The sequence below is a fragment of the Panthera tigris genome, chromosome E3, assembly GCF_018350195.1.
Source record: "Panthera tigris isolate Pti1 chromosome E3, P.tigris_Pti1_mat1.1, whole genome shotgun sequence".
NCBI lineage: Eukaryota > Metazoa > Chordata > Mammalia > Carnivora > Felidae > Panthera > Panthera tigris.
In genome coordinates, this window is record NC_056675.1 from 23,213,086 (window position 1) to 23,437,972 (window position 224,887).

Below are 224,887 nucleotides of genomic sequence, written 5' to 3' on the forward strand. Positions count from 1 at the left end.
CTTATTTAAATCCTGTCATGTCGCTGGGTTGAATCACCCTCTGAGCTTGACAGAGTTCCTTCATGAAAACATAATCCAGAAGATCTATCAAGGAAGCCTGTCACTGCGGAATAATAGCTGGTCTTTATTTTCTCATATGTGCTTTTCTGAGATTTTCTAATCTATGACATGTAGAAGGTTCCTGTTTGTGCTGAACCAGCATACTTTCTTCCTTCCTGTGAGAGCAGTACCCTAGTGGGCAATCTCTTCTTACCCCACTGTCTTTCAGTGTATTTTGGCAGGAGGGGAAGGAGGCTGCTCCCTCAATGCAGAAACAGCCAAGTGATCCAGGTCTGGCCAGTCACAGTGTTTCATCTGTTTGGCCACAGTGATCAGTTCAAGAAAAGACCGGTGACTCAATTATGTCCAGTGTAAATCCATAAACCCATGGGATAACTTTTTTTTTTTAAATAGTTGTAAGAGATAAACTCTCTTTCTTTTGGGGGTGCTGAGAGATGGGGTACATGCCTGGGGCTTCCAGCATCCATTGTCCCCCTGTAAGGGGGTGTGTCTGAGAATGGAGTTAACATAGTATAGCCCAGGGGAGAGGCAGAAAGTAAGAGTCCTGATCTTATCATTTCAGCCTCTGGATCCAGCCATACCTGAAGATGGAGATGCATTTCTGGTTGTCAGAGCTGAAATTTATTTCTTTTTTCTCAATCCAACTTGAGTTAGGTTTTTGACACTTGCAGACAAGGTTCCTAACATAGTATGTATCACTCTTGTATAAATACAAATGAAAATTTGTAACATAACATTAATAATGTTATGAAACAGAAATAATGTTATGTTAATAACATTAATAATGTTATGAAAAGAGAACAAAAGACAACCACCAGATTCCTGAGTACATGCAGTCAACAAACAGCTGTCAAACAATAGTTTGTCAAACAAACACCCGCAGGTCTGGCTAGAGAGATGAGAACAGCAGCTGGGAAGTTTCCTCCAGAAGTGTTCCTGGAGGAGGGTGAGGGAATATTTGAACAATCAGTTCTGTTTCACCTTCTCCGCCTGATCTTTCCAGTTTCCAACTGGGCACAATGAGACTCCTTCAGTATGTAGCCTGCAATTAAAGCACATGTCTCAGGAATCTTGCCGATCCAGGCCCCTTCTCCACCCTGGGCTGGTCCTGCCTTGGGAGAGAAGAAGCTGAGATGGTTCTGTAGCTGGCTGGGAAGTGGCAGTAGCTGCGTGGGGAGACTGAGCCTGGCAGTGACCTTCCCAGGAGAATCATCCTGAAGGATGCCTGGCCGGCCATCTCCTGGGGCTGCCTCAGTGGAGGAGGGAAGGGACAGAGCCAGGGCGATATTTGACTCTTGAGGGCATTTCCTAGAACAACACCATGTTGCTTTTAGGATGCTGTTAACATCCACATCATACCTATCTTACTACCCACTCATCATTTTCTTCCTTTACCGAGATTTTTTTTTTTCCAGAGAGACACAGCATGACTGGGGGGACAGGGAGAGCAGAGAGAGAGGGAGACAGAGAATCCCAAGTAGGCTGAGCCTGATGCGGGGCTTGAACTCCCAAAACTGCGAGATCGTGACCTGAGACATCTTCTCTGAGATTTTTAAAAATTGAGCAAAATCATGCGTTCTAGAGGAGCACATAAAACACCATGTTTGGTTAAATAAAAAACAAACAGGAAAGCAGCCAGCCATGTGTGCACCACCGTTTAAGATGAGAAATCGATCATTTCCAGCCAGCTCTTTGTCGCCCTGTGTCCCTCTGACCACCTCCACTCCCACCCCGCAGAAGTTTCTGCCATCCGGTGATCATTGCATCTTGCTTTTCTTCATGGTTGCATTTACCATTTTTGTTTCTTTTTTTAATTTTTAAAAATGTTTTTAATGTTTATTTTTGAGACAGAGAAAGAAAGAGAGCACAAGAGGAGGAGGGGCAGAGAGAGAGAGACACACACACAGAATCTGAAGCAAGTTCCAAGCTCCAAGTTGTCAGCACAGAACCTGATGCAGGGCTTAAAACCATGAACCACAAGATCATAACCTGAGCTGAAGTCTGACGCTTAACTGACTGAGCCACCCACTCAGGCACCACAAAGTTTATTTATTTTGAGAAAGAGAGGGAGAGAGAGAGGGAGAGGGAGAGAGAGAGAGAGAGAGAGAGAGAGAGAGAGAGAGAAACTGACTGAGCCACCCAGGTGCCCTGCCATTTTTCTTTAAGTAGATTTATTTTTCGACCCTTTTTTATTGGGTCAAAATTCATATAATGTAAGATTAACCCATTTAAGGTGTACAGTTCAGTGGCATTTGGTGCATTCGCCTCTATCTAGTTCCCAGACATTTTCACTGTCCTGAAAAGAAATGCCGTATCCATTACAGCCACTTCCTATTCTCCCCTTCCCCTAACCCTGGCAAGTGTGAATCTACTTTGTCTCTATACATGTGCTTGTTGGGAGTATTTCATATAAAGGGAATCATATGATATGTGGTCTTTATTTTTTTTTTTCCCGAGAGAGAGAGAAAGAGAGAGAACATGTACAATTGGGGGAGGGACAGAGAGAGAGAGAGAGAGAGAGAGGGAGAGAGAATCCCAAGCAGGTTCCCCACTGACAGTGCAGAACCTGATGTGAGGCTCCAACTCACAAACTTCGAGATCATGACCTGAGCCGAAGTTGGATGCCTAATTGACCGAGCCACCCAGGTGCCCACACAATATGTGGGCTTATGTCCTTGGCTTTCTTCACTTAATGTAATAGTTCTGAGGTTCGTCCATATTGTCTTTGTGTGACAGTACTTCACTCCTTTATAAGGCTGATATTTTACTAATGAAAAATAATGATATTAAATGAGATCATAATTGTAAATAATATAGACACACATATAGAAAAGCTGGAAATATATATTCTATAAATCTAGATAAATAATAGAATAATAATAACTAATAAAATAATTAATTATCTTAAGAGGAAACTCTTTTATTACCCCTTCTCCTCTGCCTGTAACACTCTTCTCCCAAATATATCTGCATGAAGGACTCCCTCAAGCAGCTCAGAGGACGCATTTGCAAGGTCTCCCCTGACTAAATAGCATTATGACTGACGCCTCTGCAAACTCCTAGTCCCCCTTACCCTGCCCCACATTCTCTGTCTCCCATAGCACTTCTTACCTTCTGCCATGCTCTGTCATCGATTTCTTTTATTGCTCATTTTTTTTTTTGTGTGTGTGTGTCTACCTCTCCTCCTAGGAGGGTATAGGTTCCACGAGGGCAGGGGGTTTGTTTGCTTGACTCACAGATGCATCCCCAGCCCTCCACCCAACAGTACTTGCCCACTGATGGACAAAATATCCACATCCTGATCTCTGGAGCCTGTGAAAGTTACCTACTAGGGCACGAATGGAAGCTTTGCAGATGGGGGAGATCATCCCAGGATACCTGGGTGCACCCTAGATGTAATCCCAAGTGTCCTTATAAAAAGGAGATTTGGGTGCCTCCGAAGAAATCAATGTAACAACTGAAGCAAGATACTAGTCTGCTGTCTTTGAAGATGAAGGAGGGGGCCAGGAGCCAAGGAATGTAGTTTTAGAAGCTCACAGAAGGGAAGGAAGACTTCCCTAGAGCATTTTGAGGGGGCACAAGCCTGCTGACACCTTGATCTTTGTCCCATAAGACTCTTCAAAGCTCCGACTTCCGGGAACTGTAAGGGAATAAATTTCTGTGCTTTTTAAGCCACTGACTTTGTGGTAGTTTGCTATCGTATCCACGGGAAACTATTGCAGTGCTCGATAAACAGTCGTTGAATGAATAAACACTTGTTGAGCCAGTGACTGAAGGAGACACCAGTATTGCTTATACTAAGTAGAAGGTAACAGCAAACAAAGGCAGTGTAAACACAACGGAGCCGCTAAAGTCGGGGCTGCAGGCTTTGAGGCAGCTCTCTCTCTGTTAAGCAAGAGAGCTTTGCATGTGCAGGAGAGCGTTAGACACCCATGAGCACCAAACTGGGACTGGATGTCTTCGCACATTGGAACATGGAGTGGTTTTCTTATTCCATTGGCCCATGATACTTTAACACTTCCATTTGGTGGTCAGCGGAGGGCAGTCACGGCCGACTTTACAGAGATGAGGATATCTGTGCTCCGTCTGGGAAGAGGAGTGGAGAAAGGGAGAGGGCAGCACGTGGCATAGCCATTGAATTTGTCTGCTAACCTAAAGTCAGCACCATAGGCTAAGTCCTGTGACTTGGGAAGTGTAGCCAAGGTGCTGGGGAACTGCCGGAGGCTTCTAACCAGGAAGTGCCTTTGTCCAGCCTGCCCTTTGGAGACATCCTCCTGGTTTAGCCTGGAACAGGGGTGGGAGGCAGAAGGTCTGGGAGACAGGGAGATCTGTGAGGGGGAGAGGGCCTCGTGCTCCAGGCTCCTTCTCCTTAATGTTTATTTTTGAGAGAGAGAGAGAGAGAGAGAGACAGATAGCACGAGTGGGGAAGGGCCAGGGAGAGAGGGAGACACAGACTCTACAGCAGGCTCCAGGCTCTGAGCACAGAGCCTGACGCGGGGCTCAAACCCACACACTGTGAGATCATGACCCGAGCCGAAGTCGGATGCTTAACAGACTGAGCCACCTGGGAACCTGTGGTCTGAGCTCCTTTCCATCCTCCAGCTGTTTCCTTCTTTGATGTAATTGCTTGATGAAGACCACAGTGTCTGTGAGGCCCAGGCCTCTCTACTGAGTTTGTGACAGAGGTGGGGTCTTTTTCCACTCTCTCCTTGGGGTGCAGGCTGCTAACTTGAGGTGTCTCTGTCATCAGGGAGATGTTCTGTGGGCTGTGGGACACTTGAGTCTGGAACTCCAGGGGCCCGGAAGGGAGGTCAGAAGAGCAGTGAGGGTGACAGTTTGAGAACAAGGGAAAATTAAGAACAAATATTCCTGTGACCTGCAAATGGAGTCATTTTCCCTTGGAGTCAATAACTCCTGGTCACTGTGGCTGCTCATCAAAGGGGTCTAGGAATGAAGGGGTTCTCCCCTCTCTCCTCCGTCCTGTCATGAGAGGGCCCTTGGGCTGAGCAGGCTGGGCCAGAAGCCAGAGAGGACCGGCGGGGGCTTCCTTGGGGGCAAGGGGACTTGGCCTCTGGCGAAAAGCTTCCATCTGAAAGGCAGTGCACCCAGCGATAAGCACACAAGCTCTGGGGGCAGGCCCGGGCCTCTCAGTCACTAGTGATGGGGCCAGGAGCAGAACTCTGCGCCTCACTTTCCCTATTTGCAAGATTCCGTACTCTGCATATGAAGTGCTTAGCAGAATTCCTGGCAAAGAATAGGTGATATTAGTCATTATTATGATTGTTATTGTTTTTATTGGCTCTGTACACTTTTCCTAAATGCCATCACTGTACTCAGCCCTGTCCCCATCCAGGGACAAAGAGATAAGGCATCCTGCCTTCAGAGGGTGCACTGTTTGTTGAGAGATACAGACAGATCGATTCAAATGATATCAGGGGATGGAAATTCTACACTGGAGGGAGCTCTAACTTCCTGGGGGTGGGGGGACAGGGGAGGGTGTGGGAAGACCTTACATGAGTGGTGACATTTGTACCTTGCCCGGGAGAACGAGCAGAGGAAGAGAGAAGGCAGCCCTTGGCATTGCAGGCACATGAGCCCTGAGGTTGGTCGCCAGGCAGGAAGGAGATGGCTGGAGCCATAGGGTGCGAGCTATGCTCCCGGGGGGTGGGGAGAGGGGAGAATTGGGTGGCTGCTGACTCCACATGGTCTTGTCTTCACCTTTGGCAAAGCCAGCAGCAACTCCAGCCTCACCGGGAGTCTTCTTGCCTGTGACATCATGCTGAGGCTGGTCAATTCTAGGAATCTGAGGACAGGGCCCACACCCCTCCTGCCTTGGAGGAGGAGGAGGAGGAGGAAGAAGCTGTCTCTGGGCAATGCCCGGGCAGCCGTGCACCACAAGGCACCTGTCAGCACTGGCTGCGGCCACCCCAGCCCAGCATGGACAGGAGCCAGGCTTGCACCCTCTGTAACCCGATGCTCGCCTGCAGCCCTGGCTTCTGAGCCCACTCCTCAGGGGAGCTCCAGCCAGCCTGGGGTCACAGTGACCTCCTCCCTGCTGGCTGCCGTGTCTCCTTACAGCACCCCACCCAGAGAGGTTCAGTGGAACCACTGAATGGTGCAGAGAGGGCTGTTGCAGCCACTGACCTGGAGTCAGGTTAGACTGGGAGTCCCTAGGACCCAGGGAGGGGCCCACAGCCCCTGCTCTCTCACCTCCACTAGCAACCATCCTGGTGCTGGGCACAGTCCTGAAATGCAGGCCTCTCTGCACTCATGGATGAAGGACCTCCTTCTGCCCTATAGCCGGATATTGAGCCTTCCCTCTTCCCACCTGAACTGACACGAGCCTCACGTTTAAAAGGCACAGGCTCTGGAGCACCTCGGCAGCTCAGTCGGTTAAATGTCCGACTTCTGCCCAGGTCATGATCTCACAGTTCGTGAGTTTGAGCCCCGTGTCGGGCTCTGTGCTGACAGTTCAGAGCCTGGAGCCTGCTTCGGATTCTGTGTCTCCCTCCCTCTCTGACCCTCCCCTGCTCAAACTCTCTCTCTCAAAAATAAACATTAAAAAAAAAAAAGGCATAGATGCTGATTGGATGCAAAATGATGGAGTGATAAAGTGCACAAGTTCTGGAGTCATACTGCCTAGGTTCAAATCCCTGGCACGATTTGGCAACTTCGTAGCTGTGTCACCTGTGATGAGTAATTTAGCCTTTCTTTGCCTCAGTTTCTTCATCCATACAATGGGATAATAGGACCTCCTTAATTTGCTAATCCAGGGATTGACAGATTTTTCTCTGTGAAGGGCCAGAGGATAAATATTTTACACTTTGTGAACCTAGGGTCTCTATTGCAACGACTCAACTCCGCTAGCTAGCTGCCGGCACAGACAATATGCAAATGCAGGGTGTGGCTGTGTTCCAATAAAACTTTATTTACGGACACAGAAAATGGGATCTTCTATCATTTTCATGAGTCACAAAACAGTCTTCTGATATTTTTAACCACTTAAAAGTGAAATAAAAAAAAACATTCCTAGGTCATGAGCACACACAGGATTTGGCCTGCGGGTTATAGTTGCCCCATCTCTAAGTGCTTAGAACAGCGCCCAGCACACTGTTGCTGAGCTAACATTGAATACCTACTGTGTGCTTAATCCGTGTTAGGTATTACCACGTTGGAAGGTGTGAGCAGTTGTCTGCTGTGGTTGGCTTGCTGGGGAGGAGCAGGCCTTGCGTGGGGGAGGGGGGCCTGTCTGGGAGGGAGAGATGCTGAGGTGAGTTACCAGATGATCCTTTATACCTTGGGCCACCACTGGACAGGGGTGTCCATCCAGCAAGGCCCTTGAACGAGCCTTTCTGTGCTTGGGTAAGGGGCCCAGGGCACTGGCTTGGCTCCCCAGAACATGGCCCACCGCTGCCTCCTGTCACATCCCCAGACCTCCCCACCCCTGTTGCACCCTCCCCACTACACACTCCAAGGACCTTGGGCCAGCCCCCCTGCCTGAGGGCACAGAGAAGACCTTGCCCCAATGTCAACAACTAAGAACAGTTTATTCACAAACAGCACCAGCTCCAGGGCTGGTGCTTCCTCCTGTCTTTGGCACTAGGCAGTGGTTGTCTGGCCTTGATACCTAAGGGCACGTCCTTGGGCCCCAGCCCAGGCTGGGGGAGTGGGTGAAACCCTGGACTTGGGGCTTCGGAGGAGTCTTTCTCTCTCAAGACCTGGTGAAAGTGCTGTCAACCTTCACTTCTGGCTTTCGTCCGGGCGGGCACCATCTCCTCGGCCCTCATCTCTCTCCGTAGCAGATGTGGGAGGGGTTTGGGCTGCCGGATCTTTCTCACCCTGGATGGCTGAGGGTTGCCGGGCAGGGCCCAAGGGGTCTCCTGCACACACCCAGGCCCCATGTTGTTGTTCAAAGCAGATTTTTAGTCAATGTCTCTGAAAAGCCTAGCCAGAGGGGGTGCCAAGGGTCCCCTCCGTGTGCAGGAGACACGGTCTGAGTTCTCAGACCGTGGCTGGGCTCCTAGCTACATCTCTCTTCCCCTCCCCGCCTCAGGACTCCGCCGGCATCTGGGTGTCTGTGAGCTGGTCAGAGAAGGCCCTCTCCAAACGCAGTGTGTTGTATCTGGGAGGCGGTGTGCCGGGCACCTCGGTGCCTGGGGCTGGAGGCAGGCGCAACGCGGAGGTGAACGTGGGCAGATCATCGTCTATATCGAGGCCCAGGTTGTCCCGGCCCTGAGGGCCAGGGGGAGCGTGCCTCCGGGCCCACCATTCCTTAGCTTTATGCCACTGGCGGCGGGCAATGATGGAGAAAGAGTCAATAAAGAAGACCTCAATGATCTCAATGACACAGACGACGGAGCAGCTCATCCACAGGCCCAACTGGCCACCGAAGTTGGACAGAAGCATCTCGATCTGCGAGGGAGGTCAAGCCACACCATTAAGAGGGCCCCTCCACCCAAGTTGGCCTCATGCAGGGACCCCGGTTCCCAAGGGAGCCCCTGGCAAGTCCTGGCCCTGAATGGATTTGGAGGAAGAAGTGGGCAGGCTTCCTGTCCCCTCTTCCTCTGCCTTATCTGATCCAAGTCCTGGCTGGCCTGTGGTGACCCTGCCAGCTCCGGCTGTATCCCTAGCATCTAACTCTGCTCCCTGAGACAAGGCAGATGGGCACATTTGCAGACCCCAGGCAGGTCCCAGAAAGAAGCCACTCACACTGTTGGCAGGGCTCTCCATGATGGATCTCTGGTTCAGGTCTTTGTAGAATATCAAGAGTTTGGCCAAGTCCGTCCTGGAGAAATTCCAACAGGCAGGGCCCAGGTGAGTCAGGTGCCTTTGCATCTACCAGATGGCCAGCCCTTCAGTGTGGCTGTCTCCCTCCTTCCCAGACTCCAGCATGGCCCAGGCTCTGAGCTCCAGAGGAATCTTAGAACCTGGTTCCTGGGGCTCCTTCTGCACCCTAGAGCACATCTCCAGCCTGGGCCTGGTTGCTTAGGCCCTTCATTCACTCAAAAACCATTTCCCAACCAGCCTGAGTCAGTCCACCCAGCTGTATACTCCCATAGCACCCTGTTCTTCATCAAGCCCTGATATTGCGATTGTTTGATTGCAATCTCAAATATATATAGGAGACATGCAAGTAATACAAATGAGCGAGGTAGGCTGGGCATAACGTAATAATGATAACGACCATAATAACAGCCAGCGTTTATTGGACACTTCCTGTGTTGCCAAGCACTGTTCCAAGTGCCTTATATGAATTAACTTGTTGAATGCTCGCGACAACCCTATGTCGTTATGTTTTAATTATCCCCATTTTACAGATGTGGAAACTAAGACACGGATTGGTTAACTAACTTGCCCAAGACCACACCACTCACAAATGGGCAGATCCAGTATTCAGAACTAGAGAAATCCGGCTTCAAAGTTCATGCTGTTAGCTGCTGCACAAAATTGCCTCCTGGTGAGACTATGGCAAGTGTGTCCACGCTTATTCCAAAGGGGCAGCTATGACTCAACTCTTTAGTTCTACACAAGCATGGAGGTTTGCTGTTTCTGGAACTTCTGATCTTTCAAGGAAAGCTGGAAGTAATGGGTTGCTTTCATGGGGCTATATTTGGTCTAGGGGTCACTGGCTTGCAATGCTTGCTTTCAGAGTTTGCAATTACTTGGTCAAAGTCGACCTTTACGACTAGACTGTCAGCACCTTGGGGATGGAGATCATGTCTGCTTGGTCGTCATGATACCCCCAGCACCACATACAGCACCTGGTACCTAGTGGATATGCAATAAATGTTGGAGGCTCAACTAACCTCCACTGTGGAGATGGGAAGGGCCCAGAAAGAGGTGAGGTCACATGATAATTCCCCCATCCTCTCCCACCTTCATCTCCATCCCCTGAGGTCCCTGAACTCTGGCCCAGCTGATTTTTGCTAAAGCTCTCTTGGAAGTGAATGTTGATGTGGAAAATTTAAGCAGGATTTAGAAGCTGCATGGAGTATTTTCAGAGGAGTATTTTTCCAAGCAGGTCAAGATACGTCAGGAAGCCATGAAATAAATTTCCTAGGCCATGACCAAAACCCTTTGACAAAGGGAAACAGAATAGGAAATATCAGATTGCAGCCCCAGAGATGTTCAAAGTCTTTGTCAACTGATATGGGCACTAATCACTGAGAATGGCGTCATGATTGTTGAAATGGATGTACATGGATGTAAACAGTTGGTTTGGCTATACCAGTTTGCACAGTCTGCAAATCAGCCCGAATGCTTTGTACACCAGTAGCAAGGGCTGTTACATGAGACTTTTATCTCATTTATCTATTCAATGGGCCACAATGGAAAACTATTTTCATAATGTGGGTCACAGCCAAAACATTTGAGAGCCCCGGGCCTAGAGTGGGATCTGGCTCCTGACATGAGCTTGATCAATATTTGTTCAATAAAGGAATGAGTGAATGAAAAAGAGAGGGTTTGGCAGTGAGGAAGCAAGTAAGGAGGCTGAGGCCCAGGGCCGGCGCAGGCAGAGGAAACAGGGTGGGGTCTGCTTACTTGTTGAGTTTTTTCTTTATTTGCTGGCCTTGGTCCCAAGTGAGAACGGGCAGCAACCATTTCTGTGATGGAGAAATAAGGAGTGACCTGGGGATGCCTGGAGAGGCCAGGGCCAGCCCGTATGCCTCCCCTCTTGGCCTCAGCCCCCCAACCTGGCCTTCCCTGTGGATCTCTCCTGAGGCCAGAGGACACAGGCAGGACATTGGGCTCCAGGATGAGAACGTGAGGGGAAAGATGGAGAAGATTAACTTACCTCAGAAACCTCGGATGGCCACTGTGCCAGACTGGTGGTCAGTGTCCACTCCTTAAAGCTAAGGGGAGAAGGGTACGGAGTGAGTATGGCTGGCCTGGCCTGGCCCAGCCCCGCGGGCTCCATCCTTCCAGCCCACTCACCTGCAGGCTTCCCGGCATACCGACTGGCAGCCCAGCTCTTCCCGGACAAAGGCCTGGTGCAGCTGGTAGTAGCAATACACTGAGGGACAGAGCAGAGGGCAGTGTGAGCTGTGGGGCCATAGCGCCCTTCCTGGGAGTCACCAGTGGTGCCTCCCTGAGACCCCTTTTCATGATCTCTGCTCCCATTTTCTAAAATTTCTTTTAATGTTTATTTATTTTTGAGAGAGAAAGAGAGATAGAATGTGAGCAGGGGAGGGGCAGAGAGAGAGAGAGACATAGAATCCGAAGCAGGCTCCAGGCTCTGAGCTGTCAGCACAGACCCTGACCTGAGTCTCAAACCTATGAACCTAAGCCGAAGTTGGATGCTTAACCAACAGAGCCACCCAGGTGCCCCTCTGCTCCCATTTTCTACAAACACTGGTTTTCTAGAAACAAATGCTGCTTTGTCATATTGAGAGACAGAATACTGTGGAGGTTAAGGGCATATGTTGGGGGTGTCAGCAGCCCTTGCTTTGAGTCTAGCTCCATTACCCCCTGGCTGTGTGACCTTGGAGAAGTTGCTTAACCATACCGAGCCTCAGTTATCTGTTCTGTGAAAAGGTACCACCAATAGTTCCTGGAGTTGATAGAGGTGGCCAACGTCTTAGCACAGGTTGGGGTGCAGCATTTGGTCCTAACTGGAAAGTCGAATTCAAGCCAGGCTTGGGGACAGGAGTAAAACTTTTGCCTAACGTCTCTCTACCGATGGCTCCTTCCCGCAAAAGGCCAAAGCACAGGCTGGTGCTGGGGCTGGGCTGACTCCACCCCCCGGGGGCGGGTCTCACTTACTCCAGTTGGGGTGCTGCTGGTAGTTGCAGTAGTTGGCTGCTGGAGGTAGCGGCTGGCTATACTGGGCGCACCCACATTTCTCCACCATCTTTGTCTGGAAGCATGAGTGAAGGCAGATCTGAAAAATGAAACCCAGGGATTCTCTTTAATCTCCTTGCACATGGATGCCAGAGAGCTCCCTCCCTAGGCATCCCTCATCCAGAGGGTCAGCTTCCCACAGCCTTGGCAGACGGCATTAATGTGCCCCTCGTGGCACAGCAGACTGGGCCAGGGCTGGCCTGACTCCAAAGGGACCAGGGTAGAGCAGTTATTGAGAATTCAGGTGAACTGAGATGGGGTGAACAGGGTGAGCTGGGGCTGCGGCTGGGGATGGACCCTTTCCAATCGCGTGAGTGGGGGACATTGAAATGGATGCCGAGAAACAGAGAAACACAGTCCCCAACTTTTCTGTTTTCGGGTCCCGTCCTTCCATGTTTGGGAGTCTTTGGGGATCAGAAGCTACCACAATATCCATAAAGTTTATAGCATAAAAGCTCATGGCAAAGGCTCCAAAGGCAGGCTACTCCAGCTCAAATCCCACATTTGCCACGTCCCAGCTGTGTGTATAAGGCATGCTTGCTTGTGTAAGGGAAGTTCCTTAACTTCTCTGATGTTCTGGTTTCCTCACTGTTGAGATAAGTAAAACAATACCTACTTCACGAGGTTGTTGTGAGCAGGAAATGAATGGATGGATATATGTAAAGTGTTTGCACATGGTAGCCTCTCACTAAATATTATCCAGAAGCGTCTTTGCAATGAGCTGAGCTGAACTTAACTTTCCTTTCCTTTCCTTTCCTTTCTTTTCCTTTCCTTTAATTTCTTTCCTTTCCTTTCCTTTCCTTTCCTTTCCTTTCCTTTCCTTTCCTTTAATTTCTTTCCTTTCCTTTCATTTCTTTCCTTTCCTTTCCTTTCCTTTCATTTCTTTCCTTTCCTTTCCTTTTCCTGTCTTACATTCAGTTTGACTGCATTTCTACTATAAGCAGACATTCTCCAACTAATAGTCTCTTTCCACTTAGCGTCACCACCTCTAAGCTCAGGTCTGATGTAAGCTAGAGGACCCGGTGCTCAGGAGCACCTGGCCTTTTTATTCTACTGGATTGATTTTCATGAACTCTGAGCATCCCAGTAGGAGAGGAACTACAGACTTCCAGAATGTAAGAAGGCAGAACAGATGATCGCACTAGAGGGTTGAAAACTCAAATGCTCATGGGAGCTGCTGATACGAGTAATACACTAGAGGCTGGTGGGGACTATGGGGAATGAAAACACATGCCTTCTTTAACGGGGCCACTTCACCCACTGTTTACATTTCGGGAATATGGCCCAAAGTGGCCAGATCTTGTTTTTCAAGAGAAGCTGGAAATCTGGGTTTTCTTATGAAATTCCCTGGCTTCTAAACACCATCCAGGCTGGAAAAATTAGGTGTGCAGCCTGGAAGGGGCCTGGGGGCTGCCATTTAGGAGCCCCTGATCCAATCCAACCTCCCCTTGTGATTGCTGAGGATGGCATCACTTGTCCAAGGGCATCAGCGAGTGAAGGGCATGAGTGGACCCATAGGCTAGGCTCCTGACCCCTCAGCCAGTGCCTCTCCCAGGCTGTTTCACTCCTGCCCCTCACTTGCCAAGACCTATTTAGGAAGCAGGCCTGTCTCATCTGTACATTGTGTTCCAGGCAAACCTCAAGCAATCAATTCAGCTCTGGTTACAGATGGATTGAAGAGGACTAGAACCAGCTGGCATCGTTTGTTCTTGAGATCTTTGGATGAACCCCAGGAATTATCACTACAGTTCCTGGTCTGAGACACACCCGGTTATATATAACTGTCTCCTATGTCCAGGCCACAGCCCGGGGCTGAGTGGCCTCTCCTGCCCGTACCTGGAGGGAGTATGCAGCATTGTAGATATTACTGATCGGCACGTCACTCCCGTCCTCTGTGCACTGGCTGTAGGGTTCACTCAGCTTGAAGGACTCCGTCTGTAATCACAACAGCACACATTCAGCCCTACCCTGCCCCAGGACCCAGACAGGCTGAGCGTGCATGTAGTCATTCATTTAGTAAATATTTATTAAGCACCCACTAGGTGCCTGGTGCTTTTCTAGGCACTGTGGGCTCAACAATGATAAAAGTAGACACACTCCCTGCTCTTATGGAGCTTACTTCCTAGTGGGGTAGATAGATGGTCAAAAGGAATAAATGCATAAGATAACTTTGGATAATTGTGGCTAGTGATCAGTGAAACTGGGAAGGGAGATTGGAGGGCTTGGGGAGGAAGGGTACAGTGTTTCCAGGAGTGATTGGGGAAGATGTCTTTGAGAAAGGGACCTGTTGGCTCAACAAGGAATGGCAAGAAAGAGCTGGATTTGCTACGAAGTAGGAGACGGGGTTAAAGCAGAAGAAGCAGCAAAGGCTGAGGGGGGACAGGGCCAGGGTGGCTGGAATGTAGCACAAGAAAGGTGAAACCAGAGAAAGGCCAAGGCCAAATCATGGCAGCCTCCTATGCCATGCTGGGAAATCTGGATTTGGTTTTCAAAATGGTAGTAAGTCAATGGAGAATCCAGGGAGTGGGCAGGAGGAGCAGGGCAAAAAAAAAAAAAAAAAAAAAAAAAGACAAGCAGTGACCGTGTGCTACATGGGATTCTCCTCCCAGTGAAAGACCCATTTCCTACCCTCTTGTCTTCTGGTCCCAGAAGTTGACTTTAAAAAATTGAGTTTCTTAGAGAGGGCCAAGGAATGCCCAAGAGAGTAGAATGATACCATGGTCCAAGGAGGTAAGAGAATTGTAACTCACAGCTCAAATACCTTATTAAATTATGTTTTCTTGTGGTGTACTAAGTTTGGCTCCAGCTTAATATTTGTCACTGCCAATAAACAATCCAGACAAGCCAATTAAAAAACAAAAAAAGGATAATGTCTCTCCCAAGGGGGAATGATAATTAAATATAAATTGTGACCAGCTTATAGCCAGGTTCCTTGTCTGTCTGTTTGTTTTCTGGGAGTGGGAGAAAAGGGGAAATGGATGGCAGATTTGTGAGAGGGTAAAAGAAATCTTTTTTCTTTTAAGAGTGGCCAGACAGAAAGATAACTGGGGGGGTGGAGGAGGGAAGAATCAAGAAGTTTGACACAGGTAGAAAACACAGACATCACAAGTGGCTGTCATCTCTTTGTTTGTATTGTAATCCATCTGCTTGCTGACCATTACTCTCCCTCAATTAGCTACAGGTACCTCAAGGGCAATTAACAGTACGCATCTTAAAACATTTAAACAACAGAAGCAAAGGGGAAAGTAACAGGCTGGTCTCCTCTCTTCCCTAGGAGAGGAGCAGAGCTAATCTCAGATATACAGACAGGCAGACAGGCAGACATGCACTCACACATTCCCTTTGCCCTGCAATCTCCCCTTCTCACTAACGACAAAGTGTGGGCCTCATTCCGTGTCAGTACAGAATAAACAGACGTACTTCATTCCTCCAAATAGCTGGGTGGCTAACAGATCCAGAGCCTCTAGAACATGCCAGGGCTGGCTGGGCCCTGGGGTACAGAGATGCTGACAGTGGCTTCCCTTGAGGGCAGCTTAACTCCATGCCAACCCCCTGAGCTTCTGGAAGTAGCAGGCTTCCTGGGCAGATGTTTCTTCAAGCCCCTGGGTCATGCTGAGCTGTCCACAGAGCCCAGCGTGGCAGCTATAGGCTCTACCTGCCTGGGGAGTTGGGGGGGTTGAGTACAAGACCCGGGCATCTAGGTGACAGGATGTGTCTACTTGAGTAAGCTATGAGCAGCTGGCAAAAGTGGCTGGGGCTCACATTAAAAAAAAAATTAAAAAAAATAAGTAAAAGGGCACCTGGGTGGCTCAGTTGGTTGAGCATCTGACATGGTATCAGGTCATGATCTCACCACTCCTGAGTTCGAGCCGGGCTCTGTGCTGACAGGTCAGCACGGAGACTGGAGCCTGCTTCAGACTCTGTGTCTCCCTCCCCCCCCCACCACCACTTATGCTCTTTCTCTCTCTCAAAAGTAAATAAACATTAAAAAAATAAAAAAATAATAAAAGTGGATGGGGCTCCTTTTACTTTGAGGACCAGCCCATGGGTCACTTCCAGAAAGCTGATTGAGAGAAATTATCTTTTGAATTTTCATGCTTTTGAGTCCTCAGAGTCCTTGTACTCTGTAATGATGCTTATTGAACTCAGAGCCCCTGGGTTATTTAGATTGCTTCCTAAAGCAACAGGGGGGTGGGGGAGTGGGGAGGTAGGGCAGATGGGGCCAGCACTCCAGTGCTCACTCTTTTGCTCTCTTGCTCTCTTGCTCTCCCTCCCTCTCCCTCCCTCCCTTTCTCTCTCCCCTTCACCATCAGCTTTTCAGAACTGATCTGTCCCTAACCTCTAGAGACACAAAAATGAGAATGGGTAGATATATATGTGAATGCAAGCTTTGTGTATACAAGTGTGAGTAGGCACACATGTCAGTACATACATATATACAGGTTGAGATGTGTATATTGCGTGCATGCATGGGTATATGTAGGCGTGATTAAGTGTATATGAGTATATGTGTGGGCAACAGGGCCCATTTTTATCAAACCAGATCTTATCTGCTTCCTTCATAGAAGCCTGGGGGAGGTGGGCATCTTCAGAGGAGTCCTCAGTTCACCTCTTTAAAGGTATGAACTGTGCCGCAGAATAGCCCAGGCGGCAGTATGATACCCTAGATGGAATTAAGGGTGGTTTAACTTTCTTTTTGCTTTTGTTCTGTTTTTACACTGTAATATATTCTAAAATTTATTTGTGTATGGCAAAGTTTATACTTTTAATCAACTGAGAAAAAATAATTACTCAATATATGAAGTTAGGACTACTGTTATCTCTTTGGAGGAAGCAGTGAATTCTATCTCTACTTTACATCCTGCAGAAAAAACATTCTAGTGGGTTAAAGTATCAAATGAAATAATAAAATAACTAGAAGGTAACTCAGTATTTGATCTCAGGGAGGGAAAATCCTCAATAAACATAATGACTAAAGAAGAAAACAAAGATTTTGAATATCTAAACATTTGATGTGTTTGCACATGAAACAGTAGATAAAGAAAACTAAAAGGCAAGCACAAACCAGGAAAGATATTTCCAACACAAGTGGCAAATAACTACTACTCTTTCTATATAGATGGAAGAGATCAACATCTCATAAAGGAGGAAAGTGTCACTAAAGACAAGAAAAAACTTTCTAACTTCTCTTTTTGCTCCAAACTTATTTTCCCTTCACTTCATATCTCTTTTCTTAAAAAAAAAAAGTACAGTAATAGCTGACATTTTTAGAGCACTTCCTACATATGAAGCACTGTTTCAAGTGTTTCACATGAATCAACTTGCTGAATTCTCACCAGCCTATAAAGTAACAGTATTATTATCATCCCCATTTCACAGATGAGGTAACTCAGACATGGAGATTATGCAACCAAAGTGCAAAGTGGGGGTAGGGGCAGAGAGAGAGGGAGAGATTGAGAATCCCAAACAGCCTCCAAAATGTCAGCCCAGAGTCTGACGCAGGGCTTAAAGTCACAAACCGTGAGATCATGACCTGAGCTGAAATCAAGAGTCAGACGCTTACCTGACTGAGCCACCCAGGCTCCTAGCAAAGCCTGGCACTTAATCCCTGTTACACATATGCTTGTGAAAAGAAGTGTGCATGTGTTTTAAGATAAAAATGCACAGTAGGGTTTGCAATGACAGTGAAGTCTCCCCTCTCTCCAGGACCTGGCTCCACATCACCCGGGTGAGTTGTCTACCCTTGCCCACTTCCTCATCTCCCATTCATGATCCAGCTCATTGTGTTCTGGTTTCTGTTCCACTCCTTCCGCTGAAAACTGCTCTGGCAAAGAATGCCCATGATCTCTTGGTTGCCAAACCCAGAAAGCACCTTTTGCCCTTTATCTTGATTGACCTCTCAACTGTATTTGGTGCTTTGGTTCACACGTTCCTTGAAACTCTCTTCTTTGATTTATCTGACGCCAGTTCTTTCTGGCTTCTGTTCCTCATTCTCTGCCTCTATTTCTCCAGTTTTGTTCTGCTCAGCCCTTAAACATTTACATTTTGTTAGGTCTTGGTGATGGCATTTATTTCCCAGGATGGAATTATGCTAGATGCCCACCCCACCCCTCACCTCAGTTTTTCTCCTGAGCTCCAGGCTCATAGCATCTATGGACATTTTCACCTTGATTTCCCAGAGGCACAGCAACTTGGGTATATCCCAAACCGAAGTGGTCATCTTCCCCACAAGCTTATCCCTCTTGTATTCCCTAATTCTGAGCCTGGCACCTCCAACCACCCCACTGCCTAAGCCAAAACCTAAATATCAACCTAACTTTCCCCTGTCCTTTCCTCACTGACCTTGGTTGTCAAGCCCTGTTGCTTCCATGCTGTAGTATCTCAAATCTATTCACTTATGCTCATCCCCACAGCCATTGCTTCAGCTAAGGTCCTCATCATTTCTTTCTGGAATTATTGTAAATGTGCTGCTTCCGGTATCTTGATTACTTCATCTCGATTACACTTTAGCCAAAGAGACTTCTCAAAAAGTTTCACTACTCAGCTTAAAATCCTTCCTGTGATCCCTTTGCAATTGCTTTGCCTTTTGTTTGGGCTAGCCCTTCCAGAAACTATTTCCCTGACATTTGTCCTTCAAGAATCCATCAGCTAGGAAGCTTTAACTGACAGCTGCTGTCTGGGCTCCCATTCATCTGTACATCCATCCATACATACATCTATCCACCCAACATTTTTTTTTAAATTTTTAAATATTTATTTATTTTTGGGAGAGGGAGAGAGAGAGAGAGTGAGCAGGGGAGGGGCAGACAGAGAGGGAGACACAGAATCCGAAGCAGGCTCCAGGCTCTGAGCTCTCAACATAGAGCCCGATGTGGAGCTTGAACCCATGAACCGTGAGATCACGACCTGAGCCAAAGTCGGACGCTTAACCGCCTGAGCCACACAGGTGCCCCTCTACCCAACATTATTTACTGAGTATCTATGTTCTAAGAACTGGGTCTGGTAACAGGACAGAGAATGTCTCGGTTCCTACGGAGCTGGGAACTGTATTGCAGAGCTGTGTTGTCTTAAAGGTAAGATATTTTGAAGGTAGATACTCTGTTGTATTCACTTCTGAATTTCCAGTGCTTTGGACACACAGCCCTTCAATGAATGGAGGAAAAATTTTTAACCAACTGCCTAACCAACTGACTGAGTCTACCAGCTTAACATGCCTATCCAACAAAATAAACAAACAAATATGAAAGGAAGGAAGTCTAGTTTGTTTGGACTTATTCTTAGTGACCCCCTGCTGACCTCTTAATCCCTAAGATCACTTTTTGTTGTTCCAAATGCTCATAAATCAGCAAGAGAGCTGACTGACCTTGCTCTGTGGCTTTGATTTTATACATCTCAAATTAGGTGTAGCAGAAAACCCACCCATGTCTTTGTTTACCCACCATTGTTAAAGAAAACATTTGTTTAACAAGGTGGTGGGTATTTCTAAGCTCAGAGAAGAAAATCAGAGGGCAGGGGTGCCTGGTGGCTCAGTTGGTTAAGCGTCCAACTCTTGATTTCAGCTCAGGTCATGGTTTATGAGTTCAAGCCCTGTATGGTTTGTGAGTTCAAGCCTCTTATCAGGCTCTGCGCTGACAGTGTGGAGCCCACTTGGGATTCTCTCTCCCTCCCTCTCTCTCTACCCCTCCCCTGCTTGTGCTCTCTTTCTCTCAAAATACATAAATAAACTTAAAAAAGAATATATATATTTTTATATGTTACTATATATGTAAAGAAAATCAGAGGACAGAATTCCTTAGTTCTTGTACTTTTTCAAGCTCTCAATCCTCTCCTCCAAGTCTGCAGACACTGTGAGGGGCAGAAGGGAAGAAGGGGGCAAAAGGATAGTTAATAAACATGTGTTAATGGATAGGATGTACTGCAAATCCCAAGTCCTTATTCAGGATGCAGATAAGCATGGGAAATATTAGATGAAAATGTCGACTATTCTGATTAGGGGGTTTTGCAATCCCAGTAAATAGAGGAATCAATGACCCAGACCCTTAAGGGATACCCTAAAGTGTTTTCAAGCCACAGTGTCATAGATTGTGCTCAAGATTATTTGGGGGGTAGGGGAGAGACAATCAGTATTCACACAGTCTGAGTTGGTACTCAACACTTCTCATGTTGAAACAAACTTCTCACATTGGAACAAAGCCCCTAAACATGGCTCCCGAGAGCACTCAGGTTCCAGGAAACCATCCTGATGGTTTTTTGTTTTTTGTTTTTTTTCCCCCAGGATTGTCCCTTTGATAGGGCACTGAAGCCACAGATTTCATCTGGAATATCACCATGCCAGTTCATAATCTCAGCTGTCTCAGCTTAAATATTGCTTTCTCAAGAAATCACCCCTGGAGCTCCCCATTTCCCTCATTAAAAAAAAGCTTTGGTCAGCCATCTCCCTGATATGTTCTCATGCATCCTGCATTTCTCCTTGTTAGTACTGATGATTACAATTAATCACTTTTCCAATTTTTTGTCTGTTATTGGTCCTCTCTGCTGGACTCTAAGCTCTAACAGGATAGCGACCATGTCTTCCACTCTGACGTGGTCCCTGTGTCCAGCACATAATGGCATGCAGAAAATAGCCTGCTGAATGGACAAGTAATGGATGGATATACAAGCCCCAGTGCTCACTATGTCACTTTATAACCCAGGACAAAGCCATCATTTATGGCTGTGCTAAAGCTTTTGTCATTCTAGCTTCACTCTCGCTTAGGAAGACACACTTCACTTCTCCTCTCATGTTGAACTACTCAACTTTCTAAAGCTGAGGTTCCTGAGTTTGCTGCCTCTTGGAATAATCACTGGAGTTTGGTAAACACACAGATCTTGGGCTCATCTCCCAGAGATTCTGAATCAGTGGATCTGAGTCTGTTGATCAGTCAGGTTTGGAAACCACTGCTCTGGAGGACAGGTTTACTAGGAATGGAGACAAAGGTGCAGAGCTTACTGGCATAACAAGACCCCAGCCCTGCAAACAAGAAAACTGCATAAGTAGTGGAGTGGCTGCAGGCATTGGAACACACTCCTTGCCTTGCCCTTCTGCTCCCATTGGGCATGGTTGACTTGGGCATTGGAGTCTGCAGCCCAGATATGTTTCTGTTGACAGGTATGAATGTTCTGTTGCAGCCAGTGAGGTCAGAGAGTGTCAAAGACTTGAGGAAGAAGGGGGTTCTTGGTAAATAAAGTGAAATTGATGGCTAAATATTGGCTAAATAGAGCTTTGATGGCCCAGTGACTTCCCATTAGTCCTTAAGGAGTGGTTTACATGCCTCATAGACCTTTAAGTGGCCCAGAAAGAAAGGTGTTGATCTGCTCTATTTATATTAGTGACAAACATAGTTAGTGTCTGATGCTTTGCTTCCAACACAGTTCTTATAAACAAATGCTAGTGTCTGTTTTTGCAATAAGGAAGGTTCCTTCAACTCTTTCCGAAAATGGCATCCTGTGTCCTTTTTCATCAATATAGAAGATACAAAGATAGGGGCGCCTGGGTGGCTCAGTCGGTTGGGCAGCCGACTTCGGCTCAGGTCATGATCTCGCGGTCTGTGACCCCGCGTCGGGCTCTGTGCTGACAGCTCAGAGCCTGGAGCCTGTTTCAGATTCTGTGTCTCCCTCTCTCTGACCCTCCCCCGTTCATGCTCTGTCTCTCTCTGTCTCAAAAATAAATAAACGTTAAAAAAAAATTAAAAAAAAAAGAAGATACAAAGATAGCCTATAGTATTAACTACTGGAATGATCTTTGCAGGAACTGTTAGAAAATCAAGACTTTGCTTTCTTTTGAAACCAACATGCTGTTCCACAAGCCGCACCTTATTGGTTTTCTTTGGGGAAAAAAAAGAAGTCTGTTCTCCTCGACTCCCCCATAGAAGTCAGAATGTTCTCTTACCAGATGCATGCCTATGGAGGTGGCCATTGCCGTCTCGATCTCTGTTCCTATGTCCTCAATGAAGGGGTATTCATCCTGCCGATGCACAATCACCTTAGCCCCAGTGGAGGATACCAGGAAGGGATTGTACTCCTCTTCATTGATGTACAAGATCACCTGCAGCCCTGAGAGGAGAAGAGGCTGCTGTGGTCAAAGGCTAGTTCAACATTACCTGGTGGTAGCCTACCTCTCCCGCTGCTTTGGGAGTCTCAAGACCAAAATGCAGGTATTTCCAACAAAGTGAAAGGTGTACAGGGCTAGACTGGAAGCTTCGTGGAGAAGAGAGGTGGGGGTTGTGGTGCCTGACTTGCTCACTGCTGTGTCCCCCAAAAACAGTGTCACTGCCGCAGTTCTGCTGAGCAATAAAGGAACTACTCCTGGGTCCAAAAACATGCATCTCGACATGGTCCTTTGAGATAAGGGGTTTGGCAGGGCACCCAAATGGACATGCAGTGCTGTGGCTGCTTAAGCCCTTAGAGAAAAGCACTAATAGTGTCTGATCCCTGGCCTAACTCCTCTCCATACTTCACCTCCTACCCCGGCAGGTAGTTCTGTACCCAGCAGCCAGAGGGATCTTTTAAAATTGTAAATCCGATCACTCCCTTGCCCGAAACCCTTCAGTGGCATCTCACTGGATACACAGGAAATGCCATAGAATAAAATCTGTAAACTTGACTGTGGCTGTCATGTCTATGATGATGCAGCCCTGCCTGTGTTTCCCTCCTCAGCCCCCTCTCTGCTCTCTCAAGAAGCTCCAAGTAAGAAACAGAAAGCTTCTTTCTGTTTCTAGAGCACATCAAATTCATTTCCTTCGCAGGGTTTTTGTACTTGATAGCGCCCCGAATGCTCTTCTGTGGACCTTAATATGATAAGGATCTTCTCACCCCTAACTAACTCTTCCCATGGATGCCTTTCTGGCCCCTTATTTGAAATAAAACCCCCATCCTGACCCCAGCACCCCCTTACCCTTCACTGCTTTATTTTCCTCATAGTCCTCATTGGGATTTATAAACAGATAATGTCCATGCGCTTGTTCATTCATTTATTGTCTGTCTCTCCCCACTATCATTCAAGCTCCCTGGAAGCAGAGAGGGCATCTGTTCACCCTAGTGTCTCTGACACGTGGAAGAGAACGTGGCATACAGCAGGCACTCAATAAATGTTTGGTGAAAGAGCAAATGAGCTCGTGGCCTGTATGGATTGACGGAAGAAAACTTGGAGAGTTCATTCTGACTTCTTCCATTTGTAAATAAAGGAATGGAAGCCCAGAGCAGGCAAGGATTTGCTTAAGGTCACACAGCACATGCACAGCAGAGCCTGGACTCTGCAGCTCTTTGCTCCCAGGTCCCAGACTACTTCTTTCCACTGAAGTACGTGCCCTGGATTATGATTTCTTGCAGACTTGGTAAGAGTACAGACTACACAGTAGCAAAGGCTGGGAGTCCATATGGGGTTCTCCTGCCTTTCCTTGTGGGAGCATATTTGTATATCAACTCATGTTCAGTTTGCTTAGGACTTTGCCAGGCCCATCTGTTTCCTGCCTTCACTACAAAAGTCACTGTAGTAAGAGCAGTGGTAATAGTACCAGAGGTCATAACAGTTCTATTGGTGGTGGTGGGAGTAGTAATGGTACCAGTAGTAGTAATGATAACACACAACCAGCATTTATTGGGTGTTTCATGTGTGTTAAGGGCTGAATTGTATTCCCCTTCTAATCCGTATGTTGAAATCCTACCCCATAATGTGACAGTAATGGAGACAGGGCCTTTAGAGAGCTAATAAAGGTTAAATGAGGTCATAAGGAGGGCCCCAATCCCATAAGGCTGGTGTCCTTACAAGAGGAGGAGATACCAGACCTCCCTCTCTCTCTCTCCTTTTCTCTCTCTCTGCCACAGAGAAAAGGTCAGGTGAGGACACAGCAGGAAGGCAGCCGTCTGCAAGCCAGGGAGAGAGATCCCACCAGAAACCAAGTTCACAGCATCTTGACCCTGGGTTCCTAGCCTCCAGAAGGGAAACTAAATAAACGTCTGTTATTTAGGCTACTCAGTCCGTGATATTTTGTTAAGCAGCCCGAGCAGACTAATACAGCATGTGCCAGGACTTACTCTAAGCCCTTTACATATATGAAGTCCTCTCAATTACCCCAAAGCAGAGACATTATCATGATTTCCACTGTGTAGATGAAGTGCAATAACTTGGACAGGGTCACACAGTCAGTGGCAGAGCTGTGGGTTTTGGCTGGAGAATGTGTTATCTTAACCAAGATAAAGGTATGTTTGCCTCCCTGATCTCCTGTTTGGCACATCTGGGTTTAAGTCCATCTGAAGTCTGCCTGCCCCACATTACTCATTCCCTAGCTGCAGGCTTGAGCCAGAGTGGTTTGCCAGGAGGAGAAACCCCAGTGACGTCACTGTTGCTCTCTCAAAAGTAAAGAGGAGACATCAAAAAGGAAAACAGACACCAAAAAAAGAAGGAGCCAACATGGATGCTTGATAGAAACAGCACAGCCAAAGGGGAAGTGATGTCCCTGGTTTCTGGCCAGGTGGAGAGATCCCACATTTCTGGAAGGCTCGGGCACTCCAACTGCCCTCCTGCCAGGATGCTCACTGTCGGTGTGGATTTCCTTACCGTATTCACTGCCCCCCATAGAGGTGCTGAGGATAGTCTCATTTTCTCTGTTGTTGAACGTGTAGCAATTCCCATACATTGGATGGTGGAAAAGCGTGAAGTTTCTATAAGGAAGAACACGGGTCAGAAAGAGCTTTGGTGGGAGCTCCCCTCATGCATCTGAGCTAAAGGCTGGATGGGAAGGGCTTACAGGGCCAACTTTCTTTTGTGGACAACAGATAATAGACATGACTTACTTTCTCCACTTTCTGTCTAATAAACCACAAGCAAAGCCCCTCACCCTGGCTGCCACACGTTAATATAGGACTACTCTCTGCTTTGTTCCCCCATCTTAATCCTCCCAGCTCTGTCTCCATCCCAGTGTGACTCTCGTTGTGCCCTATGTCTGCCCCAAATTCCTCTACTCATTAATTTCTCAGCCAAAACTTGACATTTTTCCATTCCAACACCAGGAAATGATCCCAGGAGAAGGAACCACATCACGTGTGTCCTTACACTGACTTTAGAACCTAACGCTTAGGCAGATATGATTCCAATCACTCAGTTTCATAAAGATCAATGTATCTACTAACATATAGAAAGGCTTAGTGTTTAAAAAGGATGAAGTAAGGCTTTCAGATAGGCAGGAACACTCTAGAATGTCCCATCACTGCTCAGTCACCACCAGGGATCTGAGTGTTATCTTAAAGGCAGAAAAGTTTGAGAGCTCACCCATCTATACATAGACCTTTCTTTCTCTTTCTTTCCTACCTCTCTTTCCTTCGTTTCTTCCTCTGTGCTTGATCAGTGGTTCTCAATTGTTGGTGTGCATGATGGTAGCATGCAAGGTTATACATATACCATCAACCCCTCTGTTTTTATGAGTAACTTAATGAGTTCAAAGAGACTTTGACTCTATGCCATCTCTATCTTCCTCAGTGACTCCAGAGCCTAGATCCCATGTAAGCTGTTTTCTAAAGGGCAGGGTCAGCGAGAAGAGCATCTTTCACTCCCAAGCCCCACAGCTGAGCTGCAGGTGCAAGCAAGGGACTCGGAGCTCAGAGCCACCAGTCCTCAGAGCTAAGAGGGCAGCCTCCTCTCCTGACCTGGCATCGCAGGACATGCCATCAAAGAAGCAGGTAACCAGCAGCTCCTCAGCAGAGTAGCTCATGTTGATTTTCTTCTCCAGAGGGACCTGTGCCATGATGTTCATGTAGTGCAGCTTATACCACTCCTGGATGGCATTGACCCCTGAGCTGAAGGTGTAGACGGCACATTTGGACGTGTCATTTGAACACTGTGAATAAGAGGAGACAGTAGGCTGAAGCCACTGGCACTACCACTGGCCTTGGGAAGGACGTTAAGGATGAGGACCTAGGACGCTAGACCGGAACAGGAGGGACACCTGAAGCAAGGATGGGCTTCCTCTTACTTCCAAGGGCTGAGAGAGGATCAGCCTCAGGGACCTGAAGGGTCTGAGAGAAGGACACAGAATCCCACTTGTCATGGCTCCCTGTGACTGCTTACCAGGTGAGAAGAAAAACCGGCTTCTGTAGGGTCTCCAGATATCCAGGCTTTGGTTGATTATTGCTATTGACTTCCTACCCACCTCTAGCCATTTCCTACTGGATCAGCATTCTAGAAATCTGGATCCTCACCCAGACTTCAACATGATATTTCCGCGGGATCTTGGGCAAGGCATGACATCTCCATTATTTCACCTACCAAATGTTAACTAAAATGCCATCCTTAGCTGGGATGACCAGCATTTAAAGTATGTAATAATTAGAGCCTTAGAGGGAGACTGTAGTATGTTCCAGATGTTCTCATCACACTGGGTTTGGAATCTCTCTCAAAAGGACAGGCATTGAAGGATTGATTTTGCTATCAAGGATAGCCGAGAGAGCATCTCGTGAAAAGACCCAGGAAGACTTTGAAAAGTCTTGATGATTAAGGGATAGGGCCATTTCTCCAGGATTTGTAACTGGTGCTCCAAGGTCTCACAACTGGCAAGCCAAGTATAAGGTACAGAAGAGAGGTCTCATCCTAGAGAGATGCCTGGGGCATGGCGAGGTAGCGTAATTGATTGCCTTTGCCCAGGACACTAATGGAATTCGATTTTGGTGACTGGCTGCTTCCTTAGAGCCCCTTAAATGGGACTGAGAAGGAGAGAGGAAAAGTCAGGCCACAGCACCTCACAAAGGCAAGTACTGCAGGGAACATTGGGTGTTTCTGTTGTTTATTACCTATTTTCTTCCTTCTGGTATCTGTACCCTAATTTTGCTTTTGTGGAACGTCTTTCCCCTTGTTGGATACAGTCTGATGAGACTGTCCATCATGACACCTCACCCTCTCTGTTAGGTGACCCGACTCAAACTTGGCCAATCAGATAGTCGCAAGATGGGATCTGAATCCGTCTTTATGGATGGATTAACAAAAAGCCTGAAAATAGTGAAAGCTTATTGAATCCAGCAGCCATACCTGAAATGACCTTTCACCATTTCTTGCCACCTAGATCCCTGGACCTTCCCTAGTTTCTGTCCTTTGACAGGCCTCCATGATCTTCTGATCCCTTTCTAAGACTTTTTTTTTTTTCTGCTTAATATTACCTGAATCAGTTTTAGTTGCTTGCAGAAGTTTCACCCTTAACTGGGTGTATTTCTTTGAGCAGGACCATAGGGACGATGGCAAAGGAGAAACCTTCCTGGACCCACCATCTCTAGCCCATCCCATGGCCCCCAGCTGTGAGGACATGCATCTCACCAGTTGGAATCCCACCACCTCCTTGGACTCGTGGACATGCATGACATCTGATGCCTTGTGAATGATGCTCCCACTGACTTTCCGCTTCCGCCCTGTGAGGAAGTCCCTGGCCTTGCTGGTCTCATCCTGACTGAAAGCCAGCAGTGGGACCAGTTTGAGGAATTTGGGCTGTGTGCCCTCCCAAGCCGAGGTCCAAGACTCTGCCTCTCGGCGTTTTCGAGACTTATTCTCTGGAAAGCCGTACAGGTTCTTCAAGGCCGTTCTAGTCTCCTGTTCCAAGTCGGCTAGAAGGTCCCGCACTGCACTGTACCTGCCAAGGGGGGAAGGAGGAGTCAGGGAGAGGGGAGCTCCACTGACAGAGTGCTGGTACCTCTTCCCAATGTTTCCCATCAGTGTGTATCGGCCTTGGGCCCACTTCTCCCCCACTTCCTTGGCCAAGGAGGCCTTTTATGATTTGCCCCATCCAAAGTGACTCTTGGCTTGAAAAGTGATGACAGGCTCCCGTGTGACCCTTGTGTGACTTCTCATGGCTTCGTTTATGCCACTACCATCTGCTTGCTCTTGGGGTGTGTTGGTAAGTTTGCCCCGACCAGCATTTCTGGAGTGGTGACTGTCAGGTGCCTCCCATAAACCAGCCACGGTGAGGACAATTACAGTGAGGACAGTAACTGCTAACTGGAATTGGGTCCAGGGGACCAGCTCTGTCTCCACCTAGCACACTTGCCCCTGCACACTGACTCTTCTCCAATCAGTCCTGGGACAGAAAAGGTAACGCTGTCACCTCAGTAACCCCCAGGAACAAGAATGATACAGGAATTGACCGCATGAAGCACAGCGCCATCTTCAAATCTCCATAATACCAAGTAGTCCTGGCCTCCCTCCCAACTGCTCCCCTCTCTGCTCTCTCTGCCCCTTGCTCCCTGCATAGACGACACAGCATCATGATTGAGCGTGTAAACTCCAGAGTCAAACTACCTGGGGTCCAGTTCCCCATCCTGGCTCTGGATATGGGACTTGGATAAGTCACCTAGCCTTTTTGTGTCTCAGTTTTCTCATCTGTAAAATGAGATCACTGGAAAGATTCAATGAGTTTATCGTATGTGTGTGTAAACAGTCACTATTAATTTTATTAGCATAATTATATTTGCTAATATTTCACTCCTGCACTACAACTCAACTCCCCTAGGACCGAGACTGTGTTGGGTTGTTCAGTTCTTTGCCCCAGACTCGAGTACAGTGCATGCCAACTTGTAGACACTGAGTAAATGATTATGGTGCAAGTGATAAATGGAAGAAAGGGAGGGAGGGACAAAAAGACTCTGAGGTGGAGAATGAGGCTTAGACCTGATTTTGATTTTGACCAGTTAGTTTCCTTTGACACTCTTCCTCCCTTGCTCCTCCCTTCTCCCCATGCCCACACCTGCTCAGACAAATTCTGCCAGATTCTGACCTGCCTCACAGATCAGTTTTCAATAATCCTGAGCACAGCTCCAGTGACCCATTTAGAACAGGCCCTGTGGCAGACAATAGGGCAGTACCAATGGCTGATCCTGCCCAGAGCCCAGTGATCTCAATTAGTGGGGCTGGATTCACTCAAATGAGGGTTGGGGCAGCTGAGATGCTTCCGGAAGTCACTTGGGTGTCACTTCTGAGTCAGCCTCCAGCTCATGTTTCGGGGACAGTGAGGGTGTGAGTTTAGAGGGCTCAGGGGGAAATGGCTAAGCTAGGCTGTGTGTGTCTATACATACATACCTGTGCGTGTGTGCGTGCGCACGTGCCTGGGGTGGGAGGCTGTGCTAGCACATTCCAGTCCCCACCCCCCAGTGAAACTGACCCTTGCAGACTCCCACTCCTGCACAGCTTGAGCTAGTCCAGCCTCAGAAGCAGCTGATAGATTGACAACTTGGGACAGATTTAGAACCTGGGGGAGGGAGTTTACCAATGTTGGCAGCAAATTCAGATTTCTAAAAAGCCTCCCTGTGGGCTGGCACGTGTCATCTTTGAGTGGGGCTCTGGCCTCCGAGGGGGGCCCGGCCCCCACTCCATATCCTTGCTCCTGCCGCTTACTTGTAAGGGTTGATGTTGCAGATGGTGACGGCAGGAAAATCCAGCTTCTGGAAGTGGACCTTGATGGAGACGGAGACGGTGTAGAAGGAGGAGATGAGGAGGGCACATTGCCAGAAAATAAGGGCCACGGCCGTCAGCGTGAAGAGAACCCAGAGCAGGCGCCGCAGGCGGCCGCGGGACACCACGATGCGGCGGCAGCCGTGGGTGTTGGTGTTGAGGCAGTACCACCGCATCAGCTCTTTTATGGTAGGCGCCTGGGGCCCCGTCACAGGCAGATTCTTCTTGATTTTGGCTTTGATCTTCTCTCCAGGAGCCATGATGAGGATGGGACTTGAGGGCCAGGCAAGCTGGAGGGGCAGAGAAGAAAAGTGGGTGACCTCACACTCCCTAGCCTCCAGGGACAGGGCAGACTCTGGGGAAACACCAGCCCACGCGCCCTCAGAGGCCGTCTTCCTTTTTCCCTCTGTGGGCTGGACAGCCTGCATTCTGGGACCCCGGCCCCCTTTCCAGGATATTTGGGTTTTTGGCCACTGCAGCTGCAACAGGGCTGTTTCCTCCTTGTGCAGCCCCCAGGCCCAGCCGTGTGGGGGCTGGGTGGGGTTTAACCCATGAATTACTGGTTGGAAGGACCTTTCCCCTGGGTGCCTGGAGCAGGAGCCCTCCACACCTCAGCCTCTGCACCTCTCTTATCACGCTCTGCCCTATCTAGAATATGGCCCCCTGCACCTTATCGCTTCCTCCCACCTGGCCCCCTGGAGGGCAGCATTCCTATCTCACCTAACCCTGGTGCCTAGCTCAGTATCTGGCACTGAGCAAGTACCCCACCGACATTTTCTGACAGATGCAATCTGTCAAGAGAATTTCTCGGCAGCCAACTTGGATCCTGTTCGGTCCACTCCTAGCCGTGTTTTCCAGGCTTTTCCCCTCCACTTTCCCTGCAAGTGGGGTTTCTGTTTCGTTTCTGTTTAACTTCTTCTCTTTACAGTCAAGCATTTGGTGTTTCTAGAGAACCTTAGAAACAATAGCCCACAACTATTGGCCACTTAATATTTGCCAGGTACAATGCCCTATTTCCTTGATTCTAAAGTATCACTAATTGGGGGAATACACTGTGACGAGATAACAGCTTTGTTTGGGGGAAAGTGTTGGAAAACAAACTATCACATTCATCAGTGTACATGATGCATTTCACTTACAGAAACTTCACAACATGGAATAACATTCTTTTTAGAAATGAACTAATATATGTGTACTGTGTATTCTATACATTATATACATAACACCTCATGGTTATATAAAGTTTCATCAGTCTCATAAATATATAAAGTCTCTCTATATACATATAATCCACATAGATTTCATTTTGTGTTTCAACAACCACTACTGTTACCTTCATGTTATAGAGGAGGAGAATGAGCCCAGACAGGTGGGGTCATTTGTGCAAGACCACACAGCTACTCAGTGGAAGGACTGGATTAGAACCTTGCAGCCTTCACCACCATGGTATAGGCTTTTGAGGGGCCTGGTATTGTGCTGGGTACTGTCTCCTCCCCAGAGAAGAAGGAAAGAGAAGGGATCCTGTGCTATTTATTTATTTTTATTTTTTAATGTTTATTTATTTTTGAGAGAGAGAGAGAGAGAGAATAAGTGGGGGAGGGGCAGAGAGAGGGAGACACAGAATCCGAAGCAGGCTCCAGGCTCTGAACTGTCCGCACCGAGCCAGCCGCGGGGCTTGAACTAACAAACCACAAGATCTTGACTTGATCTGAAGTCAAATGCTTAGCCGACTGAGCCACCCAGGTGCCCCGGGATCCTGTGCTGTTTAATTTCCAAACTCTAGATAGTCAGTGTCACCACCTCCCAACAGTTGTGAGCATTGGTAAAGGGGGAGGGAAGGTATATGGAAATTCGTCCCTCTTTTTTTTTTTTTTTAAAGTTTATTTACTTATTTTGAGAGACAGAGAGACAGAGTGTGAGAGAAAGCACAAGACAGAGAGAGGGAGAATCACAAGCAGGCTGGGCTGCGCAGTCAGCACAGAGCCCGACTCAGGGCTCAATCCCACAAACCGTGAACATGACCTGAGATGAAATCAAGAGTTGGACTTCTAACCGACTGAGCCACCTACACACCCCAGGAAACTCTATGCCTTCTACACCTGCCGTTGGTGACAGAGGCAGAGTAGGGAATACCTTAATATGGAGTAGGATATGCAAGGTGGTCCCCATGCCCCCAGAGGGCCTGTGTCTGGGCTTTAGTTTGTCCCATCGAGTTCTTCAGGCAGGATTCTGCACTTCAGGAGTTACTTTTTGTCCACCCTGACCCCATGGGATATTGTCCAAAATTGGAAGCTGGGGCAAAGCTGGGAGGCTTTCAAGTTTATGATGCTCGTGGGTTACAGGTTTATGATGTAAAGAAAATAAGAGGGCTGGGGGGGGGGCAAGTGAGATGTACAGAGGCAGGCACCTCCCTCCAACCCCCACCCCGCCACAGACACATATGACCTTACTGGGATGGAGAAAACCTTCTCAACCCTCAAAATTATGCTGTTGGTCTCTTAGCAAGAGGAATGTAATTTATTTTGTTTTGTCATTTAAAGCATTTCCCATCCTCAACTCCTCTCTCACACATTCAAAAGCAAAAAACTTAGCAAGAGTTTGTTTTAAAAATCTGGATCCAGGTTCAATTTCCTGTCAAACAAAATGGCCACGCAGGGAAGGTTTTCTCCTCTGCGAATGTTCAGAATCGCAGATGCTGGATACTCCTATCTCTAATTCTCCTTGTTCTTGCTGAAGACAACCCCTGGGGTCCCTCTGCCCCACCAGCTTCTTCTCCAGGACTGACCTTGACTCCAATGGATCAGCCCCCAATGTCAGTGAAACCACAGGTGAGAGAAGGGAACCCATCTGCTCAACACAAAACAGATAAATGTGCACTGAAACAGTGTTACAACTTCAGAGCAGAGCAAGGTCCGGCAGGTTGATCAAACGCTATGCCTTTGTGGAAGAATCAATGGCTGACACGGAGCACTCACTCTTTGAAGTACTTTACAGGTATTCACTCATTTCATTTCCACAACAAGCTTCTGAGGTAGGCACCTTCATTTCCCCCCATTATGCAAATGAAATGGAGACACCAAGAGGTTAAGTAGTTTGTCCAAGGTCACACGACAAAGTGGCCAAGCTGGGATTTGAACTCAGGAGTCCATGCCTTTAACTACTAGCTGTGCTGCTCCCCAACAGTAATAATAATGAGAACGACAGCAGCAACAGCAATAATCGCAGCTATCATTTATTGATCCCTTAGGACTCCCTGCCATCCTACTCAGCTCTTTTTACATATTACCTTATTTAATGCTCCCTATAATTAGATGAGGTATTAGTACCGTCCCCATTTCACAGAGGGGGAAACTGAGGTGCAGAGTGATTAGGTAACTTGCCCAAGGCCACCCAGATGGCAAGAATTCAAAGGAGTTTTTCAAATTCCAGGGCCGCTCATGATTCTCTACTGCGCCCCACCACCCCGGAGCTTGCCTATCTCCCATACCCCAGGAAGGGACTCCACGCCTCAGGCTCTGGGAGTGGGACTCGAGCTCCCCCCTGGCGTCTCTGCAGCCCCTGCCCACCCCGCACAGAGCGACCGCACGCTGTGCTGTGGCAGAAGTCACGTCTGCTGACGCCGCCGGAGAGAATCCAACCAACCCGATTCAAGTGTTTGCTTCTTTCTGCAACCACGGTCACCCCAGAGAAAACATTCCAGAGAGCAAAAGGAACGATCGCGGTCAAGTCTCGCCAAGGCCTGAACAGGTGCTGGGCGGAGAGACAAGGCGAGGCGCGGCCCGGGACCCCCAGAGCCCCGGACCCTGAATAGCCCAGAAACGCCTGTCACCCCAGCTCTGCGTCCCGGGCGACGGCGTGGGCAGACGCCAGAGAGCTGGCTGGACCCGGATTGGCCTGAGAAGGTGTCCCAGCATCCCAGCCACCGGGAGGCAGCCCCGGGCTGATGCCAGCCAGCTCCGCCACCGACCGCGCGGACGGTGTCCGAGAAGCCATCGGGCCCTGCGGCCGCTCCGGTGCCTGAAACCCCCAAGCTAGTGCGACCCGACCCGGCTCGGCTCACCTCTCTCGGTTCCGAAGAGTCTGGGGCTCGGGTGTGCGCGATCCGTGCGCGCTCTGTTGTGCTGCCGGTAACAGCGCGAGCATCCCGCCGCTGCCGCTGCCTCCGGCTCTTGTGCGCCAGACCTGGGCCCCGCCCCTGGAACCCCGCCCCCTCGGGGCCGCCCCCACCTGCCCAGGTGTATTCCCCAGGTGGCCCAGGATGTGCCGGCCACGACGCCGCAGCGCCCCCTGTCACCCTGAGGCAGCTCTGCGCCCAGGTGCGTCCTGCACGGTGCCTTGCGGTGGCGAGGTACAGTGCCCGCCGCCTCCCGGAGGCCAACCAGCACCCTGCATTCCCCCTGGATCTGTGCGGCACCTTCTACCAGCACCTCACAGCACCTCACAGCGCCTCCTGCCGCCTTGTTACTGCCCGACACCTTCCACTCTGGTCCAGTTGGGCGCCCTTTCGCCCCTGCGCCAGGAGAAATCCCAGGCAGCATTTCGCCCAAGGCTTCCTCCTGACCTGGATCAGGAAGCTGCTTCAGTGCCCACCTGCGTCTGCCTGTGCCCACCTGCCTGAGGCTTTGCAACCAGGCCTCGCATCCTTTGGTCTCTTCACTTGCCTTTTTATAGTGACTCACGCAGAAAACTGTAAGAAATGAGCTTAGAAAAATTGCAACCAGAAGGGATCATAGAGACACCTCGATTACAGCCCCTTAGAGTAGGGAAGAAAGAGGCCCAGAGAAAGAAAGCAGTCTGTTCTGCAGCGGAACTTCTCAGACTTGAAAGTGCATACCATCACTGTGGATCTCTAATTCAGTAGGCGTGGGGTGGGACTTGAGAATCTGCATTTCTAACTTTCCAGGTGATGCCTCTCTTGCTGGTGTAAGAACCACACGTTGAGTACAAGGGCCACTTGCCCAAGTGAGTGGAAATAGGTTCAGTATTTTTAGAGAGCCACTTAAAAAAAAAACCTCTAACCCCCTAAGAAAAACCTCAACTGTTATTCTAACAATACATGCTCATTGTAAAGAATTCACATGTTGAAAAGAAATGGAAGTCTCTCCTTCATCTGTGAGCCCCCCCCCCCGCTAAATAAGCATGGTTATATATGCATAAATATGTTGCAATATATTTAAAATACAAAAATTACATATGCCAAATAATAACTAAACTGGTATATATAATATTACATAATAAGATTATATATGAAATGGGATTATGAAATACACACTGTTCTTTAATTTCTTAACTTTGTTTTATTTTTTATAGACTTTACATTCATTTTTTATGTTTTTATTTTTAAGTACTCTCTGCATCCAACATGGGGCTCAAACTCACAACCCCAAGATCAAGAGTCACATGCTGTACCTACTGAGACAGCCAGGCATCCCTCTTAACTTTGTTTTAATGGCAATATACTATACAGGTATATTCTCATTATAAAATAAAGCCAGTAAAGGGGAATATTTCCTTTTGTAATATATTATGGGTAATTTTCCTTGCCACTGTATACATTTACCTAAGGATGCTATTCACATAACTTACTTAATCAATGTATTGATATATTTTTTTAATTGCCTCTAATTTTTCAGTAGTATAAATTATTCCATAAAATATGTTCATGTACATCTCTGATTATTTCATTGGGACAAATTCTTACTAGTGGGATATTTTTTATGTCAGTGTCATTACCCAGTTTAGTTGGCACAACCAAAAGAACAGTTAAGAGAAAAGAGTAGGCTACAAAACAATGTATAGAATAATAGAAAATATATCAAAATGTTAAAAAAGAGGTTCTCTTTCAGGGTAAATTTACAAGTGATTTTTACTAATCTGTGCTTTATTGTTTCACTCTCCCTCTCTGTATACATAGATAGAGATATTATGGATATATACATTATATATATGTAATCACCTGTGACATAAAAATAAGTTTTTTTTTTTTAATTTTTAAGTTTATTTATTTTGAGAGAGAGAGAGAGACAGCACAAGTGGGTTAGGGGCAGAGAGAGAGGGAGAGAGAATTCAAGTAGGCTCTACACTATCAACACAGAGCCTGATGCAGGGCTAGAACTCATAACTGTGAGACCATGACCTGAGCCGAAATCAAGAGTTGGATGCTTAACCAACTGAGACACCTAGGTGCCTCACAATAATAATGTTTTTCTCTTCATCTTCTGGGATCCCTATGATTCTGATGTTGTTCCTTTTAATGAGTCACTGATTTCTCTAATTCTTAAATTGTGCTCTTTTGCCTCAGTTTCCCCCTTTTTTCTGCTTCATTATTCTCCATAAGTTTGTCCTCTGTATCGCTGATTCACTTCTCTACCTCATCCATCCTTGCCTCTGTGGCATCCATTCGGGATTGCAGCTCAGTTATAGCATTTTCTATTCATCCTGACTAGCTTTTACTTCTTGTATCTCCACAGAAAGGGATTCTAATCTATTTTGATCCCAGCTAGTATTCTTATTGCAATTCTAAATTCTGGTTCAGACATCTTGCTTGTATTTCTATTGGTTAACTTCCTGGCTGTCATTTCTTCCTGCTCTTTCTTTTGGGGTGAATTCCTTCATTTTGTCATTTTGAAAGAAGAAAAGGAATTAATGAGGTAAAAAAATTTTAAATTAAAAAATTAAAAACAACACACACACACACACACACACACACACACACACAGGTCAAATAAATGATGATGCTAGATCCTAGGTGTGTTTTGGTGTGGGTGTTGAAAGGGGCTTAATAGAGAAAAAAAGGGGGAAAAATGGAAAACATTTGAAAATTTGAAAAAATGAATACAATAAAATAGAATAAAATGAAATGATGGAAGTAAAATAGAATTTGAAACATTTACAAAAAAGTAAAAAATATAGTAGAAAAAAATTAAAGAAATATTTTTAATAGAAATTGAAAATAAAAATAAATTTTTCTCTTTCTGTATTCAAGAAAAAGAAAAGAAATGAAAGAGAGAAAAGAAGAAAATTGAATAGATGGACCAGCGAACAGACTGAAATACGATTTAAATTACATCGTTTTCCCCTAGAAGTCAAATTATGAAGCACTTTATAGTCTGTAAACTAAGCAGGCGGAGAGACTCCTGTTCCTGAAGAGCAAGTTTGGCCCAGTTGGGCGGGGCTTAATGTAATGGCTCTGTTCTCCACTAGATGGCACTGCTTAGCTTACTGGGGTGGATTGTTGTGGTGCTTGCGGGTGTGTATGTGCATGCGCGGAAGCGGTGAAAATGGCGTCACCCAGCTGCCCAGTCTCTAGTATCGGAACTCTTCTCCCAGATCAACAATTTCGCACCTGTCTCCAGTTTCTGTCCACTCCACGCTTTTACACTGTCTGTGACCAAGCTGTCAGGTTGCCAGGCAGCACCTACCACCTGAGTTTTATCTCAGATGCAGCTGTGTTTTCTGACCCCTCACTTCTGAAGGACTGCGGCTTTGACCTGTTCTGACCCTCTGTGGGAGGGTCTCACCGAGCAATGGCCAGGTGCCAACCCGCACCTAGGAACGTTCGCAGGACTGTGCTGCTACCGATGCCCAGAGACTGAGGCTGTGTGCCAGCCCGCCCCAGAAAAAGTTCACACGATTGTGTAACAGTAGCATTTCAGGGACTATGGCAAATCACAACATGATCTGGCACCAGGCTTCACCCCCAACGACCTTGTTCCAGCACCAGCAAATGTGGTTGTTCTCCATGGTCCACTGGGGCTTTGCCTGTGGAGGGGGGCCCACACAGCCTCTACCAGATGTCCTCCCAGCAGGGGAACTGCCTCTCCCTGTGTGTCCCGAGAACTTCTTGGACCCCACTCTGCTCCTGAGGATTTGTCCTTCCCACCAGAGCACTGCCAAGTATTGAGCTGCAGAGTTTCAGACTCTGCACTACCCCTGTTTATAGAGTCTTAATGGAATTTAAACCCTCTCCTTTCTCCTTTCTCTCTTTTTAGTTCAGTCCCTGCATCTGTTTCCACTTTCCACTTTCTCTCCAGCTGCTTTTGGGGGGGGTGCTTTTCCCGTACTCTCCCCCCATCTCCATCCTCTCTCCACCAGCTCCCTGCCCTCAGCGGCTTCTCTCTACCCCAGTTCACCTCTCCATGCCGCATACCTGCTGAGTTCTGTGGTTCAGGTTGTGCACATTGTTGTGTAAATCCTCAAATCAGTTTTCTAGGTGTGCAGGATGGTTTAGTGTTGGGCTGGCTGTCCATAATAAGAATGTTTTTAAAAGATGGCAAGCTAGTTGAATTCAGGGATAACACTTGAAATCAGGTCTATGTCACTATAGGGCAGAATAAATTAAGGCTGGATTGGCTTCTTTTTAAAAATCAAGTTAGGGGCACCTGGGTGGCTCAGTTGGTTAAGCATCCAGCTTCGGTTCAGGTCATGATCCCATAGCCTATGAGTTCAAGCCCTGCATTGGACTGTGTGCTGACAGCTCAGAGCTTGGAGCCTGCTTTGGATTCTGTGTCTCCCACTCTCTCTGCTCCTCCCTCACTTGTACTCTGTCTCTCAAAAATAAATAAACATTAAAAAAATAAAAATCAAGTTAAATTTGGGGAGCCTGGGTGGCTCAGTAGGTTGGTTGAGCGCCCAACTTCAGCTCAGGTCATGATCTCACTATTCATGGGTTCAAGCCCCCTGAGGTAAAAAAAAAATTTTTTTTAATTAAAAAATTAAAAACAACAACGACAACACATACACAAATCAAATAAATGATGCTATATCCTATGTGTGTTTTGGTCTGCGTGTTGAAAGGGGCTTGACATATTAGAGTAAAAAAGGGGGGGGAGGAAAACATTTGAAAATTTGAAAAAATGTGCTGACAGCTCAGAGCCTGGAGTCTGCTTAGGATTCTGTGTCTCTTTCTGTGCCTTTCCCCCACTCATTTTCCCTCTCTCTCTCTCTCAAAAATAAATAAACATTATTTTTTTTAAATCAAGTTACATTTATATTTTTCTCTTTCTATATATAGAAAGTTCCAGGGCACCTGGCTGGCTCAGTCGGTAGAGCATGCAGCTCCTGATCTCAGGATCATGAGTTCAAGCCCCACATTGGGCGTGGAGCCTACTTAAAAAAAAAAAAAAAAAAGTTCCCTCAGCCCCTTTTTGTTCAATTCCCACGTAGGCAACTATTGCTCTGATTTATATTACAATAGATTACTTTTCTTGGTTCTTAAACTTTGTATAAATGGTGTCAACAGTATGTACTCTTTTGTATCTGGTTTCTTTCAGGAATTCAAGTCTGAATTCCTGGTAGAACAAAGATTGGCATCCAAGTCTGCTCTTTCACAAAGCCTACACACTTACCCACAAAGCTACACATGAGCGGGAGCAGCCCTCACCTTCCCAGGTCCCACATGAGGGATGACAAAAAGTCTTTGGAGACAGTTCAACATCTGAGATGTTGGGCAGTTCAACATCTGAGATGGTGAGAAAGCCCCACACTTCCTTCTATCAAGATGTTTGTATAAGGTATAGTTGATCCATGTTGTAAAAACTTATCTTGGGTACAAAGTGGTGTTGTCTCTGACCCTCTGTCATGATTAGGCCATATACAACTTCCTTTTTCTCTGGGAGCATCAGCGTCCATATTTATAAAACATACCTACAATCTATTTCTCACTACTGCTGGGGCCATCACTGTGCTCCAGTCTGTCACCATGTCTCATTTGGATCATTGCCATGTTCTCCTAACTAGCCCTTCTACAGTCTTATTGTCAATATACTAGCCAAAGGGATACTATTAAATTAGAGTCGGATCATGTCACTCTGTTTAAACCTGATCAATCCAGAGCAAAAGCCAAAGCCCTATGGTCACCTACAAGGTTCTCCTTGTCTGACCCCTGTTGTCACCCTTTCTCATCTCCTACCACTCTTACTCTGATTCATTCTGCTTCTTTCTCATTGGTCTCTGTGTTGTTCCTTGGATATGATGAGGTCTACCACTATAGGTAGATGGGCATTTCTTAGAGAATGTGGTGAGAGTGAGTGAGAAAGGAAGCTTAAAAGGAACCAACACATCCCTTTGTTGTCAATATTGTCAACATTACCACTTCTAGGCCACTTAGGAAAAATCAATATGACATGAGACTTATACTGTCCCCTAAGTACACAGACTTTTTGCCAAAAACAATGGTGTCGTGGTCACGTTTCCTTTCCTTTTCTTTTTTTAACATTTATTTATTTTTGAGACAGAGAGACAGAGCATGAATGGGGGAGGGTCAGAGAGAAGGACACACAGAATCTGAAACAGGCTCCAGGCTCCGAGCTGTCAGCACAGAGCCTGACGCGGGGCTCGAACTCACGGACCGCGAGATCATGACCTGAGCTGAAGTCAGCCGCTTAACTGACTGAGCCACCCAGGCGCCCCTCCTTTTCTTTTTTTCTACCAACATCAATTCCCTTTTTTTCCGGAGTCTTCCTTGAGTTTTCTTTGGAGAACCATTCATCCCCTTTTCTAGTCCATGTGATTCAAGTTGGGTCGATCCCATTTCTGGCTCTAGGTCTAGCCAATTAGCTTATCCTATCACTCAGGTCTTAGTGTTTGGTTCTGGAGTAGGCATGGGCCACAATTTAACCCGATGTAAGTCATGCCCACCCAGGGTGTTTTCTAGAAGATTGCAGAAAGGAAGATTGCAGGGGTGAGAGGGCTACTAGCAGAAAGGACTGTGTGATCCAAGAGCTGTGGGAGTATCACATGGGGCTTGGGAGTGAAGCTAACACAAAGAAAAACAGAACTGAGAGATGGAAAGGATTCCAGCCTTGATGATAAAATGTCTCTGGACCCAGGACTACTTTAAGCTGGGGGTATATCCCAGACTTGTTAGTTATTTGGACTAATAAATTTGCTATTGTGCTTATAACATTTTGAGTTCAATTTCTTTCACTAGGGACCAGAAGACTCCCAGAAAATATAGGGGATAAAAGTACTATCCTCCCACTTGGATGGAGTGATGCCATTTTTGTGTATTAAAGTGAGTGTATTCCATATCCAGTCCCGGATGAAGAATCTACAAATCTTCTGAGGAACATTTTTCTATCTTTTTAAAAAATTTTTTTAAAATATTGATTATTGAGAGACAGAGAGAGACAGAGCACGAGCAGGGGAAGGACAGAGAGAGAGAGAGACACAGAATCCAAAGCAGGATACAGGCTCTGAGCTGTCAGCACAGAGCCCGATGCGGGGCTCGAACTCACAAACTGTGAGATCATGACCTGAGCTGAAGTCAGACACTTAACCGACGTCAGATGCTTAACCAACTGAGCCACCCAGGTGCCCCGGAACATTTTTCTATCTTGGATGACACCAGTGAGAACCCTGCGCTACTAAAACAAAAAAGGAATTTGAATTCTGGCAAAAAAGTAGACTGTCCCTGATCCCAGACCTCTTTAGCTATCTCAGTAAGGCCCAAAGTTCACTAAATTATCTCTACAGAACCTACAGCATTGATGTGAATCAGGTGTATGGTGAGTGGTACTCAAACTTCCAGGCTCATACATATACCATCTAATAGGATGGTAGGGTTCCAGGATATTATTAGCAAAGTCTTCTATGACCTGCTGGGCTAATGAAGAGTGGTTGCATAATATAAGATTGTTCTTATTTATTAACCAGACCTTAGTTTCCAATGACCAATGTACTATATCTGTGTGTAGTCTTAGCTAGGGCCAATACATCAATTGTTGTAATATTAGACAAATGCAAATTTGTCTACATCTATCTTCTAGGACACTTTCTTTCTCCAAAGAAACTCCAAACTTTCTTCCTGCTTCTGAAAAAGTTAGCATCATTTTCCTAGTGTAAAAAAATATTCTTTCATTAATAAGATTCTTTAAAGATTAAAAGACATACACTGATTACCTGTAATGATGAGGTGGGCTGTTGAAAGCATACAGAAGATGACTATCACAGGGGAGTTCTTGAAGGAATCTGTTTCTCTTGCCTATGTGGAATCCATTTCACTTTCTACTGGCAACAGAGCCTACATTTTCTTTTAGGGAAACATCAATTCCTACCTGAGCCCATGTGATGCCGGTAGGAGCCATAACCTCCACACCAATCATAACATTTCTCTCTCTGGCCACATTTGGTTAGGGGAAGGGGATGATTAACAAGACAGCCAATGAAAACCTTCCCCTGGAGAGAGTTTAGCCAGCATTTTGGCTAACTGAAAAGTCTTGCAAGAAGCTGGCTTTGTATGGTCAGCACCGCGGACAGCAGCAGTTGTGGGTTTTGCCTTTTATGCAGGTCTCTACTGGGAAGTTGCTCTCCCAAATGCCACTTGCAACTTTGAAATAGACACAGTAAGAAAGATGAAACAGTGAAAGTGACCTCCTCCAGCCATGTTATTCAGTTGGTACGGATGAGAGATATCACAGTCAGATTGCCTTTAAAACTAGAAACATACAGTCGATTCTTGATATTTGTCCTTGCAATAGTTATATTCTATAAAGTTGACACAAACATTGAATTAGCAGATACTGAACTATTGTTCCTAAGTGATATATAAAGTTAGGCTCTTGCAAGTTTCTTATCATAACATATTCATCAACCAATCAACAAATAACTTTTTAAAATGTGCATTTCTGTTTAAAGACACCTTATTTAATATATATGAGCAAGTCATTGACATTGAACTCATGGCCAATGACACTATAACTCATGCATAAATGAAACTTACCCAACACATATATTTTCTCTAAAAGGCACATCACAGCTGTTTTGTGCTTATCAATACTGGGCAGAATGTCAACACTATACTCGGGAGCCATTTTAAACAGCAAAATCACCAATAAAAAGTATGAAAATGTGAAAAACATGGCACTAAATAGACTGCAAAAAGAACACTTGTTTATGGCATGGGAGCTCAAACAAGAAGGCAGAGAAGATGATATCCCAGCTCAAGAAGAAGGAGAAAATTTGCCCTTCCTCTGCCTTTTTCTTCTTTTCTGGTTCTCTATATATTGGATGATGCCTGCCCACATTGGTGAGGATGAGCTTTACTCACTTCACCAACTGAAATGCTAATCTCTTCCAGAAACACCTTCACAGAAGTACTCAGAAATAATGTTTTACCAGCTCTGTGGGCATCTTTTACCCCCAGTCAAGTTGACACATAAAATTATTATTCTGGGGCACCTGGGTGGCTCAGTTGGTTGAGAGTCCCACTTTGGCTCAGGTCATGATCTTGCAATTCACAAGTTTGAACCCCACGTCGGGCGTGCTGACAGCTCAGAGCCTGGAGCCTGTTTCAGATTCTGTGTCTCCCTTTCTTTCTGCCCCCTCCCCCGCCATGATCTGTCTGTCTCTCTCTCTCAAAAAAAAAAAACCCATAAAAAATTAACCATCATTCCAAGTCTCAGTAAAAGATACTCAGAGGTTATAGAAGCCAAATCCCATATGGCCCTACCTAATTCAGTTTGCTTTTCCTTCTCTTGCATCTCTGGTTGATGATTAGGTTACTGACGAGACTTTTTCTTTCTTAATATAGACATTTTCAGCTATCAATTTCCATCTAAAAACTGCTTGAGCTACATCCCATAAATTTTGATATGTTGTATCTTCATTTTCACTCATCTCAAAGTATTTTCTTTTCTTTCTTTCTTTTTTTTCCCATCTCAAAGTATTTTCTAATTTCCTTTGGTGTTTCTTCTTTGGCCATCAGTTAATTAGGAGTATCTTATTTAATTTCCACATGTTGGTGAATTTCCCACATTTCTCTCTGTTACTGATTTCTGATTTCACTCAACTATCGCCAGAGAACGTACAATGTATAATTCCAACCTTTTAAACAAACTGGGAGTTGTTTTATGCCCTACCATATGGTCTGTTCTGGAGCCCTACATGATTTAGTACCACTAAACCGGTTACCACTCTAACCCTCATATCCTATATTTGCCCCTCATTTACTTGTCTCATGTTGGCCGTCTTGCTGTTTCTCAAACACACCCAGGTGTGTACATTCCTGTCTCAAGGTCTTTGTGTTGTGATTCCCTCTGCCTATAACACTTCTTCCTCATTTTTGTCTAACTCACTGTTTCACCTCCTTCAGATCTCTGCTCAAAAGTCACCTTCCCAACAAGACTTTGGTGACCACTCTATTTAAATTGCAACCTCCAATGTTCTGTTCCCGTTTCCTGCTTTATTTTTGTCCATAGCTCCAATTTTCATCGGACACACTGTATGTTATTTGTTTGTGTCTGTCTTTCTCCATTAGAATGTAAGCTCCTGAGAGCAGGTTTTATTTACTGCTTTATCTTCAGTGTGCAGAACAGTGCCTGGCATACAATAGAATCTCAATATGTATTTTATGAATAAATGAGTCAATAAAATAATAGAATCAGTTCCAATTTGGGTTATGGTTGGCTTGCCTAGCTCCAGAAGGCTATGCCTGGGGAGAACTGTGTTGTCTCAGGCAGGGGAAATGCCCAGCTAGCTACAGGATGAACGGTTGAATGTGCCAATAAGAGACAGTTAGGTCTGTTTGCATTGACAGAAAAAGAAGAATGGATGTTTAATGTTATTATTCTTTCAGGTTGTTTCTGTTTGAGAAGTTTCATAATAAAATGTTTAGAAAATAAGTAGAGTAGTTAGCAATGTGTTCATTGATCAAATGTGGGCATTTTTTTCATCTGCAATGAAGTTGATGATCTGTTGTTTCATGGTTTGATCAATAGCTTACTCAACAATTGATTGATATTCACAATGTTGTCAAGTACCTCTTAGAAAATAATTAATTTAGATTCTCAAGAGGGCATTTGCTTTTTTTTAAAGTTTATTTATTTTGAGAGAGACAGGGACAGCATGAGCAGGGGAGGGGCAGAGAGTGGGGGGAGAGAATCCCAAGAAGGCTCTGCACTACCAGTGCAGAGCCCAATGTGGGGCTCAAGCTCATGAACCGTGAGATCATGACCTGAGCCAAAACCAAGAGTTCTATGCTTAACCAACTGAGGCCCCCCAGGCCCCCGGGAGTTTGCTTTTTCAATAGCTACTAATGTTTTCTCAGCTATCTCTTTTCTTTAAAAAATTGAAATGTGCGGCTCCTGGGTGTCTCAGTCTGTTGAGCGTCTGACTTTAACTCAGGTCGTGATCTTGCTGAGTTCGAACCTCACATCAGACTCACTGCTATCAGTGCAGAACCCACTTCAGATCCTCTGCCCCCCCCGCCCCTCCCCCACTCATGCTTGCTCTCAAAAACAAAATTAAAATTAAAATTAAAAAAAAAATTTTTTTTTAACGCTTATTTATTTTTGAGACAGAGAGAGACAAAGCATGAGCGGGGGAGGGTCAGAGAGAGGGAGACACAGAATCTGAAACAGGCTCCAGGCTCTGAGCTGTCAGCACAGAGCCCGATGCGGGGCTCGAACTCACGGATCGCGAGATCATGACCTGGGCCGAAGTCGGCCGCTTAACCGACTGAGCCACCCAGGCGCCCCAAAATTAAAATTTTTAATAAAAAATTGAAATGTACTTAAATTTTATTTCATAACATCAATCATTGTAAAAATATTAAGCAATACAGAAAAATGCAAATTGTGCTTAATAACCACTTGTCTCAGAATCCCACTTTATTATTAACTATTTTGTGTATTCTTTCAGACTTAAAAATTATTATATAAATATATAAAGTGATTTGTATAACCTAAGTGAGCTTGTATTTTTCTGTAATCTTCTGTTTTCACTTAACTACAAATTATGGTAATATTTCCATGTAAATACATAAAGGAGTATCTTCTTTTTAATAGCTGCATAGTATTTCGTATACTTCTTGATCTGTAGATATTTTTCCTTATCCCATTTAGCCAGTGAGCTTTCATTAAAATATGATGGAAGTAAGCAAAAATTTAAAAGCATTTTTAAAGTTAAAGTTAAAACATATTTGAAGAGTACCAGGTCTTTTCCAGGTTTGTTCCCCCTAGCTGAATTCAAGATACCCAAATTTTATTTTCCAAAACTCTAGACCATGATGTCAATGGTGCCCCCTGGTGTTGTGTGGGGCACAACTAATTAATATTTCATTCTGCTCTGAGTATTAGAAACCCTGATTAACAGTGGCTCAAACAGCTGAGTCTAGAGGATGCAACTAAAGCAAGGCTCAGGTGGAAATTTATAACTCTAATGCATATACTTAAAAAGAATGTTTTTTGACAAGGATACAAAGAAACTAGATCTCTCATACTTGGCTGGTGGAAATGTAAACTGGTACTCTGGAAAATAGTTTGGCAGCTTCTTATAAAACCACACAAGCATTTACCATAAAGCCCAGCAATCACATCCTTGGGCATTGTTTTCCAGAGGAGTGAAGGTATTTTTCAGACAAATACCTCTTTATAAATGTTTATAATAGCTTTATTAGTAAAAGCCGAAAACTGGGAATAACCCAAAGGTCTTCACTAGGTAAATAAACAAACTGTGATACATGCATACAGTGGAATACCACTCAACAATAAAAAAGAATGAATAGTGATAAATGTAACAACTTGGCTAGATCTCAAGGGCATTGTGCTTAGTGCAAAAAAAGCACATTTCATGTAACATTGCATAACAACTATACTTAAATTTTTTTTTAATTCAAAAAAATCTAATTTCAGAAGGTCACATACTATATGATTCCATCTATTTAACATTCTCAAATTGACAAAGCTGTGTGGGGGGAAATAGAGAACAGATTGATGGTTGCTAAAGGACAGGGTTGGGGGTAGGAGAGGGTGAGTGGGACTACAGAGGGGGCAGCAGGGGGGAGTTCCTTTGTGTATCTTGCGTATCCAATTCTGTATCTTGATTGTGTGCAATTGCACGAATCTATACATGTGACCAAAGTGCGCAGAATGCCCCCCTCTCACACACAAAAGTGTATGTTAAAAGTAGTGAAAACAGGGGCTCCTGGCCGGCTCTGTTGGAAGAGCATGTGACTCTTGATCTCGGGATCATGAGTTTGAGCCCCACGTTGAATGTAGAGATTACTCAAATAAATAAAACAAAAAAAAAGTGATGAAAACGAAATATGGTATGTAGTCTAGTTGCCATGCTATGCTAACGTCAGTTTCCTGGTTTTGATATTGTACTTCAGTTATTTAAGTTGTCCTCAAAGGTAGAAGCTGGGTGAAAGGGTTCAAAGACTCTATGTACTAGTGTTGCAACTCCTTGGGAGCCTTGTGAGTGTAATTATTTCAAAATTAGAAGTTTAAAAAAGTTTTAAAGCATATTTGAAAATCAATGATCTAAGCTTCCACCTCAAGAGGCTAAATGAGAAAAACAAATTAAATCCAAAGCAAGTGGAAGGAGGGGCACCTGGGTGGCTCAGCTGGGTAAGAATTTTGACTCTTGATTTCCACTCAGGTCCTGATCTCATGGTTCATGGGATTGAGCCCTGTGTCAGGTTCTGTGCTGACAGCGTGGAGCCTACTTGGGATTCTCTCACTCCTTCTCTCTGTCCCTCCCCTCGTCGCATGCAGGTGTGTGCTCTCTCTCAAAATAAATAAACATTAAAAAAAAAGAGAAGAAAGTGGAAGGAAACAGATAATAAAGAGATTTCAATAAAATAATAGATATATGTTATTTCTATAAAATTTTGATGCCTGGTAGTGTAAGTTTTCATTCTTCAAGATTGCTGTGGTTATTCTAGGTCTTTTGCATGTCCTTTTAAAAAAGATTTTATTTTTAAGTAATCCCTATACTCAGCATGGGACTTGAACTCACAACCCTGGGTTTAAGAGTCACATGCTCTACTCTAAGTAAAATAAGCCTCCTAAAAAAGAAAAAAAAAGTCACATGCTCCACTGACTAAGCCAGCCAGATGCCCCAGCATGTCCTTATTAAGTTTAGAATTAGCTTGTCAAATTCCACAAAAGGACCTTCCTGTGATTTTGATGGGCAACATGTTGTATCCATAGACCAATTTTACGAGAACTGGCATTACAACATTTTCTCTGTACTATTGAGTGTTCTAACCATGAAGATTTATTAAGATTTCATTTGTTCAAATTTTAAAAATTTCTTTCAGCAGTATTTTGTAGTTTTCAGCATAAAGGTCTTATCTATCTTTGTCAGATTTATTCCCAAGTATTTGATGGGTTTGGTGCCATTAGTTTTGTTTTTTAGTTCCATTTTCTACTTGTGTGTTACTAGTGTCCAGAAGTCAGTGCAACCGCTCAAGGACATCAGTTTCCTGTTTGGCTTCACCATCCTAGCATGTCAGAGTCACACAATGGCTGCTGCCTCCTCAGGTCTGGAATCTACCTTCCTGGGAGGAAGAAGAAGCAAGTGACAAGATGGAAGGGATAGCACCTAGATCAGGAAAGAAAAATATTCCCAGAAATCTCTACAGTCTTCTGTTTCATTTCAGTCATCAGAACTGGGTCTAGTTACTCCTAGATGCCGGGGAGGTGAAGATGGAATTTTTAAGCTGGGTACATTGCTGCTCCAAACAAAATCTGAGTTCTGTTGGTAAATCCTAGAGGAGAATAGTAGGTGGGAAGCTAGCAGTGACAGCCACAGTGTAGAAAAGGATTTAGTACTTTCATAAGACCATGTACTCCTTGAACCCTCTCACTATGGTTTTTCTAAACAGTTTTTATTTAATTTAGTGTTTTATGTTATTTTGGCTATGTAAATATTATTCCACACTGATCTGTGTGGTGTGCTATGATTGAATTTCCTCTCTTGGTCAACTTTTGTGTTTTTCTTGGAGTTATTGTGGTTTCTTGTTTTTGTTTGCTTAGTTTTCTATGTCACTGTCTCTAACTCTTCCTAAACTTTCCAACAGAATTGCAAAACCTCACTAAAAAAAGAATTTTTTTTCATGCAGTCAGACACATGGTTTCCCTTTTTTTCACCCTTAGATACTTCTTTCCTGGAGACTTTTTGTAATCTTACTCAGTCTGAACTAGGATTTTTTTTCTCTAAGCATTCTGAAATTTTTTTTAGTCTCTCCCTGTGTCCCTGTTGTCTCTAGTTCTTATGGTTTAATCCTTCATTTTCGTTGATTATATTTTCCAGTAGCCTCCTGACAAAGCAGCCATAGGAAGTACATTTTTTCAGGCATTGGGTAAAACACCTTTATTCCCTCCTTGCACTTGATTGATACAATTTTTATGGGAAAGAATTCTAGATTGATAATAATGACCCCTCATTAGTGTGAAGGCATCACTTTATCATGTTTAGCTTCTTGTGCTGCTTTTGAAAGTCTAATTAAAGATTCTGATTTCTTTCTTTCTTTCTTTCTTTCTTTCTTTCTTTCTTCCTCTCTCTTGGTGACACTGTAGCCTTTTTCCTCTATGAAAGTTTTTAAGATATTTTTGTTCTTGGCATTCTAAAATTTCCCAATTATATGCCCTGGTAAGGATTTTTTCAAATACATTGTGCTGGGTATTTTTAATCTAGATGCTTATGTTCTTCAGTCCTGGACATTGTCTTCTATTACTTCCTGGTGGAAAGTACTGTCTCTTTCTAGAAGTCCTGCCCAGTTGATTATTGAACTACAGTGAATTATGTCTCTAATTTCATTAGCTTTTTAAAAATTCTACTTTTTAGGAGATTTCTGCAACTTTATCTTCCAACTCTTTTGTTCACTTTTAAATTTCTTCTATTGCAACTTTAATTTCCAAAAGCCATCTGTATTCGTTTTTTTTTAAATAATGTCATTGTTTTATAGATACAATATCTTTTCAAACATGCTAAGTATAATTTTAAATAAATAAATTTTCTTCAGCTCTCTGCTTTGTCTTAAAGTCCTTCAAGTTTCTTCTTCTTCTTTATTTTTTTTTTTTTGCTTGTTTTGCCTGTCTTTCAAAGTTAAGGGGTTTCCTTAAACATCTGATGATTTTGAGCTGACTATTCATCTTTAACAGTGAGGTATTAAAAAATTGTGGATGTGAGGTGTGACTTTTTAACTCAGAAGGCTCCAATGTAAGGTGTTCAGAGGAGTTCAGCCATTTGTGTCAGAATCCAAATGTCACTGTCTTTTATCAAGCCCTGTCTATTTCTCTAGAAAAGAATGCCAATTTCCTGCCGACTGTCATCTGCATCAGTCTGGGACCAAATGACAGACATGGGCTGGGTTGGAGATGGTGCCTTAGTCTTTAGGTGGTAATCTTTTACTTGGTTACCAAGGTTTCAGAAAAGTTCAGGATAGCTGAACAATGCCGGGGTTAGGGGTACCAGACTCCACACAGTTGAAAATCTGCATACAACTTTTGGCTCCCCAAAAATGTAACTATAAATACTCTACTGTTGACTGGAAGTCTTACCAATAATAAAAGCAGTTGATTTACACACATACATATTGTATGTTATATGTATTATATACCATGTTCTTACAATAAAATAAACTAGACAAAAAATATTATTAAGAAAATGATGAGAGGATGGGGCACCTGGGTGGCTCAGTCGGTTAAGCATCCGACTTCAGCTCAAGTCATGATCTCATGGTTCGTGGGTTCGAGCCCCGCATGGGGCTCTGTGCTGACAGCTCGGAGCCTGGAGCCTGCTTAGGATTCTGTGTCTCCCTCTCTCTTTCTCTCTCTCTCTCTCTCTCTTCCTCCCCCACTCAAGCTCTGTTTCTCTCTCTCTTTCAAAAAGTAAATGAACATTAAAAAAATTTTAAAGAAACTCATAAGAGGATGGGGCACCTGTGTGGCTCAGTCGGTTAAGCATCAAACTTCAGCTCAGGTCATGATCTCACGGTTTGTGGGTTTGAGTTCTGCATTGGGCTCTGCGCTGACAACTGGATCCTGCCACGGATTCTGTGTCTCCCCCTCTCTCTGCCCCTCCCTCGCTTGTGCTCTCTCTCTTTGTCTTTCAAAAATAAATAAAAGTTAAAAAAAATAAAAGAAAATCATTAAGAAGAAATACATTTTATAGTACTGCACTGCATTTATGGGAAAAAAATCCACATATAAAGGGACCCAAATAATTCAACTCCATGTTGTTCAAGGTCAACTGTTAGACTTTCAAGTGGGTTCCCTATGTTGAGGCCCATGCCTTACCCCATCTTTTGCTGAAGCTGAAGCCTCTAATTTCTGAGTATATTAGCTTTCTGGAGCTGCCATGACAAACTAACATAGACTTCAGTTTAAACAACAGAAATGTGTTTTCTCATGGTTTTGGAGGCTCAGACTCCAAGATCAAAATGTTGGCAGGATTAGTTTGTTCTGAACCCTCTCTCCTTGAGTGTAAATACTTATCTTTTCTCTGTATCCCCACCTGGTCTCCCTCTTCTTTGTATAAGGACATCAACCTTTTGGATTAGGGCCCACTGTAAATAACTTAATTTGAACTGAATCATGTCTGTAAAGACTACCTCCAAATACAGTCACATTCTGAAGTTCTGAGGGTTAGAACTTTAACATATGAATTCTGTGGGGGAACAGAATCCAGCCCATAACCCTCACATATTCAAGATGCCACTGATTGGTTCTCTTGTTATTTTCTTTCTCTCTGCAAGTATTTGATATTATATTTCTCAGTTCTGTTAATATCTTTACCTGATCCCCAGCTTTTGAAACTTCCTGACATCTCTCTGCTGGATTATCCGTTATTAATTTGACAGCCTTACCTCCCTCTTCTGCATCACAGGGGGGAAGCCTAGAATTACACTTCTAGGAACCTCTTTCTTAGTGTTTGCTAACATGAGGTACTCATAAAGAATTTGGAAGATAAAAGAGACCTTTTTATTTTTTGTTTTCAGTTGTGGGCAGACAGAGGAGCAAACAGTGGGACCTGAAGTTCTCACTAGCTTCCCAGCAAGCTACTAAAGTCACTTCTTTTAGTGCTGTGGGTAGTTGAGAAGACATTGGGTCCTCCCAGAGCTCTCGAGCAGCGCTGGGATTTAGGGTGAGAGGTAAGTAAGGCAGGGTCTTCCAAGGGTAGCATCAGGGTCTGTTTTTATTTAAAATTTTGACCTTTTGTTCATCATGGATTTTTTTCCTTAATTTTGTTTTTTTTCTCTAAATATTGCACTAAAATGTTCTTTATTTGCAGAAGTAAATTGTGATGGTAAATTGTGATGCATCAGCTGGACTGGGATCAGGGATGCCCAGGTAGCTGGTAAAACATTATTTCCGGATGTGTCTGTGAGGGTGTTTCTGGAAGAGATTTGAACCGGTGCACTACCTAAAGAAGATGGCACTCACTAAGGCAGGTGGGCACCATCCAATCCACTGAGGGCCTGAATAGAACAAAAATGCAGAGGAAGGGTAAATTCTATTTTTTTACCTGAGCTGGGACATTCCTCTTCTCCTGGTCCCAGACATTGGCACCTCTGGTTGTTAATGCCATTGGCTTTATGATTCTGAGGGCTTTGGACTCAATTATACCACCAGCTTTCCTGATTCTCTAGCTTGCAGACAGCAGATGGCAGGACTTCTCCGCCTCCATAACCATATGAGCCAATTCCTAGAATAAATCAATAGATAGATAGATAGATAGATAGATATACAGGTATATATGTTGGTCTGTTTCCCTACAGAACCTAATACATAGTGTTTTGGTGCTCTCTTCAAGTTTGTGTCCAAGGCGATTGCCTCTCTCGCCTGACCCTACACCTGGTCTTGCCTTCGGGAATGCACAGAGCTTCTAGGTCAGTCCTGGGATTCACTCACTTTGGTGCTGCAGGCTGAGATTGATGACAGTGGCTTGCTTGCCCTGCATTCCTCAGCTTTCCAATGATGGAGTAAGCCTCAAAATCTCCCTTCCTTCTCAAAATACATAGAGTGGCTTCTGTTCTGATGGAAACTTGATGCATGCAATCTTTCATCAACTGTATTCTCTCTGATCTCTCTTTTGTGGATTTTACTCTCATGTCAGTAATGTTTTGGTAGGGAGCAGAGGAAAATTTATATGTTTAATTTGCACATTTTTCTAGAAATCCATCTATCCTCAAATTCCCAAACTTCTGAATCATGTGAACAATTACTTATCACCCATTGCATCATAGCAAATCATCACTGATAGCACCTTCTCCATTTTTGTGAGAATTTAAATCTACAGAGTTCCTCCTCCTCCTCATGGCCACAAGGTCCTACCTTATCTGACCTCTTGCCCATCCCCTCCAACTCATCTTTGGCCAGTTTCTGCTTTGTTCGATTTGTTGCAGCCACCCTGACCTCCTGCTCTTCCTCAAACACGCCAAACTCATCCTCAGTTCGGAGTTTTTGCATTACCTCCTCCTCCCTCCATCTGGAATGGTCTTCCCTAGATTTTCCATAGCCTCTGTCCCCTTGCTTCATTCAGTTCTCTGTTCAAATGTCCCTCTTGGGAGAGGCCTCCCTTCTTACCCATCTCCTTACTAGGTTTTAGTTTTCCTTCAAAGCAATTGTTGGTAGTTGAAATTATATATTTGTTCATTTGCTTATTTTCCTTCTGGATTGGAAAATACTTTGTATTTTGACTGTTGCATCCCCAGAATCTTGAACAGGTGCCTACCACATAGTGAGCTCTCCAATATTACTTGAGTGTTTACACTGGAATGGATCTCACAATCCTCTGATTTTGGCAAACAAGTTAGAGGTTTTCTTTTTTACCTTTCCAGGGCGTTCTGGTGTCATTCAGGCAGTCTACAGCTACCCCCAAGGTCTCCATTCCACTGTTCCTGACTCCGGTCTGTGATGGTCTTACCGTTTCCCAGGAGGACTTCTGGCATCTGTCCTACGTCACATGAGGGAGGGTCAGACTCCCCCATTCTGACATGTTTGATCTAAGAGACCTGGAAGCCGAGAGCCCCAGTGGGAGCCCTCTGTACCAAACAAGCACATCAGTGGCTGCTCAAGATGTCCAGAGGTAATCTCTCTCACAAAGGGATTCTTATTTCCTCTACCGTTCTCAAGTCTTCCTTACAAAAAATATTGATTATTCAATATTATTTTTTACATCTACCCCCCCTTTTTAACTTAACTGCATTTTAATACACTTTTTTTTACATTGGAATAATTTAACATGTCCAGAGTACAGAGTTCCTATATAAAATTACCCAGTGCCCACCCCCCCAACAAGGTGAACATCTCCATGTAGCCATGATACATTTGTTAAGACTAAGAAGTTAGCATTGGTATAGCTCAAGTCCAGGTTTTATTTGTATTCCATCAGGCTTTCCATGAAAACCCTTTTCATATTGCAGGATCTAATCTGGGTACCTCACTACATTTAGGCATTGTATCTTCTTAAAGTCCTTTGGTCTTTTACAGCCTTTGATTTTACTGATCTTGACATTTTTGAAGAGTACTGGTCAGTGGTTTTGTAGATGTCTCTAAATTTGGGTCTATATGAAGTATTTCCTTATGATTAGACCAGAGTTAGTTTTTGGTGAAGAATACCATAGAGGTGAAGTGCCTTCTTCATCACACTGTACTAGGGTTTGATGTTAAACTTTATGTGTCAAATTGTTAGGGTCATGGGACACGCAAATATTTGGTCAAACAGTATTCTGGGTGTTTTTGGATGAAGGTAACATTTAAATTGTTAGCCTGAGTGAAGCAGATTATTCTTCCTGATTTGGATGGGCCACATTCAATCAGTTGAAGGCCCAAATAAAACACAAAGGTCAACCTTCCCTCAATTAAGGGGAATTCCTCCTGTCTGACTGTATGAGCTGGGATGTTGTTGTTGTTGTTGTTGTTGTTGTTGTTTTTCCCCTGCCTTTGGACTTGAGCAAAAGCATTGGCTTTTCTTGCTGGCCTTTGGTTGGAAGTAGACCATTGGTTCTCTTGGGTTTCTAGCTTGATGACTACAAATCTTGGGACTTGTTAAACCTCCATAATCATGTGAGCCAATTACTTATAATAAATCTCTCCTTCTGTCTTTTGTTTCCCACAGTCTCTGCTCCATCCTGTCTCTTGTTCTCTCTCTATATATATTAATGTATGTATATACACACACATGTCCTATCAGTTATGTTTCTCTGGAGAACCCTGATTACCACAATGGGTTGCTTAATATCAACATGACTTATCCTTGATCAAGGTTAACCTTGGTTAAGGTAGTGGCTGCCAGCTCTCTGCACTCCAAAGTTGCTAATTTTCCCTTTCCACAATTTTTCATTGGAAATGAGTCACTAAGTCGAGCCCACATTCAAGGAACAAATATATTTTTAAATTTCATATCACTGTGGCAAGAAGATAATCAGTGTTGCCATAAATAGAGGGCGAATATAAAAATGAAGAGAGGAAAACAAAACAATCTAATTAAAATCTATCCAGATAGCTTGTCTGGTTACCCAACTATAAGTAACAAATTACCCCACAACCTAATGGGTTAAAACAACACAATAATTTATTTTGTCCATGAGTCTGTAACCTGGGCAGGGCTTGGAAGGGAAGACTTGTCTCTGCTGTACAGGCATCACTGGGTGGATTACCCACTTCCGGGATTGCTCACTTGCACGGCTGGCAGGTTGGTGCTGGTTTTCAGCTGGAGCTCAGCCAGGGCCTGGAGCTCAGGACTTTGGGCTTGGTTCCTCGTGGGCCTCTCAGTGTGGCCTGGGCTTCCTCATGGCATGGGTTCCAACAGTGAATATCCTAAGAAAGAACCAGAGAGACAAAATGTATATTGTGCTTTATGATCTGGCCTCAGAAGTCATATAGTGTCATTGTTGAATTCTGCTAGTCAAGAGAGTCATAAATGCCCACCAAGTTTCCAAAGGGAGCGGGGCATAGATTCTACCTCTCACCGGGGAGTAGCAAGGTTCCCAAAGATCACGTGGGATGTAAACTACAAAGTATTCCAACAGTGTTGCCTACTTAAGGCTCTGGACTAGAGTCCTGTTCCATTGGTGTTTAAAAAGAGACAGGGGTGGGGCGCCTGGGTGGCTCAGTCGGTTAAGTGTCCGACTTCGGCTCAGGTCATGATCTCGCGGTCCGTGAGTTCAAGCCCCGCATCGGGCTCTGTGCTGATAGCTCAGAGCCTGGAGCCTGTTTCGGATTCTGTGTCTCCCTCTCTCTCTGACCCTCCCCTGTTCATGCTCTGACTCTCTCTGTCTCAAAAATAAATAAATGTTAAAAAAAATTTTTTTTAAATGTTTAAAAAAAAAATAAAAAGAGAGAGGGGTGCCTGGGTGGCTCAGTTGATTAAGAGTTTGACTTCAGCTCAGGTCATGATCTCACGGTTCATGGGTTTGAGACTCACTGCATCATTGCACATGTGTTTCTGTCTCCTTGGGGTTCCCTTACTCCCTTCTCTGCCTAGAAAATTCATTTTCACTTCTTTCAAACCCAGCTCATTCTCTGAGGCAAGAATAATAACATCCTCTTTGTTCTAGCCCTTATTTATCCCTTGCATTACAATTTCTCTGAGACTTGTTTGGCTTTCCACGTTCACTCACTATATTTTGAATCCCTAAAGCATAAGAACCACATGTGATTTATAATTATAAATTTTTGTCCATTTTACCTCTTGTTGTAACACCCTACCCCCACTATATTTCCTATCTGGCCAACTCCTATTCATCCTTAAAAACCCAGTCTGGCTAACACTTTCTAAATGAAGTGCTTGTTATCTCCTCCCAACTGAATTACTGATTTCATCTTCTGTAATCTCACAGGATCTCATTTGCATCTCTAGGACAATCAATGTCTGGGTGTTAGAATGCAATTCTTTAGATGGATGCCAATCATTCAGGGCTGGGAATAAGTTAAATCATCCTTGTCCTAGACCAGTTCCCCAGCACCAGACCCTGAGATGAGAATTTGTGTGAAGTGATTTATTCAGGAAGACCTCTTAGAAGAAACTCGTTAAGAGGTGAGGGGAACAGGTCATGGAAAAGGAAGAAGTCAAGGAAGGATGGGATCAGGGGAAAGGTCTCAGGAAGAGTATCTTTAGTCTAATCCTGGAGGGAGTTCTGGAATGTTCCTCCTCATGACTTGTCATGACTGGAGGCAGGGAAGCTAGCTTCCACACTCCCGCACTGTCATTGGCTGAGGGCCATTCCAGAAAACATAAACCCTAGGCACTTCCAGGTTTCTGTGTGAGCAGACAACCCAGTGGCAGTAGCCCAAAAGCAGGTGCCAGAAGACAATCACAGGTGCAGCCATTTGTAGTAAAGTACACAGCTGGGGATGGGCACACAGAAAAGGCAAAAGGATCCCACAGGTTCCAGGTAGGGCACCAGCTACAATCTTGGATCTTAGTGAATGTCCTTGGAGACAAGAAATGGGTAGGGAGCAGGGGAGGCCATCACCACACCAATGATGACAGAGTCACAAATTGAGGAATATATTTAACTTGCCTCCATGGCCCTGAGCTAAAATGAAAATAAAACCATGAGATAATTTTTTGTAAGGTTTTGCTAGTAAACTGGAAAACATGGGTGATTTTCTAAAAGATAAAATGACTGAAATTAATTCAAGAGGAGAAAGAAAATTCAGACAGGCCAATATTCATGGATGAAAATTACAAAATATTTCAAAGAACTGCCTGCTTTACCAGAACTAGAGAGTAAATTAGGTGAATTTTATAGTCCTTTGAAAACACATCCTTTGAAAACAGGTCCAGACCTAAAGAAATAGGGACATTTCACAATTGTGTTTAAAGAGCTGGTAAAACGGAAACCTGACAAGGATACTGAGCACACACACGGCCTTCAGGCTGGCTTTCTTATAAAAATAGATATAAAATTCTGTATGAAATGTTATCAAGCAGACAAAGCAATACACTTGATGTTACCAGTATGGTGCACCACAGGAATAGGTTACAGTGGGCATTTGTCATTTCGGGCTGCCTGGCATTCAGTGGTGCTCCTTTTGGAGGGAATCTCAAGATAGAGGGGAGGCAGGTCAGTCTCCCACGAGGGAAGCTATAGGGCATTATGGTCCTTTCCCTATGTCTCAGCAGCTCATGACCAGAACTAGGATCTAGCCCAATCAGTGGGTGCTTCCACTTTGGGCTTAGGATTTTGAAGCCGTGATAGCAAAAGTTCAAGGACAATCAGATATTATTCAAGATTATTCAGAGTGGCTATGGCAGAACCAAGAGTCCAGAGTGTGGCTGCCACCGTCAAATGGTGGTAACAGTCTTGGTGGCAGTAGCATGTTCAGCATCATCGATGGTGCCATCTTAGGTAGAATTTTCTGGAGCAGGTCTCTGGCTACAACGTACTTTCTTCTTTGGTTTCCCAGTCTGATTCTGAAGCTTTTCTGAGTGTTCTGTGAGTTGCTTTATAGCCACCCTTCCAAGAAACCCTTTTTCTGCTTAAATTAGCTAAAATAGTTTATGTTGTTCGTTACCCAAAACCTATGATGGGTAACCATCAAAACCCTAGAGGAGAAAGCAGGAAAAGACCTCTCTGACCTCAGCCGTAGCAATCTCTTACTTGACACATCCCCAAAGGCAAGGGAATTAAAAGCAAAAATGAACTACTGGGGCCTTATGAAGATAAAAAGCTTCTGCACAGCAAAGGAAACAACCAACAAAACTAAAAGGCAACCAACGGAATGGGAAAAGATATTTGCAAATGACATATCAGACAAAGGGCTAGTATCCAAAATCTATGAAGAGCTCCCCAAACTCCACACCCGAAAAACAAATAACCCAGTGAAGCAATGGGCAGAAAAGATGAATAGACACTTCTCTAAAAGAAGACATCCGGATGGCCAACAGGCACATGAAAAGATGCTCAACGTCGCTCCTCATCAGGGAAATACAAATCAAAACCACACTCAGATATCACCTCACGCCAGTCAGAGTGGCCAAAATGAACAAATCAGGAGACTATAGATGCTGGCGGGGATGTGGAGAAACGGGAACCCTCTTGCACTGTTGGTGGGAATGCAAATCGGTGCAGCCGCTCTGGAAAACAGTGTGGAGGTTCCTCAGAAAATTAAAAATAGACCTACCCTATGACCCAGCAATAGCACTGCTAGGAATTGACCCAAGGGATACAGGAGTACTGATGCATAGGGGCACTTGTACCCCAATGTTTATAGCAGCACTCTCAACAATAGCCAAATTGTGGAAAGAGCCTAAATGTCCATCAACTGATGAATGGATAAAGAAATTGTGGTTTATATACACAATGGAGTACTACATGGCAATGAGAAAGAACGAAATATGGCCCTTTGTAGCAACGTGGATGGAACTGGAGAGTGTGATGCTAAGTGAAATAAGCCATGCAGAGAAAGACAGATACCATATGTTTTCACTCTTATGTGGATCCTGAGAAACTTAACAGAAACCCATGGGGGAAGGGAAGGAAGAAAAAAAAAAAGAGGTTAGAGTGGGAGAGAGCCAAAGCATAAGAGACTCTTAAAAACTGAGAACAAATTGAGGGTTGATGGGGGCTGGGCGAGAGGGGAGGGTGGGTGATGGGTATTGAGGAGGGCACCTTTTGGGATGAGCACTGGGTGTTGTATGGAAACCAATTTGACAATAAACTTCATATATTGAAAAAAATTATAAAAAAAAAAGATTAACTTGTGTTAGGCATCAGTGAAAATTGTGGAACTGGAAAATCTAAATTCCCTCCACAAAACTAACAAAAACTGTCATAGTCAGCTTTGTCACAACTCTGCAGAATACTTGAAAGTTTATAAAATCCAAGCAAACATCTATAAAGAAAAATATGATCAAAAGAAAAAAAAAGCAAAAAAAAAAAAAAAAACCTATGATGGGTATACAGGTCAAAGGTTAAAAAAAAAAACACAGAAACAAAACCAAAACCAAACAAATATATGCTCATCACTGTTGATGCCCAGAGGGCATTTGGTAAAATTCAAGATCCATTTCTGATAATAACACTTTCTGAAGGAGGAAGAAATGGATACCACTTTAATGCAATAAATAATATATATCTCAAACCAAAAGCAAGCATCATGCTTAATGGTAAAACACTGGAAGCCTTGCTGTTAATGTCAGGAACAATGCAGGCTTTCCCACTCTCATTAATATTACTTAACAGAATTCCAGATGGGCAATTAGATGAGAAAAGCATAAAGATAAGGTACAAGTATTATAAAGGAAGAGGCCAAGTTATTATCTCCTGCATTGATATGAATTCCTGAAAAACTCCAGAGCATCAACGGAAAATTCTGAGGAAGAACTAAAGTAAATCAAGGTGGCTTGTTACAAAAATAACTGTCTTGGGGCGCCTGGGTGGCTCAGTCTGTTAAGCTTCCGACCTCTTGATTTCGGCTCAGGTCATGATCTCAGGGTCATGAGACTGAGCCCCACACCAGGCTCCTGCTGAGCATGGAGCTCATTTGAGACCCTCTCTCTTTCTCCCTTTGCCCCTCTCCCTGCTCAGATGTCCTCTCTCTCTCAAAAAACAAAAACAAAAACAAAAAACTTTGTGGGCACCTGGGTGGCTCAGTCAGTTAAGCATCTGACTTTGGCTCAGGTCATGATCTCACGGTTAGTGAGTTCAAGTCCTGCATCAGGCTATCAGTGCAGAGCCTGCTTCGGATCCTCTGTCACCTTCTCTTTCTGCCCCTCCCCTGCTCCTGAGCACGCACCCTTTCCCTCTTTCAAAAATAAACATTAAAAAAAAAAAAAATTAAAACAGGGTGCCTGGGTGGCTCAGTCGGTTAAGCTTCTGACTTCAGCTCAGGTCATGATCTCATGGTTTGTGAGTTTGAGTCCCACACTGGGTTCTGTGCTGACAGCTCAGAACCTGGAGCCTGCTTCAGATTCTGTGTCTCCCTCTTTCTCTCTTTGCCTCTGCATCACTTGTGTTCTCTCTTTCTCAAAAATAAATAAATAAAACTTAAAAAAATTAAAACAAAGAACCAAAAAATTTTGTCCTAGAGACAACAGAAAATATAATATCCCATTCATAATAGCAACAGAGAGGAATAAACTCATTAATATTACACAGACCTATGGAAGGAAACTATACTATTTTGAGAGACATTAAAAGTCCTTGTAAAATTTTTAAAAGACATACTTTATTCTCAGATAAGAAGATAAATATTGTGATGATGTCAACTTTCTTTAAATTAATCTATATAAATTAATTCCCCCAAAGGATTAAATTCATCTGAGAGAAAAAGCAAACAGCCAATAAAATACTGAGAGGTATGATCCTACCAAACATGGCAATATATTCTAAACCCATCTTATAGAGACACATCAATGAACTAGAACAGAATTTTTCAGAACTTAAATGTGTGTGGACTTTAATATGTGATAAAAAGTGACATTATAAAAGAGTGGGGAAAGGTTAGATAATTTTTTATAATGGTGCTGAGACAGCTGCCTAGCCATATAGGGTGGGGAAAAGGCAAGATCCCTACCTCATTTCTCACACAAAAATAAATTTCATACGGAGCCAACATTACAAGTAAAACAAAGGAAAGAAATATAAAGCATAGTAGCACTAAATGAAAACATTCTAAGTATTCTTATGATTTTGGAGTGGGGAAAGGCTGTTTTCTTAATCATGTATTCAAAAAAAAATCAGAAACTTTTATGAAAAAAACTGATCAACCTGACCATATAAAATAACTAAAATTTTCTATTTGATATGAAAACATTATAAATGTGGTAAAAAGTAAATAACCAACTGGTATAGACCAAGGAATAATGTAATTCATCTGCCAGGTGCTTTTATTAGCAGACATTTATAAAAGGAACACATCAAAGAAGAAATGGACACATGATATGGACAGGTAAATCATACCACTAAAAGTACAAATTGCTAAAAAAAAAAAAAAAAAGGGCATTACTTAGTCATTTTCTTGACTGTAAACAACAGAAACTGACACAGGTTAGTTTCAGCAGTAAAGGAATTTATAGGAAGCCTATCAGGCTAGCTCACACAATAAACAGAGCCAGAGAAACAGGCTTGGGCAGAAACCTAGGGAGGCAGACACCAGTAAGAACTTGCCTCTAGAGCAGCCAGTTGGACCCTCACTGCCACCACTGGATCCTCTGCTGAATACAGAGCCACCAGATTCACTAATTTGCTGTATTGTCTCCAACTAACCTTATGTAGATACTTCCAGAGCCAAGGCCCAAGTGGAAGCATCTGATTGCCCTTGCTTTAGGTCACCTGGGCTCTGGCAACCTGCTCCCCAGCTCCTGCCCATTTTTCACAGTGGGAGCCTGCACTGTCCTAATTTGGGATCCTTTCCAAATAGGAAGTCTGTTTATCTAATTTTTTTAATGTTATGTTATTTATTTATTTAGAGAGTGTGTGAGCAGGGGAGGAGGACGAGGTAGAGGAGGAAGAGGAGGAGGAGGAGGAGGAGGAGGAGGAGGAGGAGGAGGAGAGAATCCCAAGCAGGCTCTGCGGTGTGAGCACAGAACCCGATGCAGGGCTCAAACTCACAAACTGGGAGATCAAACCTGAGCCGAAATCAAGAGGTGGATGCTTAACTGACTGAGCCACCCAGGCACCCCAGAAGTCTTTTTAGATGTTAGCTAGCTGAAACAACAGTACGGAATGTTCTACTTCATTTCTACAAATAGGAACACATTAACAGGACATCTTCTGTTCCTCGAATTTGCCAGTATAAAAAAGACAGAAAAACTCAGCGCTGTCTTGGGACCGGAAAATATGTGCTCCCCAATCATTGTTGGCAGGATAAAACCTTTCTGGAGGTCAGCTTGACAATAGGTGTCAACATATGAAATGTGCATACCCTTTGATCCGAGGTATCAGTTTACGGAAATGGTTGCAGGGATGGACTAAGTTTGGATCATGATGAGAGTCACTGCATTGCTCTTTCTAATTTGTGTTTCCCTGGTTCAGCAGGGGTAAGCGGTGGGTACAGAGAGGGACGTGGAAGATTTACTATAGAATGTTGTTACGTTGTTTGGTGTGGGTCTTAAAAGAAAGACCATCTGCATGCTCCAATTAGGAATTATTTTCCAACCGTGTTCTGGCCAAGATAGGTAGGTTGGCTTTGGGGCTTTGTGGGACCAATAAACCTGTAATGGTGGGAGAGGCCAGACTGGGAAGGGGGTCACGTGCCCCACTAAGGAGTTTAGATGTATGGCTTCCAAATACATCTGTATGCTATTACGATGGCTACCTTACTAGATGTCCAATAATGAATAAGATGGCCTCTCCTGGGTGGAAGCCTACACTCCAGGGCAGGTGACAGATTGTAAGCTGACTTCTACTGTGGTAACATTACTGTCATGACTGAGAGGTGCCAAGAGAGCCTGCAGAAGGAACAAAGACAGGTTAGTTAAGCGGAGGCCCAAGGAAAGGTGTTTGGGACAGAGGAAACAGCTTGAGCAAAGGCCTACGTGTCTTCCCACCTGCCTGAGGGTGCTGAAGGAAGACCAAGACATTCCATCCTGCTGGGGACTGGAGGGCAACTCCAGCACGAGAAAATCAGAGAGAACTGTATTTTAGTGGGTTCCAGTGGAAACCAGCTTCAGGTTTGCAGCTGAACTACACTGATTACATTGTGGATTTTGCTACATGCTGGCAGGAAAATGTGTAAGTGGCATCCGGGCTAGGGGAGGAGGTGATGTTCAATGCGGATGAGCCCGAGCTTGCCTCTGTCTGGTGGTGCTAAGCCAAAGAAGTCAGATCTGGTGATGGGCTCAGCCCTAATGTTTTTTAAAGCACACAGTGAGATGGCATTCCACGTGGCTTGCTTGGACTGGAGAGGAAGGCTTAGGCAATGGGGTCATATTCAGGCTAAGGCTCCAGTATAAAGAGAAGCAGTGTGGTCAACTTCCACTGATCTTTGACTTCCAGCTTAGTAAATTTAAAAAAGTAGCGTTTGTTAGCACCTGCTGTCTGCCAGCCATGTGTGACAGTAAAACAAAAGCATGATGACCTGGAAAGCAGTCAGCTGGACAGTCACGTGGACAAGGCCTGTTGGTAGATAAGGTCAAGGATCGTGTACAGCAGCTAGGAGAAAGCTCAGTGTTGACCAATTCCATATCTGTCTTGGGTTTAAATACCTACCCCTGATTAAAGTTGCTCAGTGTCTTAGTTTGGATTGTCCTTAGACCAGAGCCTGAGACAAAGACCTGGGTGCAGGTAGTGTATTTGGGAGGTGATCCTGGAAGCTAGAGTGAGGGAGTAGAGTAGGAAGAGGAAGACAGGGAAAGCGAGAAATCCAAGAAAGGGTGCCTTATTGAAGGTGGGCAACCGGGGCTCCATCCCTTTGGGAACTCTCTGAAGAATTCTGTTCGGTGCACCTTACAGTTGTCTCTCCAAAGGCTGAGATTCCTGGGAGCTTATCCAGTGACTGGTATTTCCCACTGGGTGAAGGTTGTCCCTGTTGGGGGAGGAAGAGTTGTTAATTCAAACTCCCCTCTGGTGAGAGTTCTTTGGCTTTGGAAAAAACCCTCCGGCAGGAAAGCAAAGAAGTAAACAGGAGGCATTTGAAGTGGGGATCATCACAGTGCAATGGTTTACACAGATTGTAGCGGTGGTTGAAATTGGAGATGGGCTCAGGGCATAAAATGTGGGGAGTGAAAAGCTTTTGCTATGCTCAATTTCTTTCTAAAGCAGTTTATTCATTCAACCAAACATTTATTAGAACCATGGTCAATGCTGGGCTCTATGGTCAGCAAAACAGATCTAGCCTCTGCCTTAAGAGCTAATAGTTTTTGGGGATTTTGAGCATGCAAGATGGTGCTATGAACATCTAAGTCCAAAATAAAGCAGTGCTAAAAAAAAAATAAAATTAGAGAAAACTAATTGAGGGCTAACTTCTAAGTCAGTTTGACACTTAAGGAGACCACAGCTCCAAGACCCTTCCCACTGCCTAGAAACAAGCTAGTAAGCAAGCAAACAAACTTATAACACAATGGCTGGGTATTGTGATAACGTGTTGTCCAACTGCTTGAAATTCCACTAAAAGCTATTCCTTCCTTTTGTCCCTCCCTCACCCATGAGTTTCATATTTGAAAAAAACTCAAACATGTCTGCAAAGGCCAAGGGCCATTGCATTCAAACTTCAGTATGAATGATCAGATTGCTTTCTTCCTGGTGCTCAGATGAGCTCAAGGTGTGGTGAAGAATGGATATTTGAGTAGGAGGTGGGAATGTTGGTGATTTGGAGGCTAGTGCAGAGCACCCTGGGGGGTGTCACCATACAGTCCCTGTTTACTTGGTGTGGGTCGCTCTGGCAAAAGCCATTTACTCTGAAATTTGTTGTAAGGTGGATTTTTGTTTTAAAAAGGAGAAGGGTTCGCCCTTCCCTGATTTCTCTCTTATATAGTAAACAGGACTCAGGCCAAAGGTTAGCAAAGAGGAGAATCTATAGAGAGGAGGTCACAAACCAGTTAATTTTGAGATGAAGGCAGCCCAAATATGTACTTAAAAAAAATGTTTATTTTATTTTGAGAGAGGGAGAGAGAGAGAGGCAGGGAGAAAGGGAGAGAGAATCCCAAGCAGGCTCTGTGATGTCCGCACAGAGGCTGATGTAGGGCTCCACCTCCTGAACTAGTGAGATCATAACCTGAGTGGAAATCAAGAGTCTAATGCCTAAATGACTGAGCTACCCAGGAGCCCTAAGACATACTTTTCTCTTTTTTCTGCACTATTTTTTTGGCTGAAACATTTAAAAATAGGATTCCCAATTTCTCTTTAAGAAATTAGATGATCTGAGCCCTCGTTTTCACATGGGAACAACTGGATGGGGTTGAGAGTGGCAGCCACCCCCCTTAGAAAGATGTTGACTTGTAGTTGGTCAGTCCCCACCATTCCTTATATTCTCCCCAACACTGAGAACCAAGTCATTTGAAGTATTAATTGTCAATATGATGACTGAAACACCAAGATTCTTTGATATAACCCATCTTGGTCCCTGTGATTGTATGTGGGTCTGTGACCTTTCGTTTACAGGTCAAGCCTAGAGGCTTTGAAACAAATTTGGGTTTGAAATGGATACATCGTACCAATCTCAAAGGCATTGAGTTGAAAATTAAAGGAAATATTGCATGCTTAGCACAATGCTTGAAACATAGCAGCTATTATCAGCAACCGCGAGTAGAAAGTGCAAGAGGGCAGGCAGGAACTGTGTTAATGTCATACTTTGTCATGTTCCCAGCGCCTACAGTGCCTGGCGTATGTTGAATGAATGAATGAAGGTAGAGCTCAGCGGGGCTTTAAAGGCAGGTCTGCAAAGGAAGGTAATTCTGAGTATACGGTTTCACTGCGACCACAACGTGCCACCTGGAAGACAAGCCTATTGGGGCGTGCCAGACTCGGTGATGGCGTTCGGGTAGGCGCGCAGGCGGTCCGGGTCCCTCGGGAGCCGGGCAGGACTGGCTTGCTCAGAACTGTTCAGGGCCATATCCGTCACTTCTTCCACGGTCTGGTAAGGGGCGGCAACCTGATCTCCGCACTTTCTCAAGGCCTCCGCCATCAGATCAGAGGACCGAGACCCACCCCTGGGGTCCATCCCCGGGCACGAGCCCAGCGCTGTCCACCTTGCTGGGACCGTGCCCACATTAGACATGGCCTCTCTTGGACTTCACAAAGCGGGACCGCCCCGGAGCCGAGAGTCATCTCGTCTGGCTGGAGGGGCATATCCATTCCCACAATAAACATGGCAGCCACAACGGCTTCAGCTCCGGGCGGGCGGCGCCGGGAGGCGGGTCACGTGAGCGGCCCAGCTGGGCGGATCGCGCGCGCGCCCGCCCGCCCCGCCGGCCGCCGCTCGCTCGCTGGCTCGCTCGGCGGCGCTCTGAGGTGTGCGGGGCGTCGAGCCCCCCGGCCCGGTGAGGCGCGGCGCGGCGGGATGCGGCGGCGGCCGTGGCGGGGCCGCGGGCCGGGCGGGCGGACGAGGTGATGAGCGTCGGCGGCCGCCATGTCCAAGGTAACGGCGCCCGGGCCCGGGCCGCCGGCTGCGGCGGGCGGGAAGGAGAAGCGCTCCTTCAGCAAGCGGCTGTTTCGGAGCGGCCGCGCGGGCGGCGGCGGCGGCGCGGGGGGCCCCGCGGGGCCCGGGCCGGCCGCGCCCGCCTCGCCCTCGTCGGCGCGCTCGGTGGGCAGCTTCATGAGCCGCGTCCTTAAGACGCTGTCCACGCTCTCGCACCTTAGCTCCGAGGGCGCCGCCCCGGACCGCGGCGGCCTCCGCAGCTGCTTCCCGCCCGGGCCGGCCGCCGCGCCCACGCCGCCGCCGTGTCCGCCGCCGCCCGCCTCGCCCGCGCCGCCCGCCTGCGCCGCCGAGCCGGTGCCCGGGGTGGCGGGGCTCCGGAACCACGGCAACACGTGCTTCATGAACGCCACGCTGCAGTGTCTCAGCAACACCGAGCTCTTCGCCGAGTATCTGGCGCTCGGCCAGTACCGGGCGGGGCGGCCCGAGCCCTCGCCTGACCCCGAGCAGCCTGTGGGCCGCGGCACGCAGGGCCAGGGCGAGGTCACCGAGCAGCTGGCGCACCTGGTGCGGGCCCTCTGGACCCTGGAGTACACCCCGCAGCACAGCCGCGACTTCAAGGTGAGCCCCGCCGCGTCCCCACCCCCAGGAGGGGGGCCCTGCCCCCTGCGTCCCTGGGGCACCCGGCTCCCCAGGTCTCCCTTCCATTCCTCCTTTCCTGGCGGCGCGGCGGGCCAACCAGCGCACGGGTCTAAAGAGGTGTGGGCCCCGAGTCTAGGACCGATGCCACTGTTTGTAAGGGAGACTCACCCATTCATTCTTCGAGTATTAAGGGCTTACTACGTGCCTGGCCCTGTGACGGGCCCTGGAGGGATATGGCAATGAACATGACTTCCTGCCTTCATTGAACTTACGTTCTTGGGGGTGGGCAAGTTGAGCCTGGGTTCAAATCCTCGTTCCGCCACAATGCTTTACTAGCATTGTGACCTCAGGCAAGTTTCTCATCCTCTCTGTGCCAGCTTCATCATCCGGTACTTACCTCATAGGTGGTTGTGAGCTGCAAACAAGTTGATATGTTGGGTTGAACCCTGTGAGATTACCCGGTTTTGACCGTTTTTGACTTACAGATTGGCACTTCTATTAGGTTCAACCTGGTATGCAAATCGCTTCCATTGTGCATAGTACCATGTATATTTGCTGCGTTTATTCTCTTTATCATTACAGATTTTAGTAAGGTGAGGAGGTAATATCAGATAGTGGTTTGAAGAAATTAAAACTTGGTGATGTGATTGATGTGTTGGCGGGCTACTTTAAATGGGGAGGGGCAGGGTTAGGGTGGCGCTCTTGGAAGAGGCGAGGTTTGAACTGAGACTTGAGTAACCAGGGAGAGCCAGCCTTGAGGAGGTCAGGGGGAATTGCCTCCCAGGTATAAAAGTGTGAAAGCCTGAGAGCTTGGTGCACTCGAGGAACAGTGTAGCTCTGGGATCAGCAAACTCTTTCTGTAAAGGGCCATATAGTAAATGGTCAGGATGCAAAATGGAAGCTCTTATGTAGGTACTAAAAAACAAGAAAAAACAAACTTCCACAAAATGTTCATTGACTAAAATAAAAATATGGTGAGTGAATACTGTATTTTGCAATATAGGTCTACTAATGGGAGGAGTGTTTACCTTAACTGGAGTTCAAAATTAGCGTTCCCTATCTTCAGATTGATTACAAATATTTAGCTCTGCAAACTGCTCTTAGCTCTCTGGCCGTACAGAAACAAGCAGTGGACTAGATATGGCCCTTGGGTCCCCGTTTGCTGTCTGCGGGTGGAGCTGGAGGCGTAGTGAGCTCTGATGAGAGCGGAGTGGTAGCTGTGTAGGGCCATTTAGGCTGCACTAAGGAGATGGGCTCTTATTTTGAGCAAAAAAGAGGGGAAGATGATTTGAGATTGCAGGAGGGATACTTTGAGGTGGGGCATGGGTATGGTATTAAATAGAATGAAATCACACAGTGAGAAAGTTAATTCCTTTTCCATTCTGTCTGTCCTGATTATGCCCAAGAGAAGGTCTCAGCTTGGTGGTAGCCTGACTTTAACACCTCATGCTCACTCCCCCACCTTTTTGTTTTGTTTTGTTTTTTAAACAGAACAAGCTAAGTTTAGAGGCCTTGGCAGGCAGCAGTAGCTAGGATTTAATAAGGGTATGTTTTCATTGTGTTTGTTTTTACATTTGTCTTCTATCTGTGACAAATGGTACTGGTTTTTCATTGGTGCTGTGAAAGTGCCTTTCTAAAATTTATTTAAGTAAAAATAAATGATTTGATTAAAATATAAAATGATCTGAGGATTCAGCACTTGATTGAGGACCTGCTTTGTTGAGGAACAATACTGTCAGAGTGCACCCCTCCCCTTTTAATACATGTTATTTATATTTATTTATGTTCTGTTTTTCTTAAAAAGAAAAAATGACTGCTGTTTGATCTTGGAAATTTCAATGGAAATACTTGACTGGGATAGGGACTGGAAAAAAATGAGATCAGTGTCAGAGATCTCAAAATAAGAAAGTAGGAGAGAATGGCAACCAACCCGCTACTGTAAGTCTTTTTTCTTCTTCTCTTTTTTCCTCTTTGCTTATAGTTGCCTGTCAGTAGCCACAGCAAATTGCAAACTTTTCAAGGTCAGAACCCAGTCTTTTAAGTTTGGTTTTCTACTCTTTCCAAAATATAAAAATCAATTCCTCCAGCATTTTTGTATGTGAACATTTCCATTGCTTTTTAAAAGGTTGTCTTTTTTTTTTTTAATCCATTAAAAAGCTGTGAACAGAAATGGGTCAATAATTCTAGAAATGCGGAGGCTGATTTTTAAGCATGCTTTGGCAAAGTTGAACAGATTCTTAGAGGCCCTATTTTTAAAAAATATAATCTTCTGAACCCTTAGTAGATTTCACGTTGCATTCATTCATTCACTTCCCATTTATTAAGGGTTTACTCAATCAGTTAGGAATGCATTCAGCACAAGAAAGAGGAAGCCCCAATGATGATGCCTTAAGCAATAAAGATGTTGAAATAGCTCACACAGTAAGTCTGGAGGTAGGTGTTCTAATGTACAATGGCTTGAAGAGCTCAACAGGGTCTCAGACTATTTCTGTGTTTCCGCTCTGTTGTCCTTGGCTATTTTGTCCCTTTGGCTTTTTATCCTTAATGTTTGTCAAGGTAGGAAGGCACTGGGAAAGTAAGTTTTTCCAGAAGCGCCCCCTCAGCAGGCTTTTGCTGACATCTCATTGACTTACAGCCATGTCAGTTGGCCACCTCTGGCTGCCATGGAGGCTGGAAGGTGGCTATTTGGGTTTTCTTGGCTTAATAGAGAAGTTGAATAAAGGAGGAGTTTGCCTCAGGGGCAGCCCGCCGAAGTGTGAGGCACTTTTATTTCGGAAACACACCGTACTTGCCTGTGAAGAACTAAGTCCAGTGAGACTTGGTACATTCCCCAAAACATCACTTCTTATACTTTACTGTGCACGTAATCGTGGACGTCTCGTCACAAAGCTGATTTAGATTTGGTGGAGATGGGGTGGGGCCTGAAGTTCTGAGATTTCTATCAAGCTCCCAGGTGATGCTGATGGTCCACGGAACACTCTTGCTCTGGAGAACAAGTCAAGCATCACAGAGAAGTGGTCTGCAGGATGAAGAGAAATTAGCCAGGCAGAGAAGAGGGGGTGGCGTGAAAGGGCATGCGGTTTTGGAGGAACAGACATTTGGTGGCTGGTTACACCATGAAGAGCAGTGGGGGTGCTGAAAGTCTGGGGGAAGTATGTTATGTGGATTGTGAATGGCTTTGTAGGCTATGCTGGTTTGGACACTGTTCTCTGGAAGTTGAGAATCCAGGGCTGATTTTTAAGCAGGAGAGTGGTAGAATCAGACTCTTCCTCCTCCTCCTCCTCCCTCTTCCTCCTCCTCCCCTTCTTCCTTCTCCTCCTCCTCCTCTTTTTGCCCCTGAATTAGGTAAGCCTAGTGACACTGTGGAGGATTACTTTTTCCCCCCAAAATGTTTTATTACAGCCATATTTGATGGGTATTATTTTAAGCATAAAGAAAGTTGAGTTGAACACCAAGAAGGTGAGTGCGAGGTATACGTGTTACCACGGCCCTTTGCCTGTATGTGGCAGACATTGGTGTTCCATGCGGATACTCTTTCCCTGAGCTCACATTCAGCCTCAGAATCCTGCCCAATTCTGGGCTCCAGGCAGTCACTACCAGTTGATTGGAGTTGGCAGAGAAGATGAAACCAATTTGCCATCTTGAGAGTTTGCCTTGAGGTCTCGAAAAGCACTTAGTATGTCTTTGAGTATGCTTTTATCGTCTTAAAACTTCCTTAAGTTACTACTGATTTTCTTTGTAAGTTTTCCAATTAGAGTTCTTTTTGATTCCTAACCACTTTGATTTATTTGAGGTTTAGGAGCTTGCCAGGTAGACAGATTCTTGGTTTTGGATGAGCTACTAGATGGTTGTTAAGGTTGGCCTTTCATTTTCCAAAATGAAATGGATTGACTGGCTCAACCTTGGTATGCTTTAAGAAACTTCTCTGGCTGCCACGTATATCCTTTTCTCCTTTTAAGCAGGTGTTTTTCTCCTCCTCGTAGAGCAGGGTTCTCAACAAGGGCTCTTTTGCCTTCCCAACCCTTCCATTCCTGGGGACATTTGGCCTTGTCTGGAGACATACTTGGTTGATGCAACTGGGGTGGGGGTGCTGCTGGCTCTGCTCCCCTCAGTAAGGGGTTGGTTATCCAGCCCAAAATGCGAGTTAGGCTGAGATTGAAAAACACTCTGTTGGAGGAATGTTTTGTGCCTTCTTAGGGCGTTTTTCTTACTATCCCAGCCTTTAGAATGCTTGCCGTGTTACGTTTTCTCCTCTGTGTGTGTGTGTTTGCAGCAGCACTAGAGTAAAATTTGACTTCACTGGAAGGATCCTTGGACCATTATCTCGGTAAAACAAGGAGAGAAAATAAATCATTCTGAAACCTGAATGCTCAAAATGCTGTTTTAAGAGGAAATGAGCTTATTGTCTAACTAGTAGGATGCTAGTGTCTGTGCTTCCAGTTTCTCCTACGTGCTGATTTCTAGTACTCAGTGCCCTTGCACAGCAAGTAAAGAGATGGGTGGTCATCTTTCAAGTAACAAAGATACGTTTTATAGCAGCAGTTTTCAAATTGTGCTGCCAAAAAACAACTAGAACAGAGTTCTCTACTGATAATAGAACTGTGGGGATTCCTTCTAAATTTGCCGTAAAACAAAAGATAATTGATGAATAGAAATTTCTATTCCATATTTTTTTTCCTTGAACTGCGGTGCCTGGTGGTGCCTATTTATGAGTGAGAGTTCTCAGGTTACAAAGGGAATAAATGTATAAATGAGTAGTAGCAGATAAGCTAGCAATTGGGGTTATACTGGCTCAGTTTCACACCTTACTTTTTCATAGACTCATGTTGGAGGTTCTGATTTTATGCTGCCGACCTATGATCTAAGTTTTCCTGGTTTGTGTGAAAATGTTTAGTATATTGGTATTTCACAGTGGTTCCCAAGGAGTATTCGGATTCGAGGGTGCCCCTTAAATTCATTTAAAAAGTAAGAAAAAAAATTGTGTAGGTCACATTTAGATTTGTGGCCAAGTATAAAGTATGTGTCTTCCTGATCAGTTCCCTTCTCTGTCCAGTGCTGTCACTTTTGTTGTAGCGAAGCTCCACATCTCTGAAGGAGAAGGGAGGTGACCGAATCGTCAAATTTTAGGCTTAGGGGGAGATGTGAATGGCCTCAGCCTTTCTGGATGAAGGGAATGCGGTTCCCCTGCTGGCTAGAGACCGAGAGAACAGAACCAGAGCTGTGCCTTCAGTCTTCATCACCTCTGCGTTGCTGATGCACACACCGAAGCACACCCGTGCTTCTGTTACCTTGTTTTTACAACCACTGAAATACAGTTCTCAACATAAAACATAAAGAGGTAGGGCGGGGTGTGCTGAAATGTATAATGTTCTCCCTCCACTAAGACTCTGGTGCTCAATCTTAGTGAAAATAAGGTAGCTGCAGCTAACGCTGTATACATGCCATTGCTTCTCAGACTTAGGCACTTTGGGAAGTCGGCCTTAAAAATAATCCTTTCAGACCACTTAATTGTGTATATAAACATGTCTACATCTTTTACATTGGTGGGCTCATGCTCCACATATAGTTCTGTAACTTGCTTTCCCCTATTCCCCTACCCATGGGTAGCATGGCTTTCCTTGTTTTTTGTTGATACATCCAAGCCCATCTCATTCTTTTTGGCAGTGGTATAGAAGCCCAATGGTGGGTGTTTAGGTAGTATAAAGTTTTTAATCATTATAGCCAATCCTTCAGTATACACCAAGTCTCATTTTCTAGAGACTGAGTCTTAGAAGTGGCACTGCTTAGTCAAAGGGAATTTAAATGTTGCATTTAAATTGTTGCTGCACATTGCTGGATTGCCCAGCAAAGAGTAGTAGAGGACAAGATTCTCTGACCCATCCATGGTGCATGCTAGGGCCTACCCCCGCTGACATGTGCTTCGTCTTATTAGTGACTGCCCTTGTTTGCCATTTTTTAAAATTATTTTCTTTTACAGGGTCAGTTTTTTTTTGGGGGGGAGGGGGCAGGACTATCCTGGCATTGTAGGATGTTTAGCAGTGTTCCAGTCCCCTACCCCAGGCATGACAATCAAAAATGTCTCCAGACATTGCCAAATGTCCCCTGGGGGGCAAAATTGCCCCAGTTGAGAACCCCTGATTTGGAGAGAAGGGGAAATAAATACAAATGAATGAGATGAGAAGGGCAAATTGTGGGTGGCCTTGAAAGTCTGTCACAACAGTTTAGCCTTGAGGCTGCAATCAGTAGTGTTTCAATATAGGCTTCTTGAGCTGTGCAGACACTAATTTGATGAAAAGGATGCTTTAGAAAAATGGGTCTGATGGTGAGCACAAATGAATCCAATGGAGGAGAAAGTAATTGCAGGAAAAGGACAATCATAAGTATGAACCGAGGAAAGGGTGAATCCAAGGGACATTTTGGAGGACATTATGACATTATTTGGGAGAGTCCAAGGGATGGAGTTGTAAACACCAAGGTTTCAGAACTGAGGTATGGAGAAAATCATGGGAATCATTTGATGGGAATGGAATAGTTGGAAAGGGGAAGTGGTTTGTGGAGCACAAGGGGCAGAAAAGATCATGCATTTAAATTGAACATGGGGTCAGTGATCATGGGATATTTAAGAAAGGGAGTCTTGATAGGAACTGTGGTGCAATTTGGGACCTGGTGTGTAGACTTGGATTCAGCTGCGTATTGTGTGAGCTGTCTCACATAATTGTATTTTTATCACTGGACAAGTTTAAGCAGAGTGTTGGGGGTGGTTTCTGAAGGAGCCACATAGCGCTGTAGTGGATTGGAGTGGATTCAGCTTATTTATTTCCTTTTCCTTGCCTTTTGTTCCTTTCCTCTGACTTTAGAGCATGTGTACAAAATCTATGTTTGAAGCAGAGTTGACAGTGTTTGGCAGCTTTATGGGTGTGTGAAGAGTGAATAAGAAGGAGGAACTGAACATAACTCAGAGGTACTGAAGCAGGGTGTGGTGGGATGGCACTGTTCAAGACCAGAAGCACAGAATGCAGAACAGTTCTGCAGGTGGGCGGGTAAATTCAGTTTTGGACAGGTCATACAGTATATAACATAAGAGTCCTAGGAAGACTTTTTTTTTAGTTAAATTTGTCGAATGTCTGTCATATATCAGGTACTGTGCAAAATGAATCGTTTGAGTTTTTGGTGACCCATGTAGAAAGGAGCTGCTCTTGGAATTATCTCTTTAAGTCAAGATACAGATGTAATAACACAGGTGCTTGTCCTGACTTACAGAGGCTTATTCTGAACTAATTGTTTTATGTCGTCCTTTGTGTGGCCTAAAGTTTTTAGTTTGACTCTGCTTTTGTTTTGTTATTAGAGTGTGGTTTGATGGATTTTTCCTGTCCCCCTCTATACACTTGTCACAATGAGGGGCTACTAAATAGGGCAGTGTTCACTGTTTGTGTAGTTCCCCACAGCTGTTTCCTATAGTAAAGACTCTGGAAAACAATGACCTCATGGTTTCCACAAAAAACCTTTTATATATAATAGTGGAAAAGAAATCATTGAAAGCTGGGTAATTTAAAGTTCTGTCCTCTGTAGCTTTTTCCCTCAAAAATACTCTTGTTTGCTCTGCTAATTAATCCTTCACTGGCTGTTCGTCAAATGACCTTTTATGTTTAACAAACAACATTTTTGCAGTGGAGCACATCGAGATATCTTGTCTTTCATCTGACTGTGATCTTTCTTCATTTAGAAATCATTGTTTTATGCCATGGACTGTGGCAGTTCCTAGAGGAATTGGCCAGTCACTGAACATCTGTTGCTTCTTCCCTCCGGTTGTTGAGCTTGGATGGTAGCAAACAATGTGACCACAAACAAACAGTTCAGGCATTAGAAGATTTCATGGGACTGGTTGGGAAGTGCCTTTGTTGCTTCCACTGCAAGAACTTCTGTAAGTGCATCACCGGCTCAGGAAATTCTTTGACTTGAATTCTTGGTTCTTTCTTTCTTTCTTTCTTTCTTTCTTTCTTTCTTTCTTTCTTTCTTTTTCTTTCTTTCTCTCCTCCTAAGTTTATGTTCATTCATTCATTCATTCATTCATTTATAGTGATCTCTACTCCCAACATGGGGCTTGAACTTGTGACCCTGAGATCAAGAGCCACATGCTCTTCTGACTGAGCCAGTCAGGTGCTCCTTGGTATTCTAATATTTAAAAAAAATTTTTTTAGGGGCGCCTGGGTGGCTCAGTCGGTTAAACGGCCGACTTCGGCTCAGGTCACGATCTCATGGTCCGTGGGTTCGAGCCCCGCGTCAGGCTCTGTGCTGACAGCTCGGAGCCTGGAGCCTGTTTCGGATTCTGTGTCTCCCTCTCTCTGACCCTCCCGTGCTCATGCTCTGTCTCTCTCTGTCTCAAAAATAAATAGATGTTAAAAAAAAAATTTTTTTTTTTAACATTTACTTATTTTTGAGAGACAGAGCATGAGCAGGGGAGGGGCAGAGAGAGAGGGAGACACAGAATCCGAAGCAGGCTCCAGGCTCCGAGCTGTCAGCACAGAGCCTGATGCGGGGCTCAAACTCACAAACTGCGAGTTCATGACCTGAGCTGAAGTCGGACGCTTAACTGACTGAGCCACCCAGGTGCCCCAGATATTCTAATATTTAAAAGCAAGACAGAGTCATCTGATTGATTCGAGAAACAGTAATAATCATAATGAAAATACCATTTATTTGTGTGGGGCCATATCACTTACAAAGCCATTTCTTGAACAATACCAGTTTGAACTGTGCAAGTCCACCTATATATTGAATTAAAAATACACACACACACGTGAAAAAATTTTGGGGATTTGTGGCAATTAAAGTTGCAGATGAACTATGTGGCCTAGAAATATAGGAAAACTTAAGTAGAAGTTAGGTATGTCATGAATGCATAAAATATATGTAGATGCTAGTCTGTGTTATCATTTACTGTCATAAAATATACACAAACCTATTATAAAAAGTTAAAATATATCAAAACTTAAGCACATAGAGTGTACGTGGCACCATTTATAGTCAAATGTAAACAAGTACAGACATGTAGTATTAAATCGTAGCTGTATGGAATTAACTGTAGTACATACTGTACTACCGGTAATATTTTCATGGCCACCTCCTGTTGGCTGTTGCGCTGAGCTCAAGTGTTGCCAGCATCCACTTAAAATGCCAAGTGACGCTAATCATCTCTGTGTGAGCATTTAGTCTATTCAGTAAGTTGTATATCACAATTAAAAGTGATCACTTGGCAGTTGTCACTATTAGTAGTTAAGTTTTGGGGGAGTCCACAGTTATACACAGATTTTTGACTGCATGGAGGGGAGTGCCCACATTGTTCAAGGGTCAACTGTACATTCATATAAATTTTTTCATTAAATCTTCACTACAGACCTGTGAAGAGGCATTGGTATTCCATTTTTGAAATTAGGATACTGGGATTCAGTGCTAGTAAGTAGCAGAGCCTTGCTTGGTTTTTACAAGGATTAAATGAAAAGGTACTAAGAGTTTAGTGTAGAAACTTGCACATAGTAACTATTCAGTAAACGGCAGATGGTGATAATGAAGGTAGTCATTCTAACTCTGGCCTCAAGTACCCTTCCCCATTTCTAAACTCTGTCTCTTCCAATGGCCAGTTTTTATTGCTGCCGGATTAATCTTAAAGTTTATCTGAGATTATATTATTTCTCTTCTCAAAAATTGCTTTTCCTTTTTCTTTTATATACAAAATATGGCATACATTTCTTAGCTTGGCATTTAAGCTTTTCCAGAAAAATGAAATAAAAGGCATACATAAAGCTAGCCCTGTTAAAAAAAAAATGGACTCAATAGACATAAAACTGTTAATTTGCTCTAAGTATTTCTGAATGCCAACTCTCAATTTTTGTACTTATCTTTTGTACTTACCAGTCCATGACTGGTGACAAAAAGTTCACAGACAGGCATCTCTCTGTGGATCACATTTTGAAGAGCGCTGCTATAGAGCTTCTTCCCAAAGTCTGATTTTGCCTGTTGTATTCCGGTAGTTTCAGTTAAAATGTTCTGTTCCCATACTTCCTGTAAAATGGTAGATTTAGAGACTTAATGAGACTCAGGTTTGAGGTTTCTCTCTCTCTCTCTCTCTCTTTTTTTTTTTTTTTTTGGTAGTGTTGTTAACTTCTATCAGGAAGCCTATAATGCTATAATGTCTGGTTGGGTCTCTTACTATGTTAGTAGACATTGATGATTATTCCTTGATCCATTAGTTCATTAAGGGTTGAAAAATGGTGATGTTATAATTTTAACATTCTTATTAGCTAGAACACTTCTGTAGCGACTCCTGCCCTCATCAATTACTTTGTTACCCCAACATAAATTTGGAGAAGAAAGGCAAGATAAATGGTTTAGGTTTTTTTCCCCTTTAATTTTGGTTTTCTTTTTTTTTTTTTAATTTTTTTTTTTTTAACGTTTATTTATTTTTGAGACAGAGAGAGACAGAGCATGAATGGGGGAGGGTCAGAGAGAGAGGGAGACACAGAATCTGAAACAGGCTCCAGGCTCTGAGCCATCAGCACAGAGCCTGACGCGGGGCTCGAACTCACAAACTGCGAGATCATGACCTGAGCCGAAGTCGGACGCTTAACCGACTGAGCCACCCAGGCGCCCCTAATTTTGGTTTTCAAAATAATTTCTTGATTTCCAAATGTGGTTAGTGAGTTTTTTGTTAAAACCATGTGAACTCATGGATTTAACTGTATATCTGATGTACTTCAGTTACAGTTGTTAGCCTAATTGATGCCCAAATTGTGCCATTTGTGTCCAGTAGAAGTGGCTCCTGAATCCTTCTGACATGATATTAGTAGTCTGTGATGTCAAACTAGAATCCAGGGAAGATATTCCGGCTCATCTTAACACATTTCCTGCCCCAGATCTGGGATCAGTCATTTCTTTAAGGATCCCTGGTTGCCTTTTTTGGCAAATGGCAGAGAGCCACAGTCTGGGCCCTAGGAGTGCATGTGGTTTCTTTGTCTTCTAAGTAGAAAGAGCTAAAAAATATGTAACTTCTTTTAAAGACATAAAAAATCATGAATTCTTACTGATAATTCCCTTTAAGGGTTTCAGGGTTTTTCTTTAACTCCTTGATCTTGCATCTGTTTCTCCTTTCTCCCAAGCTGAAAACCCTATTCCCAGCACAGTGTAATTTTTCATTGGCATTATCCTACAGTCCTCATAAGTCTCAGGATAATAATCCCAATACTACCACCAGTAGTATGTGTGCTTGAAAAATATTTAAGATTTATTTTTGGTATTTTTTTGTTTTGTCTGTAGGATATGGTCTACTAGGTCTGTATAATCAAATTATTAATATTTTTAAGTTTATTTATTTTGAGAGAGACAAAGCATTAATGGGGAGGAGCAGAGAGAGAGAAAGGGAGAGAGAATCCCAAGCAGGCTCTGCACTGTCAGCCTGGAGCCTCGAACCCACGAACCATGAGATGGTGACCTGAGCTGAGATCATGACCTGAGGTGAAATCAAGAGTTGGATGCTTAACAGATTGAGCCACCCAGGCGCCCCTCAAATTCCTATATTTTAAGGTCACTTGGAATAGTTCTCAGTGTGGCTTTGTCACCAACTAGGTACTTAAAATCATTTATTTCTTTTTGATTTTGAAGGATTACTTTTGAAAATTTAATTTTGTTGCATAATTATGTAAAAAATAAAATACATGGCCTGAAGTCAAATGTACAACATAAGATCTATTCAGAGAAGTCTGGTTTCTGTCTTTGATCTCTGTACCCTATTCTCTTTCTCCCTAAATTTTATGAATTATTCTTTTATTGTTTTAATATAAGCAAATTAATTTTCTTGCTTTGTGTGTATGTATATGTGTGTGTTGTGTGTATATTCATATTTTCTCTTATTTAGATAAATGGTAGCACATTATATAGCATTTTTTTCCTATAGCCTTTCCTGTAGGTAACATGAGTGCTTACCACATGCCCTGCACAGTTGATTATTTTATTTATTCCTTATAATAGTGTAAAGTAGGTACATAAATTATTATTTCTGTCTTACAGATGAAGAAACAGAGGCATCTCTACAGACTTTTAATTTTGTGGTTCTCTAAATTTCCCATAGTAACCGGTCCTGTCTTTTGTATGCATCTTTATGAGTGAGTGAACGGGCAGGAAATTAACTTCTGTATCTGCTTTACTTTGAGCAATGAGGGAGGAGGCAGGGAAAGGCTTGTGTTTAAACTGTGATAGAGGAGATTCAGCCTTTTCTTTGAGGTCCAGAGCTCTCTATAGCTGGGGAAGAATAACAGAACTGCTACTGACAAGAGGTGCTCCTAGTAATTCTAAAGATACATGAATTTGGAACATTCTTTAATCTTACCCAAAATAAGGGTCCCTTTGTAAGAGTGTAGTGACAACTTGGTAAATCTCCCTCGTTTTAGAGTCTAAAGAGAAGACAAACTCCTTTAAAAGCAGTAGCTCCTGGGAAATACCTACTAGTCAATATCAGGATTTTAATAGTGACAGGAAGGAAAGAAGAGAGTAGTTACGTTTCCCTACAGGCGGGGTGAGAGAAAGGAGCATTGGCATCTTTTTATCATCTATCCAGCGGGAGGAAGGGTTGGTTAGGTTGGAGACCTGTTGATTATTACCCTTTGAGGCTCTGTTGTGATGCCAGGCAGCTGGTTAGGCTGTTGTAACTGCCCGCACCCACTTCCTGGTGATACCCAACTCTGGTTCAGGCTTCAGGCTGTCAGTATCAGAGGATAGTGCCAGGAGGAGGGTGAGGGCAGCTAAGGGGCAGGTCTGCCCCTTCCCTTTTGAAAATCTGAACGAATGAGTTTTGAATACAGTGAGAATCCTGGAGCAACTGAGATCTTGGGCTGGTCACTGAGCCTCAGTTTCCTTACTTAACTTTTCATTGCTGTATGATACCAGCTTCACAGATCAAGGTGTTTGATAGCCATTGGTTCCTTTACACCTGAGTGATGGGAACATTTTAGCAGGAAAAACCAACCAGCTGGCTCACACATTCACTAGCCCAGCCTGTAAGAGCAAGCCTGGGACATAGGCTTTTGGTTGTCATGAATAACGCTGCTGTGAACATTCATGCACAAATTTTTGTGTGGACGTATGTTTTCATTTCTCTTGGGTATATGCCTGGGAGTGGGATTGCTGGGTCATATTATGACTCCACGTTTAACTTTTTGAGCGGTTGTCCAACTATTTTCCACAGTGGCTGCGCCATTTTACATTCATACCAGCAATGCATGAGTATTTCAGTTTCTCCACATCTTTGGCAACACTTGTTACTGTCTGTCTTTTATTAAAGCCATCCTAGGGGCTCCTGGCTGGCTCAGTCAGTAGAACCTCCGACTCTTGATCTCAGGGTTGTAAGTTCAAGCCCCACATTGGGCATAGAGCCTGTTAAAAAAAGCAAAATGAAATAATGCAATCCTAGTGAATGTGAAGTGGTATTTCACTGTGTGGTTTTTTGTTTTTAGTGACATCTTTTTTCTTGTCTTGTCTTGTCTTTTCTTTTCTTTTCTTTTCTTTTCTTTTCTTTTCTTTTCTTTTCTTTTCTTTTCTTTTCTTTTCTTTTCTTTTCTAACTCTACCCCTGACATGGGGCTGAAACTCACAACAACCCTGCACATTAAGAGTCACGTACTCCACCAACTAAGCCAGTCAGGCACCCCTCATTGTGTTTTTGGTTTGCGTTAAATATGTGTCTGGTTTCTTCTGCTTAAGTTCATTATGAGATGAAATCTATTTTGGTAAGAGTGTTACCCAAGTTATTGTAGAAAACTTAGAAAATATGTAAAAGGTTGAAGGTGGAAAATTGAGGGGCACCTAGGTGGCTCAGTTGGTTAAGCATCTGACTCTTAGTCTCTTTCGGTTCAGGTCATGATCTCACAGTTCATGGGTTCGAGACCTGCATTGGACTCTGTGCTAACGGCTTGAAGCCTGCTTGGGATTCTGTCTCCCTCTCTCTCTGCCCCTCCCCTGCTCGCGCTCTCTTTCTCTCTCCCTCTCTCTTTCTCTGTCTCTCAAAAATAATAAATAAATAAACATTAAAAAAAAGAAAATTGAAAATGTATATAAGTTATTTGGTATATTACTCTCTTGCCTTTTTCCCCCTCTGGATGTGTTTTAACATAATTGATATCAAACTGTATATACACTTTTACATCATGTGATTTTCATTTCATATTGTATTATGATTAATTTTGTCACAAAACTCCAGATCATTGTATGAAGGTATATGTTGACCTATTTTTGGATGTTTCTGATTGTTGTGATGAATAATTTTTACATAAATCTTTTACTTTTTTTTTTTACAAGCAGAAAATGGTGATTATTCATAACATATGAATTCTTAGAATCAGTGAGAAAACTACAGTTACTTTTGATTATTTCTTTAGCATATACTCTGTGAAATTCCTGGGTCAATGCTTATTTATTTTGAAGATCCTTAAGTTACATTGTTACCTTATTTTATAAGGTTGTGCCATTAGCAGTGTGTAAGAATGTCTGTTGTACCCCACTGTTGCAAAATAGAAATCTTTAAGTTGATAAATAGAAAATAGCATTTTATTGTTTTAATTTTGATGTCTTCAATTACTAGTGAGGTAGGACAGCTTCATCTGTTCTTTAAAGTGGAAGTGTACCCATATGATAGCAACGTTTTTTATTTTTTTATTTTTTATTTTTTATTATTATTTTTTTTTAACATTTATTTATTTTTGAGACAGAGAGAGAGCATGAACGGGGGAGGGTCAGAGAGAGGGAGACACAGAATCTGAAACAGGCTCCAGGCTCTGAGCTGTCAGCACAGAGCCCGATGTGGAGCTTGAACCCACGGACCGCGAGATCATGACCTGAGCCGAAGTCGGGCGCTTAACCAACTGAGCCACCCAGGAGCCCCTCAACGTTTTGATAACTTAGGGAGTTACCCTGTTTTGATTTCGCAGACTTCCCTTTGTTTTCTGTGTATTCACACGCTCTTCCATTTAGCCTTCCCCTTCTACCGTCAGATGACCAAGGCCTGAACCAACTAGAATTGGTCAGGTCAGACCAGGCTGAGGCTGGGAAGGTTCTAAATTGTACTTTGTTAGGGAAAACCTAGAGGCAGAATGAGTCCCTATGCTGGTTTTTATGCAATCTGATTTTCATGATGAGAGTTGAAAGAACTGGCAGAGGCCAGGATTGATTTGGAGACCATACCTGTCTGCCGCTCAGGAGTCAACCTGGCTTGACTTTCAGGCCTACACAGTGTTGGGTGTGGAGAAGTGACATGGCAGGCCCATGACTTGAAAACATCGTCAGCCAGCTAAGATATAATTGGGTTGATGGCATTCGGGTTTATGGCAATATGAACACATAATTTGTAGTGAAACTTGCTGGATCTGTTTTGAATGATACCTCTTGGTTACTACTAGTTGATGTTTCAGTTATCAAAATGCAGTAACAATAATACTTCAAAACAAGATTATTTGCAGAGTATTTTGGATAACTTTATAAAACTGACTGTTTAGTCAGAAACATTTCAGGGGGCGCCTGGGTGGCACAGTCGGTTAAGGTCCGACTTTTGATTTCGGCTCAGGTCATGATCTCACGGTTCTTGGTTTTGAGCCCCACATTGGGGTCTGCTGGCGGCACGGAGCCTGCTTGGGAGTCTCTCTCTTTCTCCCTCTCTCCGACCCCCGCCCCCACTGTCTCTGTCTCTCTGAAAATAAACTTAAAAAACAAAAATTAAAAACCTGAGATCTGTTTATCACCAGATACTAATATATTCAGAATCAAGAGGATGCATGCTTTGTCTCTTTGTGTATAATTACATACATACATACACACGCAGATTATGTAAGAAATATATGCATGTTTAGCTTCGGCATAATTCAAGGCTTGACCTTATGTGTTCCCTACTTCTTGTCTCTCTCACCCTGTTCCACCTCCAAGGGGGTACAGGGCACTTCACTTCCACCCCAAAGAGCAGTGCCACTCAACCAAGAATTTTGGCCCCTGGGCTGGTGAGCAGTGCCACGTGCTGAGTTTATAAGCCAAGCCTATGTTCCTCCTCTGCTTCTGTCCACTTGATCAGGAAGCTGATCCTGGGCTGTCTTTTTCTCTTCCTAGGGCTAAGCTTTCACCTCCTACCTGGCAAGCCAGGGTGGCTTAAAAGGGCCCTTGGTCGGTGTCTGTAGACGTAAACTCTTTTCCTGTCTCTTTGCGCCAATTTTCTTTGATGCTAGCCGCTGTCACTTTTTTCCTCCAGTGATAAGATCCAAAGATTGGTATGGGTTTGAGTTTAGGATTACGCTAGGCAGAAAACTGCTTTGAGGCTCCTTAGGTCTGTCTATTAGAGAAAAAAGAAATTCTCAGCATAGTACAGTCTGATTCACTGGGATTTGGGGCCAAAGCCGTAACTACAAATAAGGTACATATCTGTGTTTTGCCAGCCCCATCTTCTGTGCAGAAGATTTGGGTTCCCTGGCCAAAATACCGGGGTGTGCTCTTGTAAGATCCCCTTAAGTTCCACCTGGTCGACCTGGTCGTTGTTACCAGCAAAATCATTTTAGAAAACATCAGAAATATGGAAACATATAAGGAAGAAAGGGATATAGATCACCTAAAATTTGCCATTCTGAGGCAATGACTGTTAATGTCTTGGTGTATATTTTGAAGGATAAAAGACAAAAAGGTCTTTAAAAATGTATCTTAAAAGTTTGAAATCATGTTCATATGTATGTAGTTTTGCATCTTCTTTTCACTTAATTGTGTTATATATTTCTCAATGATTTTAAAACTTTATAAAATTCCATTGTAGAAAAAAATAATTTCTTAGGTATTTTTTAAAGTTTTTTTTAACGTTTATTCATTTTTGAGAAACAAAGGGCGTGAGTGGGGGAGGGGCAGAGAGAGAGGGAGACCCAGAATCTGAAGTAGGCTCTGGGCTCTGAGCTGTCAGCACAGAGCCTGATATGGGGCTGGAACCCATGAACCATGAGATCATGACCTGAACTGAAGTCAGACACTCAACCAACTGAGCCATCCAGGCACTCCTGTAGTTTCTTAGATATTTAGATGAATTTTCTAGTTTTTCTGTTTTGGCTTAAAAAAAATTAAGATATAATTAGTTTTATTAAATAATTCATGAATCAAGCAGGATCCCATCTAGCAAGTAGAGGGGGTTCCAAGATATCTGTTTCGACTTTTAACTGTTGAAGATTATTACACTCCCATATGATGATGGCCTTTTGGGTAAATTGGGACTAGATGTATGCTTTTTTTTTTTTTTTTTTACTGTATTGTTAGCCAAAATTTCCCCCTTCCTCTAAAAAACAAAAACAAAAAACCCACAAACTTTTTAAAAGGCTTTATTTTATTGTGGCTGGCAAGAATCTTAGAAATATGTTGGATAATGACAGACCAAAAAGAAGATACTCCTGAGTTACTTAAATTACTTGATTAGAGACATAAACACATTTTGGCGACCTGAGCTGACTTTAACCTTGGAGTTGGCTAGGCTTGGCCACTTGGGGTGTGCTGGAAAGGATGGACTGGATCGGAATTTATCGCCACCAGCAGAACAGCTTGAGCATTTTAAGGTGAAAGCACTCCCCTTTACACTTTTTGATGAGAGACAGATGTAGTTCTCCAGAGCCAGATTGTTGTCTCTCTATTGTTTGCTTTCTCTAGCATCCTGGGACACTCAGGCAGGACATAGTTCTTCACATGCTGCAACTTGATCTTCTGACATAGTCCAAATTCCTCCTTACCCCTCAAATAATAACATTTCAATTAGATAAGCTCCATTTTTATTTCTGGGTCATATTTCAGTCATAGGAAAAATGCAAATTACAACAAAACAAACACCGATTAACAAGGATTTATTTAAAAGCAAATAAACTCCCAGAAGCCTCAGGCTTGGTACAGCTGTAGTTCAGTTTCTAACATATGTTTTATGTCTGCATTGAGAAATGCCATACCGAATGACCAAGCCCTGTATGATCCTGAGTCATATAAGGAAAAAAATCATTTATTGAAGGATTATGGACAAAAATGCCTTAAGGCTGTTTTAATTAGAGGAGGTTGAAGAATGGTGTAACTTTGGACAAGTTATTTCACTTTTTCTGAGCCCAAGTTTTTTTGTTTGTAAATAATGGTAATAATACTTAACAAAATAGGGAATTTTGGGGGATTAATTTTATAAGAAATAACATCTATAAATAGTCTAATGCCTGATACTTTATAGGCACTCAATTATTAACTGCCATTACTCTTACTGTTTGTTTCATGTATTGTATTTGCTAGATATTGGGGAAATAATATTGAATAAGACCTTCTTGATCACTGTCTAGTGGTGGAGGCAGATGGATTATATGTTCTAGTGATACAAATACAGCATAGTGTAATAAGTGATATAATATAGTTATGACAAGAGCCTCCTGTAAATTTTAGTGCCTTTGGAAGTGAAACTTCAAGGCTTTTCCACTGTGACCATGTTCTTTCTGTCTTGGCTTCACATAGAAATAGAATTTTTAAAAAAAAATCACACTTCAAAAAAATTAGCAATGATCAGGTCCCACTGTAGATAATTAAATCAGTATCTCTGGGCTGCTCCCAGTTCGTTGTTTTGTTGTTGTTGTTTTTTTAATTTCCCTTGATGATTCTAATGTGCAGCCAGGGGTCAAGAGCCAGTGCTTTTCTTTCTCTTTGACATTTTCCAGGCTTCTATAGGATAATTCCTTTCTTTTTTCTTGACTTTTGCAGCTTAAATAATAGAAGCTGTGTAGAGTTTAAGAGTTTATAAAATGCTTTTATAAAACTTTTTTATGAAATACTTTTATAGAGTTTGTAAAATAAATCTCATTAAAGCTTCACAGTAATTCTTTTAGAAAAGTATTCTCACCCCCATTTTACAGAAAAGTTAGCTGAGGCTCAGAGAAACCACACATGAAGTAAAAGGTGGTGGAAAGAGGACTTGAACCCAGGTATTCAGAATCTAGTCTTTCTGTTTCTGTTGCATTTCTAGTGGAAACTTCCAGCCACTGTTTATACACTTGGGGGGGCTTCTCTTGCTGCTGTATTTTCTACCTTAGTATAGCGTTAGGATCTGTTGTGACACGTTTGCTCATTGTTCATCTGAATGAACCACTTGGGGTTCCATTTGTTTTTCTCCCTATCATCCCATCTCTAATACTCTTGACCCTACTTCCACCTTACTTGTAATTTTTTGAAATGCAGTAACCATTTCTTAACATTCTTATTATAGCGTTTTTTTTTTTAAAGAGAAGATATATACCCTTTTCTAGTCTCTATTTCAGCAATGAGTCTCTGCCACCAAGTCTTTATGGTACATGTGAGTCTGTTTAATATCCAAATCTAATCTTTTAACAGTGCAGATATCTCTTGCTGTCCAAATCTGTTTAATTCCTGAGTCTGAATCATGAGAACTTGTATACAAGGAACAGCTATACTTAAGTCACCCTTGTTAGGCCCTTCTGTCTGGAACGATGAAGGAGCTCTGTACCCGAAATAACTCCCTTTCCCCTGTGGTCAAACATGGACACACAAACAGGCTGTGTGTGGCATTCTCTACTATTCTCATTGAGTTGTCTTTCCATCTTGGATGGAAGCTCCTTTCCTGTTGTTTCTTTTCTTTTTTGTCTCTGTCCTCTCCCACCCAGCTCCCCGCTCCATCCTACCAAGGAAGGAGAGTAAGGGAATGCATTTGAGGAATGGGAGTGGAGGGCATTCGAGTCATAGGGAAAGTATGTGTGAAAGTCTGGAGGCTTTACAGTCTCTTTCAGGGGTCTGTTGTTGCCACGGCTGGCTAATACTGGCTAATACTGAGGGCCTCTCGGCCTAACTTGGTTACGTGGAAAGACTTCCCCACCAGAGGTGAAGATAAGGAGCAAAGAATGGATTCAGGACACAGGGAACTCTGAGCATGGCTGCATTCTGTACCCTGGTATGGAACTCTGTTGTATGGGCACTCTCTATCACTGTTTTTCATGGGTCATGTCTGGTTTTGCAGTATTCATCCATTTGCACCAATTTCATCCCTTATGTTTTGGTTAATTATTCTTCATCAACTTAGTAGTTGTCCATAAAGTCAGATTCAAAAGATGGAACTTTTCTCAAGACAAGTGTTAGTCTGTTCTTTCCAGCACAGTCCAGAAACCAAATTTCACTTTTAGATGCCATCTCTGAACTCATCTGTTCACATCTCATCTTTCTCTTAACATGTAAGTACTGTTGTCCTCCCAAGTTCTTCTGCTTCTTACCCAGAATCACTGGAAATAAATTCTCCTTTTCTTCTGGCATAGAATCATGGAAGGTGGGTGATAATTTGGTTTGGTGAGTTTTGGCAAGCTACCTTTTCCCCGAAAGGGTAAACCCAGCTCCTGATCAAATCAATACCGCCATGTCCCTTCCCCATGCTTTGTTGTCTTCTTCCTGGGATCAGATAAAGTGTGTCTTGAACCAGTTTCTCTCTTTTCCCTGGAGCCCAGGATTCTGCTGCTTCTGTACTAGGGCTCTACAGAAAGAAAGAAAGAACCTCATGTCTGATTTTACCGTTCCAGGTAGAGAGATTTAATTCTTTTTCTTTCCTGGGCCATGCTTCCAGCTCCTTTTTTTTTTTTTTTTTTCTTTGTAAGGGGAAAAAAAGCTCTCTTAAGGTTTTATTAAAACCTTAAGGTTTTATTTGAAGGGTAAAGAGAAATTTTATGAAACTTGAAAGCTCTACAAATTTGTTTAACCTTTATTGTTTAGCAACTGGAAGTTAAGGATCACCCTAACTGAAAGGAAAATTGGAGTGATGGTCAAATTTATTCATAGTAGGATGTATAGGATTTAAACCAATAGGATAGTTAATGTTTTTCCAAATAAATACCATACCCCCATTCTATAAAGTAGACATAAATATGCAAGGTTGATTTTAAGAAGGCTCATATTTGGGGCACCTGGCTGACTCAGTCCATGGAGCATGCAACTCTTGATTTCAGGAGGCCCACATTGGGTGTAGAGATTACTTAAAAATAAACATTAAAAAAAAAGGCTCATATTTATTTTTCATAGAAGTGACAAATTTAAATTCTCAGATTGTAGCAATGTTCCTATTTATAGATGACCTATTCCAGCGATAATGAACTTTTTTTAAAACTGCAAAAACACAAAAGGATTGATTTTAGGACATAAATAAAAATAAACTAAGGTTTAATTATGCAAAAAATCATAAAAGGCAAACCAAAGCAATGTCAGATGAGACCCAAAGCAAAAATCAAATCGCTTGTTGGGACTCTGGGGGAAGAGCTTAGGTGAAGATTTGGGACACCAGGGGTGTCATCGATGGCCAACTCAGCTGCTTCGCTTTATATATAAATCAGGAATCAGTGGTTCTGTGACAAGCAGTGGTTTGTGGCGGAGCCAGAGATCCAGCCCAGGTTTCTTGATTCCCACTATTTTTCCTTTTTTTAAAAAAAATTTTTTAATGTTTATTTATTTTTGAGAGAGAGACAGAGCACAAGCAGGTGAGGGGCAGAGGGAGAGGGAGACACAGAATCCAAAGCAGGTTCTGGCTCTGATTGTCAGCACAGATCCAGATGCGGGGCTCAAACTCACAAACTTTGAGATTGTGACCTGAGCCAAAGTCGGATGCTTAACCTACTGAGTATAGGATTGCCCCCAGGTGCCCCTCCACTATTTTTCCTTCTTGGCTCCCACTTTTTTTTTTTTTTTTCTGTAACACACACTAAAGGATGGTTATTAGATTATTCTGTTTTGTTTTGTCTTGGTAGGAAGTAAAATAAATAGTCCCTTGGGTCTCTGCAGTGGGAATAAGTCACCATTGTGAAGGAGGCAAAGGGGCAGAAAAAGGATCCTTTGGGTTAGTGTGTGTGTTCAGCGAGGTTCCCTGTAAAACAGTCTGTGATGTAGGGATTTAGGGTGAGGTTGACCCAGAGTAGTTTTTGCCCTAGTTACAGTGGTTGTGGAAGTCCTGTTGCCTGTGGAGTCGTGCCTAACAAAAATCTTGTTGAGCAGCCTCTGTACGGCACCTTATACACCGCGATTGACAGTTAAGCGCCAGATGAGCTGAAGTGATAGCGGCAGGAATCATAAATCAGTCTTAACTGTACATCATCCCTGCTCCGAAATGTGACGGACACTGGGCATGAGGTGTCTGCTGTGACACAAATGAAGAGCCTGATTTCAGTTCATTTGTTTCTTAGGATCATGCATATGCTGAGAAATCCCTCACCCCCACTGGAGGTAAATACGGGAGAGGGTTCCCAGGCCAGACACTTGCTATGCTTCAGGCAGTTTGTGTGCCCAGCAACATGCCATGACATTTGTCATTAACCTTGCCACACCTGAGACTTCCTCTTGGCAGTTGTCCTTTGCTTCTTCCAAAAAGGAACAACACAACAAACAGAAACAAAGGTTCCCTGCTTTGCTGTCTATAACTTCTCAATCCGTAACCATCGTTACCTCCTCCCCTTCTGTGTCTCCCACCTCCTGTTAAAGGCGCTTCTCTACTTCTTTTCTGAATCCCACCTTCGCCTCTCACTGGAGAATCCTCTTTCTGCTGTGTCTCCCTTCTGTTAGCTCCTTCTCTCAGTGCGTTAAGTCCCTCTGCCCTGTAAGCCCCTCAACGGGCAGGGCATCTTTCCTCTTCCCTTTTATAACCGAGCCTCTCGCATATGAAGGGTGGTCTTCTTGCAGTCATTCAGTTTCCTTACCTTTTCTTCCCTCCCACCCTCTCTGGTCAGTATTCTGCATCACTGAAATTGCAGTCAGCCTCTTAACTTGCCCTTCCCAGGGACCATGTCAGTGCCCTGCTTGGCTTGCCTGCGGTAGTTTACATCACTGCCTCCGTCTCTGGTTCTCCTGGCCACTCTTATCTTCCTTGGCTTCTGTATTGTGACTTGTCCCTTCTGTGCTAGCATTCTTCAAGATCCTAGTTGCCTCCTTTTCTGCTTTTTTTCCCTCCATGTTCATACGGAAGGTGAATGCCTCTCCGATTTAACTTGGCAGCTCAGTTCTCTTTCCTGAGCACCAGACTTCACCTCACCGGCGATCATTTAGGTACCTCAGATTCACCATATATGAAGCTCTGCTGTCCCCCATCTCTTCCTCTGTTCCTGATCTCATTGTCTACCTAGACTAGAAACTAAAAACCTTGGTGTTGTCCATCATTTCTTCTTTGTGTCCCTTAATAATAGTATCACCAGTCACTTGTTTCTCTTCCATCCTGAGTTGGCCACACCATCAACAGTGCTGCTGGTGCTAATGTTTTTTGTTTGTTAGCTTGTTTGTTTTTGGCCTATTTTTCTTTACTGTGAAATCCTCTCTTCTATAGCTCACATTCTCCCACTGTGCACACCAATGGCTCCAGCTTTGGTTCTCCTAAATGAGTGCATAAGGCCACAAGCCAGACTATTTCAAGATGAGGTAAGGTGTCAGGTATAAAATGCTATGGGAAGATTGAGGAAGGTGAAGACCAAGAAAGGAAATACTGAATTTGACGATTCAGGTGGCATCTGACCATGGGGGAAGCACTGTAGTATAGTAAAGACTTCCCACACCCATTTCTCCTTTTGTGTACCTTTTTCCGAGGTAGCATTCAAGTGGCATCTTTCTAGTCACTGAAACCTTGTTTATTGTCAGGGTTCTTCCTCTCCTTTGCTGCCTTTGGCCAGTTAGTAAATTTTGCCAATTGACACCTCAGTATTCCCTCTCATTCATGTCCCTTTGATTTTTTCCTCCTTTAGTTTGAATCTTTGTAAATCATCATTTTGTTACCATTCACATCTAATTGATCATCAGGGTGTGATGGTTCTTCCTCATTATCAAGTTGTAAGTCTGTCCCTTGTTTTCTTTTCTTTTTTAAAATAGTTTATTTTTAAGTAATCTCCACACCCAGTGTGGGACTCAAACCCACAACCCCTAGATCAAGGGTTGCACTCTCCACCAACTGAGCCAACCAGGCACCGCCCCCCACCCCGCCCATAATCATCTTAATTGGAAAATGCGGTAGACAGTTTCAGTTCTTTGTCCTACTCTATCACTCTTAACGCTGTTGATCACTCTCTCCTTCATAACCCTTTTCTCTTGACTCTTGTGACTATTCTCCTGATTTTCTTGCCATATCTTTGGTGGCCTTCTCTTGGTCTCCTTTGAGGGCCCCCAAATATAGTGTCCTCTGGATTATTCTGTCTTCTGGCTTGATCTCTCATGACTATGTCTGGGCAGTCTCAGCTGTACTCATGATTTCAACTACCCCCCCCCCCCCCCCCGCCATCTGTTGACTTCCAAATTTTTGTCCTTAGCACACACTCTTCCACCAGGCCCCAGATCTGTAGTTTTCAGTTGTTTACCAGGTACTTCTACTTGGAGGTTCCACAGAACTTTAAATGCAGTCCTCTTCCCCAGACTTCTTTTTTCATTTTATCCTGATGAGGGGTACCATCGGTTACCCATATTCAGAGAAGACACCTTGGTGACTTTAATGCCTCCTTTCTCACTCTCCCCATTCATTAGGTCACAAATCCTATGGAGTCTACTGCCTAAATTCCTAAATCTCTCAAGTCTGCCTTCACATTTCTGTTCTCACTGCCTTAGCTTGGACCCTCATTATTTCTTGCCTCATCAGCTCATTTGTCTTCTAACTGCCCTCCCTTTGTGCGGTTGTGTCCCCTTCTTCCTCCATACTTCCAAATCCCATACTCAGAGCTGAAAGTTGAGTGCTTATTACCTCACACACAAAATATCGTGCATGCATTCTCACTAACCATCACACTAAACCATTATTCTCCCTTTTACTTTGGAAGAGAGTAGATCCAGGCTTCACAAATACAAGTGGTGGGGCAGAAATTTGAACCCAGGTTCTTTGCTCCAGAGCCATGATCTTAATTAACCAGTTCACCGAGAACCTTTCACCAGCCCCCATGCCCCCACCCCCGCTCCTTTCCATATTCTAGTGTTCGGAAGCAAGTCACTACTCAAGGTAGGAGGTTAAGGTCCAACTCCTAGAGGGGGAAGTACTGACATTAATTATTTGGAATTCTATAAAGAAGATTTATCTAGTCCCCTTACTTATTTATTCACTCAGTCATTTATATTTTGTAGATGTGTTTATTTTATCCTTTGGTTTATGATTCAATGCTGTGTTACTTATTTAACCAGTTCTTGTTTTTAAATGTTCAAGTTATTACCATTTTTTTTGCTATTATAAAGCCTGACGAATAAATATTTTCTTAGAAGTCTTGGCATGCTGTTTTCATGGTTTCCTTTAGATCTATTTCTCAAAGTAGGATTGTTGGGTAGGTGCATTTAAGTTTTCTGTACATGTTTCTGGGGGTGGGGTTTTTACATTAAGCATCTGTTTTTATATTGCTGTCTTTCTAGGAAGTACTCTGTAACACCCTTGAGATCTTGCATCCTTCTTTGGGATTATAAATAGTTCATCTTTAAACCCATGAATTCACGACTATTCATGCTGATTTATTTACCTGTGTAGAGTATTGTGTCAAAGAACGCACTGCAATATCGGGGAAATTCCCAGCATGATGCCCAGGAGTTTCTGCTGTGGCTTTTGGACCGAGTTCATGAGGACCTCAATCATGCTGTGAAGCAGAGCGGCCAGCCTCCTCTGAAGGTGAGGGTGCGCACCCTGCTGGGGCAGCCAGGGAGCAGTGAGCAGGGTAACCTCCACTGAGGAGTTGTTGCAGTTTGCATTTAGTTAATGTAGCGAAATAGACTAAGCTCCAGGTGAGTATAAAATTCAGGGATACTTAGAGGATTTTCCCCACGTTTATTGCTGTGCTGGCAGCATAAGATACGAGAGATACCGTCTCTAAGGAACTTAGAGTCTAATGAGAGGGGACATAATTGCATGTATGACTAGCTTTAGACTACAGCCGAGTGATTCCAGTTCACTAAGCTGTTTTTAAAGCAGGAATTTGCTTTCTTTTCCAATGACACACATACCCTTATAGATCACTGAGATGAATACATAGGTGAAAAGGAAATGGGTGGATGTCTTTGCTGTTTCGGTTGGGTTTGGGTATAGAAACTGAACCTCTAGAATAACATTCTTATTAAGACACAGTGATACATTCTCAATTTTTATGATGCAGCCTTAATATGATGGAAAACTGATTTATATACTAGAAATAGTTAAGACCAAAGAGTTGCTTTTCTCTTGCCACCTTTAAAGTTTTTGTTAATTCTGCTCTGTGCCTCAAAATTTCAGTCTATGGTTCTGGTAAGGCGTCAAGATATTCTGATTCAGGGTCCTTCTGTGCCTGCACACTCTGTACTAACATATGACCATGTGCTTGTGGCTGGCTCTCCCACCAGATTGAGACATACTCAAGGTCAGGCACTGTGTCTTATTTATCTTTGTGTCCTAATGGCCTTGCAGGGCTCTCTGCACGTGGCAGCAGGTGTTCGGTGACTCTTTGTCAGGTGGATGGACGTGAAAAGGCTAACTAAGTATATGCAGTAGAGGGACTGGGCACCAAAGTGAGTGGTGCGGTCGGCAGGGGCTGTAGCTTGAGGGCACAGTGGTTGGGGTTATTTCCTGCAAGAGGCTGCAGGGAGACCTTGAGAGTTGGAGATTGAAGCACCCTGCAAAAGGACTGCCCAGCTGCTGGGTGGGGCGGAGAGACCGGCACAGGCACGGTGTGTGGGAGAGCCTGTGGGGAGAGGAGTCCTCGTGACCCCCGTCCTGGCAGCTGCGTTCCAGTGCCTTTAGCACATGCTTTTCACTGGCACCTCTGCACAGCTTGTAAAGGAAGTGAAGGCCATTTGTGACAGTTTCACGTTCACCTTCAATCAAGAGTTGGTACTTCTAATCTGTGAAATTGTACTTTCCCTTTTTTTAGCCACCGTCAGAGACTGATATGATGCCCGAGGGACCATCTTTTCCTGTCTGTAGCACTTTTGTACAAGAACTTTTTCAAGCCCAGTACAGGTATGGGCATATCAAATTGTCTCTTATATGGTCTGCTCAACATAGCTGTAGATGCTCTTACTGTGTGTGTCTTTCATTTTTGTTTTTGAAGATCTTCTTTGACATGTCCTCATTGTCAGAAGCAGAGCAACACTTTTGACCCTTTCCTCTGCATTTCTTTGCCAATTCCTCTACCCCACACAAGGTAAGAAGAACAGATTTAATAAAATTAAGACTGTTCATTCCTGTCCAGCTCCTGTTAGGTGTTCTTACCTATTTAGAAAAAAAATGGGATTAGTGATAAATTGAATACAGGCATTGTTAAAACCCTACAGAAATTTATAAATCTCTGTCTGAGTTTACAGGGTGAACAGGTACATGGGGCCAGCAAGTCGTTTCAGTCCCTGTGGTTGTAGTCTGTTCAGTTGCTCATCCATTGATAGTGTGGGGGAGGAGGAGAGTTGTTGAGTGCCTTCTAGATTTTCTAGAGACTTTCTATTGCACTTTTAATTAGTTGCTTTATTTGAACAGTTTTTCATAATTTCTGGGAATTATGCTGTTGTGAAGAACATACAAAGCACAGGATCAAGTGTTGATATATTTTGTTCAACTGCCTTTTCCAAAGATGTGTTGATTATTGTTTTCTGGTCCTACTGAAGTCCAAATGAGATTTTTCCCTTTCAGTTCTGTGTTTGTTTCTTCATTTTGCTTCTATATTTAAGTTGAAATAAGTGACTAATAAGAAGATCTGGCTTTGATCTGTACAGGCCTCTCTATGTTACCGTAGTGTATCAGGGGAAGTGTTCTCACTGCATGAGGATTGGTGTTGCCGTGCCTCTGTCTGGGACTGTCGCCAGGCTTCGGGAAGCAGTGTCTATGGAAACAAAGATCCCTACTGATCAGGTAATAAGTGTGCTAAGGCCGATTACACATGAGTCATAAAAGTGTTGCTTTCTGTTCTCCTGGAATTTTTTAACAATCCTCTGCCAAGCATGGTTAGAGAGAAATGTAAAACCAGTTGTGTGTGTGTGTGTTGAGGGGAAAAAAAATTAAGACCCAAAGGAGGAAAATGTACATCAAAACTTTTTGTGCTTCATTTAATCGTAATATATTTTTAGAAGGAAAGTTGTGACCTTACACCAGGACCTTCTTTTAGCTTTGTTTATAAAGTATAATTATGCAGTCTCTCTTAAACCATTCTTAGGGAAGCTTATGCAGGCAATAGGAAGAGCATTGCTGTGGTTGTTGAAGGTCAGAGAGGCTTAGAAAACTTGACTGGTGGTTCTTGAAAACCCCTTTCCATTGTGGTGGCAAGAGTGGATATCTTCTTGCTGGTATAGTACATATAGATGTTCAGTATGGTTCACTTTCTGCTTAAAGCTGGGCCAGTGTCTCGTCCTTTGTTTAGATGAGAGAAAGGAACATTGTGCTCCCTCTGCCTTCTTTTTTTGGGTAAATTTTTGATAAGTAGTTATATTGAAATTGACCCCAGATACTTTGGCCTGTTTGTGACTTGACATTTTTGCATACAGTTTTTACTCAGTTCACTATTATGACTTTATTTGGAAAAACATTTTCTATTTTAGATTTACTAAGAAAGATGATTCTGTGGTAGAATAACTTCTCCCTAGATAGCTTCTGGAAGCTGCTGTGTAATCACTTGATTACTAAAGGTATTTTGTACTTTGGCCTCATGTGGCTTCATTTGGGAAGTTACCACAGTAAAACAAATACAACCAGCAGTGGGGCCCTAATGTAGTAAGTATCTCATATTTTCATAGGCCAAGTACTGGCATGTTGATAAAATGTTCATATTCTTCCTTACTGTGAAGTCCTTGTTGATTCTTTTTTTCCCCTTCAGAATGAGGGGAAAGACAGAATGAGGGAGGGAGGCTTAGATGTGTTTCCAGGGTAAATCTGGTTGTATCTGTAAAGCCTCCAGTGGCATCTGGCTCTTTTTGCATGTGGTTTAAATGGGTGATGTAATTACAAGTTTGTTTTTGACCTTAGCTTGCTGGAGAAAGTAAATTATACTTGTATGTTCACCTGCAGAAAAACAATGTGGTCATTAAAATCATTAGAAGAAAAATGTGCCAGGGATATTTTTCTTGGACTGTTTGTGGAATATGCCACCAGCCTGTTTCACCTCACAGACTTGTGGTATGTTTGCATTAGTAGAGGGGGTTTTAGGGGTCCATTTTCCACCCCCTCATTTGAAGGAGGCCCAGAGAAACCATGTGACTTGTTCAAGGTCATAGGGCTGGTTGGTGGCAGGCTGGGACTGGAACCTCTTTAGGCCCCATCCAGTGCTTTTTCGCTAGACGGTGCTACTGAGCGTGTAATGAGCATCTAAATGTTTGCATTGTTTTTTTTCCCCCCCATCTTTTGTTTTTTTGTTTCATTGTGAAATATTCAACCATTTCAGAAGCATAACTTAGAAGTATCTTGTCCTAATAAGTACCTTAGAACTAAGACTTACTAACTTTAATACTGTGTTGTATATCCACTCTTATTTTTTTCTATATATATATTACATTTATTATTTTATAAAAATGGAATTGCTTACACACATTACTCTTTATGTTGTTTCTTATTTACTCAGATCATTCTTTGTAATAGCTTTATAATTACAGTAGGACTATAATACATTTAACTAGTTCCTATTGTTGGACATTTGGGTTGATTTCTTTTTTTTTTTTCTAATACACAATCCATGGTTATATGGCATTTCTTAACTTGAAAAAAGTTAACGAGGTAGGAGAAAGTCTCAGAATCAGATGTGGACTGGGTCTTCGCTGCGAGACTTAATGGTCGGGTACTCTGTCAAGTTTCCCACCTGTCTTCAGTGTCTTCCCCTTGTGAAACAGGAGGATTAGTTTTTATAATTTCCTGGGTTTCTTCACGGAAACTTAGAGGAACTCTGGATTCAGTGCCATAGCGTTCTGAAATCAGAGTATATTGTTTGTTACACATTTACAGAAGATACTGTGCTTCTTAGATTTCCTTACTGAAGGCAGATAGTGTGGGCTCTGTGACATGTCTCAGAGCCCTCTCACATCACCACAAATCCTGACAGGCTGCAGAAGTTCATGGTAGAATTGGGAGATCAATTCGTATTGACTTTCCAGTTGTCCAACTCTTTACATTTTTCCCGTTTTTAGATTGTGTTAACGGAAATGTACTATGATGGGTTCCATCGTTCCTTTTGTGACACAGACGACCTGGAAACAGTCCATGAAAGCGACTGCATTTTTGCCTTTGAGACTCCAGAAATATTTAGGCCTGAAGGAATTCTCAGTCAAAGAGGTAAATGAGCATCTGTTTCCACAGGGGTTTGCAGGTTTCACAACTGTATATACCCTTTTGAGATGTCTATTATGTGATGGCATAATTTTTTTTAACTGTGGTAAAAATACACATAATGCTTGTTTTTAGGATGGCATAAATTTTATGGTAACATGTTTCTCTGGAAGAAGGCAGTTCTCACTATTTCTTATCTAACCTTTCCTCTCCACAATTGGAGGCTCAGAACTGACTAAATCCTCCCTGAAGTGATTCTTAAGTATCTTATGACAGCATTTGGGAAGGTGTATTATGCCATAGCTGCCATCTTTTTTTTTGTTGTTTTTTTGGCATTTTGTTCCCGGCTCTGATGCTTTCTAAATTCTAACTCTTTGCTGTAAAATGTTTTCTTGATACCTTGCTCTTAAGAAATTTGCATCCATAGGCAGCAAGAGAGTACAGCTTTGACAGTGCCTCCTTTTCCTGTGGTTTCGGCTGTGATTTGGAACTCAGCATGTCTCTCTATAGTGCTTCCAGGATTTGGGGGCTGTTTTGAAAGTTGCTAGGCAACTCGAACTTTGTTCCTGGTCTTTTTCATGGTTCTGGAGCTTCTGTCCTTTTTCTCAACTCCAGTGATTATTAAAGCATGAGAGGCACCTGGGAACTGGTGAGAACTATAGATTCCTACACCCCACCCCGGACCTACTGAATGAGCAGCTCTGGGGGTGGGGCCCAGCAAACTTGTTTTTCACAGGCAATTCTGATGGACCCGTCGCTCCATCCAGTCTCATCAGTATCTCTTCTACTGCCATGATTTTTAGAACTGAACCCCCCTGCTCACCCTCTCTTTCCTTCTGGTTCCATTCCCTGACTTCTGCCTGTCCACTGGAATCTCTGCTTAGAAGTCCTGTTGGTGTCTTAACACTCAGCATTTCTTAGACCCGATCCTCCTGCGTTTCTTCTGTGGAATCATGGCGCCACCACTTTCACCCAAGGTGGATCCAAGCACTTCTTCAAATTTTGACCTCTCTCTCAAAATTCACATAGAACTAAGTAAACACTATGCAGTTTTCCTTCTCATTCTCTTGCCACTGATACAGCTCAGACCAGTGTCAACCGGGCTTTTTCTAGTAACTTCTCTAGTAATACCTTTATCCCTAGACTTTCTTCTGTTCAATTATTTCTCCATGGTGCCACCAGACTGATTCCGACTTACATTTCTGATCATGTTACATGCTTTTTATTGATTTGCTAGGATTTCCCCTTTGTCTAAGATTACATCTGAACACCTTGGAAGGATGCCTGGCCCCTCATGATGAGTCCTTGCCTCTCTTTCCAGCCTCTCTACTATATTCTGTCTCCTTCCCCATGTACCCTACCCAGGTCACTCTCTTTCTCAAACATGCCGTGTACTTTTATACTTTCCCACTGTTTGCTCTGTTGAGAATTCATTTCTCCAGCTCCTTTCTCAGCTCCTATTTTGTCTCCCCTACACACACCTCCCTGCAACCTACCCATCCTACCCAGTCCTGAGTGACCACTATTCTACTCTCTGTCTCTGTAGATTTCCCTAGTCTAGACTTTCATGTGAAGAGAATCATAATTTGTGGCCTTTTGTGACTTGTTTCTTTTACTTAGCATGTTTCAAGGTTCATCCATGTTGTAGCATTTATCAGTCCTTCAGTCCATTTCATGGCTAAATATTATATGTATATAAAACATCAAAAAATTTTTTTAATCCATTATATGTATGTAGAACATTAAAAAAAATTTTTTTTATGTTTATCTTTGAGTAAGAGAGACAGCATGAGCAGGGGAGGGGCAGAGAGAGAGAGAGAGACAGAAAGAGAGAGAGAGAGAGACACAGAATCTGAAGCAGGCTCCAGGCTCTAAGCTGTCCGTACAGAGCCTGACGCGGGGCTCGAACTCACAGACCAAGAGATCATGACCTGAGCCGAAGTCAGATGCTCAACTGACTGAGCCACCCAGGTGCCCCCCAACTTTAAAAAAAAAATTTTTTTTGTATATAGAATATTTTGTTTTCCATCTGTTGATGGACATTTGGGTTGTTTCCACATTATGAAATAGTGCTGCTGTGACTGTTCACGTACAAGTATTTGTTTGAATACCTGGTTATAGTTCTTTTGGGGGACACACACACACATACATCCCCCTAAGAGTGGAAACACTGGGTCGTGGTAATTCTATGCTTAACTTTCCGGGGAATTGTTGGACTGTTTTCTGCAACAGCTGAACCAATATATGAGGGTTACAATTTCTCCACATTCTTGGCAACATTTATTATTTTCCATCTTTTTGATTATAGCCATCCTAGTGGGTGTGAAGTGGTGTGTCGTGATACATGAAGTTGATTATCTTTTCATGTGCTTGTTGGCCATTTGTTTATCGTCTTTAGAGAAATGTCTATTCAAGTTCTTGCCCCATTTTTAAATTGTGCTGTTGTTGGTGTTGTTGTTGTATTGTAAGAGATACATGCTAGATTCTAGACCCTTGTCAGATATGTGACTTGCAAATATTTTCTCCCATTCTATAAATTGTCTTTTCACTCTCTTGATAGTGTCTTTTGATGAACAGAAGTTCTTAGTTTTGATGAGATCTAATTTTTTTCTTCTTTTATTGCTTATGCTTTGGGTGTCATCTCTAAGATTTCATCCTTAAATCCAGGACCATGAAGTTTACTCCTGTGTTTACTTCTAGGAGTTTTTATAGTTTTAGCTTTTACATTTAGGTCTTTGCTCCGTTTGAATTAATTTTTGTGTATGGTTTGAGGTGGGAGTCCAGCTGCATTCTTTTGTAGGTAAACAGCACCAACATTTGTTGGAGAGACCATTCTTTTTTTCTTTTTTTAAGTAGGCTCCATGCCCCACGTGGAGCCAAATGTGGGGCTTGAATTCATGTGACCCTGAGATCAAGACCTGAGTTGAGATCAAGTCTCAACTTGATCTCAAGTTGAGATCAAGCTTTGTTCCAGTCAAAGCTTCTGCTAATCTCTGACACCAGCTTAACGGGCTGAGCCACCAGGTGCCTCAAGAGACCATTCTTTCCGCTTTGAATGATCTTGGTGCCATTCTTGAAAGTCCTTATTTTAGTTCTTTTCCTTCACACCTACTTCCACGGGTGCCTCTAGTTTCTGAACCTTTTGGTAATTCTGTATGTTGGGTTGATCAGCTTTCTCCACTGCCAGTTAGGATTCAGTTTTCTCTGGTATACCCACCCATATTTACATTATTAGTTTCTAGGTAGTCTGTTATTCAAGTTTTAATTTTTTTGACCTAGGAGCTTTATTTTCCAGGTGCTTTTTCATGTGTGTGCTTTTGTTCAATTTGTTTTCTACTTTTAATTGCATTACAGTAAAAAAATACTCAGTCATCACCTTTTCCTGAAACCCTTTCCTTACCTCCTCCACATCAGGCTGCTGACTTACTCCTCTTCCTTGTTCCAGTGAAAGCTTCTGCTAATCTCTGACACCAGCATGTTGCGTGGAAATGATCTTTTTTTCTCCTCTGCCTGCACCATGCTGTGAAATTCTCTGCACTTGGGGCTATGCTTTGTTTTATCTTTCTGTACCCAGCAGTTTAGTATAGTTCCTAATGCAGAGCAAGAGCCCAGTTAATGTTCAACTGAAAATTTCCTCAAATCCCCTTTCACACCCCAGTTGTTAATGGTTAATACTAAATTTCGTTTTTAAGTGAATTTGATGAGGTCCAAGGTGATTGTGTTCTAACCAGAGAGTGGCTCTGTTGGAACACTGTACTTTACTAAGTATGTGTTAGCCTTTGCTCTAATCTTTATAAATAAGTTATTTGAGGCCTATGAGGCTACTTGCTGCCTTCCCCGTTTTACAAATGAGGGAAGACTTGGGGAGTTGAATAACTGCCCCAGTCATGCAGCTGGTAGTAACTGGGCCTGCTCTTTGGACACAGAGCTTGATTTCTGTGCAGTTGAGTGGTACCCCCTCATCTCATTAGGGACCCTTATCACTTGAGAACAGGTCTCCCCAGCCTTCTTTCTGCCAAGGAGCTGGGCAGTGAGGCCGTTTATTGTCTCAAATTCAGACTTCTCTTATTTTTATTTTATCATACCAAAGTTTGAAATGGCTATGGAGTGAAACCTGTTTTTCCTCTTGTGATTTCTTTTTGGTATTTAAGGTTAAAAAGTTTTCTTCCCTTTAATAGCTTAATGAAGATTCCATTTTTCCTTATTTCTAGCTTCTGTATACTTTTTTTTTTTTTTTTAACTCTAATTCATCTGGAATTTATTTTGGTATTAACCATATACTTGTTATTTTAAATTGCTGTAATGCTGATGTCCCTTAATAGGTTTGGCAAGTCTTGTATTGCTGGATGTTTAGGTTATTGCCAGAATTCTGCTATGAATTCTTTTTTATAAGCCACTTTTTATTCTCCTTTTGCTGTTGTTCTCATTTATGCGTGTGGTGGTGGTGGTGAAGGGCTTTCTTCTATTTGCAAGTTGGGGTATAATTTCCTTAGGCTATACTTCCAAAAGATTAAAGAAGTGAACAATTATTTTAATTTAATTTTATTATTATTTTTGTTGAGGTGTAGTTGACATATAACATGTTAGTTTCAGGGGTACAGCATAATGATTCGGTGTTTGTATATACTGCAAAATGATCATCACAGGAAATCTAGTTAACATCCATCACCATAGAGTTACAAAAATTTTTTTATTATGATGAGGGCTTTTAAGGTCTACTCTCAGCAACTTTGAAATATACAATACAGTATTATTAACTATACTCCCCATAATGTACATTACATCCCATTACTTATTTATTTTATAACTTGAGGTTTGTACCTTTTGACCCTTTTCACCGATTTTGCCTGACCACTCCCACTCTCCTCTACGACCACCAGTCTCTTCTGTGTATCTCTGCCTTCGTTTTGTTGTTGTTGTCTTAAATTCCACATATAAGTGAGATCATGCAGTATTTGTCTTTCTCTGACTTCTTTCACTTAGCATAATGCCTTCAAGGTCCATCCATGTTGCTGCAAATGGCAAGATGTCCTTCTTTTTTTTTTTTCTTGTTTATTTATTTTGAGAGAGAGTGTACGTGCACGAGCTGGGGAAGGGGACAGAGAGGGAGGGACAGAGAATCCCAGGCAGGCTCTGTGCTATCAGTACAGAGCCCAACATGGGGCTTGATGCCACAAACTGTGAGATCATGACCTGAGCTAAAAAGAGTTGGAACCTTGACTGACTGAGCTACCCCAAGGTTTTATTCTTTTTAATGGTTGAGTAGTATTCCATTGAAATGAATGGTTATTTGATCAAGCACTTTCAAATTTCTACTAAGTGCAGGGCGTTGTACTAGGTACTGAATTGCTGAGTAGCTAAGATTGACAGATAGCGCTGCTTTTAGGCATTTCTAAAGACCTGATTCCTAGCAACCTGTATTATGCCTATCGATCATATATTTTTGTTCACTTAAATGTAGGTCCATCCAGGGTGGTTGATTGCATTAAAGTTGACATGTCCTATAATGGCTGTGAGTCTAGTTAAGTGCGGTTTATACTTTGTTTTTTATAAGTCTGTCTTGTTAATCAGGGAGAAGAAACTGCTATTAAAATATTGAAGATCATTCCACGTTTACTAGTCTTAATTTTTTATTTTTTAAACATTTATTTGGTTCCTGGTTGCATGCTCTCCCCTTAAATTTGCCCTGGTGGATCATCTCTGCAAACTTGCTCTCAAAATCTCATGATTGTGAGATTGAGTCCCTCCCATATCAGGCTCTATGATGACAGTGCGGAGCCTGCTTGGGATTCTGTCTCTGCCTGTTTCCTGTGCTTGTGCGCATGCATGCACGCTCTCCCTCAAAATAAATAAATAATAAAAAATACAACTGTATCCAGTATTCACTGAAGTGAAGAATTTTAAATTTCACTTTTTAAGATATATAAAGCTAGTTTAAAGGAAATGATAGATGCTTAAGAAATTATTTTAATGGCTGGTTATCTCATAATCATTTGTTCTTTTTTCGTTTGTAGTTTAAATTACATAATGACAGCTTCTTAATTTCTCTGCTGGGTAAATTTCTTTGTAATGAACGAATGAAAGAATTTTGAAAAGATAGAATAAGTTGTTTTTAATTTTTTTTCCAGGAATCCACTTAAACAACAATCTAAACCACTTGAAATTTGGCTTGGATCATCATCGACTGTCTTCTTGTACACAGGCAGCAGCAAAGCAAGGGAAAACAGACTTGCCCCCGACAAGACCAGGAGGCGACAAGATTGTTCTTTTAGTGTGTAACCGAGCTTGCACTGGGCAGCAAGGGAAAAGGTAAAAACTGACCTACCAGTAAGTGCTGAAACTTTAAAAGTCTAATGTTTTCAAACAATTAAAAATGCTTTAAAAAGTAGGGATGACAGGCACCAAGGTAGCTCAGTTGGTCAAGCATCCCAGTCTTGATTTCAGCTCAGGTCCTGATCTCACGGTTCCTGGGTTTGAGCCCCACATCAAACCCTGCACTGATAGCACAGAGCCTACTTGGGATTCTCTTCCTCCGTCCCTCTCTCTGCCCCTCCCCCACTCACACTTGCTGTCTCTCACAATAAACAATTTAAAAAAAACCAAACAAAACAAAACTATGAGGGGCACCTGGGTGGCTCAGTTGGTTAAGCATACAACTTTGGCTCAGGTCATGATCTCACAGTTTGTGAGCCCTGCATCAGGCTCTGCACGACAGCATGAAGCTTACTTGGGATTCCCTCTCTCTGCCCCTCTCCTGCTTGCACACGCTCGCTCTCTCTCTCTCTGTCTCTGTCTCTCTCTCTCTCTCTCTCTCTCTGTCTCTCTCAAAAATAAACATTTAAAAACTTTTAAAAAATAAAAAATCTTTAATTTTTGAATCTGATTTTTATAAAGAATGTAAGTTGACCTGATTTGAGGGTTTGGGGAGGGGGGGAGAATCATAAAATAAGGATGGTAGAGTCTGAATTGGAAAGGCTCTTCGAGCTCATCTAATTGTTAATGTCTCATTTCATGTGTTTATTTTCGGCCCAGGCGCCTCGTGGATCCTATAGACCTATATCCAGCTACTTTCTTAACAGCTTTTTTTTTTTTAATTCTTTAATTCTTAGCATATCAACTTGGACGGTACATGTACCTCAGCGTTAGGTTCCAAACTGTACGGATTCTCTTACCCTGTAAATCTGGTCCTCCAGCATTTCCTGTCTCAGCGAATGGCACCACTATTCATTCAGCTGCTTAAGTCAGAAATTTGGGAGTCACAAATCTCTCTCAAATCTGTTCCTGCTAAGAATTTATGGGAGGTTTAGACTATCTTTTTTTTTTTTTTTATTTTACTTTACTTATTTTTACTTTATTTTTTATTTTTTTAAATTTACATCCAAATTAGTATATAGTGAAGCGTTGATTTCAGTAGATTCCTTAATGCCCCTTACCCATTTAGCCCATGCCCCCTCCCACAATCCCTCCAGCAACCCTCAGTTTGTTCTCCATATTTATGAGTCTCTTTTGTCCCCCTCCCTATTTTTATATTACTTTTGTTTCCCTCCCCTTATGTTTATCTGTTTTGTCTCTTAAAGTCCTTATATGACTATCTTTTAAAGCAGCTTTGTCACAGTAGTAATGTAACCTGAGTAACAACAAGATATGGATAAGTTTCAGGGACAAAGGACTTTGTTTCTGCTGTTTGTCAGGGTAGCATTGCATTAGCCTTTTAAAATGTTGCTTTGCAGTAATTTCCTTATTTAATGATGGTTCAATAACATAAGTGTGAAATATGTTGATTTGTATATATATGATATTGGTTGACAAATGCTGTGGTGTTTACAGTGTGTCGGGCACTGTTCCGACCCTGGGGATAGAGCAGTGAACGAGATAGACTGTGTTCTTGTGGAGCTTCTGTCCCAGTGAGGACAGACCGACTGCGAACAAGTAAACACACTTAACTTCAGACAGTCATCAGCACCTCGAAGATATGAAAGCAGGCTGGAGTGAGAGAGTGTGCCGGTGGGGAGGTGGCAAGACTCGCTGGAGAGGGGGACAGGGAGGTCCACCCCGGGATGCAGCACGGAGCGGAGTCCTCCGAGTGAGGAGACAGTGTGAGCCTCCGGGGAGAAGGATCCGTGATGAGGGAACATGAGTATAAAGACCCTGAGACCGAGAGGAGCGTGGCATGTTTACGGGGCAGAAAGAAAGGCAGCTCAGCCTGTTGATATAAAATAAAGAACTTGTGGAGTCCCTTGCGTAATACTATCCCCTTACAAGTGAGGACATGATCATGTGAAAACCAGGAGTGGCTGATTTACATGTGCTTGTAATTTATCTCCCATCATGGTGCTGGTTGTGGAGTACTGCTGTGTGTAGGCTGAGGTCATAGGAACAGCTTTCCTTTTTTGTTTGTTTATTTATTTTGAGAGAGACAGGGGAGGGGAGAAGAGAGAGAAGGGGAGAGAGGAGAGAGGAGAGAGGAGAGAGGAGAGAGGAGAGAGAGAGAGAGAGAGAGAGAGAGAGAGAGAGAGAATTCCAAGCAGGCTCTGCACAGTGAGCCCTGAGCCCAGTGTGAGGCTCAAACCCATGAACAGTGAGATCATGACCTGAGCTGAAATCAAGAGTCAGACACTCAACCGGCTGAGCCATCCAGGTGCTCCAGGAGCAGCTTTCTTGATGTGAGTGCCTCGGCTTCAGCCTGAGTCAAGGTTTATCTCTTTGTTCATTTGTTCATTAAACACTTATGGATTCTTAGGGGTTGGCTGTTTGGGTGACTATGATAAATAAATCACAGTTCCTGCCTTGGTTTACTGGTGGGAGTTAGGGAGACAGACCTTATCTTTCGCACGGTGTAGTGAGTGCAGTGGCCCAGATAGCACAGGGAGCCGATCAACAGGGTGCTTCCTGGGGAAGAATCCCTCCCCTGGGTCTTGATGTGGGGGACTAGGGAGTGGCTTAGGGAAGAGGTGGGAGGGTTGTTCAAGCTGAAGGAGCTGGCTGCACAGAGACCTGGCTGGGTGAGTAGCATACATGTAGGGCACAATGAGTAGGTATGAGTGGCCAGGTGTGAGTGAGAGTGAGGCTGGGCCAGTGGTCCTGCCCTGGCTGCGTGTTAGAACCATCTGGGGCTTCCTCAGCAAAGCTCAGTGCTTGAGCTACATACCAGAGTGATTACAGTGCAGTCTCAGGGGACTGCTGGGCATCATTGTTGTTTCCAAGCTCCCTTGGTGATCTGAGTACCGCCAGAGCCTTACATGGTACATGTACATGGTACTGTCTCTGATCCTCTGACTCCTGAGAGCCCAGCATGGGCAGGGGCTACCTGGCTTCGCCCCTAGGCTGGGAGCTGACTTTCAGTGTCACTTGCTTGTCAGACTACCAGGGTACAGCCACCTGCCCGCTAGACCTTCCAGCCATCTATTCCTCCAGCACCTGACCCCTTTTTGTGGACCCATGCCGTTTGTCGGAGCGTGTCCACTCCCGCTCTCTTTCCTTACCATATTCGTTGATCCTGGCCTCTTGTGACCTAATATCCCTTAGAAGCCATTTTGGCACATGAGGTATTAAATTTCATTTAGAAATCTAAGCTTCTTTTCGGACTTTTTCATCCACTTCTGGGAGTAACTGTTGCATTTCCTGTTTGTTTTATTTTGAGAACCGTCCTAAACCCAATTAGATAGTTGTTCCATTTTAAGAGATCATGAATAAAGAATTACAGTATTAAAAGAATTGCCATACTTTTAAGGCGATTGCAATATTTATGTGTGTTAGATTTGGACTGCCTTTTGTGCTGCACTTGGAGAAGACAATAGCATGGGACCTTCTGCAGAAGGAAATCTTGGAGAAGATGAAGTATTTCCTGAGGCCCACGGTTTGCATTCAGGTGGGTCGGCATCTGGATGCTCCAGCACAGCATGCGTGTGTACCCAACGATGAAACAGTCCCTGCAGAGAAGTTTGAGTTTTGGACCTCTGCACTTAGGGAAGACCAGACATGGCGCTGGGATGCCAAGGAGCTGTGTGCAAAGCTGTTTAGTAAAATCAGCTATGTTCAGATTTTCAAGACTAAGGACTTAGCCCCTCATTTTCTGGCCACTGCAAGAATGTCCTTGAACTGCTGGGTATTTCTTTATAATATATATTTATCTAATAAAGATTAGCACACGATCAGCTTGGAGACATTTTGTAGAACAGCTATCTGTGTACTTTCAAAATTACGACTACTGTATTAAGGTATCCATGGGAGACTTACATGAAGTTAACGTTCAGCCTAAAGCAGCGTGTTACTTGTCCTGCATTAACATATTTGATATGTAAACTGCATTTAGGTAAATCATATTTAAAGTGTGTAAGAGTGGCTCAACAACCTAAAGAATATCAGAGAGAAGCATTTTGCCAAACCATTTGCTGTCTCTCTAATCTGTTTTGGAAATGCTACTGTGACGCACATGCCTTTGAAGAGAAATTCAGTCAAATCCTCCTTTACTGTTTGATGCAGGTGTGTCCATTCAGTTTGCGTGTCGTCAGTGTTGTGGGGATAACATACTTGCTGCCCCAGGAGGAGAAACCCCTGTGCCACCCAACGGTAGAAAGGTAAAAATAAGTCAATAAATCGTCTTCTACAATTTTATTTATGCTCATGTATAATTTCTAGTGACGGCTGGTACAGTTTCCACCTATGTATGTAGGCTCTTCAGGCTCGTTTAGAAATTAAGTATACTTTTTACTTTTCATTCATATTTGAGTATGATATGTTTTATGATCTTTTTCGAAATCAGAAAAACCTGGAGTCCTCCTGTCAGGAAAGCAAATTAATGTATGTCCCAGGACTACAGATATAATTACACTTTCATACTCAGCCGAGATGGAAGTTTTCCAAAGTAGAATTCTCATCATGCCGCTTTCCTCCTGGAAATTTTTTTTCTTAATGTTTATTTATTTTGAGAAAGAGAGAGAGAGACAGAGACAGAGCACGAGTGGGGTAGGGGCAGAGAGAGAGGGAGACACAGAATCTGAAGCAGGCTCAAGGCTCTGAGCTGTCAGCACAGAGCCCCCGATGTGGGGCTCGAACCCCTGAACCGTGAGATCATGACCTGAGCTGAAGTTGGATGCTTAACCAACTGCGCCACCCGGGTGCCCCTCCTCCTGGAAATCTTAAATGGCAACCTGTGACCTAAAAGATGAAGCCCATCTTCCACAGTGTATGAAGCTCTACAGTTTGAACCCTGCTCACACCCCGTTTGTCAGGCTCTTCCCCTCATCTTAAATCTTCAGCAGTATCCCAGCATGAGGATTGTTGGAACACGTGGCATGACTCGTGTGTGCCTTTGCATGTGTGGTGTCCTCTGTGGATCATTCCATTCCCTTGAACCTTCACACTGTTCCTCCTCTCCCTCAGTAGACCTAGTCGCTTCCCTCTGCTACCTCCCTGCTCTTCTATATGCTTCCAACACCCTACTGCATTAATAAAAGAATACACATATGTGTGTGTATATATATATATATATATATATATGTATACATATATATACACACACATATATATATGCAATATATATAGTTGCATAAATACAAAAACTCACATTATCTTTATTATGATTTTTCAGCAAATATTGTGGTGTTTGCACTTTAAGATTCCAAAAAAAGTATACAACGTAGTTGTGTTTGAAAGCAGTTTATGTTTGGTTTTAGAGACAAGAGTTAAGAGATTAGATACTGATCCAGAATACTGCAAAGCGTAACAAATATTAGATGGGTAATTAATATTGACTATTATTGCTGAAAGAGTTTCTCAGGAGATGGTGACAAGAAAGGCCACCTGAGGGGAGTGCTTTATAAAAGACAGGGATGGAACTTGAGGGGTACCTTGCAGGAAGGGCACAGTTTGGACTGGCATGGGGCACAGTCCAAGGGCCCAGGCATGGGTTATGGGGGAGAAGAGATGTAGGAGCAAGACTTTGTTCCCAGAGGGACTACTATCTGGTCTCTATTTGGGTTGGTGAGAAATGAGACAAAAAGTTGGAAAGGTCATGAAGAACATCTGAGAGTGATTGTAGACAGCCTACATAATGTGAGACTAATTTCTTCTAGTCTCCTTCTGTACTGGACATTTTAATTTAAGGATTTTTCAGTCCAGTTGTAACCTAGTTATTCTAAATATGAAGTCATAATTGTCTTGCTAGAAACTCTGATGAGGAACAGTGTTGAACATTTTCAGCAATCACATCATGATATCAAATTTCAGATAGGATATAATCATAAGTAAAATAATTTATTAAGAGCATAATATGTGACTTCCTTCTCCATCCTCTAGGGCATTAAAATCTTGTGGACCAGGTGGCACTGCTCATGTGAAGTTAGTGGTAGAATGGGACAAGGAAACAAAAGATTTGTGAGTATTGTTTTATTTAGTGTTTATAGAATCATCGTTTTAATTACCATTTTTAATAGCATCCCTTTGATCCCTCAGATTAGCTGAGACAAATCTCTCTTTTTAGCTAAGTATCCAAGTGGCTTGCTAAGCCTTTAATCAGTTATTTCTTTCCTATACATTTTGTTGTCTGGATCTCAAAAACCTCAGAACATTTGCTGCTGATGAGACTGAGCTGTTTATTCATTACTGTTCAGGGCCAATGATTTTGATTTTTATTATAAGCCCATTAACTCTAGTAAATTATGCCAAATGCATGCCTGTAGATACAAAGGACAAGAATATATATTAATGGTTCATGACCAATCCCATGAAAACCAACTCCCAAGTTATTTTCAAGAAATAACTTTATAGATACAGAGCTTTTCAAGACTATTTTGGAACATAGAAAAGTTGGATGACCAATTGATAACCTGTTTGCTTTTGTTACACATTGGTTCTTTCTGGTTATGAATTTATAGTCACATTGTGAAGCTGCAATTTGGGGGTCAGTTTTGCAAGACATTCTCTGATAAATGCTTCCCTCCCCCCCCCCAATTGCAGCTTGTTTGTAAATACTGAAGATGAGTATATTCCTGATGCAGAAAGTGTCCGTCTGCAGAGGGAGCGTCATCATCAGCCCCAGACTTGCACTTTATCCCAGTGTTTCCAGCTCTACACCAAAGAGGAGCGGGTAAGAGCCTGGCAGCACTTCTGGGGTGGTGAGGGTGCTAGGGAGGGCGGTATGGCAGGATGACACCGGAGAGCAAAGTATGCCCCAGAAAAGTCCCCAGGCGTTTTTCACTCACATAATGGGTGTCTTAGTGCTATTCCTTTTAGGACTTTAACAAAAGTAGTTTAGATTACTAGAAAACCTTGATTGATTGAAATGCTCTAGAAGTGAACCTTTGTAGTTAATTTTTTTTCTTTTTTAACAGTAATATATGTATTATTTTTTTGTTTTGATTTAGAGATTTTAAACCTTGTTTTTAAATGTTTGTTTAATTTTGAGAGAGAGAGAGAGAGCGTGCACGTGCACATGTGCGCAAATGGGGGAGGAGCAGAGAGAGAGGGAGACACAGAATCTGAAGCAAGCCCCAGGCTCTGAGCTGTCAGCACAGAGCCTGATGTGGGGCTGGAACTCGTGAACTGCGAGATCATGACCTAAGCTGAAGTCTGACACTTAACTGACTGAGCCACCCAGGCACCCCTTGATTTATGGATTTTAAGTCATTTCCCCTAGTAACAAAAATAGTTATTCTTAACTTTTTGGCACCAAAAACATATGTGCCAGGACCTACTTAAATTCAAACTTAAATTAATTAAAATGAAACAAAATTAAAAATTCTGTTCCTTAGCTACATTAGCCACACTTTGGAGTGCTCAGTGCAGATGTAGATTGAAAGTTTGGGGGGCTCCTGGGTGGCTTAGTCGGTTAAGCGCCCGACTTTGGCTCAGGTCATGATCTCACAGTTTGTGAGTTTGAGCCCCACGTAGGGCTCTGTACTGACAGCTCAGAGCCTGGGGCCTGCTTCGGATTCTGTGCTTCCTTCTCTCTCTGCCCCTCCCCCATTCTCTCTCTCTATCTGTCTCAAAAATAAACTGAAAAAAAAAAAAAAAAAAAAAAAGAAAGATCAGAAGGCATGTTTTAGACCACAGTACAGTGCTTTGCAGATTGTAGGGACTCAGTAAATATTTGAATAGAAGAGTGGGATACATGAATAAGTCTCTGTGGATGGGGCCAACGCCTGTGTGGTTTTTAAAACTCTCTAGGGCATTGCACCTTAAGCAGCCTTGACTAGAGCACTTGGTGTTCAGCTAATCTTGAGCTGATGTTTAGTATCATACTTCTGACTGCTAATTGTTACTGTTCACTCTTATATTTAGTGAATCCTGCGATTTCAGGGTTGGAGGGGACTTTAAAACTCCTTTTTTCTTTTCCTTTTTTTTTTTTTTTTTGAGAGAGAGACCATGAGCAGGGGAGAGGGCAGAGGGAGAGAGAGAATCTTAAGCAGACTACAGGCTCAGCATGGGGCTTGATCCCACGACCCTGGGATCATGACCTGAGCCAAAATCAAGAGCCAGACACTCAACCGATTGAGCCAGTCAGGCACCCCAAAACTCCTATTTTCTAATGGTTGAGTTCTTCTGCCTAATTTCAAATAGGTGATTATCCAGCTGCTATTTGAATACCTTAGTTACAAGGCATTTCTGTACTCAGGAGACACGCCATTTCCTCCCTGGATATCTCTGGTGGTCCCCGAGGCTTCTCTGAAATATGCCCCAGGTTACTGCAACCAACACATTCATTAAGGATATGTGATGACAAGTCCTGATTTTCTTCCACTTGTCTATCCTTTAAATATTTGAAAATACTTTTAATATTCTCACAGTCTTTTTTCCCCCAAGCTATTCATAGCTAGGTCCTTTAATAATAGTTTTTCTTTTTTTTTTTAAGTTTATTTTTGAGAGAGAGAGAGAGAGGGAGAGAGAACCAGTGGGGGAGGGCCAGAGAGAGAGAGGGGGACAGAGGATCTGAATCGGGCTCTGTGCTGACAGCAGAGAGCCCACTGTGGAGCTTGAACTCAGGAACCTTGAGATGATGACCTGAACTGAAGTCAGGCACTTAACCGACTGAGCCACCCAGACATCCCTAATAATAGTTTTTCATAAGACCTATTTTTTTTTTTCTTCCGAGTTTGGAGCCTAATTATACAATAGGCAGTTGGCTTTAAAAACAGGTTGATGGCAGACTCTGTGTAGTACCTCGTCCTATTTGGGCTTTTTTTTTTTTTTTTTTTTTTTTTTTAATTTGGGAGATGTTTGAGAATGGCCCAAAGCTTAAAACTGAGTGGATCTACTAGATGACAACATTGGTATTCCACAGAACATCTCATTGACCTAGAAGGTTAAGTTCAAGCTAGCAAGATACATTTTAGTAGGGATTCATTCATTCAGTAAATGTTTATTGAGTACACACTGTGCACTAGGTGGTATGCTTAGTACTGGGGATATAACAGGGACTAAGCCAGGCAGTGTTTCTGACCTCAGTCTGTTTGGTGGGGATAAATAAGTAAATAAAGCAAGCAACTTGGCATGGTTGAAAAACAGGAATGAGGCCAGTGTGGCTGGGACACAGCAGGTAAGGGAGAGAGTTGAGAGAGTCTGCTCTGGTCATAAAATAATCCCAATATCTATAAGCCACGCCTGGCACATAGACAGGGATTCAGTAAGTCCACACTAGAATGAATGCATAAATGAATGTTACTTGGGAAGTTCAGTCATCGGGTCCAGAAATATGACAGGGACACAGAAGAGGAGACCGTGAGATTCAGCAGCAGGCTGTGAGATGCTAACTTGGGGATTTAGATGTCTGCAAGCTCAGTATTGATCAGCAGTGTCACGTGCCAGCCACTGTCAGCTGCCTTAAGGATGCTTTAAAACAGTGCCCAGAATTCAGATGGTGATAGCACCGTTCTTTTCATTACCTTAAATGCTCACTCTTTAATAAGAGACTGACAAACCAGGGCACCAGAGAGAGTGGATAGGGGCTGGTGCATCTGGAAACCGCGACATGCTGAATTTGACAGAGGAGGCCTTGAGTGGGGATCTAATAGTCATTTTTAGGCACTTCAAGGACCGGCTTGTGGATAAGGGATTGGACTTAATTTTATCTGAAAAGCAGAACCTAAAGATTGGAAATGACAGGGAGAGTGAATTTGTCTTAATATGAGGAAGAACTTTGTGACACACGGTCTGAAGATGGAAGAGCTGCCTACTGAGATAGCTGCCCTTCATCTGCTGGTCAGAGTCAGCGAGACCAGCGGTGCTCAGTGTGGTCGGCAGGGCCAGGAGCTCTTTGTAGCAGTTTACGATGAGATAAGTACAGAAATCAGAGACCTTTTCGAGGCTGTCATAGCTCTTAGACATTGTCAGGTTGTTCTTATTGTATCTTATAAAAGTATCTGTATTGGAAATTGACAAAACAGACTACAGCCTGCTCCTTTACCACACACGCTGGGCTGGATGGCCACATACATAGACTATTAATAGGTCACACAGAGATGCAGACTGACCAGATGACAGTTGTGGGTCTCTGCCAGTGTTAAGTGTCTGAGTCACTTCCATCCACCCAAACTTCTGTTTTTCCCCATGTTTCCTACGAATGTGATTCGGTCTTCCTGCCACGGGGGAAAAAAAACAACAACCCAGTCTGCTTCCTTTTCCTGTTACCATGCCTGGCTTTCTCCTCTTCTTTTCTGCCTTATTCCCTATTATTGGTTTCAGCTCTTTCCCTCTCTCCATCCCACTTGCACTTCTGACACTGCCCTCTGAAACTCTCGGTGGCCCCTGGTTTGCTCAGTTCTGTGGCCTTTGCTCCATCACCATCTGACCTCTCCATGGGATCTTGCCATTCTCTCTCCTTGGTACACATCAGAGGGAATGCTTCTGACTTGCCTATTTTTCTGACTATGCATCCTCAGGCTCTGGTGGTTCACTTAAAAAAAGAGGCATTCCCCAAGATTCTGTTCTGTGCTTCTATCTGTTCCATCTCAGTAGGCATGGTCATTCCTTACCTCATCATGTTGATAGTCCCTGATCTGGTGCATCTTCTGAACTCCAGAGGAGACTTAAATCTCTCATCAGACATGCCTCATGGGCATACCTCTAACTGAATAAATCCCCTTCCTGAAACCCTCACCTGCAGAGATGACATATGTGGACTTGAGGCCTCAGATTGACGTTCAGAAAGACCTTGTTGGTAGCAGGATGGGGGAGGATTGTTTGGAGTGGGTTAGTGCTTGGGAGAGAGAGATCGGATAGGAGACTCCAGAAGCCCAGATGAGAGCGAGGGTAAGGACTCTGAGTTAAGACCATGTTAGTGGGAATGGAGTGCAGGAGACAGGTGTGAGAGGTGGCAGGCAATTACTTTGGGTAGATGTGGAACGAGAGGAAGAGGGAAGGGTTTGAGGGTTTGGGATACCCGTCCGCCCTGCCGGTTCTGCTTTTGGTGGGTGGCAGTAGTGTTTGTTGAGGTATGACATGGAGGAGGAGGGGGAGGAAGGGGGAGGGAGGGAAGGAGGATGGGACAGGTGGAGGAGGAGGAGGACAGTATATTGATGGAAGCGCAACAGGTTGAGTTTGAGAATCTGTGGAATGTGAGGTTCTTCTGTGATGTGGAACATCCTCTGTGTAATATTTACCTGTTCAGTCATGCATTTTTGAGAGATGATTTATTCAGCAAACCTTTGGGTGCCAGCTCTGGCCAGGTGCCGCTTTTGATGGTGTTTGCCATTGACTCTGCATCCTATGTATGTGGTTTCCCGAGAGACCCGAGTTGTACCGTGCCCTCACCAAGAAGCGGGGGCCGCGGCCTCCTATAAAAGCCTCGCCTGAGGTGGTGCGTAATGGAAGTCGTGTCATGCTCCTTGTTTTCAGCTTGCCCCGGATGACGCCTGGCGGTGCCCGCACTGTAAGCAGCTGCAGCAGGGGAGCATCACGTTAAGCCTCTGGACTCTGCCCGATGTGCTTATTATCCATCTGAAGAGATTTCGACAGGTAAGGATGTCCTCTGTCACAGTGAGAAAAGCTGTGACCAAGTTCCTCATGCCCCTGCTGTGGTCTGCTTGGGGGTCCTTCGGTGTCCCTGTTGGACCCAGCATCCCTGTGCGTGTTGTTACAGGTGCCTCTGCCCCAGTGTCTGGGGTCACGTTTGTTCTTACCCAAAGCAAAATTGGAGCATCCTGGGGCCTTTTCAATTCAAAACATTTTAGTTCATACTGCAGATGTTTTACTTTGTTCTCGAGGATTTGCTTTAGATTTGAAAATGTTGTGCTTTAAATTTTGGTAAGTGTACTTTAGGATTTAAAAAAACCACAGAGCTCCTTTCTGGGGCAGGTAGAATTCTCTTTGTACCTAAAGTAATAGCAGGTGTTACCCTGCTCCCAGAAGCGGTCACATAGTTGGGAAGATGACTCATAAATATATGCAGAGAAAATCTGATGTGAGTTGTATTGCTCCGAGTCAGTTTTTCCCAAAAGGCTGTGTGTTCCCTGAGGTTAGGGTTGTCCTGGGCAGGCCCCACTGTAAGAGAGGGAAATGAGAGGGAAATGTTCAAGGAGTCTCTCAGGCCTGGCTTTAAGGTGTGTATCTGAAAGATTCGGAGTAGGCCTCTCCCAAGTGAGGTGGGGGCCGTGCTGCACACACACGGTGGCGGAGGGAGCCACGTGTGCAGAGCCCTGAGCGGGGCAGCACGTGCAAGAGACTGACAGCACACCGGTTTGGCTGGAGCTCCAGAGTGTGGGGGAAGGGCAGGGGCTGGTTGTTCCTGGTGGGCAGAGTGGGATTCTGAGAAAGGGTTTTAAGCAGAGAAGCAACATGGCCAGATCTGTGTTTTGAAGAGACTATTCTGGCTGCTGTGTGGAGGATGGGAGGCCACGTGAATGAAGCTAGGGAGATCTGAAGGGAGCCGATGGCAACCATGCAGGGGCGGGATGCTGGTGGCTTGTCCGGAGCAGTGGCTGTGGAGAAAAGACTGGAATAGATCAACAGATGTTTAGGATTTGCTGATGAAGTGGGAGTGTCTGGGGTGACGGGCACAGGATCCCTAGGTTTTTAATCATAGTAAAGAGTGTCCCGACTGTATGCAGATAGCTGCTGTATGCAGATAGCCGAGGTTCAGAGCCCGGCCTTCTTCCACACACAAGCTGACCGATTTCCTTTGCCTTCTGTTTCTTTAGAAGAAATGTCCTCACCCTTCCAGCACCCAGATTCAAAACTGCAGTGTTGTTTTTGACTTCTTTCTTATATCCCTCCCGTGTAACCAGTCATCTCTTCAGCTTGGTTGTGCCTCTGCATTGCCTCCTGTGTGTGTCCCCTTGTCCCCATTCTTGCTGTCAGCCTGCCCGTTCAGACTTGTGATGCTTTCTAGCTGGTTGCAGTCACGTTGTCTTCTACTTGATTTCTTCACTTAAGCTGCTCCTCCCTTTTTGTCCCGTGCTGTGCACTGCTTACACAGCTTTGATGACGTTCCCTCCTCCCTCAAAGCCTCAGTGCTTGACTGCACGGCAAGGTCCAAATTCTCGGGTCTGACTTTCCTGACCATCCGGGGCTCATCCTCCCTTTCTCTTATGAACGTTTTCCTTCTCTTAATAGATCCATGGCTCCTTGGGGTGGGTGTTATCCATGCCCAATTAATTTCTTAGAGCTCCCACAGACACAAGAAACATTCAGAAAATAGCTAGTGAGCGGACAGTTGGATTTCAGAGGATTTCCCCGTGGCTAATGGAAGATACAGATTACCCGAGATTATCAACTAAATGAATTATTCTCAACTAAATGAATATATTAAGTCAATGTTAACTGTTACTGTGCTTGTTGGAGGAGGTGGGGAGGAAAAGGGTATACTACTTATCTGGTGGCTATTCTGTGCCAGCACTAACTTTGTCTTTCATGTACAGTTTTACTCCATTACTTTTCATGCCTCTTTGGCAGAGGTATCATGATGAACTGCCCAATACTGTCAGTTTGTAAGTTAAAAACCTAAACTCATCTATCAGATAAGGAAATGGAGACTCCGAGAGGCTCATCACCCCTTATATGTACGTCATTGCTTGTTCTGGTTTGAGTAGTATTAAAATTTGTTCCTCCAGATAGTTAAAACTGTTAGTGTGTTTCCTTATTTTGTACGTATCTTTGGAAACCATCAGATCGGTAACTCAAACCACTTGAGCTGTTAGGGTCCACATTTCACGCAGAATTGATCTACCATCTACTTGCATGAAAATATCATCAGAACTTGTTTTTCTTCTTGTAACAGGAAGGAGACAGGCGTATGAAACTTCAGAACATGGTCAAGTTCCCCTTGACTGGCCTGGACATGACACCTCATGTGGTTAAGAGAAGTCAGAGCAGCTGGAGTTTGCCATCCCATTGGTCTCCATGGAGACGGCCCTATGGACTCGGGAGGGACCCTGAGGACTACGTCTATGACCTGTATGCTGTGTGCAATCATCATGGCACCATGCAAGGGGGGCACTACACAGGTCTGCAGTGCGAGAGGCCGGGTGTCTGTGCTGACCGTTCCTTCAGACATGTTTTGCTTGTGACAGGGCTACTTTTGCTTTAGAACCTCACTTTCTCTTCTAGTACGCAGTCTGCCATCTTTGAGGGCAGTTTTCATCTGCTGGATCTCTGTCCAAGAGCAAATAAATGCAAATTCTTCCTTCTCTTCCTGAGTCGGACCATCCAGTAGCTGTGTGACCTGACTGGGGAGTGGTGTGTGCAGGTAGATCATGTTGTCTGGGTCACCAGGGGCTCACTTTGGTTACGTCACCCCCACCGCCATTTAGGGTTTCACTCCACTCCTTGACGTTGTCGCTTCTCCCTTATTTGGAGTGATTAGATGAACCGGTTTTATAGTGTCTTTAAGGTGATTTGGAAGAATTTTTTCTTTTTGTTTTAAAGCTAAATTTATCTTTTTCATTTTTAAAAGGGACTGTTCGTTATATGAAATTTATACACAAGAGAGAACAGTACCATCATCCATGGGCTCATCACTCAAAAATAACCATTGGTAACATTTTCAAAAAATGTGATCAATATACATATCAAAATTTACCATTTTCACGTGTATGGTTCAGTGGCATTAAGTGCATTTATGTTGTAGTGCTGCCCTCAACACCATCCATCTCTAGAACGTTTTTCTTCTTCCCAAATTGAAACTCTGTTAAACAGCAAGTCCCTGTTGCCTTCCCCCCCCCCCCCCCCCCCCCCCCCCACTCCTGGCCACTACTGTTCTGTCTCTATGAATCTGATTCTCTTGGAAGCTTCTATAAGTGGAACCTTGCAAGTATTTGTCCTTTTGTGTCTGGCTTACTTCACGTAGCGTAATGTCTTTAAGATTCACCCATGTTACAGCACGTGTCAGAGTTTCCTTCATTTTTAAAGCTGAATAATACTATCCCATTGTATGTAGGTAACATTTCTTCCAGTGTTTTTCTGGACGTTTTGGCCATTATTTTACACTCTTGTGGTTGTACTGGTATGTTCTGTTTAGGTGAACATTCATGGGGCACCTCCCGTGTAACTTGCACTGGGTTCACATCAGAGATGAATAGGCCTCAAACTGTGTCTCCTAAGAGTGTAATCGAGCAGGGACATATAGGACCACATGATATGTCAGATCAGTAATGTGTAATAGGTTGTGTGGTGCACAGAAGTGTACACAGCGGGAAGAGCAGGGGGCCAGTGGAGAGGGTGGTTAGAGCAAACTGGAGGCACAGGAGAAGCTGATGGGATAGTGGCCTGCACTTCAGGACTGTACCTGCTGACAGGAAGACAATAAAAAAGTTCCAGAATCCGAAGTGTGGTGAGATGCGAGGGGTGTGTGTATGTCCCTGCATCCCAGTCTTCACACTTACCTGTTGTAACAGGAGTATTCAGTTGTCGATGCTTAATTTGTATACACACTACTTTTTAGGACCGCAGGATATTCTGTTGGTGGAACTCTAATTTTATGTAGCCATTTCCTGTTGTTGAACATATCTACTGTTCCTGCTTTCTAACTTTGACCATAACACTGATGAACATCTTTTAGTTTACATTCTAGTTTTGTATTTCCTTGAGATGGAGTCTCAGAATTGGAATTATCCGTGATGAACACTGGGGAGGCACGCAGGCGTGGGGGCTCTTCCTTGGACATTCGTGTGTGTGGGGAGTCCATGGAGGGCACTGCTGTTAGTCTGGCCATCTGTGGGGGTGGGCGGCCAGGACTCGGAGTTTTACTTCCCTCACACTCAACACATTTGACATGTATACTTGCAGGCACTTCCTTTCTTCATGAACTCAGTGCTTCATGCTACAAGATTCTAGGGTGCCAGTGCTTCATAAAGGTCGGGGGTGGGGGTAGAGGAAGTCTGGCCCTACCAGCTGGTTTTTCAACTGTGTGGAGTTCCCTAGCAGTCAACCCTGAGACCTCCCTGTTGGGCTCCCGAACCCCTTTGCTGGCACATTCTCTCAACCTGCTTTCCCCATGGGATGCAGGAGACAGGGAAGGTGACTGGATACAGCTTGGAGCATGTCTCATAGTGGAACAGTTTGCTTTGCCTCTGCTTGCTCTAGAAGCACGCTCAAGGAGAAGAACGAATGAGATTGAGAAGTATAAGTCCCCAGAAGACAGAGTTAATATTAATTAAACGTTTAGATATATTTTACCTAGTATTTTGGCTTAAACCAAATTTAAAATCTGGTGAGACTATATTTTGGTCTTGCGTATTTTGTATTTATATTTGATGGGACCCATTTGTATAATAAATGTCGTGTGTCTAATTGGATGTTTGCCTTTGGGGTGTTACCAGTCATATCTATGTTCTTTGATACTGAGTCATAGAATTACACGCCCAGGGACTCTTCAGATGGAAAGGGACTTAGAAATGGTTTAATTTCACTGGTTAGCTGGTGTGGTAACACCTTTGCCAGCATCCCTGGTTGGTGTTCGTCCAGCTTCAGCTTTGGTAAAGAATGTGTCTTCCATTTATAATATTGTTTCTCAGGAAAGTAATGCAGTTTCTAGCAAGAAATTGTTGAGAAAAATGGGACAGTGCTGGATTTTAACCTATCATGTTACTCTTTAAAAAAAAAAAAAGTGAGGCATGAGCTGGGGCAGAGGGAGAGAGAATTGTAAGCAGGCTCTGCACTCCATGCAGAACCCAAGGCAGGGCTTGATCCTACGACCCTGGGATCATGACCTGAGCTGAAATCAAGAGTCGGACACTCAACCAACAACACCCCTCATGTTAATCTTTATATAGAGAAGACTTTGGAAAATGCCTGAAAACTCACAGGTACTTTGGAGGCAGCATAGTTTAGTGAAAGGAACGTGGGCTAGAGGCTAGACACCTCTTCGGAGCTCTGTGACCTACAGCAGGTAATCTTACTGGAACTTGGTGACCACGCCCGTGCACTGGAACTGCTCATGCCTGCCTCTCAGGGCCTGTGTTACCTAGGAAAAGCTTAGGCTCTTTCTGCATTATTTCCCCTTTGTGATGCTTAGGCCATACCACTGCTTTTCCAGTATATAACATGTTTAGGGTTTTAGTTTAGAGAACATTTTAAATACCCTAGTGTTGTTGAATTTGAGATACCTTGTTTTTAAGTCCTTGTTTGGATTTTTTTTTTAAGTTTATTTATTTTGAGAGAGAGAGAGGGCTTGAGCAGGGGAGGGGCAGAGAGAGAGAGAGAGAGAGAGAGAATCCCAAACAGGTTCCATACTGTCCATACAGAGCCTGATGTGGGGCTCGATCCCATGAAGCATGAGATTGTGACCTGAACCGAAATCAAGAGTTGGACACTTAACTGCCTGAGCCACCCAGGCGCCCCTATTTGGGGTTTTATTTTGTACTAGTTCTAGATACAATCAACTGGTACGTGTATAGCTAACTTGTGTATGGATTCTAGATCAAACTTCTATGAGGCAGAACCTGCCTGTTCTTTTTTAAAATTTACAATTTTTCACGACTCAATACTTATGTAAAAATACAGTAAAAATATCCTGGCAGTGTCCAGTTGCTATGAAAGTTTTTAAATGCTTATCTCAGTTTGAGTGCTTAGCTTGTTGTGGACTGGGACCAGTCTGCAAACCACAGTTTGAATAATACTTGTCTAGAAAACATTTGAGAAGCTAGTTCCAGGAAGAAAAGTGAGTTATCTAGTAAATACATTGTTAAACCATTAATGTGTTCCTGGGCTGCCTTAGTTGCCGTGCTGTGACTGGGAACAGACTGTCCTGGAGAGAAGCCTACTGATGCTAGTGCAGGGCTGCTCTGTTACCTTGTCCCGGGGGCATGTCCCACTCCAGAACAGCCGCCATCTCCCCAGCTGGGTCATTTATACGTTAGGCCTGACCTGCCCACTGACAAGTTGCTGTTTTACCAGCCCCGTGCTGCTTCTGTCTCTATTTCTCTCCCCTTTCTGGTCCCAGGAGTCCATGGCTGTACATGGCTTCCTTCCCCATGATCACAGATTCTTATTCTGCTCTTTTTTGGGACCTGTCTGGTTGTAACCCATCCTCGCCTGTATCCCCTTTCTCTCTTAAGGCTCCATACTTTACAAATGTCATTGTGGCCTGTCGAGGGAGTCACTCCTGGTGCCTCATGGGACCCTGTGTGCCCTGCCCCTCAGGCATTCAGCTAAATATTCTAGCCCTCATTTATTATTACCCCAATAAGTGGGTATTTTTAGGAAGTGTGATAAGGTACTCCTCTGAATCAATTTTATCACACCCTTTGATATATGTTTACAAGATCACGTGGCTTCACAAACACTAAGTTCTTGTCTTTTGCTGGTACTTGAATGTTCTTAATTTCTATTTCAGGGTTAGAATTTGAACTGGAGAAAAACACACATGCATTCCTGAGCTCAAGTGTTCTTAGTTTGCCAGGGCGCTTCCACTGGGCATTACGTTGTTCATACTACCCCTGAGGGAAGCAGGGTGGGATAGGGTTTAAGTGCAAACTCAGGGACTAGATACACCTGAAATGAGCTGGGCCCTGTCCTTCACCAGCTGCTTGACCTTTGGGCAAGCTGGTTAATCTTTTTGAACCTCTGTAAAATGAGAATAACAGAATAAATCTCATGGGATTAATTGAGGTATTTCGCACATAATAAGCACTAAACAAATACTAGCTGCTGCTATTATTAGTATCATTATTTCTAGTCCTATTTTCTATCTCTAATAAACACTGAAATGTGACAACATACTTAAATCAGGGTTTTCCAGCTTCAGCACTCTTGATAGTTTGGCGGGATAATTCTTGCTGTGTGGACTGTCCTGTGCATTGTGGAATGTTTTGCAGCATCCTTGGTCTCCACTCACTCAGTGCCAGTACTACCCTGTCCCCTAGTTGTGACAGTCAAGAATGTCTCCATTTGTTGCCGGATGTCCCTAGCGGTGCAAAATCGTCTCAGGTTGAGACCCACTGCCTCAAGTAAATAAGTACGTTGGGCTTTCTAAGATTAAGTAGAATTTTGTACATTTGGAATAGTTTGGAATGTCTTGAAACATTTTGCCTGAGCTCACAACCCAATTTGGATTTTTTACCACTTTGTGTGTAACTACGTGCGACCTTAAAAAGCTCTTGAATGCATTAGATGAGCCAAAGAGCTGGTGTCTGTGGGCAGAGTGGAGCGGCCGGTGCCCCCTCCCCTGGTACTGATGGCGGGCTCTTTTTGGCAGCCTACTGTAAGAACTCTGTGGACGGCCTCTGGTACTGCTTCGATGACAGTGACGTGCAGCAGCTGTCAGAAGATGAGGTCTGCACACAGACAGCGTACATCCTTTTCTACCAGAGGCGGACAGCTATTCCATCATGGTCAGCCAACAGCTCAGTGGCAGGTAAGGCCAGCCATTCTTCAGCAGCTTCTTCCTAGAGCAGAAGATTGTAATGGTCCAGAGAACTTCTCCACAAGGTCTCATGAGTCTGTTGTGTTGATCAGATAAATTCTCACATTTGAGTTTAACCTGGAAACCAAAATGACTGCAGTCAAGGAAATGGGGGTGGAATGTGCGAACCAGCAGAGTTCCCACGGAAGTGGGTAGCGCCAGTCTCAGAGTGAGCTTGCCATGTTTGCTTGTGGAACGAATGAATGAAAAAGCGGTATGGCTGCCACACTAGAAGCAAGAGGGAATGAGACCTGGCGCTGCCATGTTTCAGTCGCATCATCTGGAAGCACATCACATCCAAGCCACATATTTAAGCATCTGTAATGTGGGTGTACTAATAATATCTGCCTCATGGGGTCATTGCATGCATCAGATTACATAAATGTACGTTAGAGCCTTTTAGACAAGGTAAAAGCACCATTAGAAATCGTTCTTTTTCCCGATGAGGTCGGCCTGTTTGGTTGGAAGGGTTGAAGGCTATAGTAATGATAGGTGGGCTGGATTTAGCTGGATGGGGTTTAGTCTGGATGCAGCCACACGGTCCAGACAAGGTGACGCACGCTCCTTAACGCAGCGTCTAAGAGTCTGTGACCGACAACGGAGACACGGTAACATCGGATCATGTTAGAGAGTATTCACCCTGAATCTCCTTGAAGCTTGCGAGGGATTGGTTTGAAGCCGCTGAGAACAGGAACCGCTGAACCGAGTGAACCCCTGCTGGAGTGAAGCCCCACTCAGTGCACCCACCCCTCAGTAGCTGCTCACCCAGTTGAGAGAGTGAGAACTCCAGTGCTCTAGTGCCTTCCCTCAGTGCTTTCCAGATTCTGAGATATGCTTGGAGATTACACTCTCTTGAGGTCTACTTGAGTCTTGTTCTCAGTTTCAAGAGCAGTTCATGTTGCTCTGGAATTTAAGGGCATCCCTGGAATGGACAGTACAGATGACATACAGCCTAGGTGTGTGCATGTTATGTGTTTGTATGTTAATATTGTGAAAACGACTTAACAATTCCACAAAGCAAGCTAAGAAATAACGGTGCACTGCCACTTTTATTTGCTCCGTGTCAGAATTTTTACTGTGTGTGCTTAGAACGGTGCCTGGCAATAGGTGCTTAATAACTATTTGCAGAATGAGTACAGATGATTCTGTTGCCAGCACTTAAGATTTGCACTTTGCATTATGAAGTGTCCGTGCCAATACTTGCATTTTATTACTATAAACATGAGCTAGTCTGCCCTCCTTCTTTTCATCTTGATGGGATATTCAAGCAGGGGTCTGGGAGGTAAGACTGACACAGGCCACCCCAGCTCAGGCGCTGCCCCTTCACACGAGTGTGTGTCAGGGAGCCAGCCTGGGACTCCAGCCTGACCCCAGTGCCTGCTTCCTTTACTGCAGGCTCCACCAGCTCCTCCTTGTGTGAACACTGGGTGAGCCGGCTCCCGGGGAGCAAGCAAGCCAGCGTGACCTCCGCGGCGTCCTCCAGACGCACCTCTCTGGCCTCATTATCCGAGTCAGTGGAGATGACCGGAGAGAGGAGTGAAGACGATGGTGGGTATGGGTTTTGTGACAGATTTCCAAAGTGGCATCTCACAGACACGGCACAGGGTCCCTCACGCTTAGGAGCTAGGCCCCAAGAAGATTGTCGGAGAAGGTAAAAGGGCTGTGTGGCTGTACGGTCATAAGTACCATTTTATATAAACCTGGTTATTTGCTTTTCCTCTGTGAGCTCTAGGATGAGTTTCTCCTTGTACTTCATTATTTTCTACTTCTAAGGCTTAGTGTGGAGGCTGGAGCTTTAACTCTACAATAAGGGATACATTTCTTTCAGAGCGCTTTCCAAAGTGCTCAGTGCTTTGCCCAGGGCTGCCTGGCGAGGAGTTGCTGTGCTCGCCCAGTGTGGGGGCTTCCCGGCTCTCAGCTTTTCCCCTTTCCACTGCCGTTTCCTTTACAGGAATTTGTGGCATGTTCTTTTAAAAAAGTGCAGAAGCATCTAGAACAGAAACACTTGACTCTGCATAAAAGAATTCTGAAGATGGTCACAGTACGGATACTTGGGGAAACACAATACAAATAGAACTGTGGGGTTTTTTGTTTTTTTGTTTTTGGGTTTGTTTTTTTTTTTTTTTTTTTTTTTTTTTGTTTTGTTTTTTACCTTCACTTACACTTGAGTAATGGCAGCCCTCAGTTCTGACAGGAACCCCAGGTGGTGTGGGAAGGATCAGGCAGCCCTAGCATTGAGGCTGGAGGAGGTGAGAGTGAGCTCAGCTTCTCTAATGAGGACAGTGACTCATCTCCCAAGCCTGCAGCCAGCATGTCGGTTGCTGTAATCTGCATCTAGTGATGGGTAATTGTGAGACCATGAAGTGAAGGAACACTGCAGGAGGGTGGACGGGGGCCGCCAGGCCAGGGAGGTCTGCCTCATTGTAGCTCCAGGCCCGCTTGCTTTTCTGGCTTGTTGCCTTTCTCTTTGTAAAATAACAAGAGTACTGGGCCAGAATTGCTAACAAGCTCCTGATACTTTATGAAAATCCGACCACTGAGTCTTTGCTTTTTCAGGTAGAGGTTTTTCTCAACACAGCTTTTTAAACTTAGAATTCACTGTTGTTTTAGCAGTAAGTTGGTTTGCCCCTGGTCTGTTTTTAGACAGTGTAGTTGGTGAGATCAGTATCCTCTTAAGCATCATCATCACAGTGGTGCCGGGGGGTGCCCACAGAACAGAGCCTGTCTCCGAGGATCTTATCTGGACAGAGCTTTATAAATACTGCAGCCACAGTACCAAGTGTGTATGGAAGTTAATTTAGAATCTTTTCTTTGGAAGGAAGTTTTAAGGCACTCAGAATAGAAGTATGTAGTTCTAATTGTGAACATTTTCTTTGGAAGTTTGAAATCACTCAGGATAGGAGTGTATTGTTCTAATTATGATTGTCATCTCTAGAAGTTTGAAGTCAGGATAGGAGTGTATCGTCTCTGTTCTTTTTCACCGATCTGCTGTTATACTCAATAATGACAGGCCAAGCTGCATGTGGCATTGAGTTGGGGGCAAGGGTTTGTGTTTCTGGTATTAGCTCTGCCTCTAATTTTGTGTAATCTCGGGCAGAGACTTCACTTCTGTGGGCTCGGGCTCTGGATGTCCTTAGCTGGGTCAGTAGCTCACATGTACTGTGCATGTGTGGAGTGCCAGGTGGGCACAGGACTTTCAGGATTTTATTTAGTTCTTACAGTAGTCCTGTGAGTTAGAGCAGGGATCAGCAAGCGACAGCCTATGGGCCAAGTATGAGCTCTGCCTTTATTTGTAAATAGGGTTTTATTGGAACACAGCCACTCCCATTTGTTTATGTGTCTTCTCTGGTTGCTTTCGTGCTGCAGTGGCAGAGTTGAGTGGTTGGCCCACAAAACCTAGAGTGTTAACTGGGCCTTTCCAAAGGAGGTCTCCTGACCCCCGACGTACAGAAAGAAGATCGATAGTTTGCCGATCCCTGAGTTGGAATGTCCCTATTTTATAGATAGGGGACTGAACTCCAAGAAGTTGCAGTCGTGTGGCTGCTCCTTGACCCCAGACATGCTGGCCCTGAAGGTCATGCTCCTGTCATTCCACCAGGCTTGCCTTCCTTCCATCTTCAGTATCTTAAGGTGTTGCTCAGACATGTTTTCCGTGTAGCTTAATGCTGTTCTCTCTGCTGCATTCAGGAGGTTTCTCAACTCGACCATTCGTGAGAAGCGTCCAGCGTCAGAGCTTGTCATCCAGATCTTCTGTCACCAGCCCCTTGGCCGTTAACGACAATTGCATTAGACCTTCTTGGTCCCTGTCTGCTAAGCTGCAGATGCGCTCCAATTCTCCTTCCCGGTTCTCAGGAGACTCTCCGATCCACACCTCTGCCTCCACCTTGGAGAAGATCGGGGAGGCGGTGGATGATAAGGTCTCCATCTCTTGCTTTGGCAGCTTGAGGAACCTTTCTAGCAGTTTCCAGGAACCAAGTGATAGTCACGGCCGACGTGAGCACAAGGCTGTGGGTCGGGCCCCTCTGGCTGTCATGGAAGGCGTGTTCAGAGATGAATCAGACACCCACAAATTGAACTCCGGTGTTTTAGACACACAGAGCAAAAACTCAGCACAAGGGGATTGCGTGCCCCCCATCTCCGATCCTTTTGATAATAATAACCAGATCGCTTATGTGGATCAGAGTGATTCTGTAGACAGCTCTCCAGTCAAAGAGGTGAAACCCACGAGCCACCCAGGCTCCCTTGCAAAGAAACCAGAGAGCACAGCCAAGAGCTCTCCCAGCTCCAAAGGCGCTTCTGAGCCAGATAGAAGCTTGCGGAAGGGGAGACCAGTCTTGGCAAGCCAGGAATCATCTCTTTCAAGTACGTCCCCTTCTTCTCCTGTTCCTGTAAAAGTTTCTATAAAGTCCTCCCGCTCCCGAAGCAAAGCAGATTCTTCTTCCAGAGCCAGTGGACGGCATTCCTCCCCTGGCCCTGCCCAGCCTAGAAAGGAGTCCTCCCCCAAATCCCAAGACTCCGTGTCATCTCCTTCGCCCCAGAGGCAGAAGTCCTCTTCCTCCCTCGCCTACACTCCTTCCTCCGCATCTGCCAAAAAAGCCCCCGGCCCTGCTGCAAGGGGCCCCTTCCCTCCTGGGAAGAGCAGGACTTCAGACAGGAGCTTGAGTAGAGAGGGCTCCAGACAGAGCCTGGCTTCTGACAGAGCCAGCGTCACCTCCAGCTCCAAACCCAACTCCCCTCGGGTGAGCCAAGCCAGGGTGGGGGAGGGCCGAGGAGACGGAAAGCACGTCAGGAGCTCCTCTATGGCCAGTCTGCGCTCCCCCAACACAAGCATGAAGGCTGGTCTGAAGAGGGACAGCAAGTCAGAGGACAAGGGGCTATCCTTCTTCAAGTCAGCCTTGAGACAGAAGGAAACCCGGCGGTCAACTGACCTTGGCAAAACAACCTTGCTCTCCAAGAAGGCCGGCAGTAGCTCTGCCAAGTTGGCCAGTAAGAATGCCGTGGATGACAAGGCAGAGAAAGGCTACCAGCCTGCAGGTTCCCAGCAGCCAAATGCAAGTGCAGTTGGAAAAGAGCAGCTTGTCTCCAAGGACCCTGCTTCCGCTAAACATTCCCTGCTGTCCGCTCGCAAATCCAAGTCTTCCCAGCTAGATTCTGGAGTGCCCTCATCTCCTGGTGGCAGGCAGTCTGCTGAGAAATCCTCGAAAAAGTTATCTTCTAGCATGCAAACCTCTGCACGGCCTTCTCAAAAACCTCAGTGATGTGTCTGCAATCCAAGTGTTTTATCTGTAAAGATGTTTATTTATTTAGAACCCCTTCCCCCCCACCAAAGCCCTCTATGCTTTTGTTTTATATGTTTTAGGTCACGTGCCTGACGTGCGAGTGTGTGTGCGTGTGTGTTTATGTGTGTGTATGTGTGTGTGTAGAATTCAACTGCAAATTGTTAAAAGCGTCGCCTTATTCTGCCATTGAACCAAATAACAGCCATAGGCAAAGTATTGATACCAAGCTAACTGGAATCATTGTAGACGAGACCCTGGGCGGTCCCTTTAGCAATTGTACATATTTCTTTCTAGAGAACTCTAATGACTTTCGTTGGACACTAGGGTTTGGAAACCTGTGGACCAGTTAAGCTGTCATTAGTGTGTGCTGTAGAGGGATCAGTTATTTGACTTGGGTTTCATCTGAGCAGGATTTGTCCTCACAGCTGATTGTCGTGTGGCACCAGGAGCTCTAAAAACTGTGACACTAACAAACAAACCGAGAGAAGACTGTTGCTTTCTGCACTTTGGCCCCATCTACCAGTCTCTGTGAAGGGCAATATTTTAACACTAATGTTTCTCAGGTATATACTCAGCTAGTCTAGGGTGGATGTGCATCAAGCAAGAGGGTTAACCAAGAAGGTGGCCTGTGGGTGACTGTCTTTTCTCCAACTGCCACAGATAGAAGTTTCTAGAGGTAGAAATGAAGTCCTTCATAACTGCAGAGATGGTGTACTACACGCTATCTTGGTTCTTTGGAGATGTCCTAAGGGGTGGCAAGTTGGACGGCCAGAAAGCCAGTCACTAGTTAATTTTGTTTTCCTTCTAAATTTGCTAGCTAAGGCCATTGGGATTTTGAGATGTAGTAGAGCAGATAACACCTTTGAAAGATGCCTGGAAAAAAAAAAAGGATTCTGAACCGGATGCAAGAATTTGTACCATTTCCCTTCTCTGGTGTTGCTTGTTCCTTGTGTTAGAAGCCGACAGCTCCATGCTGCCCTGGGTGCACATGCCCACGTTTCTTATACCTTGGGGAGAGGAAAGATGTTGCCTGATGCCAAAAGTCAGTTGATGGTGTGTTGGAGTGATGTGTGACAAAGTATTACGTGTGTGCTTCTGATCTGCCTGGCAAAGTTACAGACTGCTTTTCAGTAAGTCATTTATTTTTTCTTAGTGGTTAAGATTTCATCTCTTACCCAGAACTCACAAGCAGGATTGGAGCATGTTCCGTCTGGCATTGTCAGTGAGAAAACAAGGGAACCTCACAGAAATCTCACAGATAAGCAAGATCATAGTTCTTCAGGCTTTCTGGGGGTATCCTGGAAATTCTTAGCCTTTTTTTTTTTTTTTTTTCCATTTTTCTATTTTTTTTTTTTTTTTAATGTCAGGAGAGCCATGGTCCTGATTCTCTTTGAATAGCATTTGTCACTTTGCCATGAGATACAGCATGCTAAGTTTATATGCTTTTAAATATTAACTTTTAAAAAAAAAATCATAAACTTTCCAGTTCTTCCTGAATTCTTGGTGCACAGATCCATTTATAATCTCCCTTTTCAGTATTGCTGTGTGTGAAGTAATTAGAGCACATACACATGCACAGCTATGAATTCTGCACTGCCTTTTGTTTTGTTTTCTCCCCATAAATACCTCTTGGGAAATATTTCCAGTGGGTTTCTTAACTTTATTTTGCTGCTATTTGAGCATTAGCAGGTAACTTGCAAGTCCGGAGGCCATTTTATGTTGAGGGTAGCTGGAATTTTAGACCCTTGCAATATTTAAGAGTTAGATACTCAGCTTTGTGAAAGTTACCTTGTGCTCTGTGAATCTCATCGAACGTGAGCCTGTTGCCCAGTGCACTCAGTCCTGTACTCGCCCCTGCACCGGGTGTCCCTGTTTCACTGCGCAGGTGGCTGTGGGTTCCTAAAGCAGCATCCCTCTCCTCTGTCGTAGTGTAACTGCCGCTGACTGGCTGCCTGCAGTGGTGTTATCGCTGCCAACAGCACACCAACAGCCCTGCGAATGTTTTGCCACTGCTGGTTTTTCTGTGTTGCTTTTATTTCCTGGAAAGGACGCACCAATAATGGGATCGTCGGTAGCAGGAGTTTGATTTGAGCCTTTTTCTTTTAATAGGTAAATCTCATTTGAAATCTCCTACCTGAAGCTCTGAAACAGTCTTAGAATTAAAGTTTGACTACACAGACGGTTTTAATAACACCTTTTCCTGAGGCTGTTATCAGTTAAGCATTAATAGAATCTGGTTTAATTTTCACGTGGCAAATATTTTTATTCTTGTATCCTCCAGGAATGGATTTCCCATTATGTCTAGTGTCTTAAGCACACACACACACACACACACACACACACACACTCCAAAAAACCACCTCTACAAATTTCTTTAATTTTCTATGGTATCTAGAAATAAAATTTCAGTATCAGTAAATTATATGTCTATGGAGTTTAGTCCTTCTTCCAGATTTAAATGAAAAATACTGTGGTATTGTCAAGGTAACTTTAAGCTATTCTTTCTGTGCTTGGTAAACAATGAAAATCTCATCCCCAACTACTAGGTATAACCTTTAAGACACAGGAAAGAAGATTTGCCCAGAAGTTTGGAGGTGTTCTTTGAGGTGTGAAATACCTTATGGGAAAATTATTACTTGATTCAATTCAGTTGTTTGGTAAGTTAGGGACTTGGTGTTTGCTTTGCTTTTTATTTTCCTGGTAGCATTTGGCACAGAAGCACATCTGCTTTGGGGTTAAAAATCATCTGTTGAGGATGGTGGGCCTAGGTTTCTGGTTGACAACTGAGTGGGCCTGACTAGAGCAGTCATTTCCTGGTGGACACAGAATAATCCCTGACAGTAGTGTTACTCTGTAATGTTTGTTTGCTTTTAAAAAACTTTATTTTTGATTTCTTTTCCTGTAAACATGCAGTGCACTGAGGCTATTCCATTCCTTAAGACAGCCCTATACCTTGCCTTTGTAATCTCTTATATAACGTGGAAGCACAAAGAAACTGCTAAGCTCACGTCATCTCAAGATCATCTCCCAGCCCTTGTATTTTCCCATCCTAAAAGCAGCCTAACTGAAAGTAAGTCATACCTCGCTGGACCAGTAGAAATGGATGTGGGCGTATTTGTGGTCTGGTAAAACATTGTAATTATCTGTGAGGCTGTCCTAAACTCTTGCAATCATTCTTTCCTCTCTCATTCATTCATTCTGCAAACATTCGTTGAGGGCCTGCTTTGCTCATAAAGGCAAGCTGAAAGCTTCAGGAATTTGCTGTAGCTGAGGAGCCCTGGGAGCACAGCCGATGAACCAGGGGATGCCGGTGAGGCCCTAGATGGAGTGACGGTCCCCCGAATAAAAAGATCAGGTGGATTCTGGTGAACCGGCCAAGGCCTGTGGTCCTCTTGAGCAAGTCTCTCCTGTTCTGGAAACCAAAAGTGCCCTTCTTCATCTTCAGAGACATTTTACTCTTACATCCACTTTTTCAGACTGAGCTGTCTCTACGAGTTAGCGGTTGAAAATCCATTACAGAATCACTTTCCATTAGAATTTGGTCATCCACATTTGTTTGAAATAGATGTGGGGATTGGGGGGTGGGGGACAAATTGCCATCCCTCTAAATAGCTATCATGCTAAAAAGTAGGAACAGTATGTAAAGGAAGCAGTAGTGGCAGCCTTTAGGAAAAATGGAACAGAGAAGAGCTGTGAACAAAGCTCACTTATTTCAAATAAACATGTTTTTAAAAATAGATTGACATCTGATGTTACATTTCATTCTGACAAATTACTGAACAGCTGACGTTATTGTTTCCTATGTAGGTTATTAGAATTATTGGATGCTATGATAATTAGTGTTTCTGGGTTGGATTTTTGAGATAGTATGCAAATCATAAGCACAGTTTCAATAAAACACATATTCTGTGAGGCATGTTGAACTTGTATTATTTGGAATTGAGAAGAGCAAAACTTGCTGACAAAACAGTGCCCGTATCATAAACAGAAAGTAGCTGTTCCTGCACAGACTGTCCGTCTTTACTTTCATAAAGGGTACATAATTGTTAAACCCGACTACATCTTTTGGGGGGAAATCCTATGCTTTTATTTAAATGAACACTTAGTGTTTCACACTGCCTTTTGATCAACTCTCAAAGTGTTTGTTTTGCAGCTGCAATTTGAGCGTGACCGGTCATTTCCACACCCCCCACCCCAAGTAATGAAAACAATTTTGCATGGCCTCCATCTAACCCAGAAAGCATGTTCTTACCACCTATGCAAACAACGAATACAAAATGTGGGGTACACTAAACGTGAATTTTAAAAAAGGCGATTCTTGGATTATGGAGCTCTATTTTTGAATTTGTAATTTTTTACATGTGGCTTAATCATCAATAGAGAAGAGCATGAATGTGTTTTCTTGTTTTGCTTTGCACATGTTTCTCTTTGCTGATTTTTTTTTATCGTTGGCAAGATTGTATGAAAATAAGTATTTTGCAAGCACGAGTGGAATTGGACATGTTGAACACACACGGGTTTATATACTGTATTTAGCCTGAAGACTTTCCTAAAGTATTTTGTTCTAAAAATAACCTGCCATTTTCTATAGATTTTAATTTTTTATATCTTCTAGGGTTCTATCGTGGTCACAAGGAGAGAATGTGGCTTCTAATAGTGCTAACAATTTTTAAATGCTTTTGTAGAGACTTAGAGCTGTTTTGGAAAGCTGTGGAGCTTCCCAGCCACTGGTCACAATAAGAATAAGCTCATGGAACTTATGGTAGCAGTCTACAGTGGATTAGGTTCTAGATCCATCTCACATTCATTTAAAAACTGGTGTTTCCCAATTTTGGAGGGAAGGGAGATCCATTGCAGGCTCGGGAGGCTTTTTGAGTCTCATACGTGTACTTTCCCCAAGATTCTGTTGAGCCTCTTCTGAATGACTTGTCTGAGATTCTGATACCCAGCATTCACTAGAATCATCTAGAGAACTTTTAAAAATGCTTGGGTCCCACTTCCAAGCTTTTGATCTAATTAGTATAGGGGCAGGTCCCAGAAATTGCCGTACATTTTAAAGCTCTTGGGGGTTTCTGATATGTAGTCAGAACTGAGAACCACTGTGCTTACACCATCCCTATGGTGAGAATCACTGCCATGTGAAGCACTCAGGAGTGACTCAGACTCCTCTGTTTCGTTGGAGAAGAAAGGAAAAAAAGATTGAGAATTACTGATATTAACATCCTGTTTGAAATAAGGGAGCCTTTCTGATTTGAGGCCCTGTTTGGGAGCTTGGAGCATTTTGTGGGCGGCCCAGCACTTTTGCCACTCTGGTGGGATTTGGTGGTCTTTAGTTTGCTAGATGAGACAGAGTTCCCTGTGGGGTGTGCATCTTTCCCAGAGCCTTTTCCCTGGATGCCGCCACAGGACCAGACCCACAGAGGAGTAGGGAAGTCATCCTGAGTTTAAAAATGCTGAAGTGAAGCCTTCAGTGACTTGGAGAACCTGTCCTGATTTTGATGGAACAATTGTTTCTGTAGTAATTACAAATAGCCGACTCCAGGCTGCCACCTAGTTTCCTAGTTAGCTCATTCTCTACTTCTCCACAGGGTAGTTTCAGGAGTGATTTTACTTTTAAAATGACTGTAAAGCATTTTGTTTGGAGCCTTTTTTTTTTTTTTTTTTTTTAGTAACCCCCAGTATTTATTCTTGTAATTAAAAAAAATCAAATAATACTCATCTAAAAATGTGGCAATAACGTTACCTATGGAGGCAAATGAAATTTACTTTTGATCTGTGGTGAGCTGCACTTACAACATCTTCAAAGTAGTCTGCTATGCTTTTTCAGGTGGTTTCATCCTGTTGAGCATTATGCTGCCTACCAAAAACAAAAACAAAACACACAATTTACCTGGTGTTTTCAACATTTCAAGGAGTGAAGATCTAAGTAGAAATCCAAATTGGAAATCCTCCTTTAGAAAAGCCCCTTGAAGCAGAGTTCCCTGTCGCGACGGTGAAAAGGCAGTATGGTTTCCTAGGTGCTATTCTAAGTGGTGTGGTGTCATGACATCAAAGGGGAAGTCAGATCCAGTGTTTTCTGAAGCTCAGGTTCTCTTCTGTAGGCCTTTCAGATACGTGTTTATGTTCCCTATCGGTTTGCTCACCAACTGTGCCTCTCACCACTGGTTAAAATCGAATTCAAGCCCCATTACCAAAATCGTTTCTTCATTGAACTCCTCAGTGTCACACTGGAATTTGTGTAGTTGTCCCACAAGCTGCATGTCCTGTCACTGTACACGCAATGCTTTGGTACTGTTCATGCACCATTCGTAGTGATTTCTGTATGATTTTCTTGTTTTGTTGTACGGTAATAATGGAAGGCAGGATGTCTTTCCTTGAGGCCGAAGAAAAGTGTGTCATTTTAAATTATTTTAGAACAAGTGCATGAGATGTGTCACTGACTTCTGTTATTTATTTGTATGTTTTATTATTCCAGGTGTATGCACTTTTAAAAAGCAAAATTTATATTTTTATGTTTAAAACGTTTTATTTCTGGAACAGCAGTTGATTATATAGTATACAGTTGGAATTAAGAGAAAAGTGGAAAATGTAACAATATAATAAATTTATTACATGATGCCCTCTTTAAGCCATATTCCTCTTTCTCCCCCTTACCAACATGTATATTTTTGGTATTGACTAGCCTTGAAAATTAAGCAGAAATTATCTTTGTACCACACTGATCTCTACAAAACTCTTTAGAACCGTAGTGTTAAATGAAAAAAAGCAAGTTAACAGAAGGATATAGATACTCTATATGTAAAATTTTAAAACAAAAAAATCACATCTATGGTTAATTTAATTTTCACAGTTGGGGATTATTATTCCCACTTTTCCAAGAGGCAGAATGTCCTCGGCCATGGGGCCGAGCAAGAACTCACAGTCTGGCTTTCCAGTGAAGGAGCCATTCTTTTCTGTGCCCTCTCTTGTGCCCGGATAACCTCCTTTTTAACTGTCTTGTTCTGATAAAATGTTCTCCACGGTCTTTACCTGCCCTTAGGACAGGACTCCCTGTTGAGGATGTCACATTACTTATGACCACTTGGGGGCACCAAAGATCACCATCATGAAATGGAATTTAAAAGTCTAGTGCGTGTGTGTTCTATGCCTGACTGTTGAAATGCTTATTCATTATGAATTGAGTGCATTTTCAGTGAGCAGGGGTTTCAGTTTATATGAGTACCTCACCAGCCATCATTTTTCCTGGAAACTATTAAATGGAGGTCATAGAGGAGATCTTGTTTTCTAAAGCACAGCATGATGATTTAGGGTTAGGGCAGGGAAACCCTTCCTAATCCAGGACACGTGTGAACCACATGCCCTAAAACCGAGGTGCAGCACTTACAAACCTCTCTAATTTTGAATACTAAAGTTTTGCTTTAGGTTCTCTAGAGAGTTTAACCATGTAGTACACTGATTGATTATTCAGGAAGCTTCATTATGCCTGAAAGTATTTGCACGTCATGAAATACATAGATTTAATAGTTCTGCAGATATTTAAAGATCATTTTGTCTCCATAGAATTTGGAAGATTATTTTTAAAAATTTGAATGATTAGGTCTCCCTGTACACCTTTCTGTCCTCTGTCAGTCTTCCCGGAAAAAGAAAGCCCTGGGCCCTGGACCACATGTTTTTGTATGCCCAGGGAGTGATTCTAGGCCACTGTAACTCTGCAGGATGTGGCTTAGGCCTGTTCCCCACCCTCAGTGTCCCTTTTCTCTTTCTGAGGCATGCTCCTGCGTTCTTCCAAGTGAAGGTTTGGGTTTTCCTTTTTGTAGACCTGGGTCTCAGGCATCTCCACCCAGGTCACCTGGGAGATCACCTCTCTCTGGGTGGGTTGGGTGTATCTCATTTAGAACCGTCTGGAATTCAGTCTTGATTTGGTCTGGTCTTAGCCATGTTTCTCATCCCCTGTCAACACTTGCTACTTGGAGAGAGGACCAGGGCTCTCTCCCAGAGTGATAGGTTTTTGCATCACGTCATATAGCCTGATGGCCTGGCACCTCATTTCTTAATGAACGTTCAGAGATGTGATGTTAATTTGACTTGCTCTTTGTGTTTCTAACAGCTTAGTTTTTCTTGAAGTGAGAAGGTGATGTGAGTGAAACCAGGCTCTCCTGCACTTCACCTCTGCTTTGGAAGAATCCACAGAGGCCCACAGCATACAGATCGAGTTCCCAAGACTCAGGGACCGTGTTGGATTCGTCATCCCTTCAGAGAGTGGGGAAGGGAAGGCACGTGTGGAGATAGTGCCGGGTGGCTGAGGATGGGCAGCGCCAGCTCCGGGGTTTCAAATCCATACAAGGCTGTGGTGGGAAGAGTGCCCCTTCACTGTGGCACTCAAAATTGAAGTCCTGATTCCTTCAGTTAGCAGTGCTTCCTGTGTGCCCAAATGCTGAAGGAATGAGCCCTGAGGGCACCTCCGAGACAAGCCTTCTAGGCAGAATTCCAGGAAGTGGGCTGGAAGAGGGATGAGAACATGGAGATGCCTTGAGAGAAGAGCAATGAGTAAATGGTGTGGCGGGTAAGCACTGAAATGTTAATTATCCATAACCAACTTGACCCCCTGACTATCTCATCTCTTTCATGGCTCTACTGAGATGTCACCTCCATGAGGCCTTCCCTGACCACCGTTTTAAGACATTGCAACCTGCTTCATGTTCTCTCCCTCCTCCCTACTTTATTTTCTTCATATAACTTGTCACCAACTACCAAGGTCTATGTGCTGTCTATCTGTAACATCGTCTACAATATATATGCAACATCAGTCTATCTGCAGTACATATGCAACGTATAGTCTATCTGCAACATAAAATGTATTCAGTATATTTGTAATATTTGGTCTATATGCAATGGTATATATGCTACATCAGTCTATAAACAATAAATATGCAATATATAGTCTGTATGCAGTCTATGTGCAATATATATGCAACATAGAGTCTGTACGCATGTATATATGCTCAGCTCTGTGGCTTGCTTACCTGTTTTGTTCACTGCTCTTTTCCTGGTACTTTACAGAGTGCCAGGCATATAGTAGTGAGTATCCAAATTAATGGATTTGTTTGAGTAATCCACTTAACCATTCTGAGTCCCCTTCCTATCTGGAAGATGAAGAACAGTACCTTGTCATGGAGTTGTGAGGGTTAAATAGGAAGATTCCCCATACAGTCCAGGACAGTGCCTGGCATTGAAAAAGCCCTCAGGAAATAAGTGCCATTCCTACATTATAATAACAATAGGGATGGAGAGAGGGACTAAGCCTAAAGGGAGCTTTACAGGGGAGGGGTCATGGGAACAAAGCTCACACATTGTTGACTGGGGAAACTGCTTATAGTTTCCAAAAACCCCAGGAATCCAATTTTCCTGGAATGTCGGGCAAAAAGGCAGGAAGCAGTAGATGGAGGGGGAAGGGAGGCTGGCAGAGGCCTCATCTAGAAGGACCTTTATTGACCTACTACGTTTGTCGTGAAGCAAATGAGAATCCAGGAGAAATTTTTAATTTAGGAGAAAGATGAGATCCAGTTTGTGCCTTAGCACGGTCACCATGGCAACGATGTAGCATCAGCGAGCCTGGGTTAGGAGCTTGTTGCAGGAATCTGGGTGCAGTCTGTGGAACACTGATCTAAAACGGTGTTGGGTGGAGGGGGGCGGGAGGGGGGTGCTTTTGGAGGGGGGTGACATGCTCAGGTTCCAGAGGCAGGCTGCTAGGTTTGAATGACTCCCTAGCTGGACAGCTTTTGGCAGATTATTTAACTTCTCTGTGCCTCAAATTCTTCACCTGTAAAATGGGGCTGATAGTGCCTACATGATCATTGGGAGGCTTAACCGGGATGACTGGTTTATTTACATTTAATGCATTACATTAATTACAAGTGGATTTTATTTTATCTACTATCTTACTATTCTTTTGATGTTTGTCCCACCTGTTTTATGTCTTTTTCTCTTCTTCCTTGCCTTTTAGATCAGTCAAGCATTTTTTAATTTCCAGTTTTTCACCTCTGCTATTATTCATCCTTTTACTCTTTCTTTTTTTAGTGGTTATCCTTGTGATATCAACATGCATTCCTGATTTATAAGAGTCTGAGAAAGCTTTGTAATTTTTACCCTTCAGAGTCTTAGAACACTTTGATTCCATTTTACCCTTTCTACCATTTTTTATTGGTGGCTGTGCATTCCAATTCCATGTGTATTTAACATGCATAGATATATAACTCCCGTAACTAACGTCGCTACTAACGTAAAAGCCAGTGTTCATTTAGATGTACCAGCACGCTCACTTTCCATTGCTGGTTGTCACCTCCTGTATTTCAGTGTGTTTCCTGTAATCATTTTCCTTCTGCTTGAAGAATTCATTTTAGTTTCTTTCTCCCCCCTCCCCCCTCAACCTGTGCTAATGATGCACTCTCTTGTTTTCTGTTTGATTGGCAATGTCTTTATTTTGCCTCTACTTTTTGGAAGGTATTTTCACTGGGAATAGAATTCTAGGTTGGCAGTTATGTTATTTCCTTTTCATTCTGTGGTATCCTGCTGTTATTATTTCTGTTGATAGATTAGTTATTAATGTCATAGTTGTTCCTTTGAAGGTGTGTTGTTTGTTTTTCTCCTAAATGCTTTGAAGATGCTTCTCTTTGTTTTTCATTAGTTTCATTTTTAAATTTGTTTTTATACTGTACTTTGTGAATCAGACTTGGAAACTTTTTAGCCATTATCTCTTTAAATGTTGCTTTGGATCCCTCTTCCCATCCCATCCTAGGACTCAGTCAATGGCATTACCATCCACCCCAGCTGCTCAGTCCAGTCCAGTGATCCATCCTTGACTCTGGTCTTTCTCTCAGCCCCCCATCCTTACATCAGCTCCATTCACAAGCCCTGTCCTAATCCACTTCCACAATTATGTCCTAAATCTGTCTGCTTCTCCGACCCCATTTTATATCATTCCTTCTTCACTTCCAGGCACAGAAGCCACCTCTTAATGTCTTGAACAGAGGGTCTTGGCACACCTGCCATTTCCTCTCAGGAATGCTCTTCCTTCAGACATTCATACAAGTCCTTTTTTCTCCTAGTGAAGCTCAGGAAGTCCTCCTTGGACCCCTGTATCCAGTGTTGCCCTCTTTATCTCATTACCTATTTGTTTTTCACAGGCTCCATTATTTCAACTTTATACATATATAGACTGAGGCTCAGAGAGAATAAATAGATCACACAGGTAATGAGTGGTAGATCTTGGAGGTGAATTAGGCCTATTAAAGCTTGCGTTCTTTTTTTTCACATTATTACTCCCAATACCTTACATGATAGTAAGGGAATTGAATAATCAACATATAGAACCACATTTAGCAATACAGTTACTAGAAGGAGAATCCTTCCTAGATTGTATAAAGTCCTTTTCTTTGTAATCTCTGAGTAATTTTTATTATATAAATTCAGGAAGTGAGGAAGTTTTGCTTTTTGGTAACAGAATTTAAGGGAATCTCCTTGGCTCAATTTTTTCCTTTTTTTTGAAACCATAAAGTAATCATTTTAGACTTAGAGAAAAGTTGCAAAAAAAAGTTCAAAGAATTCCTATATACTCTTCACCTACTGTTAGCATAATGTGTAACCATGTACAGTGTTCTAAACCAGAGATTAACATTAGTATAATACAATTAACTAAATTACAGACTTTATCTGGGTTTCACCAGTTTTTCCACTTCTGTCCAGTCTCAGGTCCCACAGTGGTCTTAATTGTCATGTCTCCTTGGTTCCTCTGATCTGTGACAGCTCTTAGTCTTTTATGACCTTGACAATTTTGAAGAGAACTGGCCAGTTATGTAGAATGTCCCTGCATTTGGATTTCTATTGTGCATAGTCACAATTAGATTGAGGCTTTGCGGGGCTTTTTTGGCAAGAATGTCACAAAAGAAATATGCCCTTCTCAGTGCATCGTAGGGAGTACTTGATATTGATGAGTCATTACCGGTGATATCAGAACTTTGGTCACTTGGTCAAGGTGATGTCTTCAGATTTCTCCACTGTAAAATTACTAATTTTCCCTGTGTACTTAATAAATGTCTTGGGAGAGATGCTAGTAAACCAGGCAACTATCTCCTCAGACTTTGGCCAACTCTCCAAACTTTAGCATCTGTCAGTGGATCTTGCCTGCGACAATTTTTATTACTGTGGTGTTCTAATGGCAAAAGAAAGGCATTTTAAAAACCCAATTTCATAAGAAGTCCCTAAGCAGGGCAGGTACAGGGGGTTGGATCAACACCTCATTGGTGTCATAAAGGACCAAGGTTCTTGTGCCATCTGCCATTCTCAGCCTGGTGGCCTTCATCCCCAGATCTGGCCTTTAATAAGCATAAACTTGTCAAGCAGAGGCTTGACAACATCCAGGTAAAGAAGGTGGGACCTCTCTCTACCTAGGTCTCTTGACCAGTAAGAATGTTTCCCAGAGACCATTCCCAGGCCCCTCTAAAAATCCTTTCCTTCTGTTGACTAGGATCTTGGTTACCTGCCTATGACCAAGTTGCAGGAAAATTGAAGGAGGTGTCTGACATTCGCCAGTGTTTGGGAGGGTACACGGGTGGGCTCTGGCAGAGAAGAGGCCTGGGGGAGTGAGTGTGGGGAGGCAGCCCAGCCCCGGAGGCAATGCCTTGCAACAGAATCTTTGGAAATCTCAGTAAATATTTGTGGAATGAATGAGGTTCTTTGTCTCTTGCCTGGAGACATAATCAGCCATTACCTGGAGGCATTAGAGCTCTCGCTTGTGGAATCAGAGAGTGACTTAGAGAGTGAATCAGGGCGACAGTGAGGACATCTTGGCAGGATGGCAGAATGACAAATGCAGGTCCCTGTTTGGGGAATTCCCAGCTTTGCAACATCCTTAGCTTTCTTGTGCCTTGGTCTCCAGCAGGATGACGCATCTCTGGCCCTGTTCCCTTTCAAAAGCCTGGAGAGACCTTACAGATGCACTTTTGAGGGAGGACAGAGAAACCTGTCTGCTGTTCCACCTCCCTCTACTCAAAAGGCTCTCCGGAGGCAAAGGGACACTGAAAGGAGGTCCCTGCCCCTAACACTCAGGCGTCTGGCTCTGGGGGCCTTGGGCGCAGCCTGGTAGCTTGTTTGGTAAATAATGACATTGTTATAAATATTTAATAAGTCAAGGGACTGCAGCACATGCAAAATTGATGAGGTCCCTGTGTGGGAAATGCGGGCTTTTCTCTGTGCGTGTGCTCTGGAGGACGCAGTTAGAGGCTGACGTCTGCTCAGGCTGACACCTGTATTTGTGGTAGGGCTGATGAATGGCCGGAGAAATATCCGCCATCTTCAGGAAGCATCGATCCATCATGCTGGAGTTTCGGCTGAGGGAGGAATTCACGGCCATCAATATTCTCCGTGTTTATTAAGCACCGCGTGCTGCGGGAGGCAGTGAGTCCTGCACCGGTCCTGGGAGCAGCGCCTCCAGAAAGGGCACGGTGGCTCCTTGATGAATGACTTTAATAAGAAGCAGCTTGGAAGCACCTTCAAGTAAGAAACTAATAATAATAATTAGATGTTTCTTAATCATTTATTTATTTTATAATTTATGCCCTGCCTGCTTCTGGAAAAGGAATGGAAGTGGCTTGCAATTAAAACACATCTACCCAGGATGGTTCAAATGAAGATAAACACGAGATCAGAAACTGTATTGAGGGAGTGGATTTTTCTTAATCAACTTTCCTGCTACCCGCCGAGAATATTGTATTCCCTCTCCTCAGCAGTCACCTTTTGCTCCGCGGAGCCACAGGATGTAGCAAATGTAAAGCAGCGGCTGGAGGCGTCCTGGGGACAGGGGATGAGGCGGGAGCACGATGTGACCCGTAGTCTCGGCATCTCGGCACTGGCCTCCCAGCCACATTTGCATTTCATTTATCATCGCTCCAAACAAATCTGTGTGTCTGTGGCAGGGTGGCATGAAAAATTAATGCCCCTGTGTCAGGCAGAGCTTGTCAGAGTGACAGTGCAGAAAGGGAATAACAAAGGGGCGACATGCGTGGCACTTTCTACTTAACAACCACTCTCATGTTCCCTGAACGCCTTCTCCTAAGCCTGTGGGGCCGGGCTAATGGGGCTTCAGCAGCCAGAGCCTCCCTGCGAGCTGAGGACAGAAAGCCAGTCTCTATGCAGTAGCTCAGGCCGTGTGTCTGGCATGTGCTGTCTCCTTCTCACCCCCATGGGAGCAGAAGTAGCTGTGGCCAGAGCTGGGTGACCCGTTTCCCAGTCTTTGCTGAGCCCCCCTGGGCTCACGGAAGCAGAAAGAAGGCAGCCCCCCAGAGGATTCTCAGAAAGCAGGCTAGGGCAGAGACATGTTAAACAGGCTCCAGGGTGGGATTACATGGGGGACAGGTGTGCAAGAGGACAGGGAGGGGAGGGTCGAATGTGTGATGCCTCCGAACCTGCGTGAGAGAGATGGATGTTTTCCTGCATGTGTAGATGCTCCACAGATGTTGGCCCACTCCGAATCTCACACTGGCTTCTTTCTGACCTGTGGTCATAGGGGTGGGAAGAGCCACCTCCTGCCTGCAGTAGGGATGGTCTAATGGAGCAGTTTTGAAATCATGGATTCTGGAGCCAGACTGCCTGGGTTCAAGTCCCAGCTTTACCACCTCCTAAAACTTTGAGGCCTTGGGTACATTTTTAAACATTTTTTGTGTCTCTTTGTGTCTAGAAAGAAGTCTGGTGCTTGGTGTTAATTGGGTTAGTGATGATTATTTCCCTGACCTTCATCCAAGGTGAGTGGTCAGGGAAGGGCATGGAACTCCCTGACCTAGCCTTGAGCCACATCAAAAAGGTCATCTGGCTGGAGCTGTGGAGCGAGCATTAGGAGCTTGTTGATTTGTTGAATGGCCTTGGGAAAATGTACATCCTCTTCTGTCTGGTTGACCCACCAAAAAAAAGAAAAAAGAAAAAAGAAATCCCTCTCGCCTCACTTCCCCCCAAGCATGAGTATAAATGTGATTTTAGGGTTATTAGATGAAGCACTCTGACCCCAGCTGGGGGTGAGCATGGCACTGTCTTCTTACGAAGGAGAAAGGAATGAAGCTTTCCTGCCCTCTGTGGAAATTTAGTAATAATCTTCAATCACTGGATCTCTTTCCTCATTGCACATTAGAATCCCCTGGGGAGTTTTTAAAAAAGCATTCCTGAAGTCTGAAAGCCTCACATAGAGATTCTGATTGATCTGAGGTGAAGCCTGGGTAGCAGTGTGTTTTTGTGGCTCCCTACAACACATTTACCTGTTGAGCTAGTGAGGAGGTGATGAGTGAGTCCAGAGAATCTGCAGGAGGAAGGTGTGTGCACCTCTGCCCTAAGGGCTACGACATGATTTTGTACAGGATGACAGATAAGGCAAAAATTGTGAAGGTGGTTCCAAAATGTCTGGAGTTTGGACAAACTCTGAGGTAGATCATTCACTGTGGTTTGGGGCTAGCTGGGCCGTCAGGTCTCCTGCTCTAGCCCGTGAAATAGAAACTTTTGCCAACACTTAGGCAAGTGTTAGGAGACGTTGAGAAGTGAGTTTATTTCCCTGGGTTAATGTGCATGTTCTCTGCAAGACAAACTGGCAATTGTCCTCAGTTCTATTCTTGACCCTGCGAGAGGCCGCATTTCCGAGCCTGCCTGTAGGTAGGTGTGGTCCTCTGACTAAATTCTGGCCAGGAGGGTGTAAGAGGACGGGATACATGCAACTTTTGGATCACATCTTTTAAAAGGAAGCAGGTTGACCTCCTGCTTCCTCTCTTTCCCCTTCCTGTCGGCTGGGGAATGGTGGCTCCTGCAGCAGAACCGAAGCCACACGTGAGGGAGGGCAGTGCAGTCCAGCGGCTCTGGCCTACGGTGTGAGAGAGAAGAAAAGCCTGTTATTTTATTGAAGTCACCTCATTGTTGAGTGTTTGTTTCAGTGGCATAGCCTCCACTCTAACTAACGTATGATTCCTTTGGCACCAACTTTGGCACACACCAGAATTCTAGGAAGAGGAAGGGGAAGAGTAGAAAGAGGAGGGGAGAAGAAGAAGGAAAGAGTGGGAGGATCTTCCCATGTCTTTGCCACCTCGGTGATCTGTGTCCGTCTCCTCTCGAGTACCACAAAAGTCTTCCTTGTGGCCAAGTCCGTCCTCTCCAGCATCACCACCAAACGCTTCTTTAGTTCCACACACCTCTGATTAACAGCATGTATCACAGGTGTGATTTTCACACACCCCTTTGGCTCCTGTTTCACCCTCAGGTTGGCTCTCAGCTGCCTCAGGTTCTGGGGTCGCTGTCCAAAGCCTGCCAGGGCCGGGGGATGTTATTCCTTGACCCCCTTGTCTCCCTGCTGTTAGGAAGCAATGATCTGAGGTCAGACTCTGTGCCCTGTTTCTTGGATCAAAATATGGCCCTGATGGAGGCTTTCATTTTCTCTGTAGATTCCATTTGGCGACCTAGCCTTTGAAGATTTGTTCATTCATTCAACACATATTTATTGAACCCCTACTGTGCGCCAGCCACAGTGTGCCAGTCACTGGGACAGAGTGTTGAGCAAACCCAGTGTGCTCTTTGCTTCCATGTGGCTTGCAGTCAAGTGGGAAGAAAGCATTAACTGAATAACTTCATTGGATTCGCATTATTCATAGAGAAACATTTGTATTTTTCTACTTTGCTCAGGTCTATCAGAAGAATGAGAGCAATATTACCCATGAGTGGCTTTTTTCCCCCTGGAAATGAAGAGAAATCTAGTGTCATTTTGGTTTTTGTGATTTAGACTTTTCCTCTCATAAGGCAAGCAAAGGAATAAGCTGGAGAAAAGGATTTTTACAGAACAGATAACAATTTAAAGCTGTGTGTCTGACTCTTTCTCTCTTCCAGTATCTTTCTGAAGTGTCCTGGCTTAAACCAAAGGGAAAGCTCTATACCACTCCTACAAATAAAAGCATCGTCCCTTCAAACTTGAGACGTCAAGACAGCGAGAGAGGAGAGCTCAGTGTGGGGGTAGGGTTGTACCCCCCAAAACCCCGTGACCTTGAGAAGGTTTGCCAAAAACGATGGAAGGATTCCCCCACTTCCAACCTCCCTAAACCCCATAACATCTGTGGAATCAGTGAGAGGATAGAGAAAAGGGCCAGGGAGTACAGGACGATCCAAGGGACAAGTCCTGAGATCTAGGAGGGTGTGTGTGGGTGGGTCCTTCAGTGCTGCCTGGAGCCTGCATTCACAACCTGTAGGGATGGAGGGGGGACCTTGTTGTGTGTGATCAGTACCTGCCAGGTAGCCCCTTGGGGAAGGGGTTATTGTGGAGGCGAGGGGAATAGCTAAATGCATAAATAAGAGAAGGAACTTTCAATTATTTATGAAAGAAGGCTTTTCACAGACTGAATATGATAATATGCCATAAACCAAGGGGAGTGTTTACCTCAACTTTCTGCAACTGAGGTCAGTGAGGCAATCTAATGATCAAACAAGGTAGAATTTTACTTCTCCTTTTGATCTCACAGTCCATCAACATGAGGAGTCGTTATGAAGCTCACTCTCAGCTCCTGGCATTGAACTACCTTCACCTATTTCTGAGAAAAGTCTCTGGACACGTGCAGGAATTCCTCAGAGTGCAAGAGGGGGAGTGTCCTCAGGACTCAGAGCAGGGGCCACACGGTGAAGCCCTGGGCTGCTGTGAGATTCTGGGGGAGGGATAATGGAAACACAGGCAGGGTCCTATGGAAAGGCATCATCAGAGAGGCAAAAGGAATTTTGGAGATAGAAAGCATGATTTTAAAAAATGGAATAGCATCATCAGATGAATAAATTAAAAGGCTTTATCGACAGATTCCTCTAGAATTTGGTTAAAAAGGACAAAAATCATAAAATCCAAGATATGAAACTAGATCAAATTATTCAATACTTATGTAAAAGGAGTTCCAGAAATACATAATGAAGTAGATGGAGGGGAAGAAATAATCAAAGAAAAGAAAATTTGCTTGACCTGAATACTTAAATTTTCATATCAAAAAGACTTCCTGATTTATGCTTAGGATTAATTGGGGGAAAAAAAAGTTCTGCACTTGGAGATGTTTTGTGGATTTTTATAAATTCTATGTATAAAAAGATATTAAAACTCGGGGAAAAGAAGAGCAAACTAAACCGAAAGCAAGCAGAAGGAAATAATAAAGGTTACAGCAGAAATTAGTAAAACAGAGACTAGAGAAATAATGGAGAAAAATCAACAAAACCAAAAGTTGGCATTTTGAATGAGTCAACAAAACTAGCAAATCTTTAGTTAGACTAATCAAGAAAAAAAGATTCAAATTACTAAAATCAAGAATGAAAAAGAGGACATTGTGATGTTATGATTGATTATAAGAAATATGTATTTGGTCTTCATCAGGTTCCTGGCACAGAGCTCCCAAAACCTTTGGAATTTCCTAATGTGAAAGGAGTGTCTTTTGTTATTCATGAGAAGCCCCTTCAACCACACCTGAGTTTACTTTAATGAAGTGATTTTGGGAAAGCCCCTGAGGAAGGAGTGGGTTGTTGGTTGCTAGGGGAACCACCTATGCTTAGAGATTTGGAAATTTCAGCCGCACCTCCAACTTTCAGAGACCAGAGAAGGTTGAGTTAATTACCAATGGCCAATGCTTAATCAATCATGCCTACTTAATGAAGCCTCCATAAAAATCCTTATTAAAGTACAGTGGTTGGAGGTGCCTCAGTCAGTTAAGTGTCTTACTTCAGCTCAGGTCATGATCTCGCGGTTCATGGGTTGGAGCCCCGTGTCGGGCTTTGTGCTGACAGCTCGGAGCCTGGAATCTGCTTCAGATTCTGTGTCTCCCTCTCCTTTGCCCCTCTCCTGCTCACGCTCTCTCTCTCTCTCAAAAATAAACTTTCAAAAAAAATTTTTAAATAATAAAGTATGGTGCTTGGAGAGCTTTCCAAGCTGGTTGGTGAAGACAGAGGTGCTGGGAGGATGATGTGCTTGGAGAGGGCATGAAAGCTCCTTGCCTCTTCCTACATAGCTTTGCCCGATCCATCTCTGCCCATTGGCTGTTCCTGAGTTGTATCCTTTGGTAATAAACTGGTTATCTAGTAAATAAACTGTTTGCTGAATTCTGTGAGCCACTCTAGCAAATTATCAGACCTTCGGAGGGGGTTGTGGGAACCTCTGATTTATAGTCAGTCGGCCAGAAGAACAGGTAACAAAATGGACGTGCATTTGGTATCTGAAGTAGAGGCGAGGGACAGCCTTAACCTCTGCAGCCTGTACTAACACCAGGTAGACAGTGTCAGAGCTGTGAAATTATAGGGCATCCCACTGGTATGCACAGAGAACTAGAGGATTACTTGGTGTGGGGAAAACTCTCCCTCATTTGTGTGTTACATGTGAAGTATTGAGAATAGTAGTAAAAGGTTTGGGAAGAGAAACTGAGTTTTTTCCTTCTTACAATATTGCTACCAACCTTACAGAAATAAAAAAGATTATGAGGGAATCCTATGAACACTGTAGCCAATGAATTAGACAACTTAGGCAAAATAGACAAATTCCTAGAAAGATAGAATGTACCAAAACTGACTCAAGAAACAATAAAACATCTGAATAGACTCTGAACAAGTAAAGAGATTGAGTTAGTAAAATTTTAAAAATTATCCACAAAGAAAAGCCCAGGCCTAGATGTCATTGGTTAATTCTACCAAACGTTTAAAGAAGAATTAATACCAGCCCTTTCCAAAAAGCAAAGGAGGAGGGAACACTTTGCAATTCATCCAGTAAGGCTAATATTACCCTGATAGTCAAACAAATTAAAGACATCACAAGAAAAGGAAACTAGGGACTAGTACCTCATGAATATGGATGCAAAAATCCTCAACAAAAACTAGTATATAAAGGATTACACACTGTGGCCAAGTGGTATTTATCCAAGCAATGCAAGGTTGGTTGAATATTCCAAAGTCAATTAATTTAATATACTATATGAATGAAGGACAAAAGCCACATGATCATTTCAATAGATGCTAACATCTCTGCGTTTTAAAAATACTCAACAAACTAGAAATAGAAGTATATTTCCTCAATCTCATAGAAAAAGGACATCTATGAAAACTCCACAGCTAACATTATACTTACTGGTGAAAGTGTTTTCTCCCTTTCATCCTTTTCAAGAAGGATGTCTACTCTCCCCACTTCTATTCAACATTGTACTGAAGGTTCTAGCCAGGGCAGTCAGGCTAGAAAATGGAATAAAAGGCATCCAGATTGGAAGGAAGAAGTCAAATTATCTCTAATTGCAGATGACATGGTCTTGTCTGTAGAAATCCTAAAGAATCCACTAAATCCACTAAAAGATGATTAGAACTAATAAATGAGTTCCATGAGGTTGCAGCATACAAGATCAATATCCAAAAATCAATTGCATTTTTATACACTAGTAATGAACAAACTGGAAATGAAATTAAGAAAACAATTCCAGGCCACCTGGGTGGCTTAGTTGGTTAAGCATCTGACTTGATTTCAGCTCAGGTCATGATCTCATGGTTCTTGAGTTCGAGCCCTGCGTTGGGCTCTGCACAGACAATGCTAAGCCTGCTTGGGATTCTCTCTCTCTGAATTCCCCCCACTCATGCACTCTCACTCTCAAAATAAATTAATAAACCTAACCCCCCCCAAAAAAAAAAACAATTGCATTTGCAACAGCGTCAAAAAATAAAATACTAATTACATTTAACTAAAAAAGAGTTTCAAAACTTGTACACTAAAACTATAAAACATTATTGAAAGAAATTAAACAAGATTTAAATAAACAGACTCGTGGATTGGAAGACAATGTTGTTAAGATGGCAGCGCTTCTCCAATTGATCTACAGATTCAATGAAATCTTTATCAAAACCACAGCTGGCTTCTTTGCAGAAACTGACAGGCTGATGCTAAAATTCATATGGGAATTTATGGAACCCAAAATAGCCAAAGCAAATCTTTAAAGAGAAGGACAAAGTTGGAGAACTCACCCTTCCTGATTTAAAAACTTATTAGAAAGCTACAGTAATCGAGATAGTGTGGTATTAGTGTAAGGAAAGACATATTGATTAATGGGATAGAATTGAAAATCTAGAAATGTACCATCATATTTATAGCCAATTGATTTTCAACAAAGGCATCAAGACAACCCAGTGGGAGAAAGAACAGTCTTTTCAACAGTGTGGGGACAACTGGATATTGCATGCAAAAGAATGAAGTTGAACTTCTACCTCACACCATATGTAAAAATTAATTCAAAATGGATCAAAGACCTAAATGTTAAGTGCTAGAACTATTAAATTCTTAGAAGAAAACATAGATGTAAATCTTTGTGGCCTTGACACCAAAAACACAGCAGAAGGAAAAAAACAGGTAATTGACATTATCAAAATTTAAAAATTTTGTGCTTTGGGGTGCCTGCCTGGCTCAGTCAGTTAAGCATTTCTTGATTTCGGTTCAGGTCATGATTCCACAGTTCGTGAGACCAAGCCCCACGTCAGGCTCTATGCTGACAGCATGAAGCCTGCTTGGGATTCTCTCCCTCTGTCTCTGCTCCTGCCCCCACTCATGCACTCTCTCTCTCTCTCTCTCTCTCTCAAAATAAGTAAACATTAAAAAATGTTTGTGCTTTAAAGGACATAGTTGAAAAGTGAAAAGACAACCCATAGAATGGGAGATAATTTTTGCAAATCATATTTCTGACAAGAAACTTGTACTAATATAGATACAGAACTCTTACAACTCAAAAACGCAAAAACAAATAACTCAATTTAAGAATGGGCAAAAGGGATGCCTGGGTGGCTCAGTCAGTTAAACGTCCAACTTTGGCTCAGGTCGTGATTTCATGGTTTGTGGGCTCAAGCCCCACATCTGTCTCTGTGCTAACAGCTCAAAGCCTGGACCCTGCTTTAGCTTCTGTGTCTCTCTATCTCTGCCCCTCCCCCCCCTCTCTTTCTCTCTCTCTTTCTCTCTCTCTGACTCTCTCAAAAATAAATAAAACATTTTTTAAAAAATTTAAAAAGTGGGCAAAAAACTCAGTCTAAGAAGATACACCCATGGCCAATAAACATGTGAAAAGATGTCAACATTGTTAGTCATCAGGGAAATGCAAATTCAACCCTCAACAGGATACCACTTTAGGCTTACTAGAATGGCTAAAATAAAAAAGACAGATGATAACAAACACTGGAGAGGATAGGAGAAATAGGAATGTGATACGCTGTTGGTAGAAATGTAAAAGGGTGCAGCCACTTTGGAAAACAGCCTGGAAGTTCCTCAAAAAGTTAAACATCCAGTAATTTCACTCACAAGTATATACCCCCAAAGAATCAAAAACAGGTGTTCAAACAAAAACTTGTACGTGAATATTTGTAGCAGCATTATTCATCATATAAAAAAAGGAAAAAAATGCAATGTCCGGTGAATGGATGAAGAAATGTGGTATACTCATACAATGGGATAAGTGGGAGTAAAAGAAATGAAGTACCAATTTGTGCTACAACATGGATGAACTGTGAGAACATGCTAAGTGGAAGAAACTAATCTTGAAAGACCACCTAATGTATGTATCATTCCATTTATATGAAATGTCCAGAATAGGTAAATCCGTGGAAACAGAAAATAGATTAGTGGTTGCCTAGGGCTGTGGGCAGAAGTGGGATGGAGGAGGGGCAGGAGGGGTTGGGGGAGGTTGGGATGAAATGAGGAGTACTCCTAAGAGGATATAGAGTTTCTTGTTGGAGTGATGAAAATATCCTAAAATAGATTGTGGTGATGGTTGCTCAACTCTGCAAATATACTAAAAACTATGTACATTTTAAGTTGGTAAATTATATGGTACGTGAGTTATAGTTTCAATAAAGCTGTTGTAAAAATAACAGTGGTGAATCACTGATACCAGTGAAAATTAGAGTTGGCTAAGTAATTGTTAGTGTGGTTGTTGCACCTGTAGTCATTGAGAAAAATACGTTTTGGGAAAAAATAGATTCTTTGTGCAACGATTATCAACATTTTGACAACCTTACTTTGTCTCCTAGCATATATTTGAACACCTTTGATAATCTGGGACCGTATAAATTCTTTTACATATTTAGAATACCTATTTAGCATTCTTTTCAGCTGTCCACAGATGAGTAGGAAAAATGCACTCTTCTTGTGACTTTCTCCTTTACTCTCACACAACTACCACACTCACAACACTTCTAACACCAGATGTGTTGTGTTCCCCTCCCGCCCCCTGGTACCAAGCAATTCTCCATGATATCAGCTGGGTATCTTACAATTCAATTCAATTCTGACCCTAACAGGAGTAGCACAGAACCCATAGGTTAAGGGCCCAGTCCCACGAGACTGCCCCCCACTTCAGATGCCATTTACAAGTGGTAGGTCCTCAGATTACCCACAATTTCTGTTGACTTGGTTGCGAGTCAGAGGTTCCCATGACCACCACCACCTCCATTTTGAATTCAGTTACTTGCTAGAACAGCTCATAGGACTAAGAGAAACACTTATTTACATTTACAAAGATTATGTGTGATAGAGCATACAGATGACTATCCAGATGAAGAGATACATAGGGCAAGTTCTGGGAGGGTTCACCAACCCTGTTCACCAACATGGAAGTTCTCCAAACCCTGTGCTATTGGATTTTTATGGAGGCTTCATCACGTTGGCATGAACAACTATTGGCTCGTTTTCATCCCTCTTTCCTCTGTGGAGAATGGTCGGAGGGGCAAGGCACAAAGAGAGGTGGTAGGGCTGAAAATCCCAAGCTTCTAATCATGGTCTTTCTAGTAACCAGACCCCATCCAGGGGCCACCCATTAGCCCATCCAGAGTTTTCTCATTAAAACAAAAGGCACTGCTATCACCCAGGAAATTCCAGGGAATTTAGGAACTGTGTCAGGAACTGGGATCAAATATCAAATATTGGAACAAAAGAAGCTCTTAGTGCTCTGATCAGTTAGGAAATTACAAGGCTTTTGGAAGTTCTGTGCAGGAACTGGGGGCAGAGACCAATGAACATATTTTCTATAATTTCATAACAATACTTCTAATGGATTATTACTCACTGAAGATGGGAATTGTCTTGTTTACATGCTGAATTCTTTTATGACTCAGAAATGCTTTCAGATGCAAGTAACAAGAAACCCAACCACCGTGGTTTATACAAACACGAGGCTACTTTTTTCTTCATATGAGAAATCTGTGAGTAGGCAAATGCTGACATTGGTTCAGATGCTCAACAATGTCAAGGCAAATGTTTCTGGCATTCTCTTGGCCTTTCTCAACATTAGCACTCAAGACAGGAAGAAGGAGGAAGAAGACCAGGCAGCACCAACATCAGAAAAACAAAAGCTTAAAAAAGAAAAAAAAAAAAAAAAAAAAAAAGCTTTCCTAGGAACCTCACCAACTTCCACTTACATCTGGGTCACATGGCCTCCTCTGGCTGGAAAGTGGATGATAAAAGGAGGGTCAGGGATGAAAAGGGGAGGCAGGACATCAACTGACAATATCTGCTAGGATTCCAAAGTTTATGACAAATTTTGGTATATAGTAGGAGGTGTCTCCACAGTCCTTTATAAGTATCTGTTGAATGCATATGATAGAATGTTTATTCACAAATACTCAGTCCTCCTCCCTTGGGAGGTTAAGACATCCATGCTCTGTGGAACCTTGGCATCTAAACTTCCTTCAGCCAATGAAATGAACACAGAAGTGGCTTTAAGAGCCAGGTTCTCTTTTCTTTGCCCCTGTGATCATGGAAGCAGGTGTCAAAGTGGAGCCTCTATCCGCTCCGGTCCTTAAATGGATATGATGAGAAGAACACCCAGCTTACCCATGTTAGTTAAGGCACTGAGAATATTTAGTTGTTATTGCAGCTTAACCTAACCCATCCTGACTGATACAACGTACGTACACAGGCAAAGAAATCCACAACTAATCCCCAAATTAAAATTTTACAAACTATATTTCCTGATCACATTAATAGCAAGACTGTGCCTAAATTAAGATAAATGATAGCCATCTGGAAGTTAAACAAAATAAAAAATAGCTCCTCTGTCAAAGTGGAAATCAATACTGAAAAGACAGACTAGACATTTAAGATGATGAGACCACTGTATAAAAATACATACGGGGATGGGACTAAAGTTATTCTTAGTAAAGATTCATAATCTAAAGCTGATACTGCTAAAATAAATATACTTAAACGTTGGAATATTGAGAATAATTGGATTAAGAATTCAAAATAAGCTAGAAAATGAACAGCAAAATAAAAAGTGGAAGAAATTAATAAAGATAAGAGCCTACATTAATCACAAAGCAAAAAGTCTGTGGAATTGATTAATCAAATCAAGGACCAGAACTTTGGAAGGATAAATCAAATAGACAAGTCTCTGAGAAATATGATTCCCCTCAGAGCAGGTAGAAAGAGATAGATACTCAATGTAAGGCATGAGAAACAGACAATATAAATTGGTACAATATTTCTGGTGGGCGGATTGACACAACTGTCAAAATGTAAAATGTGCGTACCTTGAAAATTTGATGAATAAATAAGTGTTAGGTTGAACTGACTGAGGTTCTCGAATGTTGAAGTCTCATGGAAAAATACTACTTTTTTGTAAGAAGTTTGAAACCCCAGACTTGGCGAACAGGGGATAAATGGAACTCCCCTCTCCAAAAGCCTTTGGAGAGGGATGTGTCTCAGTCATTGACTTTGGCCCCATGATTCTATGAATCAGTCCTATACAAAGGACATGGTCCTAGGTAGCCAACTTCCCCTCTTCTCCTTCTGGAAAATTTTCCTGGATTGTTCTGGGCTCTAACAGCCAAAACCATCCCCAGGCTCCCAGAGCATCCCCAGACTCAAGGGGTGTTCACAATGATGCCTTCTCTACTCACTGAACTGTCTTTATCTGATGCCTCCAGGGAAGCTCCTTGAGTCAACTTGTCCCTTCTCATGCTGTGAAGCAGGGCCTTTTTGAACTCAGGTTCACATCCCCTCCTCCTCCTCTTCCATCATGTTGCCCTAGGCTTAAATCAGCACTTTTGGCTGGAAGGCTGGGGCTCATTCTGAGCTCTGGATCTCACTCTGCCTTTAGCATCGCCATCTCCCATTGGAAGATTCCTTTATGCCCAGAATCCTAGAATGCAAAGTGCAGATACATCCAGGCTTCTGGCCTAGAGTAGACTCTGGCCATTGGGATTCATGGCCAGAAATGAATGCCTATTCATTCATTTATGCATGTTTACATTTATTTATGTACTCTAGTCACTCAAAAAAATATGTATTTGCACACCTAATTAGTGCTGGACATTTTTCTAGGCACTGACGATTCAGCAGTGAAAACAACAGAGGAAAATCCTTGCCCTCCTAGAGCTAATATCCCAGTAAGGTGGATCAACAGTAAACAAAATAAGTAGGTGAACTAAAGTGTATGTCAGTAGTAAAGTCTATGGAGAAAAATAAGACAGAGATGGAGGCTAGGGAGTATGTAAGGGGTAGAGGCCCCATTGAATGATGACATTTGGATAAAGGTATGAGGGAGTGAACCCCGCAAGTTTCCAGGAGAGTTCTGTTCCAGTAGAGGGGATGGCAAGTGAAAAGCCCTAAAGAGGAAGCATGTGAAGAATATCTGAGGTAGGAGGTCAGTAGTGCTGGAGCTGAATAAGCAAAGGGTGAACGCTAAGAGGCGAGGTTAGAGGGAACAGTGGGGTGGAGGCTGTGGTCAGAACCCTGGCTTTCTTCTAAGTGAGCTGGGAGCCACTGGAGGGTCCTCAGATGTAGAGGGACATGAAAGACCTCTTGCTGCTGTGCTGGAAGCAGACTGTAGTGAAGCTGGGATAGACAGACACAGGTCAGTCAAGAGGCTTCTGTAATGATCTGGTGACAGGGGAGGGTGGTGTGCACCTGGGTGATGGCACGGAGGTGACACCATAGGCAGCGAGAAAGGGGTGTGTGAAGAAAGGGAACTGGGGCGGCTCCAACACCAGCCTTTAACACCCAGAGCCTACACCCCCTCTAGGAATCCCCACAGGGTGACATGGTCTCTGGTAACTCCTCTTCAGCCGCCTTCTTCCTCTCTGAGGACCTGCGTGTGATCATGTCCAAAAGCTTGTTCCCCAGAACTCTGTGATTCTCCCTCCAGAGGGCTCTGTTCCTCACTGTTGGATGAAAAATGAATAGGATGAGAACACCAAGTGAGCATGGGCTCATCTGAATTCTGCCTCAGCCCCCTTGCTCTCTTCAGTGACAGGAAAAAAACACCATGTAAGCTGCTCAGTGAAAAAACAATATTTAATTAGGGCTGAGAGAGTTAGACAAGTAAACAATTAAATGTTCTATTATGATCAGTCTTTAGCCATTTAAGCTTCAGTTCAATAAGGAATCATTATAAAGGTCTAATAGAAATGAAAATATAAGTAGGGTAGTTTTGCGTTACATTTCAACCATTGCCTCGGCCTTGCAGATCCAAAGTCGGTTTGACCATGGCCGAGAAAGGCTCCCAGCCACAAGGGGGCTTACACAGACAGGAAGGAGGTGGAAGGCAGGCATGTCTACCAACTGGCTGGGGTGGAAGCAGGAACCTTTCAGCTAAGAAGGTTTCATCCTGCACAACAGGAGCTTTTTCATTTTATTTTTAATGTCTGAGAAGCAACATGAGAATTCTGCCTGGGAGGCAGGAGAGGCAGCTTAAAAGAAGCTTCTGGATGTCTTGTGAGATGCTGGATTGTAGAATAAATATGTCTAATAAAATCCCCCTGGTTACCCAGCTTTGAGGATTTGGAAATACCATCGGACTGTTTCTTGAAGGAATTGCTTCACTGAAACTGGAAAAATACCTGCTCAGGACACCACAATCACAGCAGAGGACTTTGGAGTAAAGACACTATTCATCACTGAGGTGTGAGTCTTTGCAGCCGAGACACCGGCACATCCTTCCGGGGATATAGAGAGGCAAGCCCAGGTCACCTCTTCCTTGGATCCTCTCAATGTCTGGTTCCTCTCAAGGAGTTCCTGTCTCTTCTCCAGAATGTCCAGAATCCCAGGGGAGTTCCAGAGTATAGGGTGCTCCAGAGCCCAGGTTGCCCATTAGAGGAGTCCTGCACTGGGCAGAAATGACCAGCCCCTAGGACTGCCATACTTCTCAGTCTTGGCCAAGGACCAACCCACAAAAAGGGTTACTTTGGTTCAAATCTAAGTACCTGGAAGGAGCTGCCGGATGGAGGCTGTCAGTTATTCCTATTGTTGCCACGGCAGTTTGCTTCTTTTGAAGGGGAACTCGAGTGCTGTGTCTCTGGGTCTTCCACAAGCCCCCAAATCAAGCAGTCAATGTGAGAGAAGAGGCCAGGGAGGAAGAATTGCTTACCCTGGAGTAGGACCTTGGCCTGCCTCTAAAATGGGCCACACAGTTTAGATTTGGGACACAAGCCTTTCAGTACAAAGTGTGATTTTGCCTACAGTATTCTTTCTCTTGAGCACCCATGGTGACATTTAGCAGATGAATGAGAAGCCAGAGGCCCTGGCTTCTGGCCAAACTCAACGTGGCTACTACACTTGAGGTTAATCAAATTCATTCCCCCCCCCCCCCATCGACAAACTTCTGGTTATAGTTTGGCTTCCCGTGTGGCTTTCTCTACCGTAAAGATGGTGCTGGCCATTGGGCTTGAATGAACGATTGTATTTCTCATTGTAAATGAATGCTTTGAAATTACACCTTCCATACCAGCCTTTGCTTCGGTAAGTCCACCTCAGAAATGGGTCCGATGTCAGAGTCTGGACAATATTTCAGCCTAACAAACTGAGAACTGTATTGTGAACAGAAAAAGCAAATGCCACCCTAGAAGGCTTTTTGGAACTTAATAAGGCCACCTTCCTTAGAAATTCCCCTAACTTGTCAAGCTCTTCTTTGGACCTTCTGTATTACAAATGTTTGAGAAGGTTCTTTGGGTGGATGACAATCAACAAATCCTGTACAGTGTAAAAGGCCCCATCATTCATCAACATCTGTTTTACCATGAGGTCAGTGCAGAGGTTAACAGCTGTAGGCAGATTTCAACTCCTCACCCCCTGCAGCGGGTCCGAAAGACACATGGCTCTTTGGCAAAGACTGTGTTTCCTTGCCTCTCTTGCAGCTAGCTGAACATGGCCATGGATCTAAGTTCTAGCCAGTGGGATGTGGGGATAAGCATTGGGTGCACCTTCTGAGTTATGCTCTTACAGAAAAAGGGGCACACCTTCCCACTTTCTCTTCCATTTTCTACTGTCTGTGATGTGGTTGTGATGATTGGAGCAGTCATCTTGGGCCACAAGATGGAAGCCATGCAATGAGGGAGGCACAGCAGCAAGATAGAAGGGTCCTAGTATCTGGATGATTATGCAGACACCATGCCATGCACTGACTGCCTATCTAGATTTTTTATGACAGAAAAATTAATTTCTAACTTTTAAAGCCACTATTATTTTGGGTCCCTCTCTTATAACAGCTGAACTGATATCCTAATTAATTCAGTCATTTTATTCTTCATGTATGCAGTGAGAGAGGATCATTAGAAGATTTCAGGTTTTTGACAAATGTCTAAGGAGGTGCAGTGTGGGCAAAGGAGCTGTGAGTGGGGGGTTAAGGAATGGTGGCCAAAGTCTGGTCAAGGAGATGGATAGCTTCGGCCCCAGTGCCAAGGTCTTCTCAACTGGGGAACAGAGAGAAAGTGATCAGGAAATAGGAGAGAAAACCATGGGGTATTTGTTGCATCCCAAGCACTGTGCTAGCCCTTTACATATTACCCAGTCCACTGACCAATACGTCCCAAGAGAGCAAGAACTTTACAGTGACTTGCCACTATATCCCTGGTGCCTAGAACAGTGCCTGGCTCATAGTAGGCCCTCAATAAATACATGAGGAATGAATGGATAAATTATTCTACAGTAATTCAATGAGATTAATAGTAATAGCCTGAGTTTAGCCAATGAAGAAAGTAAGTCTCAGAGACATTAAGTAACTTGGCCAAGTTGCACAGGTGGTTAAGTAGCTGAACTAAGGTCCAAAATCAGGTGGGTGTGTTGCAAAGCTTTGGCTCTTTTCTCTGCTTTGGATATCATCTCTTTTGGGAGTACAGAATTTTACGCTTATATGGCCAGAGAAGCAGTATTTCCATATAGGTCTGTGTTATTCAAACAAGTAGTATTAGATTCTTCCTTGAAGTAGCATAGGGTCCCTTCAAGATATCTGTGTCTATAAGCCACAGGGAGGCTAAAACCATTGTGTGAGTCCAGGGTACAGGTGGGTACACTGAGGGTAGAGAAAAAGAAAACTCTAGAAGGAGCACAGGTTAGCATGAAAATTATTTCTGTGCTGAGGTCCAAGACAATTGTCATGTGTGGAAAGCCCCATCAGAAACATTGTGACTATGAATTTTTTGCACACGTGCAATAACCAGAAGAGCTGTTGATGATGAAGACTAACCAAAACAGCATCCTCAAGTACAGCAAAAGCTATAATTCACCAGATATTTGGGACAACAGACCAAGTTGCAAATAGATTTGTTTTATCTTGGAAAAGGGGAGATTTAAAGAATTTGATAGCATTTTTAAAATTTATTTTTTTCATTTCAACATTTTATTTATTTATTTATTTATTTATTTATTTATTTATTTGAGAGACAGATCATGAGTAGAGGATAGGCAGAGAGAGAGGGAGACACAGAATCCAAAGCAGGCTTCAGGCTCTGGGCTGTCAGCACAGAGCCTGATGTGGGGCTCAAACCCATCAACATTGAGATCATGACCTGAGCCGAAGTCAGACGCTCAGCTGACAGCCACGCATGTGTCCTGATAGCATTTTTTTTTAATGAGGAGCGTTCATTTGAAAATCCTATTTCTAGCTTCTCTTATAATCTAGGGCTTGAGCAGCATCTGTCTTCTTTAAATGGAGCCTAGGGCTTCATTCATAGGGGGCCACCCAGCCAGCTGCCCTTGTTTATATCCCCAGTCTGGCTGGTTCCTTCTGCATTTATAACTCTCTGTTTTACAGAGAACAGAGCAGCAGGACTTCCCAGAGGACAGAAGTGGGTGTCTTCCTGTGTCTTCCCCGGGTCCTCACAGCCTAGGATAGATCACAGGTACTGACTTGTGGATGGCCAACCTGGAGCCTCAGGTCAACGGGGTCCTTACACCCTTAGGGGGAGCAGAGCAGTGCTTGCAGTGCCATGACCCAAGCCAGGGGCCACACAAGGCCACAGGAGGTGGCACCTTCCTGAGGAGTAAAGTGACCCCACCAGCTTTGCAGAATGTTCCATCACCTTGCTAGGCATGAAGAGGCTGGCCACTGGTATGTGTGGCTCTGAGGCGGGGGAATGGATGAAGGTGCATGTGGGGTCTGCGTGTGGAGGCCCTTTCCCTAGGTGGTCTCGGATGAGTGGTGTGCGTGCCGAGGGAGAGGGGCTTTGTATCTGCTGGCATCAGAGCAAGTACGTACATCATGTCTGTGTGACTGTGACAGATGAGGAGCCTATGTCTTGAACAGAGGGCATGAAATGTGTGTACAGCATCTGAATAAATGTGCTTAATTATTATTATCACACAGCTCTTTTATCAGCATATTATTTGTTTAATTGATAGCAGTTCTCCCTCCTCCAGGATAATTCATTCGGGTTTAACATTGAGAACAGAACTCAACCATCCATCCTCACTTCACAGGGTGTTTGAGACTGATCTCCTGGTCCTGGTTTGCCTGTCTGGTTAGTTGGTTAGCTAGCTAGCTGAGCGGTCATACTTTTAAGTATCCTGAGTGGGTTTCCTGTCTTTTCTGAGCCCCATCTTTGGCTTGTTGTGCGAAGTCACCAAATCCCTGTTCTCAGTGTCAGCTCATTGCTGCAGAATTCTTTCTTCCCTTCTTTCTTCTTTTCGATTTTAATGAGTCTAAGTTATTTCAGAATATATTAGGTTATTCTCTCCCTTGTGTTGGATATTTGAGGGGATGCAAGTAAACCGAACATTTATCAGTCCTCTCTTCTCTTAATTGAACAGGGGCTGACTGCTGCGAGGCTTGGTATTCTGCCCAAAGATGTCCCTGAACATCCACAGCTGGGCTTCTGTCAGCTCTGTAAACAACAAGGGCAGGCCAGGGCAAAGGTGCTTCAGCATTTAGAGCTGGAGCCTCAGCGCGTGAACAAAGCCTGTTTGAGGCACCCCGTTTGAAGCCCTACTGAATCCATGATGGCCGAGTCCTACCTTAATTGGCAACCATCTGCCTCATACAGCAATTCACAGGGAGCTCATGCCAGCATTTAGGCAGCTTCCTATTTTGCAAATGATTTGTGATTCATAATGGACAGAAGATTGCTCTTCAGATGACCTGTCAGGGTAAGCCTGATTCGGGGATGGGATCCATAGGAACCTGTCCTCCATGTTCTGAGGGGTAGTAGAGATCTGAGGGGCCACAGTAGTGCAGGGGTGGTACAGCTCAGGCTTGCTGCTAGCTTATATAATGCCTTTGAGTGGATTTGCAAGATGTGCCCCCTCTGGGTACATGGACACAACCCCATGGCCACACAGCTTGGCAATGGGAGGCCTCCTTCTTAGAGGAAAATGTGTCCCTTTCCCCTGGCACATTCAGCCCTGAACCAGGGAATGTGCTTTGGTAAGGAAAGCGTAGACTGTATTTAAGGCCCCACTTGACCCCCGGTGCTTTAGGGGTGCTTTAGTGTGGAGCCCTGAAGCAGATGCCCCTCCTTCTCTAGTGGCAACTGGGCGAGCCTTTCCAGTGCTGGTTCCTTCCACCTTGAGAGTGTTAAAGACAAGACAGCATACCCCAAATGGAGTCACTTATGCTAAGTCCCACTCCACCAAATTAAGGCTTAACTTAATTACAGTTTTGGCTCTCCCAGAAAGGGAACCTTAAACCATTGAATAGCCTGATCATCATGAGTCAGGTAATCTGCATGACAAGCCCTTTACATCCCCTAAAGGAAAGTAACCTTGCATTAACCAACCCACCTTTTTTTACTTCCTTCTTCCTGTTCCCTCCTGTCTATAGAATTTCTTGCCTTGTGTAGCAATTCAGATCTTCTTTTTTTTTTTTTTAAGTAGGCTCCACGTGGAGTTTGAACTCATGACCCTGAGATCAAGACCTGAGCTGAGATCAAGAGTAGGGTACTTAACTGACTGGGCCACCGGGCTCCCCTCTTCAGAGTTCCTTTCTATCTGCTTGACTGGATGTTGCCCACTTCATGAATTGTGGAATAAAGCTAATAAGATCTTTAAAATTTACTCAATTGAAGTTTTATTTTTTTCAGGAGAAAGAATAATCTATCCTTTTTGCCTTCTCATATCTTCCTCATGTCTCAACCATTCTGTTATGATGTAGGTATTATTTGTCCCATTTTAGAGATGAGAAAACTGAGGATAAGGGGGATTTTCCAAGACTATAAAGCTTGCAAGTGATTGGATTGGGATGATTAAATCCCAAGTCTGTCCACTTTAAAGCCCATGGTCCTTCAACTACATTTCCTTTAAAAATCATTGGATGGATTTGAATTTTGTGTGATCAGGATACAGCAGTGTTGAGAGTCTTCTCCTCAATCTTGTGATAATGCCTTTAGTGTAACTCTAGCTACCAACTCTTTGCTGGGCTCTGTGACTAATGCTGGGTTTAAGAGGTAAATGAGCAAGGGGCACCTGGTTGTTGATTGAATGTCCAACTTCAGCTCAGGTCATGATCTCACAGCTTGTGAGTTTGAGCTCCGTCTTGGGCTCACTGCTCTCAGTGCAGAGCCCACTTCAGGTACTCTGTTCTCTCTGTGCCTCCCTTGCTTGTGCTCTCTCAAATATTTAAAAGAGGTAAATGAGCAAAAGGAGCTTCCTGTCAGGAGAGATTGTCAAGTCCTGTTGACAAACTACATTGTGTCTATTTCTTTTCCTTCATGAGAGGTACCTAGGAGAGAAGAAGGAGCCCTGGACTGGGGATAGGGGTCTGGGAGGCTTCCCTCAGGCTGGCTGATGGTTTGCTATGTGATGTCCTGAGAAAATCACTCAGCTAGGTGACCAACTCATTCTGTCTAGTTTGCTGGGGACTTTCCTGGTTTTAGCACTGAAAATCCTACATCCTGGGAAACTCCCACACATCTCCACAAACCACCACAGTTGGTCACCCTACACTCAACCCTAAACTCCTATCAGTCTCCTTCAGGAGATTGCAAAGCACTTGGCAGAAGAGGAACATTTTTCTTTTGTTTTTTATCATACAAGTTATGCATGTTGGCTGCTGAAAATAGAGACAACAAAAAAGCACTATGCTAAAATGGCTAATAAACATAAGAAAAGATGCTAAATTTCACTCTTAAAGAAATGCAAATCAAAACAAGATATCACTTTCACTTCTCAGATTGGAAAAATAAAAAAAGAAAACATTGAGAATACACAGTTAAAGCTGGAAAGACTGTGGAGGATGCATGCCCTTCCTTTTTCAGTGGTGGGAATGCAAATTGTTGCAACCTCTTAGGTCCATTTGGCATATCTATCAGCACCTGAAGGTGTACATCAAATCCTTTTTTAAGAATGTGCCCTACAGAAATACTTGCGTGAGTCCATGAAGATGTATACAAAAGAACATTCAATACAGACTTTTTGTTGTAAGAGAAAATTCGAACTAATGCAGGATTCTACCCACTGGGGTGAGTGAACAAGAGAACAATTGCCCATGGTGGAAGTTTAGACATCCTCTTCCTGTGATTCCTGTAGACAGGGTTTCTCAAATGGCAGTGTGCATCAGAATTTTATGGAGGCTTATTTAAACAGATTACTGAAGCTCATCCCTAGAGTTTTTGTTTTAGTAGTCTGGTGTGGGGTCTAAGAATTTGCATTTTAAATTTGCTGCTGGTCCTAGGACCACTGATATGGAAAGAAAAGACAAATACTTTTTCAAGGTTTTTCCAGATCTTGGAGGAGAACAACCAGAGACAGAGAGGCCTAGGCAGAAGTCCAGGAGGTAGATGGGATGTACCCTCTGATTTCCCTTCCACTGGCCTGAAGCCCCCACCTGATCACTCAGAGCATTAGCCAGGTAAAATCCTTGGCAAACAGGACACAAGAATACCTGGGATTCCTACAGAACGTGTCTCAGTTGTGGGCAGAGGGAATGGAGCAGTTTGGGGGTTGGCCTCACTAGCAAAGGTACATACAGGGTAGGGAGGAAGAGAGAGGGCCAGCTGGGTGACTTCTGCCAGCTGTGTTTGTTGGTGTCTCTGCTCCTCCCTGGGAAGCTGGCATTCTGGATTCAAGGACAACATCAGATGCTTGGGGAATAGAGGAGCAGGTGTTCTCTGGAACCAAAACTTGCAAATGAATTAACAGGTGCTGATTGCTGCCAGGCAGAGGTGTGTTATGTGTGGATATTGATTTGCTTTTTTTCGCCTTCCAATTCTGGGCTGGTGCCAATAACCTCATGCCCTCCCTCAGTTGGAGGGCTGATCTTGAGCCCTCTCTATGTGCATACTGTGACTTAATTTGGGACTTTTCCTTACTGTCTTCCCTGGCTAAGATAATGGTGGGGGCATGATGGCAAGTAAGAGGAAGCAGTGGGGAAACACCCCCTTTCTTGCCTCATTTTTTGGAAACACCCACAATCCCCATCAACACCGCCTTTGCTAGAATTTTTCTCAATGTCCCAGGAAAGGTCAATGGAAGAAGGGAAAAGGAAAATAAATCATTACTATTGCACTGCTCCTCACCCACCACTCCAGGCTCTGCTCCATTGCTGGTCTCTGTTCTTTTTGTGTTCTATCTTTTGTTTCCACCAGACTGGTCCAGGTCCTCTAAAATGCTATACCTTCTACTTCAAGTTCTATGCATCACCTATAAAGGGCATTCTGGTGCCCAGTTACTCTTTGTGGTCTTATTCTTGAACCACTTTGATCCATTTGTCATACCTCACCTCATTTTGGACTTGATTTTTTTTTTCTGGCTATTGAATTTGCTACACATTCTCCCCTTTATCTCTGGTCCTCATCCTTCAGATTCATACCAACTTGGCTCTTCTCAAAAATTATTTTGGTTCTCCACCCAAGCTACACTGTCCTAGGTTTCCATGGGTAATACCCTCTCTTAGTTCTCCCTGCTAGCTTTTATCTCACTTTTCCAGTTCCAGCACCATGCCTGCAGACAGAGCAGCGCCAAAAGAAAAAGCTTGGGAATTTCTTCTAGTGGAATCCCTGCCCTGAACTGGAGAAGAGAACTATGAACTTGGAAGCAAATGATGAGGCCAGAGCCATAAGACTCCAGCCTCACACCGCATCAGCTGTACAGCTCATAGGAAGTCTGAGCCTTGAGCTGACAGGAACTCTGTGATAACCGGCCTTAGCAGCCTCCCTGCTGTCCTTGGTGCTGAACCCCACCAATCAGTTGCCTCTAGGGGAGGAACAGGACTAAGCAGTCCACATGAAGGACATTAAAACCAACTGCTCCCCAGGGGGCGCCTGGGTGGCTCAGTTGGTTAAACACCCGACTCAACTTCAACTCTGATGATTCAAGAGTTAGAGCCCCACATGGGGTTTCGTGCTGGCAGTAGCCAGCCTGCTTGGGATTCTCTCCCTCTCTCTGCCCCTTCCCCTCTAAAATAAATAAGTAAACTTAATAATAATAATAATAATAAAAAAAGCCCGACTGTCCTGGAACCTAAGGCCCACCAGGGAGATGCACACCACTATGGTAAGGTCTAGTTAAACTGTAGTTACCTGAACACATCTGGCTGGGCTTCAGGTCCACTTTCCAAGAAGAGAGGGAATAACATTGAACACCTGACCAGGCACTGTACCTGACACCTTGGCTACATGATTTATCTTAATCTTTAAAATAACCAGCAGGGGTAGGAATTATCTTAATTTTACTGATGAGGAAATAGAGGCACAGAGAAGTTGCTCACACTTTGGCCAACCTCCTACAGCTGTTCTGTGGTAGAGTCAGGGCTCAGAAACAGAAGTGCCCATTCCCAAAGCTGGACCTGCTGACATTAGACCCATGTGCCCTAAGGCTAGTGCTGATGGCTCTTTGTCAGGCAGCTACCAAAGAGATGCTGACATTTGGGCAGGCCACCAGATTGTATGTTTTCTCCCTGGGACATTTCAAATTTCAAATCTTTGAGACTCTGAAACCATTTCAAAAGCCCTCATTGTCCTCAAAAAACACACACCACACCCACACAAATGAACAAGCTTCATTTACTTTCTCATTTATGGGAAAGGAATGTGAATATAAGCAAGACATTCAAATTAAAATGGACTGTTTTATTTTAATTGACCTTTGATTTCCAACTCACTATCTCCTTCATGTCTCCGCTCTGGCCTCTTCCAATCCCTTGCTGTGCTCTGTGAGTCATGAGGGCCTGAGGCTCAGCAGCTGTAATTGGTTTGTAACTTCCTGGAATGTCAAAGCCAAGATGGAAATTTTACGTATCACTCCACCAATTCTGTCCCAGCTTTAATAATAAGTTGGCAGAAGGGAAGGCAGATTTACAGCGGGAGAGAAATGTAATCAAATTTGGAGGTGAAATGCAATAAGTACAAATGCTAGTTTTCATTTGGAAGCGTCTTAGATAAATGTGATTTCACCCAGCTCCCCAGCCAAATCTGTTGTTTCTTCTCCTGGAGCAGTGGAGGGCCCTGGGGTAGTAATGGGAGGGTTTGTTACTAGGATTCCCCCTACTCAGCCCCAGCAGAATGACCCTGGAGGACTGAGGGAAAACAATGGTAAAAGAGACATGAAGAGTCTGTTAGGGAGACGGGGCTTCACTGGGGCATCAGAACGACTGAATACTGGAGGGAAAAGCAAGTTAAGTACTTGCTAGGTACTATAGTAAGTGCCTTGCATGTGGTATCTATTTGAGTTTCATGGCAACCCTATAAGGAAGCAGTGTTATTCCTCCCATTTTATAGAGAAATAAAGTGACTTTCAGGATGGGGTTCTCAGCTATAGTAGAATGAGATTCTGCTTGCTTCTGAAGCTTATGTTATTAATCCTTCTCTTACAGGAAATTTAACAGCTAACGTTTCTTGAATACTTACGTGCCAGTCACTTCTTAGGTGCTTCGTGAGAACTTTCACAGCATCTCTGTGCGGTAAGTACTATTATCGTTATTATCTCCATTTAACAGGCAAGTAAACTTTCTCAAGTTTGATCTTTGTAAAAGTCAGTGAGTGTCATGTGAAAAGGTGTTCACATTAGTAGCTGTTAGGGAAATGCAAATTAAAATCACAATGAGATACTACACTATACCTCTATCAGGATGGTTATAGTTTTTTTTTCCCCATATGCTTCTTTTTTTTTTCAAGTTTTTATTTAAATTCCAGTTAGCATACAGTGTAATGTTAGTTTCAGGTGTGGAATTTAGTGATGTGTCACTTACATACAACACCCAGTGCTCATTACAACAAGTGCCTTCCTTAATACCCATCACCTACTAGATGGTTACAATTTTTAAAAATAGTGATAACAGCAAATGCTGGTGAGGATGTAGAGGACCAGATCACTCATTCATTGCTGGCAGTGATGTAAAATGATACAGCCACTCTCAAAAAGAGTATGGCAATTTCTTATGGATTTAAATATGCGCTTACCATACAACCCAGAAATTGCACTCTTGGGCATTTGTCCCAGAGCATTGGCGACCTACATTCAAACAAAAACCCATGCATGAATGTTCATAGCAGCTTTATTCATAATGGTCAATAATTGGAAACAATCCAAATGTCCTTCAACAGGTGAATAGTTAAATAAACTGTGGAACATCCATACTATGAATTACTAGTCAGCAATAAAAAGGAACAAGCTACTGTTTTATGCAACAACTTGAATGGGTCTCCAGGGGATTAGGCTGAGTGGGGGAAAAAGCCAATCCCAAGAGATCACATACTATACAATTTCACTTATATGATATTCTTGAAATGATAGAATTATAGAAATGGAGATTAATGGTTGCCATGGATTAGAGAGCAGGGGAGGGAGGCAGGTGGCTGTGGCTATCAAAGGGCAGCACACAGGATTCTTGTGGTAATGGATCTTGACAGTGGTAGTATTCACACAGATCTATATATGGCATAAAATTGCATAGAACTAAACACACACACACACACACACACACACACACAAGTGAATGTAAAACTGGTGGAATATGAATAAGGACAGTAGATTGTATCAATGTCAACTTCCTGGCTGTGATATTGCATCATATTTATACAAGGTGTTACCATTGGAGAAAATCAGGTAAAAGATCTATGACCTCAATTTTTTTAAAAAGTGAATGTGAATCTACAATATCTTAAAATAAAACCTTCTTTTTTTTTTTTTAAATGGTGATGAGAGGAATGGTTGGAGAGAGCACAGAGGGGAGAGGTGAAGGTGCTTGCCCAAGTTCACACACCAGGCAATCGGACTCCAGAGCCTTGGGCTCCTATTCTCTGCTCTGTGATGTCTCCCATTAATAGAAAACTGTTATGTCCTTTACTTCTGGGAACTTCCCTTTCCTCTCTTCATCTGACTTTAGTGATGTGATCAGTAAAGAGGCCTGGAGCCCAAGATCACAAGGCTCTACTCACACTCAGTTTTCACACTCCACTTCCCTCCTCCCCATTCTCCCAGGCTGTGGTCCTTGGCCCTGATGGAACAAGTACCAGTGCTTCTTCACTGGACCAGCCTGGTCCTTGACCCACACTAAGCTAGAGTAGAGGACGCAAGCTCTGTGAGGTGCTGTGAAGTGTCATTCCCTGGTGGGCTGGTCTTCAGGATCTGCTGAGGGGCTCCCACCTGATTGAAAGACTTGGGCCTGAGTCCTGAGCTCTCTCCTCTCTCTCTCTGGGCTTCTAGTCTGCTTCCCACCCCATGTTCCTGCTACAGGTATTGTACAGCTCTTCCATAAAGGGAATTACAACTGGTGGTCTACAGATACATTTTCTTTGGCTCCCAGGACAATTACAAGATGGAATTCTTCTGACAACATTGAAAACTAAGGATATTTCATTTCAAAACCTAGACTTTCAGATTGTCCTGATGAGCCTGGAGGATCTTGTGTGGCAAAAAGTTGAGTAGTGCCACCCCCAGTAGAGGGCGTGCAGCTTTCAGCTCTGCCCACTTCGATCCACAAGGTTGCCTGCCTGGTGTCCACAGGCACTGGGTTGGGACCCCTGCTCCGTGAGCCTGGATCTGCCTTCATTTGCCAGCCCTGCCACTCTGAGCTGGGGTTGTTGCCTTCTTCTGAGGTTGATCACAGATGCTGTGAGGAGCTTCCTTCCACACTCCGCAGGGTGACCTTGGGTGAACCACCAAAGCTCTGACACCAAGGTGCATAGTGAATCAGAGACAGTGAATAAGATGTGAACATCTTAGAAGCAAAAGTGCTTAAATGCATGGCCAGTGACTTGTCTGGGACCCCATTTTTTAATATATTGGGCTCATTTTGTTTCTGGGGTAGTTGAAAAGATGTCAGAGACCCATCTGGCAGGCAGTAAATTGAGGGAGTTTACTATTTTCAGGTATCTAGTTACTTGCTCCAAGCTTATCTCCAAGGAGATGATTTTGCCCAAAACTTATAGGCCATAGGAAACACCTTCTCCTAGGGAAAGAATAAATAGTCTTTTCCAATTTTTAGTCTCCTCCTGAGCAGCATTGAAACCAGCCACATTTTGTAGTTAGGCGGGATGCAGGGCAGGGAAGGAATGTCTCCAAGATATAGGGGGGAGAGTTTGCTGCTCTGCCTTGGGCGGGTCCCCATCTTCTCATCCTAAACTCTTCATCACTTTAGTATTTTTAATGCCTCCTTAGAAAATTTGGAGGCATGGGCTTTTTACTAACCACTGTAGTATTTGGCCCCCCTGCACCTCATGTCCTGATGGATGCCAGTATTAAATTGATCCCTCATAGCAGTGAGACCTATGTTTCTCATAGCAAGAGTCTGTGGCTAGGCTCTGCTCCAGGTGGCTGGTCCCAAGAATCTGCATTTTGCTAAACCACACTTAAGCTGGGTAAACCTTACTCAAATGGAAGGTTGATATTTAACTGATACAAGCTCTAAATTTTAGAGGAAAGGTTAAAATATATATAGGCAATGAAAGTTGAGGGTTTTTTTTGTTTTATAGATAAGGTTTGGCATGGTGGAGAGCTGCAGAATTTAAGGTTTGGTTTAAAGGCTTTAAGCATGGAAAATATTAAGGCATTCCCTAGATCTGCCATCATTAAGTCAGAATAAGAACAGTACAAAAGTATAAAACATAAAGTGTCTATGTTGAAATATCTTCCTTCTAGATGTGCTAATTGGCAAAGGTTGAATTAATTTATTGAAATGGAAATGGTTTTATTTGGGGCTGCCACTGCTTAGCTGGTGTTCCATGATGGTGTTTGTTCTGCGTCATGAATCATCTGGCTCTGGTAACATACATGCATTCATTCATGCATGTCATTCATGCAGTGACTATTGAGCTTGGCACAGAAGTTAACCAAAAGGCAAACATCTTTGTCTCCACAGAGCTTACGTTCTAATGCTGGGGAGACAGGCAAGAATCAGTCAATACATAAAATATATGGCACGTTAAGAGCAGTAAGTGCTCTGGGGGAAAATAAGGCAGGCAAGACATATAGAAGTTCTGGAGGTTGGAGGAGAGGTGATCAGGGAAGCCTTCCCAGAAGGCAAGGTTTGAGAAAAGTCCTGAAAGGTGAGAAAGTGAGCCCTGAAGAAGGCAAGCCTGGACAGAGGGAACAGAACTTTTTCTAATCCTGGAGCAGCCAAGATGCAGGACCCTGACCCTCAGGTGCAAAGCCCTGAGTGACTCCCAATACAGAGGGAAGCCATGCAAAACCCCGTTGCTCTCATCTCATTGTGGCAACAAAATTTGACCTGCTCCTCACCATTGGGTGGGCACAGGGACTGTTAACCAAGCCCTGCCAACAGTTACCACCTTCTTCTCGTGAAGTCAGGTCTGATCTGTTCAATGAACCCCAATTAAGCACTGATTCCATTGCCTGGACCTAAACTTGAAGGTCAGAGACTGGTCAACAAACCTGACACAGAAAATCTCAATCACAGTTGGAGTCTCAAGTGTGAGGAACTGAGCAGGGTCATGGAGGGTGGTGTCGGGGCTGTCCATCTCTGACATTCTCTCATTCCATACCCTGCTCACTCATACTCTAGGCTCTTTCTGGGTCTCAGAGCTACCAAGTCTGTACCTGCTGCAGGACTCTAGCTGTTTCTTTCCCTTGAATTCTCCCTAGGCCTTCCAGGGGTGAATATTTAGGCTTAGGACAAATGTTTCCTCTTCAGGAAGGCCTGCAGGGCTACCCTGAAGCCTGTGTGCTGTCACTCTGTGCCTCGTTCTTATTTCCTTCTTATCACTGCCACCATCTGAAATGATTGGTGCTGGTGTCCCCTCTCCCTCATCCTCTCCAGGAGAGCTAGGACCCAGTTTCTCCCATTCACCCCTCCATCCCTGGTGCCTAACAAACAGGAGGCGCTCAATAAATATCAACCAATGAATAATTGATGTGTTCTTGAATAACCTACACATCTGAGTGTCTCTCCTCCTACCCACAGCCCTCTGCCTACTGTTCAGGCCTGTGTGGCACATGCTTTAAAGTTTGATTTTTTTTTTGAGCTTATTTATTTATTATTTAGAGAGATAGAGAAAGAGAGAGGTAGAGAGAGAGAATCCCAAGCAGGCCCTGAGGCACCAGCACAGAGCCTGACGCAGAGCTTGATCCCACAAACCATGAGATCATGGTGTGTGGCACATTCTTGGATGCTCCCACTGGCCATGAGAACTGTTGTTATCCATCTTGCAAGACTTAGGGCAATGTAGTGATTAAGAACATGAATTGGGGATCCAGATGGGCTTGCTTTGACATCTGGCTCTGCCCCTTACAAACGGTGCACCCTGGGCAAGTTAATTAACCTCTTTGAGCCTCGGTTTTCCCACCTGAGCAGAGGACACTTTCAGTAAATAGTAGCCTTTGTTATTCTGCCCAGTGTTTACCAGATTCCTGTGTCCCAGAAGGGTGGCTTGTACCACTTTCCTCCCAAGATGAAAGCCTTGGCCTAGGCTGGATCCTCCAGAGACCCCTGCAGAGGGATGGACATCGAAAAAGTCCAGCCTCAGTGATTGTGCCTCTGGGGACCAAGAGTTAATGATCCAGGAACAGTTAATGAGCTTCCTCCTCTGCTCTCTCCCATCGCAGGTGGCATGGCAGCCTTCCAGCCCAGCGGCTGCTCCCTGCACCTGCCCCCTCCACATCCAATTTCTTTGCAGTGTCCTAAAAAGCTAACCAAGCTGAAATCACTTATACCAAGGCTCTAAAACTCCTGCACCATTATTCAGTGTTCTCAAGGCCTCAACCTCATCACCGCCTCCTCATCCTTTCCATCTGCTGGGAGCAGTTGAAGGACCCAGTGATAACTGCTGAGATGGTCTCTTTGGTGCTGCCCATCTGGCCCTGCTTGGGTGGGGAGAACAGAGTGAGGCTTCCCTGAATGGCTTCCTTTGGTTGTGAATTCCTGCAACATCCCCTTCTCATCCTTGGGCATTCTTCCTGGTGCTTTCCAAGGTAGCCCCATGCATTAGGGTCACAGTCATATTATCAGATAAAAAATGCCACCAGTGATTACCCCTGGAGAGGTGGCAGAACAATGTGGCTTAGGGACTTAGGAATCAGACTACCTGTATTGAATCTTGGCTCCACCATTTAATAAGTGTGTGATCTTGGCCCAAAATAATGTTAGTGTTTATATTGCATACAGCCTGCTTTGTGGGAGCCAGGCATTGTTCATAAACTCTCAAGCTAGTAGTAATAAAAGGAGCTAATATTTATTGAGAGCCAGACAATACTTTGATGAATTCCCTTAATCTTCAGAAGACGGATATGTTAATAGATAACTTTTGGAGGTGTTTAGGGCTGTGCCTCAGCTGGGACTGGACCAGAAGCCTATGATCCCCCAGGCATTATTTGCATGGTAAGTTGCATCAGGGCTAGGGCCCTGTGATGAGGACATTGTAAATGTTCATTTCCAGGCTCAGAGAAGACAAGCAGACATGTCCTTAGCCCAGCCTAGCCCAACCCACACCACATCCTCTTGGCCCTTGTCAAATTTTAGCAGCAGCTATGGTGGTCAGTCCTCGTGCATGCTGACAGTGTCCTACCTCAAGTACCCATCTCCTCTCTGTTTCTCTGTCTCACTGAGAGCTGGCTTAGCCCCTGGACAGGCAGGGGAGAAAATGCCCCCAGGGATAGACCTCAACCAATGGGATATGGGAGAAGGGATAAATATCTCAGTCTCCTGTCCTTCAGAGAGACATTTCCTCAGAGTGCCCATGGTAGAACTGAGTTCTACTTACCCACAACAGTTATTGGGTCAACAGCACACAATTTATTGACTTTTCTCTTTCCCCTATTACTCTACCTACTTCTTCACTTCTACTTCTTGGGATCACCTCCCAAATAAACTACTGGCATCTAAATCCTTGCTTCTGGCTCTGCTTTGAGGGATCCCAAACTAAGACAGTGACACAAGTTCTGGGAGCTCAAGGGAACTATCCTCTGGTCTGTGCACTGCTTTCTTTGCTGATTCCCAGCATGCTGACAGAGCAGACATGGCTGATGCACAGGAACGGTGGGACTCAGATGGTGTTCAAACACATGTGCAACATCTTCCAAGGCTCCCAGCAAAACTTGGGGTGGTGCTGTCATGTTGACTCCTTGCTGCTCCCCCAAAGTATACTCTTCCCTTCTTTTAGTTATAGGATTCTGTAGACTGTTCAGTGGAAACTGCATTTCTCAGCCTCCCTTGCAGTTAGGTATGACCATCTTCTTGCCATTGGAATATGAGAGGAAGTAATGTGTCACTTCCTTAAAAGGAAATTGCTTGGCCTCTGTTTCCTCTCTCTGGGGGATGTTGATGGTAGTGCATGAGCTCTGACTTAGATGAGAACAAGATGGAAGGAACCTGGGACCCTGAGTGACATCATAGAACAAAGTCACCTCCCTGTCCAGAACCACCATCCATTTCTGGGATATTACATGGGAGAGAAATAAACTTCTATTTTCCCTGAACTACTGTGTATTTGAGTCTCTCTGTTCCAGCAACTTATCCTGTGCCCTAATGAAGGGGTCTGAGCAAGCAAATTCTGAGTATAAATGCTGATGTGACCTCATTTGTGCCCCAAGGCTGGTGAGGCCCAGGGGCATTCAGGTTATATAACTCCCCTGGGTGGTGTGCTGAGTGCTACAAACAGGGCACCTGGAAGTCAAGTGAGACCCAGGCTCCTCTCTGACTTGTCACAGACCTCAGAGGCTCTCTTCTCAGCTTGTGTCCCCTTTCCTGTAATGCTGTATACTTCCCTGTTCTTTCTTACTTTTTTTTTAATATGAAATTTATTGTCAAATGGGTTTCCATACAACACCCAGTGCTCATCCCAACAGGTGCCCTCCTCAATGCCCATCACCCACTTTCCCCTCCTTCCCACCCCGCATCAACCCTCAGTTTATTCTCAGTTTTTAAGAGTCTCTTATGGTTTGGCTCCCTCCCTCTCTAAATTTTTTTTTTTTCTCCTTCCCCTCCCCCATGGTCTTCTGTTAAGTTTCTCAGGATCCACATAAGAGTGAAAACATATGGTATCTGTCTTTCTCTGTATGACTTATTTCACTTAGCAGAACACTCTCCAGTTCCACCTTGCTACAAAATATTTTATTCTTCCTCATTGCCAAGTCAGAGTGGCTAAAATGAACAAATCAGGAGACTATAGATACTGGAGAGGATGTGGAGAAATGGGAACCCTCTTGCACTGTTGGTGGGAATGCAAACTGGTACAGCCACCCTGTTCTCTCTTCCAAATGCTCTCTTCCCAGTCTTGGCTGTACATCAGGCTTGGGCTATATTGTGTGTAGAGGGCTTTAAAGGGAATACTCAGTAAGTTTTGGGGAACTGGGCTCCACAGTAAACAGGCAGCAGCTCTGGAGCAACCATGCCTTAGCTTGTGTCTTCTCATCTTTGTTGTTCAGGAGGGGGCAGTAGTTCACCTTTTGGGCATCCTGTATCTCCCTATCTATTGAACAGAGCCAGATGGTGATGACTTGTGGTATTAGTTTTCTATTGCTGTGTGAATAATTACCATAATTTTGGCAGCTTAAGATAGCATCCATTTCTTACCTCACAGTTCTGTGGGTCAGGACTCAGGGTGGGCTCAGCCGGGTTCTCAATTTCAGGTTTCCCAAGGCTGAAAACCAAGATGTCAGCCTGACCAGGCTGTCATCTTGAGGCCCTGGTGGAAAAAACTACTTCCAGGGTCATTGAGTATTGGCAGAATTCAATTCCTGGTGGTTGTAGCACTGAAATCCTAGCCTCCTTGCTGGTTATTGGCCACCCTCTGGTTCACAGTCCCCTTCATGTTCAAAGCCAGTGATGGCACATTAAATCTTCCTCAACATTCAAAAATCTCTCTGACTTTACTCTTCTGCTATCAGCTTGATAAAATGCTCAGTCTTGAAAGGGCTCCCATGATTTTATTAGACTTACCACATAGCCTCTTTTTTGATGAACTCAAAGTCAACTGATAAGTAACCTTAATTACATCTGCAAAATCCCTTTTGCCACATAAGGTAATGTGATCACAGGCATGATTGTGCCTCATATTCACAGTCTTGGACACTACAGCAGGAAACCTTGGGGCCATCTTAGAATTCTGCCCACCACATCTGGAGTCCCTTGAATTTTAGAATGTTTAACTTTCACCCTTCCTCTGGGGGAAGGAAAGGTGATCTCTCAGTGCTGGATTTGGGGGAAAAGCCCTACTATTGCAAGGTGTCCAAGAGTTCTTGGAGGGGGTGAGATGAAGAGCCAGAAGCACAGTTAATCTTGGATGAAGGACAGACATTTGATTTACTCACCCAGGCATATTTATTGAGAACCTTTAGCACTAGGCATTCAGGATCTGGCAATCAACAGAACAGAGGTAGTCCATGACTTCACGGAGTGGATGGTCCAGTGCTGTCGCAGATCTTGAAGATGATGAGGACTTCCCAAGGAGAACTCTAGGGTTCAGTGGGAGGGAAACGGAAGCTAGAATGTCTGCTAAGGGTGAAGAGAGTAGGGATAGGAACAGGGTTGAAGTAAAGTTTTACAGTTTCTGTGAGTAATGGGAAGGACACCATCTTCTTGGTGAGGTTAGAGCTCAAACACTAAAGAGAACTGAGTCCTCTAAGAATCCTGAGATTTCCTTGGGTCCCATGGATCACCAAGAAACTCTATGACTTAGCTGATTAGCTTAACCTGGGGGTCACCTACTTGAGTAGAAATGACTACCAGGACAGGAACTTGACATAAGTCAATGAAGCAGCCTGAGTGTGAACTAAACAATAGGGCAAGCATGAAGGCAAATGGGAACTGGCCTGTGGCCTCAGTGTCACAGGGTAACAGGGAGCGATGATGTCTCTGCACACTGAAGCATGGACACCCATCTAAAGGGAAGGGTGGTCCAGCTGATGGCACCACTGGGGACAGATCATCTGGTCTCCTGATTTTTAACTAAATTCAAATGATTTTGTGAAATATCCCAAAATATTTTAAATTTTAAGTAATTTAAAATTTAAGTAATTTTTTTAAAATGTAAGGATCTTCAGAGAGGTGACACACGTGTGGGTGTTTATGGCCCAGGGCCAGCCTGCAGGATTCTGTTTGTGACTTTCAGCAGAGTTGCCCTCACTGAGTCAAATTTGGATGCTTTGTCAGCAGCATCAACTGAGAACAGTTCTGAGAAGGCGGGTGGCCTCTGCGTCTCAGGGTTCCCAGCCAGAAGTTCTGCACGGGAAATACCTTTGAGATTTCAGCTTAGGAAATCTTATGTCTCCTCCTTGATATTCCCTTTGCTTTCTCCTCTTCCATCATGACCTTGAGAACAATCATGTTGCCTTTCCTGCCATGCGTATTAGACACTCATCATTCAATTCTACTTATCCCTCCTCCAGAATCCAGTATTTTGTCTTCTCTTCCTCCTTAAAGCCTTTAACTCAGGCATCTGTACAGGCTTCTCTTCCATTTCCTAGTACTTGCTGTCTGCCTCTGGGCAGGGGAAGTGGGCATTTTATTTAGCTCTGTATCTGCAGTGCCTGGTACATGGTGGGCGCTCAATAAATACCTGAGGATTGGACAAATGACGTGTTGGCCATTACTTTTGGTTCATACCAGAAGTGAACATGTGTAAAAAGAACTCTGAAATTTGTGTAACTGCCATTATTGAGAACTCTCCTTCAGTGTCCCTTAATTAATTAGGGTGACCAACCATCCTCATTTTCGCAAGACTGAGGGTATTCTTGGGATGTAGTACTTTTAATCCAGAAAACTAGGATGCGTTGGTCTCCTGCCCTTAAATAAAGACTCAGAGGAAAACAAGATTCTCTTGAAGCTAAAAAAAAAAAAAAAAAAAAAAAAAAAAAAAAAGGAAAAAGACCATTTCTCCTGCTAAACTGGGATGTTTCCCTTTTGTCTGATGATGAGATGTTGCGAAGCACTCATGTTTCCCTCTTCGCCTTGACCTCTAAGAAGCTCCAAGATAACTTCTCTGGATAATTTCAGGAGCATCTGTCAGTCTAGTTAGTGTGAAATAATTGCTTCATTGCCTCTGCATTGGTTTTTATTGTCTTTTTCCTCTTTAAAAATTTTAACATGTGGTGAAAATTGCACCCAGAATTACATTAAATTATTCTTAACCTGGCAAACATGAGGGAATGTTTATGTCTTTTTGTTTCATGCGGCTACTATTCTATTCTATGTGTTTATTATTTCAGGGGTTGGCAAACTATGGTCTGTAGGTCAAATCTGGGACTGCTGCCCTTTTAGTAAATAAACTTTTATTGGAATAGAGATATGCTTATTAACTTACATATTGTCCATGTCCGTTTTACTGTTACAATGGCAGAGTTGAGTAGCCATGACAGAGACTGTGTGGCCCCAAAAGCCTAAAATATTTACCATCTGCAAAGTTTGCCGATCCCTGCATTGTATCAGAAACCTCAAATCCTTTTGAAAGGGTTTATACAAAATTTCAAATTTTACATATATATGTATACTTTCTGTTCCAAAATGTAGTACTGGTATATATTTCTAAAAGTAATATATGCTCATTATAAAAATGTTAACATCACAGAAATATGCAATGAAGATAGTAACCATCCCCCACCACCCTTTTTAAGTAATCCTTTTTTAAACTCCATTCCTACAAGTGGCCTCAGTTAACTAGTTGGTATAGATCCCTCCTGATTCCTTTCAGTACCTAAACTCATCTACACGTATCATTAAAATACTAAAAAAGAAACAAATCTCCATGCGAGCAGATTTTCCTGGGTAAGCATTCTTAAATTCTCCATCAGCAGCATTTTTTAGCTCCTTCTCCACTGACACACTCACTGACATTTCTCACTCATTGTTTCCAATATCTTTCCTCATTGATCTAGTTTAATCAAAAGCCCTTCCTAACTCATCTTCACAACAGCAACATCATTGAAAGTTCTAATTATTCCTGGTACCTCTCATTATACTAATTATTCTTTTTTTAATCATTACTAATTACTGTTACTTTAAAACATCTCTCAGAACTAGTGAGGATGTCAGATGCCTGAAGATTGTCACCTAGCTTCCAAACCATTAAGCTAAGTACTTAGGGCAGCGGCTTCTGCGGATCATCCACTTGCTTCTGGGAGATCACTCAGCCCCAGAAGTCCAAGTCTTGTAGGGCATCTGTTGTCACCTAGAAACCGAGGTCCATAGTGTTTTCTACATCCTGATTGGACCAGTTTCCTTTATCCCCCTCTTACCTCCCCAAACTTTTCCTCTGTGCCTTCTGGAATTCCCAGTTTGTAGCCAGCAGACATCCCTATATTCTCAACATCTTCTCTGACATTGTCTTTCATTTCTTGTCTTAGCTTGCACCCAGAGGTCCCCCAACCTTCCTGAGTGTCTCTGTCACCACATGTACCTCAGTGTTCCCCTTTGCCACCTCCAAAACATTTTCCCTTTCAAAAAAATCCCTGAGGGGCACCTGGGTGGCTCAGTTGGTTAAGTGTCCAACTTCACCTTAGGCCATGATTTCACGGTTTGTGGCTGTGAGCCCCACGTCAGGCTCTGTGCTGACAGTGAGAGCTTGATTCTCTCTCTCTCCTCCTGTGCCCCTCCCTGACTCATGCTCTCTCTCTCTCTTTCTCAAAATAAATGAATAAACTAAAAAAAAATCCCCAAATCTTTCAAGTGAAGTCCTCAGATTGTGGTACCAGCCGCTCCTCCTCAAAGTGGTCATTTATCATCCCCTCAATCATTAAAGACTCGAGTACCCAATTAGTCACTGTCTTTATTTCCAACCTCTCCTCATCATTCTTGGTGATTTCAACATTTACATATATAACTCATCCAGTCCTTTGACTTCTCCATTCCTTGGTCTTCCTACACACCTATGACCTATTTCTCCATCTCTCCTCACCTTTTCCTATAGCCTTACCATTGATGGTAACTGTACCGCCTCAACTCTGAATTTCAAGTCTCCCACTCTCTGACCAATATTTCTTCTTTTATTCTAACACCACCACCCCAATCATTTCCCCAAGTCAGTGGGACTTTTGCTCAGTCCTGTCCAGTGGAAATACGATGCAAGCCACATATGCCATTTATGTTTTTCTGGTGGCCACATTAAGAAGTATAAAATAGGGCCACTTTGGTGGCTCAAGTGGTTAAGCATCTGACTTTGGCTCGGGTCATTATCTCATAATTTGTGAGTTCGAGCCTGAGATTGGGCTTTTCTGCTGTCAGCACAGAGCCTGCTAGCCATCCTCTGTCTCCCTCGCTCTCTGCCCCTTCCCTGCTCATTCTCTCTCTTTCTCTCTCTCTCTCAAAAATAAGCATTTTAAAAAAGTATGAAATAAACACTAAGATTAATTTTAATATTTTTAATTTAACTCAAGACATCCAAAATATTATCATTTTATCATTGTAGCCAATATACAATTATTAATGACATTTTACATCTTCCGTTGCTCATAAGGTCTTTGAAATCCGTTACAGTGCATCTCAGTTCAGACTAGCCATATTTCAAGTGCTCAACAGCACATGTGACTGGTGGCTACCATATTCGATAGAGCAAGGGCTCTAGTCCACTGACATAATTAAATTTTTATCCAGCCTCTTGAATGTCTTGTCTATCCAATATAAGTTCCATGTCTTATTATTATCATCACACTATTTCAGATATCCTCCACTCTCCCGTCATCTATTCATCTGGAAAAAAATTTCATTATTTGTTGGACCAAACTGTCAGTCTATACTCAGGCAATTGAATACCACAGGAGAAAATCACATCTAGGCTGCCTTGCTTCACCTTAGTTTCATGACCACAGATTTCAGGTCGGCGCAGAAGGTTCCCCAGAAACCTCATCACACACTCCTCATTGAATTTGCTTAATCGGTCTCTGAGACTACCATTTCAAATGTTTCTGCCTTTTCTCAAGCCTCCCTCCTTCCCCCAACCTCTTCCTTTCAGCAGATGCCCTGCTTCATTATTCACTGCCAGTCGTCACAAATGTAACATGTCAGGATGGAACCCTATACTTCCCAGCCTGTTCAATTCAGATGATGGGTCCATCATCAAGCCCAAAACCTAGGAGTCAGCCTTAATCCCCTCCTCACCTCTAATTTACCAACCCATTTTGTCGTCTAAAAAGAACCTAAAATCTATCCCCTTCTCTTGGAGTCTAGAGCCACCACCTTAGTCCCCACCCCTTGCTCAGACTTCAGCAACAGCTAACTGGTCTTCCTTGTTTCCATTCTACCACCTTGCAATCCGTTTTCCACTCAGCAGCCAGAACAGTCTTTAAAAAACGTAAATAAATTGGAGCATGTTGCTCCCTTTCTTAAAGTCCTTGTTTCCATGGCTACAGAGGTCTTCTATGATGGCCCTTGCATCTTCAGTGTAATCTTTCATTGCTTTCTGGTCCACTCCCCACACTGCAGTCATACTGGCTTCTCTCTCATTTCTGAAACACACCAAGCTCTTTCTTGCCTTCTGTTTTTTGCATCGCTGTTCCCTCTGCCTGGAAAGATCCTATCCTAGTGTTTCTCATGATGGGTTCCTTTCTTCCTTTTGCTTTTTAGAGACATCTTCCCTTAAAACCCCATGTAAAGCTCTCCTCTCCCCCTCCCATCAGTTAATTTCTTACCAGGTCTCTCAGTTATTTCCCTCATGGCACTTATTATCTGAAACTGCCTGGTTTATTTCCTCATTTACTTCTTTATTACCTGTTTAGCCACTAGAAATAAGCTCCATGAAGGTAAGGATGTTGTCTTGTCCACCATTGTATTCCCTGAGCCTGGCACAGTATTCAGTACATAACAAATTCAATGAATATTAATTGAATGAATGAAAGAACAAGTCAAAGAACTGGATGTCCCAGTATTTCAGGGCTCCCCTCATTACTGTGAAATGCACAGACTCCTAAGATTGAACTTAACAGCCCAAGCAAGATCATTAACCTCCTATCTGGGTCACTGAGATTGACAAAGTACCCTCTTTTCCCCACCTTGATAGAGATCATGCCTATAAATACTTCTGGGTGTCTGAGCTCTCTAAATGTGGTAAAACAGCAAGTCTAAATAGACTGTTTTCCTGACAGCGTTGGGTCAACAGAATATATTATCCCAGAGAGACAGATGGGGTTGAAGCCTCAGGGCTACATCAGTTCATGAGCTCAAGGGATGTTCATCACACAGGCTGTACAAATAGGCTGTGACCTAGTAGTAGTTCTGGGAACTTATCATATATTCACTTTAAAAATCATGCTGGCTTCTGTATGCATTGGAAGGAGGCAAGAAGGGATATGGGGCATCCATTAGTAGTCATTCATTTGCAGGTGACAGAAAATCAACTCAGATTGGTTCCAGAAATACAAGAATGTATGGACTTATGTAACTGAGAATTCTGGGGGTGTATGGCTTCAGGTATAAGTGGATCCAGGGGCTCAAAGCTACCATTATGATGTGCAGCTTAGTTCCCTCTTCTCTTTTGAGCATGGGCTGTGCTTAATGACTTGACTCCAAAGAACAGAGTATGGGAAGGGGGAAAAATAAGGTAACTTAAGTAGAGAAGCCTGGCACACATTATGTTGGCCAGGTGACCAAGGTCAACAGTGACAGCCATTTTGATAATATATACCTCCTGCTGTGATGTGATCAGGGGGCACTTCACTTCTGGAGCATTTCTCCCCCAAGCCCATAACTCTAGTCCAATCACCAGGGAAACATCAGAAAAACCCAAATTAAGGGACATTCTGCAAAATACTTGAACAATACTCTGTCAAACTCCTAATTCCATGAAAAATAATGAAATACTGAGAAGCTAAGGAGACATGAGAATTAAATGGAATGTGATCTCCTGGATTGGATCCTGGAACTGAAAGTGTCATTCGTGGAAAAGCTAGTGAAATCTGAATAAAGTCTGGACTTTAGTTAATAGTAATGTACCAGTGTTGGTTTCTTAGCTGTGATAAATGTACCATGGCAGTGTAAGATGTTAACCTTGGGGGAAACTGCGTGAGGGGTATATGGGAACTTTCTGGACTATCTTTGCAACTTTTCTATAAATCTAAAATTATTTGAAAGCAAAAAGCTTATTAAATCCTTAGTACTTACCCATATGAGTTGAACACTTGGGTCTATAAAAAAACCAGCCCATGGATGTTTATAACAGATTAATAATTGCCAAAACCTGGAAGTAACCAAAATGTGTTTAAGTAGATGAATGGATAAATAAACTGTGATATATCCAGACAATGAAGTATTACTCAGTCCTAAAAGGAAATTAACTACCAAGCCATGAAAAGACATGGAGGAACCTTAAAATACATATTTTACTAAGTGAAAGAAACCAATCCAAAAAGGCTACACACTGTATGACTCTAGCTCTATGACATTTTGGAAAAAGCAAAACTATGGAGACAGTAAAAAATTAGTGGTGGCCAGGGTTTGGGGGATGGAGGAATGAATAGGCAGAGCACAGGGGGTTCTTAGGGCAGTGAAACTATTCTGTGTGATACTATAATGGTGGATACATGTCATTGGGCATTGGTACAAACCCACAGAATGTACAACCCAAGAGTGAACCCTGATATAAACTATGGACTTTGGGTGTTAATGAGGTGTTGGTGTACGTTCATCAACTGTCACAAATGTACCACACTTGTGGGGGATACAGATAGTGAGGAAGGCTTGGGGGAGGGGAGGAATGGGACAGGGTTGTAAGGAGACACTGCATACTTTCCACTCAGCTTTGCCATGAACCTTACAACTGCTCTAAAAGTAAAGTCTATTTTTTAAAAAAAGATTTATTTAAAAAAAAATGAAACTTTCAGCTGGACTTGATTTTTCTTAGTCCTGCTTTTCTTGCTGTTAGCTCTTCTCATGGGCAGGATGACCAGTCACTCCAGCTTGCCTGAGACAGTCCCAGTGTTTGCCTGATGTTCAGCATAATTACTAACAGCATCTCCTTTTACTCTCAAAGTGTGCCAATTTGGATGATTAATTATGTGGTCACCCTCTGTGTGGACCTCAGCAGCTCCAGGCCTGCATCCTTCCAGCTTTCAGGCCAAGAGGTAGGAGAGGTCCTTGTTTCTCAGCAGTTCTGATAAGAGTCCCTGCACTGAGTCTGACTGGCTCTGATTGAGTCTGGTGACCAATCTGGGACCAATAGTGTGGGGCATATTGTGTTCTCATTGGCTACATCTGGGCCACCTGCTCACCACTGGCATCAGGACTGGAACTAACTCTACCCAAACAACACTAGAAAGGCAGGGGGTGGGGCGGGCAGGCGCTTATTTTTCAGTCTGATTTGAAGGTGGAGTAGATACCAGGAAGACAAAAACACAGATGTTAACCAGATGGGAAGAGAGTCAGTTTTCAAATGATTTACCTTCCAGCTCCTAAAATTAGAATGGGTGTAAGATTGCACACATAATACATTGTTCTCCCTCCCTTGCATCATAGTGTGTTAAGAATCACACGTAACCTGCGGACTATCTTGTCTTGGTCATAGTTCATAGTGATGGATTGTTGCCGTGGTGTTGTTTTCTTAACTGTGATAGTTGGGAATTATTGGACTGCCTGCAAGTTGTGATTTATAGTTGCATCAAGTTTCTCTTACATTTTGCCCATGTGCAGAGTAGAAATTTTGCTGTGTCCACAGAGGTGTATCATGAATTCCATCTGTTAGTGTTTCAGTTGTGGGGAATGGGTGAGAACCCTCATTTCAGTGGACAGATGGCCATTCTCTGTAACCAGGCAGGGCAGGCATAGTCCTCAGTGTGCTGAGTTCTTGGCAAGTCCCATCCACTTGGGCAGTGGATATAAGCATTGGCTAAGGTCACAAGCTCAGAGGGACCTCAGGGCTACTGAAGTGGTGAGACCTCGGGCAAGTTTCTCAATCTCTCTGAGAATAAATGAGACTAATAATCCTGCCTCCCTCAGAACATTGTTTAAGGATTAAATAAAGTAATACATAGGATGTGCTTAGTGGAGAGTAGCACATAGTAAGAGCTCAATAAATATTTGCTGTTACTTTTATTATTTTAGTATACCTCCAGAGGCCTGCCCACAAGAAGTCAGCATTGCAACCCAAATGCCTTTGGATAGTGCAACTCAAGGTGTGGCCCAAAGCTCTGCAACAGCCACAGCAGGAGTTGGGAGCTTGTTAGAAATGCAGGCTCCTGGACCCACCTCTCACCTTCCAAATCAGAATCTCTGGGGTTGGGGTTGCAGTTTAACAAGCTCTCCTGTGATTTGCCTACATGCAAAGTTGAGAACCACTGCCTTTAAACGTCTTTGCATTAATCCTAGCTCCCAATGGCAATGATTCCAAGCCATAGCCTTGCTGCTGTGAGAAATGAGGCGAGGAGAGAAGATAAAGCAGAAGCAGTGAGGTTTCAGGAGGGAGGCATTGGTCCCTGGGAATACACTCTAGCCATTGGGACCCAGACACTGACTGGATGCAGGAGGATCTTCCCCTAAGAGCGAGCAGAACCCTGAGACCACACCTGATTGTTATACTTTAAAATGCAAAGAAGGAGGGTGGTTGGCTAGTTAAGGAAGCTGTTACTTTGCAAAAGTCTTTCTCTCCTTTTCTGACTTCCTTGACTATTCTGAGCTCCCTTGATTGTCCTTGATCCTGAAGTCTCCCTTTTGCACTTCCTTTCTTCCCAGCCTTTAAATACTGTTCTCTAGGACTCCATTCTCAGCCCTGTCCTGTGTGAGCTCACTCATGCCTATAGCTTCAACCACCACAAGTCTATGGAGCCCTTACTTCTCTCTCTGAACTCCAGGTTAAGTGCTTTTAATTGCCAACAGAACTTTCCACCAACCGGCCACTCAGTCACCTCCCGCTTAAAATGCTCAATGCAGACTCAATTGCTTTCCCCTTTCAAACATGATTTTCTGTCTTCCTTGTCCAGTTGAATGCCTCCTTCCACTGCTCCTTCTCACCCAGACACACCTTACAGCCCAACTACATTAGACAAGTAGGAGATTCTCAGATGTGCCGATTCTCCTATCTCAATGGCTTCCATATTACCTCTGCCTGGAATCCTTTTCATCTAATATCTACCCATAAATTGCCCACTCATCATCCTTCCTTCTAGAAAATGGCACCACAGCCATCCAGTTACTGAAGCCCCAAATCTGGGAGTCATCCTTGACCACCTTGCTTCTTCTTATCTAGCAGGATATTAGCAAACCCTGCTGTCTGTCTTTAATCTATGTCCAGGATCTGTCCAGTCCTTTCTGTCCTCTCTGCCACCTCCTCAGTCCAAGTCACTATCCCCTCTGCCCCGTGCTGTGATGCAACTTCCTCACAGTCTTCCTGCCTCCAAGTTTGCACTTAACAACAAGAACCATCTTCCTAAACTGCAGAAAATATCACTCCCAGCTTTAAATCTGCCAGTGCCTTTCCATCTTTCCTATAATAAAATCCAAACACCTAATCTTCAAGGCCTTACATGATCAGCACCACCCCTTGATCTGCCCCAGCCTTTCTCCCAATTCTCATTTTGTCATATGGTTCTTCATTCTGTTCCTTAAACACACCCATCTCATTGTCACCTCAGGGCCTTTGCACTTGCCACTTCCTCCATCTGGACTCTCTTCCCTCAAATATGCACATGGCTTACCCATTCAACATTTTGGGGAGAGACCACTTACCCAAAGGAGCCCTTCTCTGTCACTCCATTCATAGGATTAGCAGCCATCATTTTATTTTCTTCTTAGCACTTGTCACTGGCTAAAAATATCTTGTTTGTTTACTTGCATGGGAGAGACACCAGGTATGTCTTGTTAGCTGCTATATCTACAGTGCCTAGAACAATGCCAGGTCAGAACAGGTATTCAATAAGCATTGGTTGGATAAATGTCTAAAATGCCTTTCCAAATCAGTTGTTAGCTGACTGCAACTAACACTCCTGGCAGCTGGGGGAATGAAGGCATAGAGGGAAGATGTGGGTGGCCCGCATGGCATCCACTACCCACCCCTTGAGTAACATTCAGCAGAATATGCTCTATATCACTTATTTGTATATTTCTGCCTCTCTCTCTCAACTTATTTGGCCCCTGGAGGGCCAGAACTAGGATTTTCCCATTTGTCTGTCCCCCATAATGATCAACACATGTGTTTAGTAGATGGTATTTGAATTGAATTTATCAGGAAAAAATCATACCTAAGAATTTTCTTTATTTGGGAAATTCTCAATGTAGACTCCACAAAAGGGTTAGTGGAAACACTTTTGGGGTTGGAAAGGGGAGGTTATAGGCAGGCTCCCCAAAATGGAGGCATGGGAACTGAGTAAGTTCTACTAATAAGTTTCAAGGATGCTTAGCCATTGGGTTCCCTCCTCTCCTTAAAAAGCAGAACAGAAGTGAGTGCTAAGCATCACAGATCTGGACTCCTGGCACATAATACTCTAATGTGGGAATATTTTTATAAAATGGAAATTTGTTGGGAAATTCAATATATTTTGCTGCATTCCTTCCAGACACAATACCTAGAATACATGGGCTGGAGGAAGGAACCAGAAGGAAGAGGAATAATTGAGAAAAATAATGGGTTTCAAACTAGAGTTCAACCCTAGTTAGTAAAAAATGTGATGTTTCTTTCTAAGGGATGAATAATTGAACAGAATAAGACAGGGGATGCCAAACATAAGGCTCTTGACAAGGATTATCAATTTAGGGTTGAACCATTTCAAATCTATCCTGGTGCCAACTCTCCACCCAGCTGGAATGGCTTATATCTCTCCCACTCCCTGTTTCTTAGACTCACAGCTGTTGGGGTTTTACCAGTCCTATCCCAGCTGGATGAAGACAGAGGTGACAGGGCAGTGGCAGGAAGGGTCCCATTGATTTAGGAAATGGAGGAGCAGTTGGAGTGGAGAGAGGAAAGAACCTACTGATCTGTGACACAATGCTGTGACTGTGTCCCTTTGGACTCCAGGGTTAAACACAGAAAAGTAGAGACCAGAACAGATCACAACACCTTCGAAGTTTTATTCATGTCATGATACTTTCTATACCATGAGAATAAGACTATGATGTTCCCAGCAAACTCAAAGGAGTTATGTGTATTTGAACAGTGTTTAATAAGTCACCAACCAATTCAGCCATTCCTCACATTGTTTTGCTAACCTACCTTCCATGTTAAATGGCAGGAAGGTACCCCATTCATTAAAACAGGTAGCTTAAGTAAACTTCATATGCATTATGGCTTTGGGTGGTTTCTCTGTATTTCCCATTTTTGAGATCTTAGTGACTTATGACATTCATCATATGCTGAGTATGGTGGACAGTTGACTAGAATGCTCCAGGGTTTGTTCAGCTGCCTATCCCACTAATCTCACCATAGCTAGAATTCAGCAACCAAATACTCAAACTGGAGTCTGGCCAGATTATGAAGATGGACAATTAGGATGACTGGGCAGGCACTAAGTGTCCCAGGGCAGAGCAGGCTCAGTGGGCCCTAGTGTGTGTCCTGGGGCATCTCACATTGAAGTCTTGGGGCCCTACAGGTAGGCAGAGCCCAGTGGTGATAGAGACAGATATGGTGATACATTTGGAAGGCAGGTGAGTCTTGTCAGAGAGACTTTCTGATATGGGTTGAATTCTGTCCCTAAAATTTAATTGAATTCAACCCCAAAAGGGCAGGTTGAAGTCTTAACCCCCAGTACTTCAGAGTATGACCTTATTTTGAAACAGGGTCTTTACAGAGGTAATTATCAGGTTGGTTCTAATCCAGGATGACTGATGTCCTTATAAAAAGGGGCAATTTGGACACAGAGGCAGACATACTCAGAGGGAAGATGATGATAAGACACACAGGGAAAAGGTAGCTTTGGGACTAGAGGGATGCATCTATAGGCCAAAGAATGGCAAGGAACACCAGAGCATCAGAAACTAGGTGAGGCTGGGAAGAATTCTCCTGTAGAGCCTCTTTCTGTTTGCTTAGTTTTTCTATGAACTACTTGAGGATAGAGTCCAAGCTTGGTTTACATTTTTAGTCTCTGTGCCTGATCGAGTGCTGCTACAAAAATAGATGCTCCAAAAAAAAAAAAAAAAAAAAAAAGTTTGTGGTTGCATGGATTATTATTATGGCTACCATGGGAATAAATTATTTTTGTATTTGTGGCCCTGGAGAAGAGTGGTTTTAGTATGCTTTCTTCCTTATACATGGGGAGGGTGAGCTGCCAAGGATTGCCCATATCTGTGGGAAGAACTGATACACAGTCTCGGAATGGAGATTTTGGAGCTCTTTGGAAGTCAACCACTGAACAATGATTTACTCCAGAAGTGAATACTGAGTGGGAGGGAGAAAGTGTAGCAAAGATCTGGACTGGCCAAATGAGGTTGGTGTTCACCAACTTGTGTGTTAGCTGGTGGAACTACCAGGAACCTCCCCTGCTTAGTCAGTGAGCCACCTGGCCCTCAGGGTCATATGGAGAAGTGTAGAGACCACTCTGGCTTAAAGAATTTTAGCAAACTTTATGGGCCTCATGCTGCCACCTGGCATCATGGAAATAGGACATGCAGTTGGGCAGGCCTGGGATGCATATCCAATAGAACTTGTGTAAAGCTAACTATCATTTTTGCATAGAAACAATGTTCACAATTCTCTCCAGCCCTCCCCACCATCTCCTACAGCCCACGTCCCATGAAATGTGGCAGGAGAGACATGAGAAGCAAGATTACTAAGGAAACCTTCTCCCTAAGTTGGAGATGTTCTTCCTCAGCACCTCATTGGGGAAACTGTCACTCTGTGCGCCCTGGGAACCCCCTGACATCCAGTGTGCCGCTGAGTGATCAGGCTGATCTGGGCACCGAGGGGATGCTTGGGCTCATACATTCCCTCCCTTTGGCATTTGCATATTGTTTTTGCCTTTTCCCCAAGACTCTTGGAATTTTGATGAATTTCTTATCAAACTGAATGACTTATTTAGATTACACAGAACTTCATTTGTACCATGTCAAAGAATGTTCCTCCCTAGTCCATTTTTCTTTTTCTTAGAGAGTGCCAAAGGGGATGAAAAAAATTAACATATTGAATTTCCAGTGCCACTCCCCCCCACCAAAAAAAGACAAGGATATCTAAATGCTCAAAAAAGAGATTTCCCACAGGTTAGATGGAGAAAACTCCCCTTCCTAATTTCCTAGTGCCTGGCAGATATTTGTATCAGGCAGAAGTTTTGATTTAAGCAATGGAAAAATGATTTGTTAGCTTATGAACAGTAAAGGTCAGGGTTATGGTTAGCTCTAGACGTGGCTGGATGCAGGAGTTCAGACAAAAGTCATCAGCACTTGTCTCTGTGTCCTGGCTGTACTGGACTATCGAGGTTGGTTTTATTCTTAGGCAGTCCCCCTTCAAGTGGTGGCCAGGATGGCCCCTCTGTGGCTCTAGACTACAACTAGCTTGCATATCTAGGAGAAAGAGAAAAACTTGTGCCTAATCATCCCAGCCAAAGCCCTAGGGATGACACTTGTTGGCTCTGATTGGTGCAGCATGGGCCTTCTGCTCACCTCTGAACCCATCACTGTGGACAAGGACATAGAGTGCCCTCATTGGCCAGGCCTGGCTTACTTGCCCATCCTTGGAGCAAAGGAATGGGCTATGTACCCCCTTACCCTCGGGGATTTATAGGTTGATGGGGAGCAGAGGGAAAGTGGTTCTACAAAAGAAAACCATGGTGCTTTTGTCAAAACAGAAGCGACGGTATGCCAGACAGAAAAACCTGGCCATCGCCCTATTCCACGCGCCTCCAATAAGACATAGAATAGCCTGTTTTTGTCATATGGCAAAGTTGGGGCTGCAGCCTACCAAAGACTTGCTTGGCCATCCTTTTGCTGTTACGGAACAATTTCTTCCCTTCAGCTACTATTCTAGATACAATAATGAGACATAGGATTGGAGGAGCTCCCCATCTTCCCAGAAGATGTTTCCATTTACCCTTCTTTCCATTTGATTCCTTTCATTACTTAATAACCCAAAGGGACATGACGGGCAGCTATGGAACACAGCTATTATTCTGCTTGGCCTTGGGGATGCCAGTCTGATCACTACACCATCCTCATCATTAGCACATCCAAACAGGGTTCCCTCCTTTTAAAAGGAGACACAAGGCAGCTTTTGTCTACACCTTGGAGTGTAATGCAGTGTGAGTCTTGGAGCAGTGTTGGGTCCCCTAGTGACACTTCTGGCCCCAGAAACCTCTCTGACTAAGCAAGCCTGGAAATATAGTATTAATATGAAAGTGAGCACCCAAGGTGGGGGTGAGAGATCAGAGAGGTGATGGCCACACAGTGGCCAGGAGACTCTGAGAGCCTGGGTATGTGGTAGCTGGGGGAGAAGGGCTGATTCTAGCCTGTGCCCACAGGGAGATGGATATTTTTAAGCTGGGCAACACAATGCAAAGTCTGTGCTGGGAAATGGGCTTGATTCCTGGGAGTTCCTGGGTCTCTCTGCCTACTGAAGAAGATACTCTTTGGCCTGGCTGGTGGCAGGGGCATGCTGGGTCATCTCATTTCATCCCCACCATTCCTGTCAGCCCCACTCAAGCCACATGGACTGAGAGAGGGGGTGGGGTGATTTAACCAAAGGAAAACGATGGTGATTTTATCCAGAAAGGGGAGAAGCATTGCCAGGAAAGCATGAGATGTCCACTGGTGCCTAAGAGTGCAGGACTTCTCTAATGACAGTTGTGCTCTGTGATAATGACAATGATGCACGGTCAAGGATAGCCTGTAAAGCCCCCATAATTGGGAGTATCCACAACTGCATCCAGGTGGAACTGTAAATGGAGTAAGAGGCCCATGTCAGTGGTGGCGGCCAGTGTGCACTGGCGTCACTGACCTAGTAAGGCTAGGCGCTGTTCTCAGCCCCCACCTCCACCCCCCCCCATGTAATTCTCTCAGCAATCTTTGGACCAGCTACTGCTAGCCCTGTTTTGCAGTTTAGGAGCCCAAGGCCAAGAGGCATTATTCAAGGTGACAAGCAGCAGCAGAGCTGGGATCTGGGCCCAGGGCTTTTTGTTTTTAGGGGGTCTGAACCCACCAGGATTTTCTACACTGAACAGGAGCTCACTCTGGGTAAGGGGGAAGGGTGGTACATGAGACAGGGTCCATTCACCCAAGTTCCCAGGAGAAGAGAAAGGGGAGGGAGAGCAGAGGGGCCCTGGGCACCCACCACCCATCTAAGGAAATCCACTCAGACCAATGGAAGAAGCCTCTCAGAATGGCAATGGCAGTTCTCAGCCAGAACCAGGCTGTGACTCTCCACCTTAATGGGTGGCCCCTGGGCTTTGAGAGGCTTAGGTTTCTTTAGGGAAGGGCTGGGCAAACTTTTCCTGTAAAGGACCAGGTAGTAAATATTTTAGGCTTTGGGGCCATAAGGTCTAACAAATTTACTCTGCTTAGCTGAAAGCAGCCCTGGACGATATGCAAATGAATGGGCATGGGTGTGGCCGTATGCCAATAAAACTTTACTTACAAAAACAAGTCTGGAACAGGCTATAGTTTGCTTTAGGGGCACTTGGAGGGACAGATGACTAGTGCCCAGGCTAGACTGCAGGAAGTGGGGGGCTCTTGCCACAGAATCAACACTTCTGGGGGAACTTCTTCCTAATAAACTTCACCCAACCCAGACCTCTTAGCCCTGAGCCTCATTGGAAGGGTCTCAGCAGCCCCTGCATTGTCCCCTCTCTGACAAGTGAAATATAAAAAGTCATCAGCCTATAGGGTCATGTGCAGGAACTCCATACGCTGATGGAGAAATTGTCCAGCAAGTATAATAACTTTCTTTATTCATCTTCCCTCTATCTTGTTACTGCTGCATTATCTTGTGACTTCTCAGCTGGGACCTCTCCCATGGCCTTATGTCACCCAGAATATAAGCCAACATCCTTGTGATGGCCTGAAAAGCCCAGCAGTTTCTGGGCCCAGATGCCTCTTGGGCAGCATCTCCTACCCCTCTCCCCCTCGTTCCCTCCAGTGACACTGGCCTCCCCGTCACTCCTTAAACATACCAGGCACACTGTCACCTCAGGACCTTTGTACTGACTGTTGCTTCTGCCTTGGATTCTTTCCCCCATTTATCTGTATAACTAGCTCACTCATCACCTCTGTCAGTTCTGTGCTTATATGTCACCTTTCCATCACAGCTTTCTGTGGCTACCTCATTTGAAACTGCAACCTTCCCTTCCCACTTCCTCACAAGCCTTATTCCCTTTTCCTGATGTATTGTTCTCTATCACAGGTAGCATCATCTGATAGTCTCTGTATTTTATTTATTTATTTATTTATTTATTTATTTATTTATTTATTAAATGTTTATTTTTGAGAGAGAGTGCAAGCAGGAGGGAGGGGGCAGAGAGAGAGGTGGGGGGTAGATAGAGGGTCTGAAGCGGGCTCTGTACTGACAGCAGAGAGCCCAACACGGGGCTTGAACTTACAAACCATGAGATCATGACCTGCACTGAAACCAAGAGTTGGACATTCAACCAACTGAACCAGCCTGGTACCTCTCTATGCATTTTAATTATTTATGTGTTTATTGTCTGTCACCCTCCATTAAAATACAGGGCGGGGAGATCTGTCCCCAAGCAGGCAGAGATTCTATTTTATTCAATGCTCTATCTCTAACACCTGGAATAGAACCTGGCACATAGTATAGTATATATTTAATAAACATTTGTTGAATCTTGCTGCTTGATATAAATTAATCACACAGCTCTTATGAATTCCATTACGTGGTTATATCCTCATTTATTTAACTGACTTCCTTTTGATGGATGGCGTCTACTAGTTCCAATGTTTTGTTATTGAAAATAGTGCTGCAAAATCTAGACTGAGAAAAAGTCTACAGACAAATGACATGGTTTCTTCAAAAAAGAAATTGCAAGGAAAATGAGAGAGAAATGGGGTGGGTGGGGGATGAAGAGGGCCTGAAGACTAAAAGAAATGAGAGACATGTCAGTAAATAGCAGTTTGTGAACCTTTGTTTGTGGATCCTGATTCAAATAAACAAAGCCTTAAAAAACATATTTTTGACATTTATGGTAAAACTGGAAATCTGAACCCTGGATATTTAGTGATATCAGGACAACACTGTTAATTTTGTTGGGATATGATAATGGTACTGTGGCTGTTAAAAGAATGAAGTCCTTACCTTTTGAGATACTTCATGAAATATTTGCAGATGAAATGATTTGATGTCTGAGGTATACTTACCAATAAGACAGGGATGGGGGAAGCAAGAAGGATAGAGATAAGACAAGCTGGCCATGTATTGATAATTGTTGAAGTTGGAAGGTTCATGGGGGTTTATTGTTCTGCCTTGTCTACATTAGTATATGTCTGAATTTTCCGTAATAAAAAAATAAAATATAGTGCTATAAAATCTAGTGTGTGGGGTGGGTTGGAGTAGGTGGGTTTTGGATTAAATAAATTGTCTATGAGTTGGATCATTGTTAAAGATGGATGCTGTGTACATGGGGGTTATCCATACCATCTTCTCTCTGTCTATATATGCTTGACATTTGCTATAATGGAAAATCAAACAACTGCACTGCAGCTAACATCCTGTTGCAAGCCTCTTAAGTCCTGCCTGGTCTCAGTCTCCTTAATTCTTGATGTAGCTTATTCCAGAGATGCTACCAGTGATATCTTGACCAAACTTTGTTTTTGCCTTGATATACTAAAACTGTTAGCAAAAAAACCTAGTTTTTTGAGGGATCATTTACATATCATACATGAAATTCACCTGTTTTAGGTGTGTGATGTAATGCTTTTTAGTAACTTGGTAGAGCTGTGTACCTATCACCATAAACTAGTTTTAGAAAATTTCCATCACCCAATAAGACTCTTTGAGCCCATTTACACTTAATTTCCCTTCCTATCCCCAACCCAGACAACCACTAATCTTTCTGTCTCTATAGATTTGCCTTTTCTGGACATTTACCTAAAAAGGACCCATGCCTGCAATTTTTGGTATTCTCTTTCCTACTCTATAAAATTCCATTTCTTACTCAAGGATACTTCCTGTTCTGCTATCACTGAACCACTTTTTTTGGGAAGACATATCTTCTCATTTCTGTTCAGAAATTTAAATGATTCAATTTCCTACATTTGGAGAATTATTGTGTCACAGTGATGGTCTGTGACCTCTACTTTACATAGAAATTAATGATATGCTAATAAGGCAGAAATGATCAAGGCTCAGAGAACGTCCTGCAGATTAATGAGCAGCTTAGAAAGTAGGCAGACAAATCCAAATCTAGAGGTCACCAACCCTGATAAGTAAATTTCCCAATAAATGTTCCCAGGACCATGACAGTTGATAAGGTCCAAGAACCCTCTGGTATTTTTTGCAGTCCCAGGGCTCAATTTTGCATTAGGTCCATGTCACAGATATTTGACCCCAGATCCTATGGGGACATCAATATAATCATTGCTGAGCTTTAGTTCCTTACTTACTGAGGGTTTTTACATTTTGTGAGCTAGACTTTTCCCAGGATCCAGAATACTGGATGTGGCACCTGATTACCTAGTGATTTAATAGTCTATATCTATTAGATTATTTTAAAATCCATGGGGGCCATCCACTTGTTCAATAAATACATATGAAGAAATACCTACTATATGTCAGATGCTGTTCTAGGAGTTGGGGATACAAAGATAAAGAAAAAACTAGTTCTTGTCTTTAGAAACTTCACAGTATAATGATGAAGACAGACATATAGAAATAATGGGAAAAAACTGAAATATTATATGAAAGTTATAGCATTAGTATGGAGGGAATCAGCCAGTATTTCTTGGAACTTATGTTTGTTTGACTTGGGTCTTGAGGGGGGAGTAGGAGTTTGCATATGGCAAAAAAGGGCAAGAACATTTTAAAAGATGGAACTATAAAAAGCATGAGGTGTAAAATGAGATTCAAAAGCCCAGGGTATCCCCTTTCTTTTATTTTCCATTGAGTATGATTCTTCTCCTTTCAAAAATCTAAAATGGAACGCCCTTTTTGTTTTGTGTTTTTTTTTTTTTAGGTATTAGTATGATTCATCGAGAATTACTGTCAGTTGAGTAGAAAGCTGGCATGTGGATTTGAAGGATTATCTGGAAAATTAACAGCTCTGTAGCTTTGGAGGAGGGTAAAGTTGCAGGCTGTGTTCATCTAGAGGGAAGAGTACCCTGGGGCCAATGAAGGGAACTGTGTAACATCCTCCATCCTCCAGAAAAGACTTTCTAATGTTATGGTGGCAAAAGGTTTTCTGGGCCATTATATTCCAGAAGGAGAGCATCTGCATACTTTAGCATCTTCCAAAGGAACATCTGTCCATCCCTGCTTTAGGGATTCATTGAGATGCCTTCCTTTTGCTCTTCTGATTCTAACTAGACTTATGTAGGACTACCAAATCCATTGACCTGACTGTATGCACATTTCTTTGTGCATTTTAGACCTTTCTTCTGGGATTCACTTTCTTATCCTCAAATATTTCCTTTGTTGGTTCTTTAATGAAGACACCATTTTATTCTATTTGTCATTATGGCATTATTTTGTTGTTGTTAGAGAATGATAGTTTAGCTAGGTATATAATTCTAAGTTGACAGTTATTTTAGCACATTGAGATCTTAGTCTATTGCTTATAGATTTCTGTTGAGAAGCCTTGCTACTCAGATTTCTCTTCCTTTGTCTTTTATTTCTGGCTGCTTTTAATATCTTTATTCATGGAGTGATTGGATGGCTCAGCTGGTTAAGCATCCAGCTCTTGATTTCAGCTCAGGTCATGATCTCACAGCCCATGAGTTCTAGTCCTGTGTCAGCCTCCACGCTGACTATGTGGGGCCTGCTTGGGATTCTCTCTCTGCCCCTTCCTCCCTCTATCTCTCTCTCTCTTTCAAAATAAATAAACTTAGAAAAAAAGATCTTTATTTTTGGTGGGTGGAATGGGAAGAGGAGTAGTCTGCATATTTATTCAGTTTCTGAGGGATGTGTACAAATGTGGACTTAAGAAAACTTCTTGGATTTGTATGTTTTCTGAGTCTCAGGATTAATTTCTTTATCAATTTTAGAAAGTCATTATTTCTTCAAGGATTGCTTTTCTTCATTCTTTTCATTCCCTTTTGTCCCTTCTTTGGAGGGGAATTCTTAGGATTGTGTGCCTTCTCTCCATCCCAAAGTTGGGCCAGGGGCTGAGAGCCTTCTGTTTATTTTGTCTAGGGCAGCACCTTGAAGTGTGCAAGCTTGTGCGCCTTCTCCAGATCTGCAGAATCAAACCTGCTGCTGATATCAATGTATCGTCTGCAGAGAGTTGCACATGCCATCTGTGGGAGCATGTGCATACCGTTTATAGAGGCTTGTGTGCACTATCTTAGGGGTACACATGGAGTGCTGGGGGATGCATTGGTCACTTGGGGGAGCTGCAGGTGAGAAGTTCCATGAGATTTGTGGGCAGGCCTCTTGGTGGAGTCTGAGAGCTAGTTAGTAGGATCTGTGGCTGAGTTTTTGAGATCTGTAGGTTGTTGTGAGCCTGTTCCTTTTCCCTGACTTTTCAGCTATACTAATCCCCTCAGCATTCTGGGTGGCATGAAGCAGAAGTGGGCCTCTTGGGCAACATCTCTCTAGGCTAGGAAAGCCAGGCACTCACTCAGTCTCACTTTCCTGTATGGGAGAAATTATGGGCCAGGAGCCTCTCTTGGTACTGAGCTATGCCACCTAGCGGAGGAGTAACAGAGATTAAGTGAAACTTTTTCTATTCTCTTCAATGCATTTGTTTTTGGAGTTTGAATAGGGTGCTGGAATTTCTCCACTGGACTCCCAGGTTCCCACAGAGGTATTCTTGCCCATGGATGGTTGTCAGAATTGATGTTTCTGTCAGAGTAAGGGCTGGAGTATACTATTCTGCTATTTTGCTTATATCACTTTGCAACTCTCTTCCCTTCTTTTGGAAATATGATTGAATATATGTTCCAGAATCAGTGTCTCTTAACCACTTATAAATTTATACCTCTATTTCTGTGTACAGTATTCTAGGTAGTTTTTTCAGGTTTATTTTCTGGGTCATTGTTTTTTCTTTATCTGTTTCTAATCTGCTGATTTACCTGTTCATTGAATTTTCCATTTAAATTATTATGTTTTTATATTTAAACATGATATTTGGTTATTTTTCACTCTCGCCTCTGCTCTTTTGTGATAGTATTTTCTTTCTTCCTCCTTTAAAAAGCATCATTTAAATATTCTGAATCTGAAAATTCTGTGCTATGAAGTTCTTGGGGGTCTAATTCTGCTGTTTGTTGTTTCTGTTTATTTTCATTTGTGGTGGCTTGTTTATTTGTGTGTTTTTTAGTTTTGGTTAGTGAACTAATGTTTAATGGGGCATTTTCTGTGGCTTCCAGGGAGGCTTGGGTTGAGGATAGGTACCTCTAGAGAGATTATGCATTTTCTTCTTCTGGGAAGTCTGAAGTAATACCAACGTGGAATGACGCTACTAATATTTTGCCTTGGGGTTTTCCAAACCTTTCAGGGAGTGCAATTTAAATTCCAAATGCATGTGAGGATAATTCTGTGACTATGAATTCTCAGGGAAATATTCTTTCCCTATCAGATCTCAGATTGAGTCCAACAGTCTTCCTTAGTCTTATCTCTTTGCCAGTGGGTGAATTATTTTCTAGTCAAACTTTTCACCAGGGCATGGCCCTTTGAGGATCTTGGCCTTATTTTTCCACCATGGGTAGGTCTAGGACTTTGGTCCTTTGTCCCCATATAACTTAAAATATGTAAAACTGTAAAAAACCTCTTGGTCACTGCAACTGGCAGTTGTCCCCAAGCCTCAATGTCAATTTGCCACTCTGATTTTCAGCCCTCACTTCATATTTGGCATCTTGGGAATTTCTTTTATTTGCATCTAATTCATGTATTCATTTAGAAGGATTTCTACATGTTTTATGTCAGCGATTTTTGTCAAGATGCCTGGTCCATTAGATTATTAGAAATGCAAACCCTATGTTGTTTTATTTCACTTTTTCCTTAACAATATATAATGAACATACTTGGTGACAACAAATATTCATTTAAAATGTAATTTTTATGAATAAAAATATTTAGCAATTTGCATATTTCTTTACATTACTGTAAGAGGTTTTTATATCATTAAAAATATTCTTTACATAGACAAATGTAAACATATGGGTTATTTCTCCATTTTGAAAGTTAGCAATTTTTTTAGTATAGCAAACAGGCAATTACATCCTTGTTGTTCCTGCATCTTAATGATAACTTAAGATACTCCCTTGAACTTTTGTCCCAGATGTGGGTCTTTTGTTTCTTCCTTGTACAGACGTTTTTTTCCTCTCCTTGGCTAACTGTCTCAGACATCATTATCATTGTACATGCTTACTAATGCTATTTTTAAAGGCAAAAATAAAAAAAAAATCCAGAATGGGTGTGTGTGTGTGTGTGTGTGTGTGTGTGTGTATGAGAGAGAGGGAGAGAGAGAGAAAGCGACAGATAGAGACAGAAAGGGATACGCACACAGAGACAGAGAGAAACAGAGACAGAGACACAGAGACAGAAATAGAGGCAGAGAGAGAGAGACTGAAAATAGTTGCAGGTATATGTACTTATTTACATGTTGTACAGATGTCTTTATGAGAAAAGATAAGAATATACCCTCATATGAGTATAGTTTTCCCCTTGCTGAGCTCCTGGAATTGCCACAGTAGCTTAACTGGGTCTGTGGCTATGACTGTTTGTGCATTTCTTAGGGCTGGCATGGGCTATCTATTGATTCCAGGGTTGCTAATGACTGTGTGGAATAGAAGAAGCTTTTGTGGCCAGACTGGATCCAGACTGGGAATTGCAAAACTAACCATTCTTGAGACATTACTTGCTGAGGTAGTCAAAGTGGGTTTTATTTTTGATAAACTTTGTCTCCAATCTCCCTGTGGCTATAGGTGAGGTATAGCTGGGAGCAGTCTGGGCAGGGATGGGTTCCCCTGAGAGCTTGGACATTCATTCATTCATTCATTCATATTTAAATGTTTATTTATTTTGAAAGAGAGAGGGCGTGTGTGGGGCAGGGCAGAGAGAGAGGGAGAAAGAGAGAATCCCAAGCAGGCTCTGAGCTGTCAGTGCAGAGCCTGATGTAGGGCTCGATCCCATGCACCATGAGATCATGACCTGAGCTGAAATCAAGAGGCAGATGCTTAACTAATTGAGCCAACCAGGTGCCCTGAAAGTCTGGATATTTAATAAGACAAGAATTTCTTCCTGGTGCAGTGGAGAAGTGGGGGGGGGGGGTTGTCCTTGGAAAATTATTTGGACCCAACACCAATATGAAGTGCAACCTTCTCTCAGTGTCACCCACACAGTAGTTCCTTCAGGAATATCTATATTGGGCAGGCATGATTTCTAGAGTCCTGTTTATGCAAGGTTATACAAAAAGTGCTTACAAAAAAGAACCACACACAAAGCCTTAAGTCAGCAGATGTTTCACACACCCTGAAAATTACCTGATGTCCAAAGCTCAGTGTTTAGAATGTCTTTCACCTCAGTTGGGATGACTAAAGTCTCTAGTTCTGGCTCCTCCCAGGCATCTGATGAGGCTTCTCAGGAATTCAGCTGTATTTACAAATTCTTCCTTTGTTGTTGTTATTGTCGTTATTGTTGTTGTTGTTCTTAGTTGGGGGCATCTCTGGAATATCCTTAACTGGGTAGTCAGCTCCATGAATTATTATAAAATTGATTGACTAGTCATAACTCCATAGTTTGAACAAGGGAAAGTTGGGTAAATGGAACTTTCTACCCCATCCATCCATCCATCCATCCAAATGTCCACTTAATGTCAGGCACTGTGCTGGACACCCAGGCACAGAACTAAAAAGATAGCCCTGATTCCCAACAGCAGAGAGCCTACACTCTATCAGGTGAGATGGATAGGACACAAGTGATTATGGAATTAATTGAGCCAGTAGTTGGTGTTGCACATGAGATATGTTGACTCCTTTCTAAGGCTTATTGCCAGAGTCATTTTCAGATACCCACCACTTATAATCTTCTCCACTGAAACTCTCCTGGTACAAGCCACCATTATCTCTTGCTTCCTAAATGGATGCCTTCCTTCTACTCTTGTCCCTTGTCATTCTTGTCCCCTTCAGTCCATTCTCCATACAGTAGCCAGACTGACCCCTAGTAAGAACAATTTAGATCTTGTCACTCCTCTGCTCAGAACTCTCCAATGACTCCTCACCTTCTGGCCTACCTGGAACCTCTTTGACCTCATCTCTGAGTCTTCTCCTGTCACTCATGTGCCCCAGCCATACTGGTCTTCTTGTATCTCCATGCCATAGTCCCATGTCAGGGCTTTGCACTTGCCCTTCCCTCCACCTGGGATGTTCCTCTCCCAGATATCCACACAGTTAAATCCCTCCCCACTTCAGGTCTTTGTCCCTATGTCAGCTTCTCACCACCTTCTCATTTCCTTGATTTGTTTTTCCATAGCACTTATCAGTAACACACCATGTGTTTCACTTTTTTATCTTATTTGTGTCCATCTCTCTGATTTGGAATTCAGGTCCAGGAGAGCATGCATGCTTATTTTGTCCCCAGCTGTATCTCCAGCACTGAGAACAGTGCCAGGCATCTAGTAAATGCCCACTAAATATTTGTTGAAAGAAAAAAAGGAATGAGCCTTCGGTCTCTGTCCCCTTGGATGATTTCCTCTCTCATCTGCCTGTCATAGTAAAGAATCTGAGGGAAAGAGAAAGTGTAGACAGAGGCCTCAGTCACCTGGCATGGCCTTTCCCTGCCCACTTCTGGGATGGTGGAAAACATAAGACATCCTTAAACTCAACTAATCCCTCATTGAGGGAGGAATACCTTGCTTCTTGATCCTGTCTGCCACTTGGGGAGGAGTGAGAAGCTAGGTGAGGAAAGTGGGAGCAAAAAGGAACCTCAAGCTACATTTTTGGAGGCTGATACAGGGCACTTTTGTAGACTGATTAGTGGTTCCATTTGACAGTAGTGAGTAGTTGATGCCTCCTTGCTGTGGTTTGGGGTTCTTCTGGGCAGGGCAGGGCCAGTTTCCAGGTCTCTTATGGAAGGGAAATGGGCCACTCTTCTAGCTGTCCACACTTCCAGGCAGAGAAGAGTAGCTCTTATCCGCAGCTGGAGGAGGACCAGCTGGCTTGAGCCATGATGATGGTACAGAGCCAAATTAGGGTCCAAACATGCACAGCATTCAACAACTGAGTAGTTGAGACCAGAAACTGGACACACTATCCAAGCCAGTGGTTAATAAGTACACCAACTAGCCATGAACCAAACCAGGGGCCAAGCAAGTCCAGAGTCCTGCTGGCTAATGTCAAGAGGAGACCCTCAACCTCCAAACAAGCTGAAAAGCCAGAGTTGTCATGGCCAGTGCAGTGTAATGGTGAAGAGTGGTCCAGGAGTGGACCTGGGAACATTCCTAAGCACACTGAGTGGTCAGCCACCTCTTTCTGAATTCACTTTCCACTGTCAAGCCAGATCTTTTTATACACCTACGAGGGCCATTTTTTGGCCATTATTTTTCTCGTATGCCCTGTAGAGCCTGCAGTTACCCTCTTACACCACTAGGTGGTGACCCTGCTTTGAGGAGTCAAAACGTGAGATTATTGGGATCCAGGCACTGCGGTAGGCAAGCTGCTTACATGCATTATCTCATTTAAGCTTCACACAACTCTGGAGAGTAAGTGCTATTATTATCCCTATTTTACAGATGAAAAACACTGAGGCTTATCAAGTTTTGAGAGTTTTGCCCTAAAACCACTCAACCAATAGGTGACTCTCTTATCACACTGCTTTCTGAATAAGTTTGGAATTGGCAGAAACTAAAATGACCATTTTGAAAAATACATAGAAAAAAACCCACATTAATACTGTTTAGTACTCATATGGAGCCCCTCCTATGTCTCAGGTACCAGAATAATGTTTTACAAACATGATTTAATGTAACCCTCAAATAACCCTGTAGATCAGACCCTGTCATTACCCTCATTGTGTAGATGAGTTTGTTGAGGCTCAAAGGGTTGAATAAATTGCTGTAGGTGCATCTGAGTGGGTGACAGCCCCAAGGCCAAAAGCAGAAATCTCTGATAGTTCAAGGTGCTCTCAGTTCTGAGTGGGTACTGGGGGTATCTAGACCATTATCCTCTAGTGCAGAAGTTGGGTCTCAGAAAGGCAGGACCTCCACCTACAAGCAGCACACGGTCAGATATTTGACCCAAGTCACAGCACTGGCTGTGATTCAGGGACTTTGAGCTTCCACTAAGGTAACATGGGGGGCTTGGTCTTCTCATTTACAAAACGTACAAAGCTTCTAAACTCAGATGCTTGCAGGACCAGGCAGGTAACAAAAATGAGTGACATGGATTAGGCGGAGACTATGGGAAACTGGTGAATGCATAACTCATTTTAAGGGGTAATTCCAGCCAATTGTTGCCATGCAGGAATGTGGGTTTTGTTGCTAGGTCCCCTAATTTTCCAGGGGAATCCAGAAATCTAGGTTTTCATGTAAAATCTCCTTTTTAAAAATGCTGGCAGTTTTTTAAAAAAAATTTTATTACATTTATTCATTCTTGAGAGACAGAAACAGAGCACAAGTGGGGGAGGGGCAGATAGAGAGGGAGACACAGAATCTGAAGCAGGATCAGGCTCCGAGCTGTCAGCACAGAGCCCGATGTGGGGCTTGAACTCACAAACCGTGAGATTATGACCTGAGTTGAAGTCGGACGCTTAACCGACTGAGCCACCCAGGCGCCACAAAAAATGCTGACAGTTTTAAAAAGCTTTTTAAAAACTCCGTGTAAAGAAAAAAATTCCATATAGATGAAAACACACACATGTGTAATGGGCTGGATTTGCCTGTCAGATCCTCTTACTGTGCTCAAAGATGCCTACAGTTCTTTCCAGCTCTGAGGTTCTCTTGTTCCTTGAGTTTTAAGAGCCATGGTGCCAGACAGGTGGAATTGAGGAAGGTAAAAAAAAGTAGGAGGCAAAGAGAACTGGATAGGAAGCTTCCATGGGACTCTTCCCTCACAGTGCTTCTCCTACTTTGGTCAGTTTCAGAATCACCCAGACACTTGGTTATTCTTACCAAGGCCAGGACTCTGCTCCCTCACCCAGCCTGCACCTCTGTGCCCCCAGTGAGCTCTCCAGATGATTTTGACACACACCAAAGATTGAGAAGCATTGTCCTAGGTCAGTGGTTCTTAGCGCAGGCTGCATGTGAGAATTACCCAGAGAGCTTTTAAGACCACTGATGTGCAAGCCCTACCCAGGGCCAATTAAATTAGATGCTCTGACTGTGGAAGGCAGGCCTTGGTATTTTAAACAGCCCCCAGAGGATTCTAATGTGCACCCAGAGCTGAGACCCGCTGACCTGGATCAATGTTCCTGGTCAGTGCTCTTCACACTTCACTGTGCTGGCGGGTCACCTCTAGGATCTTGTTTAAAACGCAGGTTCCACGTCGGTAGGTCTGGGGTAGAGACTGAGATTCTGCATATCACACAAGCTCCCAGGTGCCCCTGCTGGTGCTGCGGCTCTTGCTCTGGGGACTCTGAGTAGCAAGGGTCTGTGGTGGTGTTTTCCAAACTCCCCTGATAAGAAGAATCACCTGTCTTTATTAAGTATGTAAATTCTGTGGAAATAAATGAAGACCACCTAAATAAGAATACGCAAAAGCTATTTATTCTGAGGTTGCTCTAGAAGCTACCATTGCTTGAGTTGTGGCAGAGACTCAAAGACAGGCAGGGAGTGGGAATGCTCTGTAGTGGAAGAGAGGGAAGACTTTGGGTGTGCCCTGATTGTAGGCTACTGGCATGGGCAAGCTGGAGATGGGCTACCTAGAAGTGGGCATCCTATGGGATTGGTTAGGGGAGCACATTTGGCTTTCTCTGCTTGGCCCTAAGTTGGAAGCAGGGCCCAAAATTGGGGAAGCTGTTGATCAAGTCCTGGCCGTGTTGTGTTGATGGCTACAGGTTCATGGGCTGATTGCTGCAGATAATGGGTCAGAGTTCTATTTTTATATATGATCTGGCTAATGTCCATTTGTATGTTCAGTCTTTCAATTCTTGGGTCTTTTTTTCTAGACTTTTTGATTCATAGGTTCTGGGTTTGGGCCCAAGAATCTCCAGGTGATTCTTATCATCAGGAAAGGAGTGGGGGGTGGACAGTGAGGGAAACCATGTGAATTAGTAATCGCCTAGGACACAAGTTAACAGTAGTTACCCAGACCCTTTCCCAGACTCAATGAATCAGAATCTCTGGAAGTGTGGTGAGCAGTCTGCATGTTTCATATATCAATTATCTAGTCATGAGTAATGAAACACCTCAGAACTTAGTGGCTTAAAACAATAATTGTTTATTATTTCTCATGTTCTGTGGGTTGACGGGGACCTCCCCAGTTTAAAGAACTTGGAGCCCAAGGACAATTGTGGGAAGTCCCCCCAGGTCTATTATGTATCCCTTAGGAAGGAAACTTGGTTAAGTACTAGAGAGCCATCAACAAATTAGGTTGAGTGAACCCCAAAACAGTATTTTGGGAAGTTTTAAATATCAAATTGTAGTGATTCCAATGGCTTCCAAGAGGGAGTTTCTTATAATGTGATGTAGTAACTAAAATTGTTTAATTTGCTGCACAAACCCTGCTCTGATGGAAATGATAGAAATATTTGAAATTTTTGAATGACAGAGGTTGTAAGAAGGTACATTTCAAACATGTTATAATAATGATAGCTAATATTTATTGAATACATATTATGTGCCAAATACCATTCTAAACACTTTACATATTTAGTCCTCATTTAATCTCCATGACAACCCTATGAGTTAGATCCCATTTGATAGATGGGGGGAAAGGCCTGGAGCAGTTAATTAGTTTGCCTGAAGTTATAAAGCTGGTAGGTGGAGGGGCCAGGATTTGAACCCAAGTAGTCTGATTCTACACTGCATACACTCAAATACATTGTATATTCTGCATACATTCAAGTAAAAGGAATTAACTCCTTCTGAAGCCTCCCTAACTATATATTTCATGGGTTACAGGAAAGACACTGCTTTCTTGGCCTGGCTGGATTAAACAAACAGTGGTTGTCAGGGCAGACAGGACTAGTTAGGGAGCTCAGTCTCCCAAAAGAAATTATATCCTGTCAGTGTCCAGTCCTCAGCCAGAAGGAGGTTGACCCTCTACCTCTCTTCCCTCTGCACCTATAATTGTCCAAACACACCAAGGGCCTGCTTGACAATCTCAAGTTTGTGAAAATAAAACCATAGGGAAACCAGACACATCATCAGTTGCTATGCCAACCTATGCTGCAACCAATGCTATTTTCTGGGGGGTATTGAGGTAGAAAAGGTTCTGGAGGCTAAGGCGGGGGGTGTTCAGAGTCTGCCTTGATGGGTTTTGTGTCTAGTCTGCCCAAAATATTCTTCAGTGGCTTACACTGCCCTTAGGATAAGGTCTCCCTGCTTAACATGCTGACTTCTTCTCCCCATGGGCTTTCAACTTCATCTCTCTCCATTTCCTCATCAGGTTCCCCCATTCCCATTATAATGAACAATTTTGTTCTCCATTTTCTTGCTCTGCACCACCTCCAAGTCTTTGCACATGTTGTTCTCTGCCTAGACCTCTGCTCATCCCCACCTTCTGATTTATTTATCTTCCAGCTTCAGCTTGTAACACTTTGTTTGGGTACATCAAGAGCTGTGAAGGGTCTGAGTCTTGCCTGCCTTGCAAGCTAAACTGTTAGCTTTGCTACTGCTTCATGGATGCTGGCAGAAGATGAGAGACACCTGGGTCAGAGAAAGAGGACAGTTTATTACTCACAGCAATAGCAGGGTCCAGAGTATCATCATTTTGCTTTGGTTTTCTGAGCCCTATTTCCCACAGGGTTATGTGACACCTTGTGCATGCAGTGGGCTGCATTATAGTAGAGGAACCTGAAATGTAGGGAACCCAAATCTTTTATACTGGGCAGTAAGCATGCTGACCCATTGCTCCAGAGGGAGGTATTATCACTGTCTTCCAAGGCTGCTTACTATACAAATATCCTTGAAAAGCTAGCTTAGCACAAAGGCAATTAGGGCCTCTGCTTTCAAGGTGTATGGAAATGCAAGAGATCTATGGAAAAATATCTCCCAGTCCCTCAGGCTTCCATTTTCCCTGGTCCTCCCAGTTAACTTCTCAACTGTCCTTCATTTGGAGGGCACCTTCTTTCCTTCCCCACTCTCATAGTCTACACCAAATTCCTTTGTGGTAACTTCTCATAGCACTGGGATTTTGTCTTTCAGAGCCTTACCTCAGTCTGCAAATATATGATCGTTACCGAGATTATTTGATTAACACCTATTTTCCCATTATGCTACATGCTTCATGAGGTGTCTATTTTCACAAATGTATCTGTGTTGTCCAACACAATGCCTATCACACAGTGGGAACCAAATAAGTGTTTATTGAATGAATGGGACTGTTGAATTGAGCAAAATAAAATCACTAAGGCCCAGAGAGACGAGGTGGTCTAGCCAGGGTCGCACAGGTAACTGGACTCAAACTGCCTGATTCACAACCCACTTCCTTTTCCTTCCATGGACACGCTTAGTCAGATTCTGTCTCCACATAATGGTGGGGTACCGATTGGGTGGGGCATTGGGAGAAGGTGGAGCATTGGTCATGCATGAGCAGTATCTGGATATGTTTGGTTATAAGATTCCTCCCAGCTGCTCCTGCTCTGAGCTCCATTGAGGGCCAGAGTTGGAGTAAGACTATTAGAAGCTTAAGAGGCAGTTTAGTGAGAGGTTCAGGGCTGAGACTATTGTGGAGATTGTAAAAACAGTCCCTAATTATTCCCCTCTCTATGTCCATGACCTTGGGTAGTCCCCTCCCATACTGACTCTGGGTTAGTCTTATAACTTGTTTTAGCCAGTGGGACATTGGCAAACATGATACAAGTGGAAACTCAAAAAGACTTGCATATTGGGACATTTCCTCTCTCATTTATCTTGGGATCCCTATGACCACCTCTGTGTGAATAGCCTTGGGGTAGCCTACTGGATGAAGAGAGATGCACAACCAAGTCATCCCCATCACCACCCCAGACTTGGATCTAACCACCAGACATGCAGATGAGGCCATCTTGGACCATCTGGCCCTGGCCAAGCTGCTCTGCAGACCACCGAGATCAGCTGAGCTGGCCCACATCAGAAATACCAGCCTGCCAACCCATATAGTTGTGAGAAATAATAAATGTATGCTGATTAAAGCCATTAAGCTGGGGATGGTTTGTTACATAGCCAAAGCTAGCTGATACAACTATGGTGCACATTTGTTTAGGTTGAAATCCCAGCCTCACCATTTAATTGTCTAACCCAAGAAAAAGGTCCTTAACCTCCCTGTGCCTTAGTTCCCTCACCTGTAAGATAGAATAAAAATAGATCACATAGGGGCACTTGGCTGGTTCAGCTGGTGGAGCATGCAACTCTTGATTTCAGGGTCATGAGTTCAAGCCTCACATAGAGCTCACTTAAAGAAAAAATAGGTCATGTAATTCAAAATGTTAAAGCATTAAATGAGTTAATATTTTAAGAATCCTTAGAATGGAGCCTGGTACACAGTAAGTGCTTTCCACTAGCATAGCTATTATGAAAGATTATGGTTTTTACCACTCATCCAATATATAGTTAAGACAAAAACTTAAAAAAATTAATACATGTAAGGATGTCTACAAAATCTGTGTTGGAAATATTAAATGCTAAGTGCTATCAGCATTCTCCACCCCCTCTTTTTGTGTGCACCCCCTGTTGCTGATGCCCCAAGTATATTCTCGTCTTAGGAAATCCCAGCTGAGAATGCCTGGATGGAAGGATTCTCCCTTGTCTCATGGCAGACATTAAAAAGGCTCTAGCCAACCCCCTCCCTGCAGGGGCCCGGGGTTTCAGCAGGCTTCATCTGTATTCAAGCCGGGGAGCCACAGCACAGAGCAAGAAATTCACATGCACATTTGAGATCCTGTGAAGCCTGTTCTCCAGACCATGGTCTGTAGGGAGGGCAGAGCCCTTCCCACTGACCTGCGCCTCTGCCCTCCCTCCTCGGGGGTTGTGCTCATTAGACGGAGAGTTCAGTTAATGGGGGTGCATATGGGCACCAGCCAGGATCCTATGCATGCTCTGCATACATGGCCTTGGAGGGCCCAAAGGGTTACAGAGACCAAGGCCTTTGCCCATTTCTGCAGTCGCAGAAGCAGATACCGTTCTGTTTCTTTAACAAAGTTCCACTGAATGGTATTAATAGAAAGAGATGGAGCCGTCTCCCCACCCTTGTATTATGTGATATCATGAAATCATCCCCTGGCGGAGGAGGGATGTCATTGTGAGCAGTCCTCTCTCCTTGAGGGCTCTGGTTTACATCCGGCTCGTTATTACTTTCCAAGCCCCCAATGTTCTAAAATGCTTAACAGAAAAAATACTAGAGCATAAGAGAAAAAGATAAAATGTTGAAAGAAATAATATAGACTGTCCCAGGATTTCTTGCCTTTTTTTAAATTAATTTTTTAATGCTTATTTATTTTTGAGAGAGAGAGAGAGAGAAACAGAATGTGCTCAGCGGAGGAGAAGAGAGAGAGGGAGACACAGAATCTGAAGCAGGCTCCAGGCTCTGAGCTGTCAGCATAGCGAGCAACGTGGGACTCAAACCCACGAACCATGAGATCATGACCTGAGCCAAAGTCAGATGCTTAACTAACTGAACCACCCCTCAACCTTTGTTCTTTTATATTGTTTTCCTCCTGGGCACACAGACTGTGGCATAGATAAGGGGTACAGGGAATAAATGACTCAGAACACAGGCCTTGATGGCAAACAGATTTGTGTTCATGTCTCAACTGAGTTACTTACTGGCTATGTGAGCTTGATCATGCTGTGTGGGCTTCTTAAGGCATGGTGGCTGGGTTCTGAGAAGGGGCAAGAGCAGGTGTTCCACAACAACTGTGCAGAGGCTGAAAGTCTTCTTATGGCTTCGCGTCAGAAGTCCCAGGACTGTTGCTACATTCTAGTGCTCCAGCAAGTCACTAAGAGAATTCCAGATTCAAGAACAGGGGAGTAAGACCCACTTCTCAATGGAAGGAGTGTCAGAAAATTTGTGTCCACCTTTAATCCACTGCAGAGGTCAATCCAAACAAGCATGAAAATGTTTCCCAAGCATCTCAGCAGAGACGACAAAGGTGTATGGATCCAGGGTGGGGGTTTTGTAGGGCAGGTGAGGTTAAAAGGATGGGGAGAAAGAAAGGAGGACAGTAAGGTTAGTGCCAAAGGCCCCTCGTTCCTCTAATGATAATCATTGTCATCATCATCATTACTCCGTTAATAAAATTAATTCTTATGGAATGCTTTCTTAATTTCTTTAACATTTATTCATTTTTGAGAGACAGAGTGTGACTGGGGGAGGGGCAGAGAGAGAGGCAGACACAGAATTGGAAGCAGGCTCCAGGCTCTGAGCTGTCACCACAGAGCCCGATGCAGGGCTTAAACTCACGGATGGTGAGATCATGACTTGAGCTGAAGCTGGATGCTTAACTGACTGAGCCACCCAGGCACCCCTTTATGGAATGCTTTCTATGTGCTAATTTGTCCACAACAATCCAATTGGGTAGTAACCATTATCCCTATTGCAAGGAGAAGAAACTGAGCAAAAGAAACACTAAGTAACTATATCAAGTCAAGACAGCATGTAAGCAATAGTATCAAGCTTTGAACAAAAGGAAGGTAGCTCTGGAGTCCCTGCTCTCAGCCAATATCCTCCACAGCCTACCATTATTGCCTAGCTAGCCATTACTGAGCACCTGCTATGTCCCAGGCCTTGTGTTAAGTCCTTTGTTGTCTCATTTATTACCAAATAGAAATGAGAAATATGGCTGGAAGTCAGCTCTGGAATCCTACAGCGGGTATAATTGCCACTAATTGCATCCAATTCAGCCTCCCATGCCGTTCTTTTTCGATTGTCTGTGCCTGGGATTTACAATAGGGAGGGAGGTGAGTGACCATGTCACCATCTTTAGTGAGCACTAAAGATGGACAAACCAAGTGAGTCCTGTCACTCAGACCACCAAAGTGAGATACAGCTCAGAGTTTCCCAAGGCAGCCCCACAGACTGAGTGTTAGAATGATCCATCGCCTCGGGTGCCTGGGTGGCTCAGTTGGTTAAGCTTCCGACTTCAGCTCAGGTCATGATCTCACAGCTTATAAGTTCAAGCCTCGCATCAGGCTCTGTGCTGACAGCTCAGAGCCTGGAGCCTGCTTCAGATTCCGGGTCTCCCTCTCTCTCTAACCCTCCCCTGCTTGCACTCTGTCTCTCTCAAAAATAAACATTAAAAAAATAAATATTAAAAAATAAAATGATCCATGGCCTGATGGCTACAGCTCAATTAGATCTAGATAGTATAGTCGTATCACTGTTTAAGGAACTCAAATATAAAATACTATATGCATTTGATGAGTAAGACCATACGTGGTTATACTAGCAGAAGAGATGTGCCTCTTTTTGACCCCCTCATGCACCACTTCCATGGACCAGATGAGTATGTCTTGACCATAAACAACGATGTTGTTGTGCTCTTCATTTCCAAAGATGGTGAGAGTTGTTGTCAAAGAACCTATCCCTATTCTCACTCTAGAGTTAATGCCTCTGGACACGTAGGCTGACCTTGGCCCTGAGTGTTAATCTTTCCATGCATGGACAATCCCTTGCTTACTTAGGTCATTGTGCAAGGACACAGTGATCAGTGAGGGTCCGTGAGGAATGCTATCACCAGGCTCCACTGCAGGGGGGGTGAGGAATTGATTCCAACCTCTGAAACTGTCCCCAGGGCAAGCATGGGTAGTCTCTTAAGTGGAACGATGGTAACAGTGTCATCACCCACAGAATCCATTAAGACAGAACTTTGTTGCTGCTTGGGTCAGAGGCAATGGTTGGTTTACTTTTGTCACTGGTTCTCCTAGATATAAACACCAACATCTCTGAAAGACTTGATTGAGTTTGACAATTAAACCAAAACAAATTTACACTTGACTTCATTCTTCAACTGATTTCCAGACAGGCTGGAGAGTGAAGCTAATGCTGGAGATTCTGCATTTGTAGTGACACTTGTGTGAGTTTCTGTGGTGACTTTCAGCACCCTGAACAGATTCTGGATTAGAGAGGTGGTGGCAGCAGAACAGGGGATTGAGAGTGTGGGTGGCAAGCAATTAGCTGAAATGAGGGACTGTGGGGTTTAGACTGATTAGGGGAAGGAGTGAAGTCCAGAAGCTCACAGGCTGAGAAAAAGAGAAGGATAAGACCCTGAAGGCATCAATGTTATTGGAGCGATGGAGAGGATAACAGGTTACAGCTGGAGGATTTAGCATTTATCTTAAAAAAAAAAAACTTTTTTAATGTTTATTTATTCTTGAGAGATAGGGAAACACAGAGCATGAGCAGGGGAGGGGCTGAGAAAGAGGGAGACACAGAATCTGAAGCAGGCTCCAGGCTCTGAGCTGTCAGCAGCACAGAGCCTGATGTGGGGCTTGAACTCACAAACTGTCAGATCATGACCTGAGCCTAAGTCAGACACCTAACTATCTGAGCCACCCAGGCACCCCAAGAATTTAGCATTTATGACATGAGGCACTTCTAAGAGTTGCCAAGAAGTTCCAGGTATGGCTCAAGTTGTTATAGGGGAGACATCACAGTTGTAGAGTTCAAGAACTGGGGGGCTTTTTGTTGGTGAGGTCATTCTTATGGACACTGAAGTTATCCAAGATCTAGGGGAATGTCCAGGAGGTCATGGATGTCAGTGATGAGGCTACAGAGAGAGAGGGTCAGGTGGCATGAACTTCTTTTTTGCTTGGGGTTAGAAGAATTAGGGAAGAAACCCGGATAAAGTAAGAATGGGAAATACCTAGAGGATAGATGATCTAAGCTGTTTGCTTCTTCTGTGGTGGCCAAGAATGGCAGAGCTGTCTGGTGGCATGAACTGCCTTCAGGTTTCTGGCTCAAGCTAATACTTTTGCAAGAGTCCAAGAGGTATTGGCTGCTTCTGACTTTTGCTTGAGGTCTCACTTAGTGGGTCTTGACAAACTGTTCCAGAAGCAAATAAGGGAGTGGGTTGGGAAGCCACCATGGTGGACCCAACTCTTACCTGAATGACACATAAGCACACATCTTTCTGTGGAATCACTTACCTACTCTCCTTTTATGTTTTGATGGGATTTTGGAGTGAAGAAAGCCCCTGATGGCCTCTGAACTCAGAAGAAGCTCCCTTCCTGTGGAAATTCCCATCACAACTTCTCTTGTACTGGTCTAACCTATCTTATTCCCCCCAGGATACCAGCTGTGTCCATAATTGTAGTTGTGTTACAGATGCTTCTCAAATGATAAGTGTCTTCCCTTTTGGACCTTTGACCCACTCCTAACTACCCACAATTGTGTGTGTGTGTGCGTGTGACTTGTGAGGGAATAATTATTTTAGATATTAACCGAGGATTCTCTCTTTCCTTGTCCATTAAGTCAAGGGCTTTTAGTACTTCTGAAGAGGAATGGTAGAGCGGAAACGCAGGTGAGTGCATGCTATCTGGTGAGAAAGGTCTGGAAATAGCCGAATATCTGACCGGTGTAACAAATATCTGACCAGTGAAACTCTGCCATACGAATGAGCAGATCTCAGCCAGGACTCTGCAAAGACGATGAACAATGTCCAAAGCAGAAGGAGAACAGGGTGGCTTGGAGGATGCCAACATGGGCAATGAACAGTGACCAAGGATCAGATTCACCCTTGGCATTTGGCCCTTCTACCCACAGAATATAGGTGTCTCCCCCATCCTGGAACAAGCTGGGGTGGAGACTCTTTGAATTGCTGAGATTGTATTTCCACTGCCGAAAAGAATTGGGGCTTAGGATACCAAAAAAGATCAGCTATAGAACCATCCAGAAAGCTCAATTTGTGGACTGAAATTCTTACTTCTGGGGGGCAGTCTGTCAGGAATTCTAATCATCATGCTTTAGATTAAATTGCATGTGTGCATGCGTACTGATAGCAAACATTAGAAATAAAGCCACGTTTCCTCAGGGCAACGCTGTGTCTCTGAGAGAATTGGGGAGCTAAAGGGAGGTAGCTTTCAGAAGTCACGTCTGGCTTTTTAAATGATGGTCCCTGTGATAAGAATGAAGGAGGAGAAGTGCAGCTGAGTAGGGATTGAGGGAAACAAGAGCAGGAAGGGAGGTTTGCTTCAGGAGATCTCTCTTAAAGGTGGAATTTCAGAGAGTCCTAGATCTTCTACTGGAGAGGGCAGGGCCAAGCCATCAAGGCAGAGAAGATTCTGATATCAGACCAAAACACCTGACTCTTAGTTCTCCTGGAGGCAAGCCATTGGGTGGGTTGGGGAGGAGTGGGTGTCAGGATTCTCTTAGACGTGGGGCTCTCAAGGGTGGAACTGGTGGTCAGGGCCCTTGGCCTCAGGAGCTCGGCCCTCATTAGCAGTCTCTGGTGCCCCCGAGCGTGTATTGGAATAGTTTAGACATAAATGCCGCGTTCCTGATTGACTTGTTTCCATTGAGTCCATACCTATTAGGGATCTGTTGGTAATTATCCAGCTTCACTTCAGCCCCTGGGGGCCTGTATTCCGCAGCAGTAATGAGTCTGAGCAGCCTCTCTGGCATAATAAACAGCACCGGAACGGGCACAAGGGCACTGGCTTCCTCTCTCAATAGGGCAACTCGGGCTTCAAGGACGATGAAGAGACTCACGATCACAGGCGAGCTTTAATTGCTTTTGTAAAACTGCAGATGAGTAGCAGGCTTTGAGATCCCCTGAGTCTCAGTTGAGAAGTGAGATCTCTATTCATTTTTCTTGTTTAGAAAGTAGTGGGATTAGTCACAACAACAACAGCTATCGTTGAGTGAGTATTTACTATGTGCCAGGCTCTGTAGTAAGTGCTTTCTGTACATTATTTTCTTTAAAACTTATCCCCACTTTATGAGCTAGGGGCCACTGTCACCCACATTTTACAGATGGAGAAAGTGAGGCTCTGAAGAATTGATGTGATTTGCCCAGGTGGTAAAGGATGGATCTGGTTGTAAATTTGGGGATGCTTGGGCAGGAGGCAGGGGTCCCAGATAGGGGGGTATGAGGAATATTTTCTGGTTCCCTTTGTCTTCAAGCTTGATGAGGGGATGGCTAGTTAAATGACATAGAGGCAAAACAATATTTTCATATATGAAGTCTTTGTCACAGACTCTCCTAAAGAAGGAGAGAAGACACCAATAAAATCTCCTAAAATCTGCCTGTTGAACAATCTCCATGTTCATGTAAGTTACTGGAGGACCCCAAGAGTTCACAACCCGCCAAGAGCTGTAGCAAGAGGCCCCAATAACCACATATGCAATATCTAGGAAAGAAAGAGGGTTTTAAGATAATACAGATAATATGATTTTTTAAAGGAAAGGAAAGAGGCAACCATATGCACCAATGATTGGAATGATGTATATAGCCATCTGAATGGTAGATTTCTAGATGAATTTTCCCTCATTTTTGTTCTGTATAATGAGCCTGTTTTTAATTTTTAAAAATCTCCAAAACAGTCATTAAAAAAAACAATAATAAAAACTCTCCTAAAAATTCAGCTGTGTATATAAACCACTTCAAAAAAAGTGGAAATGAAATATGACATCTTTGGTTTTATGGGATAAGCTAAAGCTGGATTCAGGAAAAATAATTGCCTTAAATGTTTTAGCCATTAAACAAGTAAAGTGAAAACAAAAGAAATGAGCATTGACCTCAAGAATTAGGAAGAGAAGGTCAACAAAATAAACACAAGGAGATCAGGACAGAGCACTTAAAAAAAAAAAAGAACAATCAAACTGAACTAGAAAATCTAAGACCAATAAAAATTGATAGCTAACTGTAAGACCTGGTTCTTTTAAATGGCCAGTGAAATAGATAAACCTCTGGGAAATCTAAGAAACTAAGCAAAATTCAGAATGGGAGAGAAACCAGATGTATGGAATTAGAGGATATTTTAAAATAATTATCAAAGGATATACTACAATACATTGCAAATGAATTTGAAAATCTGGACTAAATAATTTCTTTCCAAGGAAGATACAAATGAATGAAATTGACTAAAGAAAGAAGTGGAACATGCATATGGACCAGTAGCCCTGAAAGAAATAGTAAAACAAATAAATAAAACTATACTTCTCCAAAAGAGTCCGTGCTCAGATAATTTTATGGGTGAGGTTTTAATTTTTTTTTAATATTAATTTTACTTTATTTTTTGTTTAAGTAAGCTCTATTACCAATATGGGGCTTGAACTCATGACCCAGAGATCGAGAGTCACGTGCACTACCCACTGAGCCAGCCAGGCACCACTATGGGTAAGTCATTTCTCAAAGCATGACCCGGTTAAGCTTAGTCTTGTAATGCAAGGATGGTTTAATATTAGGAACATTATCAACATATCTGATTATATCAATAAATACATAGAGGGAAGCCAAATGATCAACTCTGTAGATTTTGTTTAAAACATGGGTAGTCATTAGTATGCATTTTTCTTAATGACTCTAGAATAAAGGAGTAGTTCCTTAACGTGATGAAGAATTTCTATCTTAAAACAACTTCCACATTCACTTAAAAGCAAAATACCAGAGATAATGCCATATGGCCAAGGGCAAAAAGAGATGCCTATTACGATCCTCCTATGATCAGTATTTAATACTGCTGGTTTTTAAGCAAAGATTTTCAAAGATAATAATATTTAGTCAGAGACCGTCTGATGTGGCCTCTTCTGGGGATACTACTGTTTGGTGCCTCTTCAAATCTAATTTAAAGAATTAAACATTTGAATCACACAAGCTGTATGTGCTTATTGACACAATTCAAACAACTGAGGTAATTCAAGTATCTAAACTAAAATTAATAATCTTTTCTTCCCCTCTACAGATTAATATCCCGGATAGGCATTGTTAAAAAAGTTGTATATTATCTTCCATATTTTCCTTTGCTCATATAAGGAAATGCAAACCTATGAGCACTTATGTAAGTTCTCTTTAGAAAGTGGGACTACAAAAGATATTGTTCTTCTGCTTGCTTTTATCAGTTAACAGTTTACCTTGGATAACCTTCCAGTTAATGCAAAATACTGTACATATTAAAACTGATGTCCACTAAACATTTGTTGAGTAGTTAAAAAGCAGAGTGTCCTAGTGCTATGTGGGGAAGAGTGGAAACGGAAGATAATTTATAGTAGTTTTCAGCCTCTGTCTGTGCCCCAGCAATTTGGCTCTGACCCTGAATCTTGCATGCTCCAATATGCAAAATGACATCCCTGTAGTTGCTTGAACCCACTTTCCTTAGAGAGAAGGATAATGACCATCTATTTGTTCCTTAAGTAAACCTCTTCAGGGGCTTCACCCCTCCTCTGCAAATGGCCCAGCATATTCCTTTCAGCTGCATAAGGACCTCTCTTTGAGAGTTTTGGTGAATACAATGTTCAGTAACATTTGAGTCTCTCAGTGATGCTTTCACTGATGCCCCAGGTGAGTGTTTAGGTGTCTTGCCCCATAATCTGCCTCTGAATCTACTGATGAGGGGGTGAGAAATGAGCACTCATACATAGTCTGTGAAAATTCGGTACAATATATTTATGTAGGGCAACTTGTGCATCAAAATTGGCATACTGTTGGGGCACCTGGGTGGCTCATTCAGTTAAGTGTCTGACTTTGGCTCATGTCATGATCTCACAGTTAGTGAGTTTGAGCCCCTCTGTGCTGACAGCACAGAGCCTGGAGACTGCTTCGAGTTCTGTGTCTCCCTCTCTGTGCCCCTCCCCCACTCAAGCTCTCTGTCTCTCTCTCTCTCAAAAATAAATAAACATTAAAAAAATGGGCAAACTGTTTTACCAGGTAGTTTAACATAAAACAATATAATGTAAATAAATAAATTAATAATAGAAATAATAGAAATAAAATAATCAGAGCTATGGTTAAGCTTTTCTGGACAATGTATTTACAGTATTAAAAAATTGGAAACAATCTTTATACTCATTACCAGGAAATATAATTATGGTACATTCATGCAATGGAATTCTATATGGTTGTTAAAAACAATGTTAAATAAAAATATTTATTGTCCAGGAAAATAGTTATAATGTGTGGTTGTATGAAAGACATGACTTTGACATATTAAATATTATATATACATACACACAGATAAAAATGTTGACAGAGTATTTGCAAAGTTCTCCACTTTTATACATAAGGTTTTGCTAAAAGTTATTTTTGGAAGTTGGTTCTCTGAAACTGTAGACTCACATATTACAAAGAATTTCTATTCCTAGAGAGCTAAAAACAATGAAAATCCTGACTTATGGTTGCTACAAATCTCATATGGAGGGGGAGATTCTTTAGAGGTGCTCTGTCTGAGCTGAGGGTGGGAGGGTGTTGACAGTATGGATCTGCCCTCAGTAGTGTTCACTGAATACCTACCTTGTGCCAGTGCCTCTGCTGGGCACCAGAGACATACCAGGGAATGAAACCAGATTCATTTCTTACCCCCAGGTAGCTCACAGTCCAGGAGGTGGGACACTTCTTACTGGAATAATCAGATGAATGAATGTATCCTCAAAGAAAAGAACACATCAACTTTCCCACTTAGGAGAGACAATTGGGAAAATGGCCTTGAGCATCTACCTTTATGCAGGACCTGCTGGCCCTTTTCTCCCCTTCCTGGAAGTCCAGGCTGGTGGTTGGGCAGCCCCCAATCTTAAATATTTCACCTAAACACTCATCTGAGGCATCAATTAAAGCATCACTGAGTGGCTCAAATGTTGCTGAACATTGTACTCGCCAAAATTCCTCTCAAAGAGAGGTTTTGATGTGGTTGGAAAGAATATGCTGATGAGCCATTTGTAGAGGAGGGATGAAATGCCAGAGAAGTGGCAGAGGAAACTGCCTGCTCTCATTGTCTTAGTGGCAGAGGATAAGTGGGGCCCTTGCTGACTGCCTCCCCCTCCCTGCAATGCCCATGCACAGGACAATAAGGGTGAGGCTCCTTGCCTAGGAATAGAGCTCCTGAGCCCACCCCATGGAGAAAGCAAGGATGGCATGTGTAGGAGAAAGAAGGGGGAAGAGAAGCTGCACCAGGAAAGTGGATGGCGTTAGAATGGCTTCCAATCATTTTCAGTTACCAGACACCCCACAGTTCAGATTAGGCCTGTTTGTTTTATACAGTGGGTTTTAAAAATTGAATTAGTTCCCAGCATTTACAAATTGGGGGTTTTATTTTAAAATCCAGATTTCTAGCCTCTTTTGAAAAATCACGTGATTCTGGCACCACTGGTCCCACATGCCTACATTGTAACAATTCTCAGGAGCTGCTCTGGCCCTTTAGTTTACCTACAACTTGCTTTGTGTGGTCTTCCCAGGCCCTGTAACATGACTGCCAAGTACAGCTGCACAGATTGTGCACTGCACAACTTCAGAGGGTGTCATTCCCATAGACCAGTATAAACAGTGCCCCTTGGAATTGTGCAGGGTGCTGAAAACAGATGCTCCTATTTTACTTGCATTTTGGATCTCTAGATTAGGGATTTTTACATATAATGTGCAATTTGCACAAAAGCCATATTTAAGAAAGTCAAAGATCACTTACATCTCCACATATTAGCAGTGCTTATTTCTGGTTGGTGTCATTATGGTTGAGTTTTATTCTCTTTGAGGTTTTTCATGTTTTCACATTTTTCTGCAATGGACATGTATTCCTTCTATAATCAGAGAACAGGAGGGAAACGACAATAAATGTTACATTAAGAAAAAAGTAAATGAGGTGCCTTGAGATTCTGGCAGGAAGGAGCGCAGAGGCCAGCATTTACTTGCAAGCGAGAGGCTGGAAGCAGGCAGCGAGAGGATTTCTAATGAGGCCAAGAGTCCAGGGAATGCTCCAGAAGGGGGCTGTGATTACCAATCTGAATCTAACAGCCTTCTTTAGAAATTACTAAGTGCACAGTGTCCTGGGAACACAGGGAGACACAGAAACCGGCACAAGAGCAGGGTACATTGCCCTAGGAATGAGGATTGAGGTTTGCTTTCTTTTCTCTCTGTTGGTGAAGGGAGGTGAGCATAGGCTCCAAGCTTGGGAGAGCTTGAATAATTGCCAAGCTGTGGCTGGTGAATAAAAGTTCAATTACAATTGTGCTTGTTAATGAAATCCAAGGGCTAGAGCAGGAAACCAGCAGAAGCAAAATTCTTTTCTGAAAGCACAAACTGGGAAGCTGGAAAGGGTGGGGTTGGGGGTTTCTGGGGAGAGCCGTTAGGTGCTCCCCTGGGCTGGAAGTACTGGGAGCAAGAGTGATTTCACTGCAGCCTCCGCAGAAACAAATTGCGTTCAAGTGCACAAGCTATAAACCCTTTTTGTACTTCAATGACCTCATCTGTAAAATGAGGATAATGATACCTTCCTTGCGGGATTACCATAAGAATGAAATGGTGTGACTAATACAAAGTTAGTCCCCCCTCTTTTTTTTTTTTTTTTTTTTTTTTTGCCTCAAGCTAATTCAACATGTCAAGCACTTGCAGGAGGCAGGCCACTGTGCTACACTCTGTGGGGAGGGGTAGACAGAGAGATAAGATACAGCACTATATTCTTTATGTATGTAATCTCTTTTAACATCACTATGATCCCAGAAGATAAATATTTTTATAATAGCTTCATTTTTAAACTTTTCATTGGAAAGAATTTTTAGACTCACAGAAAAGTTGAAAGAAATGTATAGATTTCCAACGTACCCTTCATCCAGCTTCCCCTAATGTTAGCATCTTATGTAACCACAGTCTGGTTTCATAACCAGGAAATTAACATTGGTACAGTTCTGCTAAGTAAACTACAGACCTTACTCAAATCTTGCCAATATTTCCCCCAGTACCCTTTTCTGTTCCAGGGTCCCACGTTGTTTAGTAGTTATGTTTCTTTAGTTTCTGGTCTTTCATCATCTTGATGCTTTTGATGAGCCCTTGTTTTGTAGAATATCTCTCAATGTGATTTTGTCTGATGTTTTCTCATGATTAAATTGAGGTTATGCATTTCTGGTGAGAACAGCACAGAAGTGATGGTGTGTCCTTTTCAGTGCATCCTACCGGGGATTCATGATGTTACTGTGTTTTATAATAACTTTTTAAAAAACAGGTAAGTTAACCCCCCCAATGTTCACAGTTTTGAACTGAGCAGAATTCTAAAACCACATAAAGATGGTCTTAGAAGCAGGAAGGATTTATGGATGTTAGAAATGCAGGATCAAAACATAGGTAAGAGACCATGACTGCTCCTGACTTAAGTTGTTATTTGCATGTAGGTATGAACTAAGCTAAGAAGATCCTCCCAAGAGAAAACACAGAGCTTTCAGGTCACTGAGTCAGTAGTATAAGTAGCATTAGGAGGGCAGAGGGACACAATGGGGCTGTCGCTTTGTTTGCAGGAGCAGTTGTACTCAATTGAGGTGGCTGTGACCACAAAAGAATGTGGGCCCAGTGTGGCCAGATCTTGCAATTAAAAAAATTTTTCTAATGTGTATTTATTTTTGACATAGAGAGAGGCAGAGTGCAAGCAGGGGAGGGGCAGAGAGAGAGGGAGACACAGAATCCAAAGCAGGGTCCAGGTTCTGAGCTGTCAGCACAGAGCCTGATGCAGGGATTGAACCCACGAACCGTGAGATCATGACCTGAGCTGAAGTCAGATGCTTAACTGACTGAGCCACCCAGGTGCCACCAGATCTTACAATTTTTAAGAGCACCTAGTAATGTGGATTCCCATGTGAAATGGACCGTTATTTTTTTAATTATCATTCCCCCCCCCCCAGTTTTATTGAGATATAGTTCACATATAACATTGTGTAAGTTTAAGGTATCCAGTGTGATGATTTGACATACATATATATTGCAAAATAATTACCACAATAAGGTTAGTTACCATACCCATCATCTTGCATAATTAGCATTGTGTGTGAGGTAAGAACATTTAAGATCTACTCTCTAAGTAACTGTATATTAACAATATATTATCATATATTGTTATATATATATTATATTAACAATAATACACTGTTGTTAACTGTAGTCACCACAGTGCGTATTAGCTCCCCAAAGTTCATTCATCTCACTGAATGTTTGTACCCTTTGACCAACATCTCCCCATTTCTGCCCTTCCCAAACTTTCTACTCTGTTTCTATGACTTTGGCTTTTTAGATTCCACACATAAGAGAGATCATATAGTATTTGTTTTTCTGTCTGACTTATTTTACTTAATATGATGCCCTCAGGGTACATCCATATTGTCACAAAAACGGGAGGGTTACTGTCTTCTTTGGGACTGAATAATATTCTTGTGTGTGTGTGTGTGTGTGTGTGTGTGTGTGTGCGTGATTGTTTATCTGTTCATCTGTTGACACTTAGGTTGCTTCCATGTCTTGGCTTTTGTAAATAATACTATGAAAAGCGTGGAAGTACAGATACCTCTTGGAGGTGGTGATTTCATTTCCTTCAGATGGATAACCAGAAGTGGAATTACTGGGTCATATGGCCGCTCCAGTTTTAATTCGTTGAGGAACTTCCATTCTGTTTTCCACAGTGGTTTCAACAATTCACCTTGCCACCACCAACACTGTAGAGTTCCCTTTTCTCCACATCTTTGCCAGCATTTGTTGTCTCTTGTCTTTTTGATGGAGCCATTCTAGCAGGTGTGAGGTGATATCTTATTTAGGCTTTGACTTGCGGTTCCCTGATGATTAATGATGTTGAGCATCTTTTCATGTACCTGTTGGCCATTTGTATGTCTTCTTTGGAAAAATGTCTAATGTCTATTCAGGTCCTCTGCCCTTTTTGTTTTGTTTTGTTTTGTTTTGTTTTGTTTTGTTTTGCTATGGAGTTGTAGGAGTTCCCTACATATATTTTGGATATTAACCCCTTCTCTGACCTATGGTTTGCAAATATTTTTTTCCATTCCATAGGTTGCCTCTTCACTCTGTTGATTCTTTTGCTGTGCAGAAGCTTTCTAGTCTAATGTAAATGTTTCAAATGAATTAATTTAAAAACAGCAAGAGGAGGGGCACCTGGGTGGCTCAGTCTGTTGAGTGAGTGTAGAACTCTTGATTTCCACTCAGGTCATGGTCCCAGGGTTGTGGGATTGAGCTCTGCATTGGGCTCCATACTGAGCATGGAACCTGCTTGGGATTCTCTCTCTCTCTCTCTCTCTCTCTCTCTCTCTCTCTCTCTCTCTCTTTCTCCCCCTCTGCCCTCTCCCCAGCTTGCTCTCTCTCAAAAAAATAAATAAAATAAAAAGGAAAAAAATCCCAGCAAGAGCAGCTCTTTATGGGCCAAGGAAAACATCTTTTTCCTGGGTGTGGCTCACATATCACCTCTGGGCAAGAAGACCGGAAAGCTGAGAAATTATATTTGAGGTAGAGGAGAAGAGAAGCCAGCTCCCAAAAGTCAGAAGTCTTGGCCTGATGGTCAGTGTAGCAGGTAAGGGCAGCACCCCAGAGGCTAATTGTGGGGTGAGGAAAATAGCATAAGGTGGGGATGTCAATACCGCTGAAAGCTGCAGAAAGGTAAACAGTGTGGCCGAGACTGCCAGAGGCCCACTCCTTCTCCTTAGTGACAAAAATGCTTATATTTAGTGGAGTTACACTCCACTTGGAATAAAAGACTATTTTCCACTTTCTCTTGTAGATGAGTATGGCCATGTGATTAAATGAGTGACTATTGAGATGCAAGAGGAAGTGTGTAGGGTTTCCGGAAAGTCTCCTTAAAGGTAAGGGACACACACTTCTTTCCTCCTAGTCTTCCTCTGGCTGCCTGGAATATGGATGTAATGGCTAAGCACAAGCAGCCATCTTGGACTATGAGGTGACTAAGGGTAACGGAACATCAGGAAACTAGATCCCTGATAACTAAGGAGTTACCAGAGCAGTCCTGGACTCCTCCTCTCATGGCTTCTTACTGTTGCAAGAGAAAAATAAGTCTCCATGCTGCTCAAGTCACTGATATTTTGAGAGTATCCGATTGCATGCATCTAGAGCAAGGGATGAGGAAAAGTCATTTGGGGAAGATAACAGATTCTATCTGAGATTAAATCAGTGTTTCTCAAAATGCTCCACATTCCAGCAGACATCAAGGTCACCCAGAGTGGCCACGCAGATCCTAAGGGACTACCCCAGATCTCCTAAATCAGCCTCTCTGGAGGTAGATCCCAGAAACTGCATTGTTTCCCGGTGGTTTTATGCACATTAGAGTCTCTGACCTAGAAGAAGGCATGATAGGGAGGGGAAGAAGGAATCCAATTTGCCTGAAATGGAAGGTTACTATATGCTGCCCTCCCTGTCCCTGCCCTGTTAAGCTCCAGCAAAACAGTGAGACTTGCTTTGGCCAGTCATTCGTGAGGAGAAGCGACCTGTGTCACTTCTAAGAAGAATCTCTTAATGTTAGCACACGGTTTACCACATTTCAGTGACATTCCAAGTAGAGGCTGTATTATCAGCCTGGGTCTTGGGCTAAGGAGGATGTGGAACAGAGCCTGACTCACGCGTGCTGGAAATGTGGAGTGAGCGAGCAGGAAATAACCTTCACTGAGGTAAGCCACTGAGAGGTGAGGGTCATTACACCGGCAGAACCTAACCTATTCTGACTGCAAGCATCCCTTCACCTAAAGACAACTCACCTAGTTGGCTGTACATATAAATCCAAGACTATTTCCTTAAAGAAAATTTTTACTTAATTAAAAGAAAATTTTTAAATGTTTATTTGTTTTTGAGAGGGAGAGAGACAGAGTGTGATCGGGGAGGGGCAGAGAGAGAGAGAGAGAGGGACACAGAATCCGAAGCAGGCTCCAGGCTCTGCACCCTCAGCCCAGAGCCCAACGCGGGGCTCAAACTCACGAACTGTGAGATCATGACCTGAGCCGAAGCTGGATGCTCAACCTACTGAGCCACCCAGGCGCCCCATTAATTTTTTATTTCTTTGGAATGCTAACTTTGCACTGTTTCATTGCTTTGCAGGTCTTTTCCCTCTTCTGTCTGCTGAATAACCTTTCTTTAGTGTGTGTTTCTCCCAATAAATATTTGCAGACCTGCTGCATTTTGTGTAGAATTTACCAAATTCATCCCTTTTGATGATTTTTGCCTCCTCCTTGAATTCCATTTTGTTTTGTTTTGTACCGTGCATGCCTGAGTGTACTTTATGAGCTAAGGCCAAATTAATATGTAGCCAGCATTCTCCCCTGTTTAAGAAGGCATTGGCATTTTGACAGCAAGGATGAAGACATGAGATAGATAGGTTCAGAATTGTATTGAATTCCACTCTATCTTATTTTTCGAGATACTTAATTCATGAAGGAATTCTGGGATTAAGAGACACAGTGATACACAGAACATTGCTACCAAATGTATTTATTACTAAATTACAAAACTTTGCAGAAAAGGGCTCCAGACAAGCTAGCAAAAAGCCATTAACGTATTTGAGCATTGATTCATTGAACAAATGTTTATCGAGTGCCTCAAATCTACCCAGGAGTACAGCAGGGATAAGACAGGAGGCTGCCCTCACGGAGAGCAGCTGAGGCAGGATTTAGAGCCACTAGCACAACTGAGCGATTTACTGGACCCTTCCTCCCTGGAGCCTCGGTTTCCCTGTCTGTGAAATGAAGATGATCATAATTCACACGGTCGTATGAGAAACGAGCTCATGACACAGAGCTGCCAGACCACAAATGCTTAAGGGTTGGTGGCCTTGTTGGCATTAGGCAAACGTCTTGGAGTGAGGAAGCAGGGACTAAGAAGAAGGTTGCTTTCCTAGAGAAAGCTGTGATGGTGGAGAAAGGAAGATGGCGGCGGGCTGAGGGAAAGGGTCACTCAAGGATGCTTCCTGGCAGAGGGAGAAGGGAAAAATATCGAGGACTCAAGAGAAGTGAGCAGTAGGTGGGATCAAGCCTTGGAAAACCCTGGCTGGCATGGAATCCAGGGCTTAGGGAGACGAGTTTAGATTCACCCCGTGAGATGGAGCTGCTCTGCAGAGGCAGTGGTGAGCCCC

At 43.5% G+C, this 224,887-nt stretch overlaps 2 protein-coding genes and 1 long non-coding RNA gene across 13 annotated transcripts; 1 reads left to right on the forward strand and 2 right to left on the reverse strand.

Moving 5' to 3' along the window:
• Positions 1-6,970: 6,970 nt before the first annotated feature.
• On the reverse strand, positions 6,971-33,516 carry SCNN1G (sodium channel epithelial 1 subunit gamma). Its single transcript, XM_042971112.1, has 13 exons — positions 33,423-33,516; positions 29,306-29,652; positions 27,239-27,548; positions 25,582-25,772; positions 24,497-24,600; positions 21,830-21,993; positions 13,738-13,836; positions 11,824-11,941; positions 10,996-11,074; positions 10,856-10,913; positions 10,603-10,664; positions 8,770-8,845; positions 6,971-8,472 (listed from the first exon to the last, which is right to left on the reverse strand). The coding sequence occupies exons 2-13, from the start codon at positions 29,620-29,622 to the stop codon at positions 8,110-8,112; spliced, it is 1,941 nt and encodes a 646-aa protein (XP_042827046.1). The 5' UTR covers positions 29,623-29,652; positions 33,423-33,516; the 3' UTR covers positions 6,971-8,109.
• A 21,129-nt stretch (positions 33,517-54,645) lies between these two features.
• On the reverse strand, positions 54,646-67,025 carry LOC122234749. Of its 3 annotated transcripts, none has more exons than XR_006212683.1 (4): positions 66,928-67,025; positions 63,496-63,570; positions 62,362-62,494; positions 54,646-54,912 (listed from the first exon to the last, which is right to left on the reverse strand). It is a non-coding gene; the product is annotated as an uncharacterized LOC122234749 (long non-coding RNA). The 3 variants fall into 3 exon arrangements; XR_006212681.1 differs by having other exon boundaries at positions 63,491-63,570; XR_006212682.1 differs by lacking the exons at positions 62,362-62,494; positions 63,496-63,570.
• On the forward strand, positions 66,112-166,274 carry USP31 (ubiquitin specific peptidase 31). 9 transcript variants are annotated; one of them, XM_042972330.1, is made up of 18 exons: positions 67,050-67,271; positions 68,564-68,697; positions 92,287-92,424; positions 93,656-93,744; positions 93,836-93,928; positions 94,491-94,626; positions 95,776-95,883; positions 96,885-97,029; positions 103,152-103,332; positions 106,780-106,891; positions 107,506-107,600; positions 109,321-109,398; positions 109,981-110,110; positions 114,856-114,975; positions 117,236-117,461; positions 122,651-122,809; positions 124,253-124,405; positions 126,545-134,752. In XM_042972330.1, the coding sequence occupies exons 4-18, from the start codon at positions 93,674-93,676 to the stop codon at positions 128,113-128,115; spliced, it is 3,378 nt and encodes a 1,125-aa protein (XP_042828264.1). In that variant the 5' UTR covers positions 67,050-67,271; positions 68,564-68,697; positions 92,287-92,424; positions 93,656-93,673; the 3' UTR covers positions 128,116-134,752. The 9 variants fall into 9 exon arrangements, with proteins under 9 accessions (XP_042828262.1, XP_042828270.1, XP_007084224.3 ...); XM_042972334.1 differs by having other exon boundaries at positions 67,268-67,352; XM_042972328.1 differs by lacking the exons at positions 67,050-67,271; positions 68,564-68,697 and adding an exon at positions 66,112-66,738.
• The last annotated feature ends 58,613 nt before the right edge of the window (positions 166,275-224,887 follow it).

Coding starts and splice junctions, on each gene's coding strand:
- SCNN1G (XM_042971112.1), bottom strand. CDS start 29,622: ATGGCTCCTGGAGAGAAGATCAAAGCCAAAATCAAGAAGAATCTGCCT. Junction 24,601..25,581: donor GGCATGTCCTGCGATGCCAG/GTCAGGAGAGGA, acceptor TCTTCCTTATAG/AAACTTCACGCTTTTCCACC. Junction 13,837..21,829: donor CCTCCATAGGCATGCATCTG/GTAAGAGAACAT, acceptor TTGTGATTACAG/ACGGAGTCCTTCAAGCTGAG.
- USP31 (XM_042972328.1), top strand. CDS start 66,112: ATGTCCAAGGTAACGGCGCCCGGGCCCGGGCCGCCGGCTGCGGCGGGC. Junction 93,929..94,490: donor ATTCCTCTACCCCACACAAG/GTAAGAAGAACA, acceptor TGATCTGTACAG/GCCTCTCTATGTTACCGTAG. Junction 114,976..117,235: donor ATCTGAAGAGATTTCGACAG/GTAAGGATGTCC, acceptor TTCTTGTAACAG/GAAGGAGACAGGCGTATGAA.